The 239411-nt window shown below is 34.1% G+C and overlaps 14 protein-coding genes across 30 annotated transcripts; 8 read left to right on the forward strand and 6 right to left on the reverse strand.

The window, feature by feature from the left end:
* Positions 1-409: 409 nt before the first annotated feature.
* Positions 410-16403, forward strand: LOC128181008 (uncharacterized). Of its 6 annotated transcripts, XM_052849252.1 has the most exons (18): positions 5803-6046; positions 6286-6398; positions 7928-7984; positions 9592-9720; positions 10106-10159; positions 10675-10746; positions 11263-11376; positions 11531-11626; positions 11735-11863; positions 13315-13461; positions 13586-13648; positions 13776-13867; positions 13960-14065; positions 14232-14412; positions 14657-14724; positions 14810-14931; positions 15024-15162; positions 15252-16403. In XM_052849252.1, exons 1-18 carry the CDS (start codon positions 5971-5973, stop codon positions 16146-16148), a joined length of 2655 nt encoding a protein of 884 aa, XP_052705212.1. In that variant the 5' UTR covers positions 5803-5970; the 3' UTR covers positions 16149-16403. The 6 variants fall into 6 exon arrangements, with proteins under 6 accessions (XP_052705213.1, XP_052705214.1, XP_052705215.1 ...); XM_052849253.1 differs by lacking the exons at positions 5803-6046; positions 6286-6398 and adding an exon at positions 410-644; XM_052849254.1 differs by lacking the exons at positions 5803-6046; positions 6286-6398 and adding an exon at positions 2205-2401.
* Positions 16404-19150: 2747 nt separating this feature from the next.
* Positions 19151-49375, forward strand: LOC128181360 (low-density lipoprotein receptor-related protein 4-like). The gene is made up of 20 exons (XM_052849733.1): positions 19151-19337; positions 21409-21871; positions 22226-22478; positions 25524-25668; positions 26413-26526; positions 39038-39310; positions 39792-39945; positions 40607-40738; positions 41137-41254; positions 41625-41778; positions 41958-42080; positions 42173-42421; positions 43181-43352; positions 44956-45086; positions 46152-46308; positions 47075-47199; positions 47285-47407; positions 47513-47587; positions 47692-47794; positions 48337-49375. The coding sequence occupies exons 1-20, from the start codon at positions 19280-19282 to the stop codon at positions 48488-48490; spliced, it is 3276 nt and encodes a 1091-aa protein (XP_052705693.1). The 5' UTR covers positions 19151-19279; the 3' UTR covers positions 48491-49375.
* Positions 49376-69752: 20377 nt separating this feature from the next.
* Positions 69753-100331, forward strand: LOC128179266 (mu-type opioid receptor-like). The gene is made up of 2 exons (XM_052846647.1): positions 69753-69890; positions 98131-100331. Exon 2 carries the CDS (start codon positions 98190-98192, stop codon positions 99336-99338), a length of 1149 nt encoding a protein of 382 aa, XP_052702607.1. The 5' UTR covers positions 69753-69890; positions 98131-98189; the 3' UTR covers positions 99339-100331.
* Positions 100332-107844: 7513 nt separating this feature from the next.
* On the reverse strand, positions 107845-122309 carry LOC128180764 (propionyl-CoA carboxylase alpha chain, mitochondrial-like). Its single transcript, XM_052848917.1, has 23 exons — positions 122226-122309; positions 121391-121477; positions 121116-121232; positions 120372-120485; positions 120132-120185; positions 119455-119623; positions 119139-119217; positions 118748-118850; positions 118468-118562; positions 117949-118031; positions 117396-117533; positions 116784-116857; positions 116559-116633; positions 116115-116183; positions 115657-115732; positions 115123-115233; positions 114605-114707; positions 114098-114200; positions 111454-111552; positions 111061-111114; positions 110577-110717; positions 110065-110142; positions 107845-109449 (listed from the first exon to the last, which is right to left on the reverse strand). The coding sequence occupies exons 1-23, from the start codon at positions 122298-122300 to the stop codon at positions 109381-109383; spliced, it is 2166 nt and encodes a 721-aa protein (XP_052704877.1). The 5' UTR covers positions 122301-122309; the 3' UTR covers positions 107845-109380.
* A 2300-nt stretch (positions 122310-124609) lies between these two features.
* LOC128180009 (probable ubiquitin carboxyl-terminal hydrolase FAF-X) lies at positions 124610-153074 on the forward strand. Of its 4 annotated transcripts, none has more exons than XM_052847743.1 (57): positions 124610-124760; positions 125920-126267; positions 126590-126702; positions 127081-127193; positions 127328-127430; positions 127576-127688; positions 127819-127885; positions 128977-129161; positions 129361-129499; positions 129960-130112; positions 130203-130307; positions 130451-130549; positions 130683-130790; positions 131331-131447; positions 131591-131744; positions 131902-131989; positions 132335-132386; positions 132502-132573; positions 132665-132768; positions 134464-134581; positions 134807-135114; positions 135279-135516; positions 135816-135953; positions 136136-136256; positions 136663-136790; positions 138258-138412; positions 138734-138971; positions 139303-139428; positions 139596-139756; positions 140020-140128; positions 140305-140360; positions 140469-140559; positions 140674-140820; positions 141092-141302; positions 141470-141588; positions 141678-141779; positions 142104-142285; positions 142473-142646; positions 142760-142901; positions 143219-143396; positions 143536-143656; positions 143883-143958; positions 144073-144137; positions 144292-144404; positions 144702-144871; positions 144970-145061; positions 145293-145434; positions 147810-147903; positions 148203-148357; positions 148625-148795; positions 148977-149141; positions 149297-149356; positions 149448-149556; positions 149688-149823; positions 150218-150388; positions 150574-150643; positions 150840-153074. In XM_052847743.1, the coding sequence occupies exons 2-57, from the start codon at positions 125937-125939 to the stop codon at positions 151167-151169; spliced, it is 7698 nt and encodes a 2565-aa protein (XP_052703703.1). In that variant the 5' UTR covers positions 124610-124760; positions 125920-125936; the 3' UTR covers positions 151170-153074. The 4 variants fall into 4 exon arrangements, with proteins under 4 accessions (XP_052703703.1, XP_052703706.1, XP_052703705.1 ...); XM_052847746.1 differs by having other exon boundaries at positions 149715-149823; XM_052847745.1 differs by having other exon boundaries at positions 144304-144404.
* Positions 153075-155604: 2530 nt separating this feature from the next.
* On the reverse strand, positions 155605-165739 carry LOC128181387 (ABC transporter F family member 4-like). The gene is made up of 16 exons (XM_052849779.1): positions 165628-165739; positions 165196-165389; positions 164044-164434; positions 163824-163924; positions 163302-163467; positions 162835-163009; positions 162201-162652; positions 161578-161691; positions 161226-161436; positions 160650-160814; positions 160368-160513; positions 159955-160099; positions 159753-159834; positions 157247-157341; positions 157026-157113; positions 155605-155828 (listed from the first exon to the last, which is right to left on the reverse strand). The coding sequence occupies exons 2-16, from the start codon at positions 165377-165379 to the stop codon at positions 155605-155607; spliced, it is 2739 nt and encodes a 912-aa protein (XP_052705739.1). The 5' UTR covers positions 165380-165389; positions 165628-165739.
* A 173-nt stretch (positions 165740-165912) lies between these two features.
* On the forward strand, positions 165913-172430 carry LOC128181837 (pre-mRNA-splicing factor SLU7-like). 2 transcript variants are annotated; one of them, XM_052850380.1, is made up of 14 exons: positions 165913-166027; positions 166329-166527; positions 166675-166825; positions 166964-167044; positions 167388-167555; positions 168181-168237; positions 168483-168602; positions 168754-168851; positions 169047-169114; positions 169254-169450; positions 169637-169741; positions 170235-170426; positions 170935-171081; positions 171491-172430. In XM_052850380.1, the coding sequence occupies exons 2-14, from the start codon at positions 166361-166363 to the stop codon at positions 171662-171664; spliced, it is 1725 nt and encodes a 574-aa protein (XP_052706340.1). In that variant the 5' UTR covers positions 165913-166027; positions 166329-166360; the 3' UTR covers positions 171665-172430. The 2 variants fall into 2 exon arrangements, with proteins under 2 accessions (XP_052706340.1, XP_052706339.1); XM_052850379.1 differs by having other exon boundaries at positions 165921-166027; positions 166333-166527.
* Positions 172431-178118: 5688 nt separating this feature from the next.
* LOC128181676 (uncharacterized) lies at positions 178119-180379 on the forward strand. The gene has a single exon (XM_052850158.1). The coding sequence runs from the start codon at positions 179439-179441 to the stop codon at positions 180111-180113; it is 675 nt and encodes a 224-aa protein (XP_052706118.1). The 5' UTR covers positions 178119-179438; the 3' UTR covers positions 180114-180379.
* Positions 180380-184140: 3761 nt separating this feature from the next.
* Positions 184141-186290, forward strand: LOC128181945 (uncharacterized). Its single transcript, XM_052850526.1, has 3 exons — positions 184141-184534; positions 185536-185629; positions 185726-186290. Exons 1-3 carry the CDS (start codon positions 184193-184195, stop codon positions 186097-186099), a joined length of 810 nt encoding a protein of 269 aa, XP_052706486.1. The 5' UTR covers positions 184141-184192; the 3' UTR covers positions 186100-186290.
* On the reverse strand, positions 186231-190245 carry LOC128181944 (uncharacterized). The gene is made up of 6 exons (XM_052850525.1): positions 189550-190245; positions 189266-189368; positions 188753-188928; positions 188427-188579; positions 187910-188032; positions 186231-186922 (listed from the first exon to the last, which is right to left on the reverse strand). The coding sequence occupies exons 1-6, from the start codon at positions 190233-190235 to the stop codon at positions 186799-186801; spliced, it is 1365 nt and encodes a 454-aa protein (XP_052706485.1). The 5' UTR covers positions 190236-190245; the 3' UTR covers positions 186231-186798.
* Positions 190246-195086: 4841 nt separating this feature from the next.
* Positions 195087-210707, reverse strand: LOC128181334 (exocyst complex component 4-like). Of its 7 annotated transcripts, XM_052849693.1 has the most exons (32): positions 210583-210707; positions 210183-210223; positions 209956-210044; positions 209730-209792; positions 209436-209574; positions 209213-209301; positions 208856-208932; positions 208603-208729; positions 208356-208510; positions 208204-208274; positions 207621-207750; positions 206615-206635; positions 204556-204627; positions 204085-204222; positions 203727-203807; positions 203341-203428; positions 203105-203168; positions 202665-202765; positions 202225-202254; positions 201471-201488; positions 200146-200219; positions 199774-199912; positions 199366-199447; positions 199108-199125; positions 198227-198437; positions 197642-197725; positions 197235-197266; positions 196917-197031; positions 196656-196774; positions 196470-196565; positions 195890-196001; positions 195087-195526 (listed from the first exon to the last, which is right to left on the reverse strand). In XM_052849693.1, the coding sequence occupies exons 1-32, from the start codon at positions 210634-210636 to the stop codon at positions 195350-195352; spliced, it is 2907 nt and encodes a 968-aa protein (XP_052705653.1). In that variant the 5' UTR covers positions 210637-210707; the 3' UTR covers positions 195087-195349. The 7 variants fall into 7 exon arrangements, with proteins under 7 accessions (XP_052705653.1, XP_052705656.1, XP_052705657.1 ...); XM_052849696.1 differs by lacking the exon at positions 206615-206635; XM_052849697.1 differs by lacking the exon at positions 202225-202254.
* Positions 210708-212655: 1948 nt separating this feature from the next.
* Positions 212656-220058, reverse strand: LOC128181749 (monocarboxylate transporter 13-like). 2 transcript variants are annotated; one of them, XM_052850265.1, is made up of 5 exons: positions 219849-220058; positions 218340-218483; positions 214729-214875; positions 213421-214626; positions 212656-213320 (listed from the first exon to the last, which is right to left on the reverse strand). In XM_052850265.1, exons 1-5 carry the CDS (start codon positions 219919-219921, stop codon positions 213157-213159), a joined length of 1734 nt encoding a protein of 577 aa, XP_052706225.1. In that variant the 5' UTR covers positions 219922-220058; the 3' UTR covers positions 212656-213156. The 2 variants fall into 2 exon arrangements, with proteins under 2 accessions (XP_052706225.1, XP_052706226.1); XM_052850266.1 differs by lacking the exons at positions 218340-218483; positions 219849-220058 and adding an exon at positions 217680-217785.
* Positions 220059-224666: 4608 nt separating this feature from the next.
* LOC128182040 (monocarboxylate transporter 13-like) lies at positions 224667-228195 on the reverse strand. The gene is made up of 6 exons (XM_052850642.1): positions 228117-228195; positions 227034-227236; positions 226786-226929; positions 226444-226590; positions 225344-226342; positions 224667-224870 (listed from the first exon to the last, which is right to left on the reverse strand). The coding sequence occupies exons 2-6, from the start codon at positions 227200-227202 to the stop codon at positions 224767-224769; spliced, it is 1563 nt and encodes a 520-aa protein (XP_052706602.1). The 5' UTR covers positions 227203-227236; positions 228117-228195; the 3' UTR covers positions 224667-224766.
* A 2314-nt stretch (positions 228196-230509) lies between these two features.
* LOC128180961 (von Willebrand factor A domain-containing protein 8-like) lies at positions 230510-238495 on the forward strand. The gene is made up of 5 exons (XM_052849175.1): positions 230510-230661; positions 232200-232452; positions 232679-236940; positions 237028-237154; positions 237334-238495. Exons 1-5 carry the CDS (start codon positions 230611-230613, stop codon positions 238311-238313), a joined length of 5673 nt encoding a protein of 1890 aa, XP_052705135.1. The 5' UTR covers positions 230510-230610; the 3' UTR covers positions 238314-238495.
* Positions 238496-239411: the final 916 nt, after the last annotated feature.

Here is a 239411-nt window from a genome sequence, read left to right on the forward strand (position 1 = left end):
ATTGCGTGTTTTAAATGCGCTATGCCTGATGACGAATGTTGCCCATGTTTGTGTGCAAATATTTTCAGTAGGCGTCCCGGTTATCTAAAACATCTATAATAAAAAGTCGCCATAAATTCAAAACAGGATTTTCAAATTGCATCAATACCTCTTGTCCCGTTAAGTCCACTTTAAATATGGTTTGGGGTTGGGTCCTCTTTAGGTGACCGTAAATATTAAGTCTCCCTTTAATATCCAGATAACGGGCCCCATATAAAAATGATTTATGGGCGATTCCATGTCGGAGATAGTTTCACCGTCAGACAATCTCAGCAGTGTCAACACGCCATTAAACAATGCACGACAATTAATCTTTGACAAACTTTCACCTTAACTTTAACCTGCAGTGCAAAGGCAAAACCACACTGTCTGAATGAACGCACCGTCCCCAAAATAGCAGAGCGTTCGTAGTAAATCTATATTTCTCCCTCACAGTATGTGACCGTTGAGACAGGAAGTTTTGTATATGAAATTTCATAATTTAATGAGCACATGTGAAACCTAATTGTGTCAGATGTATTTTGGATCGAAGTAGGTCTCTCTTGGCGTACAAGAGTTAATCGCAGCTAACCCGGACTATTATGTGGCTTCGCTGGACGGTTCAGGTAAAAATAATCTACATCATTATCCAGGTGTAACTAAACATAACTAAGTATTTTCTTTTTATTGTCAGTTGTACAGTAAATCTGGGCAAACAATGGCACTTCTGTGGGCTCATGCCCCCTCTTTCTGTTCGTACATTCCTATCCACAGATGTCAATGAAGACAGCTTGATAGTGGCTCCCATTATTGAATATCATTGACTTCATGCGTTATTAATGATTATGCATTGCACGTGTTAATCCTGGATGCCTTATGAAGTAATAATTTTTTGGTGAAATTAATGTAATAATAATTGTTCAAAGTGGATCCCCACGATAGGAAGCCTTTAGAGGAAGTAGTTCACTGTTATAATTGGATTCATTTGTCCTCCATAGGAAGTATTGGACGCACTAAATACCAGGTAAGGGGCTGCACTGCAGTAGAGTTCTACAAGTTTTTATTATGGGTAGTTTGCCATTAATGCACACGTGTATATATTTTTATTGATATAGATATGAATTTCATTCACAGCACACGTGTAAATGACATGTTATCATTGGGGAGCTTGTATATAGCTTCAGATAGCGGAAGCCAATTTATTTCCTTCCTGTCATCACAGTCTTTTACATTGTACTCACTTCCTACATGCTGTCATCTTCACCGTGCACGTGTACACACGTGCAAAAGTCGGTGTTAACATCATGTTATGCCTAATTCACCTGTAACCAAATATAATATTATTCAATATATTAAACAAGCAGCTGGCATTTTTAAAAGCTACTAAATGTAGGTAGCTAAAATACTTATTGTTCAAAGACCCCGTTTTAAAGAAATTTAAATGAAAAACAGTTGTTCGATTTTTTTTATTTTGGGGTACTTATTTTTTTTTATTAATGCTTTCGAATCCCTTCTGTTAAACCTGTGAAGATACAGAAAGGAATTCATAAAAGAATTTTCGACCAAACCGGTTTCTCAATAAAAATATGTATCTTATCTCGCGTGATCTAGGAAAAATTTAAATCTTATACTTATGTAAATAATACCATACTAAGTAATCGGGATGGCGATCAGATTACCCTAACCTGACAGTAAATCAGGGCCCCAGACCCTGGGTAGAGGGCTTTGTTCATCATACGTAACAGAAATGTAATAGGTTTTAATCAAAATCCCCACAGCTCCTTTGGAATAAAAATCCGGTCGAGAATTTCGCACACAAAATATTCATCCGTGCAAATATTTATTTACGAAAAGTCATAATAAAGTCATTCATATCCTTGAAGTTTTAAAATGATTTTCATTCAGGTTTTCTCCATAGAATAAAGAAGCCTGATTTGCCTATATGACTGCTAAATCTCTATAGCCCTGCATTTCCCCCTGATAACTTTTTGCAGAGATTCTAAATAATGTGTTATACATGTATATCATTAAGTAATATTGCTGCATTTTACTGTGAATAATCCTTCAGAATGCCTACTTGATTTTTGGCAAAAATAAAAAAAAAAGAATAGACATAACCGGTATTCAAGGAGTTGGACCACAACCAGTTGTGGAATTTTGATATCTGTGTGTCTATCTGCCCCCGTGGAATGGGGACATCATGTTGACACAGACTCTTCAGTTTTAGATCGACTACACACCTGTAGCGTACGCATCACGTCACACCATGTCACAATAAGCTAGCAAGCCTTTGATGAAAAGAAAAGGGGAGAAAGGGCTGTGATTATATTGAATTCTTATAACCAGGAAATTATTTGTAGTCTCGGTCTGGTGTCTCGAGCAGGTAGGCATATTGCAAAACACATGTTTGACGGGTTTTTAGACAGGAAATAATTTAATTAATCTATTATTATTACTTGGTAAATGGGACAATGCCTACATTGGTAGAGGTACATTTCAAAAGCTTTGCATATTATTCTCTTTCGCATGGCTGACTAGCAGATATTTTCAGTTTCCTGAGAATTTTTTTTACTTGAATTTTCAAAAAAAGAGAAAAAAACCCACCCCCACCTCAGCTGTACCATTTAATCGTATGAATATTCTGCTGCATTTCATCTACGGGAGCAAAAGTCTGGTTAGAGGGTGGAGAGTGAGGGATATCAAATTTACTGGTGGTAGAAATCACAACCGGTTCAGATCCACAAAGGCGCGAGTTTTCTACTCCATTAATCGCTTTCTTGACTTTATTTGTGTAGAAAGGCTATTTAAACATTTAGCCGGATTTTCTTGCCGTTCAATCACTGCATTGAAGTTATTGCAGATTTAATTCTAAAATGTTCAATTGATTTGGAAGTGCGTAATTCACAGCAATACAGGTAAGTTCTTCCTAATGTGTTGTACATTAATTTGATCTTTATTATACCCTTTTTGGAATCATCGTGGAAGTATTACAACTTGGAAATTGTTATATGCACGAGGCAATCGAGAAATGGAACTTGAATAACCTATAAATTTATATGGTCAACTTTTCAGTTTAAAGATTAAATTGTTGTTTTTGACATTCCTATGATAATTGCAAGTATATCTATAATAATGATAAACAAAAGAGAACATTGTGTAGACAATATCAATTCTCGTGACGAAGATAAAGTTAACAGTTTTCCGATTGTCAGATCAAAGCATAATTATGGTGAAAATGACAGAAATCGCACATAAAAATACACATTGACATTCATAAATTCACGACACAACGAGATCGTCCTGGGTTGACTCGGTCTGGGGATTATGGTGGTATGACTGCAGTACCTGTACGATAATTATCAAATCACCGCTGATGGCTTGTTTTTGGTCTGAAGAAAAACAAATCATGGCCTAGAAGTTTGTGTGATGAAGCAAAGAGATTCATTGATAATGAGAAGACAATGTGTCTTAAGCTGGATCACGGCGTTTTAATTTTGTCATCCATGACATTCAAACAAACATGACTAAAAAAGGGAAAGGGGATGTTGTTTCAAGCAATATGAGCTGTATTTTTTTGTTTTTTTTAGAATTTTAATTGTAAATACTGCTATAGTATGATAAGTCTGCATATAACTTAAACTTGTATGATAAATAAGGTTTGAAAAAACCATTAATTTTTTTTCAGAGGAAAGATTTCTCTTCTTAGGAACATATAGCAAATAAATTTTTGTACAGGACGACAATAATTCAATTTTGCTCCAATTAAGGCTCCTTAACGGCCTTTTTCACGAAAATTTGGCGAAAAGAAATTTAAAAACCATCATGATAGTTTTGTCATTTTAGTAGAAAATAACATTTTCGTTAAAAAAAAATTCATCATGAAAATTGCAGCTCATATTGCTTTCAAAATTGCAATTCCCAATTTGATTTTTTTAACTAGAGAGAAAAAAATGAATTACCATTTGTGTCACTTTTAAGTTTCTGTTCGGTTTTTCAAGCGTATAATTATCTACTTAAGACATTAACAGTAATAACGTAAGTTTCAAAACAAAATTCCTCAACACAGCCTTATATGTTTATCAAACCATCCTTATAAGGTTGTTCTCCATGTAAGAGAGATAACTCTTGCTTTGGTAAGACATTCAGTGTTTGCGTCAAATGAACTCTTGACAAAAATGAAATTTATGATATGTATTTAGATATTGTAAATAACTATCATGGGGGGATAGGATGGTAATATCTCATGTGTTTGTGTGTGGTGGGGTTGGGGTGGTTTCCTCGTGACCTTAGTATAAGAGAAGCGTATTCAACCCATAACTATTCCAGTTACCGGGCATATTTCAATTAAAGACCCCTTGTTGTTCTCTCGTTCAGTGATAACGGTTCAACAAATTGCCAATAATGTAAAATCCTAACTCATTCCCAACCTTGTTCTTTTATTGATACTTACTTGGTCACGACCAACAAATAAATTAGCGAGAATATTGAATGCAAAATCAGCATTCAAATCAATCGATTTTTGTTTCTTACGTAATACAAACATGTGAATAGACTGGTCTGGTCTTTAAGGCACCACAGTTAACATGTACATGTGTATTTGAATGAGGGTGAGAGGAATGGGTGTCATAAATGGTTACCGATCTCAATAAGATTCAAAGATTAAAGGGGCACAGTCCTAAATGTCTTCCAAGTCCGGAAACTCGGATTAAAAGTACAAGCCTAAAGTGTTACCAACAGATCCAAAGGGCCCGAATGGTTTTTATCTTTTCCAACATCAATCTAATGTTTATATCGCAATATGCTCAATGAGCCATAGTTGTCCAGGCGAGGGACAGGGTTAACGTTTGTTCGTTTAGACGACTATTTGCAGCTGGTCAGCATTGTTAGATCTTTTTAATGACGAGATTTGATTTTATCAGGAAAATGAATAAATACTCGCACTTTATTCTCCATAGAAATTGCAAATGCTAGGTTATGGATCATGGGGACAAAACCATAGCATTTTAACTTTAGGGAGGAAGGAGGCGATTCCTTTACATAAAAAATGTTCGGTTCTGTATTTTGGTAGAGTGTTTAGAGTGCTGTGGTCAGCATGGCAAATATTCATGCATATCTGTAAGAGCTAGGTGATCTGACCCTGTTTACCACAAGAATTTTACGGTCGTGCACTGTTTCATAGTCATTTGTTGATGTATGCACCAACGCACGTGTAAATTGTCGCTTTGTCACCTTTTGAGCCATTGCGCATCGACATGTGCGCAACAGAGGATTTTTATTGTTCTGCACGTACTTTTGAAGATATGGTGTTGTAGTAGTACGTCTGTTTTTCAAAACTGGTCTAGCCTGTTGATTTTGACCAAAAATAAATGCATAAATATGCATGACGTGTCAAATTACTCCCACTGAAGATGAATGAAAATATTTTGAATTTCTAATCGCAAGGATGTGCAAGTTGTCGTTTAATGTACATGTATGACCTTCCCAGGTAAACATACAGAATAAAACAACTTTTAAGAGTAAGTTGTTGAATGTGGATTAAATGTTTTGTATTCGTTTTAAACCCAAACTAAAATGTCCATAGGGATTTTGAATTGAATGTTTGATCCGTGAAGCCTTCATACTTTTACACCTTAGAAAAATATTTCACGCATCAACTGCGAAGGCACCAATAATCCATGTTCTAAAACTGTCCCAACACGAGGGTTAGAGTCAAAGAATTTAATAATCTGTAAAATATAAAAAGCTGTGGAAAAAACACTTCACGTAAGACAGATTGTCAAATTTACCTAGGCAGCCGGAAACGTATTGAATATTTAATGTTGGCTAATCGTATATCAAAAAATTTGTTTCACTGCCTTAACGCTGCGAGGCGAGAGTTGGATTGAAGAGTAGGCGTTCAGACAGAACTAGGGCCGCGTTACCTCATTTCCGGGAACGTTATCGAGCACAATCATGGACGCTTTCAAAAACAAGGATTTCTATTTCGTCGGATTCGAATGCTGGCCGGATTATTCGCTTTACGTAGCCTGTGCGTGTATTTCGTGAGATCTATCTAATTTGTTTTTGGTCATATCAGATTTCGTTAATAAGTTCTTTGCTTGTTTTGTTTTTCCAAAAGAGCATTTAATATCGATTTATTTCTTTTTGAAAAGAGAATACACACTTACTTATCTTAATCGCATTATATCAATGGACTTCGAACTTGACTAAAATCTTGAAAAAATTGGATAGGGGTAGAACAATTTTTCGGAATCCTTTCGTTCGCAGGCTTCTTCATCATGTTGACTTTCGTCATCATCTGGTTTTACTGTCGGGACGCCTTTCGATTCGCCTTTAAACGGAGGGAGACACAAGAACATGTATCTCCCGTACCTCAAAAGGTTAGTTGACTTGCAATCGTTAAATCTTAAACCAAAAAATGACAAAGCCCTCCCTCAGCGCTAAATGGGTCGTTTAACTGCTCTATTTATTGAATGCATTGGCTAACTAAGGTTATTTCCAATTATGCTGACTGTGTTTTTATGTTTTTCACAATTATACATATTTGACAGATTAAACCGATAAGGGCAATCCATTGCATAACGGCTGCAAATGACATTTTTCCCAATTACTATAAATTTGACGTGGGTTGTATCGGTGGTTCCTTGACTGCATGTGTTTATATCGGTTGACTGTGAATGAAAACTGAGTCATATACCCCTGGCAAATCTTAGGGTCTGCTGCACGATTTGTTTGCACTTCCAGATTGTGCACGGTTCAGCAAGGAAGGTATTCATTTTATTTCTATGTTGCTTTAGCTTTGATATTTTATCTTCATTTTAAATATGCATAGTTCAAAACAACTGATCTATCATTTTCCTCGGATCAAATGGAAATTAGGACTGCAGGCGTTATAGTTTTACTTCATTGGATTTTAACGACTTCACGTTTGGCTGAGGACGCAGTTGACATTGATGTTTTAAAAGATCCTGTTTTGTTATGCAATACCTGTGTCGGGGTAGATTTCATGTGGTTCCTGGTGTGGAATATCAAAGTTGGAGCCCGACTAAACAGACGAACAAATTCTCGTCTACACGATAAAAAGCGCCATTTAAATTTGTTTACGTCTGTATACCATGTTTAACAGAAATCATATGGAAATAAACTGGTTAATTTGTAGCAATCAATTTGAATTTAGATTTGTTAAGGAAAATTTTATTGTCAGTGACTCTATAGCAAGGTGTCAATATGAATCTTTTATGACCTTTATTGGTGCCGACCCAGCAGGGGTCGTCGTTGATGGCAAGATATTGCCCAATTTGTCTGATAATGTGTCACAAAATTAGAATACATAGCGCCTGGAAACATCCGTGGTGGACAATGAAACTTTAAGGTACTTCTACATGTACAATATGTTTCGCGCCAACTGTAACCATTACTTTTTCGCAGGGTTGGCGGAAAGCTGGATAGAGGTTTCGTTAAATATGAACTTTAACCTCTATACTCCACATCGTGTATTGGTATATCATTGCCTGTCAGAATACCAGAGGGGGATATAATTAAGATTTTGATGAATCTTTACAATGCTTTGGAGGCCTGTATTGTTGGGTTTTACCTGGAGGGGTTAGAAAAATAAGATCAAACAGATTTGATCTTTACTGATAACGTGTTTTTGGGCCTTATCAAACTTTCCTTTCACTGAAATCGGCACACCTTTTCCCAATAACTCAACCTTTAAGTAGAGAATTAATTGCACATTACGCTTGGGGTTAATGATTGGTTAAAGTTCACATCTAGGTGTAAATGTAGCGACGTACGATCCAAATATACTGTATTTAGCGGAATGTTTGGAAATTTAACTCCAATGCCACCACCATCGGAATTGATATAAGAAGGGTGAAGACTATCTTTTTCTTATTTTTTTTTTCAGAAAAAGATGGCAAAAGAAGATGTACAGAAGTGTTTGGAGTGGCTGCTTAATACCCAGGTGAGTTTACTACCTGTATTCCTCCTTTCCCACAGTCGAACGTTCTCATCTAGGATAGTATGCAAAAATATCTGGCTAAAATCCCCCTAATCTTCTCCAAGCTCTGTAGAAAATGACAAGGTAGGGATGGATTCATGTGTAAAGTTTGTTTTTTATTTTACCCTCCACAGTTATGTTTGTTCAGTATATTTTCTCGGACAAAACCATTGTATTTACCAGTACATGTACTTTTCCTTCTCGGCATTTGAAATGTAAAAAAATAACAGGATTTCTCAGTGTAAAATCTCTTTTGATATTGCAAATTAAAGTTAGACATAAAGTTTTAAACAGATCAGAGCGTGTGAAATACATGTATACCTGCATACTATTCGTGGATTTAACCATGATGATCAAGATCCAGCCTGTCGGATGCCCAGTAGCGATCAGTCTTTCCGTCCGTCCGTCCGATTTTATTTGTTAAGTGCATTACTAGTATTTCGATTCTCTGTCTATCATTTTTGCTCAAACTTCAACCACATAGTGTCTTTTGGTTGGAAATTCGCTTTGACCTTGAGCCGATTGTTTGGATAAAGGTCAAGGTTTAAAAAACCTCTTCGTGTGAAATCCTTGATTTTAATCTATAATAATAAAATAAAGTTTATTTTCCTGTGGCCAAAACTGACCTAAACCTCACCTTAAAGTGCTTATGAGCAAAATGTCTGCAGTGACCTTGAACAAATGTCCTTCCTCCTGTTCTCTAAAATAAGCAAAAGAAAAAAAAATCTTACTTGATAAAAAGACAAAATTTTCCTTAATACATGTACATTTGCAATATAAAATTTAAACCCCTTAGAACACTTTACACCTGAAACACTATGCCGGATAATTATGCCAGTGCCAAGGTGGCATTTTTGCACCCGCTTAAGCTGTATATATCGAAAAATTCAAATATGCCTTATGATAGACCATTGCTTAAAGAGTTAACAACCACCTTTGTTATCAGTGTATCTCACCTGTCAGGTAAGATATTTACCTTTCAAAAATAAATTCCTATAGGAAAATAATTTTTTCCATAGGAAAATCAATATTCCTATAGGTAATTTGAAATTTCCTATCGGAATACAAGAATTTCCTATAGGAATTTCAATTCCGATAGGATTTGATAAAATCCGATAGGAAAGCTTAATATCCTATAGGAAAACTACATGTCTGAATCAAATTCCTACAGGAATTACCATTCTCCTATAGGAAATATAATTCCTACAGGACTTTTTAAAAATCCTATAGGATTGCCAATATTTCCTGTAGGAGAGTCAATTCTCCTATGGGAATTATCATTTTCCGATGGGATATTAATTTTTAAAGGTAAATATCTCACCTGTAAGGTGAAACACACTAAAAACAAAAGTGATTATATACTCTCTAGACAACGGTCTATCATTTGGTATACATGGATTTTTCCAAAACTGCATCTTGAGCGGGTGCAAAAATGCCACCTTGGCACTGGCATAATTATCCGGCACAGTGTTCTGAATTCCGTGTACTTACAGAGCGACCCTTTCAGATAGTCACCATTTCAACAATGTATAGTTTGCAATATCTCAGACAGTTCATTATGTGTATTTTAGAGTGAGTTGGAAACAGACCCTTTTGGGATATGTAAGGCAGCCATTTTGGAAGCCTCGATTCGTCAACAGAATAGAAGCACAGAGCTTCTCCGTTACCAAGACAACATAAAAAGGGTCATGACCCGACACGTAAGTGATGTTGAGGTTGAACTGTCACACTTCTAGCTAATAACTAAGGTAGTTTCTCTGTGAAATCGATTTTCTATAGCGTTGAAAGTAGTTTACCTTAAATTATTTACAAACAGAGAGAAAGAGTGACAAACTGAAATGAATTCTTTATTTTTCATTTGTTGGAAAAAAAACCCCAATTTGTTCAGAACGCGTACCTCCAAGATTAAAAAAACAAGTTCATGTTTAATTCAGAAAACCATTATGTGATAATACCATGTTATATACTGGTACAGTACAGTTTATTGTAGGAAAACAAAATTTTAAAAAGGCTTACTTAATATTTTTTGATTCACTATAATCTTTATCATTATCATCAAAAATGAATTTAAATTATCTTTTGCAGAAAGTATCTGATGATGATACCAAGGAAATATCTAACTCTTATGAATCCGCAATGGTATGTATCACCTCACATAGCAATCAACGAACACCTTTTAATGACGTCTTTATGTATACCACGACAAAGGAACAATTCATCAATCAAAATTTGTATCGATCACACACACAAATAATATTCTATTCAACCAAGTGGTTTGTACAAGATTCAAGTCTACTATGACCTAGACTTAGACAACTATGAAAGTTTCGCAAATATTTTTCAGTATACTAATAATTAAAACATTGCATGAAATGTAAAAAAACAAAACAAAAAAATCCCCTGAATTTATTGGTTTTATCAATTATTCGACTTGCACTGCAGAATTCCATTTTGAACAACAAACGGGGTTAAACAAAGACAGTGAATAATAATGTTATTAAAAAGGCAATATTTTCATTTCTTCTATTATTATGATAAGAAAATAAACCTGGAAATATTGTTAGATGTAAGAAATATCGACTGACAAGATTTTCTGGATAAAGACCACGATAAACAAGTTGTTGCAAAGAGGAATAACTTCGATTCAATTTCAGGCAATTTCCTCCAAACGGATGTCGTGTATGGAAGTTTTGAATGGGATAGCATCTTTAGAAGAACACGTTGAGGTAAATGGAAGATAGACGACAAAAGCGTAATTAAAAATAATTAAAGAAATGTAAATGCAGTTATTGCAAATATGTACATGTAGTCCATGTAACATTTGATACACTCAAATCTAATAGAGACATTGGACATCCAAATCAATATCGCATGAACAAATCTTTTATTAACACATAAAAAGTATCAACGTTACGTTACACACAATGCAGGCGTTTAAAGAATACGTATCTCTGAAAAAAAATGTTGAAAAATAATGTACTACATGTATATATATCGGGATTCAAAATCAATCATCAATAAGAGATCTTTTTTTATTTCAATTTTGATAAAAATTGTATGTAACTGAAATATTCATATCTTTAACCTCTGATAAATACGGTATGTAATAAACAATGTATAGGTTTCGATAGATCATTTTTCTTCGCAAAATTGAATAGTAAAATTTTTGGATACCATTAAAAAATGTTCCCCTCTCTGCTGTAGGCGTCAGCATGATTTATACGTCATGGTCTGTTTTGTAGAGTCTGTCTCACGATTTCGATGCCCGAGCCGTACACTTGGTCAATGTTGGAGAAAATAACAAACATACCGGATCTAAATCACAGAGCAACGAGAGCTTGGTCAAAACAGCCAAGGTTAGTCTCCAATCACTGACCAATACAACAGAGAAATGTACAAGTATCCATCATTATAATGCACTTTGACAAAGTTTCAGGTGAATGTACTTTTTTGTAAGTTTTTTTCATTGGATGTTCAATGAAACACATGTCGTGCATTTTTTTTTTTTAGAATTGCCATATAGCAGTCAGAAATAACTGGCGCTGGATCGACACCATGCTACAATGTTCACAGGTTCATCTCAGAAATGCCGCCATGTTTCATGAGGTGTGTTGTTGATGCGAACATTCTGTTAAAGGTTTCCGATGAAAATGACAATTTCTGAAGAAGAAAAAAATATTGCTGATTCATTTGTTGTTGTTTTTTCTGTTCTAGTTTTTCCACGAGGTGGATGAGGTGGAGTACTGGATGAACACAACCTTATCTCGTATCCACTTGACCTTTGACCGTTCTAAACTCAGCGGGGACCGCTCAGATGTCAAGGTTATTCAAGAGGAAATGAAAGTATGTGTACTACAGAGAGAGAGAGAGAGAGAGAGAGAGAGAGAGAGAGAGTATATGTGTGTGTGTCAGTCTTCACTGAAATACTTTTTAGCAGTTCATAAATTTTTATCTCCCGTACAGGTTATATAATCCCGCGTTTATGCGCCATCTTCTTTAAAATTGAATGTGTATTTAGTTCGTTTTTTTAATGAAAAAATGCTCACCATTCAAATAAAAGATTAAATAATGACAAAAATAATCGAATAATAATCTATTAAATACACGACTGAAATACAAATCTCAAAGATTAGCCCACAAACGGGATTAAAAGATTTTGCGTCGCGATTTGTGCATAAGAAATCGCGTGACCCTGACTAACTCGGGATGAGTGTTAAATATATTTGTTTGTGTAGTAGATTTGTAAGGAACATTAAAGGAATGTGTGTAATAGAGTGTACTAATAACTCTACAATCCTCTATAAGTATACTCTTGGACTTCTAATCTTCTAAGTAGTGGGGCTTCCGTCAGTATGAAGTACTGTCTTCGGTGACGGGGCCCTAATTAGTGAACCTTTGGTTCTGAGCCCAGTCACTGCTTAACACGACTTCTCCCTAACAGGAGAACTTGAGTACCTCTGTCGTAATCTGCCGGTCTGTAGTCTCACAAGAAGAGAAGCTGTCCACGTGTTAGTATATTTTGTTACGTTGTTTGGTGGAGTCAATCGTTTTGTGACAGTCGGAGCTAACTGTTAGTAGAATTATGACGGCGCTCGTTATAGGATTTCAAACTAACTAAAAAACATATTTTTGAATTTCAATATCGCGTGATAAGGTTTTATGATAAAACATTGGACAGTGCTTTTGGCGTGTTTTAGTAATTGTCGATTCCTTTTTACAGAATTAACTTGAAATAATATTGCTGGTACATGTCCTTGAGCAGAATACAGACTTTAACAGTCTTTAGATCTTAGAAATCTATATGAATTACATAAAGTTTTCTGATTGTATCTATTGAGGTTTGCCTCTTTCATCAGACTTTTTGCTGTACCTTTATAAGTTGGTAATAAATCAGAAGTAATATATAATTGTCATAAACCGCACTGTGCGGATCGAGAAAATTTTCCCTGGGGGTAGGTTTCGAGGGATAATTGTGTTTACCGGGTGGGGGTGTGGGGAGGGAAGGAGGCCCGAGGCCTATTGTCGATAAATTTACTATCTCAATTTAATAAGTTTGAAGCTTTGGCCCCCGACCACTCCCACTCCCCCTCCCCGCCCCAGGATTCGCGCATGTACTTCCCAAGATAAACTGGAACTGTCTGAATTATGGCCCGTACATGTTATATGTAACAAGATTTTGATACACAGAGTAAATAAAAACTATATAACCTCGATTTTTAAAAAAAAAAATCAAGATAATTGTATGCTTACTCTTTAATATGATGTTTTAGTATTACATTTTTGAACGTTTGCAGGACATGCTCTTGGCGTACTTACAATGGCAAAGCAAAGTTGACAGTTTGTTTGACAGAGCACGTGACATAGTTCCAATCCAAACGAGGCTGGAAAAAATCCAGGAACCACGCCCAGTTGTCTCCCTTACCGACTACAAAACCAACGAGGTGCCTTTGATATGTTTCAAAATTTATCTGAAGAAAACATCATTCCTTTGTTCGTCGCTTATGTTCTGTGCATAAATATTTTTTCTGAAATTAACGAAATTCAATGTATTTTTTTCCCCTACAGATAGAATTTAATGAAGGCGAGACATTGACTCTTCTCGACAATGGCAAGCAAGGAAAATGGCTGGTATGTCTCAATCCATTTAATTTTTTAAAATATGTTCAAGTATTAAATAAAAGTTTTTCTAAAGCAAGTTTAATGTAGTTAATACAGTACCTTATATACATGTGTTCATTGTGTTGTCACTTTTCAGGTTAAGAATTCCCGCGGTCAGTCCGCTTTGGTTCCGTCTGTTATAATCCTAATTAGAGGGCCATCTGGCGATGCCTTAGAAGCTGTTATAAGGTATTACTCATCAGATTACTGATTCTGAATAATAACCAATTTAAAAAAAAGGGACACAAACTTAATTTTTTGGTCTTATTATCTGTTTGCAGACTTCGCATTCAACTGCTAGCTATGTGGACCACAAGCATCAAAAGGCTGGGTTACCAGATGATTGCGTTCATGGGTCTGGTGTTCAGAGACTGGACGGACCAAGAGGTGTGTACACACAATGAGTGAAACATAGCAATCAAAATCTGTGACATTAATTCATCTCATAATGGTGATGTCTTCAGATTCTGTTAAATACCATTGTCGGAATATGCAATTGAAATCTATAAAAAAAAATTCATTAATTTTATTGATTTGTCTTTTTCCCGTTTAGATTCAGATGCTTCAATGCATGAATGACAAAGAAAGAAAGGAGCTACTGGGAGTGCTGAAGTACATTGAGGACACGCTCCTCAAGAACTGGAACGGTTACGGAGGATTTGAGGAGCTTCAGGAGAAGATTCTCCGACTGCGCATGATCCTGGAGGAGACGGATGGCAAGGCCACAGCTCAAGGTGACGGTTATAGCAAACGTCGTGGATTTGCTCTCATTATTGGAAGTTTAAGTTTAACTACGTTTATCCCAAACCAATTTGAAACGATATTATTCTACCCTCAGTATTCAAAGCTTTATTTCAACGAAAAACCAGACAACTACGTTATCATCAAAACAAACGCCGAATTATGAACGCTACACTTAGTGTAGTAAGCTCTTATTCAAAACAACATCAGACTACTATGTTAATCTCAATTTTGCAGATTCCGAGATGTTAACGCAAGTTGTTGTGCAGATTAAGTCCCTCAAAGATCTCCTTAATAATTACAAAGTAAGTTCTATCTCTTCAAAATGACAAATTATTGAAATTCGATATTGGTTGCTGATAAATGAATAAATTGATGTTTGGTATGCAGGATTTTTGGGCGTACTGGGAAACATACAAAGGAATTGTGGAGCTTCTGAAGGCGCCAAAGTTCTTGCTCGTCTGTGATAAATGGGATGAACTCAAATTTGTGACGTCGGCTCATTTCGTAAAGTAAGCTGGGTTTTTTTTACACATGACTGCTACATTGATTCTTATTCCTAGATGACTATATGGCACTGTACTGTTGTTAATAATAACTACAGGTTTTGGGATACGACATTGGACGTATCAAACGAGGATCTTACTCAGGCGACATCAGTGACACTATTTGAGACACCAAAAGAACCATTCCCGACTGAAAACAGAAAACCGGTGGATGAACTTCTGGTTTGCCAAGTTCAGGTAATGCTTACTTTTTACCACTCAAGTATACCTTGTATCTCAATGTATTTGTGTGTCTGAGCGATGCTAATATTTTCTGTTCATTTCAGCCGCTGCAACAAGAGGAGGGGGAGCTGGATGCCCTTGATGGCTACGAGGAAGAGGAGTCGTATCAAACCTACGAGGAAACAACGGTGACGTCAACAGATCAAGTGATGTCATCAGTTGAAGAAGAGCGATCCACGTTCGTGATCACATCCGTGACCGACCCACGTGATGATGACAAGGAATTGTCCCTGCAGGAAGCCATCATGTTGGGAATCATCGACCAGACGACAAACCAGTACATAAATCCGGACACGGGTGATGTGTGTTCCATTACTGCTGCCATGAACGATGGCAAGATCATGTTTGAATTTACATCACGAAAGAAAATCCGCGAAGAGAAAAAATCGTATGGTATCATCTCAATCAAAACTACTAAAGAAAATAGGCCCTACACGATAAGTCACGTGATTGACCCATCATCGGAACAGGAAATGACTTTGCCACAAGCTATAAGTAAGGGAATCATTAACAAGACGGATTCTACATATAGGACTGAAACCGGAGAGTTGATTAGCATTGATGACGCAATATCCAGTGGCCTCGTCAAGGTGGAATACCATAATGGCGGCGATCATCCGGAAGCGGAAAGCACAACAAGAACGTACGCAGTTCACGGAGTCTTGGACAAAAAGACTAATCAGAAAGTGTCGTTTGCTGATGCCCTCAGTAGTGGTATTTTGGACAAAGAGAGTGGAGAATATGTAGACAATGTAACCAAGGACCGATTACCGGTGCAAGACGCCATCATGAAAGGCTTTATAAAAGCAAGAATAGTGACGGATACTTCAAAGCTGGACATTGATCCGGAAAATAAAATGGTCGTTGAAAAGTTTGCTTCAGCAAAGAATAAACTGAGAGCTGCAAAAGCTCTTCGTGGCATGAATAATGGACAGAGCTAAATCTTTGTTATATCTATACATTATTTAGTTATTGGCGAGTATGTAATCAAAATATTGCTTTTATTGCATTATTAACCAAAGAAACCAATGTCACTTATAAATCAACTGGAGAATAACAGACCATTGGAATTCTTGAATGCTAAAAGCTTTCCATAAAGTTATTGATTTGCAGCAAATGAATGTGATTATTTATCTTCATGATTTATTTTTGTACGTTTATATTAATATACCTTTTAAAATAAACAATAACATGAATTATCATTTTATTTTTATTTTTGACCATTATTGTCCATACATGTATACAAGTATACCCATATGGTACGCTAAATTATCAATTGCATACATTTACCTTTTATACATGTACAGTGGGGTCTCAGTTATCCGGACTCTTTCGATCCCTATTGTAGTCGTCCGGAAAAGTGGGGCGTCCGGATTTGAAATGTGTCTATGGTTGTCATAAATGTATAATATATTTGGTTATAATGAGTGTTTATGCTGGGTTTATTGCCTTTCATTCTAAATAGCACAGCAACAAATTAAAATTACTATTGTTCTTTGAAATTTCCTTGTTTTTAATGCAAAAAAAACCCGCTCTATATATTGTTATTTGGTCAGGAAAATATGATATTAACCAAACTATAACAGATAAAATAAATCTAGCGAAATATATTGTGTCCAAGTGTGAAATACGCCTATTTACGTTATGTGTTTTTGACTCTATTTCTAGACATTTCAATTTTCCACAAATACCACTTCCGATCAGTTGATTTTCTTCCCATACTACCGGTTTTGACTTAATCTAACAAGACATTTGCGAGACACTTCATTTAAAATAACTTTTTTGAATATAAATAACACAAAATTATGTAAATCTTACCAGATTTATCAAGCACATTCTTCCTTTGAAATAGAGGGGCATTTTGGTTTGGGACATCTCAATATTGTGACGTACATACGATCAAAATACATGTAAACAATAAAATCAAGCATATTTTATAAATTTTGTCTTTCCCAAAACTGTTACTTAACAGCTAGCGCTATGGGTTACAGGGCTCGCTACGAATTTGTAAGTCTTGAGTTTGAATCCCGCTGAGGCTTTTGAAATTTTTACCTTTCCAAAGGAAAATTAAAAAGTATTTCTTGGTAAATTTTAAAAATTTGAAAACGGTGAAGGTATTTTGTTTATAATCTTTTATCCACATTAATATTAACCGGTGTCCCTTAACACCTGAAGCGGAGTATCATTATATAAATAGTGCCTGTTTGGGAGGGTAACAGTTGAAATTGACACCCCGAGAAAACCATTGTCAACCGACGCGAAGCGGAGGTTGACAATGGTTTTCGAGGGGTGTCAATTTCAACTGTTATCCTCCCAAACAGGCACTATTTATTTTGTTATACTGAATGTCTTTTTTTAAAATTTTAAGAAAATTTTACTGCTTTTATATAGGAATAACGTGAAGTCTACAGCAAACCGTACGCGCATAATTTTCGCGCATGTAACATTTTTTAATGTTACCCGTTGCCAAGTGCGTTGCTAACGCTGAGGGTAATAGTAAATATTATTAACTGCGTCTTAACCAATCAGATTTCAGTATTTAACATGAAAGTATAACAATATATAAATAGTGCCTGTTTGGGAGGGTAACAGTTGAAATTGACACCCCGAGAAAACCATTGTCAACCGATGCGAAGGGGAGGTTGACAATGGTTTTCGAGGGGTGTCAATTTCAACTGTTATCCTCCCTAACAGGCACTATTTATTTTGTTATACTGAATGTCTTTTTAAAAACTTTTAAGAAAATTTTACTGCTTTTATATAGGAATAACGTGAATTCTACAGCGAACCGTACGCGCATAATTTTCGCACATGTAACAATTTTTTAATGTTACCCGTTGCTAAGTGCGTTGCTAACGCTGAGGGTAATAGAAAATATTATGAACTGCGTCTTAACCAATCAGATTTCAGTGTTTAACATGAAAGTATAACAATAGATATTACCGTCCAGCTAAATGAAGATGAATTTATAGTTAAACTGATTTTTTTAGTAAAAAAAAAACCTAGACTGCCCTTATCCGAAACACGAAATTCTGAATATATAAATTGATACAAAATAACAAATAAAAAAATCTGTTGCCAGATAAAATAGTCCGTAAACTGAAGTTTCCGGATACCTTGTGCTTCACTGTACCTGAACTGATGTATGTATTTCAACTTACTTTGGAAATGTTTAGGGGCTTATTAAAAAAATAATTTATTAAAAAGAATTTTGAAATATTTTCATTACAGTATAAAACAATGGCACCCTTTCAGCTGATTCTTGAAATATTTCTACGAAAAAAATATAAAGTCTACGAATGCATTTTTGCGAAGGTTTTGTGCGTTTGCCGATCACAATTCTAAACGTAAATGATAAATTTTTTTTTTGATAATAATGACAATAACCAATTAGTGAATATGCATTTCTGTCATATTATTTGTAAAAGATTAATTGAAGCAACATAAGCCGCAATTTTTATGTTGGAAATTTCCATTGTAAAATTGAAATTTTCCGCTAAATTTAAAATAAAAGAATTATGGTTTATAAGATTCTGTAAGTCATATATTTGTTGGAATGCTATTTAGAGACTGATTAAAAAGCAAATTCATATCATAATAATCCTTGTAGAGAATTTTTTCCTGTTAAATTATTATTCTTATGATTTTCTTATATAGGTTAAAGTTACATGTAGATATCATAATTACCGGTTTTTGCAGCAAAATAATATTTTATTTAAAAAAAAATCCAGCTCGCATTGCATTAACAGACTTTATATCAGGTTATAGGCCAAGGTGCAAAGCCTACTACGAAGTCAAAACGAATTGAAGTCATAGACCAAAATGTCAAAATATATAATTTTGGAGATCGAGGCGATATAGTGGAAGACTAGCAGGATAAACAAAGTCATTTCGTCATCCTTCTTAAAAGTAAAGACAGCTTAGCGCGACTTATGAACCGGAAATAGACCACTACAGCGTTACAACGACTCGGCGGAGACTTCCTTCGGCAGAAGATTGGATTAAATCAGACCCAGTGCCCCTTATGTCTTTACGTTAATTGTGTGGAGAGACACGATAATAAAAGTGAAAAATGGAACTCTTATTGTACTGTTGCTGTTTTATACTGATTCTAAAGACAGGATACTCGGGTAAGTGAAAATCATGAAATTCTATTGCTTTTTAAAGATGGGATTTTGGTCCTGGTTATGTTATTCAATCTTGGTTCTGGAATGACAATTTAAATTCGCAAAATAAGAAGTTTTCGGGGGTTTTTTTTATTAAATGAATTTAAAGAATCCAACAAAGTAAATTATGAAATTTTATGCAATTGTGAATTAATATTGGGGCCCTGGATTTGTTTCCAAGAAATGCAATTAGTTTAAATCGTAAAAAATTAAGCATCAAACTTCTTTCGCCATTAAAAATGTTTTTCTTTTCTGCTCTTTGTTTCTGTGAACACACTCTTCAAGTCATAATGTACACTGTTTATGCTCTCATGGTATCAAGGACAAGCAGTAGTTTTATTTTGACGCATGGGCCCAATTACATGGCACTTGAAGGCAATTTATTCCGTTTCATTTTATGTTCCTTACGACTTCAATAATGTTTTTGAAAATTGTTCCCTCTCGCTCTTTCTTCTCTCAAGATTGTATATTCTATATGGTGTATAATAAATTATATTTGACACGTTCATACACATAATACATGTCATAAGCATAAACCCACTGCCTACTTCAAAAGAAGGATGCAATGACCTCAGAGAACGTTGGCCCTTTACGTAACGTATTTTGGTCCGCGTGCCAATAACTTATATTTTGGTCAGCATGTCCCAAACTTATATTTAGGCCCGCGTGCCTACCTAATATTTTTAGGCCCGCATGCCCCTCAGTAATATTTTTGTTCGCGTGCCCAAAACTTATATATTGGTCCGCGTGCCCTCTTGTCTGAATTAACGTTCACATTTCATGTCATTAAAAAATCTCGAATGTCAAATACTTACTCGTTCTTAGATCTAATATGAAAATTATACAATGCACATGTAAACCACATAGCGTTTTATAGAGTAAGAAGGTAAACCTTTTACATATAAAATGCCTTGAGAAAAATCTCACTAGGATTATGTAGAGTCTGGACACATGGGCTGAAAAGCAGAAATGACTTGTACATAATAAATTTGTAAATATATGAACAAGTACAAGTACTATCAACATAAAAGTTTCATTGCTCAATTTGAAATCAAAGAGAAAAGAAAGGGGAAGGAGCAGAAATACCGGTATATGTAACATTAAAGTATTTCTCCTTAACCTTTGGCCATTGTGTTACTGTACAGTATAAAGACCAAGGAAGCTTAAAATTGTTGTTTTCTTCGAAAGATAATTGTTGAGAGTTTCTGATCACCATAAGCCACAATGGAGGTTATGTTAGGTAATTCACTTCATATGTACATCACAGAACTATAAAAGGGTCAGTGTAATGTTAGAAGAGTAGAGATGAGTTAAGATGAGTCGTGGGTTTTGGGCGGGGTTCCATGGACGCTTTGTTCCTGAGAGGACACTGAAGTGTCACTTTGAGATTGACTTATAATAAGGAGGCCGAAATATTAACTGTCAGTAGAATTCTTTTGTTTAAACTACACATGATTAAGTTTGTTTCCCTGGAATACGTTTAATGTGAAGTAGTCTCCCAAACGTTGTTTAACGTATTACAAACGCGGTACTCGTGCATTGGTTGAGTCTTGGTATACTTCTAAAGATGTTATAGGAAATAACTGATATACCAACATATTGAGAGAAAATGACTCTTATGGATTTTTTCACTATTAAAGTCAATGTAAACTTCATTTTTAACGAAATAGACTTGCGGGTCATTGGTACATACATGTACTTGGGTTTCCGGTGGGGAGAGTGTATGATATCAATTTAATTGGGTTCTCATTAATTTTTATTTAATCATAAGAGCTTTTGGATATTATTTGAGATACAAGATCATCTTTTGTTTTTGTTTTGTTTTTTTCGTTTTCTATGAAGATACAATATAATTCACCGTTTATACTAGTAATCGTTCCCAAATAAACATTTAACCCATAATTTTTAACACAAAGAAAATATACAAAAATTCCTGTTGAAATACAGTATTGAACTGAATTGTGTGATAAACCATATACGTGCTTTGTGTGTTTACACTGCACAGACTAAATACTTGTCTAACATTCCGTTACAGTTCGACATGGAACCAACCTCGTGTGGTCGATGAATCCTTTAGTGAACGGAAAAGCAAGGATTGTTGGAATTGAAGGCGATCCCAACGAGTGGATACCAAGTGGAAACGTAACCGTGCGCCACATCAGCGCGCCGCACTCCGCGTGGCAGTTCCGTGGGCTGGCATTCCACTTCCGGCAGAAGACGTTGTACTGGAGCGAGAAGAGCAAGGAGCGGATCCAGGGACTGATGCTGGTCAACCGCTCCACCACCACCCAAACCTTGTACACGGGGACCTCTGGAAGTATTGACGGAATGGCGGTAGACTGGGTCTCCAATAATCTGTATTGGGCGGATCCTAAATACAACTTAATTATGATGATAGCATTGAAAGACAACAAGACAGACGAGGATCCATTTTACAGACAGATTGTCAAAACAGACCTGGAGAGTCCACATGGTTTGGCGGTTTATCCACAGAAAGGGTAGGTATCTTGTGGATGTGTTGGCAGACTGCTACATTTACTTAAAGATAAATGTACTTTATCGTTGATATGTTTGTAAGATGATCATTGAACGACAAAACACTGTAATTATGTTTCAGCTGAGCTATGGTACTTCTAACACGCTCCTATATATAGTTATTCAGTCATTTAACTCCTGAATGTCAGGTTCACTAAAAACTGCTTTGTTTGGTATCATCGCTTATTTACATTGTCCATACATGTTTATGAGTGGACAACGAGGTTTTTTTAACATTTCAAAGCCTCTCTTATCCTTTGACTTTGATGACGTTGGAAGATTTGATAAAAAAAAAAGTTTTTCCCCCAAAATTTCAGATATCTCTTTTGGAGTGACTGGGGTTTTTATCCGAAAATCGAAGTATCGGACCTACTGGGACTGAACAGGAGGACGGTGGTGTCGGACGACATGTTGTCTCCCCGGGGGATGGCGATAGATTACAAGGAGAATCTGTTGTACTGGGTGGACAGCCACAAAAACACGATAGAGAGCGTCCAGTTCAACGGAAACAGCAGACGAATCATCGTCTCTCACGCAGGCGCCAAATTCTTTGGAGTTGCAGTATTCGAGGTACAATTAGTCCAAACCAATTTTAAATTAATTTCTTGTTCTTGGGACAACTGAAATTGTAAGCGTTTGTACAATTTACCTGGTTCTTTTGTTGTTGTTTGTTTTTTGGTTAAAGAGGATTGGATGGTCTGGCGACCATTTTTTGACTACCGCTAAATTAACCTTCTTGGGAAGAAGAGCTCTGTAGATAATAGTTTGATTATTTTGTCTTTACAAAACAAAGTTTATGGCTAATGAAATCATCTTTTTTAAAGTTTAAAAGCAGATCTAATGGGTTTTTTTTAACCAGACAGTCTCCTAATTTTGATGGAACTTGTCTGAAAGTTTATATATCATTCTTTAGGTACAATGATATATCTTTAAATCAATAACAAAAACATACGTAGAAGTGAGCATTTTGATATATATAATTTTATTACTTTTTATTAGCATTATGTAATTTTCAGGCGGTGCCAAAAATAATTGGAGCTAGCGATTATACATTGTTATGTTTTTGCTGTGAATTCTCTAACCTATGAAGAGGCTTGTTTTTAGAAAATTATTATAGATTTGACCCCTTAACCAGTATTCTATCTTTTCACATACAAAATTTATTTGTCCTTGGATAAGTAAAGAAGTAGAGTTAAGTCTCGTGCCTTAATCGACTTTTATCCAAGTCGACTTGTACCATATATCAATCTGTACCAACAGCGTCATCGTTAACGTATCCCCAAATATTTGACTAGCCATTTGTTGGTAAGAACAATTTCAACTCTTAAAGAGGTCAGGAGAGTTCTATAGATTTCTTAGGTTAATAATACTAAACCTGATAAGTAGTTGGTTGTCTGGCTAAAAGATCCAAGGCTTCAATTTTTTTTCATGATTTTCATGTACTAGTTACAACTGTAGTATTAAACTTGAGAATGACGCATTGCATATGCTTGTATATGCTTTATGTACACGAATACTTTTTCTGTTTATAGCTACAGACAGAATCACTTAAATATGCAACTGTATGAAATTATCGAAACGTTTGGTTGATAAGTTCGATAATAGTAAACCGGAAGAGGAAGAGTAGTCATTATAAACGGATTTGAGATAATTTAAGGAGCATGACTACAATGATACAATGTGATGTAGTCGGTGACGTAGCATCCAATGAGGCAACTGCCTCTCAAAACTTTTTTTTATTTAAAAAATGCATTCATATGAATATTTTAAAATATTTCAAAAACATGATTACCACTATATTATTTTTGTATTTCATGATAGAAAATTTCTTTAAAAAGGTGTTATTTATAAATTTGTTGAGAACCATGCAGAGAAAATTTAAAATATAAAATATATTTTTGTAATTAAAAAATAGATAATGACTAGCGAGGTATGGTAGACCAATGGAACTATAACATAATAAATGTTTGCGTTATTTGCTTTTCCAAAGTCAGAATTAAGATCAGACTCGCAAATTAAATATGTATTAATCAAAAGAAGTTGTTTATAAAAAAAAAATACATCATTGATTATATTAATAGAAGATAATATTTATCGCTTTTAATTGTAGGGTATACGTATGAGTGAATTAGTCAACTTGTACACAAATGGGTACGAGTTGATCTCTGCTTTTTTTCTGGGTAAGAAATAAATACCAGTTGACCTAAATACGAATTTGACTGTTTTTTGATCCTAAAATTAAGGATAATGGCACAGAACAGAACAGTCGCAAATTCAACTTTGGAATACATAACTTCCATTGCTAAAATTAATGATACAGTGTATCCCTTTTGCAAATGCCCATTCGGTTTTTTCGTGAAATACAATTTTAATTTTTTTTTCAATTGAATCTATTCAAATGTATTATAATAAAAGTTTGCAAAAGCACAATTTCTAACTATATTCAGTTTTTTAAATTTTGGTGGTATCGAACCCACAACATAAAAACCCTAGTTCTATAAGGTTAGCTTGTGTCTGGTGCTCTAACCACTGATCCATTTCAGACACAACAAAGAAGGCTGTTTAAATACCAATAATGTGTGATTTAGGAACTTGTATTACTCTTTCAAAATGTTTTATTGTTGGGATACAAAATGATATTTTTAATGTATAATGGGTCATCTCTCCACTTTTTAGTTAATTGAAATCGGTTTGTTGTTCATTAGAACTTGTTTAGATTATGAGAAAGATATGGAACACAGACCCACTCTATAAAAAAAAGGCATTGAAGTTCTAAAACATGACACTATTTGGAGGTTTTGATACGTATACGCCTGTTTGAGTCAACATATTCCTAGTATTGAACACATTTAGAGTAATATGTAGGAAAGACGAATGGGGCCACATAAAAAAATATTTTTATCTCGTAATTAGTGGAGCATCGATGATTTGTTAGATATAATATATTGTTTTTATTATTTTTTTTAAAACCATTCATTGATATTTAAATTTTTCAGTATCTTATCCGGCCGTGTATAGGCATTTTACACGCCTTATTCATCCATCTTCTTTACCACTTGACTAATTCTCAATAAGGAATTATTCTCTGAATATTATGAGGCGATTAGCAAATTCATTAAAGCCCAACCGTCACAATCACCTCATGATATTCAAAGGAAGGTTCCTTATTACTTATATATATATATATATATATATATATATATATATATATATATATATATATATATATATATATATATATATATATATATATATATATATATAAAATTTTCTGCAATTTTAGGATGTAATGTTAACTTATTTACATCTTTACGTTATTTTAATTTCGTTTGATTATACAAACCCCGCTTGTGCCCACAATTGATATCGTCATTGATGAAACGTAACAAATTTTATACTGTTACTTATCAATATAATTAAATATTGAACAAAACAAATAATGCAAAGTTTTGCATACGAATATAATATATACAAACAGAAAGAGATACAAAAACACTTGAGAACTGTCACTGTTGTGATCAACATGGCCCAAGGATCACTGCAAAAACACACTGTAAGATACTAATGGTGCAAATATTTTAATTTACTATAAATTCCTTTGCATTTAATTTTCAGAAATACCTCTTCGCGACAGAGCAGATAGACGGACATCTGAGAATATACGATAAAAATACAGGAAAGGGCTACATCAACTACCAGCTGGGGTATATCCCATATGACGTCATAATGTATGACGAATCATCCCAACCGGGAAACTCTTGTAAGTTTAATCAATAGATGAATTCAATTGAAGTATAAGTTTATGCTGTCATTATGCAATCCGAGTACCTAAACACAAAAAAATCATATATCACCCCCCCTCCAAAAATGTAGTATGCAGCATTATACTAGCATACGAAAAGTCAACATTATATAAATAGTGCCTGTTTGGGAGGGTAACAGTTGAAACTGACACCCCGAGAAAACCATTGTAAACCGATGCCAAGCGGAGAAAACCATTTTCAACCGACCCAAAGCGGAAGTTGACAATGGTTTTCGAGGAGTGTCAATTTCAGCTCTTACCCTCCTAAACAGACACTATTTATTTTATTGCACTGAATGTCTTAATGTTTTAAAGAAAACTTAATTGCTTTTATATATGAATGATGTGAATTCTATGGCGAACCGTACGCGCATAGTTTACGCACATGTAACAATTCGTTTAGTTACCCGTTGCCAAGTGTGTTGCTAACGCTGAAGGTAATCAGATTTTAGTATTTGATATAAAAGTCTTATAATACAATGTATTACAGTTGTTGAAAAATCTAAACAATTTCATGCATAGGCATGAAATTGTACCTGCCAGCCACATAAAAAATAATCATATAAATGCAAATGTAGATCTATATATAATTATATATAATTATGTATTTTCACTTACAAGCACGTTGAATGACATCTACAGTGTATGTAATGTTACAATGACAAAAACCTTTTTTCCCTATCCAATGTTAATTATCTACAGCTGAATGTGACGAGCTTGACTGTGACCAGATCTGTGTCAACATGCCCCTGACTGGTCCCAGGTGTTATTGCGGGGACGGGTACGAGCTCCAAGAAGACCAGAAAACATGTGTTGGTAAGGGAGATCCAATTCCAAGGAATGGGAAAATTACGACAATTTTATGAACAAAATACGCCTGTATAATGTTCACAGGGTTATTTTCGCCCCGTGGACTTTACACCCCTCTACACTTGCAAGCAGTTTCGCCCCGTCTTGAATTCGCTCGGAAACACAGTCGTGTTTAAATAGAAATAATGTGAGACATTGGAATTCGCCCAGTCTTAAATTCGTCCGCTGACTACGAGGGCAAAAGGAGCGAAAATAAAACGGCCCGCAAATATTTTTCCGTATACATAATTGAAATTCTGAATTGAAAAATAAACGAATGTGTTACGCGGTATAGGTTTAAGCTAAAAATTTCATATTCAGAATTTTTTGTTTGATCTGTAGACAGCTGTGCATTTTACCAGCTGCAGGTCTGTAGCTTCCGGTCTGAAAAAAAAATTGGAATGACGATCTGGGAGCTACAGTTCGATCAAATAGCTACATGTAATTTCTTAGACAATACACGACTACGCTACGTAACAACATATATTTTTTTGTGTTTTCCTTTCAATCTTAATTACAATTTCAAATCTGTTTTCTTCTATTAGAATGAACCTCCAAATGCAAAAACGTTCATTTTTGTGTCATCTTTTTAACAAGTCAATTCATAGAGGTAGGTTATAGTTTTGACGTTAAAATCACTGCGCAAACTCAGGGTTAATGGATGTTGCATAATCATGATAACATAACTTCATAATTCTGAACGATATTAACCACCAGATCTTCATAAAATATTAAGAAATGATTTGACTAATTATAAACTATTATCAAGTATAGAGAAAATCAATATAATTTATCTTTGTAATTTAGGTATTTTCCAATATTTTTAAATACACTAGAACTCTTATTCTGATAAAGATCAATACAGTCTAAAAATGACGACGACCATCAAGCTCTCTTAACTTTCTCAAACGTAAATAAATTCAAGATATAAACTTGGTTGATAAATATTTAAATCTTCGGGCTCGACAAGATTTGGTCACGTGACTAACCAAGTTCATATCACAGTGAACTTTTTCCTATTACAATGCTGTTTATTTCTTGGTTGTATTGTGTTTTAATGGTGTGATATATATTTTGGGGCTCCAAATGGTTGTCCAAGAGAAAGCAGGGAAATCCAGTAAAAGTTATCCCTCTTTTTGTACATTTACTCCAAACTTAGTGTAATGCTTTGTCGAGGTTGGTAAAACTACTATTTGATCAGTCAGCTGGTGCGATTGAGGAAATTACCCTTATCTCATTCAACTGTTCAGTGCTTACTATCATATAATACGATTATATCATTATCATTTAAAAGATTTGGAGTGAATTTGTTTTAAAAGCGTTTTCCAGTTTGGTCATTACTGAAACCTTAAAAACATAAAGCAAGACTGGTGTAAATGGACTTATTAAGCTACACATAGCTCTCAAAAAGGCTATCTGCGGGAAATCGCTCAATATAATGTCCTGAAATTGCACATATTTACTGTGTAATTATTTTTTATGGGAACCCAATCCATTAGAAAATTGTGCTGTCGAAGTGAATATTGCCTTCAAATTTCCCATACGAATTGTTAAATTCTTTCCTTTTTTGAGGGGGGGGGAGGGGCTTTCCATAGACTATCCATAGAATATACGAAACCTATCACCTATCTTTGGGTCCATGGCAAATCAATTTTGGGCTGTTAATTATCTGAATCGTTAGAAAGGTGGGTTTTTTTTAACTACCAAGAAGATTAATGTAAAGCAGGTTATACAATGTAAATTTAATTGTTAAAAGTTTGCAACGAAAATTTCCCCCAATGTTAAGACTAAATTGCTAGTAAGGTTTTTTTTTTATTTACATGTTAAACAGCTAAAGAAATCACATAAAAGAGTTCCCAAATTAAGAATGAAAAAAAAAATCCTATTTTCTTCTAATTGATATTTCAATCTTCCTACCCATTTTTAAATGTATGTAATGTTACATGTACTTCATATAAGATTCAAAATTACGATATGATTTGATTAAAAGTTCTCTAGGACTGTAAAATCAGCTTTGAAAAAAGCTATTATTAAGAATAAATAAATTCAATAATGAGACTAAGATGTCAATATCTCATTTGTCAAATGTAATGTCCATCAGATGACTAATATTGATTTCTAGAAAGCTGCACCTTATATTGGTGCAAAAAATTGTTAACAAATGTCATGTTATTAGGTTCGCTTTTGCGACTAAAATTATCGTGCCAGAAATTTTGTCGAGAAAATTTTTTTTTACTAACGAATAGATAAGATTTAGCGATTATTTTTATAAGTATATATCAAATTGGTTATGTAAGTTTTAACACATCATTTAACATGTTTAATCTTACAATATTCAAAACACGTGATGACTTATATATTTATGCTCATGCGCAGTGAATAAGCTATGTGTTTCACAGGAAACTGAAGGTGGCATATTTCCCTTGCAAACATCAGGGGAAATACATAGCGAATGTAAATATTTTAATTGGTGATAAAATCCGTACCCTATTTCATTAAAAGCATATCAAGTTTTAATTAAGGTTGCATTTTAAATCGATATATAATAACCATAACACGAAAATCAGCATGTCTTCAATAGTGTTGATAAATGCTTTCTTTTCATTCATTTGAAATTTATTTTATAAAATCTTCACATGTATTGCAACATTATATGAATAACGAGTAAGTAAAATTTAATATTGCCTTGTAACAACCATTAATGATACAACGCCGCTTAATGCTATAAATAGCATTAAGCGTTGCAATTGCAACGCTTAATGCCATAAATTCTTGCATTAACAGTTGACATCTTCAACTGTTAATGATAAATCGCCGCTTAATGATATAATTGTATCATTAAGCGTCACAATTGCACAGCAGCCCTAACGCTTAATGAAACAAGCAAATATCGACATCCTCAACCGCTAATGATACAAACTTTATATCATTAAGCGTTGCAGTCGCACCCTTTAATGATACAAAATTGTAATAAAGAATGTAAAAACATCTTTATCTTTTCCTCAATTGGCTCAACAATTGTACATTAAGTACATTAAGTGGTAGATAGAATATATATATATATATATATATATATATATATATATATATATATATATATATATATATATATATATATATATATATATATATATACTGTATATATATAGAGAGAGAGGTGAGATGGAGAGAGAGAATCGATATATCAGACACAAATAGATAGATAAATGGATCGATGCAATGGTAGATGGATTGATGAACGGATAGATAAAATGATGAATGGACGGGTGTACAGATAGATAGATAGATAGATAGATAGATAGATAGATAGATAGATAGATAGATAGATAGATATTTAGATAGATAAAAAAACATCAATAAGTATAAAACAACAGAAAATAAACTGAATCAAACTCATTTTAATCAAGAGAAATTAAAAACAGACAAAATGTGAAATATATTCTGAAACAAAAACTTAAAAGATTAAATGTTGTTCAAGTTATTTGATAAACTGGCTTTTAAATAATGTTTAAACATCTTATCATTGCTTTGATATGGCCTAAAAAAATAGCACACGCAGGGCATTAATGAGCATCAGTGTTTATTAAGACTCATGAACTAGCATGATATTGATGAAAAGTTTTATTATATATGACCCCCAAGTTTGTTCTTTGAATATCTTGATTAAAATATTCGTTACAAAATTGGAAATGTCTACAGCTACTGTCTGGAAGCTGGGTACATGTAAACTTATTTCTTTTTTTCATATTTTGGTTTTTACTTTACTACCGGTAGTGTCAACATGCTCTGTTTCTGTATTTAATGTCTTGAACCTCAAACCATCGATTGTCAACCTCTCGAAGGTTAAGCCACGCATGGTGCCAAAATGGGGAAGCAATAACTCTTTTTAACTCTAAAACAAGTCCGCTTCCAGAACCTACAAGTCTTATTATTCGACGCACACTTACAGGTGAAGGGACAGAATGCAAAACATTTGGAGAAATGTACACCATTGGACATGGCGTGTCGTCAATGATGGTACGGAATAATGTGTTAACATTCCTAAGACGAAACCTATAACTAGGTTCCCTATCCAAAACAATGTGAAGTATTTTCCACCATATTTCTTTCGGCAATTCGATAGACGCGCCGTGGATATGGCTGTTATTGGTTTCCTTGTTTGATTTCTTGGAAGAAGTACTTGAACACGTTTCATTGTCTGAGACATGGCGCTGATTGTTTACACCAGGGAGCATGTTCTCGTTGCATTTGACAACAGTAGTGGGTGGCCTTTTACATGTTGAGGGTGTTTCTTTTTCCAGTCCGTCAACAGCATTGTCACAGCTTTCATCTGACTCTCTAGGATGGGGACTATTGTATTCATCCGAAACATTTGGTGGACTGTTGGGGTCAAGTAGAAAATCTTTACTGCATTCGTCAACAGTAGAGGGGATACAATTGCTGGTTAAATTTTTTTCTTCTTCTATATCACCAACATCATTGTCACAGCTCTCATCTGACTCTCTTGGAAAAGGACTTTTGTATTCATCCAAAACAGGCGGTGGACTGTTGGGGTCAAGTAGAAATTCTTTACTGCATTCGTCAACGGAAGAGGGGATACAATTACTGGTTAAAGGTGTTTCTTCTTCTATGTCACCAACATCATTGTCACAACTCTCATCTGACTCTCTTGGAAAAGGACTTTTGTATTCACCCAAAACAGGCGGTGGACTGTTGGGGTCAAGTAGAAATTCTTTACTGCATTCGTCAACGGAAGAGGGGATACAATTACTGGTTAAAGGTGTTTCTTCTTCTATGTGACCAACATCATTGTCACAGCTCTCATCTAACTCTATAGGAGAAGACCTATCCTCGTTAACAGAAATGTTACAGGCTGAAAACGTGTCATTTTCCTTCTGCTGAAAACTGTTTTCGCTCATCAACTCGTCTACACGACCATTCTGTAGTTCGTTTTCATTGTGTGTTTCAATATTTTCTATGATGTACTCTTTTGTTTGAGGATGTATGTCAATGCTGACATAGTGTTCACCCTGACCCTCTGGGAAATATCCAAGACAAAGCACGTTTAACCCTTCATCAAATTTTCCATCATTAGAAATAATTTTGCAATGCATTAAGCCATTTGCAGATATAATCAAAAATTGCAGATTTAGCTCTCGAGCTAATGCCTGCAAAGTAAGATTATCACCATACTCTCCGTTTTGTGACATTTTTTGAATATATTCTGCAAAATCTTGACAGACGAACGATCTATAGAACTCGCCATGCTTCTTTAAATGATCCACAGCACTTGTGCGGAGACTAGAAGCTGTTCTAAAAATGCCAATCATTGATAGTTGATGAACTACTGCCTCAAATTGGCAGTTACCATCTCCCTTAGGATCAAACAAAAGTGTGACTGAATCGTTTTCTATTAAATCTAGGCCTTCCAATCTGTCTGTATGAGAGAAAGGAATAAGATATTTCTTTCTGTGTTCATTGTTCATCGTATGCATTTTTCTGAACTTCTCTTTCTGTATTGTCTCACTTGCGATATTTTCAACCCCTACCCATTCTGTTCTAGAAGAACTCGACCTTGGATCTTGAAACTTAACAAGGTATTTATGAGATCTTAGCCTCCTTTCTACTATCCTTCCGGACAAAATATATCTGCGTCTTGGAATCCTTGATTTGCCTGTGGGGAAGCGAATCAGAACCTTTTCTCCAATCTCATACATTGATGGTAGTGACGCTTTCATTCTATATCGTTGCATTCTGTTTGCGCATCTTGCCGTCGAGTTTCTCACCCGTTGTTTCAATAATGAAATGTTTGGAGTAGCTTTGTGTTTTTTGTGCTGTCGGCCAAAGTATATTTCAAACGGCGTCTGATAATTGAGAACTTTCATTGCTGTTGTGTTCATAGAATGCACGACTGTTGGCAGATCTGTTACCCAATTTGAACCTTTTGTCGAGATTTTGAGAAATCCAAGTTTTCTTCTTAACGTTCTATGAGACCTTTCGCACTTTCCTTGTGATTCTGGGTGATAAGGGCGACTAGTAATTTTCTTAACTCCCTTTTTTAATAACAGTGAGTCAAAGGATCCTTTAAATTCAGTCCCATTGTCACAATGAAGAACTTTTGGAGTTCCATATTCTAAAAAGACATCATTCATTGTTTTGCATACGAGTTTGCTTGATTTGTTTTGCAAAGGTCGACGAATCAAAAACCGGGAAAATACATCAATGACAGATAGAATGTACTGGTATGTCTGCCCATGGCATTGGACTGGTTCTGATCTCATATTTATGAGATCGATTTGCCATCGGTCACCGATATTTTTTGAAATGATTGATTTAAGTGGGGGCTTGTTGGTGAACTTAGCATACTGTCGTGCATATATTTTGCTTTTCGCTAATTCACTTTGGATACGATGTTCACTTATTCCAGTGAACTCTTTTTGAATCCGATGGTTGAGCGCTCTAGCGCCACTGCCTTGAGCATCATTGAATTTGTTTTCAACAATATTTTGCAAATCATCTTTTAATAAGACTCTCTTGCCTCGGAAATGTAAAACGTCCCTCCTAACAGAAAAGTCAGATTTAGCACGATAGAACTGAAGGACAGCTCTTTTCTGTTCTAAGGATCGTTCTTTGACTGCCACATTAAATGATTTGTTTATAAGTGATAGAATGGTATTATATCTTTCTCTTGAAAACGGACGTATAGATCGAGTTTTCTTGTCCATGGCATACTCTGTAAGAGTTCTGTCAAATAAAAAAAAATCAAAGATTATTACACAACCACTAATGCTTGATAGTAATGTTATAGACAAAAACATTAAAGAACTAATATTATGACAAAGGCAATTCCTTGTTTTATCCTGCCAAACACATTTTAATGACCAATTTTTTTTTTATTTCTAGTAACAGTTATGTGTATTTTATGTCTAACAAAAGGACTTATTGTCTATATGCAATTTTTTTTTTAACATGAAGAAATAAATTACTTTGTGATTGACATATCAAATGAAATAACGTACATGAATGTGAGTGTTAGCTATATTTTTACTACAGTAACTTGATCAAAGGGTCAGATTACATGGAGTTGCCAGACGCGGATCATCAGATAAGAAGTAACCCGTAGCGTCGAGTTTGATTTAATGATTCGCGCCTTGCAACGAGACGTGATCTGATTCTTTGGAACATGATCCCCTATGATAATAAATTCATTAGATACCTTTCCGCAAGGTAAAATACAAAACAAAACAAACCATCATACTTATTGAAAACATTTTAATTCAAAGTATATATTGAAAACGGTCTAACAAGCAAAATTGATTTATTGGGTACCACGTCATTAGCTTCAGAGCGGTGGTATAATGTAATACATGTAACTTCGCTTCGCTTCTTGTTTGATCTGCTGATTCACCCCTTGCTATTCCACATGATCCGAACCATTAGATCAAGTTATGATCATATATACTGTAAACCAAATTTTATTCGTGTCTGCTTTATTTCGCGATTAACTTTAGATAAACTGGTTTGCGACGACTAATGTTCGCTACCAAGCCTTATCAAGAACCCGTTGTTATACATGTAACAACCATAAAACAACAACTGGTTTTTAGCGAGAAATATTCGCGACGACGAGGCTCTTATTACTTCGCGAAAATTTCTCGCACGCAAATAAATGTTGGTTAACAGCATATGCAAAACCGGAAATATAAATCTTTCGCTTTTTAAGCCGTTAGCGAATACGCTAGACGCTTTGTTCCAACTAACATTTGTGGTTACTAAGGCATGGAATGTATCATCTATGTTAGAAACCTTAAAGTAGCCCGAGTATCGCACTACGTCATAATATTGTTTCGACATTTGCATAGCGTTTTAGATTCCCGGTATTGATTTTGCTTTATATCGCTCTTGTAAACCAAGGCAATAATAAGCAATTAGAACGGTAATATATATATTCTATGAGAGATAGAAATGATTCATGTTGAGAAACTCGATTCTGTTAAAGTAAAATGAAAAACGAAGTTTCTGATTAACCAGGGTCTCAGTTATGCTTATATCTTAGAACTTTGTTATGATGCCCCCCCCCCCCCGAATTTTTTTTTCTTTTACTAAAACCGGTTTAAATTTAGAGACAGAAGCTATTTCGAATTTAATCCATCGTCAATTAATTAATGTTTAAATGAAATCTAACATTGTTGACAGATCTAAGCAGAAAACTGTATAAAAATGTGATTTTTACGGATTTTTTTTTCGTCAGGGTCTACTTGGTTTAGAGCTTACATGTATAGCGTGAAAAGTAATCTGTCAACATATGATTTATTCTAGCAAATCTTGTTTCTAAGATGTCAATCTATAGACAAAAATTTAAGTTTAAGTCCATAAAATAGTAAAAAAAATGACCAAACACGATGCATGCATCTCATTTTTTAATTTTTTTTTTTTTGATACATCAGGTCCATAAGGCATACTTAAATTTACTTACAACAATTTGCGCAAAATTATTGATGAGATATGGATTACATAAATGTTTATACTCTATTTTGTATGTCCAGTTCTAATTTTCCTAAAATTTGTAATTATTTAAAAACGGACGTCTGGCAAATTTCATTATTGTCAATAATTGTTGCAAGGGGAGAGGTGATAGAAAACAAACTAGCATGTAAACATACATATTGTCCTATGTATATGTATTGCTAGAATGTATGTCTATCATTTAAAACTAATCTTTTAATGATTGATCCCATTAAGTGCCAAGGATAGGACTACCTTAAATAAATGGATGGTAACGACCCGCATTAGTGGATAATTTATTGGAATACTTGTTGCAATGATCAATTATTCTAAAGCAAGTATAAAATACGAAACATATATATCAATGTTATTATCCAGCTTCCTATCTACCTGCGGTTTTGATAGAAAGTTCACATAGGAAATGAGACGCAATATTCTGAGACGTTCAATTTCCTATGAATGCACTTTGCTAATTCATGCGCCATGAGCACAAACGTCACCACGTGTTTTGAGTATATTTATTTCGGTAAGAATAACATTTAATGAAAAGTTCAACCTTATATAACCAATTGGATATGTACTTTTGAAAAATTATCAACATCGAATTATATCTACTCCTAAATTAAAAAGAGTTTTCTCTACAAAGTTTCTGGCACTATATTATAGCCGCGGAAGCGTACTTAATAACATGCTAATATGGCTATTTCATGTATGTTTCGTATCCCTGACTGAGAGCGTATATAATGGCTTTACAGCGACGATAAACATACATTTCATACAAAAAAAAAACAGTATGAATATAAATATAAGCATTGGATGCTTATTTTTGGATGTCGTCGGTCCTATGACACACCAATGCGGTGCAGACAAATTATCATACCGCGCTAGCGCGCGGTATTCAATTTGTCTGCACCGCATTGGTGTGTCATAGGACCGACGACATCCAAAAATAAGCATTCAATGCTTAAAAATACAATCGTAAGAGCATTTATTTCTTCATAAAATATCAATCTTGATTCCAGTGGGTTTTTTAAGCGAGTTCTGTGTGTTTGTGTGTGTGGAGAGAGAGAGAGAGAGAGAGAGAGAGAGAGAGAGAGAGAATCAAATTGATTCATCAATCAATATAATAAAAGCTCATTACTGTTAACACGTTTACGGTTCTCTACATAATCTAATGAAATTACTAATAGTGAAGAAAACAAGTTTTACGATGGAATATGCCTTGCGAATACCATCCCGCTTTCATGAATATATATGCGGTTTATCTGTTTCTATACATTTGTTTATTTATACTTGTCTTTAAAGAACAATAAATAAATAAATATATTGTTACCTGCAGGTTTTATACGATGTCCAAATCTTGTACTAGAAGGTATCTTTGAAAGTGTAAATGGCGTTCTCTGGCGTTTGGAAGTGTTGGTGTTGCGCACTGCATAGTCAATTTGTTCCGGTCATTATTCGATGTCAAAAAAAGGGGGTCATTGTTTAGAACACAGTTCTATATATAAGTAATACATTTTTAGTTGTAAAAAGAAAAATTAGTTCGATTTTGTTTTGCGATTTTGAACAGCGTAATACGATCGATTCATCATTGCGGTGTGTGTGCGTGTGTGCGTGCGGGAGGGAGGGGGGTGACACATGCTCAATGATTTGATTGTTTCAATATTTCTAAAATTAAAAAAGAAGATTTGATATGTTTTGCTTTGTATAGTATAAACATTGTACTAAACTAAAATTACCTAATTAAATTAAAGTTGCTTTTTTTATCGTTGTAACGTATAATGTCTAATATGCATGACAGAAATCCGAATTAAATATTACGGGGAGGGGGTCAATTTTGTTTTTAATCTTTTGACGGCATGTGTGAAGAACAATTCTTACGAAAATTTCAAAACATAATCTACACTGCTTACATTTACATATACGAGGATTGTCCAAACAAAATCGAGGACACATGTAATTTTATTCAAAATAACGGCACTATTATCAGGAAAGCATTATACTATTATGATAAAGAGTATATTAATGTATATGTATGAAAATCAGAGCAATGTACATTTTTGTATTGGAGTTATCATTTTATATACATTGCCTATACAGTCTGCATGTTGAGTTATAACGACGTCCTTAAAAAGTCGTAGTCCTGGGTTTACCCGAGAGTGATTTACCGCATTCACAGTCTGACCAGAAGGTACAATCGAACGCTCCATAAAAATTGCTTGTTTCACTTGTAGATAAATTAACTCGAAATATTCTATGTTTTTTCCTGTTTCCAGCATCATTTCTTTTTGTTTCTATTTGTGTTTTACTAAAAACAAATAGTGAAACGGACATTCCATACTTCAAAGAAAGTCACTATCCGTTTGAATCCTCACTGAAGCCGCGTTCCTACCCCCCCCCCCCCCCCCTCCCAAGCACACACATATCTTACTCATTGATTGAATTCAATTTGTATCCAGTTGTCATATTGTAAGTTTTGAAGTTTAACTCACCAATAGTAATTTCGAAATAAACAAACTGAAACAAAAATATAAGGTTATTTTAATAGTGAAGAAATTCATAATGATTCCATGTAGCAAAAGAGATAGACGCCCACCCTCCCTCCATCAAAACCACCTTAACGAACTCCGATCCTCAGCAATTTTCTATAACTCTAAATTGTCCAGATTTCTTTTTTATTCGTACCATAAATCTGCCATTTATATGTACAAATTTAATTAGACTTGCAGATTTAATATTAACCACATCTATTGAACGATCTGCTTGGCTTGGTGACTCCTCGGAAACCTAGTACATAATGGTAAAGGGGTCCGAGCAACCGATGCACCTGTAAAACCGGGTTTTTTTCTTATTTGTCTCAACTTGTATATTTGTTCCATTATATCCATTGTAGCAAAAATTTTAATAACTTCATAAAATGCATGGATATCATAAAAAAAATTCTTTTTATTTTATTTCGTTTTTAAAGTTTGAAGGATAAATCACATTTTTATAATGAAAAAAAAAATAGTTAGCCTGCGTTGATGTAGCCCCCCCCCCCCTCCCCTCTCACAAAAATAAATAGATAAATAAATAAGACTAAGAGATACCATTCAATACCCCTTCTTTATAACACATGATCTATAAATTAGTTCGTAAGATTAGAGATAATAGATAAGTCCATTAGTTATATTACAAGAAAAGCTTTCCATTCGGCTCCCTTTAAGCAGCGGGCCTCCCATGGGCAATCACGCAAAAATCACGCAGTTGTTTTAAAGAAGTTCATTATCAATGTTTTTTGTATTCGCTAATTTACCTGTGTATATAGGCAATCATGTGAAATTGTAAATATATTCTCGCTTTTTATATTTGACACAATATAGCATCTGATTTTTTTCAATGTACATCGTATGAATATGATCTAACAATTTGTAAAAATATTGTAAAAAAAAAAAAGCTGTTAAAAGATTAATTTCACGCTATGAATTGTGAGCAAAGTGAATTTCAGCTAAAACTGATGTTACAGGCATGTAGCACCGTTTTTAAAAGTGGGGGGGGGGGTGATAAAAAAATTAATAATTCACCTTGAAATATTAGATCTGCCTTGTTTAAGCAAATATTCATCCCATTGCTTTATGAACACAATAATATTTCAATCATTTTTACAATTTTGTATCATTAAAGGGTGCGACTGCAACGCTTAATGATATAAAGTTTGTATCATTAGTGGTTGAGGATGTCGATATTTGCTTGTTTCATTAAGCGTTAGGGCTGCTGTGCATTTGTGACGCTTAATGATACAATTATATCATTAAGCGGCGATTTATCATTAACAGTTGAAGATGTCAACTGTTAATGCAAGAATTTATGGCATTAAGCGTTGCAATTGCAACGCTTAATGCTATTTATATCATTAAGCGGCGTTGTATCATTAACGGTTGTTACATTGCCTTTATTTTCATTTGGATGTGGGTTTTTTTTCTGTTTCTTCCAGCGTCCAACTTATTTATTCAGCCAGCACATATCTACGCCATCCGTGACGCCATCTGTCAGTATCCCGCCAACTTTGGTCACATGTCCTTGAAAAACGTGACCTTGGACAAGCAATGCTTCATCAAGACCAGGAAGGGGTTCATGGCGCTAGCCTACGATGGCGACCAGAGGACGCTGTTTTACTCGGAAAACTCCACCAAGAGTATCAGCAAGGTCCAGTTGAGACGCGGGGAGTACACACAGACCATCGTGAAGGCTATAGGGATCGTCAAAGGTACCGAAGGGTCGGCAACATTACTGATGTCTTATATCTGTCAAACATCACTTGAGTTCTGCTTTTGATCAGTCGCGTTCAGATTTGATCGGTTGAGTTCTGTTTTGATTTATTGTAACGAAAAGTTGAATACTTATGGGCTATGTCTGATTGAAGGTTCTCGTTGTTTTCAAATATGTGATACATTCATAAATAGGTGTAAATGAAAATATGATTCAAAACAGTTTATAAAATTGAAATTTAAAAATTTTGGAAATGTTATCGTGGTGCAAATTTGAAGTTTGAAAAATTTATGATGTTTTAGATATTTTTAAAAATAATAACCGTGCAAAGAAAGCAAAAAATACCAAAATGCAAGATCTAGTGAAACACCAAGTTTTTTATTAATAAAAAAACCCCTCTACATTACATACAAAGTTAAACGTTTTGTGAAAATAAAAATCTAATCAATCTTTGGAAATCTTTTATTCTTAACATAAAGGATTAACGTTTGATTGGATGACGAAGAACCTGTTTTGGACGGACAGTCTGTACAAATGGATCATGGTCTCCCGGCCGGACGGACGATTTCAAAAGAAACTCATCACCGACAACCTCGTGGATCCGCTGGGCATAGCAGTCCACCCGGGACGAGGGTAAACAATTTTAAGCCTTCTTTGAATAAGTCTATGACCTCAGTGCACTAAACCAGATTCTTGTTCCAGCTATTGAGAGTAGATGAATCCGTATAATGCATAGTCATCATTATTTTGCTATATAATTGAACACCCTATTTTCAGTATGTTAGTATATAAATAGTGCCTGTTTGGGAGGGTAACAGTTGATATTGACACCCCGAGAAAACCATTGTCAACCGACGCGAAGCGGAGGTTGACAATGGTTTTTTCGGGGTGTCAATCTCAACTGTTATCCTACCAAACAGGCACTATTTATTTTGTTATACTGAATGTCTTACGTTTAAAGAAAACTTAACTGCTTTTACATAGGAATAACGTGAATTCTACGGCGAACCGTACGCGCATAATTTTCGCGCATGTAACAATTTGTAATGTTACCCGTTGCTAAGTGCGTTGCTAACGCTTAGGGTAATAGAACGGATTATGAACTGCGTCTAAACCAATCAGATTTCAGTATTTAACATGAAAGTATAACAAATACAAATGACAAATGTACATGCTGTTTGATTTATACATTTGTTATAAAGATCCATTTAATTAAGATATTTTGATAAACCGTCATTAAATATTCATTAAATACTTATCTAGTATAATTACCTGTCGTCTGCGTTGTTTGTAGAGAACTGTACTGGAGTGACCCCGGCAGAGGTGTGATAGAGGTGTCAGCATTAAATGGAGGCGGCAGACGACAGCTACCAATAACCGACCTGAATCACCCAAACCATCTCTACCTGGACTGCACCAACGACATGTAATTAATTGGCAATATACTAGTATTACATACGTTCTTAATTATATATAACTTTGCTAGGTGTCATCACAAACATTTCAAAAGAAACTTTCATGAAATTCCATACAATTCTAAATCGATCAATTAAATTTTAAGCAACAAACTCGAATCTAATGAAATTATTATAAATAATTGGTAAGCGCAACTTAGTACGTGTATTATATACATGTTTAAAACACATATGCACTCTTAGGATTACAATGCAGAAGGCAGCTGCAGTCCTGAAATACGAAATAAAACTAAGAACCGAAATAAAATGAAGGAAGAAAAGAAAAGAAAACTTTTCTTTCTCTTTAAAAAAAATCCCAAAACATAAAGGTGGGCATTTTATATACCATTTTCTTTATCATTATTCAAAGACTGTACTGGGCTGATTCCGGACTTAACCAAGTTGCTAGTTACGACCTTGACTTGGACATGACGTCGGTTGTTTATAAACAACAATCGGCCAACTTTTATGGCATCAGTATTTTTAAGGTAAGTTAATTGTTACAATTCGTTAACTATTAGCATGTATGAAATTTAATGTTAATACTACTCACATATTTTCTACCTACTAATGCCGAGGCCAGTATCAAAAATACATGTATCTTCAAATAGCGCCAATTATTTGATTTAACTAATTTTTAAATTTCTTTGAATAAATTTTTTTTTAAACAGTTTACATTTATGATAAGTGTTCCCTTGCTGGAGGATATCGCTGTTCCATTTTACAGTAAATTTAAATTTGTATTTTAGGTTATTCCTAAAAATGTTCGAAACACCCTTACAATGCCATTAGCTTTGGAAATATCTAAAGTCTCTAATAAATCAAAATAAGCAACACGCTATTTTAATTTTTTTACAGGATTACATTGTATGGACGGATCAGAATGATATGAATGGTATTCACATAGCAGACATACAAACCCAGAACAAAGTCAGAGGAATTCTACACCCGCAGACTGGGCATGCGCTAGACGTCATAGCCTATGACGTTCTAAACCAACCAATTCTAGATGGTGATTAATTATTAGATTAATATTCTATATTAAATAAATTCACAGACTTAAAAAATGGTTTTGAAATTAATGATAATTAAATAATTTACAAGTATTTCTTCATTATTCGTAAAATCAAACATAAAAATGAAAACAAGTTGAAAAATCCTACTTAAAATTAAAAACATACGGGTTCCTAGTTTCCTGTGAAGAAAACAACGGGTACTGTGACCAGCTCTGTCTTGGATTGTACAACGAGTCCTACGTCTGCGCATGCGGAACAGGGTTTCAACTTGACACAAACTTGCGTTCTTGTGTATCAGGTACATAACTACTCTTATATTTTACTTATTGATCTCAATTTACAAACAATAACAAATGCAGCATATTATCAACATCAATTGCACTTGTTTAGGTTTAGTTCGAGAAAATTTTGTGATAGCAGCCGACTCTTACCAAAAGCAACTCTATCAAGTGGATTTGTCCACTGGTGATGTCCACGTGATAGCACCGGATGTGACGCACAACCGACCGATCGCTGTGGCGTTTGACCCCGTCAAAAATCAGCTGTACTGGACGGACAATGACCGAGCGGAGGGAAAGGCGATACAGAGGATCAACATAGAGGGCAGACAGGCTGATATAGTCACAACTCTCTCTGAAGGTGCTGATTTATTGATTGATTGATACTAAGTGCTTGTGTGAAAGTACAGAGAGAGAGAGAGAGAGAGAGAGAGAGAGAGAGAGAAAGAGAAAGAAAGAGAGAGAGAGGGTAGAGAGAGAGACAGATAGACAGACAGACAGACAGACAGACGGGCAGAAATCGAATGACGCCCTGAACTCTGGTTTTTCTGATGATTCTATTTTCAGGTTTTAAATAATGTGTTTTATTTTGCTAATTTTAAAAGAAACCTATTTGTAGCAAGTTTCTTTGCAAAAACCCATTCATTAATTTCTTAGCAATTTAGAAAGAGTTCTAAAAAATACTTTTCTGTATATCAAAAAAGGTTCAATAAATTGACAACCTATAATCCTTAAACACTTTTTACTGATCAAAGAAATAATTTCATTTATTGTTAGAATAAGATTAAATTAAGTTTTACATATACATGTATAATTATATATATATATTTGAATTAATTTTGCTTTTTCTTAAAAATCAACTGATTTATCAATGAAATCAGTTTCCAATTCCAGTACTTTCAAAAAAGATAAAAAGGTTTAAAAGGTAATAAATATACAATTCTTGTACATTTCATTTAAGAAGAATGGATTATCCAATTAACACAAATAACCCTTAAAGCACAAACAAAAGCCAGTGTGAATGTCAATAATTATACATCTTAATAAGTTTAGGGTTAGAGAAAATATTCCGTTTTTGTGTATATTCCCCATCCTTTTATCTGTTCTCTTTGATATCCAGACTCCATCATTGACGGCCTGGCCGTAGACAGCGTGAATAGATTACTGTACTATACGGACACAGGATTGGATCGTATCATGGTGGTCGCCATTGACAACACCCTCATCTGTAAGACAGTGGTGAAGGACGCCTTGGATGAACCGCGGGCAATAGCCGTGCACCCACTGAAAGGGTAAACGAGAAAATAAAATGTAGCCTAACCTTATCGGGTGCGGATCCAGGATTTTTTTTAAGGGATGTGGGGGGGGGGGTGGGTGCTTAACACTGTGCCCTTCAAAAACATGCTGCTTTAAAACTTTTCATCAAGCAAAATAAAATATGTTCAAAGGTTTGCTATGTACATATAAATACTTTGCAAATTCCAGTGAGGGGGAGGGGGGGGGGGGGGTCCAGATCCCCCCCAACTACGTTCGGACTTGCTTTTGAATCATCAACACAAATGCTCTTTTGTTGTAAAATATAAGACTTGTAGAGTACGGTTACCAAAGCTTCGTTTTACAATTGTGTTTTTTTTTTTATTTTCATTTAGTTTCATTTCTAAATCGACCAATCCAAAAGTCCAGTGTTGCAATATTTATCTGTATACTTAAACGTGCAAATGCTGAAGAGCGTGTCAATATTTTTTGGTACGAGTTTTCTAGTGAACTAACACCAATCCTGGTACTGTCGTCACTTCCGTTTTATCAGTATACGTTAATCCTAATTACTTCCAATAAAAAAGACTTGATTAAACATCACTGACTGCATCAATTATTGGCTGGATGAGGTGTAATGTTCAAGTTATATTCGATATATTATATTCAATATAATTTTCTTAATATATATATATATATATATATATCTTTTTTTTCTATTTTATACGACATTTATTTAAATGTTCTGTTAATTTAACAACACGCAAAATAATAACAAAAGCACTTGTAGGGGAAAGTATATGTATTCTTGATATATTGCAAAGTGTTGGCAACCTTTAAGAAAAAAATTCTACATTATAGACCAGACATATAGGTACAATAATTACATGTACTTGTCAGGCACGTAGCATCGGGAAGGGGGGCGGGCAGGGGAGGCTGACCCCCCACTTTTTCTCGCAGCAAGTAATTTTTTTTAATTTACATATAAAAAATTGAATTATCATAGAGTTGGCCCCCTCCCCCACTTTTTTCGGAGTAGGTAAAAAATTAATATGAAAAATAAGGAAATTGAAGTTACAGATATACTACGCCAGCCCCCTCCCCCCCCCCCTTCCCCCAACATTAAAAAACGATGCTACGTGCCTGCTCGTACATATCTATTCTGATCTAAACCATCATATTAATCCTTTTATATGTTATTAAGTGGGTGACTTTTACAAAGCAGTTAAAGTATGGTTTTTATGTTTTATGTTTAAGTTCAAAATTGATCATGCTATGAAATTAGTGATATTAAGGTGTTTGAAAAGTTACATGTAAATATTTGAACCTCTTACCTTATTGAAGTTATCTATAAAAACACGAACCTCTTACCTTATTGAAGTTATCTATCAAAACACGAACCTCTTACCTTATTGTAGTTATCTCTTAAAAACACGAACCTCTTACCTTATTGAAGTTATCTATCAAAACACGAACCTCTTACCTTATTGAAGTTATCTATCAAAACACGAACCTCTTACCTTATTGAAGTTATCTATCAAAACACGAACCTCTTACCTTTTTGAAGTTATCTATCAAAACACGAACCTCTTACCTTATTGAAGTTATCTATCAAAACACGAACCTCTTACACTGTTTTAGACTCTTGTTTTGGTCGGACTGGGGCCGGAATCCTAAAATTGAAACGGCCAACATGGATGGAACGGGTCGCCGGCTACTTCTGAATATGACGGGGATTTCCTGGCCAAATGGAATGATAATTGATTACAAAGGTAAATTATCTCTAAAAAGCAGAGTTTTGTTCCCTTACGTTTTGTAGGCAATCGATTAATTAAGCGTCATCCATCGCTTTTATCCTGCAATCAGTTTGAATAAGACGGTTACATATGAGACAATGCCCTCGTGAGACAATTCTGTAAAAGAGATATATTTTCTAAATTGGATCCTCTCATATATAGAGCCTCAAATTGTCCATTAAAGAGAAGTTTTATGCCGTCTGAAAATGACATTCGGTGGCATTTAACAAGTATCAAGAAAAAACGCTCATAATAAAGTGAGATAATGCCGAAGCAGGGACCCTTTTCTTTAATGGAAAAAGAAGAAAAAAGTTTCCCCAATAATAAAAGCGTCCATATGACCGTCGAGATTTTATTTAAAATTTCCTATCCGCCCTCTGGTAAGATTACACATTTTAGACAAAAATGCGATGAAAGCTTTACTTTAGCATGATATTCGAGTGGGGTTTGAATTTGGTAAGGCTTAATAAGGACGTTATTTTTGGAGGTGTCATGCAGTTAATTAAACAAATTGACTTGTTTTCAAAATGTCATGCAATTTGTGTTTGCTCGCAGCAATCTCGTTTCTTGAAGTGTGTCATAACATCCAGTCGGCACGATGTCTCATCAGTAATATACACAAGCCTATAAAAAGGGCAATGTTCATTTTCTGAAAGATCAAGTCAAATAAACTCCATTTTATGTTTAGCCATTTCGTCAACAGTGATGCAAAACGACCCTCTTATCCCCACAAACTTGCAAAATGACAGCAAGATTAGACGCATAACACGTTGACTGAATAGTTTAGATACATATATAGGCCTACATACATGTATATTCCAAAGGCCCCATTACTCTAATCGTAAAAACCGCCCTTTCTTACGTTAAGAAGACAGCGCTGAATTCTTTTTATGTTCTAGATCAAACTATTTATTGCAATACCAAGTATACGACTTTCAGCAGTGAAATCATATAATTTCAACATGAAATTTTAACTTATAATTTTGATGAACGTTTGAATAATTTATTATTTATTTATTATTTATTTTTTTACGATTTTAGAGGACATTTTGTATTGGGTGGATGCTAAACAGAATACCGTAGAGGCCATGTCGTTGGACGGGAAGAGCAGACGACTGGTCGTAGAAGAGTCTGATGCTCATTATTTTGGAATCACTTTGAATGGAAACAATCTTTTGATAACTGATTGGAAAACTAAGTAAGTCTAACTAAGTACATGTAAAGTAAGCGTTGAGATCAGAAGGTTTTTCTACATGTACCAGATCTGAGACTCCCGTTTAGGCAATCGTCTGATTTCTTTGTCTGTCTATAAATCAATTTAGCCTTAAGCAATGTTATAAGGGGTAAACCAGACCGCTTTCCTTCAAGTTTCAATATTCATATAAAAATCTCAGTTCTGAACTTAAAAAGCATCTGTAATTTTCCTGATACCAGCTGTAACCAGACAGGACTGATTAATAAATCATTTTTTCTCAAAAGTCTTAAGGACTCTTCGAAAATTACTAAAAACATTCCTTTGGAAACGAAAGAAAAAAAGCAAACCATAAATCAGGAAGAACTCTATAGACTATGTTGTTTTTGTTTCTGACTTGAAGGGTATTTGTTTCCTAAACTGTGTCATGTTGTCTGTATTGCAGCATTTCGTATCTATCATATCGCCCTAGATGTTCACTTTCTCCTTCGTATTTTATGTTTTATTTATTTCTGCTGCGACGTTCATGATAAGAACTTATGCACTGAAATCTTAATCACAATCTCAGAGTGATTCCGACAGTTTGAAAATAATCTGTCCAATCTGTATAAATATATGTATTCCTTTAAGTGTTACATTATTATGCTTATTTAAAAATATCAAAATAATATAATACTTATTGGATCTAACTTCAAATTAAGTAAAACGAGACCATTGCATGTTCACATTACTTACAAAGTATGTTGTATAATCATTAAACAACCATTTACAGTTATCTAAAAAGTATTCCAAAGTTGACAAAAGATGGAGGGTCATCTCAGATTACACGCATCGGTCCAGACGCCTTTTCACGGTTGAATGGATTAGTTTCTTATAACTCGACATATGTTTTGAAAGGTATTCTGAAATGTTTAACCTAAAAAGAATAACGAATTCTTAATATTCATTTTTCTGTTTAATAATGATAACAATTTTTATGTAGGCGCTAGTGGATGCACCGGGGTATTTTCCTGTGATCACATATGTATACCCCTTCCTCAAAATCGATTTGTTTGCGCATGCGCCGATGGTTATGAAGAATCAGGATTCAAATGTATTAAAACAGGTAAAGTAAATTCAAAACAGTGACTATTGGTTGTTTAAAGCAAATTTCACCTTTGTTATACATTATAACTACAATTAGTGAGCATGTCGACACGTACTCTTGCAGATGTGAATGCTCCATCGATAGATTCTCCAGGAAAGGTCAAGCCAGGGTCACGGGCGTCCAGTCAATACATAACTTGTGAGTTTAACAAAGATCAGAACTGCCGTCCGGTAAACATTTTTATGTTGTTAAATGATACAGAGCTGAATTTTTAAAATGTTTACGTTTCTTTTGGATTGTAGACCCTACCTCTGGCCTCTCGAAGGGAGGAATCATCGCTATAGCTGTCGTCTCCGTGACAGCTTTCATCATCCTTATCATATCAGCCATGTTTTTATTTACACGGTATGTACATGTATAATAACTTCTTCTCAACTCCAACAAAACTTTAATTAAGAGCTACGTTTTACCAATGGCTAACCAGCTGATCATGACTTTAATGATACAATGCAACATGTATACAAATTGGTTTTCAAATCATATTACGAAACTCTACAGGGACGATGTAAATTCTGTTAAGATAAGAGACCTGTTTTTAACGGTGGTTTGCACGCAATAGCTTAATGGTGCAACAGCGATGACACATAACGATTTTGATCTCTCTTTCTTTACACATTTTTAGAATATTGTCAATTGTTGATTCATAATATCATGCATCTACCAAAATCAGTTGCTTGCTATTTGCGATTACATAATTTCATTGGTATCTACTTCAAACATTTTCAGAAACATTGTTTTTGGGCGATAAAAGTTTTTTTTTTTTTGGAAAAGGCGGTAGCGTAATCATATATCCAGGAGGAATACTGGTGTAATTGATTCTTAATGAGTGTAATATTTGTTTTATGTCTATGTACATGCCATATTTATCTTTGCGCTACTTCAAATAGATGGAGATCGGGTAGAATCCGCCATCAGCGGTTGGAGGACTCCCCTGACAATCAAGTGGACAGCTTTTACAGAATCACGTTTCCTGACAAGCAGCAAGAGTCTGTTAGTTTTGATTCAGGAATTGACCAGTATGATCAGACTCACAGGCAGTGAGTGTTAAGACTTCCATTACCATCCATTACTGGGGATATCGAAGCCATTTCTGCTTTTGTTGTAAGAGAGGAGAAACGATTTTAGTCAATCACTATGACGGCAATCTGTGATTGAGAGAAGCGAATTATATCCCGACACAGAAACAAATAATGACAGATATACAGCAGAAACTTGATTTGCACTTTCCCCGTGATTTCAAAGTAGCCAGAATATGGCTGTTATCTCGAAGCAAAGAACACTTCATATTTTCAAGTAACGTGTAATTTACGACTGTCACAGTTAACCATTTTTGCAACTACCCTTGTACATCATTTCACTTGTAGAGAACAACAAACAAGTACCAGAAAGGTGAACTTCAAAGTCTGTATATATGTGTATACTTTCACCACTTTCAGTTTCACATGAAATTGATGAATTTTCTTGAGAATATTCACGATTTATGGAAAAAGAATCCAAACTATACATTTGTTGATATCATATGTCGCCACTGTACTTCATTTTAATCAATTGTCTTTCATCTTGTAAATATCTTTCATTCATATTATCATTTGTTTTGTTTCCTAATGATGGCACATTTGTCACTATAAGAAATCGCAAATGTACCTGAGTAAAAAAATTGTGTGATACACATGTTTTCGCATGAATTTTATATAAGTTCAATTAAAATTCAATGTAATATTCTTATTATTTTGATATCGCAAAAAAAAATGTTAACCTTTTCATTAGAAAAATATTCGAATGTTCTTTGCTGATGTTAGCAAATAAATTGTACTCGCCCTCGCATTGCTTATAATAAAGATTTAAATGTCAAAGAAAGGAATGCTTTGAAAAGTCCGATAGTATATATTATAAAAACAATATGTAAAATAAATTGATATTAAAACAGTTATTGTTAACTTCTTTGCTTCCAAGTTGATCTTTATATGACTGTTGCTAGTAGATTCCACCTCCTTGGAGTAGGTACATGTATCCCTGGAACATAATATCTACTTAGATACCAAAGATATTTTGTCAGACTTTAAGTTTCGAGTTACTTAAATAAATCATATGCAGTTTTTAAACAATACATAATTAATTTTTATACGTAAAATTTTGGAAATTATTAAAACATTTTATTTATCCTTTTTTTTTTCTAATCTATATATTTTTATGAAAATGTGCAAACACGTTAAACAAACTCAATTTTGAAGAAAGGAAATGTACACTCTTTATTGTGACTATTGTACACGTTTTGTTTGGGCTTACACAAGGAGATAGTAAAACATGTTGTCTATATCTCCCAGATCTGGATACATTTAATCCTTGATACCACTAAGTAACACTGGATTTTCCTGGCTGGACTTTAGTTGTAGAATGTTAACACTTGATGCTTTACCCGAATTTTGCCTTTGGATTCGCCAAAAATAAAAATTGTAACGACACTTACTTCAACCTTTACAAATCAAGGGTTGACAGAATACTTACACCAACTTTCACTAATCAAGTGTGTTAACAGATACTTATACCAACCTTCACTAACAAGTGTTGACAGAATACTTACACCAACCTTCACTAATCAAGTGTTGACAGAATACTTAATTACAACAACTTTCACTGATCAAGTGTTGACAGAATACTTGCACCAACCTTCACTAATCAAGTGTTGACAGAATACTTACACCAACGTTCACTAATCAAGTGTTGTCAGAATATTTGCACCATCCATGTAGACAGAATACTTACACCAACCTTCACTAATCAAGTGTTGACAGAATAATTACACCAACGTTCGCTAATCAAGTGTTGACAGAATACTTACACCAACCTTCACTAATCAAGTGTTGACAGAATACTTAATTACAACAACTTTCACTGATCAAGTGTTGACAGAATACTTGCACCAACCTTCACTAATCAAGTGTTGACAGAATACTTACACCAACGTTCACTAATCAAGTGTTGTCAGAATATTTGCACCATCCATGTAGACAGAATACTTACACCAACCTTCACTAATCAAGTGTTGACAGAATAATTACACCAACGTTCACTAATCAAGTGTTGACAGAATACTTACACCAACCTTCACTAATCAATTGTTGACAGAATACTTACACCAACTTTCACTTATCAACAGTCGACAAAATAAAGTGCTCTTTACGATTATCAATGAGACAATACTGAAATAAACCAAGTTTTAGATATAGGGAAAGTCCAATCTTCTTTTGAACTCATCACATATGACCGGTAAAAGGAAATGATCGCTTGTTAGTTGGTGAAAATAAATATCATTGTGTAACAATAAATGCAAAGAGCAGTGCATATGTATCTTTACTGATGTTTTTCCAGTAAATATATATATATATATATATATATATATATATATATATATATATATATATATATATATATATATATATGTGTGTGTGTGTGTGTGTGTGTGTGTGTGTGTGTGTGTGTGTGTGTGTGCCGATTTTTTTTTCGCATTTATCAAAATTAGTAAAACGAGTATTCAAGGTAAGTACCACCAGAAGTCTATGTACGTGTATCTTGCTTTTTTTCTTATTACGCCGAACATATAATTATTGAAGCGAATTGTCCTGTTGCGGAACATCCTGTATTTTTTACAAGCTAGCTGTGGGGGGGGGGGGGGGGGGGTTGTTGGTTTTTTGTGTTGTTGTTGTTATGGAATGCATGTTCCTTCAAATAATCATATATTTATTATCAATATAGTAAATAAGATAAAATAAAATTGTATTTACAGGTACAACAAGTGCAATGTGAACCAAAAAGGTTCTAAACTACCTTGAATTCATTTTTAAATAAATTCTACATGTATCATTTCAAGTAAGGGTCCTCCCTGATTCCTAGGGATCAGGATTTGAACTCAATTGCACAATATGTCAGGAAGCTAATGTTAAAGTTTGGATATTACAGGCTATTTAGCTCTCGAGCAGAACATTTCAAAACCCACATTTGGTATTTCTTATCTCTTTATCATCTCCTAGTCGAAGAGGACCTCGCCTTTTATTTGAAGAAACTTGAAAGCCATTTACCCAAATATGCCTTGTGGCAAGTTTGATTAAAATTGGTAAAGTGGTTTTGGAGAAAAAGATGAAATATGAAAAGTTGACGACAACAACACCAGACCATGGACAAATTTTGATTAAAAAATAACTTTAGCATTTGGATCTGGTGAGCTAATTAAAGGTGTTGCGCGCCTTTCACGAGCTTAAGCAAATCTAATGCTGCTGAAAGATCTTACTTTGATAGGTTTTGAAATATATTTTGTGAACCCTTTAACAAGAGCAGGCCTAGGAAATTATGAAATAAATCTCGCTTTCCTAACAGGGAAGATGTGGGATTTCATACCGAATTTCTTTCGCTTCTACTGTAGGTATAACAAAATACTTTCTCAGAGTGGTTTTCCATGCCATGAATCTGGACGAACCAGAAGGGGGAATAATCCAGAATAACCACGGGGAGGGTCAGAGATTACAACAGACTGTGATTCGAACAGGCTATACTCTGGAATTTCAAATTTCAAAGTCTTCCTCCCCAGACAGGAATTAGAAACTACAAGAAATGTGAGAATAACGTCCAGTTTTCAACCAAAAGAAATTAAATATATTTCAATGGCAACACAAAAATTACTATGAAAATCTTAATTCAGTCTTTAAAAAGCATTTAGACCAAATAATTTCGGCATTTCCTCTAAATTTATGAAGAGCCGAAAAGAAAAGAAATATTAATGATTCTGCTATTCGACGTTTACAAAATGTATAATGACTCAGTACGGGTCATTGACTTGAAAAGGGATAAGTTTGGCCTAGTAAGTAAGTATGATATACGTGTACCTTGTTTAAACGGGTTGAATAGTCAAATTGTCCACCAAAAAATTGAGACTAATTTAACCAATAAGATAGAAGGTAGAAACCTATTCAGAAAACAGTCAAATAATGTTTGATCTTGCAGTCATTCATAAAACACAATAGAGCTTGGTGCTTGACCGGCTTTCATTTTAACTGATGTCAGTATGTTATTTGTATCTACAAGGGTATAGGTTTCCTAAGATTAAGATTCTAGTATTAATGTGTTGCGTTCGATATATTGCAGTTGAAATATAGTGCAGTGCACCATTAATTTCATATAATTCCCTTGTTTGATGATAAACGAGAAATTGTTCTTACAGGATCAGAAGATAAACAAGAGGTTCAATCATTTTGGAAGGATGTCATTGGTTTCAATGGGAAGACAGGATCATTGACATATTAGACACTTTTCAATGATATATTAAAATCGTTATTTCATTATAACTATATAAATTGAAACATATTCTTAAACTGAACAAGATGATATGTCATGTTTATGTTTGTTTGATTTCTTTTTTGCATTTTGTTTTAGCCAAATTTTACTTGAAACAAGCGTTTGGTACGATAACTTTTTTTTATCGGTAAATGACGATGGAGTATTATATATGTTAAACTGATCATCTGCTTGAAAAACAAAAGATGTTTCTCAAAAGAAGAGAATTTGATGAATGTGTGCGGGAAATGAAAGTACAAATACATTTACATACATGTACTTCCTGGAGATTTAAGTCATAATCATATCGTGAGAGAGAAGCAAGCATGATCAGAGAATTGCAATTTTCAGATCAGAAATTTTATCTTGCCTGCAAATCGACATATTGATTATTGCAACTAATTCAAAATTACAAACTTATGTTGATAACAAACCTAGAACAGAACATATTTATATATTTACATTAAGAATGGACAGTTATATAACATGAAAATTGGCCATTTATATTTTACGACAGTCAACCACAAAATACCCTGTTTTGTACAGTGTATATGCACAGTTAACATGACATCTTCCATTTTGTAAACGATATTTTTCAAAACTTTTTCCATTGATACACTCCATTAGTGGTAAAAGTTATATACATAAATACACATCTAATATTTCTATTGTAAAGACTTTGGTGAGTTGCTCATTACAACAGTATCATCTGCCAGTATTATGTTAGGTATACGCAAATTACCCAGAACAAGACCATAAGTACCTATTTTGACAAAGCTCAGATGATAACAATTCATTTATATAAACAGGAAACGCAAAAGCACTAAGAATTCTTCCTTACGGTGGCTGCCATAGGACATATGCTTGATGAGATTTTTTTTAAGTCGTGGCCAGGAAATAAAAGTTGTTCACACGAACTTAACATGTTGCAACAAAATGAGATTTGAATGGGTTTAAGAAGTACTACGAGTCCTACGTGTTATATACTACTTTGATATATTTTATCTTTTTAGATGGTCAGCATACAAGTTAACTGATTCTATGAACTTGCATATTATTTGTTTATAATGACTTGCATTTATTAATTTTTGACCCTCAGATAGGAAAAAAAAGTTTGTTGATAAATATATTAAAATAAAACTATATTTGAAATGACCCGTAAACCACATCACAAATCAATTAATTCTTGTTTACTTTTTACTCTAATTGACTTATCGTATTAATATACATCCCAACGAAATAAGAAAAAAGCGCTATATGCATGTAAAATGTAAGGTATAGGCAATACTGTAAAATGTAACCGAAATCACGAGCACAACTGTTTTTATGTTTATGTCGCTATTATCTCGTGTTAAATACTTTACAATTTGTTGATTTAGATTAAAGATTGTAATCTTATTTGAATATATAGAATTCGTGGGAGCGAAAATTATTTCGTGGCGGCGAATTTTATTATTTCGAGGCCACGACTTTTATTTCGTTGCAACGAATTTTATTTCGTGGCCATAACTTTTATTTTGTGGCCATGACTTTTATTTTGTGGCCATGAATTAAAAAAATTCTCAAGGATATGTCCAATGGCAGCCACCGTAATTTGGCTATTACCTAGTGTTAAATTCTTTACGGTTAGTTAATGTAGATTAAAGATTCTTTGTTCTTTCTTTTTTACAAAAATGTGTTGCCTCTATAGATACAATATTTGTGGGGCTTTTGTCGAGCTGAAGCAAATCGTTGCCGCTGAAGGATCGTATTTTGATAGATTTTAAAATAAATTTTGTGAGCCCACTAACAAAAGCAGGAAATGATAACTTTTGTAACCAGATAGCCATATTTATATGGAATATAATTTTATGATTGTATTCTGCTTTACGTTTATTAGTCATTAGCTTGTTGTGCACTCGATACGAGATATATGTATAGTGAACAATGTTAAATGTCATTGACCGAAAAGGACAACTGATGTAGTCTGAATTGAATTTCGTGGTGTCAGCGGAATGACCAGAAAGATTAAAACTCTTTAAGATGATTGGACTTTGGAAAGCGGTCAACGAATGCAAGACTCTTTATTGTAATTAACTTTAAACAATGGACTTCGTTTATAAGTCACTTATGAACTGTGACCCGAAGGGATGTATTAACAATTGCCTATTCTATATACTGATTTGATTAAGAAATTGTAGATTGATTTTATACCACTATACGATAAGTGTGCTTAATAAATATTATAAAACATGAACCGACTTATGATTTCAAAAGTCTAAAGAACAACAACTTAAGGAACACTTTTTTAAAGAATCTCGCTTTCCTAACAGGTAAGATGTTTGAATTCTTATACATGTATTTTCGCTTATAAATACCGTAGGTTTGACGAAATACTCTATCAGAGTGGCTTCCTTGCCGTGAATCTGAATCAGGAGCCACTAGGGGAGAATCCACAATAACCACAGGAAGGGTCAGAGTTTACAACAGACAGTTGAGAAAACTCCTCCAAAGATAGTGATAAGAGACGACGAGAAATTTCAGAATGACGTCCAACTTTCAATCAAGAGAATTGAAACAGATTTCCACAGCAAAACAAACAGTCATGATGGAGATCGTAAATAAGTCTTTAAAAAGCATTTAGACCAAATAAGTTTGGAAGTTCTCTTGATTACAGAAGTGCCAAATCTCATGAATATAAACAGCTCTGCTATTCCGACGGTTACAAAATGTATGATTCAGTACTGATCACTAACTTAAACAGGGAAAATGTTTGGCCTAGAAAGTAATATGACATATATGTACCTTATTTAAGCGGTTTGGATTGTCAAATTGTGCCCCAAAACCTGACACTAATTTTAACAATAAGATACGAAAGTAGAAGCCTATTCAGAAAACAATCAATGCATATTTGTATATAGATCTTGCAGTCATCAGACACAGCAGAACATGGTTCTTAACCAGCTTTCATTCTAACTGATGTTTGTATATTGTTTCATCTACAAGGGTATTGGTTTCCCAAGATAAAGATAATAATGTGTTGCGTTCGAGATATTGCATTTGAAATAAAGTGCAGTGCACTGGGAATTGCAAATGTTTCTCTTTTTGATAATAAACCAGAAATTGTTACAACAGGATCAGAGGGTAAACAAGAGGTTTAATCACGTTAGAAGGATTTCATTTGTTTGCAAAGAAAGGCCAGTTGCATTTACATATTGGACAAAAAATATCATATATAATGATCAAATTACTTTTGGGTGGCAGAGTGAAAGAAGAGGCCACCTGTTGTAAGTGGCCACTTTCAAACCTTCCCCGAGGTGACCTCTTAAAACACTTTGACTGTATTTCAATGAAATTTTAAAATCGTTATTTCATTAAAACTTATTCACACTATAGTTAAAACATTCTTAAACTGTATATGATTGTTTGATTTCTTTTCTCCTTTTTTAGCATTTTATTTGAGCCAAACACTGGTTGAAATGAGCGTTTGGTACGATAAGGATTTTTTTCACAGTAAGTGATGATGGAGTTTTATATGTGTTAAACTAATCATCTGCTTGGAAAACAAAAGATGTTTCTTAAAAGAAGACAATTTGATGAATGCGTGCGGGATATAAAAGTGCAAATACATAATTCCTAAGAGATTTTAGTCATGTTCAAACTGTAAAGGGTAACGAGCATTATATCAGTTAATTAATGAGTTTGCTATTTTCAGATCAGGAATTTTCTCTTGCCTACAACTCCACTTACTGATTATGGCAACCAATGCAATTAAGACTTATCTCGATATATTATTTATTTATTTACCTGTGAATGAGGGGATATTATGCAATATTATGCCATAGATGAAATCTATTTTAAAGATAGTATTCCCTATTCGCTAATCTTACTAAGCGGCACAGACAATTTTTTATACCGCGAAAACGCGCGGTATTCAATTTGCCTGCACCACTTGGTGTGTTATAGGACCGACGACTTCCAATGCTTAAATGCAAACTTTTTTAAAAAGTTGATTGTCAAAATAAATAAATCTGGCTTTAAAGGGGCATGGTTGGAATTTTGGTCATTTTAAATGGTTACAATACTTCAGTAAGGCATTTCTAATAGTTAACCAAAATTTGAACGTCAGTCATCGAAATTAAGCGAAATACGGAGCTCATTTTTTTTTATGTAAACAAGGCTCAGGTTATATTTTTGTTTACATTTTTAAAGATGAAAAGAAAATTCCAGGCTCAGAACTAAAATGAATGTGACAAACGCTAGGAATTGTTTATTTATGTTCAAAACGAATTAGCAGATAGAAAGATTTGCTTGAAAAGGAACTTTCACAGGTACATCGAACCAATGTAGACAAAAACCTGGCACGAGCTTTGATAACGTAGCAAAATATTGTGAGCTACGTATATTGCTTATAACTCTACAACTGACCCTCAAATTTTGATTGATTATTAGAAACGCATTAAATTTGACCAACGTTCTGACCATGCCTCCTCAATAGAAATAATATTATTAAACCTATATACTAGCTATGAGTATTGTGACCAATGTGTTCCGAGATTAAAAACGAGGGAAATCGGATCCTGCTGGTGAAATGTTTCAATGACTATTCACCATTGGCAGATAGCACGGAAACTGTATCACGATTCGATAAAGTAGCATGTTTCTTCGTCGTAATTTCACATAGAAAATATACAAAATCGATTGATTTAAAAAAAAAATAATATCAAATTTTCGCTTCAAACCTACTTCAATATTAAATTAAAGTATGTTTCTCTTTTTTAACAGAATAACAACACCACAAAGTGCCTAATAGGTATAATCACCAAACCCACAATAAGCGGAAACTGGTTTGCTCAATTTTTTTTCAGAATCTTTACATGTAAAGACCTGGGGTATAATATCAAATAAAATTGAAAAATATTGATTTACTAGTATTGCCCTTGTGAAATGCATAACGCAGTTTTCTTCCGCCTTTTTTAATTTTCAGGCACTAGTATTTATTCAATTTTTTTTTATAAACAGTGCAAATCGCTGATTTCTGGAAACATTAAATTAGTGTGATTTGTTTGGTTTAAGTGAATATCTGAAGTGTGAGTTATCACTAGAATAATACACTACTTTTGAAATATAATTTTAAAAAACGCACACTGTAAGTAATGAGAATGGCTAGCGCACCGTCTTTCCTCTTACACTGACTACATTTATACACTGTATTATGTTTTTACAATTTTTCTTATTTTTTTACTTATTATGTTTTATATATATTACATATATAGCTGTAGAATGCCGGGACGCCCCGGACGTGGACTGTCTGCTTTACTCGTCCACAAAGATCTGTGACAAGGACAGCATCTACTACCCCTGGGCCAAAGTCAGGTGCCCCTTCTACTGCGGCTTCTGTCAACGTGAGTGACGCAATTCACACTTTTTTAAACGAGATAAGACATGATAATAGAAAAGGACATTCTAAGTAATCTTTAATCCAAACTAGAGGGCTACGAACTTCCATCTATAATAATCTTAATCTCTTCTGTCAAAAAATGGAATAATCACTTTGGAATCATTTTTATGACGTTGTGGCCAATTTTCGCTGGTTTTCAATCATAAAAAATGTTTATATATTGCGATATATACACTATTCAGACATAAGTAGAAAAAAGCTTAAGTCCCTAATTTACTGATTTTCATTTAGTTAAAATCATGAACGATTTAAAAATTTGTCATATAATTCTCTATTTTTTTTTTTAATTTAGAACAAGAACTACATCAATTTTCGCTAATTTAGTACTATGCTTGAGTGTTGAAGATTTTTAAATCATTGAGGGTTTCATCGGGCCTGCGCCTACATTAACATGTGAAAGACTCGCAATTTGAGCGCTTGAAATGGAACAATTATGGACGATAAACTCACATGTACATGTACGTATCAAACGAAAAGACTGTTTGAGGTATGTCAAATCCATTAACCAAAATAACTTGGGAAAAAATGACCTTAAAATTTATTTACAAAATTTTACAGTCGAATTTTGATTGGTTAAAACATTGGCAACCCACTGTTTAATTTTTAAGTCACCAAACAAAACAAATCTTTTACTCTTGAATTTCATTTTTTTTCTTACGACATATTAATGCTAATCTTACATGTAAATCTCAAGTATGAATTCCTCTTTTTCGCAAGAATTCTAAAATTTGCTATATTAAATCCAATATATGTACATGTAAATTCATAAAAGTGGGAATCACATAAAACATTAAGCCTATCTTTTTCTTTGGAGTAATACTTCATCAAATCTGATTAGCCAGCTAAAGCCACTACTCACGTTGTATTAAGTGATCTTTTCCAACTTAAAAACATGACCGGGTTCCTGTCACGTTGCATTACGAAACAATGAAACCAGTTGGAATATTGTATAAGTACAATGGTATGTAATCTACAGGTCGAAAAAGTCCTCTACAATGATTTCTTAAGATATATATGTGTACAGTTATAGTTTCGATGCACCTATTTCACTTTGACAGTGGCATCCCAAAACATAATAAATTTGTATATAAACTACAGTGAAATTAATTCTTTGCGACATCTTAGGTCGGCGAGAACGCCGTTTTTATTCATTGACAAACCGAATGAGTTAAGAATCACGAAACACATCTTCCATGAATTTCATGATTTACCGCAACAACGAAATTTAAAAAAAATGATTTTCAGTAAATAATGATAAATAATGATGATGCAGTCTCAAATTTGCTCCCCTGCCTGTAGATTCAAACTTGTTAATACGATATTGCAAAGATGAAACTTTGTGTCTTTTAAAAGCTTTCAATCTTGGTAACTAATAAATCTAACACCCCAAACCTGACTCTAACACCCCCCCCCCCTTTCTCTTTCTACTGAGTAAATGTTTATACCAGGACTCGCACACTGGTCCACCTAAGTTAACCGCATATGATTTTGTTAATGAATACCATTATACCAGATCTTTAATCCGATGTATTTATGATTGAGATAGAACCATTTTAACAAGAGTTTGGACTTTGGGTTGCTGTGTCAATCGATAATGTGACGTAGACTTGTCTATTTCATTGCTATCCACTCAGTCATGGCTCTTTGAAATTAACAGGATTTGTCTGACTACGCAATCGGTGCATAATTTGCTTGAAACCAGCGTCATTTTAACTTGTTTTGACGCAAAAAATAGATAGTTACATCCTACTGAAAGTCCAAGGCCTCGTTAACATGGTTCAAAGATGACATTTTTTTAGAGCTTCTATATTCATTTATTTCCTAAAGATCTAAAGCCAATTTACATGTTTATAACATTCGGAGAGGTTGAAAGGGATGTTTAGTTCGTTCCCGCATCTTTATTATTGAGCCATTTGGTACGAAATCCTATATGGACTTTATTATTTCACTCCTTAGAGTTTAGTGTTAATGAAAAGTATTTTTTAAAACTTAGCATCATCTACGCACCCTGTGACCAAATTAAAAAGATTATATTGAATTACAAATCTGTGAAACAATATTTATCATACTGTGGAAGATAATTATGCCTCTGTGAGAGGTGTTTCATCTACAAAGCCTTGATAAAAAAGCTTGCAAATTGCATCTTTTTACATGACGTCAAAGATATAAAAAAAAAATCCTGATATTTCTACAAAATTTCATGGCAAAAAATTATAATTGATAATGTTTTTTCCAAGTGTTTTTTTACTAGATCAATATTAGTAGTGGGCTTGGGGTTTTTTCCCGGGTTTATTGGCTTTTCTGCTAAAAGAAACGTCATTTCTTCTCTCAAGAATGGATATGTCAAATTTTTCTAAATGTAGGTCCGTATTCAGTAATTTTTTGAAATAATGATATGTTTTTCCTCTTGAAATCATTAGTTTGACACATTATGTAGTTATATAATATTTTTAAAATAATGTCTTAACAACCTACCTTATTATATCAATACGTATAGTTCCACAGTATGTACATGAAAAAATGACAATAACAAACCGAGAACCATCTCAAAAATCCATGAAACGAAATACAAATTCAAAACAGAGCAACACGGACCTCCAAATAGATAGAGGTAGGATCAGATATTCCAATTCAGAACGCATTTCTAGCCAATTTACATTTTTTGCAGTTTTAAATATATTTTTCAAGTCAGACAAGTTTTAAACATATATTTTAAATCAAGTATTACGTGACAAACACATTACAGTGGTTATTCTTAATGAAAAACGGATAAAAAAGACACTTTCTATAAAAAGTATACCAAATACGAAATTTAAAATTATTACTAAATTCAAAATATTATTGTGATTTAACTGGTAATTGGCTTATTTTTTTTTAAATTAAAAAGTAGTTTGTATTTTTTGAAAATAGTAGACGTCGTAATTTTAAAGAGAAGGTCCTGTGATAAGATAACCGTGTTTTGTAAAAACTGAGCGAAAACGCATGAATACATAAACAAATACAATGTTTTGAAGCGTATAGCAGTTCTAAATTAAAACCCTCTAAACATGCAGAAAATTGCACTTTGATCTACTAATGTAATATTATTATTATTTCAAGGTTTATACAATCATTCTGTAGAAACCATGTAACGTTAAGCCACTCATGGACTCCCGAAAATGAAATTTATGAAAGTTTCTTGTACGATTATTTTACCTCATCATCAACATTTCACCAAGATATGATTAGATCTTAATCATAAGAAAAGAAACAAAAGGAACCCCGGGGACATTAATTATTTTTTTTTTAGAGAATGGCACGGTTTGCGCCTTATTGCCCTCAATGTGACATTTTTAATTTGTCTTGCATATTTCCAGGAGACACCGAAAGAGTCCATGCGATTTTTTGCAGCTGCATAAAATGTAAGAGGAATTCCAGAAACAATGTTTGTATTGAAAAAAACATCATTACTTTAGCCCTTAATTGATCTTTCGATAAAAAAAAAAATCAGAATCCGTCTTCGTTTTGCCATGTACAATAAACTACGTATTGCACTTCAAAATATAATTTATCTCCTGTATAGGAGCGGGAAAGTTGAAAGTACAGTATATTTTGTAAGAAAAACGTACCGGGGTTTTAACCAACTTGACTCAAAGATTTTGAAAGTACTGCGCATTTACAGATCACCGTTTATCAGATCTGTCAACAGTGCATATGTTAGAGGAGTTTGAGGAAAAAATATTATGGTTAACGGCCGGAACAGGGTAACACGGGTTAAATGATTTCAGCTTTGTATTAAAAATATGTATTGTACTAGGTGTTACATGTATGACTGCAATGATTGCTTCCGTTATAAACCATATGAAACTGTTTTCATTTGATAAGGTTTATATGAACTGAGTAAAACTACGTAAATTCTTGTATCATTGATCTTTACATTACATAGATAGAAGAGTTAGTTCAGATTTTACTTATAGTCTGTCTCAAGATATTTATTCAGCACATTTGGACGATAATAAAAATACATATGTCTGTGAAAGAAGTGCAATTGAAATATATGAAAGGGATAAAATCAAAGAAAATTTCATTCAGACATTATTATTTTTCACATAAAAAAAATTCAGAGGAATGAAAACAGATTTCTAACCGTGCTTTATATTGTGGAATATTGACATCTTTTCTCCGTTTGGAAGTCACTCAGAATACCCCGCACAATTTTTCAACGTTATCATCCGCGTCTATTACAAAATCTCCGTAGACATCACATTTTTTAACCTTGAAAGAAGATAAGCTGAATGGGGCGTTTCAACTCCGAAATCTTTGAAATTTTTCATACTTGATGAACATCATTTGAATCATAAGGTGAATCAAAAGGTATTTATGATTATCAAGTTATTAAGCAAAATATGAATCGAGGATATCTTGGGACAGAGGATAGACACTTTTTTATTATTTTTAAGGTATCGATGAATACCGCCATAGATCAGTGGTTAACGAATCGGGCTTGTGAACTGCAGATCATGAGTTCGAATCCACATGGGGTTTATGTTTACAATTACTGAAATAAATATTTGAAAGTTAATTTTTTTTTTATCCAAAATTGCATATCATTTTGCCTATTTGGTTAGTATACCCCTTAAACATCATGCTATCTATCATTATCAAGTAATTTTCTGCTGATTTAAAAAACTATTTTGAGGTGTATTGAGCCACTTTATGGTATATAATAAATTTCTGCCAGTTGTTACTGTACATCCATCGCGGAATTGCCTATAGTCGTTATAATCTATTACGAAGTCAATCAGATTGATTTTGATTTTCTTTTAAGATATTTATTGCAAGTAAATGTTGCATCACTGATGCTTCGTTAATGTCATTTCAAAAATGTTCCATAGTAAATTACATTAAGAGCTGAATTTGTTACAATTAATAGAATGCATGTTTCATAGGAGTTTTAGTCATTTTATATAAACCTACACATTAAATATGAGGATAATTACAAAAATATTATTACACTGTATGTGTGATGAACAAATCCATCAATGACAATGACAATTTCTTTATTCTCTGAACTGCATAAATTACTGTGTTGAGAAGAATCAGCTGAACAATAATACATATAATACATACATTGCATGCATTGGAGATTGACAATACAAAGTGAAAAAAAGGAAAAAAGTATGATTGGCAATTAACCTAGAGAGCTAACTCTCTTAATTATAACTTTAATGAATTTACAGAGATAAATCTAGAATTTTTTATTATTAATATTAGTATTAAAAAATTTGTAAACATTTGGTTGTGTGTAGAAGTATGAATGTATGTATAAAACTCTCTTATCTTTAATTGTTATATCTGTACAATGAAATAAATAATGAAATTCATCTCCTATCTCAATACAGTTACATATGGTACATATACGGTTTTCACGAGGTATATCATACCATCTACCTCGTTCTATAGGCAATTTAACATTACTTGTTCTAAAAGTATAAAAAAAAAATCTGATATTTGAGAGGCAGATCTAATAAGTATTTTTCCAAGGATAACGTGGTTTAAAAAATTCTATAGTTAATACCTTCTGATGAATTATACATTTCACTATTCCATGACTGCTTGAATTGGTCTAGAAGTATATAAAAAACAATTTTCTGAAGCCAATGGATATTTACATTTTGTTAGTACAAAATAAAAGATAGACCACAATCATTTAATATTTTGAACAATAAATTTAAACCAGGGTCAGTTGGCATCTGTAAAATTTTTGGAAGCACTTACAATCAAACCTTTGCTTTACAGCTTAGATAAAAATTGATTTTTTTTTAATCGAATGCATTCACTGAATGTGCAGTTGGGTCCTGTATTTGCATTTTCCCAATAAATACCAACAGATGCTCGTACTCTAAATATATGGGCAATAAAAGAAGTAAAGAATTTTTTAAATAATCAGTTTATTCATAACAAAGAATAAATTACACACTCGTAAACCAGATGATTCAATCTGCATATGTTAATAAAATAACAGTCATAAAATATAAACGTAAACTACTTATTCTTTTTTGTGAGTAGTCTTTTATATGTTATTGATCGAATAATAATGATTAAATCAACCAAAGTTATATTTGGTCAATGTCGTAATAAGTTGGCAAAGTACAATTATCCGGTGTCGATATAAATAAACACAGGCAAGTGCTCTTTATCACACCCCTGTATCAACACCCTTTATGTTCTAACTCGTTTAACTCCAACACTCATAAAATATTACCAAGAATATGTTTTAGCGAAAGCAACTACGTATCTAGCTCCATTGTCAGCAATAATAAAATCAAAGTACTGAAGAACTGACGGGAGTTGATTTTGTCGATGTTTATTTACTTTAAAATCAATGATATGTTATTTTGCATGACAAGTACATGTAGTTTCTAATTTGAATAACGCACATTTTTATAATATGAATTTTTGGACTTTTTTCGACAAGAATGTCGAGAAACCGCCCTATCAATCATGTTAAATAATATTTAAAGATAAAATTAATTCAATCAAAATATGTACAGTAAAACACGGTTATAACGAACACGCTTATAATGAATTGACACTTACAGCAAGGTGAATTTCATTCCCCAAGTCTCTATTTCATGTTGTAAACTTGACGGATATAACGAATTACGCTTATAACGAAGTTAAATTGGCCGTCCCTGGGACTTCGTTATAAGCGTGTTTTACTGTATCAGTAATAGAAATATTTCTCGAAAATTGTATGGATCCAAGCAATATTGAACTCTAGTCTCGTTCAACCAAACGCTCGGCTGACACCGTAAATCTCCGACAAGCAAGAGAGACTCTCTGCTTGTCGGAGATTTAAGAAGACAGACGAGCGTCGAGTTGAACGAGACTATATTGAACTCTGGCGTAGGAATACATACGACTACAAAAATATCTAAATTGTTCGTACTATTTAAAATCTGACTATTTTCAAGGTATTTATAAATAAGTTTCCTTGAAAAACAATGCTTTACATCGACTTTATCAATTATTTTCAAGAACTAATTCTTGTCAGCAGCGATGATTTGTGCTGAGGTCCAAACACTGTTTCACTTTCGGTTTGTCTGAGTAACTGCATAGGAGAGTTGATTAAAATCAACTTCCAATTAAAGTACTCCAAGTACAGATATCCTGGCTCTTTGGATGTGTACTGAAAAAGTCTTAATGATGTGGCATTATTACACACTAAATAGACACATTGACTACGTACCCTCAGTTTGATAACAGAACGATCTAGGCTACTAGTGTAAAAATGTATTCCGCCGCTCAGCTTTACATTGCAAAATCGAAGTATTTAGAATATTACAGAGAAGAAGAGTATCATGTTACATGTTACATGTATGTTTAAATACATCAGATGTAAACTTTTAATGACCAAATGGCATGCCATACGTTCTACGTTCCCTTTTAAGTTGGAACAACATTTTTGTGCGGAGAACGATTTCAACGGTAGTTCAGTCAACATCCGCCACCGTGCAACGTTATGTGAAAAGTGACAAAAGTAAATATCAAATACAATACCATTACACTAGTATTTAAAACCATTCTTGTTTTTATAATGTTTCCTTAAATTAAAGTCCTTAATACTTTCTTTTTTCTCTCGCAGCAGTGTTTCTGTGATTTTGTGGCTAGTCAGCGGCTGTCTCACCTAAGTAGACAATATAATATTAATGCAGTTTTAAAGACGAAAAACCCTGTTAAAACACAGATTGTTTGCAATCCATGCACTACTTTTGCGTTATTTTGATAACAAAACAGGAAGGACAATTTTTTTCAAGGTCAAATAATACTTGAATAATGAAAGCGTTCAATTGTGTAAGGTTTTCGACACTCGCTGATAAATCGAACCTCTTTCATAACAACGCCTTATCTTTAGAGTCCAGAACTATGTTACTAAAGTAATCGACTTTGATATATCAGATCGTACAATGCATTGGTTGATCATTTTACTCTTATTCAACCACGAAGCTCAATCGCAACTTCTCGGGCCTTTCCGGCAAGCTCGGAAAAACACCTCGAATGTATTAAAATCACCGGATGTTAGAATTTTATACAAAATGGAGTCGCTTCCCATTAAAATAAGATATTGTGTGTCGCTTCTGTGTTATATTTTAGTGTAATGAAGTATAGCTTACATCTCAACAGATCGTAAAATGTGTTGTATTTATATCAAGTTTTATAAAAGGGGGGTTGTCATGGACGCCTAGGTAATACATTCGAGGTGTTTTTCCGAGTTTGCCGGAAAGGCCCGAGAAGTTGCGATTGCCACGAAGCTCTTTATAAAAAGTGTAATCTGGTCTAATCCAGATTATATATGTACATGTATGAGCGTAAATTCTGTATCAGATTCAATTTTTTCATTATAATTCTATTCTCTATCATTGACTGACACTGAGAATAAAAATTTAAACTAATGGTTTAAAAAAACATTTCATTAAAAAAAAAATAACCGTAACGTCAAGTGTCTTGATACCCTATTTTAACTAAGTGCATTATTTTGTTATCTAGCAAATGAAATACTTAGTAGTGCGTTATAAACAGAAATTGCCATAACCGCTTTAGCAGCATTTTACCAAGTACATGTAATAAATCCCATTTGTTTCAACACATTAAAAGATTAGTTTAATTATGAATAAAAAAACCCACAATAATTAAGTTTACAACTTCGCACAAACAACTACTTAGGTTGTGCAAAGTTAGGCGCAATCAAAAAGTCTCTTACGGTATCTCGCTCCTAACGTTTTGATTTCATTGCGCAGATTATCATTATATTTTGACAATGGTCATTATTGATTTTATTTAATCATCACAGAAAGGTTATCATTTCATAATTAAACAACATTCATAAAGGAAATCCATTTGAATTCAAGAAGTTTTGGGGGAACTATTTTTTCACGTGGAATGTTTTGATAGCATTTCGTTTGTAACACATTCTATAGGTTCTGTGTGACATGTACAAAATTAAATTTTAAGCGAGTGATAGACGTTTAGCATTAACTAATGCAAATATATAGAAAATGTCTGAATTTTTCAAGCCTTTTGCGAGAATTTTACCTTTGATGCCAATATATCTAAAATTTGACATCACTGACCCCCATGTTTTATTATGTCAAAATGATACTGAATACTTATCTAAGCAAACTGGATTTACTTTATAAAATTCTTAATATTAAAGTTTTTTAATTTCAAATCAAATTGTAACTATCAAAAAGATATCTATTTTCAATGCAATAAAGTCACAAAAAATTTATGAAGCTTTGTACGAAATGTTTTCCTAATCTCGCTATTCAGTGTGACCATTGTGCATAATTAAAACCAAGATTTAAAGAAGAAAATAAATAAAATAAAGAAGAAATAAATTTGCTTGATAAAAAATACCAAAAATAAATCTTATTTATATGTACATGTATGCTGAAATTGCATTTTAGGTGCAAAATGGTCCAATTGGCCATAACTCAGAGGGATGAACACTGACTCCCCATTATTTTTGTATTTTTTAAGTATGTTTTGTCAACAGATTTCAATGATATACTTCTTAAGAAATTCTGGGCACAAGAACATTGATGAGTGGGATACCTTAAGGGTGGCATTGCATTGTACATCAGAATACATTAAGAGAAAACTTGGTCAGACCTACTTTTTATCATTCTAAGGACTTACAGTCGTCGGCATTTATTTCAATACAAATTGAGGTGATGAATTTAGGTCATCAAAAAAAGTGCTCAAGAATGAACAAAATATATAAAGTCAAATCAGTTTTTTTTATCGTCTGTTTTTTGAAATAAAAAACCCCAACCTATTTTCATGTATTTTGAAATACTGTAGAAAGGTTGCCATGATAAAACATGACATCTAACATGGCTAGACCATTGTCTAAATGTGCAAAGATGTAAGTGTTTCTACTTTCGATAGAATGCAAGCATTTTGTAAACACATGCAAACATATACTGAATATACCTGGTATAACAATGCGACAATTTCTTTCATAAAACCATATAATTTGTTCAAAGAAATCCTCGATTTACATTTTGCGTAACTAATCAATAATCATAAAATTAATACCTTAGAGTTCAATAGATGTTCATTCAAAAGTATGAAAAATGAAAGAAAGATTTCTCCTATGAAACTATCTTATCAGGTTTCAATACACGGCTAAAATAAAGGAGTCTTGTCCAAGAAATTCCGAGCGACTTCCGAATGGAGTAAAGATGTCAACATTTTTCCATTATAAATCTCCCTAAGAGATATATTTTCGTCTCCTTGATTTTTTCCGAGTGAAAAATGAATCCCTATGACGATATCTTGGATAATTTAACTTCCATCGACTTTAATTGCACTTCTTTCAATGATATGTGTATTTTTATTAAAAATCGTCCAAATGTGCTGCATAAATCTCTTGGGCCAGACGATAGATGGTTTATTGTTATTCAGCGCCGTATAAGTTTACAAAATAGATCCCTATACGTCTGACGCTTTAGCGAAATATCGATATCATGGAACATCTGAACCTAAATCAAACTTTAAACAATCTCATCTTATTTGCATGCAAATAACTATGCTCTTTCGTTATCTCTCGTTGATTGAAAACAATCAACGAACCAAAAATTAATGAGCTAACGATGTCATAGAAATCAAAAGTAATATTAGAAAACCGATCTTTGAAACATCTCTCTGGCTTGCTTGTTTGAATATCGTTTTGGATGGTGCACAACCATTGAGGCGCTCAACAGAATTGGGGTTTTGTCGACTAAAAGGTCTGGAAAGGTGACTAAACGACAGAAGTATGACAATCGGCCACTTTTCGGCAAAATTTTGGTCATTTTTCAGTTAATTGAATATCACAGGTTTATCCTGCGTTAAAGCAAGGGTTTCTCGAATTTTGTTTTGTGCTCTCGTTGCTTTCAATCTAGCTTTTGGCAACATAGTCTATGGACCAACATTTTAAAAAGCTATTGGATGGATAGCGTTTGAGATTTTTTTTTTAAATGTAGAAGGGTGAAAAAACATCTGATTTACAAATAGGTCTACAAGTATCAGATTAGTGTAAAATAGACGTAAGACATGATGAATTTAAGTCATTTTTAGACAATAAATAGAGAAATCACTTATCGGTACTTGTTGTAGTCTAGAGTACAAGATGACTGGTTTTAATGTTAAAATTTTATATTTTTTGTGGCGATGACGCATTTTCATAATAACTTACCTGTTATTTTTTGTGTATTTGTGTATTATATATTTTAAACATGTGCCTTATATTAAAATGATCTAAATTTAGAAGGTAGTTTTTTTTTTAAATTTCAGTTTGTAAGTATAATATTAAGCATCACTCGTTGATAAAGCATAGATTAATAATCCGGGTTATATTCACATCTGTGAAATAAATCAGGTATCAACCCATATCCACTCACGACCCAATAGTCAACACGAGCAATATCAGCCCACTGACCTTCGGCCTTCAGCCTTACATTGCAGACTCCGCCAGGATTTGTTACAGATACTACTATATACAGACTCATCGGAAAGGGAGCATCTCCTAATCAACTCAGCTCGGGAACGGGATACGGACTTCGCCGAATGGATCAATAAGTTCTCGAGATCACTGTCATACACTTATTCAGAGCCAAAGCGGCGTCTCGGACTTAGCAGCCAATGGAGGTAGGAACATTTAGAATTTATTGCCGCTTTTGTGTTAGGTTGAGACACCTTTATTCATGATGGTTTTGTACGGAAAACATGTACTTTTGTTTCACCTGATATTTCCACATTGACAGAAAAATTTAATTGCATTTTATTTTTTCCAAGAGTTTTACTTATTTTTGAAAGCATACATTTAATATGTGTTGAACCCGTACATCAGTCAAAATACTGATATGGTGTAAAAAAAAAAAGAAACAAGAATACATGAACGTGTACATTTCAACGGCTACCTTGCCTATGTTTCTTATCCATTTGTTTTTATTCAACGCAACAACAAAGCATTTGAAATCAAAAACTTATTAATTACCAACAACAATACTTCTTTGTAAGTGTTAATGAACATCATTGTATGATAGTGCAAAATCAAAATAGTTGCATATCGATTAAATCTTTGTTCCCTGCTTTTGTAAGAGTTTACCTAAAGACTATTAATTACCATTTCTTTTGAAGAGGGTTGGGTTAATTTCAAAGATGCTAGTGTTATCCTGCTTAATCATTGTGTATATTGTACCGTACGGTAAGTAACATTCGAACTGTATAAATAATGGATTTGGGAAGGGGTGGGAGCGAGAAAAAAAAATAATCTAAGACCTAAACAGTGGATAAACAGATAGCTGACCTTTTGTTATTTCATACCCACAATATCATGTCCAAAAACTTGCATCATTTAACCATACCACGATACAGATGATCTAAAATGAGAACGAGCTGGTAATTATCATTAATAGTTAAACAGATTTGATGTTCTTAAGATAAAAGCAGTTCGTAATCAAGGTGGTATGGAACACCTGTCGATATTAATGTGGATAAAGGTACACTATAATAATAGAAATAACTTTCACCGGTTTAGAATTTGCAAATTTTACAAAACTTGACCAAAAAGTAGGTTTTCAAAAAATTTTGGTAAAATTAAGCCAAGCTAGATTCAACAACATGTCTTTAAGTTACATATTCGTATCGTTAACGCTCTTAACCATTGCGCCTCTCTCTTAGATAACACCTATGGGAACACTTAAAAGTTTTATTATTTATTTCTTGAGGAAGTACCCCAAAATATGGCGGTGCCCCATACCACCTTAAAGTTTATAAATGCGAAAAAAAACTATGTTAATTCAAGACCATGTCTATGAATAGTGTTTTTATCTTGGCAAAACACTGAAGAATACGAAGACCTAAGTGACGGATTGAGACATGCAGACGAAGCTTTATTTTAGATGATTTGAAGATTGCACTCTGAATTGATTGATTGATGAACTGATCGATCCGACAGTCAAGGCTTGTGTGTGAAAATGGAAGGTTTCAACCATAGTACCGAAGTCTTGAATCGTATATTATATAAACACGATTCACCCTATAGAAACAACTTGATTGCAAGGAGAGATACACACGTATTTAGATCTCACTGAAAAGTACATTATAATGAAGCTAAGTATCTTAAATGTATACTAATTACCTGAAGCTGTGCATATATAACCTGGTTTCCTACGTTAATATGTAGTTGATTGATTAGTAATTACCGTCAAGACTTGGCTGACGATGATTAAATTCTACATTTACTAAAATGATAAATCTACCAATCCTGGACGAACCTAAGCATTGATTTGTTTTAATTGCATACGAGTCTGTCATTGCACATATGGTACATGTATGCCACTAATACTAGTATATTGTTTGCTTTATAACACACGGTCACCTGCAATATTATCTCTGTCTGCCTCTGATTAATAACAGAGTTGAATGGTCTTTATTTTTTCAATATTTGATTAATTAGTCTATGTTACACTAATTCAAGCTTCGAATTCCTCTAAGTTTGAATATTGTGCAAGATCAATAACAAAGAATAGAACTTAATGTGTGAAAAATAATCTTATCGTAATTACAAGAACTAACAAATACAAATAACATGACGTAACAAAATATAGTTCAACGATGTTTAGTGAAAAAAAAATATATTAACACTATTTTTGACAAAGCAACACATTTTCTGTAATGATAAAGCTACGAAGTAAAAGAATTCATTCGGACTTTGAAAACAAAAACGACAGAAGCTCGGCAGAATTTTACTACTTTCGTTAGAGCCAAAGAGCAGTTCGAAATAAGAAAAAAGCGTTTGAATTAAAGACTTAAGCTTACTGGGGAATTTTCAAAGAAATTCGTACTTCAGACAGAAGAACTAGATTCAAAAGCACAATGTTTTTTTTTTCGAAAATTTTAGAAAAACTCTTATTTTTTTACGGAACGAAACGGAATTTTATGTGGTAGACATAATCGATTTTGATATATACGAAGTCGGTGATATCGTAATTGCGATTGTAGGAAATACAAAAAAGAACTGAGCGTTTTTGTTTCTTTCACAAATTGTGCATCTAGAATTTTTGGGAGTTGATTTTAATCACCTCTCCTATGCAGTTACTCAGACACACCGAAAGTGAAACAGTGTTTGGACCTCAGCACACATAATTGCTGCTGACAAGACTTAGTTCTTGAAAATAATTGATAAATTCGATGTAATGTATGCTAAAGCATTGTTTTTCAAGGAAACTTATTTATAAATACCTTGAAAATAGTCAGATTTCAAATGGTACGAACAATTTAAATATTTTTTGTTGTCGTATGTATTCCTAAGCCAGAGTTCAATATACATGTAGAACACTATGCCGGATAATTATGCCAGTGCCAAGGTGGCATTTTTGCACCCGCTTAAGCTGTATATATCGAAAAATTCAAATATGCCTTATGATAGACCATTGCTTAAAGAGTTAACAACCACCTTTGTTATCAGTGTATCTCACCTGTCAGGTAAGATATTTACCTTTCAAAAATAAATTCCTATAGGAAAATAATTTTTTCCATAGGAAAATCAATATTCCTATAGGTAATTTGAAATTTCCTATCGGAATACAAGAATTTCCTATAGGAATTTCAATTCCGATAGGATTTGATAAAACCGATAGGAAAGCTTAATATCCTATAGGAAAACTACATGTCTGAATCAAATTCCTACAGGAATTACCATTCTCCTATAGGAAATATAATTCCTACAGGACTTTTTAAAAATCCTATAGGATTGCCAATATTTCCTGTAGGAGAGTCAATTCTCCTATGGGAATTATCATTTTCCGATGGGATATTAATTTTTAAAGGTAAATATCTCACCTGTAAGGTGAAACACACTAAAAACAAAAGTGATTATATACTCTCTAGACAACGGTCTATCATTTGGTATACATGGATTTTAATATATATTATTTAACATGATTATGGGGGTTTCTCGACATTCTAGTCGAAAAAGTCCAAAAATTCATAATATAAAAATGTGCGTAATTCAAATTAGAAACTACATGTACTTGTCATGCAAAATAACATATCATTGATTTTAAAATAAAGAAACATCGACAAAATCAACTCCCATCAGTTCTTCAGTACTTTGACTAGTTACGCTTCGTTACGAAGTCGACCCATAAACTTAAAAACTTAGTCACATCTGGTCATTCGTGCTTCTACAGGTGGTCTACGGACGGATTTTAATGAAAATCTTGCGAGATATGCAGGTGCATCTTACAATTTCGGAAAGATGTACGCTTTCCGTAAGCACCTAAGGTGATTGTTTGCCATGCAAAACAATCACCACGTTTCCTTGCGAGATCTGAAAACGTACGCTGCACTTGCGGTTGGCTTAAGAACCACGTAAGATAACCGTACGATTTGAATTTCACGAATAACGTAAGGATATCTCACTTGACTCTTGCGTTACACGTTCGTCGACTGCATGCCCATCAACATATAAATTGAACGCAGAGTAAAAGGACGTCATACAAATTTACGTCATGCGTACAGCAACTGCTCGTGGTGCGCACAAATCGCCCATAAACAAGATTTTTTTTTTAATTAAAAAACGATTATGAAGAAAAAATTACCATTCGAATAAGAGAATAGACAACTTTACCAATCATCAAAATCAAATCAAAGATTATAGTAATCCCCTTATAAAAACGAAAATCAAACAAACAAAAACCCTCTTTAAACAAAAAGGACAAGAAGGAACTGGATATTGAAGTAGATTGTAGAAAAAAGGCATAACATTCCCAAAAACTTTGACTTGCAGGCGTGCTTATATAGAATCATATACTATTGCATTTTAGGAGTAAAGGAGAAGAAAATTGATATTTACGCACAGAACGATATTTTTTACTAAAACTAACTACACAAAAAACTCCAACACGTCCTACTGGGGGAAGCTGTAAACAGAGTACTTTTTGAGAATATTGATTATCATCTCATATGACCATTAAAATTTTATAAAATTGTTTTCATAATTGTATCAAAATCAGAATACTGATTTTTATAATGAATGAAGTATAAATGATGTCACTCTTTTAATATGATAACATTTGTAAAAGCAAAGTATTTCGATGTTGCTTTTTACTTTCAATTGAAAGTTTCGTCAAAGCTTTTTCGAAGATTTTATAAAGTTCAACAAATAGCTAACAAAACTGTAAAATTACTTAAGAATGTTAGAGAAAAATAATCAGTTTATAATTAATGATCAGTTTGCGCAGAACTTCTTTTAGATTTCAGAGATGTTTTTTATATGTTTAAGGTAATTAGATACAAAAGATAAATTATGTTTTCAAAACATTCTTCATTTGTGTTGTCTAGTTTAGCTAGTCTAATCACCAGAACAACAATTACAGAATAATAGTCTTCTTTAAAATTCCCCACCGGTTCTTTTGACATTTCAATATTTATTTGCTAACAGAAGATAATTTTATATTTCAGCACATGTCCAAAGAAAAAAAATGTTCTTTATTTAATGTGAAAGCAATAACTGTCCGTGCAGCTGTCGTGGGGCACAGAAAGACGTCGGTACATGTACAAATGACTTGCAGGTGACCTACGACGCGAATGTTATAATTACTGCCGTTCGCAAGGCAAACATATTCTGGTGCACGATAATTGTAAGGCGGAACTACGGTTCCTACGAGCATCGCACTTTTCGAGTGGGAATTAACCCGTCTTTTAACAAAATTGTACGTGACACCTTCGACTGGCACGTCAAACGTCTGTTTGTCTTAGGTTGCACTCTCAATAATTTCAATACGATATTTAATGCTACGATCAGCCGCCACGACTGGTAGAACCCGTAGCACACGCACGATCACGAAACACGCACGGCCAGTTGTGACTGAGGCTGTATCTTGCGTGAATCCTTATCCACGATCATTCATAATAATTGCTGTTAATGACTGAAAAATACTGTATTACGAAAAGAATGTTTATATATTAACGGGGCTTATCATACTCAAATCTTTGTGTTTTCATTATGATACTAGGTGTGTTTTAACATTAGTCATTTAGTTTGGGTAAGTTGAATTGACCCAGATTATCCATGCACTACTAAGAGCTCTTGACCAAGTCTTGTGATTAGGTTTGCCTTCAAAATGTAAAGTTACAAATACAAATACATATGTACTTGTCTCCATTGCTCGTATTATTTTTATCATATCTAGATTTTCTGTTAATCATTGCCTTTCACCTTCTTTAAAAGCCAACTAATGGGCTTTTACCCTTTTTCTACGTTCCTTGACATACTTAGTTTGGTGGTTTTGGCTAGTTTTTTTGGCGGACTTAAAAGACTAATAGCTAGATCAAATGGTAAATCTAGTTGTTTACTATCATAAGACCACAAAAGTCAACCATTTGTTTCCAGTTGCATTTAAAGTTGATAATACCGAGATTTTAAGCTATATATGCCGTTATTAACACTGTTTTTTGTTATGTTGGAAACCCGACTCAAACTTTGTCGGTAAATTGATCTTCATGAGTAAGAACCTTTCTGATATTTATGCAATTTAGTTCAAGCCCATTTAAATGTATTGATTATAATTTTCAATTAACTTATATAGTGACTGACCTGCAAAATTCTTTATTCTTAAACCATACATGTTATTTACACCAATCCTACTTTAAGGATAAGTATCAAGAAATTCTATCATCTAGTTACTTTTAGGAGCCTTCTCAAAATATAAGTAAATTTACAATATTAGGAATATGATTGGTGTAACACGGGAATCGTGATTTAGGAGCGGATAATGTAGGTCAATGGGTATATTCAAAGACTTAATGTGTGTACTTGAAATAAATTCAGTATACCAAAAGTCTTGCACGGAAGAAAACAATTACTAACATGCTACCACTAGCAATATAGGGGGTTCTTTGGAAATACTCAAACACTTCGACAAAATAAAGGTAGGATAGACGACACATGTTATTTTCGGTGTACATGTATTTTAGAAACAAAAATAAGATTCCTACGACAAGCAGTTCTAAAGAGGATCTTGTACAATTGTTTATACATATGTAAGCCTACATCAAACTTTGTTCTAAAGAGGATCTTGTACAATTGTTTATACATATGTAAGCCTACATCAAACTTTGGACCCTCTGGGGCCCAAGAATTGTCCAGAGACCCAGGTATAAAAAATTTTGTAACTTGGCAATAGTGAATTAACTATGTGTTCTATTTTTAAAAAAAAATCATCCCACCCTCCTTCTTTCATTAATGAATGTTTTTCAAACATCAAATAATTAAAGTGGGGTAAAAATCTGAGGAGACTTAGATTAGGATTAGACTTCAAAATGAAGCTTAAAATGCAAACATGAGACTGTCTAGATCTAACGTCAATCTAAGGGCTATGGTACTCAGGTTACCGTCAAGGCCTGCGGGCCTCTTGTTGTTAAGGAGGCAGAGTGGTCAACAAAGCCATAATATCTTCCTTAACCTTTAAGACGTGATGTCATTAGCTATAGATTATTATTTAGTAACGAATAAATCCATATCTTTTACCTTTTTAAAAATTTTGAGCAGTTTTCTATATTCTTATAAAGAGCTCTCCTTTAAAGGAGATCAATACAGTCTAAAAATGGCCACGGCCATCGAGTCCTCTTAAATGGATTAAATACATCCCAAGGATATTCTTCACTCTCTTTAATTACTTTTTAAGTATAAAAGTGAGCTGTTGATGACAATAATGCTCTCCGTTGGGGATTGTCTTGTATTTTTCGTAACACATAAACGTCTAATCGAAAAAAGACATTAACAATTAACGCTAAGTCGTGCTGATTTTCAACTCCATTGGAGATTGGCCATGGTACGTGTTGGAATCGACCAAAAACCTTGAGACTAGCGTCCATCAGATATAACACATCAATGGGGCAATAATAATTGATGGAGGCAAAGTCCATTTGTATGTAATAACTGTCCAAAAAAATCTTATTACTTAGTCGCGTTTCAATGGTCAAAGCGCAGACATTTAAAAAAGAATAAATGAAAATCTCATTTGTGGAATATATTAAGAGAATGAATCATGATCCGCTTAAGAAACTTTTTAAAATACTATAATCTATCGTCGGTTGATAAAAAAAAAACGTTTAATACATCTTTGCAGTTGATTGAAAAAAACTACATTTAAAAAAAATCCTTCTAGATTTAGAATATATTGGAGAACACACACTGATAAAGAACATATACCGTGTATATTTCAGGCTATGAACTGGTGCTAAGAATGGCAAAGTTTATAAGTGGCATAAACTATTGTTATGACATTAAACACGTGTATATCATTTACAAAGCTACATGTGTTAGCAGCTAATGATTTTAATCTTGTTGGAAAAACTAGCATTACTTAAAAAAATAAAATAACAAAAACATACAAATAATCGATATCAATTTTTTTGCCGGTCCAATGATAAACACGAGTAATATCTACACATCTATCACGATTATGTATGACTACTGGTTCACCCTGTCATTCTGTGACAGCTGTCGTCATTTATCACGCATTTGAGACCAGCGTCATTGTTCTAGCCTAAAAGACTGTACGGACAACAAATAGCCCATAACATCTGCATTAAAAGTTTAGATATGATTTGTTTAGCTATAAACTATTATCTAACGCTCTTCAGTAAACATAGTTGAAAGCGGGAGAACATGCCGCCCAAGAAGATGCAGAGATAAAGCAACATTTATTATTATACTTCAATATGATTATTCTATTACATCTGATTGGTCTAGAAAGTCACGTGACATGACGATTTCATAGGTATGAGCATACGATGTAGAAAAATATCATGAAACAGAAAATGTTTAATCATTATGATTCTCTTTATATCACAAAACCAAGTCAATCAATTTTTAAAAATCAACTTATTTGTATAATCATTTGTTGTTCGGTATAATGAAACGTTTATTGCATTAATGTTCAGGGAATATGAAGATTTATTTCCCCAGAAAAACAAATTTCCCTCGGGTGAAGCCTCGGGAAATATGATTTTTCTTAGAGAAATAAATCTTCATATTTCCCTCATCATCATGCAATAAATGTATATATTTTCAATTGTGGTCTGGAACAGAGATGCTTATACAGGGTATACAAAATACATAAATTGTTGCAAAATTACATGAGACATGTTAAGCAAAAGTCTCATGGTCGCAAAACACACGCATATACAGCAGCGATCATCGTATGACCTTTAAAAATCGTTCATCACTCTTGCAAGTACACAAAACGTTGTAAAACGTTCGTAGTGATGTTCGTGCGTTGCACTGGATCGCGTTCGGTCGCGTCTGAATAGTGTGCATGTCCACTATTTTGAGGAGACTTGATGTGAGCACTAAAACGCTTGCAACGAATGCGAGAGCTCGTGCAACGTAAAGGAGATTTTTTTGGGGGGGGGTCGATGGGGGGGGGGGGGGCAGGAGGAATTTATTGTTAGCATTAATTAATTCTCTACAGAATTATACATTATGTATTATACATACATTCATTCACTTCTCTTTGCAAGGTCTCATATTTTGATTCTTTAAAACGTGTATATTATGGAGTTGTTACAGAAAGAATTTGGAGAAAATACGATGACTAGTGGAATACTGAAAAAAAAATATATTAATTTGTATTTTTTAACCGGTCGAATTGCGTAACACTTTATTGGTACGGTAGAGAGATGTGCAATGCAGCTGAAAATTGTCAAAATAGGACGGCAAAGTTAAAAGTCTTGTTGACAATTCTTGTGACATGTTTGAAGAAGACCGATCTATTTTATTTCTGCAATTAGCTGTATAGATTGGATTAAATAGTATGTGTACCAAGCTAACGGTTTTTTATCAGTGGTTGAGTAAATTGCTTAGAAGGGTTGCACTGACAAGACTACACGAACGACACTTAAGCTGGATGCGTTTGACGTTGTTCAATTGATCTATCTCGGATGAATTCCATGAAACACACTGTTCACAATATAATAATTCTATTTAAAACATATCCATTTTATAATTATGTGACATTTGCTACATATCGGATAGAACCTAATGGGAAATATCACTCAGTACTTTTAATTGAACGCAGTAAAGAGTTTTTATTTTGCACTAGTTTGGCATTTGGACCTAAAATGAAAAATCTGATATCTTTTATTCAAATTCAATCATAGCGCATACTATAATAGATTAAAACGATGGTTTTTAATAAAGTGTTTTGTTGTGTTTGCAAGACTAATTTATTCACGAAAATTAAAAAAAGAATAACAAGATAAAGTAGCAAAGAAATTACTGGTGTAGTTACGGAAACAAGACCAATATCGATTAAAATAATGGGACATCTGTGTTTTGATTCTTTTGATCTTATATTGTAAAAAGTAACTAAAATACAAGATAACGCGTTACATAAGTACACGGATATTTGTAAGATAATTCATTGATATGCATAATCTCCTTTCTGTTCAATAATACAGGTATGTCATTTACATTGTGAAACCGTCAGTCGACGTCCAACTTCTAAACATTAAGGTCAAGATCTAGTAAATGATTCCAGACTGTCTTTTAGGTGCTAGAACCATTATGACGTCATAATTGATTTGGTGAATTTTTTCCCTTATTTTACGGCTTTTAAAGAATTATGTGTAAAATAAAACAATATTTTGACATTCTATATTTAATCAAGGGAAAAGTAATCCCGGTACCTATATTCTATTTGACATCATTTTAAAGAGGATGTCAAGACCTTGTATAATGCCGTTTTTGCTGAGACTGTAGGCATTCTAGATATATTTCATTAGTCAAAAATGGACAAAACTCCGAGATTTGTTACTTTTATCCTTCATATTTCATAGAAAACGATTGTTTAAATCATGATTTTTCATTGTGTTTACCAAAAATTTAAGCCCCGGTACACCCTATGAAACAAAGATATTGTTATGAAGCATCATTAAAAGAATTTATATCCTGAATTTCAAAAACATGTAGGCACCTTCCATTTACTAGATCTTGACCTTAATATCTCTGACGTCAGTATCTAGAAACTCAGCTGGCTGTTTTTGATATTTTAACGTTTTTTTGACGTTTTATTATGTTTGCAAAGACGAACTTGTGTTTCAAAGTTCAAACTGCCATTTGTTTTTATTTGCTGCAACAGGAACTTTAATGTCCTGATCTTTTGGTATATTTTACAATATATCAAGCAGATCTACTGGGACATTAAGACCTTGCTTTTCTGTGTTTATATATATATATATATATATATATATATATATATATATATATATATATATATATATATATATATATCAGGCTTGGGGCGAATTACATTGTAAAGTAATGCATTACATTACCATTACTTTATGAATTTGGGCATTAAATTACCATTACCATTACTTGATTTTCTTGAAGTAATGCATTACATTACCATTACATGAGTAAAGTAATGCATTACCATAACCATTACTTTTTTTTAAAGTAAAGCTAATAAAGAGTTTTTGCAAATGTTTCAAATATACAACACTCTTTAATATATCTACAGCTTCATGCTCAGTATCAGGTTCAAATTCAATGAATAAACAAGAGTCATTCTTTATTTGCTCAATATATAATCATATTGTGGCAATATGAACAACATATTACATAAGTAAAATGATATTTATAGACATTTAGCATGATACAATATCAGATATGAAATAGACACAGGATAACATGCGTAACAAAAAACAATTTATGAAATAATGTTGCGGTTTTTAAAAGCTAAATATAGATATATCCCCAGATTACACAAATCTTTATAATTTTGGACACTTAATTTTATTAATTTTATAAACAGATGATTTTTCCCAGTTATATTTCTTAATATATTTTAATCGTATTTCTTTTTACGGAGGACACTTTAAGACAAAAGATTGCTGTTGCACTTTATGATCGAAGTTTCAAAGGGTTCATCTTTTAAATGCATCCATCTTCCGGGCTATACTAAATAAATGTTTTGCAGGAGCAGTCAAAGCTTGGACTGGAAAATACTGTTTGACGTTCTTTATCTTAGGATATATTAAGTGCAATAATAGATTAAATACATAAATCTTGTATTTTCTATCAGTCCAAACTAATGTACAGTGTAATTAATATACAAGAGAGAGAGAGAGAGACAGAGAGAGAGAGAAAGAGAGAGAAAATAAGTAAGATTATTTTCAAATGGGTTATAATATTGGAAGTGATATTGATTTTCATCATGGATGGACAGTGCATTCATTTTTTGCTTTTAAAGGTGCATGTCTGTCTCCTATTATATTGTGACATAGCGAAGGGAAGGGGATTGGGGTGTTTAGCACTTCTTATAACAATAGATTGTTTTGATAATTAGATTATCCAGGCATAAAGTGTTGTTGACACATTTCTTATTGAAGTGCAAACTAATTGGAGAAAATTGTTTAAATGATTAAAAACTCTTAATAACAACACTGTCTCTTAAAAATGTTTTGAAATTGTGCTGTTATCTTTAGTAATATAAACAATTCAAAAATGAATTTTAAAAAAACCTTTTTTAATAAAACATGTACAATTAAAACATTTTTTTCTCAATTAGAATAATTTCTTTCTTCTTTAAAAATAAATTTACCGGGTAATCAAAATCAATTTCAACTATTCATTTATTCATCACATTTTTTAAAGTGAACATGCATAAATATGCATAGTAATGCAAAGTAATGCCATGTAATGCCAGCATTACACTAGATTTGGGAAAGTAATGCATTACATTAATTTTGAGGCATTACACATTACTAGCATTACTTTGAAAACATGTAATGCATTGCAATGCATTACCATTACATTTAGCATTACCCCAAGCCTGATATATATATATATATATATATATATATATATATATATATATATATATATATATATATATATATATATATATATATATATATATTACAGAAAAGAGTAAGATATGAAAATTTGTAGAAAATGACAAAACGTGCATGGCTTGGAGTAGCTGCAATACAATAATGTACCCTCTCCCGATTTGTTTTGGAGGGGGGGGGGGCTACAACTCCATAGGATATCCGTAATGGTGCAAGTGCGGGGGGGGGGGGTGATTCACTCTCGCAAAGATTTCCGCTCAAGTCGTATATGAATGACAATGATATTTGCATTTTTATCTGTACTCAAATATTACAGTTGTGTATGCCATAAATTAATCCTAAAATATCAATTATAGTCCATATATCGGTTATTAAATTTTTTCGTGTATGTCAACAACGCAGGTTGAATTTGTCCACCATCTTGACTGACCTTAATTGGATTTATCTTGGGACAGTCAATGATAATTCAGGAGCGGATCTTGAACTGAATATAGGAATTCCCTTATTTTTAACAAAATTAACGCGGTAAATATGAATTTTCCATTACATACAATTTCCTTGAATGATGTTTCAGTGATAGAACGAGGTAAGATTACTTATTTACACTGATATTCACGTTATCAAACCAATCAAATCTTAAGCGTAAATCCAAAAAAAAATCACGCCAGAACTGTCATGGCTGCTGATAAAGACGACTGGTAAACATGTAGCTGCAGGTCTGTAACTCCCGGTCTGAAAAAATTTGAATGGACGACCTCCGAATTTTTTCAGACCGGGAGCTACAGTCCTGCAGCTAGTAAGCATGCTGATGTGTTTTATCTTGTTTTGATTTATATACGGTAAGTTTGATCAACCTGAATTAAAAAAATCATTTTAACCTGAAAGAAGGCAAATATAAAAACGATCTTTTCAGACCGAAGTCAGCTACATGAAAAAAATAATTTTGCACCATTACGGAGATCCTATGGAATTGTAGCCCTCTCCAGTGAACATCAGATATAAAAATCGGAGAGGACTACATTGTTGCAGCTAGGCTTGGAGAGGATGTAAAATGTAGTACAGCTGAAGTGAGAGACCTTATTTTCTAATGTAGATAATTGTTGATTGCTTCCCTAATATAGTGCATATATAACAACATATCGTGATCTGAAGTGATTTGCAACAGTGTTATTCATACAAACGTGTGTGTCTCCATGCCATCAAAGGATGCAAATGGATTCCCATTAGATAAATGAAAAGAAAATAAATAATGTAACGTGTTTTGAATTGTCTTATTTTTAGAAAGAAAATCTCAATGGAAATAACACCATTTAATATTCCGTTCTTTTCTCTGTCATTTATTGATTCTAAAATTTAGGAAACTGGTTGGTCAACAAAGTGTCCATCAACTCAACTTTAAAAAAAAATTTAAAATAAACATGATTTTCCTAACAGAGAGAGAATCGTCAGTTATCATATTAATCTTTAAGATTTTAATTTTACCACACTTTTATATATATATATATATATATATATATATATATATATATATATATATATATATATATATATATATATATATATAAATATATATCGGTAACCAGCCTGTTTTCAAAAGATGACACTATTGGTACTATTGGTACTTTATTTTGATTTGATGCTAAAAGGGAGCCATGATAGTGTCGAATTACAAACTGAGATTACATGATTACGTAATATAGCTGTCTCGTATCAGACAAAGAGTTATTTCTGTGAAACTCATTAAAACTACAGAATTGGCAAAAACTACAGAACTTGATGACCTATGCTTTTTCGTGATTTAATTTTTTTCTTTTATTTTGGTAAAGAAAAAAAGGTAAATAGCAAATACTGTCTTTTAAGTCTTCCAAACCTTGAGGAAAAAAGAATTTTAAAATAAAAGGAGCCATATAAACATTAATAGTAACCGTAGTTCTTAAAATTAGCAAAGGTTTATCTGATGGCATTAATTTGTCCAGAAACCAACCGAAAATGGACATCATAAGTCTGATTAAGGCGGTTCCGGTTTTTGATAAATACACAGAAAAAATAATCTCTAATGTGCACATACTGTCTGTTTTGCTGGAAGTGGACCTGATATGCATAGAGATAACATTCAGATCCCGTGTCTGACAAGGTTACAAATAAGGAGACAATTCTTTGAAGCGCACTCTTAAACTTTATATTCTCACTGTGTTGTACTTTCTCGAACAGTGAGTGTTCTGTGGTGAGCACAAAGGTCTTATAACGCAATATAAGACCCAGCCCACGATGTCGAATCCGTTAGTCGTGTTATTCATCTGCGGAAACGGTTATCCTTGCCACGAAATAAAAGCTATTCTTGTGTCAGAATACTATAGTAATCGGATTTGGATCGGATAAACCCTGGGTTTTGGGGCGTAAGAAAGGTTTTTGAAAATCCCGATCAGATACATGTAATTGTCGAAGACTGGATCTGAATATAGAACACCACTCGATGTGTACGCCTGAACTTGAGTGATATCAGTTCGAAATGAACGAAAATTAAGATGGCTTAGGTCTATCTACCTAATGTAATAAAAAATAGATCTTTGCTCTATTTCATCTTGGTAGCCACACAAAAATCTCTACGTAGCGACGTAGTTGGAGCGGATCAAAGATCTAGTTTTAATAAGATTTTAATCAACCTTAAAATTAATCGATAAACAATGTATTAATTCAACTCGCCGACAAATTTACATTTAATCTACTTGGACTATACAAGCCAAAAAACACAAAGTTAAAAACCAATTTCACGAATTTGCTTAACTTTTTTCCTCTCTCTTTATAAATCGCGAGTTTTAATGAATCATAATGGCCCAAATAGTTTAATGTCTGTTATAGAATTTACTAAAACGGCGAACCCTATAAACTAAGGAGGCAGTCTAAAAATGGCTACGACCGTCGTAAGGGATAACATAACAGTCGTCGAAATTTCGTCATTATTGAGTTATTTAGTCAGAATAATATCTTCTTTAAAATAAAATAACAATATAACATGAAACATGAAGACAACAGCATTCATCTTCCAATCGCAGACTTCACAGAGTGTCTAAATTGATCAATTAAGTATGGTAATTTTTGTGCCAAAGAAACGAATCTTCTGCCAAAGAACTCTTTGATAAGTTAATATTACTGTTTAAGAGAAGATATTGATTCAACACAATCGCCGGAGAGCTACTGAATATTTATTAAATTAAGATTTACGGAAAGGCGTAGTAAAATTGGATAGGAGGTCTGTGGCAACGCGCTTTGAAAAAAATTAAAGTGCGTTAAATTTGGGACAAATCAACGCACTTTGAATTTATTTTCAAAGTATGACTGTACATCAACAATTTAATCATCAAAACACTTAACGCACTTTGAAAAAAAAGTATAAATCATAAAATATGGACTTCGTTCTTAACTGATTTAGTATTTAGTCAGATTAAGTCTTTATCTAAACAATAAAATGCTTGCTTTGATGATGCATGCAGGATATATGAAGGTATTGACACTGCATAAAAAAATACATAACCCGCGTTGATAGAGCTCTATGTAATTTTCTTCTGCAATGATCGCTACCCCCGCATGAATCATCAAAAAAAGCATTTTATTGTTTACATTTACGCCTTCCTTTTAAGAAATTGATTATTTGATTGTAAAAAGTAAGTAATTCAATAAATTACTGTTAATGTAATCAGTGTGTTAGCTAAAAGAAACAGCCAAATCGTCTCCCATGGGAATCTGAGTCTGACATCATCATGATTATTTCGTGTAGTCCGTGATTTTTCTTAGGTCGCTGTAAGTTTCAGTCAATCGATAACCGGGCGTGTAGATTTCTGTCTGGATGTTTCATTAAAGCCATGAATTAACTAGAAGTTTCCGTAATAAATAGAGGTAATCATACTTGGTATATGTAAATATATTTATTGTAAACACTGTTTAATACGGTCTAACGGTCTAACTTCACTGGGAATCAAGATACAGCCCAATTTCCAATATATCAATATCCAAATCGATTACTTGATGAATTCACCAGCAGCTTTCCTTCCTAAACATCTAGCAATTCCAGAAAGTTATATAAACAGAGTTTAGTCAAATAAACTGATCGTTTTCCTATCTCTGAAAGGAGTAAATAAGATAATAAAAAATAATTGGAAAGACAGCTGACGGCTAGTTGGCGCAGTTTATTTGATATCGGTATTTTGATAAATAAACAAATATCAACAAACCCTCGAACAATTGCCCTTTATATGTAAATTGTTTACTAAATGGTTTTTAATTGCGATGTTGCTACTCAGGATCTCATTGGTTTTCTTATCAATAAAGCATATTTAGAGTTACTAAGGTTAAAACAGTTATCTATAATATTTGATGGTCTTAACAATTTTGACTGGACCCTGCACAATATTTTTTCAAAGTTCGTTAATATCGACCATGTCAACGCACATTGGTTTTTTTTTCAAAGTGTGTTGACATCCATGGTTCCAAGTTAAACACACTTTGAAAAAAAATTCCAACGTGCGTTGCAACAGGGTCCATCCCAACACACATACTTTTGGAAACCAACTTACAAACACATATAGGAAATAAGCTTCTTTTTCAATCACCAACTTTCTTAAAGGTACATAGATACGTTTCGAAATCAAATTTTAATTTTTATGGTTTACATGTGCATTGATTGTCCAAAATTTGAAACAAGTTGTAAGATAGATATAGAGAAAAGAATTCATTGTTAGGTAAACAAAGCTCGAGTCTAATATTTGTTTACAAATAATGTGAAGTTAGTAATTGCAATTATTTTGACAAAAATAACGTGTTGCAAACAAGATAAATTGATTCAATATGTCCATTAATAATATGCCAATAAAAGGAGACAACACATGAATGAACCCTATACCAATACGAAACATACATGTACATGTATTTATACTCTAACAAGACTTCAACTTTGTTTGCAAAACAATGAATTTCAACAATGTTTGTATGCTTGAATTTCAAATTTTGCATTGAAAGCATTGACAATACCCATATTAACCATTCTAAAATTAGAAATGGAAAACATCTTGATCTAAATTCGTGTCTAGGTCCCTTTGCTTTAAGCCCATCAAGATGCTGTACCGAATGTTTTTCTTATAGCCACATATTTAAAAATGTTTAAAACTAACTGGTCCTTTTTTTAAATAATGTAAAAAAATGAAAGAAAGGTTCCAACCAACCCCCTCCCCCCAAATTAATTTGAATTGTAAGGACTGGTAAAGTTCAGTGTGTGTGTGTGGGGGGGGGGGGGTATTTTATATGTTGTGGCACGTTTATTCTCGACCTTCCTTTCAAAAAAGATACTATGTGCCTGACTGGATATCAAGAAAGTTTTCCTTTTATTATTTTTGTTATAGACTTTGTACGTGTATTTAAAACGGAATGCATATACATGTAGTTGAGCTAATTAAATACTATGCGTAGCTTGCCATTAAAACAACTTGTATTCAAGATAAACATTCAGTGATCTAATAAGAATTACAAAATGGTATTAAAACCTGCATGTTGACACTTTCAACAACGTTAACTTAGTTTTTAACGTGTTTATTTTCAAGGGTTTTGAGTAATGACATTTTACTGCGCATTTTTATTTCATTTGTGGTGGAAATGCATCGTGAATCGTAAATGGGGAGACAAAATTACTTCCCGCATTAAGCGGCAAATCTCCGTCTAATGATTTTTTTTTCAGGCAAATGAGACAGAGATAATTCAGGAACAATTTGCAAAATGGTAAAAATATTTCGCAGAGATTTTCGCTATAATCACGTTGATTTAAAAAAAAAAAGGAAAAAAAAGAGGTTAATTGACTTGTGCTTAGATGGGGTTTTTAATGAGCGGTTATAAAAAGAAGCAGAACATTTACAAGCTTTCATATTTAAGAAAAACATTATACAGAGTTACAACCTTAAAATTTGCATAAGATAGATCATATAAACGCTCAAAGAAGAGTTAAGACTAAAAGTTCTTAAAAAGCAGGATATATTCCCATTGAGAGGGACTGTTATACTCTTATCTCCAAAAATTATGTCAAAATTTAAATTTAGATTTTAATGGAAGGGAAACGGATAACATTTTAAACATTAATATTTTTACACTTGAAATTTTTAGAAGAAAAGATAATTTTTTTAACATAGGCGTCGGAACCGGGGGGGCTAGGGGGGGCTTAGCCCCCCCACTTTTTTTGCAAAGTTATACCTAACCATTAGAAACATAGCATGATAGAGGGTTCAGCCCCCCCCCCCCCCCCCCCACTTTTTATCGCAGGAAAGATTATTGTTCCTAAATTTACCTTGAAAGATTGAGAGGTTAGATTCAGAAGCATACTAGCCCCCCCCCCCCCCCCCCCCGGATTAGGAATTTCATGATTTTGGAGAAGAAAAATATGGGTAAGTAACTTTTTTTTTTGGAAGTGTATTTAACCCCCCCCCCCCCCCCCCCCCCACGGATTAGGATTTCCATGATTTTGGGAATTACTTTTTTCTCAATATTTCTGAGGATTAGTCTAGCCCCCCCCCCACTTTCAATTTGCTTCCGACGCCTATGTTTAATTAATATTGATGGAAGTTGATATGAAGACTTCTCGAGTTTATTCACACAATGAAGTCTAGGGATCAAAGGGGGGGGGCATACTTTTGATGGGTGAGCGTTAATTCTACCAAACCACTATTTTGATTATTACTTGTAAACTTTTATATAACACATAATTTTAAAATATAAACCATAACTAGTGGGTCAGAAAGGACCTTAATATGGATTTAAAATTTAACACAGAAATGATCGAAATCGTCTTTTTAATATCAAAATATTTATATATTAACGTCAATATGCCACATTTTAAAAATTTCCTCAATATACATAAAGTTAACTGCAATAATGTAGCCCTCTCCCGATTTTTTTTTTGGGGGGGAGAGGGCTACAACTCCATAGGATCTCCGTAATGGTGCAAGTGCGGGAGTGATTCACTCCCGCAACGATTTCGTCTCAAATCGTTTCTAAATGATAATAACATTTGCATTTCTTACCTGAACACAAACGTTGTAGATGTCTATGGCATAAATTAATCCAAAAATATCAAGTATAGTCCATATATCGGTTATTTTTCGTGTATGTCAACAACGAAAGTTGAATTTGTCCGCCATGTTAATTGACCTTGACCGGTTTTATTTTGGGACAACCAATGAGAATTCAGGAACGTTTAGCTCAGGTGACTAATGTGACCCATGGGCCTCTAGTTTTTTTTGGCTACATTATTGCAGCTATACCTTCTCCGATTAGAAGGCACAACTGAAGATAAAAAAAACCCCAAAAAAACTAGAGGCCCGTGGGTCACATTATTCACCTGAGCTAAACGTTCAAACTTCAATCAATATAACGAGCTAGCTCCACTTTATGTTAGCTGCAATAATGTAGCCCTCTCCGATTTTTTATATCTGATGTTTACTGGAGAGGGCTACAATTCCACAGGATCTCCGTAATGGCAAAATTAATTTTTTAATGCGGCTGACTTCGGTCTGAAAAGATCGATTTTATTTTATATTGACTTCCTTTAGATAAAATGATTTTTTAATTCAGGTTGAACAAATTAACCATATATAAATCAAAACCAGATAAAACTTATCAGCATGTACAAGTCGTCTTTTTCAGTAGCCATGACAGTTCTCGCGTGATTTTATGGGATGTACGCTTGGAGTTTTTAGGGCTTGATAACGTGAATGTCAGTGTAAATAATCGATCTTACCCCGTTATATCACTAAAACATCATTTAAGGAAATGGTATATAATGAAAAATTCATATTTACCGCGTTAATTATGTTTAAAATAGGGGAATTCCTATATTCAGTTCAAGATCCGCTCCTGAATTCTTATTGGTTGTCCCAAAATAAAACCGGTCAAGGTCAATTAACATGGCGGACAAATTCAACTTTGTTGTTGACATACACGAAAAATAACCGATATATGGACTATACTTGATATTTTTGGATTAATTTATGCCATAGACATCTACAACGTTTGTGTTCAGGTAAGAAATGCAAATGTTATTATCATTTATAAACGATTTGAGACGAAATCGTTGCGGGAGTGAATCACTCCCGCACTTGCACCATTACGGAGATCCTATGGAGTTGTAGCCCTCTCCCAAAAAAAAAAATCGGGAGAGGGCTACATTATTGCAGCTAAGAAGGTAGTGAGTCCTTTTCATAAAAAATCGATTTCTAGATATGTACATTAAATACTAATAAGCTGCAAACATACTTCTGATGAATACGTGTGTTTAAAAGCTTGTAAAGGTAAGAATGAAGTGCGAAATCCCACATATCTTTTTATTGTAGAACAGAAAACAGACCTTTGGTTAATTATGAAGGAAAGGTACATGTATGAATTTCCAGCGCCAAAAAAAACAACAATGTTACTGTTAACGAGGTCTCTCACAACAATGCTAAAAGGGACATTTTTATTGCAACGCGCCTATTGATGCATCAGTACTGTAACGTGTTTTGTCCTGGGTTCTCAGGGATAAAATATGAAATCAATTTTCCTCTAACTCTACCTGAGCTAATAATGATTGGTATAATAATTTTTCTCTAATTGGGTAATGTTTACATCACTCAATAATTAATGGGGATAATGTGTGAGGTGGGCTTTCTGTACTGTGTGTCTTTACCCGGTTCCTATTGAGAGAGATACTTGGTGTCTCAATCTTCTTCAGATTTACTACACCAAGCACCTCACCTCAATTCCCTGGGTTTTTTGCCACTAGTCTCTACTTGACCCTACCTCTTAACTCTGCTCTCTTTCTTCTTACTATTTTCTTTCTTTCTATCTTGTTTCCTTGACCTTAATGCAATCTTTATTAATTAACTACTGCTTGCTTAGGTTAAAACATTTTTGAAAATTTCGCTTGTTACATCAATTTCTACACTAATTTTTAACATAATGGATATTCAAGGTTAGAAAATAAGGTCCTAATATGGATCGTATACCTAAATAGACGTAATGATTCTTAATCTTCATGTAAACGACATGTAGATTTTAAATCTCTCATTGTGACAGAAATTCAATAATGCATTTTGTCTTATGGTTCAGTTGGATTTTCTTAGGTCTCTTGAATTATTTTTTTTTCCAATAAGGCGTCAAAGCAGATTGCAAAATATTTATAACAGTGACGAACCTACTTAACATCAGGTTAAAATTTGCACATTTTTCCCGTTTTTCACAATTTTTTACACGACCTGTTTAATGCATGTAGGAAGGTATGAAAATGTTCTTAGGTTTATAGCAACAGCCTGTTACTTTCATCCCTTCCTACCCAATAGATGTAATGTAAATTAGAGCATGCAGTCCGTCCTAGAATGAGGAGACTTCCTTCCACACCTACCAAAAGACAAACACGGTCGTCAATAGCTAGGCATTGAAAAAATAGAAGCTACATCATAAATAAGTAATACATATTTTCATAAACTTGTTTTGGAGTGGGTTGGGGTTTTTTTTTGGGGGGGGGGGGGGGTTGTTGATTGTTTTCTTTTCCCCTTTTTATTGGAAGATTTGTCTAAGGAAGAGACAAGAAGGAAGAAAACAAATGTTAAAAGTATACAATGTATATGATTTTTGCTTGCAAGAAAAAAGGGTTATTATACATTTATTGCATGATTGTGAGGGAAAATATGAAGATTTATCCCCCCATGGAAAATCATATTTCCCGAGGGCAACGAGAGGGGGAATAAATCTTCATATTTCCTAAACGTTCGTGCAATAATTTTTGTATCATACCGAACGACAGGTGATAGTTTAGAATGCATCGGGTTCTGGTCGTTTTTCAAGTCTAGTACAGCAATACCATAGGTTTCTTTCTATGTCAGCTTTCTGATATAAAAAGGATTTAAAAAGAATTTTTTAATAAAATTAATTATTTAATCACATCGTATGCTCATCCTCATGGTTTTTAATAAGCATGTAATGATAATTTGAAGGGGTAGGATATGATGAAAAATATGACGATGATAGGGAAATATGAAGCTTTATTGCCCTGGCACGTGATTGTCTAGTCTAAGAACCAATCAGATGTCGCGTTATATAGAATAATCATATTGAGGTTTAATAATATCTTCTTTAATTCTTTTTGTCAAGCTGTCATTCTTTTTTCCAAACACGTGAAAAAGCGACGTCTTGCAATAATGAATTGGGGTTTTTCTATACAATTGTATGATATTCATATGTACAGTACAGCTCACGAGTATCCCGACACCCACCGTGTAAAAAACACGGTGGAAAACGGTCTGTGTCACACCGTGCACACGGTGTGACACCGTGTATGTGTATTGGAAAATTCAAGAAAAAGCACCGTGTCGCACCGTGGCCGCCTGTGTAACTCCGTGGCCACTGTGTTACTCCGTGGATATCGTTACCTGAGACGTTGATAGATATAGCGTATGTTTAGAAATAAAGAAATTATGGCTAAACAAGGGTTGAAACATATACATCCTTTTCATATTTAAAAAAAAAAGAATGTCGACTTAAGTTGCACGGACCCAGAAAGTTGTCGAGGCTGTCAACGTGAAGTTAATTTTTTGTGATCTGAAAACTCGACGTAAATGGGTACCTTTTAATTCAATTGTTCTTAAATAAATTGAAATAAATTCACCAAAAATATTTAATAATCATTTAATATATAATCAAAATTCAAATCAATTTAATTCATCTTGGTTTTTTTTCTTAACACACGTGATGTTGTAACTGACGATCCTATTAAAATGTCGGGAGCTTAAACGTCTTATTTCTGTTATCTTTAAACACTTTCTGATTTATTAATTAATTTACTGCCTTACCTTAAACCAATTAAAAATGAGAAATGAAAACATTTCAGACCATGTTTTTCTAAAAACATGTGCTGTTGATGTTCTATAGAAAAATAACAAACCCATATTACCGGTGACTCGAATAATTTGGACTTCAGATATTTATGTAGCAATAAATAAATAGATTATAGATAAATGCATGTACAAACTCTTGTTAAATTATATTCAAGCATTGTACATGTATTAAAAATATTCCCGCATTTCATAAAATAATTTTCAACTTTATATCACTCGTGCGATGTACGGAAGCTGATCAGCATTCCGAAGCATTGTCTTTCATCTTGGGTTCTATACACAACAGGTGTTATTGTCTGTCTTGTTAGGTGTCATTGGAATTTACAACTGTGTGTATATTTGGACGTCTGAACAGGTGTACTCGAGATGCCGTTATTCACACCTTTCCGCGAACACCTGTTTGGTAACCCATCACAACCCGTCGTGTGTATGGTCTGAATATATCTTACTTCTACTTTGTTAGTTCAATGATTTTTCCTAATCTCTAACAAACAAAAAAATTGTCTGTAGATATGTACACAAACAACTACACGTAAGACTATCGGCGCGTGGATCCGGGGAACAATTCAGCAACTCTATAAATGCGGGAATTTCACAAAGTATTAACTTGCGATAAGAAATTATTTACCGGGTACACATACATGTATGTACAAAAAAAACCTGATTGATTAAAAAGATGAATGAGATAATACCGGTAACTTTTTGCAAGCATTTAGAATAAACACAACTTTACTGATGTGAAATAGCGTCGACATTTTAACGAAAAATCTTATTACATCGTGAACTTTACAAACTTTTAGTCATTGTGTTGAAATCGTTATTAAAACCATGGATCTAAAATAAATGAATTAAATTCATACAAATAGAACTCTTATAATTCTAAAATGATTGCACAAAAGTACTCATACACACAGAGAGAGAGAGAGAGAGAGAGAGAGAGAGAGAGATTTTACAACTTGATATTCCAACCCTCATGCATGCAGTATAAGAATGAAGAAACTTAACATTTCAAACACTGAATACTTCATTGTTAAACATTTTTCTATTTTGCGGACTAAAAAAAACCAATAGAACGACATTTTTTCCATATCATGGAAGGAGCACGTGGTCTATCTCGCGGGCTGATTTGATTGACAGGGATAGCACGTGGACCCTGACTGCATATATTCTATCGCAATTTTAGGGAAAAGGGTTCAATATAATGGAAACTATAAATCTAACTTATTACACTGAATTACAAGTAAAATGTACTTATATTAAACTCATACTGGTACTCTCTCTCTCTCTCTCTCTCTCTCTCTCTCTCTCTCTCTCTCTCTCTCTCTCTCTTATATGACGATCATTAAACAATCAAACAGTATAATTATTGCAATACTGAGTAGTTTCTTGGAACACAAATAATTTCTAAACTCAAGTTGCTATAATGATGAAATAAAAAATTATCAAGCACCGATCCACCGAATTCTTAGCGCTATGAATATGTACCGTGCGGTACTACATGGACAAGTACATCACACATATGTATAAAAGAAAGAAAATTTGAAAATATATTAGATATAAAGCTGTATAATTATATTATTTAGAGAAAGTACATTTGTTTTCAACAACCCGTTAGATTTGTTATCGTTGAATAGAGTATAAGTGAGAAAAGATCACAGTTATGGTTTTATGCACTATTGAAACTGCCAAACTACAGTTACTGTAACTACAATTACTACTACGTTTAAAAACGGACTGAAACAAAAACTTATGGAACCGTTTATTTGAATGTTAAAACGGAAAAGAAAGTGTTAGTGTTTTAATTGATCAAACCTTTATGTGGGCGATATCGATTTTTAATATTAACAAAAATCAACCGTGTCAATCGCATACGTCTGAAAATTGCGTGCATAAAGATTTTATTTATTTCTATTTCTTTGTCTTTTTCTTTGATTCTCTTACGTACATCAATAAATATTTTATTCTTTATAAGTTTTATTCCTAAATCCTCCTTTTTTCACAGGTAAATACCGCGTATTACACCGTGTTATTGTCCGTGTTGCATCGCGTTGCACCGTGTCGCACCGTGTTTTTTTCTTGTTCCGTGGCCGTAACAGAGAACAATAGATCAAAGGTACCGACACCTCTACGCTCAGCGTGGACTTTCAAACACGGTGGTCGGTGTTTTTGTCGGGATACTCGTGAGCTGTACTGTATATTGCATAGTTACTGTATAAATTCATTCTATTCAACCAGGTTTATTATCGTGTACGAGTAAACCCAAAATTTTCCATTATAGTAGCTACACCTCGAAGACCGTCATATTAACCTTTCTTCGTGTCTGTTGTACAGATTTCTAGTTTTAGTTGAGATATTTTATTTCTGATCGTTTACAAACATGCACTAAATCATCTGACGAACCAAGTACAAGACGATGACAGAGTGCTCCCAGTAATGCTAGATTGACAGAATCTTTAGTACGTCATGTACCTAAAGGTCTCCGCATCTATATATTCTAGTGCTATCATTAGAATTCCAGAGCAATAATTCCTTTGTCTTAGGCGGTTTGATGAAAGCTTTGTTACATGGATCGCCAGGAGAATACAAAAAGGAGAGCTTCTCGTGTTTCTATGTCACTAAAATGACATTTTACAAATAGGACTTTGATGCTGGTCTGTCACACTTGATACTAACAGAAAGATACATTATTTAATCAAATTCCTTATATCTGTGACTAAAATAATCTCTGAGGAAGAGGGTTGTCGAGGGTAAGGTAATAATTAATTTACCAATTAATGTTTTCAGTAATCGATGCATCTATCATTCAAACGTCAATGGAGGTGATAGGTTAAGTTAGTATACCCAGTCAGTGGTTACGACAGAATTTATGAAATTGAAAATAAATGGATACCCTGTACTCTTAGGTCCTGTAATATATTTACACCTTGCGTGAATTCCATGCCGAATGTTCGCTGACCAGTTGTTGGAGTCGTTGAGTCTCGCTCCTGCTCTATAAGACAAAGTTCTCTAGGGACATCATACAGGGAACGAGTGTAGTTGTCAGTTTACGTTTTTTTTTATGTGGGTAATTGGATTTCTGTTTTCTGAATCTAAATTTTTTAAAAAAAGGTTATTTTTCATCGCAAATCCAAAATTGCATTTGCGTTGTAAAGAGATAACACAGCGTACCTGATTAAAAAGCCGACTTGAAAAAAAATTTGTACGGGGTTCGGTAGTTTTGTACTAATCATAAATGTATAAACTTTAAGAAAATTACAAAGGACTATACCTATGGTTTGAGCCTAAAATGGCCCCTTAAATGAACATTGTCATTTTACGATAATTCTTTGTTATATTTGTACAAATATACATTTGAATTTTTTTCATAATTTTCATTTTGATATTAATGCCCACAATTTAAAAATATGACATCATAAAATTTACCTTTTCCCGCCATTTTTGCATTTTTAGCATAAAACGGCTTGTTTTGAAGCAGTTTTTCTTTAAGGAAACATTTAGTGACTGCTTGAACAAACAAAATATTTTCCCCAAAGATGTATCTCTCCAGTACTTATTTGGATATCGAAGATGTGTTTAAGTGACTACAACCAATGAAAAGAGGCAACAGAGACAGTTTGGTAAAGGGGGAAGTAAACTGTCACAGAACTTTAAATTTCAATACATTTGCATCATATGGTAACAGTATATTACGAAACATATTCCCTAATTAGACAAATATCTGGCATAAATTGCTTGAGAAATACTGCAACTAGTCACCAAAAACCTATAGTCCCATTTTACCCTATTGTTGGTCGTTATTGCCCAATATAACATTTTTGTTTTCAGGTTTTGTTTTTTTTACTTTTTTGGTAGGGGAAATTTGGATATAAATGTGACACTTTTCGATGAAATTTCCATTATTATCTAACGTATTCACTACCATTAATTAGATCTAGTCTTTGGATAAAACAAATACATTGATAACATAGTGATAAACCCAAAAGCTACGTTACTCAATTTGTATGCACACACCGCTGCAGTTATGAGAGTGTATACTTCACAAAATCATGATTCAATGCTATAATGTTCGTGAGTCTCGCGCGCTTCAATTTTGCAGCGCTAAAATCATTGATTGTGCATCTTTACCCATAATATAGGGTTATTAGCTACAACTTATCCATACGATAAGTGAAACATATAATAATTGGCGTGTCTATTAAAAAAACGTTATTAATATTTTATCTAAAATATTCTTTACAGGATCCCTCGTAAGCAAAATTTTCACAATTTGTCAAAAAATATCGACAGACAACAAAAAGGAATAGAAACAGGATTATGTACCATAACGGAGCTTAATCTTTTGATTAATTAATGCAAAATCAATGCAAGTAAATTACGAAGCAGATTATTCCTTCAACTTTTGGCAATGAAATTATAATGTTACTCATCCTTTCCTTTGTTCTATAATATTTTCGATTTCAACGTCGGTTCAGATATGCATTGCTTTCTTTAATAAATAGACGCTTGGGCGATTTTGAATATCTATTTATCATTCATCATGTCGCCATTTAATTACGCGACTGGCATATTATGAAAATGCGGACCATTAGATCATGATCTCTGTTATCAGTAAATTACATCGGAGAAAGAGGCTTAAGTTAATGTTCTAATGGGTGTATTCTCGTCATCTTGAAATTCAGAGAGGTGATAGAAAAATAATGTGTTTTCGCCATGTTCTTGATTGAAGTCAAAGCTTTTCATTAAAGTATGATAATATGACATTGTTATGTGTAGAATCTACCTCGTGCTGCGATGGATTTGTATGATTATTTCTTAATTTCTTTAGAAGAAACAAAAATGAATATCGTATAACTGAAATAATTGTTTTATATTTGAATACTGAGTATCAAATTTACTACGGTTAGATATTTCAGACTTTTTTGATAATTGAAACTGAAATATATAGCCTATTTGAGTCTAATCCTATTAAAAAGTCGTGATCGATTTTTTTAGGGAAGGGAGGTTTACGTAGTCTATGACTCGCTTTGCCATAGTTACATACTTTATGCTTTTCAACTTGCAGTGTTTACGGAATAAAAGGATGTAGAAAATAAAATATTTGAATATTATTTCAGAACAAGCAAACCTAAGCCGACCTGGATAGAACTTTCGATTCTGCTTCCTTAAAAGAACGATGGAAAATGCCGCCAATGAAGAAAAATATGGACAACAGCAAATTGCAGATTTCATACTCAACAAAACCCGTCAACATTTCAGCTATGATCAGCCATCGAATTCTTCGTCCGATTTCTATTTCTTCACGGTGTCTATGTATTTGTATGTGCAGCCAATTTTATGCGTGTTTGGATTTTTAGGAAATTTTATATCGGTGTTTGTGTTCTGTTCCAAACCCTTGCGGAATGCCTCCTCTAACGTTTACCTGACAGCATTATCTTGTACCAGTTTTGTGTTTTGTCTCTCGAATTTCCTTGTCTGGTTGGAAACAGTGCAAGTTCAGATAATACACCAAGAGGTTATATGCCAAAGCATTGTTTACATCACGTACGTGTGCAGTTTTTTAACTGTCTGGTATGTCGTCTGCATCACTTTTGAAAACTTCATTGTAACTGTTAATCTACGTCTAGCTGTTATCGTCTGCACGGTCCATAAGGCACGCATTATAGTGACGTCACTTGCAGTAACGGCAATTGTATTGTATACTTTTGCATTGTGGACAACGAAGGTTAAACGGAGAGGTGGGGAAATCTACTGCGACATCGAAAAAGAGTATCAGAAAACTCTTCACGCATTCACTTATGTGGACATCTTTTTAACAATGGCAGTTCCGTTCATAGTAATGTTTTTCTTTCTTGGTGCCGTATACGTTAAACATATTATCGTACGGGTGTCCTGTAGCAGAAACTGCGCATTTCCAAATGCAAAGCGACCTGCAAAAAGAAGAGGGGGTAGAACCGATTCTCTGACCAAAATCACCAGGGTACTACTAGCCATTGGATCTTCTTATTTTATCCTATCTGTTCCGTCTTGTGTGAATAAAATTCGAACAATTATTTTGTATTTGAGAGACCAACAGGAGGCAGCAACAAGGGACTACTGGGCCGTATTGCAGTTCTGCCAAATGATTTACTACCTGTCCTTTTGCTTGAACTTTTTATTTTATTTGAAGTGGAGTGTGAATTATAGAAAGGCGCTTAAAGACTTGTTCCAGTTTCTCATTTACAATCGCGATTCTGACAGTAAAACTATTGAAGTGCCATTATTAAACATTTTCTCCCGTAAACCAGCCTCCCAAGAGTATGAGCAGGTAGCAACTGACGTATAAAACTAATCAGGTGTTTACCTATGTATTAAACAAGTCGAGTCGGTACTTCTGTATTCAACAAGTTAAGTTGTGCTCAATGCATAGGAACAATTGTATGGTTGCCAACATATTACGGATCAGGTTTTTCTTTTACTGTTTACATGTACACCAATCAGGTTGTAAAGCCTTGTGTATACCACCAAATATAAGTGGTTACTTAATAAAAAAAAGTTTGGGTATAAAGGTAGCGAACATTGCAGAAAAAATACCAATCTTCGTTAGCGGTTTTCTGCCAATTATTCTGCATTGTTCTCTATATTCATAACCCGTATGAAACACAAAAAGAATATTTCATCGTTAAGTTTTATATCTATCTCTGATTTTTTCGTCTATAACCTATGGCAAGAGACCCAGGGGGCAACATCGCTCACTAGGATAACATTTGTCATAACTCTAATCAGCTAGCAGCAGGGTCTGAAACCAAGGACAGACTATCCAGTCTAATACAAAGAATGGAATAACAATTTACAGTGTTAATCTATTTATTTCAGCTGATTACAATCCATTAACAATTTGTTAACAATGTTTTATCAGCTTATTCATACTAGTTTAATTTAATTATCTTCCTTGTGCACCTTACAGAAAGAAATATTCAACCTGAGAAAATACAACTTGCAGCATATTTAATGTTTCTTTTTATTGCCTGAATATAGAGAATAACGACTGGTTCGTTGTCATTTATTACATGACAGGATGCTTTGTGCCAATTTTAGTGTTTCTGGAGAAGAATACTATAGTATTTTAAACTGGACCCCTTTTTCACTTTTCGAATTACCTCCCCTTTAAAGGGAACCTGGGCTGCGTTTTACAGAAGAACTTACGACTTACGACCAAATTATTGAATCCTGATTAATTACTAACTAATTACTGTTCTATTCTAATGGCTGTAAAATAAGATTATGGAAATCAAATGTTGTAAATAAACGGTTTTATATGAATTTTGTTTCTTAAAGACCATTCTATGAATATGAAAATATTTACGACTTTGTAAAATGCAGTCTTGGTCTTTGAGTTAAACAAACTTGAAATGTCCTTTATTTTAATAAAATTGATAGTGCTTCTTCAAAGAATGCCTTATGCTAAGTATGGTTGAAATTGGTCTAGTGGTTTTGGAGAAGAAGATGAAATTGTGAAAAGTTTACAACGACGACGATGACAGAAATCGGACTAATTTTGATCCGGAAAGCTCACTTGAGCATTTGGCACGTTAATGAGATGAAACAGCCAATTCTCTCATTCCTGCGAAGGTTTCCATGCGTAGTTACAATAGCAACATGTATACAGAAGTGTAAGGACCGTCGCGAAACAAAGAGCATGCCGCAAAAACAACTTGCGATAAACATTACACTGTACATACATGTAGCTACAAGCTACACATTCAAATTCAAAATTAAAGAAAATTGAAAGTTTAAATTTCACATTTTATGAACAAGTTCATGTTAAAAGTCGGGTATTTCAAAAGCATTGACCCTGGAGGTGCAGAGGTGAAAGCTTGGTAATATTTATGCGCTCATTGTCGCTTATATGTAATTATGTTAACATTGTAAAAGCCGTAAAGTCCGAGAAAGCAGGTGCCCTGAACAACGAAAAATCCATTCAAAAGAGTTCGGATAATCAAGAGAAATAACGACATTTGTTTGGTTAACTGCGTAGGCAGATCTATATATGGACATGCAATGCAAACCAGAAATAATGCTGAACACTTTCTTTGATAAAAACCTCGAATTCAGCTTGAATAAGATGTGATAATGTGTAGACGATTTTTTGTTGTTGTTTCAATTGGTCGATGCCAATTATAGATTTTATTACCCTCATCTTGACAAGGAGCTCTTTTTTAAGATATAGGAAATTTAAATTTACACCCAAAATATTCAGTTCTTATTTACTAAATGATATACAGTATAACGCGGTTACAGCAAATTGATTTTCATTCCCCGTGACTAAATTACATGTTGTAAACTTGACTGATATAACGAATTACGCTTATAACGAAGCAAAAATGTAGTTTATTTCTTAAATCAAAAGAGAATCTTGGGGTGGATGTGATGGCATGTCTCGTCATGTTGACTAAGCAGAAGACTGCCTTAAATCTTTGATCCAAGTAAAGGAGATGTTTTTTCCCAATCTTCAATCTTCGGGATCATTCTTGTAAAATCTCGCTGAAGAAAATTAGTAGGACTTCCGTTTGACAAATGCAATAATTTCACGATCTCTCGAAATGGAAAGAAATCTTTATAGAAATTTTCTGAAAAAGTCATGGATGTCTTGTGGGATAATTTTTTAACAATTTTATTTTAATGTATCTTATTCTCATTTAAAAAAAATACATTTAAGTGCTTTATACATCTTATTCTTCAAAATGGTCATATATTTCACTTTTCTTCGCTTATTGTCTCCCCTGGGACCGTAATTAAAAACGTTGACGCCAGTTAGTCGATTTTCATGGGTAGAGAAAATTCTTTAATCTATTATATTAAGTACAAGTTACTGATGGGAAAAATCTAAAAAGATATTTCGTAAACTTTATAAAATACAGCATTAAAGCCCATTTTCAAAATAGGTAAAAAATTACCTGTAATATTGATCTTTTTTAAACTATTCAACTAATATTACTACTACTCATTTCTGACATAAATACCATTTAGGGCAATACTCAACTTAAGATATCGGAACCAAAACTGAATATCGGAATATTAAACGAATTTATTAACAGCAGTGGGTAAAATTAATTTTTGTTAGCAACCAATCTGTTTATTTAGACCTTGCAAAAGCTTGCATCTGCATTATTTGATTACCAATACACAGACTGGTATCATATATTGTATAATATTATATTAACATCTACCGAGTATGGTTTCCTCTATTCCTTACGAAAACTTATAGTTAATTCATAGCTTTATAGAAACTACAAAACTGAAATCTTCACACGCCCCGTTTATCGATTGGTCGAAGTCTACAGCGGCTGAAACTGACTGGACTGAAATCTACACGCACCGTTTATCGATTGATCGAACCCTACAGCGACCTAAGAAAGATCACCGACTGCACGAAATAATCATGCTGATGTCAGACTCAAATTCCTATAGGAGATGATTTGGCTGTTTCTTTTACCTAACGTACTTTAGAGAATTTTACATACTTTATATATTCAATTTATTAATTAGTTAAAAGAAAGGTGTAAATATACACAATAAAATGCTTTCTTTGATGACACATGCGGGTTATGAAGGTATACTCTGTCGCGAGATTTTGCCTCCACCACTTTTTGCTGATATTTCGATAATCATAAATAACTTTGTGCTCAAAGTATGTTCATCCACTTATATGAAAAATGTCCAGATTATCTGTTTTGAAACGCCCCCTCTACCGCTTCAGGTTTCAATACACATCTCAAAATAAAAAGTCTACGGGGGTTTTGCATTGCATCAGCCATTAATAAGCCAGGATGATAACGTTGAAAATTGCACGAGGTATCCCGAGTACTTCCGAATGGAGAAAAGAAGTAAATATTTCCCATTATATATCTCCGAAAGAAATTTGTTTTGTTCCTGTGAACTTTTATGAGTGAAAAATGATAACGTTACTGTTCAATGAAGATATCTTGGATATATTCCCTTTCATCGATTTCAACTGTATTTCTTTCACAGGTATGTGTATTTTTATTAAAAATCATCAAAAAGTGATGGAAGCAACAACTTGGGACAGACTATAGCTATCATTGCAGAAAATTTTACAGAACCCGCTAACGCGGGCTATTTTCTGCAATGTCGCCACCTTCATTTCCCGCATGAATACCAAAAAAGGATTTTTTGTCAACCAAATTTTTCCATTTTTTTTTTTTGCCCAACTTTGAGCTTTGTTGCTACAAGTAATTTACCCAATACAAGTAACTGAATCAAAAATCTTCCAATGAGTCCAAGTTCATTTGCAATGAAATAGAACAACAGATTGCGTTAAAGGTCGTAAGAAAAGGATTTTATTGTTTAAATGAGGTTCAACATAAGTTTATACAAATGAACACGAAAAGACAAGGATCACAAGTACAGTATCAGTAATAAAGTTTTTTAAAAAGTTGAATAGTACAATACAGTAGATTATATAGGTTTGTTTTAGAAAGAGCAAACTTTTAAAATTTTCTGAATTAATCTTGACAATGTTTTTAGTTTTTTCTCCATCATAAGTATTGATCAGCTCGTTAAATTTTATAATATTTAGGATTTCATAGTATCTCTTGGACAAAAACAGAGAGAGATGGGTAAAATTACGTACAAGTAACTTCCATATGACACCTGAGGTCCACGATGGAAATAACAAACAACTAAGAAAAATTAATTTAAAAGTATACACATGTATACACATACAACATCAAACACATAAATACAATTATTAAAAATTAGGTTTTGTTATATCGTTTAGCTGACGGAACGTCACAGTTTTATGTGATCTTCATATCTAGATTATCTGCTAACATACTTGTTTGCATTGATGAAACATGTGATGCGTTTTTAATATTATCTACGAGTATATTGCTTGTCTGCTCTTTCAGGTTGGAAAAAAAGATAAATCGGATACGTCATTTAGGACTTCATTAGGTAAACGATAATATTTTCGTTTTTGTTCCCTCTAATGTTTGAAAACAATTAAGTAAGGGTTTTGCGGGTGAAAAATACTTTAAAATAACGTTTTTCGTTTTTCTTTGATAGTTGCTGCTTTTGAAAACCAGTCACGGAATCTAGATATCTAGTTACCTATGTTAATTGGTTTTAAATGTTGTCAAACCCCCCTCTCTACTGTGTATTCATTTGAATTATTAATCACGCGCGTGCACAGGGTTGTTTTATAAAACCTTAACAAATGCTACCGGTATATTAAAGATATGGCCCTGATAAAATTACCTTTTTCAAGATCATGATATACATGTACCACGAAGTATAACGAATTTTTTAAAAATAATTCTAAATTAATCTAATTCATTATACAACTTTCGCGAGATATCAGAAAAGTTTTTGATATGGTTCCACATGCATTGTGACTAACAGAAATTTATTCCAATCTCATTTGTGAAAAAAAATTACCCCCCCCCCCCCCCACTTCTCTTTATGTCTGACGGAACTCCGATTTAAGTGATTTTATCACATTTTATTGTTTAATGTTTAAAACAAAAGGATTAGACATAAGTTCTGAAAACTTAGAACGCCCTTTCCTACGTAAGTAGTTATAACGCAAAGTGATGCTCAATATTAAACGCGAAACTATCAAAGTTCAATAGATACCTGTACACAATGTAGTGGTTGAAGTTATTGCAGTAGATATACAGACAAGTAATTTGTTTTATAAAGTTTTATAATGACAATAGATATATTCTTTACTCAAATCCAACCGGATTTCAGTATATATATCAGCAATGGCATTACATTCAAAATGACAAGCTAATTATAAAATCGATATTACAAGACATTCTTCACTTCTCTGACCTGAAAATCTTGTTGTCTACAAAGTCGAAATCTGAAGACTTGGTAAATGCATGTAACAAACCTTTCTTTGTTGAAGGATATAAATTTTTTCGACTTCGAAGCGAGTTTTTTATGCCCTAGAGGAAAAAACATTGTGGGCTCTAATTTCCTCTGCATTGATCGTAGTTCACAGATAAATTAAGGGTGTTGTTTACTCAGGGTTTGAGTTCTCAAATTCGAATTGTTATAAAGTTCAATGTCATGATTAAAATTTGCTCTAAACACAAAAAGTATCAGTGAAATGAATTATTATTGACATAACATTCGATATTTCTACTATATTATGGAATTATACCAAAACAAAAATAGACTTTTAGCCAAACAGAGGAAATTCGGACTAAATTTTGCAGATTTTGTTTTCCGCTAAAATATTTTTTTAAGTACTCTAATATTAAAAGTTAAGATTTTATATTTTAGTCTATATAATTTTACATATTTTCTGTTAGTTTTACCTCATTATTCATTAAAATAATCGTATGGCCCGAATTTAAAAAATATTGAAATATGCTTAAAAACGATAAAAGACACCATATCTCAAAATTTTGATCATTGACCTCATATAAATTATATGCCAACAGAATAAGATCAATATAAGTAGTTTAATACTATAAATGTTTTTGTATTATCATCATTCAATTTTTTGTAAAATTGGATCAAAAATGGGTAGGAATTTGAAAAGTGATAGAGGAAATTCGGACTGGAATATTTATAAAAATTTTGAACGAAAACTTAATGCTTTGTATGTATTTAATGTCACTGCCATTCATAAATTGTATTTCATTTTCAAAAGTGTTGAGCAATTTGTATTATTTTCACTATTAAGAAAATCTCAATCATAGTGTAAAATTTTAAGTGATTTTCCTTTAATTTTCCAAAAATATACAATGGCCATTAACTCAAAAAGTAGGTCATTGACCTACTTTTTTGAAAATGAAAATTAACACTACAATTAAAGGTCTATAACACACAATAGTTGGTTTTTCATTATCATCAGTGGAATTTTTTTTCGTTCTGAGTAAACGTCATCCTTAAGTGCAAAAAAATTCAGTAAGAAAACAAAGAAAAGCATGTCTTAAATCTGGACAACGATGATTTACGGGGAAATACAATGTGATGATTATACATTTTCCGTGATTAAAAACGTCCATTTTCTAAAATTTTGAAATAAAACAAATACTGCAATTTCCTTTGACAACAATTAAGACACCCAGAAAAACAGCTGCCAAGTGTAAAGACAGTGCTTTACAGCATAAGAAACAAAATCAATCAGAGAAATACATGCAGGATAGAGACCTCCTTTTTATGGCTGAAATACCTTGTTAGGATGATGCGTTCAGCGCCTACCATGGGATGAAATCTAGAATCGTTTAAACAGAGCAATTTCTATCACAAAGGCCTTACTTGATGATTTATAGAAAAATAAATCAAACATTCTCAGGAGAGCATACACCATAACCATTGTTATCTTATTTTAGTCCATTTTATTTGTCAACTGATTTCTGAAATATGAGATCCACTCTCGCACATCAACAGGCATGTAAATATGCATGTTGTTAATTCACCGACTATAGATTTGATTTAAGAGACATAAAGAGGAGAAAAGTTTTAGATTTCTTCTAGAACTTAATCATTCAGACCAAATGATTCTTATGGAATGTGATTTGCCATTAAAAGCTTTTCTAAAACAAATGGCCAATGTTGCCCTTTTACAGAATTAAATCCATATATCCTAGTATAGTGCAAATCTTCAACCAAAGAAGAGAGCTGCGATTAAAGAAAGTATACAATTTAGGCATTATAATAATATTACATCTACCGGGTATGATTCCCTTTATTTCTTACGGACACTAGCTCTGTAGAGACTGACAGGACTGAAATCTACCAGCCCCGTTTATCGATTGGTTGAAACCATCAGAGACCTGAGAAATTCACGGACTGCACGAAATAATCATGATGATGCCGTCAGACTCATATTCGCAAAAGTGACGATTTGGCTGTGTCTTTAAACGAACGTACTGATGTACCAGCTCTTATTGGTCATTGTGCGAACGCAACAGTCTGAAAAACACCACCTTCAAGCGTTGCATATGCGCAAAGAAAGCGCAATAGAGACCCGATTGACATTCAAAAAAAAAACTCAGAGAGGTCTCTATGCAAGCAAAATCAATTTATCACTGCGGTTATGTGCGTCAACGGTGTTGGAGCAACTGCGCAGCCACTTCCACCTGACCCATTATTTCGTTTCTACTGCGTGTTTATCAGAACACAAAGCCATTTAGTCTCAAAGTACGCTTAATTGAATGGCATTCTAGGCGACACAGCCGCGACAAATGAAGATGTTGCTGCAATGTTGCGGTGCTATAGGAGATTCTACTGCGCGCAACTCGGTGTACTACATTATTCATGGACGCAGCAGGCACGCCTGGAGGATGCAGCCCCGTTTGGAACTTGGGACTGGGGTTTTATCAGGGTTATGAGGTTGCCACACCGCCCTCTATTTCTTTTCCCAGGTGGAGTCCCATCTTAAGGCCCTTAAGGTATTTCTGAAGTTTCCTTTCTCAGGACATGGCCAGTCAACTTCAATATTTTTTCTTTTATGTGGGCAGATATGGCAGCTGTTTGAGTTCTTTTGAACAGCTCCTCGTTTAAAGTTATAGTTAATAAAAAGTAATTCATTTCGTTCATTTAGACAGTGTTACAAAGTGGTTGAAGCTCAGAAAATGTGCCTATTTTTTTTTTTATTTATGCCTTATATACAGTTTTTGTGTAGGGAAATCCTTCAAAGTTCCCAAGTCAGTGTATTTTTTTTGTTAGATAAATTGTACCTCGACCTTCAAATTTATTACATTTTCATTATTGAAATTCTAATATATTCCTTTCCAAAGTCATACACATAAATAATCTTGAATATCTGTCATAAAATTTCAAAACCTGCAGTTACAAAACATATAAAGTACAATCAAATAATTCTCATTTATTTAGAATAAAACAGGTATAAATATGGGATTCAAAAAACCACAACAAAAAACAAATGCACCTTTGCTGTTAATCTTTCAGTTCTGCAGATAATACATGTAAGCTAAGAAGCTTTTGACACTCTAATAAATGCATACATCTCTCCTAATAAACAAGATTACATCCAGTTATTTGTACATCTATAGTTTTTTAAGAAATGGGTTCTGTTACTCATATATCATAAAATCATAATTGTACATGCCAAATTTATAGATACATGATCAGACTGCTATTTTTCTCAAACAAAACCTGTAAACTTCACATTCTGTTCTAAATCTAAGGGACTGAAATGTTATTAGATACATGTACTATATGAACGATGAAATGCCACTGTAAATATGTTACTATTGTTCTTTAATATATCCTTTACATCTTTACACTCTCATATCATATACCTTTTAAATCTGAATCTTTACTTTCTTTTATGTCACATGCAAATGCCTTAATTTTCTATCACATCTAAATGCCATTAGTTGATCAAGGTGCTAAGTTAGAGTTCTAACAAGGTGTATGGATCATTTTTCTATTCATTACAAGTTTGATCTTTCAATGTGAACTTAAATCCTAGTTTACAATTCTATCTTTAACAAGGATTATAAGTACATTTACTTGTAATCTGGTATGTACATGTAGATATTAAAATTGAACCTGCTGCTTATATATGCCAATTCTTAAAAATAAACATGAAATATATTTTCTGATATTAAATATCCTCTAGCCTTGAATGAAAATATTGGATCCAAAAAAAAAACTAATTCATGTAAAAACAAAAACATAATCTGTACGTATTAAAAACATGTACTATCACATTCACAAATACCATAATATACTTTACTACATGTATTTCACAGGAACAAAGAAGGTCATGTTTATTCACAATGGGGTACAGGTAAAATTGAGTCATAATCTGAGGTAACTTTGCCACAATCAGGAGTGAAGACAGTAAAAAGTCTTGCATATATACCATAATACAGCATGCCACAACCAGCATACAGTCAGTTAATCTAATACTGTCAAAGTCCTTTTGCTAAAATTCTTCCAAACAATGAAATATTGCAGTTTTTTTGCAATTTGCATAATTATGTGGGCTTTATTTGGCACCTAATAATTATGTAAGATTGTGTGTGTAAAGCAATATATATGTATTGATCAATTATCAAATTTTACAAAATGCAGCCAAAAATGCATACTTTCAAGGGTAAGGCAAATAGTCCGTTCTAAATGGTAATACTTATACATGTATGTACATGCATTTATAAAGATATGCAGATTCCCTATCCACACCCCTTAATAAAGAAGCTGTAAAGTGAATATATAGATATGCAGAAGATTAGGATAAAATTGGCAGCTGGTGTACATGTAAATATTGTTCTTAAAGCACTATTCTTCCCCAGGACTATCAGCACAATGTCTTTTTCATAAGCATGCTGCAATGATTAAGTCAAAATCACACCCGTGTTTCGTTTTTCAACTGTTCACTCAAACTCTACAATCACATCCCCCTCATCTACTGTCTGGCCTTGTTGAAAGTTGACTTTCTTTACCTGCAAAATTCAAAGTGTCTGTTAACTCTTGACAGAGGGTGAGACCAGGGTTATATACTGTAAAATAGTACTAGTACATATATGTTTAAAGTTGTAGACACACATGGAATTAAGAATGTCTTTTTTCTTTTTATTATCAAAAAGATTCTTTATAAAATTGATTCTATCACTCAGTCTGGTATGTATATACTCAACACTGTTAAGCTTGTAATTGGAAATCAGATTTTGCTAGGTTTGGACAATATTTCCCGTTATATCAGTATGTAAAAATTGCTGTGCATTGGTTACCCTATTTCAGTGTATGTATAGGTATACATTCATGTGTAGTGGTTACTAACTGATTATTTCTGTATGTGTAGTGGTTACTTACCTTAGCGACCTTCAGTGTATGTACATTTGTATGTGTAGTGGTTACTTACTTTAGTGACCTTCAGTGTATGTACATCTGTATGTGTAGTGGGTACTTACTTTAGCGACCTTCAGTGTATGTACATCTGTTTGTGTAGTGGGTACTTACTTTAGTGACCTTCAGTGTATGTACATCTGTATGTGTAGTGGGTACTTACTTTAGCGACCTTCAGTGTATGTACATCTGTTTGTGTAGTGGGTACTTACTTTAGCGACCCGTGCGGAGGTCATGCTGTTCTGCATCTTCATTGCTTCCAGGATACAGACCTCTTGTCCCTCGGCCACCTAAAAATAAATACAAAAAAGGAACATGATGCAATTCTTATACACTTTAAACAACCTCAAATGTGGCCACACTAAGTAATAATCATTGAAATCCCAACAATCCAATTTAAATTGAACATGTTGAAAATTACAGTTATACACCTTTAAGGTCATCAAAATGAAGTCTTTTTAAAAACACAGTTACATGATATGTTCTTCTAAGATAAAACAACAGACAAAAAAAAACAATATGATCCTAAATATTCTATCTTGAGGCACAAAAATTACAGCAATAGACAAAAGGGTCAACACACCTAGTATTATAGGAAACCTAACAAAATAACTTCATAATATCAATCATAACACTCCTATGTACCCTCTCCCTCTTCTTTCCCATTTAAATGTTACCCAGGTTCAAATATCACACAAGAGTGTTTTGACCAGATTCCACTTACCATGTCCCCTGGTTTGACAGCCACCGACTTGAGGACTCCAGGCATAGGGGCGAGGATCAGGGAGGACATGTCCACTTCCTGTTTGACAGGCATAAGTTTGGACATCTCACTGGCAAACTGTTCCAGCACCCTCACCTCATACTGAAGATACACACATACAAATATCAGCAATGTTCAATTCATGATACTGATCTCTCATGTATCAAACTGTATATATGTATATTGTATATAACTGGATGAATCAGAATGATGCTAATTACCAACAGAGAAGAAGGAGAATAATACAAATAAATACGTATACATGGGAATGGAAAGGCTGAAAACTACCAAATTTTAATTTTACTTATACAATAGCAAAAACACTGATATCCATGAGAAAATCACACTACATGTGGCTCCAGTTCAAATTTGATATGCAATTCTTCGTAAGGTGCAAAAAAATATATTTAAGGACATAAAAACCAAAACAGCACACAGTACATACCACTGTTCCAAAGAATCTCAGTTTGTACAGGCCTGCTCCAATTCTTTTTGACAACTGTAATGTTGACAAAATACATTGTACATATCAACTAGCATCATACATCCAATCAATCTTAATTGATCTAAATTTACAATCTGTGTAATACAGTCAACTTAATCAAAGTCTGAATTCTGAGTTTTTTAAAAAGCTCAAATAAAAATTTGTACTTTTTCTACTAATAAAATTCAGGAATGAAAACATTTTTGCTTTAGTAGACGGCGTAACATGTTTTCCTAATTAGCTCTTTTATTAAACAAGAGGCCCATGGGCCACGTCACTTGCCTGGGGAACAATCGGTTTGATAAAACCAGCATAGGTGAGCTAAAAACTCCAAAATCCTGTGCCAAGACATACCTGGAAGAGTTTGTTTTGACCGTTAATTTTCATATTGATGAGTGGGGAGGAGGTGTCCAGGTCAAAAGGAATATTCATTTTCTGGTCTTGAGATTCCACCTGAATCACAATTAGAATAACATGTTGTCTATATTCATCAAGTATTTGAAATACAGTTTTAAATAATTTTCAGGAATAGAATTCTTACATTCAAATAGTTTTATAATTTTTGTACACATTCGACAACTTATTGATAAATAATTCAAAAACTTTCTTTAAAAGCAGCAATAATCATTGGCTTGCAATAAATTTTTATTCATACATATTTCTTGACAAAATGAATACATAAAATCAAACAGCCATCACAAGTTTTTTAAAGTCATATCTAAATAAAGAAAATTAAATCCTTACAAAATCATTTAAGATTCCAAATCTTTGGAATATTACTCCAACCAAAATGCTTTTATCATAAATAAATCAAAGGCCTGAAGGGCCACAATGGCGTCGAGTTAAAGTTAATTTGAAGAGTAAAAACCTAAATAATTTTTTAAACAAGTGAAAAGCTGTCAATGAGACAGCTAACTGGGTTTTCTTTTTATATGTGAACTGTATCCATAATCCATGTCAACCCATATCCAGTGAAATAAAGTACCTCATATGCAATATTTTGCTAAAAAAAGACTAAGTTCAAAAGCTGGTATTTTTTTCATAAATAATCAGAAATAAAAATCCTAAAAATATTCACACCTCTGATACATGTACAATTAATCTGCAAAAGAACAACTTTTTATCTATAAAACTGTAGGAATAGTTATCCGTACAATGAGGTAACCCTATATGCAATATTTTGCTAAAAATTGACTAACTTCAAAAGCTGGTATTTTTTTCACAAATTATCAGTAATCAAAATCCTAGCAATATGCACACCTCTGATATATGTATAATTGATCTGCAAAAGAGCAACTTCTTATCTTGAAAACTGTAAGAGGAGTTATCCGTACAATGAGGGTACGCTATATCATATGCAATATTTTGCCAAAAAATGACTTAATTTTTTTTTCATAAATTATCAGTAACCAAAATACAAGCAATTTTTTTTCATAAATTATCAGTAACCAAACTCCTAGCAATAAGCACACCTCTGATATATGTATAACTGATCTGCAAAAGAAAAATTTCCTATCTTGAGAACTGTAGGAGGAGTTATCCGTACAATGAGGGTACCCTATATGCAATATTTTGCCAAAAATGACTAAGTTCAAAAGCTGGTATTTTTTTCATAAATTATCGAAAATCAAAATCCTAACAATATGCATACCTCTGATATATGTGTAATTGATCTGCAAAAGAACAACTTCCTGTTTTGAAAACTGTAGGAGGACTTATCCGTACAATGAGGGTACCCTATATGCAATATTTTGCCAAAAAATGACAAAGTTCAAAAGCTGGTATTTTTTTCATAAATTATCGAAAATCAAAATCCTAGCAATATGCATACCTCAGATATATGTATAACTGATCTGCAAAAGAACAACTTCCTATTTTGAAAACTGTAGGAGGACTTATCCGTACAATGAGGGTACCCTATATGCAATATTTTGCCAAAAAGTGACCAAGTTCAAAAGCTGGTATTATTTTCATAAATTATCGAAAATCAAAATCCTAGCAATATGCATACCTCTGATATATGTGTAATTGATCTGCAAAAGAACAACTTCCTATTTTGAAAACTGTAGGAGGACTTATCCATACAATGATGTTACCCTATATGCAATATTTTGCCAAAAAATGACCAAGTTCAAAAGCTGGTATTTTGTTTTCCATAAATTATCAAAAAAAAATTTTTTCAAAAAAAATAGAAAATGTTATTTATCACATAACTAATAAAATTACAATTCATTACAAATTTGCTCACCTAATTCTTAAAAAGTTTTGAATTTCAATTGAAAATTTAAGTTTATAGTAATATCTTAGGAGTTAAAAATTTTTTAGATTTTTTTTCTCTATTTATATGGAAATAAATATTTAAATTATTATTGTGTTTATTTCTATATATTGTATACTGCTGATAACCACTCTGTCTCTTATTATCAATTTCATCTAAAATTCACAAGGATCCAAATGACACGGGCCGAAAAGATCGGGGGTAGATAAAAGAAAGCACCCATTCACGTTGTTTACAAAGTGAAAGTAGTTCACTAGTTGGTTTATGTAGATGTACTTATCGCTCGATTAGGAAGTTTTGTTTCTACAAGATCAAACATTTGTGCATTGTCAATTTTCGATATGGATACAAAATCATCTATTTTGCAGGCTAGTACATTTCATAACCAAATTGAGTATGTAAGCCCAGCTATCGCATGTGTCTCGATGCTAGTGTATTCATCCGCTGAAACCGAGACGTATTGTTTTCAATAAAATGTGAACATTTTTAAAGACGGCAACCATTTCGAATCTGCAAACTTGTTTTGTTGACGTACAGTTCTGCTCAAAATTGAAGTATGTCATCTATTTTTCTTGAAACACATACGAAAACTTTGCACTCATTTGAGTTGTTTGGCTCCTAAAAATGTAACTTCCGGACGTACGATCCCTAGATGGCTTTCGAGCTTCGCTCGACGCCATAAAAATATGTTGCTGGTCTTTACAATATTTTTATACTCACAACAACTTCATCTCCAGCTAAGCTGACTTGAAGGGGGTAGTTTTCTTCATTCAGAGAAACATTCAGAGACCAGCTCTTAGGTTGATTGAGTGAGAGAGGTATTCTATCAGACAGTAGAAAGTGTCATAGGTTAACAATTATGAAATACAAAAAAAAAGTAACTGCAGCACTTATAATTTTATAGCAAATTAAAGGGCTTGATGGTTAGACAACTTTGTGACTATTCTAACCTCCTAGAAAAAAGAGCTTTGTATAATGTTCAATTCTTTAAGATAGATAATTGCATTTTATTTAATCTAAAATTACTTTATGGCTACAATTAAAATACATGAATTTTAGGTGGACTTGTTGACCTAACAGCATCTTTTCATGGTTAATATGTTAACTGTTACTGGCATGAATTACAAAGCTAATTAATATTTCATGAAATCGTACATCATGAACACATATCTTTCCTTTTTAACTGACTGACAGTTACATTTCAAAAATGTGGCATATTTACAGTACCTTGATTGATTTTTAAAACTCCTTGAGACAAGTTTATCTTTGATATACATCACTGCTGCCATGGCAACCAGGTCAACACTCTCTGAAGCAGACAACATCCGACCTACAAAGAAAGACCCATTATATGTTGTATACATTTTGTTTGAGTTGATATAACCCCCCACCCTACCCCAAATCAGCTTCATGATCCTGTATGTACCTTGTAAATATTCATGTAGGAATGTTTATTTTTTCAAGGAATAGTATCATAATTACCTAACCATGTACATTACCTTAATATCTTACATGTAAATTAATACGGTATGTATCATACACAGTTAAAACATGCTTTAAACAAAGTGCCAAGAATGGACAATTTTGATTTGCTATAAACATAATTTTTTATAATTAGTATGTTTTAATATGTTTTAGACCTATGGGAATGACACTGGCTTTACTTGCTGTAACCATGTTTTATTGTTGAGATATTTAATCTTTTTTTTTTTCGTTACAAGTTATAAGCATGTACATGATCTAACCTTTGAACCCATCAGGGTAGACAGTAGGGAGATAATTGGTACTGATGTTCCCTGCCACAAACCTCTCCTCCGTCACAATGTCCCTCAGTAACGGAATGTTGTGAGTGACGCCTGGTCAAAATCAAACAGGGAATGAACAATCAAATGTTAACACATTAGGAAGTGGTACTTCAATAATACCAAAATGTACAATTAAGGAGGCTGGATGGTCAACAAATTAGCCAGCAGATCAGCCTTAAACTTTTAAATATGATATTTTTGGCCATAAACTATGATTTAGAAAAAATCCACGTATTTTGCCTTTGAAATATGTACACGTTCCTATATCTTTAATTAGAGCTCTTCGTCTAAGGGAGGTAAATATAGCCTAAAAATGGCCACAACCACCTAGGCCTCTTACATGTAAATTCCAACATTCTACAAATTTAAAATATTAATTCTCTTAAATATATATGAAAACATGGATGGACCAATATTTATGTATGCAAAACATGATTCTAATTACCAGTACATTTAACCATATATAGTTAGTACCTTTAATGACATAGGAGTCCAGGGCTTTGACCATGACATCCAGCGCTTCTTGTCTGTTACTGCCATATGTAACCAACTGTAAAAGTATTCACACCATGTTAATGGAATTCTCTGGGTACTTCTATTAATTTATAAAATATCTAAGCTTATAATACATGCACTGCTTTGTTTTGAGGTGATACATGTACAGTTCAAATCTGATATTTTAAACATGGGCAAATGCCATGGATATGTCTATTAAGTAAGTTTGAAGTCCCACTATTTCCTGTTCGTATTTTAAACTCAGTATCTCAAATCCTCTGATATCTTGAATTTTTTTTGATCCAATCATGCCTGAGATAAAGAGGTTTGACTATACAAGCCCGTGTCTCAGTGTATGAGTTTGTATGGTAATCTACACAGTTCAACTTGAGAAAAAATTCAAACTGGTTGGTTTTTTCCCCTTTTTTCTAGCTTACCTTGCATATCATTGGGTCATAGTACACACTGATCTCGCTGCCTTCTTGAATTCCACTGTCACATCGTACCTGCAAACATCAAAGAGACCTTGTTCAGTAACCTTAATAAGCATTTTGTACCTTTACCTTTGATTTCAAACTATTAAACCAAATAAAAATAAATCAATGAAGATTAGAGTGTCACAAATAAAATTTTTATAGATATTTACAAGTGTATATTGTGTGAACTTAATTTAATCTTAACTTTATGAGACTCACCTGGTCAACTTTCTGATCAGCATATCGCAAAAGATTATCATCCAAATCAATTTATAATTGTGTTCTCATAAAAATTACATTGGGCAAAATAAATTTGTTCAATCAATGCATTCACTTTTGAGCACAACTACTGGTGCTTAATCATACAAAATCATGATATTCAAGGTAAAATAAAGACAAACTTACTTGGTCAATGTGAGATGGCTCAATATATTTCTCGAGTCTTCCAATAGAAGGCATTCCAAAACTCTTGTAAGGATCCTTATCAAAAAGAAAACAAATTCAAATTCATCAAGACACACTTACTGAATTACTGTACCTGTGTTTTTTCAAACCTCAAGGCTAAAGCCAAGTCTTTTGCTACTGTAAATGGTAAGTTTCTGAAGCATTTGGCAAAAAAGTCAAGCCTACCTCTGCATACACTCTGCATTCAAAGGACCATCCATCAATTGGAATGTCGGATTGAGAATAAAGCAGTTTATGACCTGTAATCAGAATGACATTATTTTATTACCATGAAAATGACATACTAAAAATGACATACTACTGGTAATACTGTATACAGGGTTATTTTCACCCTGTGTAATTTTTGCCCTTCTACTTTTGCAAACAATATTGCCCAGTCTTGAATTTGCCCAGATGCTGTTGTGTTTTAAGAGAAATAATATGAGACATAGCAATTCGCCAAGTCTTAAATTTGCTTGCTGACAACAAGGGTGAAAGGAACAAAAATAAAACATGGGCGAATATTACCCTGTATACAGCAATCTTTTCAGTAATTATTTTCAGAAACCTTTCCTTGATGAATTACAATGTACATCTGTTAGTGAAACTATAAATGTACATGTAAATCATTTACACATTACATAGCTAAGCGAATCATTTAATTGACTAATTTAGCTTTCCTTTAACTGAGCAGATCATCTGATGGACTATTTAACCTTTAGCTGAGCAGATCATCTGATGGACTAATTTAGCCTACCTTTAGCTGAGCAGATCAAGTGATGGACTAATTTAACTTACCTTTAGCTGAGCGGATCATCTGATGGACTATGTCAATGCCAGTGATACACTCGGTGATGGGGTGTTCCACTTGTAAACGTGTGTTCATCTCCAGGAAATAAAAATTCTTCTGAGAATCCACCAGGAATTCCACAGTACCTGTAATTACCCATGTACCATTTCAATCCACCATCATATACTTGTAATCAAGTTTCTTTTTTAATTTTTACCACTTGATAAAATCAGCTTGCTATTTCCGAAAAACAAAATAAAACAACAACAAAATATGTAAAAGATTTGTTGTTACATACTGTGGTTTCATTAATATTCAAGGGTATCAATTTTCGTGGATAAAGTGAAAATCACAGTTTCAAGGATACGTAACGAATATTGATGAAACCACAGTACCTGTTTTTAGTACATTCATTCTAATTAAAATTCAGAAGAAAAGAACTTAAAATGCATGCAGCAGCAACACTTCAGTTAGAAAAGTTTTGATTCTTAGCTCCCAGAGTTTTGACATTAAGGTCCCCTCTGGGTGGGTTAAGGGTGGAGGGGATTCTGCCTGACCTACCTGCTGAGGAGTACTGGACTTGTTTAGCGAGGGCTGTGGCCTGCTCCCCCATCCTCCTCCTCATGTCAGGGTCCACAAAGGTGCTACAACACAGAAACCAAAACTATAGCTACATGTATATAGTCTTCATCTGTGCTTATATCCTATATCTGGGTTTTTTTTGCTTGTCACAATATTTGCGAAAATGGGGAAAATCTGTAACATTTTTAATTTGCATCAGTCATTTTCTGCGATTTAAAAACTTTCTTATAGAAAATGATACAGGATATAACTTCTGTGTATTCAATTATTTGCGATTTAAAGAGATCACCAAAAAAGGGAAAATTAGATCATCCCGAAAAATTACCAGATATACATGTACGCTATTTCAAGTGCAGGAAAATCATTTTACTTCCGCATCCTTTCAATAAAGTATTAACACTGCTGCTTTATAAAGCACAAGCAATAATATATTCATTTAATAACTCTGCTTTGGCTATCATAAAGAAAATCCCTCATAGAAATATTTAGAATACTCACCTTGGGGCCTCTTCAATCACTTTCTGGTTTCTCCTCTGAATTGAGCATTCTCTTTCATTCAACCACAGAGCATTTCCATGTTTATCACACAGTACCTAAGGACAATTTTTATAGATATTTTTTACCAACTGTAGCAACCATGAGTATTTCTTAAATCAGTTTAACCAAAAAGGAGAAAAGACTAGACAAAAAAATTAAAAATTCCTTAACCACTGTGTGAATAAAAGCAATGTAATCTATAGTGTTATTACATTGACTATTTGTTTAAACAATCACTTACCTGCATTTCAATGTGTCTGGGATTGTCAATGTACTTCTCGATCAACATTCTGTCATCTCCAAAGCTGGACGCTGCCTCCTGTTTGGACAAGCGGTAAGAATCCCTGCAACCATTAAAATTCACAAAATTCAAACAGCTCACAACTATAGTTTCATAAACACCTTTTTTTGCAGCGAAATGTTTCCAATATAAGATTGAAAAAAGAAAGAATAGTTTGAAATTATTAATTCATATGTCAATTTGTTCAATTTCAAACTAATTCCCGCTGAATGGGATTGGGTACAATACCCAACTGGTCAGAAAAAAAATGTTTACCAATCTCTTGTCACTGGTTGATTATTGTGTGTTTTGTGTTTCTCTTAGTTATTAAATCATTAAGTTAAGTTCTGACCTAGCCTCCTTGTCATTCCACGCAATCCTCATTCCTTTCCCACCACCACCTGCAGAAGCCTTGATCATGACAGGGTATCCTAAAAACAGACATACGCACTGAACTATCAAAATACATTCACTGAAGTATGTACAATATTAATTATCATAAACTTTTTTTTTAAATTCTATCTCCTATCTCATTTTCACATATTAAAGTGTTTTTCAAACATTTTAGAAATTTGAATTGAGATAATGTTGCAGATAAGTTGCTAAGTTCCTGCATGTACATGTGTGATGCAATTTTTGGTCAATGTAGGAATTACAGCTGAACCAACCAATCTCGTTGGCCAGCTTGACACAGTGATCTGCATCTTCTACGACTCCATCATGTCCGGGGATCATGTTGACCTTGGCCTTACTGGCGATTCGTTTACTCTCAATCTTGTCCCCCATGGCCTTGATGGAGTTGCTACTGGGCCCTATAAACTCCACCCCTATGTCTGCCTATAAAAAACAAAATACTGTGTACAGGGAATTTTTGCCCCCGTTTTATTTTCACCCCTTTCGCCCTCGTTGTCAGCGTGCAAATTAAAGACAGGGCTAATTCTAAAGTCTTAAATTATTTCTCTTTAAACAAACCTATGACTGGGCAAATTCAAGATGGGGCAAAACCGTTTGCAAGTGGAGAAGGGCGAAAATATCACAGGCGAAAATAACCCTGTATACAGTAATCAGTGTGGTATATATTACGCACCCCTTTCTAATAGAAATAATCTAGAAAACAAAATATGCATCATAATTGGCAAAATACAGTTATCATGAAGGTAATTTTTGTACACTTAAACGTACATAACTTGTGTTATCCCACCTAACGAAATTGGCGTGAACGATTTTAATAAAAAACAACATACTGTACATGAATTTCAAATTGATTTTCTTTTTCACTTTGTTTCCAATTTTCGTTTTTAATAAGTTATACATAAGTAATAATTTTGATTATACATGTACCTACCAATTTAGCAGCAAAAACTGTATTTTCTGACAAGAAACCATAACCGGGATGCACCTAAATAAACAAAGTAAGATAATTCAATCATAATATTTACCCATAACCAATTGAAAATTGGTTGTCTGGGGACTTAATATCCTTGTTATCCTGGAAGAAAAATATCTGCTTTCAGAGTAATAAACAGTTTTATTTTTATAGCAATCAGTATAATGTATATTCAATTTATTCACATATTGCACTCACTGCCTGGGCCCCAGTATCCTTGACAGCCTTGAGAATAGCGTCCATGTTTAGATAGCTCTGGCTAGTTGGAGCAGGACCGACACATATCGCTTCATCTGCCAGGCGAGTATGAAGCTGGGGGAAAAAAATTCCTCTTTACTATTGTTATTAATATTAAAGACTAATGTTCAATGCAAATAAGGAATTAAAGAGCCCTTAATAGTTTTATTTAGCGATGCATTCCAGGATGAGCATAGTTTCCCATCTTTGTATAATGTCTTAAGGTACTTCACTACACCGAGACTTATACTTTTTAAGACACTACGTCACAAGATGGCGATTTAAATGTTTTGTTAAACTGTTTGTATCAATCGATTCAGATGTATATCGTCATAGCTCAGTGGTTAAAGTATCAGGCATGTGAACCGCAGGTCATGAGTTCGAATCCACCTGGGGCTTTTGTTTATGTTTACTGAATGAAATTTTTGAAAATATCATTTTTTAACAAAAATTGTACATTTTTTCGCCTATTTGACATATATACTTCTTATCCATCATGCTTTCTATCATAATCAAGTAATTTTCTGCTGATTTGAGAAACTTTTTCAAGGTGTAGTGAGGCACCTTAATTTTGATTGTCATTCCATGAAAAGATTCTTTTAAAAGCGATGTAATTAAGTAAAAGTTACATGTAATGAATCTGAAACAATGACTCTTATTCATTTGAAATAGGAATTAAATTTGTGGGTAGGTATGTTCACTTACTGACAATGAATCAGCCTCACTGTGGACTGCCACCGTTTTAATACCGAGACGCTTACAACTGTGGATAACCCGGCATGCTATCTCTCCACGATTGGCAATAAGGATCTTTTCAAACACCTTAAGATGTACATAATTTGAAAATTATGGTACAAAATTAAGATTTAAAACTCTTATGTGTTCTCATCATCACAAAGTTATAGCTAGATAATGTATTCAATCTAGGCTACAGGTTGTATAATTTTTTCAATTAGTTTTATAAACATTTAAAGTCTTACTTCTTCTCCCTCATTGTATTTGTCATTCCAATACAGATTTTTCAGCTTTGGAGCAGTTGTATAAATACATCTTTTATATTCTGCAGGCTATAATGGAAAGAAAAAGATTAAAAATATTTATCATGCTTACACATGTACACCATGTACATACGTACTTCTGAACAGTGAAACATATTGAGAGACAATTTTATTTGCATAAAATTATTGCAATATTCACTACTTCTTTCACTGTGAAAGTTGGTTGTCTAAAAATTTAACAAGATAGGCAAAGACCATAGTTTAATGGGTTGACTCCGTACTTTTCATGTCATTTGCAATGCAAAATCTGTGTAGACTTTCTAATATTTGGTTGTGTATTGAAACCTGTAGCAGCAGAGGGAGCATCTCAAAACTGAAAAACTGAACTTTTTTCATCTAGTGGATAAACTTAGTTTGAGCAGAAAGGTATTAAGATAATCGGAATATTAAACAAAAAGTGTGGAAGCAGAAACTTAGGAAGAATTTAGTTTTTGGTCTAGCTGTAGAAAAAATTCGGACCTGATCAGTGATCTTGCGAATACAGCGTAAACTATCGCATTAATAGGAGAGCTTTTCAACTCATATGTCAGGAGTTGGGTGAATTATAAATTGAATCAAATGCAATGTAAAGGTAGCATCAAAGACGTTCATAATTACATGCGTTGGTAAGCTTTTCCTAAAAGTTGAAGGACAACCTTTAGTCTATATACAATTTTTAGGAACATCGTATCATTACCCTGCAATCATAATGCACCCTCATAAGATTTTAAATAAGTATAATCATACTTTGTAGATAATACAAAAATGTTATATTTACCTGACATGCCGATCTTACTCCCTGTGCACTGCAAAATCGTAGAGGTCCCCGGAGTCTTAACACCGTCGCTGCCATCTTAATACCCAACAGTAATAAAAACTAAATTTCGGACAAAAACGAACAGCTATTATTTTCAAGCAGTCGATGAATTTTTGCTCTATCAATAATTTTAGAATTAACACATAAATAACTAATGCATAAAAGTAAAGTTTTTATCATTGTTTTATTTTTCCTTCTGAGAAAAAAGAGATAACATGCCGTATTAATTGTTTCCTTAACATTATAAACTTCTGTGACGTTACATATAAAAGTGTGTAGCATTTTTTTTTTATTTAAACTTTTTTTTTAAAAAATTATTATTTGAAGAATACAAGGGCAGTGATGAAAGTTGGATAGATTGAGATTAGTATTAAGATAAGGTAGAACATTATTAGTCATGATAACAGGCATGCTTGTGTGAACTTTTTTTGTTTGCAGTTACGTTTTCTCACCCTTGAATTTATTCCAATAATCAACTCTCTATCTTTTAGATAGCTTTGATTTCATGCTGATTTTTGTAACAATCGACTTTTAATGGTTTAGGGTTCATATAAAACGTAAATTCTCTTTTCAAAATTATTGTATCAATAACAATTAAAATATTCACAGCTGAAGTTCCTAAATCATTAACACAAAAAAACAACAACAACAAAACTAAACCCCAAACAAGTTATATAAAAGGTAAATAGAGATTCTTAAAAGGCAGCAAAAAATTAATTAATATAATTTTGATATTGATATTACGTGTACATTTTTTAGGAAAGGGGGTAGGTTGTATATGTATTTTAAAAGTGAAGAAGGTATATATGTGTATATATAAGGCCTACAAAACAATACAACTACACAAAGTTATTATTACAAACACAAAATTATGAAGAACAAAATAAATTCTGTGTTTTAACGAACTAACCGGATGAAAAATTGCAATTGCCTACAAATTAAAACTGTGTATTATTTATTTATTTATTTATTTATTTTTGCAAATTGCATGCAAAATGATGTAACCATCAAAGATTAACTTTTGTTAAAAAAAAAAAAAAGAAAGGTCAGCTTTGTTTTAAAAGAACAATTAATTTTTCCTCATTTGATTCTTTGGGCATGCGGTATTGGATTCGAGTGAAACTACTTCTATAAAATCTAGCTTGTTCATACTTCCCTTTTTTATTTCTTTTTTAGGTCAGTGTACTTTGTCAAATATTTGATCGAATTTTCTTAGAGTAATTAATCATTTTTCACAAGTGATAGATTTAATTTGTGTGTGCGATTTAGATGGATGAACATAATTTGAAAAAGGATATAACTGAGGTACTGCTACACTATCTTTTATTTCTTCTCAAAAAGATTTTTCCGTAAGACTTTATAGAAAAAGTCAAGAAAAAGAGTGCCCACTCCCTGGGATATATGGTGTTCACACATCCCTCCCTGGATATTTTTTACATCTAAAAATTGCTTAACTAGTAAACTTTGTTTAAAATAGTCCTTTTTGTACGGATGTGGCATATTTTCTCCTTTTCGACCGCTTTTCGTCACATTTTCAAATTAAAAAAGTTCATGGGTGTGACTATTTCATCGCAGAGATAGTATTTTAGAGAAAACAATGCGGTGTGCAGAGATTTAGTTCATGTTCTGAATGTTTTCACCAATTAATTGTTTTGAATTTAATGAGAAACAAACATTTTTGTTCCATGTTAAGACTCTCGCTATATAAAGCTTTACAAAAATGTTTGAAAGTAAAAGTAGCCCTAAGATCTCAAATTCCTCTGTTTAAGAAATGAATAAAAAATGCATACATCGATATATTACAAGTGTACGGTGAAGTTGTTATTCCAGCTTCTTTAGCCAAGGGTTTCTGATCCTCACGAACCGGTTCATAAGGAGAGTGCAAATCAGAAATCCTTGGCTAGAGAAAATGTTATTACTCTTACTATTGAACTTATTTATGTTTATGTTTTGTCTCTGGTATTGCCCATCATTATGTACATTTTTATTGTACTTTTTGGCAAATAGAAGTTAATAACTATAACATTAATGCACTTATTAAAAAAAGACTTCTTGGGGGTAAATACTTGCAAAACTAATGGGCAATGACCTGTCATAATTCTAGTACATTTTGTTTCTAGTGAAGTTAGTATTAACCAAGGGAAACAAATCAAAGTTATTTTAAAATCCGTTTTATGCGATTATAAAAATTTTGTCTATTCATAATTATTAAAAATAAAAATTATTTTAAACAATGCATTTTTACCTAGTTTGTCAAGTCTTAATATTCTTTGTATTCAAATTATTGAATCCATCAATTTTTGAACTAAGTCTATCGTATGCTTTAAATCTCGTTTACACGAGATTATGTCATTAGACATTTTCCGTAGTCGCAGACAGTGGAACTCGATGCATTAGGCATCGAATCCATAGATCTTTAATTTCTAAAGATCTTGCAAATGATTTGAAGAACCCCAAAGCATATGAAAGTTAGCGTGTCACATTGAATTTTAAAAGGTAAATGACCTTTGTTAAAAATAGCGATTTGCTACGCGAAAGTCGACTCGATAGTCGGCCATGTTATTGTGAGATCCGGGATTTCCAGACCAAAATAAACGCAATTGTCAAATTTAGAAAAGCAAAGTAATGGTATTTTATTTCAGTTTGAACGATAAAGCATACTGTTTTTATCATATATGATGTCATGACACCCGGGGAAGGTGTAAAATAGAAAAGGCTCACATATTCTGTTCAAGGAGAAAGTAAGAATGATTGAAGCATGTGATGATATTTTGCTATGTAGGAATCAAACAAAATAGTTGTGTCAAACTTATTCAAAGATATAGTATGTTATATACTTGTATATAATTGTTGTTGAAACTTGATCTTATTTCCAGCAGCAACATTTGGTTTTGAGATTCTGCCTTGCTTAATATTTGGACGGAAGGCTTCACCAAATCTTCGAACAGTTCTTCACAATTTATGTTTAATTTCTGCATTAACTTTGGTCCCCTGTTGCATTGAGATCCGGATACCTAATTGCGTTACTCCCTGGCTTCAGTTTTGCAGCCTTGCATGATTTGTATCAAAATTTCACTTCTCATAATTTAATACATATAGTGATGAACTCACAATTTATTTCACTGGTCTGTTTGTTTTGTTTTTGTGTCTTTATTTCAATCATCAGTGGGAAGCATGATGCTTATTTGCAGAAATATGCTATGATTTAAAGCTTTTCATATGGGCATCCTTATTTTACCTTTGAAAAGCATTTCAATTTGAGCAAAATTGTTAGATGGATTATGACAGACTGTTTAGCGATTACTTGGTGAATGTGTCAGTCCAGATAAAAAGCCAATCCAAATCTCAGCTGAGATTTATTTCTTATGTACTGCTGATCATAGACCAAATATTTTTTTTCACAAGTACATCAGGGATCCAGATTATAGTTGAATTGAGTTGTCCTCAGTTTGGCTTCTTCAGCTAAATTTCCACATCTGTTATAGCTAACATTCATTTAAACACAATATAAGAAAATATATGATAGTAACGTTAATTAATACATATACCATATGAAAGAAAAGCTATGTCAAAAATTTAGTTAAAGAATCTCAAAATTAACCAAAAATGTTGCATTTTATGTGTTTGAGATAAAATTTAGTTTTCAATATTGCAGATTTTGGTCACACGACCATGACCATTGTAATGAAAGGGGGACAGTCAGGGGGAGATGCCCCTCAAGATGCTCCACCTCACCAAGGAACAACTCAGGTTCCCCCGTCAACTCCCCAGAACAATACCGGACCCCCAGCTAGTGGATCTGTAGTGATGACTGATGAAGTGGCTCCAGCAGATGTGTCCATTGATCTAGTGGAACTGAAAGATGACCAGGAGCCTGACTTCCCCATGGTGGAGTTGGGGAGACTGGATGAAATGATTAACCGGCCTAGATGGGTGGTTCCTGTTCTGCCTAATGGAGAACTAGAAGTTCTTTTGGAAGCTGCCATCAAGCTCTGTAAAGAAGGTAGGAGTATATGAAAGATTCATTGTCCTTCCATAAAAAATAAGAATAAATGATGCATTATGCAATGCTGCAGATTTCCATATATATATAAAAAATCATTATCCTGTCATTAAGAATAGATGATTGTTCAATGTTGCACATCTTGTAAAAAAAAAAATCTTGTCATCCTGTCCTATAGAATAGATTAGATGCTAATGCAATGCAGCTTTTTTCCAAGGTTGGATATTTTGTTTTAAAACATGATGTGCAGTAATTGTTAGAGATACCAATTATTTCATTGAACTGAGTCAAAATTTTAACTTTGCCTTATTGTTTTAAACAGGACTCGATACAAAAAGTGAACCTTGTCAGAGGTTCTTCAGGGAGGGACTGACTGTATCATTTACTAAAATAATGACAGATGAAGCAGTTAGTGGTTGGAAGTACGAAATCCATGTAAGTTTTAGTTTATGACATAGATTCAGTCACATTTCAAGGTTTTCTCATGATGCCAAATAGGGCAATATTTTTTCTATAAAAGTATACATGCAATCAAATTTTAAATATCTGTTGTTTGATTCTGGTGATTTGTAAACAACTGTACACCAACCTTTATTTGCATTCAATAACAATTTTTTCATAAGAGTCTTATTTCTAACCATGAATCAGTCCTTGATGAGGATAATCTTTATATACTTTGTCATGAAAATTATTCATTAATCAAAACCAACCCATTTATTTCTTGATGATAGTGAGAAATAGTAATTCAGAATAGAAGCTAGTTCGCAGTTTCTGAATTGATTTAAAATGCATGTCTATTTGATATTTTTTTAGCGATGCATTTTGAAAAATGCAGAAAAGTTGATTGAGTTAGTGGTAGCCAAACTGTCCCAGGACTGGTTCCCACTGTTGGAGTTGTTAGCCATGGTTCTGAATCCACATTGCAAGTAAGTAATTGTAATCAGGGTACTGACAGTTGGATTGTCTCTACTTTATGTACTTGCATGTAAAAAAAAATTTAAGTCAGTAGATTAATAATATAATAGAGATATTTGTTAACTTTATAATTTGACACTTTTAGGTTTCATATCTATAATGGAAGTCGTACCTCAGAAAGTATACAGGCTGGTACTGAGAACTCAGAGGAATTGTTTGCTCGTCCTCCTGATCCGAGAAATCCGAAAGTAAGAATTTCCCCTGAATGCAATGTTTTTGTTGTTCTTTGTTTATGGATCTATATGATTAATATCTTGCTCTTATTTTTCTAAAGTTGAACACATAACAGGTGGGGATTTTATTTAAAATGTTTGTTTTATTTATATTTTACAGGGATGGCTGGTAGACTTGGTGAATCATTTTGGGAAGTTAGGTGGATTTCAGATTCTGCAGGAAAGATTCAAAAGTGGTCAACTCTCTGTGCCAGTAGTAGCAGCCCTGATCAAGTAAGCTATGACACTGAAAACTGACCAGAAAAGTTTGATGGTGAAAAAGTATTTTAAAATTGTTGATGATTTAAAAATTGAAAGTGATGGTATTCAGACTGATTAATGATGTTATACATGTATATTTCAGACCTTTTGGTCAGTGTGCTGAAGTCCTCACACCCCAGACAGTTGAACAGTACTTCTTGCCTATTGTTGTGAGTATAACAGTTGAATTAATCATTTGACACACACTCTTTATCTTAATTTTTTGTTTCTGACATAGAAAATTAGAGACACTGTGTCTAGTTTCAGGATATATTCTGGAATTTATATATCCAAAGATCCATATATCTTTATGGAATATAAAATACTAACGAGATATTCTGCTTCATTAAAAAGCTTACAATAACCTTAGAATAAAACTAATACCTTGCACAACATTTATTGAACAGATGTCATTTGAATCATGGTGGTTTTCCAAATTTTGAAATTATAATGGGATTAATTTCAGGCAGGTTTTTAAAAGGGGGAAAGGGAGGGGGAGACTCTTTTGAAAATCTTGAAAAGCCCCCCCCCCCCCCCCCCCAAAAAAAAAAAAACCCGAAAAACAAACAAAAACAAGAAAACAAAAAATCCAAAATTTACCAATCTTCAAAATCTTAATTAAGGGGGGGGATGCATTGTACCTAAATCTTAAATTTCAAGGTTGATTTTTGTAATTTCACATTTTTATATGCTTTAAAAAAGTAAAGGGCTAACTCTGTCATAATTCAATTTTCAATATGTAAATTTTAGAAAAAAGATAGCTGCAATAAAAAAAAAGGGGGGGGGGGGTAGGTCCCACTCCCCCACCCCCTAGATTTATTCTTTTTGCATTCTGGAAATGACATCATACATGTATATTTGTTAGATAAAGAGTATTTATTTTAATTGAATGCAGATACTTTTCTGGCAATGTAAATTGAAATATTGAACACTTATAGAGATAGAGTATGTAGCTAATACATGTATATTTTCGTACATTTTATATTTATATTGTATTGGCTTGAGTTGTAAGTGATAAAGGGGAATAAAACTTCTTATGCATTTAAAAGTTTTGAAGGGAAGTTTCTATTTCAAGCACTTAGTTTTTGGTATTATCAGAACAAGGCTTATTTCCTCATTGGAAATTTTCAAGTACTCATATTAAGTGTATGATATGCATAGGAAGTTACAAAAAATACTTCATTGTTACATTTATATACATGTATGTATGCCAATTTGTTCTGAAATTTTCTGGTGATGTTTCCTCTTATTTTTATTTTAGGATATTGTTCCCAAATTTCTAAATGAGTTAACAGATGAGGAATTAAAAAAGGAATCCAAAAATGAAGCAAAGAATGATGCTTTGTCATCCATTATCAAAGGACTGAAGCAGCTGGTGAACAAGCTACCAAATCAGGAAGATACAATAAAAACTTTAGAGGGTTTTAGGCTCAAAATGATCCTTAGGTGTGTTAAATCATGAAATATATGTACACATTTATATTGAAAAAGAGGACATTATGAATGCGAGAAAATTTAACTTTCATTTTATGTATTAGATTTCTCTTTCTCTTTCTATCTCTCTTTCTCTCTCTCTCATTGAATTCTATATAGTGATTTTTGAGATCTATATTTTTTTATTGATTTATCGTATTTGTCATTGTAGGTTGTTGCAAATATCTTCTTTCAATGGAAAAATGAATGCATTGAACGAAGTGAACAAAGTCATATCCAACGTCTCATTCCAGTCCAGTCGACACTCTCAAATGGAAGAAGATGAGTGGCTCACAGCAGACAAAATGGCCGTAAGTTGGCTTTGTCTATGTGCTATGATAATAATTCAAGTGTGTAAAGAAAGAATCTTTAGCATGTCATTACTTGTATGTACAATAAAACATGGTAACTGAGTACAGTTAAACTTCGGTATCTTGAACACTGATATCTCAAATACCATGGATATGTCGAAGTGATTTTTAGTCCTTAACACTTAAAATTTAAGTATTTTACCCTTCATATCTCAATACTTTGATATCTCGAAGTTTTTAATCAGTCCCATCTAGTTTGAGATAACGAGGTTTGACTGTATGCTAATAAGGAATTGATACAATCAGCAAAGAAATTTTTAATTCTCTGTAGTTTAAAAAAAAAATCTGGAACTTAATGGATATATTGAATCTCATTTATGAATAATAAATTTTTTTCTTTGCACTTTGCTTTAAGCACTATTACTGTGGAATAGATTAAAGAATTAGATGCATGTTACAGGAATGGATCCAAAAGAACGGTGTGCTAACAATTGTTTTACGAGACAGCCTCCACCAGCCCCAGTACGTGGAGAAGCTGGAAAAGATACTGCGATTTATGATCAAGGAAAAAGCCCTGACCTCTGACGACCTGGACAAGCTGTGGGAGGCCCAGGTATTCCCTCAGTGCATACAGTTCTGTTTGTATTCTAGAAATAGTTTTCTCATTATGTTAGATATATTTATTGTTTGCAATTCTTTGTAGTCGGGGAAACATGATGCCATTGTGAAGAATGTGCATGACCTGTTGGCAAAACTAGCCTGGGATTTCTCACCGGAACAGCTGGACCATTTATTTGAGTGTTTCCAGGTGGGGTCATGTTTTTCAATTAAAAATTAGAGATTTGTTTTTATTTCTCTGTACTCACGCAACAGAAAACATAGAGGCGATCAGGAAAGCAAACTATGACAGAGTAGAACCGTGTTATTACTTTCATTTTATTACTTTGACAGGTAAGCTGGACTCATGCATCAAAGAAGCAAAGAGAAAAATTGTTGGAGCTCATTCGACGATTGGCTGAAGACGACAAAGAAGGTGTAATGGCACACAAGGTAATGACAGACAGTTCAGGTGAACTTGTCGCTAAAAATTGAAGAAACCTAATATCTTTCTTGTACATACTCTCTACAATTTGTATATTTAGACAACGTGAGTTTAACTGATTTACACCCAATTATGTTACAGGTCCTAGGATTACTGTGGAACCTAGCACACAGTGAGGATGTTCCTACAGAGATCATGGATCAGGCATTGACAGCCCACATCAAGATCCTAGACTACAGCTGCTCACAGGTAATCAGTTCATTTCTGAAATTCATCTTAGTAAAATAACAAATCTTTAGCTGTACTCAAACACAATGGCATATTCAGGTGTTCTATTGCAGGTTACAAATATTTATAACATTTAAATCAATTCTCAATACTTAGGGTGCTTTCCATTTAACCGGCTTTGCCGGTGTTGCTTTAGTTGCCAGCGACCAACATTAAAACTGCAAATAGCCAGAATTTCTCGACCAAATTTTGAGATAAGTATCAGTTTTAAGCTGCAATTTTCCTCATTGGAGCATTGTGACGTCACCGTTTCCTGATGGTGTCGGTGGCAAGGCAACGTTATTGGAAAGCGCCTGTAGATCTAATTCATAAATATTGAACTACATTTGCTTGAAAATATGTTTTGATGATTAGAATTTTGAATGGTCTTTCAAAGAAATAGCAAAGAAGAAAATTTTGATTAATACCCTAACGATTTATACCAATAGATGTACTTGATAAGAAATTTAAAATCTTGAAATTTGATTGAATATAAATTTAAAATTTGATTGAATTATATAGGATAGAGATGCCCAAAAGATGACTTGGATTACCAAATTTGTTGAGGAATTAAAAAATGACAAATGGGTGTTGCCAGCTTTGAAGCAGATTCGGGAAATCTGTCAGCTTTTTCCTGAGGTAATTGGATGTTTTTGAGAAACAATTTTGCATGAAATTAGATTTTGATGTAAAAAAAAAAAACCCCAAAAACAGCTGTGTATGTAAAGTCTTGATTTTAAGAACTCTTTTACTTTAACATCGATGTGGTTTTCTTTCATCAGTCTCCACAAAATTTTCCCCATGCTCCACAGAGGGCCTCTCATGTTTACTATCGTAACACGGTGATAGCACAGCTCCAGAGTAACCACTCCATAGTGATGTTAGTGGCCACCAATCTGTCCAACTACATGAAGAAAGCTCGCGAACTAGCACGAGGTATGTAGGATTTCCGACTAGGTGTAAATCGGAGTAGGGATGGGGGTGTTCCAAATAGCATTTACCATATCAGTTTCTCAATTATTAAACAAGATTGGTGAGTTTTGTAGAAGAATTATAAAGATAGTAATTTTTGTGTTTATTATTGTGATTTTAGAGCATCCAGATTTAGATTCTAGTAATATTCTACCCGATGGAAGATTTAATCATATACAACAAATACAAGAACGTCTTAGGTTTTTAAGGTATGTACAGATGAAAGTGTGGTTCATGTGTTCAAAAACTTGAATAATGATAACTATGATAATTTTGTTTTGAAAATTTTGAATGTAAAGTTCAGTTTTCCTAGAACTTCTAATGATATATACATTCAAACCTCATTATCTCAACTAGATGGGACTGGTTAAAAACTTTGAGATATCCCAGTATTCGATATCAAGGGTAAAATACTAAAAGTTTACATGTTTGGGACTTAAAAATCACTTCAACATATCCATTGTATTCGAGATATCGGTGTTCGAGATACCGAAGTTCAACCATATATGAACTTTATCAAACATGTTTGTAATGTCTGATGTTGTTTGTTACAGGTTTTTACTAAAAGATGGTCAGCTGTGGTTGTGTGAATCTCAAGCCAGACAGGTAAAATGATACTCAGTTATGTAAAGTCTCGCATATAGAACACTTTGGATTTCACTCATAGCAACAACAAAAGTAAACGTAATTGGCTATTCAGGGGGATTTTTATTTCTTGTAGATTTGGCAGTGTTTAGCAGAGAGTGCAATTTATTCTTCAGATAGAGAGTCTTGTTTTAAATGGTTTGCTAAGGTGAGTATCTTAATCATATATCACATGGAATACATGTATGTAAAATGTCAGATTATTTCATAGTTAATGGTTCTATTCTTGCCTGTTTCAGCTCATGGGAGAGGAGCCAGATTTGGATCCAGAAATAACAAAAGATTTCTTTGAACAAAATATTCTACAACTTGATCCAAGTCTGCTTACTGAGAATGGAATGAAGTAAGTACAGTAGTTCGCCATAAGTATGTTCCCAAAATGGTCGACGTTAACGTAGATCTCGTCATCGCCTGAAGTTTTTTGACTAACTACTTCTAACAACAAAGAAAAAATGACTAGGCAAACATATATATTACTTTGTATTATATCCTAGGATATGAAATATTCTTGCAATTTTCCTCATTTAATATTTAATATTGTAAAGGCTCACAATCAATATAAAGTGAGACTACTCGAAATGTCAACTGCAACTTTTTCTAGGTCACAGAAAATTCGGATTTCGTTTTTTGACCTTTGTAACCATATTATTAGCATTTTTCACATAATTTCAATCATATTAATGTCTGAACAGTATGTAAGCCAAAGTATGTTTTGATGCTGTCATTCTGCTCTGTTTAATTGGGACTAGAAGTCTGGTTATCTTTTTCTAACAAACTATTGGCGATTTGTGAAGTGACGAACAATTACTGATGAGAAGCAGTTTACTTACAGTTTTATTCATCACATTATACTTTGGTCTTGCTGTAAATCAAGCTGTTTGATTTTTGAAAGCATTTTTTTGGTTGGTTCTGGGGACTTTGAAATGAGATTCAGTCATCTCGTGGTTACCAAATCTTACAACTTTCAGATCGAGTTTTGATTTTACCATTATTCCGGTCTTCCATATTTTTAAACTTTACATAACAGTTTCGGCTGTTTATTCCGTTGATCCTTCCAGTTTTATTTATTTTTAAATCCCAAATCTGACATCTGTATTACGACTTGTTTCTGTCTTCCCATACGTTTTTTGTCGTTCGTCGCCATGTTGTTGTGCAGACGATAAATGTTTACCAAAGGGGAATGACTCCAAAAATAAACTCGGCAAAAGAAGAAAAAAAGTCGGAGAATCATAGGGCACATTTTTTAAATCTGGCCATCAAAGAAAAATATGCTTTATTTCCTTTTAAAATGTACCTTACAGAAAAAAAAAGATGTTACGGCGGCCATTTTGGGAACATACTTATGGCCAACTACTGTAGAAGCTTTGGAGGCTGTTCAGGCTGATTTTTTATTGCCATTTAAATATATCAAGTAAACGTTCACAGTAATTCTTACAGGCCAATTCTTTTAGAAAGTTCAAAACTTTCCCTAAAAACGCATGAAGAATATGTATTCTTTCATTCCACTGTTGGTTGGGTCAATACACATGTACATGGCATTTAAAGGACAGAATCACTCATTACATTGTAAAAATATTTATGAATTCCTTTCTTTCAATTTTGCTTTGTAAACACATTTTGTAATTAATTTCTTTCATAGATAGATTGCCTTAGTGATTGAGATAATTGCTGCATTGCTTATTGATGCACATCAAGGAAATAAAATCATAATTTTACAGAATCCATTATACATGTATATACTGTGCAATCTGATTTTGCAGCTTGAATTATATAAGCTGTCTTTTCATAAGTGAAAAATGTCTTCTATAAAAAAAAAGGAAAAATATTAAATTGCATTCATTTTTCCTTCTTCAAAAAACTTAACCCTCCTTTTACTTGGAAACTGTGAATGATAGATACATTATACTTGGTGACCTCTAGGGTAAAATTAAAGTTAATATTTTCTCAAATTCATCCTTCAGCTTAAGTTGGTCATTTTCATTAGATTGTATTTCTTCCTATGTGGCATAGTTTTGAAGAAAGGCATTTTGTATTTCAGTTGCTTTGAGAGATTCTTTAAACATGTTAATCAAAAAGAGAACAAAATCATTGCTAAGAGGCGAGGAGGCCACCTAATGGATGACCTTGAACTCATTGGAATGGATTACTTGTGGAGGGTAAGGTCATTTAAAAACAATGACAATATTTTAGCAGTGATTTACCTGAGGAGTAGACATGTGTATTTTTTGTACAATTTACAAAGAAATAAGTTTGACTGATAAGATAAATGATAATGTATTTTTGTAAGTTACTGTACTATTTTACTCAACAAATGCATAGTACATGTAATTATTAGTTGCAGAGATCATCTGTTATGATATCTTTATTTTTCAATGTTACAGGTTGTGTTATTAAGCCCAGATGAAGTAGCAAATAAAGCAATTATTTTACTGAAAGACATTTACACAAACCTTGGACCACGCTTACAACAAAATCAGGTGGAGATTCATGACGATTTCATCCAGTCGTGTGTGGACCGGCTGAGGGCACTGTATGACACAGTGTGTGTGCTGGAGAAGGACAAGGACAGCACAAATCGTGTGATGCAGGAGACGACCAGGATGGTGCGCGTGCTGACCGTGCTCAGAGAGTATGTGGCCGAGTGTGATGAGGCCTACACGGAGGAGCGATCTATTCTCCCACTCAGCAGGTACTGTCATATTATTTTTTTTTAAGGTGGGGGGTGATATGGAACCATTAAAGGAGGGGGACCATTGATTGAAGGGGTCTCTGATTCTAGTAAAAAAAATAAGTGATGACTCAAATGTTTTGGCAAGCATGTGTAATTATTGATTTTTTTCTTTTCATTTGTAGAGCATGTAGAGGGAAATTAGTAACCTTAATAGTTAGATTTCCTAGTCAAGGCCGACAGATGGATGATATAGACATCTGGTCTCATACTAATGATACAATAGGACAAGTGCGAAGACAAGTTCTGTGTAAGATTAAAGCTAGTAGTAATATAAAAGTGGACTTGTATGCTAATGGAGAACTACTTGATCCTGTGGAGGACAAAAGACTCATATCTCAAATACCATTACGGGAAAAATCGGTAAGTTAGAATACCCATTTCACATCTGTAAATCTTGTGTTTAGGTATTCTTTCTAAAAATTATGAAAGAAAAAAGATTTATTTAGATTAAATAGTATCTGTATATTTAAATATTATAAAGTGTAAATTCTTACATTTGACATATATGAAATTCCTATTAAGTATTTCAGAAGTGTGGTCTTTTAATGGTGTATAATTCAAAAAATTTACATGTGCATACACGTTATTATGAAATCTTTATTACTAACACCCTAGGAATATACATGCAATTGAATAATGTTTTTCTGCTTATGTTTCAGTTAATAACGGCCAAGTTGATACAGGTGGGGAGTAATATGCCTTCTAGTCCAGACAGCAGTTCAGATAGCTCAGCAGGATCACCTCACCACACATTTGATGGTCCTAACATAGAGGCTGAAAGCTGTTTACCTGGGGTGGTAAGGCGATACATCATTCCTTGCAGAACAAAACAAAATGACATCATTTTATGATTCATGATTTTTAACAATTGATGAAAAGTTTATAATAAATGTTTGTGGATGGTCCTTCTTCAAAGCAATGTCATTGTTTTTGTTTGTTATGTTTCATAATGAACCAACCAATACTTGTGACGTTTCAGATAATATCCAACAACAACCGGTACACTCAGTTCTTGTTCCAACTGTCAGACTTGGGCTGTCAGCTACAGGTGGCTCGACTCAGGGACACGGCCAGGGCGGTCCTCAAACTCATGCCAGCAGGTAGGCCACACCCTCTCATCACTAACAAGGAAATTCATTTAATCTTTCATTTTGGGGGGATTATGACCCTTTTTGAACTCCAAAGTTTGGCCATATTTATATATACTACTGAAACAGTTTTCAGTGCAACTCCTCTCTAACTGTTGAACAAAATTTCATGAATCTTTGTAGCAACTAAGACATAAATGTACATAATTGCAAGAAAATTTAAGTTTATATGATTTCTGGGAGTTGTTCCCCTTTCATTTAGTAATTTTTTGCATTTTATGCATACTTTGCGATTCATTATGCATTGCATTTTTAAGTAAAGTGGAAGCATGGGGTATTTAAGCTTGCTCACTCTTTCTTTAAACAGAAGTACTGTGAAATGTGATAACATGGACTGATGAATATTTTATTTTTGTAGATGTCCATACGATAGATCAATTAAAGACAATATGTGCTGAGCATAGCAGAGGAGACACTACATACTCTAATGACTTAGAGGCAATGTTTTTTACCCCTTCTGCAACACAAGCTCTGTATAATATAGAGGTAAGTGTATGCAATTTATTATACCCCCGCAAACGAAGTTTAGGGGGGTATATTGGTTTCACCCTGTCCATCTGTCTGTCCGTCCGTCTGTCCGTCTGTCTGTAGACACAACTTTGTCCCCCCTATAGAATTTTTTATTTCTGCATGGAACAGTTTGAAAATTTGTACATATGTTGAACACCATCTGAAGATGTGCACCTGCAATTTTTTTTTTAAGATCAGACAAGATTTAATGATTTTATGACAGTTTTCATTTTCCTTATTCTATGTATTGTACACTAATGTTGAAAAGTAAGGGAGGTAATCCTTACAGATTTTATTAATTAATTAATAGAAAACACTCTAAAATATATTTATATAAATACATCCAGATGGAGTTTTTTTGTCTTTATGTCTTAATTAATAAAAAAAAATTATTTTTTATAAGTATTCTATCAACTGACAATGCAAAGTTTTTGTTTGTCAATGATAAATTCTTAGGAGCTAATGAGAACATCAAAGACAAGTGTGGCTGAATTCATTTGTCCCAAGGGAGCCATTATCTGAGCCATGGTTCAGATGGAGCATGTGTTTAGGGGAAATTGATAATCTGTAAAATTGGTGATGGTTTTGGGGCTATTTTAAAACTGTTTCATGTAAACCAAAAGGTCTATCATTATAAGGAAATAAATAATATAATTATTAATAAAGAAGTTAAACTATTTTTAGAGGTTGTTTAAATTTATTTGTCAAGTAATTTGATGAAGTGACACTATTGGGCATTAATTTAAATGAAATTCAAAATTACTGATATGATTGTAGTGTTTTGGCAATTTTAAAATTGTTTGTAATATTAAATTTTCTTTTTTACATATTTTTACATAGTATGGTAATTATGGTAATGTTTTGGGAGTTTATTAAATTTAACAAGCTCATCAAAGAAAATCATAGTCCTATGGGATCAATTTTCTGATATGGAGTTCAATTGTGCCATAGGAGAAAGTGAGGAAAATTTGAAACAACTAATTGCATCTGTCAAGACTCTTATTAGAAAGATATTGAAAGTTTTATCAACAGAAGAGCATTGCTTGGCTACTGGTATTTCTATTCACTGCAAAGGGAGGGGTTATTGTCATTTTGTTGGTTTTTCTTTAAATCAATTAAATTTGAAATATATATCATCAAATACATACATTTGTAAATGTATTACTGTTATAGATATGTATTTACAGTGAAATTCTGACAATTTTGATTTTAATTTTTCTTTAATTGTTAACTATTTTTTTTTTTTTACAATTCTAGAATTTTTTTTTTGCATGTGTTCCAAACCTTAATTATTATTCAATTCAATTATTTGTCCCATTTGAAATTAGCCTAGCGGGGGTATTAGTCCCATTAGGACAGTTCTAGTTTCCTGATTGGCATTTGTACATTCTACAGATTTTGATGAACAGAAATATGCAAATGTGAAATAATTTTTTTTCTTAGGTTGCATATAGTCTACTCATGCCTGCAGTAGAAACAACGTCAGATGAAGCGTTTGAATTCCAGTTTAACTTTGTTAAGAGTGGAGGTGTTCCAATAGCCATGAACATGTTGACCAAGAACAACTTTCTCCCCTCAGCGGATTTACCAACTAGAAGGTGAGCCTGCAATGATTGAGGATTCCATAAGAAAGCATGATCCATATGTTTAGAATGAGTTATGCTTGAACATGTACCAGATGAGCAATCAAGTGCTAAGGATAAAAAGCAGTTTTGCATTGTAGAAAAAACTTATTAAAAATTTTTGAAAATTGATATTCATTGAAATTTATGGTGTCTTTTCAAAATTTTCAACACAACACAATCTAAACAAAAGAAAATTAAGTTTACAATCTTTGAAAATGGAGTTGATATTTTTTGACAAAATAATTTTGAGTTTACAGTCTTTGAAAATGATATTGATTTTGTTCTGACTGATAGGGCTGCCTACATTACTGTGATGAAGATCTGTAAGCTGATGTTGACCACAGTCAGTCATGCCAAGTTCCAAGTGGTGGTGGAAGCTTGCAGTGCGGATCCTCAGTCTCCAAATATCACTCAGGCGGAACACAGTCACGCCTTGATCCTACAGCAGGCCCTGCAGTTCATCCCCAACCCTGGGGCAGAGGTCATGACACGAACCGTGGGACTGAGGCTCGGACAACAGTTACTGGACCAGGTATTGTAACGAGAACCATTCTTATTTAAAACATACCAACATTAATATGGCATTGTCTCTCAATGTATAATGGTCTTATGAGTTATTTCAAGTCACATAGAGTTTGCCTCTTAACTCTCAATTTAATCATGAATATATTCATTTTATGGTAGGTTTATTTGTCATTTTTACAATTTATTTTATAATACATTGTAGTAACAAATAATTTCTTTTTATTACATGTATATGATTTTACGTGGGGGGAAAAATTCTATATTGCTTACTAAAACTTTCTTGAATTCTTCATGCTATGTATTTAAAAGTAAATGCTGCATGTTTGTGATCATTGCAGGCGGCCAAGTTTGTGCCCGACATGTCTGTGATAAAGGCCATACAGAGAATAGCCTGGGCATCAAGCAGCAGCTCTCTCCATCTAGTGCATGCCACCAATGAGGAAATCCACAAAGCTCTCGAGAAGGTAAATTACCTATTGATGGAACATACTCGTAGTTAACAAGAGCATTAAGACAATTCAAAATTGGTATAACTCATGCATGAACAGGTATCATGTCATACTTACTGAAGATGAAGTATTAATCAATGAAGATGAAGTATTGATCAAATGCTTTTCAATTTTGTTTGCAGAGGCAGGACCATGTGGAGATGGAGGATCTAACGGTGGCCAGGGAATCCCTGGAGGTCCTGACTGTTTGTCTGATGCTGTGTCCCCCCGCCCTAGACGCCCTCAACAAAGACAAGTCCTGGCAGACATTCATCAAAGACCTGCTACTGCACTGTAAAAACAGGTCAGTTACTGGACTACATGTACATGCTTAGTGTACATTGTATATGACAACCAATTTGCCATTTATTGATTTTATTATAAATTGAATATTTACAGGTTTTACATACTACACATTTTTAGAACACTTTGAGTGTTTCAGAATTAATGAAAGGAAAGTAATGAAAAAATGTACCAAAGTTTGATTATGGTTGGGTCTGCCTTTGACTTCTATCATTACAGTGATTGACATCAGTGATTAAAATGACTGTGTTTACATTGATACAGGCCAGTAAGAGTAGCAGCGTCGGAACAGTTCTATCTGATGGCCACTCGGTGTTGTGGGGGAACCCGCCCTATGGTCTTCTTTATTACTCTGCTCTTCTGTGAACTCAGTGTAAGATATTTACACACTTATTTGTAAAGTTGAAAGCTAATACATGATTAAAGAGAATTTCACAGTAGATCATACAGTATTTACATACAATGCAGCATTCTTGAAATATACAGGTCTGTCAGAAAGATTTTTTCTCTGTTAACTGTTGAATGACTGAATTCTATCAAATGTTTCAGGAAGCTGTGAAGGAGAATGCAAAGCAAGCCCATGAATACTTTAATTTACTATGGAAGTAAGTACAATCACTTTATTCCCAGGGTGCTCTTAGATATACTGTGTACAGTATTCAAAAGATCAATTATAGATTCAAAATTTATTAAACTTGCATTTTATTCTGCAGATTACTGAATTATGCGTCAGCAGCTGAAGTGAAGCTACCAAATGCAGAGAAGCAATTGAATAATGAAATACAGTGGATAAAGAAAACCAAGGTACTGGGGACAACACTAGAGATTCATATTTTATTCCTTCCATCTTCAATCCTTCAATCCTTCCTCACTCTGACATGATAAAATATATATGTAATCCAAAACATTGTATTTAAGGATTTGGTGATCAACTCTGGGGAAGCCATTGTTGAGGATGCTCTGTTAGAGGGACATTTAGGAATCACCCGTGAACTGTTAGCATTCCAGTCACCTGAAAAGAAGTACAACATTGGTTCAGAGAAAGGAGGGTCAAACCTCATTAGGGTATGAAAAAAATTAAGTTCACTTGGCTTCTATATCAGTATCTGGTTCAAATTCCATATATTTAAATCAAGAATGCAGTCTTTGAGATGCAGCAAATTTCTATGGAATTCTAAACTTATTTAATAAATCATTGTGTGATGTATTTAGAAATGCAGTTACAAATGTGCAACTATCAGTGTAACTATGTGCAGTTAATGTGTGAAAGTTCATTGAAATTGAATGAATCATTTGAATGAAAGTATAATGGTCATGAACATTTTTACATTTACAGGAACTGGTTGAAGATTTTCTTTTCCCTGCCTCGAAAATTGTCCTACAGAGCAGAAAGACTGGTGGAGATTTCCCATTGGTTACTGCAGTGCCAGTATGTGCCACGCCCCCAACTGTGATAGCAGCCTTTGATCTTCTGGTGGCCCTCTGTACAAATTGTGTGCCAAACTTAAAATGTCTAGCACACATGCTTTTAGAAATGTTTTATCATGGTAAGTAGATACATGTATTAGATCTTGTTATATGAATATTTATCTGTAACAGTAAATCTAGCTTTCCAAAAAATTGGTTGAAATTGCAGAGACCTCATTGAATGAAACTTTTTGGACAAAATGTGTTTGGGTTGTAATTAAACATTTACCCTGAATTATGTATACAGGTGAGCCACCATTGACAGAATGGGAATATCTGCCCCCTGTAGGTCCGAGACCTCTGAAAGGTTTTGTGGGCCTAAAGAATGCAGGGGCTACTTGTTATATGAACTCAGTTCTACAACAGGTAAGTATGAAACTCTGCTAAGGACAAGAACCTGCCTTAAAATAATGATTTCATTGCAAGAGGTTTATTATAATTCCTTTATTTTATAGCTTTTCATGATTGAGGAAATTCGTAGTGGAATTTTGTCAGTAGAGGGCGTGGCTGAGGATGTGATTGATGAGGAGTATGGAGAGGAAAAAACCGAGAACGAGGTAATCATCTAAGCACTGTACATAATGGCAGGGTAGAATATATTTCTGTTAGATAGTATACTTCTAAAAATCATGATGGAAACTGTTAACTGCTGCATTTACACATGTAGTACACTTGCAATGGATTCTACATACATTTTAGTAAAGCAGTTATGACAATAGATGGTATGAGCAAACCTTAATTTTGCATTTAGTTTAAAGAGAGAAATATCTTTTTACATATGATCTTATCTATAGCAGATAAATTATCATTCAAAGTTATTTATGAGATAAGCATAAAAATATACAAATAACGTGTAAATATATGTTCCCTGTCTGTTTCAGGCCAATGCTGACATGGGTGAGGAGGAGAGGAAGGATGAGGAGAAACCAGTGGTCATCAACCGAGATGAGGAGCGGAAGGAATACAATTTGGGGGTCCTCAAGAGGATCCAGCTCATCTTCGGCCATTTAGCTGCCAGTAAACTACAGTACTATGTGCCAAAGGGGTTCTGGAAACATTTCAAGTAAGGATTTGTTTGATCTAACCTTGAGATGATGATTATTGTTGTATGAGAAAAAATAGGAGTTTTGTTTATTCTTTTGAATTATGCTTGAACATTGTACTTAATCTAAAAACTTTATTCAAGAGCTAAGTATGCATGTATTTGTGCTCTACAAGTCTGGTTTGACAATATTTTGTCATCTCTACAGGTTATGGGGTGAGCCTGTTAATCTACGGGAGCAGCATGATGCATTAGAGTTCTTCAACAGCTTGGTAGATAGTTTAGATGAAGCCTTGAAAGCCCTGGGACAACCACCTGTTTTGTCGAAAGTCATGGGTGGGTCTTTTGCTGATCAGAAAATCTGTAAAGATTGTCCTCACAGGTCAGTAATACTCCCAGGAATGATTTGAAAAATGTGGATTACCTGAAATTTGATCGATATATCCTTGCTGGTGTAAGTTAAGTGCTTGATGGTGACTTTCTGATCATTGACAGATACCAAAGAGAGGAGCCGTTCACCACACTCAATGTAGACATCCGCAATCACCAGAACCTCCTGGAGTCTCTGGAGCAGTACGTGAAGGGAGACTTGTTGGAGGCTGCCAATGCTTACCATTGTGAAAAGTGCAACAAAAAGGTACCTGTACACTGTATATCTGTAGAGTTTAATTTCTGTAGAAGGCTTTTTAGGGAAAAAATGGCGAATGTTCCCATATCTTCAATACACAAGATCTCACATACATATTGTTACATGTATTGTACATTACATTTTTGCATGGGTGTTTCATTGACTTGAGACTGTACAAATCTGTTTTTTGCTATATTGATACAGTTAGTATCACAAAGCATAACATGCATATTAAATTAAGAGAATTGTTATATTGATGCAGTGTAATTTAAAGCAAAACTTCTTAAAGAAAACATGAAATAAACAAAGACCGATTGTTGTTCCAGGTGGACACAGTGAAACGATTAGTCATCAAGAAACTACCCAAAGTTTTAGCAATTCAGCTCAAGAGATTTGATTATGACTGGGAAAGAGAAAGTGCAATAAAGTTCAATGACTATTTTGAATTTCCAAGAGAATTTGACATGGAACCTTACACTGTACAAGGACTTGCAAAAATTGAAGGTACGTAATGGTTAGAAAACATAATCCAAAATTTGACCTACACTACAGCTAAAAATTATAAATTTGGAAAATGTACAGGAAGATGTAAGTAATAAACAAGTGGTTTATATATATAACTGTGTTTATATATGTAATGTAGGCGAGATCATTGATGATGACATAGAGAACAAAGAACAGAGCACCAAGTACAAGCTGTTTGGGGTGGTGGTACACAGTGGCCAGGCCAGTGGGGGGCACTACTACTCCTATATCCTCCACAGGTAGGGCTAAAATGGGTCAAATACAGGTCTACATATTATAGCATACAACTTTTGATGAATAATACATGGACTGCATACTTTTGTGGAGTATGTCATGGCTAGACTGCATACTTATGTAGAACATGGCATACATGTAGGTACTGTCTTGAAATTTTAATTTTACCTGGACCCCTTTTTAGCTAGCTATTTAGGGATAATAACTTTACTGGTTTATTTTACTCTGTAGGGGTGAGGATAATCAGCCCAAATGGTACAAGTTTGATGATGGTGATGTATCCGAGTGTAAGATGGAGGACGATGAGGTAAGACCAGTACACTTTCCAACAGCAGCCTTCAGTGATTGAAATTGCAAATGATTGAAATTAAAAATATGTGGGTTCAATTTTCTGCATCATGATCTTTTTCTGTTTCAAAAGGAAATGAAGAATCAGTGTTTTGGAGGTGAATACTTGGGCGAGGTGTTTGATCACATGCTTAAAAGGTAATCAGTGATTGTTGTCTCTCTAGTTAGTGCTGAATCAATGCATAGACAAGAAAATATAAAGTCATTAAAGATCAATGGCGTTTTGCATTAGTACATGTATTGTGAATGCTGCTGTACATATATTGGTGATAGTTATTATACATTTGGATAGAATGGCCTACAGGAGACAGAAAAGATGGTGGAATGCATATATTCTGTTCTATGAACGACAGGATGAAAAAGATGAGAAAGATATCTACAAAACCCTTCAGGACTTAACAATAGGTTGGTTTTAAAATTGATAGTAGATTAGATTTTCATAGTCAATAAAGAAATCAGAACTATGTATAAAAAACAACACTGTTTGGATACAATGGATTTGAGGTCTCACAAGTACAGTAATGCATTTCTTTAACATGTGGTATAGTGTTGATGATGTTCTGTTTTTGTTTAACTAAATTAACAGTTTTTACATGCTCTCTGAACTCATTTTGTTAACAAAATTCACATGGTTTAAAATATTGTACATAAAAACTTTTGCAGTATTGAGTGTTTGTAAGTGATTGCCTTTTGTTGTTTCAGTGAATAAGCCATCCCAAATTAAGATGCCAAATTGTATAGAAAAATGTGTACGAAAGCAAAATATTATGTTCATGCATGAGAGGAGTCAATTCTGCCCAGAGTACTTTCAGTTTATGAAAAAATTACTCAACTGTAACCCAGTGTTTACTCACGGACCCCAAGAGAAAGTTGTAAGTCTTGAATTTTTAAGTTCACATTGGTGGATTATTGACAGAAATACAATTATATAACAGAAATTCGTTTAAAATTTTTTTTTTATGTATTTCAGACACAAGACATGGAGAACCTTGCAATGATCAGCACAGAACTAGCCTCCAAGTTTCTGTTTAGTGTAGGATTCCACACCAAGAAGGCACTGAGGTAAGTGGAATAAAACCCACTGAACATGTTGATAGTAATACAAATTTACCCCTTTGTGATATATGATCTACTAGTCCATTCTCTACTGGATATTTTAGGAATGTTGCATAAGTTTGGAAATAATATGCAGTAGAATTATGTAAGCCATAGTAGTGAGATCAAGTCTGAGATGTATAGAATTGAGAAACCCTCTCCTAGCAAACTTAAAAGTATCAACCTCCTTCCTTGTAGGGGTGCAGCCAATGACTGGTACGAGGCGCTGAACTGTCACTTAAGGTCAAGCAAGAAAGTCAGGAACTGGTTTGCTCACAATGTGTTCTTCTCGCACACAAACAGATTTGCCGAGTATTTACTGGAGTGTCCATCTTCTGAGGTATATGAGTCAAATTATTAGATGATTTGTACTCAGTAATTATTTTAAGAAAAAGAATAGGTCCAGTAATAGTTAAATTTTACTTTCCTCATTTAAATTTTTGAAACTTGGATGGAAGAACTTTATAATAATAATAATAATAGTTTATTTCCAATTTTGGGCCCAGAGGGCATACAAGATTACAGAAATTAGATAGAAATGCCTAAAAGAGAGATTTTACATATAAAAATAGTCCATACACATACATGAACTCTATATATGTATGAGTCAAATTTGGCCTCCATAATTCGCCATTTTTTAAAGTGTTTCAGGGAAATTAAATTGTTTTGTTATTTTTAAGAAGAGGTGGAAAAAGATACAAAGTCATGTGTATCTTTCACCTATCTATTTGATTTATTTGCAAATACTGGCAGTATATGAAGTTGAAAGTGGTGCTAATTTTATTATGCAATCGAAATCAGAGTGACACTTTGTGCAAGGAAACTTTTTTGGTCACTTATTAAGGTCTTCCGTTTCCAACGGAAGACCTTATAGTGATTGTAATGTTTCTTTTTATTATTATTATTTTTTTCCCCTTTTTGTCTTGTGAATTTCTCAGAGATGTCTTAATGGATTTTTATAAAATTTTCAGGAATGACCGAAAATAAAAAGATCTAGAGGATTTTATTTAAACATTTTCTAAATTCACTTCCGTTTGTCCGTTTCCTGTACCGCGACAAAAAGCTTGTCACCTCGAGATCTAAAAAACGGTAAAGACTTGAACATTCAAACTTTGTGGGATTATAGACATATAGCCGTAGATGTGTTTAAACACTTTTGTTTTGTTCGTCATAACTTCCGGTTGTCACGGGAAGCACTCCAAAAATAATTATTTTTACGCATTAAATTTTTTGTCCATAGAATAAATATATAATAATAAATCTATACATAGGAAATCTCTGCGATGTAATATTAAAAAAAAAATTCTACTTCCGGTGAGATATCTCAATTATCTCAGGTAGCTTTTTTAAAACACATTTTGTACCCGCGAGATCTCACGAACTATAAACGATCAAGACACGAAACTTTCATGGATGATAGACATTTGATTGAAGATGTGTTTAACCGGTTTCATTTTGTCAGCCGTCACTTCCGGTCCACACAGGAAGAGTTTTAAAAAATCGAGCTCTTTATCAGTTTAACTGTTTTTCTTTGACATTTTGAGTAAGTTAAATGAACACTAATGAACAAAAGGTAAGTATACAACAAATATTTAATATAATTTACATTGAACACTTCCGTTTGTCCGTTTATTGTCCCGAGATAGAATAACTTATATTCGATGAAATCTCAAAAACGTTTACCATTTGAACAACAAAACTTTGTGGGATGATAGACCTATGTATGTACATGTGTAAAAACTTTTTTTGTTTAATCCGGCATAACTTCCGGTCGTCACAGGAAGTGCGCCCAAATTTGATTTTATAAAAATGTTTTCTTATGTAGCATGGAAGTATCAATTTAGCAATAGAAATACAAAATGTCATCTATTCATGGTAAAAAAAATGCAAAAAAATAATATACTTCCGGTTAGACATCTCAAATATCTCTGGTAATTTCTTTTTTAAATTGTCCCAAGACAAAAACCTTTTCTCAAAGAAACATTATAATAAACAAAAAACTGAACATCTGAACTTTGAGGAAAGACAAAAAAAATGCATGAAGTTATGTTTACTATGCTCTGTATGTATAATACGGCTTAACTTCCGGTCGTCACAGAAAGAACTCAAAAATTGACGTTTTGTTTAACTTGGAAATAATTTCTTGGGAATTTCTTTTTAGTATATATTATATTTCTTTTCTTTTCACAAAAGAAATGGATTTTTATGTGCAGATTTTTGCATGAGGAACGGAAGACCTTTTTGTTGCTATAGCAACAAGTGTCTAGTTAAGAAATTATTTTGTTTGTTCAAGCATGTGCTCAATGTTTTCTAAAAGAAGAACTGCTTAAAAACAAGTTGTTTATGTTAAAAATGCGAAAATGGCAGGTAAAGGTTAACTTTATGATTCATATTTCTAAATTGTGGGCACTTGAATCAAAATAAAATTTATGCAAAAACTTCACATGTATATCTTGTTCAAAGAAAACGGAAGATAAGTAAAATGATGTTCGTTTAAGGGGGCCATTTAGGGCTCAGATCATAAGTACATGTATTCCTTTCTTATCAAATAATAGAAGAAGCGGCCATACTTTATTTTGTGCATGTTTGAGAACATGTTTTCTTGGGCTCTGTTTTTTTTTTGCATATTCATTTAAATAGTCATTTACTTATGATGCCAATGATTAAAGATAAAAAGATGCTACTTTGTAATATAATGAGATGTTTGATTTCCAGGTGCGGAATGCCTTTTCTAAGATCATAGTGTGTCTGGCTCACTTTGCACTGAAGGATGGTCCGTGTCCCCCACCACTGGTCCAGGGTCTGTATGGTACGTATTACATGACATATGTACAGTTAAATAACAACCCATTAGTTAATGTGTCAGAGGAGATGGTATCAAGGTACTATAAATTCCTAATTCAAAGCAAGGGTTTGATATCTACATAAGATTGTTGGAAGCAACCTTTGGGTGCAAATTTTACATTTTTTCTTTTCTTTTTTTCTGACAGTTGTGGGCTAAATGAAATGACATTGCAACAAAAGTTTTTATATCCTTGCGGTTTGATACAGCAGAATTAAGTACTTGCATAAAATAAGAAATCTTCAGTACACATATCCCTCTTGCAGGTCCGGGACAGCAGGCGGACCCGAGTGCCACCCTGAGTGACCACCTCCTGCTGGCAGTTCTACAGTTACTGAGGAAGGAAGTGTCAGACCACGGGCGCCACCTACAGCAGTACTTCCACCTCTTCCTGATGTACTCCAACCTAGGCGAACAAGAGGTCAGTGTGTTTTCCTTTGCCCCAGTTGTGCAAATATCAGGCCATTGGGCCTTAAAACTTAGAAAAGCTCCCTTTTGATCTACATGTACGAGTACATTTACATGCAAGTCTCACTTATACCAAAGGAATATATAGGTAGTGGAAAAGTGAGACTGATCAAAAGCAAGTTCATCTAAGTTTTATAGCCCTAGGGTCTTGACAGAGTAGTGTAAGACTATGTCATGTTGCATTTTAACATTGATTTGATTTTGGGTTTTTTCTCCACAGAAAATGCAGTTATTAAAACTGAATGTTCCCTCCCTGTTCATGCTGGTGGCCCTGGATGAGGGACCGGGGCCTCCAATCAAGTATCAGTACGCTGAGCTGAACCGTCTCTACTCTGTTGTCTCTGTTCTGGTGCGATGCTGTGATGTTTCCTCCCGATGTCTTTCATCTAATGTAAGTCTATTTTCTGTATCCCAACTAAGGCTGACTATTTTAAACATGAAGAAGTCTTATTTTCATTCTGTGATACTTGGAAGTATGCAATTTCTCTCAATCACCTACTTATAATATTGAAAGGAAGATTGTACTCCTTAGAGGTGAACAATAAGCATAAAAGTGTTTCATGTGTCTGTAGCAAGGGGACCCTCCCAAACCTAACCCCTATGGTGATACCTCCATCAGTCAGCCCCTGATGCCCCTCCAAGCACAGGTGGGAGACCTGTTGTATGGCAAGACAGGGTACGTCAAGAAACTGATAGAGGACTGTAACAACTCGGAGGACACCTGTAAACTACTAAGGGTACGTCATTTCTTCAAGAAAGGATTCTTTAATATTATGTTTATTTGCTCCCAATTGTTGATTGCACTAAGACATCTTGATTCATATATTTAAGTTTTGGAAGTTTAAGAGCGTTTAGGTGCATGTATCTTATTTTGACTTGTTTTGTGTTACAGTTCTGTAGTTGGGAGAATCCCCATTTCTCCTCCACAGTCCTCAGTGAGCTGTTGTGGCAGGTCAGTAAATCTGGTGTAATTCTGAAAAAAGTCTTTTGTGAAGTATATAAAAGTCGACATCGCATGTGACTGATTATGAACTTTGTTTCAGGTGGCTTATTCATACACGTACGAGTTACGGCCGTACTTAGACCTGTTACTACAAATGCTGCTGTTGGAGGACTCATGGCAGAATCACAGAATTCATAATGCTCTTAAAGGTATGTTGACAACTGAGGGAGTAGTAAAGTGTCAGATTCCAACTCTGACTACTTACATTGAGCCATGAACATTGAATTGGATTTGTACATGTACATGTATGTGCATTGTTAATTGATTTTACTAAACACAGTAAATCCTGACTGTGTGTTAATTTTAGGGATACCGGATGACAGGGATGGCTTGTTTGACACCATACAGAGATCTAAGAACCACTACCAGAAGAGAGCCTACCAGTGCATCAAAATGATGGTCTCCTTATTCACACTGTGAGTTCAAAAACTGTACAGTTGTTGTAATTCATGCCATTGTAAACAACTAAAGTGATAAAATAATCTGAAATTCTTCATTTTGAAAGAAAAATGGGTACATGTATATATACATGCAGAGGTAATATACAGTCAACTCAACTTACTTTAAAAAGAACATGTATCATTTCTTATGAACATTTATATTGTAGAAATAATTCTAATGTATTGTAATAACCTTGGATTCTTATACATGTAGCAACATGAAAATATCAACATTACAGCATTTTGATTTGAGCTAAAAAAAAAAAAAGATGTACCTGTTTATGTACAAGAAAATATTGTAGATAATTGATAAACTTTATTTTAAAAGAGGGATGCAAATGTACCTAACTTTATTTATTTTACCCTATAGTTGTGCCCCTGCTGCAGAGATGTTGCAGAGCAATGGTGACGTCAAAAGGAAGTGGTCTTGGGCGGTAGAGTGGTTAAACGATGAGCTGGAGCGACGTCCATACCCAGGCAATGCCCAGTACACCTACAACAACTGGTCCCCACCAGCCCAGTCTAACGAGACTTCTAACGGGTAGGCTCAAGATTCTGTTTTCAAATTAAGACCAATCACAAGAAAAAATTTTTTTTTATATATTTAACAGCTCTCCTTTAAAGTTTTTTTTTTTTTTTTTACAATATTAGAAGTATTATGATATAATATCTAAATGATTATGTATTTGAAGCTTTTTAAGATATTGATTCTGAACTTGTTGACAGGTATTTCCTGGAGAGGTCTCACAGTGCCAGGGTGACTTTGTCTAAAGCCTATGAACTTTGTCCGGAGGAAGTAAGATATGATCTGACAAACTGAATTTTGTTCAAAAGGAAATTTGAAATTTTAATTTTTACTTGTATTTCCCGGTAATTTATTTTACACTACATGATATGAAAAATAATCCTAAAAATCTTTGAATTACCTTGAAAGATCTGGTTCAGGATGGGTAGGGTGTAGCATGTATGACATTAGAATTGTTTTGTTGCAGGAGCCAGATGATGCCGAGCTCTCAGATGAACAGGAAACCCCCCATCCTGATGAAAACCCGCCTGGCTATCAAGCCCGCCAATCCCCACAACAGGGGACTTCCACCAAACCAGAGGGGGGAACCACCAGTCAGCAGCCCAAACAGGAGGGCTCCACCAACCAGCAGTTCCAGAACAACCACGTGAACTCTACCCACAATGCACAGCAAGTTCAGGCCCCCATAGTACCACATGATCAGATTGTCAATCAGCTAAACAACCAAAACAACTCTCAGACTGGGGAAAATCCGGACACCGGCGAGGAGGAAAAGAAAAAGACAAATAAAGAGTGAAGGACCACCCTCTCACATCCCCACCCACCCAACACTCCAGACTGAAGAGGGGTGGGTGTGAGTAGTTGTCATAACAAATTTTGCACTGGACATGTACCAAATTTTCTATATGTGTGATTCTGATCATTCTGTATGTTTTACAATTTATTTTATGATGAAATTCCAAAATTGAATGACTGTATAGTTTAAAAAATCTTATTTGAACTCTTTGTTTGATTAACAATGTTATTTACTCTGGCATCACTGCCAACTAAGAGGCTAACCATTTTAGATTTTTTTTTTTTTTTGCATGTAGTTTCCAACAACAAAGCTGCATTTATCACAATTCAGATGTAGAATTGCATTTACATTTTTTCTGTACATTCATATTCTGTCAATTTCTGAGCCAAACCATACTGAAACAATAACTGAAATCCTTGGTCAACACTCGGCTTACGAATATCGTGGAGATGTTTAGAAATCCAATATGCTTTTGTACTTGGCTGCATTCTGATGGAATGAATTTGTCGAAGTGCATTCATGTACATCATTCAGCATGGTATAAAGCAAGAAAAGAAAACATATACCCGGTATGTAAATTGTGTTTAACAGATGTTGACGTAGATATAAATTTGAATTAATGACTTATGGACAAAAAGAGATCTGTTTATGATTTAAATATTAAGCACAGCTAACAAAAAATAAGGTTTTATATAAAGAGATTTGAAAAGTCTGAAATATGTGAAGAGAATAGAACAACCCTATTCTAAGAAAAGTTGTCATCCTCTGTAATTAGTTATGAAATGTCACAAACATTTTGATGCATGTTTTTAACTCTCTAATGTTAAAGAATTCAGTTGTAGAGATCTGAATAGGTATATACAAAGGGACTTCCGATGGAAGCGTTGCGTGTGTGCAGCGAAATTTGCCGATTTTTTATTGGCCAGAGGTTATAATATTTATTGATTGCTCTGGTGAGTGATGTTGAATGTCATGGAAACTTGATACTGTACATAGGAAAAAAAGGATAATTAACAACAAATTGTTGCAATTGTGATATTTTGTACATAAACTGAGATGTAGGCTTTCATCAGTGCTCGTGTCCTGTGGTATGGCTGTATAGAGAGAGCTCATTGTGTTGACATTTTATTGCTTTCTGCCTTCTGTCCATTTGTTTTAAGTGATGCACTCTTTACACAATGCCATTCTTGTCACATGAGTGTACTGTGGTCATACATGTGTATCTAGAGACATGTATTTTGAGTGAATTGTACTTGTATGTTGATAGTTATTTTTGAATGAGTATTGGATTTAGTGGATATATCATTTAAGAAGTATTTATACATTACGTATAGTGCTAACATCATATACTGACCCATTGGTCAGAGGAGAAGACACTTTTCACATTAATTGTTATGAATCAATTGTTTTGTTTTTTTTCCTTTGTCATTCCTGTAAATAAGTCTGTACATAAACCACTTGTTTATTATATCAGCTCTGTGTGAACAGTGTATGCTATACATGCCCCTTGACATGTTCTTCGTTGAGTCTTCTGTCAGATTATCACTGGATACATGAAACAATCACAGTCTCTCTGAAGTCTGTAATCTTTATAAAAGTCTTAAACTGGGGGCCTTTATAATTTTGTATTTTTTTTACTTGTTTATGCAGGCCCATTCTAACGTTAATGTTTAACCATAGCGTGCCATAGTGAAGTGGTACTAGTTTGTATACATGTGACATGTGTTCACTCTGGACGAAAGTCGCAGTTTTATCACTATTTCAAAGAAGAACATGTTGATAATTATTTAGATATTTAATTTGTAGCTGTTGCTTAAATTATTTTTAATGTGGATACAATACATGTGTTGATGTCTTGGATGTTTGTTTAAACAAATTCATCATAAAACTGTTCATATAAGACTGCATTGGCGTGATTACTTTTCTCTTTGACAGAAAGTATGTCAGCGTGTTTTGCTAAGGCCTGAAACGTTTAACATTCCTCATTCTCGGTCTATTTTTCACGCAGGAAATCCCATGATGTTAAGTGTGTATGAGAACCAAGGAGTGATTTTTACCTGGACTTTTCCTCGTCTTGTAATACACCCTTACATAGGAATAAGTAAGCCAAAACTTGTCCACTCCAAAAGAGTAAGAGTTCCTTTTCATGACAGTCTTAGTTGTAGTTTTTAAATGAGGAAGACTTGATGTAGTACAAAGTTTACTTGACAGTTGGGAATGTTTGCCTGTAGGAAGGATTTAAGGCGCAATGTTGGTCTCAGTTATTAAGTTTTAGTTGATAGTGCCTTCATTCTTGTGATTTGAATATGGTCCATGTTTAACTCTTTCTTCAAAAGGCATGTTCAACAGTGTGCATTCGCTAGCCCTTGTTTCATATACGGTATATACATGAATAATAAATTCGACTTGACACAGCAGAGTTGACCAAATTTAAGCACACAAGCAATATGTTACATTGACGAGCGTTTAAATAACTTTATTAATTAAGCACATTTCCTTTTCATGCGCTTGAAAAATAAATATTAAAAACACTAACCGCTCGGGGATTCGAACCTAATAAAAGAAAAGTCGGTTTTGGTCAGTATTCGATCAACCTGCGTTACCACTCGACTTATCTAGACAGGATGCAGTACGGGGAAATTTTGGACGTGTTTTTGTTTAGTTTGGGTTTGGGGGGTTTTTTTTGGGGGGGGGGGGGCTTTTTTCTCAAAAAGTTCGATTTTTAGAATTATGCCTGTTTGAAGTAAACATCCGAAATGGAATTTTTAAGAAAAAAATAAGATCAGTTAATTTTGTTCCAAGGAACAACAACAATGCAGATTTCCCTTCAAAAGGCATGAAATCTACCACATTTCTGTGTTAACATTTTAATAAATTCATTTTTGGGAGTTGATTTTAATCAACTCTCCTATGCAGTTACTCAGGCAAACCGAAACTGAAACAGTGTTTGGACCCAACCACAAATCATCACCGCTGACAAGAGATAGTTCTTGAAAATAATCGATAAATTCAATGTAATGTACGCTGAAGCATTCTTTTAAAGGAAACTTATTTATAAATACCTAAGAAATAGTCAGATTTTAAATAGTACGAACGATTTAGAAGTTTTTTGCAGTCGTATGTATTCCTACGCCAGAGTTCAATATATAGTCTCGTTCAACCATTGGCTGTCTCCGTACATCTCCGACAAGCAGAGAGTCAGTCTATATATTAATAGAGGTCGCATCATCAAGCTATCACGTGACCTATTATCTCTTATTTGTCGGAGATTAACGAAGACAGCCGAGCATCTGGTTGAACGAGACTAGAGTTCATTATTGGTTGGATCCTTACACTTTTTGAAATATTTCGAATACCGATACATAGTTTGATGAAATCAATTCTATATTTTAATATAACACAACATGATTCGTAAGAGGTTTTCTCGAAATTCTTGTCGGAAAAGTCCGAGAATCCATATTATAAAAATGTGCGTATACTAATTCAAATAGAGATTATAAACTACTTGCCAAGCAAAATAACATATCGTTGATTTTAAGATACATAAAAATTGATAAAATCAACTCCCGTCAGTACTTCAGTACTTTGATTTATTATGCAATACATCACATAAACGGATGGGATAGCAGGCATTGTCTAAATAAATCCTCTCCGACATACAAGGTCAAGGTCATATATACAAGATTTAGTGCCATACAATACTGACAATAATATTACAATAGATATTATATTGATAAATATATGTATATTTGAAATATATGACCAGAAAATGGATATTGTGCCTAAAATAATAACACCGTTTTTTTGACACTTTTGATATGATATATGTTTTTATTCTAAAATTGAGACGAATGAAGGAAAGCGAAGTTTTCTCCAGTTTATTTTCACCGGTTTTCAATTGATGCAAAAACTTTTGCTATCCAATAATTTGAATTTCTCCAGATTCATCTCTGAAAAAAAGACATTGGTTGTGTTTATAAGTAAAATTTAACCATTTATTTACGGTGCTTACAGAAATGCATTTAAGGTGGCTCACTACCTATTCAAATAGTTTCTTAAATTAGCAGAGAATTACGTTACCATGAAAGATAGCATGATGCATAAGAAGTGTATGAATCATAGGGAGGAAAATATGCAATTTTGAATTTTAAAATATAAACAAAAGTCCCGTGCGGATTCGAACTAGTGATCTGCAGTTCACAACTCTATAGTTTAACCACTGAGCTTTTTTCATAAAAAGTATAAGCCTTGATGTAGTGAGGTTCCTTTTAAAAAGGTGTAAATCAAATAAAATATAGCGTCAAGCTGTAACTCTATGCAAGACATCCACGATCAATGAACCCAAATTTTCCCAATTAAAGATCTACAGATCTGCGGCTAGCTATAATCATATGTAATTACTAGATCACATTTAAATGAGTCGGGATCATGTGACTTACTCGTTCTGACAGATGTAGTACTCCACCCACTCACAATCGGCGTCCGCCCACTTGCCGTCACCCGACCAGTTGGCGATCAGACAGTCCTCCCCCGCGTTGGCGTTGTTTGGGTCACCGGGAATCCAGTTAGTGTAAGAGAACGGGTTCCCCGAGGACAGCCACTGGAAGGTCCCCTCTTTCTGCAGGTCGGATCCACCCAGCCAGTATACTCTCTTAGGACCTGGAAAAAGACGTGCTTTATTTTAAATGTATCCATTCGATGTCATTTGGAAAAAAAAATTCTTGACTCCTCTTCCCTGTCTATCTCCTTATCCACATCACCCGGTTCCATTTTAGAATTCCATCAAACTATCAACTATTTGACAAAAAGCACATTTGAATGGTTTAAGCGCATCATGTGATATTGTATTCTAAATATGGAACACAGTGAAAAAATCAAAAAGGAGATTATACGTAGTGTATTGTTTAATATTTACATTTTCCAGTATCTTTTGCGATAACACTACGTATCGATTTTGTACTATAAAACCCATAACTTCAAATGACGCCAAATTGAGGCGCCAGTGGGGTTTGCTTATTTGTATTTAAATATTTAATCGTACAAAGGCTTACAATTATATAAATATTAAGTAATAAGGAATCCCTTCAGGCTTTATTGGATTTGATCACGCCCCGACCAAAATTATCACCTCATACTAGTAATACTCAAAGAATGATTCTTTACTCCTTACTCGCCATACTCGGAATGATTTCGTCAACACTGATATCAATAAATTAAAAATAGCAGAAAGCATTATCGTGGGGACTGAATCAATTCTTGATTACTATGAGGTAATAAGTTTTGGTTGGGGCGTGATCAAATCCATTAAAGCCCCAAGGTCTTTTTGATAGATTTGATCACGCCACGACCGAAATTATCATCTCATAATACTCAAAGAATGATTCCTTATTACTTATATTTATATTATTTCCAATTTCCACACTTTAAAATAACATTTTAAAACCACTTATTTTTCATGTAGCACATGCTATGTATTAATACGCTGTGCAGCCAATACCGTTTTTAGGTTATACTACAAGACACGCCCATTTTGTGTCGCTCATCTTTAATTTTAAGAAATTATTGGGCTTCAAAATTGATTCGTAATGTTATCACAGACAAAGAAATTAATAATTAATTTCCAATTTCCACACTTTAAAATAACATTTTGAAACCACTTATTTTTCATGTAGCACATGCTATGTATTAATACGCTGTGCAGCCAATACCGTTTTTAGGTTATACTACAAGACACGCCCATTTTGTGTCGCTCATCTTTAATTTTAAGAAATTATTGGGCTTCAAAATTGATTCGTAATGTTATCACAGACAAAGAAATTAATAATGTAAATATAAATGATTCAATATACAACATACTTGTAGCTCTTGTTTTACTGACGATGAAATTATCGATGTCGTGCGTTGTCGGTTCAGCCAGCCATGAGTTGAAGGCGCGACATATTTCCTAAAAGTATGATGAATTCATAAAACACAGTACCGGGTATTGACATACCTTTAAAATCCTCATCTCATTAAAGTTATTATCGATTAGTTATTTATCGATGAACTATGTGTATATAGAGTAAAGGGACTCGAACCGCGGCCTCGGCCCAGTGGACTTTGTTGTGACTGAACAGGAAACAGTAGTTCCCGTGTTTGACCCAGCCATCCCTACACGCTAGTGATACCGCCACTGAAAAAAAAATAGCAACAAAATGGACAAAATTGTTGGAAAGCAGGGACTCCCACTGGTTATTCCAATATGTTTTGGATACATGTACGTTTAAAATATGAATGCATATAATCTAAATAGTAGCTCCGTCGTTTTATTTTGATAAAAGGGCGTTTCTTTATCAGCATTACCAAGTGTTCATTCATTATTATGGTCATCAAATGTTCGTGGATTTAGGGCTTCCGATGATCATACAACCTTGATTTATTTCCTTTATTTTATTAGAAAAGTATTTGATCTGTCGCTGTTATTTTGGGTTTATACATTTTCTCGTGGATTTATTTAAATTCAGTGCTATAAGGATACGTAAATTCGTGGCTACTGATCTTTAGTGAAATTTTAATTTCGTTGATCAAATCTGTTTGAACAGCAAAATCCACGGAAAGTGGGATTCATAGAATAATAATTAATATATTTTGGGAATGAAAACCATGTATACTTACACAAAGTTGTCAAAACAACCAGAACTTGTAAAATTGTAGCCATTATTTCTCTTATCTCAGACAATTCTCTTTGATACTAGTATTATGATATATTATGCGTAGATTATCAGAAGTGTGACCTACATGTATTTCACTACTGGATGTGCGATGTTCCATTTTTCTTCTTATTTTAAATTAACAAAATTGCAAGAGTATATAATATCAATAAATATATATTTCAACTTGACACTTTCCTCGTTACCACAACGGTGTAAAGCATAAAACACCGATTCAAGGCAATAACCTCAACTTTAAACATTTCTGTAAGACCTCGCTTAACATATTATTCTCGGTACAAAATACAACTAAGATGTGGATTCAGACATTATTCATGATACTAATAATTTTTTCTCTTGTGTTGAGACGTGTTTTTTAGTCTCCCAATGACAGCGACGACGGGACACTGGAAGAAGGTAGTTTCGATTCACTCCAGAAAAAAACCCTGCGAAAAAGCACTTTCGCACCGACGCTGTAAAGTTTCTGTCGAAACTGTACTCTTGAGAACTGTGATATAAATAGTATAAATTAGTTATGTTCGGTTAATGAGTGTAACGAATTAGAACATGACAGTTATAAACCAGAGACTAGCCCAAACAGGTCTATCCGAACTTTAATAAATGATGAAATGAAACACGTACACATCGTATGCACAAGTGCAAGAAATCAGTCAGCGTCTACCTCTTGCCGTGAAAGATACGTTAAAATAGCACACACGCAGCACAAACACTGTCGAGCATTTTGTTGATCAAATGACATTTCGAATAAAAATAATTATATAAAAGAAATAGTGAAAAGTTCTCTTTCAAATATGTTTTTCTGGTTGTATTGAGACTTATGAAGGAAAAAATTTTATAGTAGCCGGATATAAAATAACCGTTACCGTATTACCGGTATTTTTTTTTTCCAATTTAAATCATGGGCTTTCAACAAACGCTGAATGGCATTGGATACACCGGAAGTTAAAAAACAAAATTCTGTCAACAACTTTTTATTTTCCTGATTTTATGATAAATATAATGATAGAAAGAATTTAGTTACAACTAAATTATATGGAAAAATAAGGCAATCAATTACATGTACATGCCCGTGTATTTTAACAGAAGTACAAGTTAAAATTGTACTAAAATAAAAACTATTCGGATTCTAAATAGATTTAGGAATGCATTGAGAGTGTAACTCTGATGGTCACATTGTCACTTTAATAAAAGGAGAAATATATCTAAAAATAATTCCTAAAAATATGAAAGTAAAATTACCAACCACAGATGCAACAATACAAATAAACAAAAATATTCATAACAAAATATTACATAGCACAAACTTAAAGTTTCTCTGTTGAGTCATGTATAATTATTTATGTAGAACAGCTACTCATACCACATATACAACAGGACGGAATTTCACTTGCGACATATAAGAAGCCAAATACTTCAGAAAAGAATTTATGCCACTAAAAACATTTCTAGTTAAAAAAAATACATTTGGATTCAACATATATGTGAAAAAAATTATAAAATAATAGGCAGAAAAAACTGAGATGACATATTACATGTATCCACAACCAACCAATGGACTGGCAAGTTCTAATGATTTTTCTGTGAATACATGACTGAGCAAATTTTATGAAAATGGTTCCAGCTCCATCTTTATCTACTCTACAGGGATTAGTTCTGGGGTGAGACTTATTTTCCCTCAACTATTTCTGACAATTTGAACTCTTGTTGCGTCATAAGTATATCTATTAGACAAGCAAGTCAAGTCTTATCCACTACTTTTGAGTCATTAGCACGACACCAAACCACCAAACCGCTGCTGACATGAATGTCTTCTGTGAAAAAAGTGACTTTATCATGGCTGACGGATTCTATCTCCCAAATGGAATTGTCTTACTGGCCGGGCTCCATGCAGGGCGGAATTCAATGCTTTCTGTAGAGCCATATCTTCTGCTTTTCTCTTTCTTTTTGTGTACTTCCTGCAAATAAAATATATAAGTTTCATGTTTCAGAAGACCAGATTGAACAACTATGACAAATATGTGTACCTATTTGCATCTTAATTATAAGTACTCCAACAAGTTCCTTCATTTTCTCACCTTTCTATGCAGCCAATCGTGGTACAGTTTTTCTGCCTCTTTCTCTTGCTGCTTTTTCAGATCCTCTTGTTCCTTGAGAGTGGCCATTTTTTTCTTTCTTTCTTCCTTTTCTTTTTCCTTTAAGACTTGTTCTTTTTTGTTATTCCTATTTGTAAATGTGAACATTTATATTAAAACATATTTTCATCAATAACATTTCTTAATTTAGTGTATTGTTTAATGTAGAGAAAAATAATTAATGCATTCTTCATGGGTTAATGTAAACTGTAGTTTTAGAATGGTTGTACTATTGTGAACATTTAGAGACTATTGTGAACATTTAGAGACTATTGTGAACATTTAGAGACTTTAAAAATTCCCAGACGTCTATTTCGTAACAAAGTTCAGAGATCTGTATAATGAAACAAACTTACCATCCTCTTAAAGCAGTCTGATTTTCCCTTTCTTTAGCTCTCTTAACTTCGTCCTCTGCATCCTTTTTCTCTCTCTCCTCTTCTCTCTTCTTTTTCAATTTCTCCTTTATTTCAATATCTTTCTCCTCCTTCCATATTTTGAACGTCTAAAAAAATACACAAAAATAAATTATTGTGATTTAAATAAACCCCAAAATAATGCATCATTCCAATACACATTTTCTGTATTTGATAGGCTAGTAAGCTGACAAAATAAAATATCTGATAAGTGGAGATATCTACCTTTTCAGCTTCTCTGATCTTTTGTTGTTTATCTTTCTCCTCTTTCTCCTTCTTTTCCCTTTCTTTCCTCTTCTCTTCCTTAATCTTTTTCACAAAAGTCTCCTCTTTGGATTCTTTCCATGTCCTGAATGTACTTTCATTTTCTAACAGTTTTTCTTTTTTGGCCTAAAAGTCCAAAACACAAACATTTATGTTTTTTTTAAATAAAATAAATCAACAATATCACAGAGTGTTACTATAGTTGACACTGAAATCTGAAATAAAGTATGTGATATAAAATAATAATTGGTGTATGGAGGTCCAATCCTTTACTCTATATTAATTTCAAACTTGAAATTCTAGACACTAAGGCTAAGATTTTTGACAAATTAACATATGATACAGCTTTTAAAATCTATAACTGTAATCGTATTACATGTATTTTTAAAAATTACCAACTCATGTTTTTCTGTCAATGTTGTTTAAAGTTGGTTGCAATGTACAATTAAGATAGATACTCAAAAGTTTGACCTCAGAGAAGGCAACAGAAGATCTAGATAAAATACTCTCTGTACTCTTATCTAAAATATCTCTTACTTCCTCTTTCTTCTTCTCTTCTTCCTGTTTCTTCAATTCCTGCTCTTTTTTCTCCTTCCTTGCTGATTTCAGTTTCTCCTTCCTCCATTCTTCGTACACAGCCTGACGGATGGACATGGTGTCGTTGAAGGACATTTCTGACAGGGTGCCTTGACTAGTCGGGGTCCCAGGAATAGTGTATCTGGGCTTTGGGCGGTGTTCTTTCTCACCCCTGTTTATCAATCAATCAATTCAATTCATTAACAGTAAAAACTAAAAAAATCCTGCTCAAAGGAAAAAATTTGCTTAACCTATACATGTATATATATACACATGTACCACCTATAACTCTAATGTTGATGTTAAATTTTACTTTTTGAGAGATTTCTCTGACTTGATGGTTCCTGTGTCTGGCTTGTTTTGTTCCCGAGCGACTTTGTTTATGATGTCATCTGACTTCTTACTCTCTGTTGGGCCTCTACCTGGTCTATAAAAACATTTTTTTATTGAGTTGAAACATTATCATATCTTATAATACTTTTCCATATTTACATCACAAAGAAAATAAGGGCTGAAATAACATTCATTTGCATCTGAACTACAAAAGACAGAAAACTTGTCCTACTTTGTTACATATATCAGTTTAAGGTGGTATGGGATACCTGTGGATATTGATGTGGCTAAAAGTACATTATAATCAAAATACTTTCATTTTTTAAGAATTTAAAAATTTTACAATATTTGACGAAATAATGTTTTAAAATATTTGGAAAGGAGATAAAATCATAAAAGACCAAGCAGTATTCAAACTACCGGTAATGACTTTCAAATTCGTAGGTTACACTCAAACCCAATGCACCACACTGTTAGCTAGGTGACAATTTCGGGGGTAAACAATTATATAACATTATATTCACTTTTAATGTTAATTTTGATTGGAAGTACGTCACAATATGAAGGTATATACCACCTTAAATTATTATACATCTTTCTTACTTTGCCTCTTTCACAGGCTCGGCAAACGATCTTCCTAGAGGGTCTTTATCGAACTCTTCGCACAATGAACTGTCGTCGGGGATAACCTTGTCCTCGTCTCTTTGTTTCCTTGAGTCAGTTTTCGTGTCCCCATTGCTGCCGTCCCGATTATTTTGCCTCTGCTTGGCCCGGTTTATTTTGTCCCCTAGGATATCATCCCTGATGCTTTCCTCCCTCTCCTGGGACTCCTGTGGATCCTGGACGAGCAACTTCCTCTTGGGTTCCTCTTTCTTCTTTCTTGTAGTATCTTCTGAAAGAAAATCAAGGAGAGATGCCTCTCTTTTGACAGGTTCATGTTTTGTTTCTTTCTCCCCTCTTTTTCTTGAGGATGGCTTATCTGTTGGTGTTTTCCTTCCATCCAAATTGGTAGGTGTCTTCCTGCCATCTAAGTTTGTTGGAGTTTTTCTTCCAGTCTAAAATTTGTAAACAAAAGGTTGTAATTTTCATCTTTTGACCAAATGGGTTCTTCATCTTTCTTAACATAAAATGTAACAATAAATTTAGTCAATATAACATCATCATTAATTCAATATGAAAAATGTAATTCAATTGGTATAAATCCCATCTTTGTACCCAAATGTTTACAGCTGTTTACCTGTGTAGGAGTTTTTCTTCCACCTGGGCCCGCCCTGTGAAACCTATGAGCGGAGGGAGAATCCGTCTCTAAGTCTACATCCACTTGGTCTGTTTTACCAAATATGTCTGTTTTGTGTCTAGGTCTAGGCTTGGGTACATCATCAAGTCTAGGTGAATCGTCTATAGATAGACTCCTGGAAAAACAGTATACATTCAGAAGTTGAATACATATATAACCATAGAAAATGTGGTCTTTATTGAAATACTTTTCATGGATTTCGTTGTTAAGTTGATCCACAAAATTAAATGTTCATTGAAGTTCAATTTCAACTAACATTTTGTATTGATAGGATCATTGGCCATGAAATTACATATCCTTGAAACTGTGGTTTTCAGAAAATCCACGAAAATTGATACCCACGAAAATTAATGAAACCACAGTATGTAAGTTTATCAAAACAAATGCTAGAAATAGAAAAAGCATACTTTGGAGATTTTCTGTCAGACTTGGAAAATCGATCCTTGGGACTAGCAAGACCTCCCTTTGGACTGCGGTCTTTTGGACTAGGAAATCTATCCTTTCTGGGCGTTTTCCCATTCTCGTCAATGCTTTGTAGAAATGAATCTTGTGGAGTTCTTCTGCCTTGAACACCTGCCAAAAATTATGTCACAATGTACCGGTAAACTATAAATCATGTTGACTCATACATTATTATTGGAAATCAATTCATCAAATAGAGCTGATTAATAGACTTTGGTCAAAGTATAGTAAAATAGACAAGAAAGTTATGACTTTTTGTGGAGAGAGAGAGAGAGAGAGAGAGAGAGAGAGAGAGAGAGAGAGAGAGAGTTAATAAAGCAATATTCAGATATTACTATTATTACTGTTATATGTTTCACCATATTATAATATAGTAATTGCACAAGCAATATTAATGGTATAGGGATTAAACTACTGTTGATTAATAACACTATGACAGAAAAACTTTTAAGAAAATCTGGACTGACCAGGTCCAGGAGATGGGGCTCTGTTGTCCAGCTGCTCAGTGGAAGGGCTCTTACGAAAGTTGGGTGGTTGCCATGGTTTGTTATCTGTTGGACTCTGACGTCTACAATAAAAAGAATTTAAATGTCATCAAACATGCAAATTCAATTTGCACAGAAAGTTGTTTGTTTTTTTTTAAATCACAACATTTTGATTTTTGTTATATATACAATAAATACTAACCTTGGATCATTTGTAGGTGTTTTTCTGCCAAAAATGATATCTTCCTGAGACATGGATTGGTTGGGATACTTAGGACTGGGTGTCCTTTTCCCACCTAATGCATCACTGAGACTTTTGCTGTCTTTTGGAGAGAGTTTTGGAGATGTCAGAGAGGGCATCCCAGGAGAGGTTCTTCCTCCTTTACCACCCATGCTCAGGGGAGGGATACTCTCTTTTTGACCCTGTTGCCCTCTTTGCTTCATAAATCTGTTTCCGCCTTGCACAGGCCTAATGGTATCACCTAGGCTCATATCACTAGTGTCTTGAAAGGTAGGGGTTCTCCTTTTTGCTGAGCTTGGACGGTTAGAGTGCTTCTGGTTTGATAAGTTTCTTCTGTGTTGGGCTAGAATTTCTGTAGAATGGAAAGTTTTGGATGTAATGGCATACTTCTACTATCAAAGTTATATAAAATTATACTACATGTACTGTTGTGATATGCATACCAGATATTTTTTACAGATATATAATCAAAATTCAGATTTACTTGTTCAAAGTCATAATTATGGAATCCACTGTTATCTAGGATACATCAGCATTTATTTTAATAATGGGATTCTATGGTTAAATAACCTGTGAAAATTATTGATGCCAATGATGTCTCTCAAAGGAACTATGAGTATAATCATTACTGGACTGTCTGGTTTTTCAACTACATATAACTAGCATAATACACATATAGAGTACCGATCAGACTCAACCTAACATCAGATTAAACCCTAACTAAACTCTGGTTTTACTCTGGGTTTACTTTTTGAAAATTTTGATTTACTCTGGATTTACTTTGGGTTTTCTCTGGTTTTTCTTGGAAATTGCTTTTGAGGTCAACTGTACGCACTAGAGTGTGAAGAGGACCTGTCTTTTATCTTAGCATCCTTTTGCCTGTAATTCATGCCCCTTATATATTCTGAATACACAGTTAGCGTCTGTTTTCAGGGGTATACTTCTGACTTGTTTAATTACTCTCTGTGTCCACTCTGAGTTTACTTTGGGTTTACTCTGGGTCCACTCTAGTACACCCAGGGTTTAGTTGGGGTTTACTTTCTGTTAGGTTGGGTCTGATCGGTTAACTGTACATTACAGCAGGGATGTTATTACAGCTAAAACTAAATTTACCTTCATCACTATCTCCATCATCATCGTCTACAAGACTATCACTCTCCTCACTGGTCAGTCCATAAGTCAGTCCATCTTTTCTGCGCTGCTGAAGTTTCATTTGTAATTCGGACTGAAATATTGTATCTGACTTTTTCTGCATGGATTTCTTCTTCTTAAGGAAAGGCGAATCTACTTCATCCATAGCCCAAGGTCTGTGATAAGATTTAAGAGTAAATAACTTACTTCAGGGTGGAAATCGGTACGATTACTAATTGGCAATTAGTAATTGGCTAAATTAGAATGATGTTCAAATTAAAACCATTGTTGACATTCTGGAGAACCTGTTCCAACATGCAAACTAAGCAGAAGAAAACCCTGTAGATTATAAACAAACATATCAAATGCACTTCAACTACATCAACCCGTGTTACTTATATTATTTACACTTACTTTTATGAGGATATTTGGGTCATCAATTTGATAAAGCTGTTATTATCTTGCGAAAGATGATTTCAGAAAGAACTGTAACCATAAACAGAATGTATCAAATTTAAGATTACAGTTTTAACAAATCGAAAATACAAAATTTTATTAAAAGGCAATATATTGAAAAGCAAATCAATGTTGAAATATAGAAATTCTAGTCTTTGTTATATATAGGTTTATCATTCGATTGCATTCCAAATCATTGATGTAAATGAAAAAATATTCGTTTTCTATTATTTATGTACCAAATATAAAGATATAAGCGGCCTTGAAAAATGAAAATAGAGTTTCTCTGTTTGATGAAAAAATAGTACGAATAGTCATACACGATATCATATTTGGCGATTTCGTTGTGATATTGTTGGTAAGTGAATGGGAACAAACAAAAAGTTTATTTAAGGAGAATGTAATGAGACTGAATTAAAAATGGTTTCGAACAGAGCCATATAATATAACTGTTTATCAACCCTACGTACGTTGTACGTCGATCAGCTGTACAGATACTGAGGTACTGTGAAACATGTTTCAGGACATGTATACTACATGTATAACTTTTATTTCTAAAACAGCTAGCTGTGAAATGCATGGTGTGAATAAGTTTTTGTTATAATTATCTCTCATGCCTTCATTTCCAGACTATTATGTATTTATTATTCTCTCTTTAGACAGATAGAGGAGCATAGGCGTATCTACCACCATGTCATTTTCACTCAACCTTCCTCCGTCTGTGGTTGCTAAAAAGACCAAGACGGAGGAGCAGGATGAGCCAAAAAAGAAGTCACGAGAGGACTGGCGGAAACAGAAGGAGCTCGAGGAGATGAGGAAAGCTGGAACAGCGCCAGCTATGACTGATGAAGAGGGAAAGTGAGTTAAAGAACAACTTTTTGTTAATGACTTTGAAAAATTACTTAGTACCCAACTATTAGGGAAATATGCATTGCTCAATATAATTTTCTTCATCATTTAGCTTATTGTGCAGATTATTTATATATTCTAATTTATTTTTCACAGAGAAATAAATCCCCATATTCCCCAGTACATCATGCAAGCTCCTTGGTACTACCAGGCGACACAAGCAACACTAAAACATCAGAGAATTCAAGAAGATAAGATAAAAACATATGAGGACAGAAATACATGGTACAAAAAGGGTCTTAAGGAGGTAGGAATGACAACATATTGTATTTTACTCACCTATGTATACAGGTTAAGTTAACCCTCGTAAGCATTTTGAAATTGAGGTTTATTTGAATCTAGTTTGAAGCAAATTTTAAAACATGTTAAACATGACAAATTTTAGGGCCCTGTTGCTACCAAATTCAGGAAAGGAGCTTGTGAAAATTGTGGTGCCATGACACATAAGAAAAAAGACTGCTTAGAGGTGAGAGTGATATCATCCTTTCTGATTATTTCTATCATAGGTTTTTTAATGCAATTATTTGCTTTTCTACTACTACTGGTGTTTGAATTATTCTAAGATTAAAAAACTGACATTTATCATCCTTATTTTCAAGGGGGTAATTTTAAAAAGTTTTATGTTACTATTGGACCCTATGAGAACTTTTATTGAAAATAAATCATAGTTTCACATTTTTTAAAAATACATGTAATTTTCTTTTATATATCAGTTTTCTGTATGTATTCAGCTTCACACAGAAGCTTTGCCATCTTCTACCACAGGAGGAATCACACTAATTTACTTAAACAAAAAATGTTATTTTTAGAGGCCAAGAAAAATAGGTGCAAGATTCACAGGAGATGATATAGCACCAGACGAGCACATAACCCCTAATCTTAGTTTTGATTACGAAGGCAAGAGGGATCATGCAGCAGGTGTAGATGTAGAAGATCATCAGATGAAAGTGAGGGAGGAATACAGTCGATTAGAAGAGGTGGGTGTGTGTTCTCAAGATTTAAGAACCAGAATCACTCAGTTGACCTACTGCTATCCATGTTTGTCCACTGTTAATTAGTTTTGAAACACTTTCTCAACTTCTTTGAAACTGCAGGGTCAATTTTATTCGACAAATTTGACCTCAACCCTTGAGCAACCCGAGAAGATTAAATTGTAGAATTTCTGACATCAGTATAAAAGCATTGTGGTGTAGCACAATTTCAAAGTTCAAACAGTTACCCTGATACATGTGTACAAATATTTGGACCTGTGAGGGATAAATCATGCCAAGTTTAACATAGGAGCATAAAGAGAAAATCTAAAGTCTTATTACTTATTATTCTTCAATTATATAATATTACCGTGCAAGCATTCTGATGTAATTTTGATAGTGTTAGTCATTTGTTTTTTGTTTTTTTCAATATGTGTATACCTTTCCAAAGTTAAGAGTTTTATGTAAGAAAATTAATAAAAGGAAATCAGATGAGCTATGTGGCCCATGAGACTCTTGTTTGATTTTTTATCAAAGAAATATTTTGATTTTTGATACTGTTTGGAAATTACATATAATTGTACCCCAATATACATTATATATATTATACTTGACATCTTATATTTTGTAGGCTAAGAGGATGTTAAAGGAAGCAAACTTTTTGGAAGGCAAAGAATCAGCTGAAAAGGTAAAGTAATAACATATTCAGACATTGGTATAGAGTACCCGTCAAATGAAAGACATAAAAAAGAAATTCTGTTGAAAAAAAATGGAGAGAACTATTTTAAAATACAGTGTACTGCATTTCAATAAACCAAAAACGATTGATTTTACTGATAAACTAAATATAAGGATTTAATTAATTTTAATTTTTTGGTACCAGTAGTGAGTACTATGCATTTTATTCACGAATTGTTTCTTTTTCTTCTACAGTCACAAGACAGTGAGGATGAAGACAAATATGCTGATGATGTGGACATGCCCGGTCAGAAGTTTGAAACGAAACAGCGAATCACAGTCAGGAATCTCCGTATCAGAGAAGACACGGCTAAAGTAAGACTCCTATTCAAGCACTCGCAATCCTCGATCAGGATTTTTAACTAGTGGTAGATCGTCACTGTATTGCATATATTTTAGATTTCGTTCAGTCTTTGCTTATTTTTCAGCAACTGTAGGTGGAATTATTTTTGACTTTTGCTTTCAGTACTTGTATAACCTTGATCCAAACTCGGCTTTCTACGATCCCAAAACCCGCTCTATGAGGGAAAATCCATACAAAAACACAGGAAACATAGAAATGGAGTAAGTTAATTTGGAAAAAAACGGCTCACTGAATAATAGAATCAAAGGGGGCATTATCTTTCTCAGTATTGTTCATTAAACTGGTGCTAAAGTTTATATTGTTATAAATAACATAAATACTATACTTGTATTTCCTAATTCAAATAATGTTATTTATAAAATATATCTTACCTTAAACTTTCATGCATTTTATAGGCAAAAATATGCTGGAGACAATTTTGTCAGATTCTCAGGAGATGCACATCAGTTTGCCTCAAAGCAAGGTAACTAGCCAAAATCAAATTGTTTTAATCCTAAATTTATACTTAATTATGATTTGAAAAATGTGTACATTTAGTCATACAATAAAATCAGTGTACGGTAATTGTAAGTACTTAATAATTCATATTGTTTCCATTGCAGTGTTTGCATGGGAAGCTTACGAGCATGGAACTGATGTCCACCTACAAGCAGATCCAACTAAATTGGAATTGCTTGCACAGGAAGTTCAGAAAAGGAAAGAAGATTTTAAGTCTACAGCCAAAGATAGCATTCTCAGCAAATATGGGGGGGAGGAGCATTTGCAAGCCCCGCCCAAACAACTCCTTTTGGCTCAAACAGTAGGAATTAGTTTTTTGAACCTTAGTTATTAACTGTTTTCTAAACCCAAACTAATCTTGCACTTACTTACTGGCCCTAAGGTAAGAAAGCATATGCAAGTCTCAATGGGGATTTCTGATTATGCTCGTTTTGTCAGTATGTAAAGTACTTGTTAATATGCAGTAAGACATCACTTTGTTTTCTAGGAAGACTATGTGGAATATTCTCGACATGGTTCAGTTATCAAGGGCAATGAAAAACCAGTGATTAGATCAAAGTATGAAGAAGATGTTTACCTAAACAACCACACAGTAAGTGTACAATTAATGACACCCTTCACAGTACCTGTTCTAAAACAGTTGGAAATCTGAACATTTTGCATGTTTTTTGCAACCCTTGATGGTAACAATCAAACAAGAAACATCTCTTTATATTTTCACTTATTTTGAATTCATATGGAAAATAAATACTGTAGATTGAATGCGAGGATTTAATAACCTCTTAAAATCATGAAAAGTACATCTCACAGATTTTAAGTCTTGCTTTGATTTTTCGAAGAGATGTAAACTAATTGAAACTATGAAAAAAATTTGGCATTCACAATTTTATATTCTCAACTTTTTATGCAAAACTGTTGAATCAAGTAATTAACTAAGTACTCGTGTAAAATAACTAAGGAATCTACAATAACAGAAGTACTTAGTAAGGCTGCATGAGACTTTGTTAGCCTCTGTTCAGAATGTAGCTCTAATAGGTATATTTTATTAATACATGTATAAAAAATATATTAAACATTGCTTTCAGTCTGTGTGGGGATCTTATTGGAAGGATGGCCGATGGGGCTTCAAATGTTGTCATAACTTTGTGAAAGAGTCTTATTGTACCGGGGCTGCAGGAATTGATGCCTCCCATGTAGACATCATCCCAGCCATCGGAAACGGGGAGGAGGCGGGTGAAGAGGAGGAGGAGGAGGAGGAACCCAAATCCTTGCTACAGGTCAGCACAGTTCTATCAGTCACTTTATAGCTGTTTTTATCCTGATGATTTATTTTTTTCCATTTTCACAGTTGCATGTCTGCAGTAATAAAACATGCAGAAATTAAACAAACTTCTAAAGTAGCAAAAAAATCTGTACAAATTCCCTGTACTTGATTTGTCACAAATATGCAACACCTGAAAAACTTATTAATGATTCTTTTTACAATATAACACTTTAAACATTACAGATATATACAGGTTTTGTGAAAAATAGGTACATGAAAATGTTTAATTATTACTCAATACCTGCTTTAAAATTTTCCAAATGCTTCCCATTTCTTTAGATGTTTAAAATGTTTATTAGGGGGCTTTGTTTAGGCATTAAAATAAAAAAAAAATTTCAGAATGTCTTGGAATGTTTTTTTAAACGGGGTTGAAGTACCAGTATTTGGTACATATATATATTAGTATACATCACAAGTCTGTGTGATCAACTCTAACAGCAGTCTATCTTGATATATTGTAGCAACACCAGGAAAAAATGTTAAGTGAAAAGAAAAAAAAGAAGAAGAAAAAGAAGAATAAGAGGAAGCACAAGAAGAAGAGCAAAAGTAGCAGTAGCGAGTCAGAATCAGAGGACGAAGAGAAAGTCCGGGAGAAGAAACTGAAAGAGGTTTGTAAAAATCAATGTGATTGGCTGAAAACTGATCTATAATAAATTATGTGTGTTGCATCTATCTACATTTTAAGACATGTATGATGTTAAAATGCTAGAATTTTTACAAAATCTACATATTACAAAACATTTTTTCAGTTTTATAATGCAAAACCTTTATCCTGTTAGAACCCATGTATTTTAGAAATATTTTATCCTTCGCTATGGAGCAGTGTTTTTATTTTTTTTTTTTCAATACTGTAAACAATGTTGAACATAGTAAAATATTTCATATTTTTTCTTATCTTCTTCATTTTATTTATCAATACAATACAGTTACATGTACTTATAAATAAATCTGAAGTAGGGTTTAGAAAAATTACTTTTTGATATATTTGGTTTAAATATTGGAGTTGATATGTTACAGGCCTTAAAGAAAGAGGAAGAACACCAGAAGAAAGCTGATCACTTGCTGTCACTGGATGAGAGAAAGAGACCTTACAACAGCATGTACGATAATGTGGCCCCTACAGACGAGGAGATGGAAGCCTGGAGGATGAAACACAGGAGGACCGAGGACCCCATGTCACACTTCACGTAGCCAAGAGGACCTCATTAAAACCTGTCAAAGGGACCTCATAATGTACACCTTAACACAAAAGATTGTGACTAGAATCAAAGTAAAACAACATCAGATAACTAAGGGGACCCTAATGAAACCTAAATAAAACATATACGTCTACAATGGCACACATGGTGTGGTTAAAAGAGGACCTCATTAAAACATGCCAAAGGGACCTTAAATTTACACATAACACAAGTGTGTTGCTAGAATTCATGTGAAACCACTTAACTAAGGGAACCTTATCGTAACCTCAAGAAAACATACACACTGTCACACTTTATGTAGTTAAAAGGACCTCAAGAACATGTCAAAGGGACCTTTAATTAACAGCATAACACAAGATATTGTTGATCAGTGTGAAATATCACATAACAAAGGGGACCCTAATGAAATCTAAATAAACATGTACATTGTAGTTGTAAGGTCCTCAGTAAAACATACTTTTAAACAGATCTTCATTCAGTTCATTTGGAAAAAGGACCCTTCTGTAAATCATTTTATAACATGCCATGGCATTTCTTTGTGTTTTGTGAGATAGCTGGAATAATTTGTCATAAAAATGAATTGAACATGAAACACAGGAATTATATTTGTTGTTATTGAATGATAGAAGTGGCAAATGTTTATCTTTTTGTATGACAACGACAATATCATGCAAATAATTACACCCTACTTTACAGGTAGTAGTGTGTCAACTTGTTTTCTTCATCATTTACAAGAAAATAAATATGTATAGAATGTCTCTTGATCTTTCTGCATTTCTTTTTAGGAGGTATTTTTTTGAAGAAAAAAACACCATACTTTTCATTTCTAATACTGTACACAGTAAAATTTGGATGTATGTAAATCTATTTAAGTTCTTACATTATCTTATATTTACAATTACCGAGTATGATTCCCTCTATTTCTTACGCATGTTACGGAAATTACAGAAACAACCAGACTGAAATATACGCGCCCTGTTTAAAATATTGATTGGTCGAAATCTAAAGTGACTGAAACTGACAGGACTGAAATCTACATGCCCTGTTTATTGATTGGTCGAAATCTAGAAACTGACAGGACTGAAATCTACACGCCCTATTTATTGATTGGTCGAAATCTAGAGCGACTGAAACTGACAGGACTGAAATCTGTACGCCCTGTTTTCTGCAATGTCGCCACCTTCATATCCCGCATGAATCACCCCCAAAAAAGCATTTTATTTTTTAAATGATAACAGCGAGGTCCCTGGAAAAACTTATTTCAATTAATTCCTCTTAAGGTCAAAATGAACTCGGACAAAACAAATGTATAGAAATACATTATTGATTTTGAGGCAAACTATCGAATATTATATATTAAATAGCAAATTGTTTTATAATCTTCAAATTCAAAATACATTGTATTGTTAAAAAATTTTGTTCGTATTTATATTCACATTATTCCCCCAATTAGAATCTGAAAATTTAAAGTTTAATGTGGGTTTTTTTTTTAATTAAATATGTGTATGTACTGAACGCATCGCTTATTATTGAAGAAATATGAGCTGCATTTTTTATGTCGGAAATTTGTTTTACTTATTTGCCCTAGCCAAGGGTTTTCCGTCCACTTCGAAAACCCTTGGCTAGCGAAGATGGTTTTAATGACAAAGAAAGATTATGGTTTATAAACCGAGTTTTTCATATTTTTGTGGAAAAGATTTTAAAGAGCTCGAGACCCTGACTGTGGCAAAATTACAATTTTGTCGTCTTGTACAAAAACTGATTCGTACTAAATATTCCTTTAATAGAAGAGAAATCTTTCTTCTGATAAATTTTGATGATTTTTGAAATTTATTAAAACGGTTTAAGTAAAATGCAGATTTATCATAATAGCAGTTTATGTAGCAAAATACAGCTCATTAGTTATACCGATATATTGAAACGGTTGAAAGAGTTATCTTCCCTTGTTTGTATTTTTATTATCAGTAATTATTGTAAATAGTGTTATTAAAATGTCAAATGATTAAAAGATTGATTCAAGTATTATATAAAAACAAAACAACAAAAACAGTTATTGTAGTTTCTTATTAGTCAGATAGACTTATAAATCGAGAGAATATGTTTGGATGTCCTTAAACACTTGTGTTAGACATAACGCAATTGGTTTAAGAGCCAGATGGTGTCGCTAGTTGTGTTCGTTGATGTTGTATAGTCTGCATAGAAGACTCATACGTAAAGTAATCCCTGAGTGCGAATTACTGTGTTGTAGAGTTTCACAGCCGTGAATTCTGTAAGTAGGAAATATTGGTTAATTAAAGTGGATTAAGTCAGGTTCTCCGAATGACAAATTGAGAGGCCAAGTGGCATAGCCAGATTGATTGACCAACTTGCATTACCAAGTGGCTGAGCGACAAGTTGCCTTGCCAGGTGGCAAGGGCGGTTGACAAACATAGAAATAGCCACAAGGCAGTGGCTTATATATATCTGTATATATTGAGAAACACCACAAGGCAGTGGTTAACCTATATCTGTATATTTTGAATTAAAGCTTTTCATCATAGAGACACTTGGCAAGTGTCATTTTACTCTTTGTTTGCATTCCCTATAAAACTCGGGTGAACCGGGTACGGACCGAGACGCCTGGTCGAGGCCGCGACACGTTACAAATTTGGTGGCAGCTGCGGGATTTTGTAGGGAATTATGACGGACAAAGAAAAGGAGTCAGGTGACATTGAGACCAGTTTGCGTGAAACACTTGACAAAATGGAAGAAAAGTTGAAGAGGTACCGCATTGATCAATCTACGCCAATTGGTAGCCAATATGACAAAGTGTCATCAAGGGACAGTGGTCTTGCCACTGGTCGATTAGATGATACATATGACTATGAAAGGGGACCAAGAGACATCACCCTGACAGATAGTAGGAGACATGGGTATTCTGACAGAGGGACAGATTTTATGTATGATCGTATCTACCAAGGCAAAGGAACCAACTCTCCCCACCAATATCAAGGTGCAAGACCGAAAGTTCGCTTTGAAACAGACCAGTTTGACAAGGAGAAGGACTATTTGCCAAGAGACAATTTGCCTTATAGATCCAATGTACACCGGCCTTCCCTTAAATCTGATGTCAACAGAACATTGAATGAAACATATAGAGACGAAAGGGACAGCAAATTGACAGTTAAGCCAGCTACATATGATGGCTCTAGTTCCTGGCTAGATTACAAGTGTCACTTTGAAGCATGTGCCAGTGTCAATGGTTGGAACGAAGAAAAGAAAGGCTTGTTTTTGGCATTATCCCTACGAGGTCAAGCTCAAGCAGTATTAGGTGACTTGCCAAAGGACAGGGGACAGCACTATGAGACACTTGTCAGGTCTTTACAAGAAAGGTTTTCACCTCCTAACCAAACCGATCTATACAGAGTGCAACTTAAAGAAAGAAGACAAAGACCATTAGAGACTCTTTCGGAATTAGGCCAGGCCATCAGGCGGTTGACTAACTTGGCATACCCAACTGCACCTGGCGAAGTTCGTGAAACATTGGCTAAGGATCAATTTATTGATGCCTTAATTGATTCAGACATTCGTATTCGAATCAAGCAATCCCGTCCTGCCAATCTGAATGAAGCCATTAGCCTTGCTGTAGAACTGGAGGCATATAACAAAGTTGAAAAACGAGATAGAGAACTCAGAGGACACTTGAGGACAGCTATTGCAGATGAACAACCCCAGCTAAATGGTATCAATGTTGATAACAAGCTGGAAACCTGGATGAAGTCATTAGAAGAAGGAATGAAGTGCATTACAGAAGAACTGAAAGAATTAAGAAGCTCTAGGCAAAAGAATAATGATGACAGATGGTTTCGAAGTGACCGTGCAAATAACAACAATCAAGAGCGCAGGTGCTATGAATGCAAGCAGACAGGACATTTTAGACGTAATTGCCCTGAGCTACGCAGAAGACGGAAACAACATGACAGTCTTGATAAAGGCCAGAAAGATGATGCACAAGGTGATAAGAATGCAGCGAGAAGACCAAATGTGTCAGTTGGCCTTGGTTCATCAGTTGAGGAATGTGGACTGTATGTAGAAGTTCAGGTACAGGGAGAAAAGGCAAAGTTTCTTGTTGACACTGGTGCTACTGTAACACTGGTATCAGAAACTCTATACAAAAAGTTACCAGTGGCAATAAGACCTAACTTGCGAGAAGTATCTCAAACAATATGGGCAGCTAATAGTACCCCACTTTCCGTGCATGGAAAAGCAGACTTCAACATTTGTGTTGACCAGGTGACATGCTACAATGATGCTATAATTGCAAATCTCAAGATTGACGGTATTTTAGGCCTTGATTTTATGAAGAAAAACAAGTGTTCAGTTGATGTCAACAATGAGACACTCATCATCAAGGGGCATGAGAAGCAAATGGCGATAGAAGGGTTCCTTGGCTGTTTTAGGATAACAGCTGCCAAAACAGTTAGCATTCCGCCAAGAAGTGAGGTCATAATACCCGGCAAAGTTTGTGTGCCAATAGGTTCACATATTCCATCTTGTGAAAGTATAGTGGAACCAGTTGACCACATTTTTGGAAAGCAAGTTGCTTTGACTGCAAGGTCAGTTGTTTCTCCTGGAGAAACTGTTCCCGTAAGACTCATGAATACGGAACAAGAATCAAAAATCATTTATTCAGGAACCACAGTAGGACAGCTTTCTGAAGTGAATACAGCACAGAATATGTTGTCAGATGAAGATCCCCAGAGTGCAACCATGCTGCGGAAGGATCTGGCAGAAATGTTGCAGAAGACAGTAGACACTCTATCTCCCGAACAACATAAAGAGGCAAAAGCATTTTTATTACAGTACACCTCTTTGTTTGCAGAAAACAATTTTGACTTGGGCAGAACAGGTGTTGTCAAGCATCACATCAATACTGGTGATAGTCGTCCTATCAAACAGCATCCAAGGAGGGTACCGGCCCACTTGACAGAGGAAGCAGATAAAACATTAGATGACATGCTGGAGAGAGACGTCATCAAACCATCCAATAGCCCATGGTCCTCACCTATTGTCATGGTTAAGAAGAAAGATGGCTCATATAGGTTCTGTGTGGACTATAGACGCCTCAACAGCTGCACCGTTCAAGATGCATATCCTCTCCCGAGGATCGATGAATCCTTAGACCAGTTGTCTGGGTCAACTTGGTTTTCTACACTTGACCTTTGTTCGGGCTACTGGCAAGTAGAAATGGAGAGTGCAGACAAACCCAAAACGGCATTTGCAACGAGGCGAGGTCTCTTTGAGTTTAATGTAATGCCTTTTGGCTTGAGTTGTGCTCCAGCTACATTCGAACGCCTCATCGAAAGCGTTTTAGCGGGTTTACAATGGGACATTTGTTTAGTCTACTTAGACGATATCATTGTCACTGGTAAGACTTTCGAAAATATGTTGGAAAACCTGGGTAAGGTTTTTGAAAGGCTACAGAAAGCCAATTTGAAATTGAAGGCCAAAAAGTGTTGCCTGTTCGCCAAAGAAGTTACTTATCTTGGCCATGTCATTTCTGAAAAAGGTGTCGCCACAGATCCAAGCAAAATAGCTGCAGTGAAAGAGTGGCCCGTGACATCAAACGTCACTGAGATAAGGTCATTCTTGGATTTGTGTGGCTATTATCGCAGGTTTATCAAATACTTCTCTGCTGTTGCCAAATGTCTTCACTCCCTGACTGAGAAAGGAAAATCATTTGCATGGACAAAGGAATGTCAAGAAGCATTTGAAAAGTTAAAAAGCCACTTGATTAACTCCCCTATATTGGCTCACCCAGATTTCAAAGTCCCATTTATACTTGATACTGATGCAAGTGACCAAGCAATAGGAGCGGTGTTGTCACAGAACATAGATGGGAAAGAATGTGTCATAGCCTATGCAAGTAGAACGCTGACAAAATGCGAGCGTAGATACTGTGTCACACGAAAGGAACTCTTGGCAGTAGTTCATTTTATAAAACATTACAAGCACTACTTGTATGGAAAAGAGTTTTTGGTTCGTAGTGACCATGGTTCACTAAGATGGTTGTTTAACTTCAAAAACCCCGAAGGTCAGCTTGCCAGATGGCTAGAGACATTAAGTGCCTTTGATTTCAAAATACAACATAGGCCGGGGCTTCAGCACAAAAATGCAGATGCATTAAGTAGGTTACCATGTAGACAATGTGGATATGATCCATCAAATCACTCGCAAAAGCAAAGTGTTTCAGGCAAACCACAAGATAAGTCACCAAAGAGTCATGTCAATGTTGTTAAGTTAGCTTCTGAAAGCAAAAATTTATGTCTCAACATCAGGGAAGTACAAAATAAAGACCATGAATTGAAGCAAGTAAAGAGCTGGTTGGAAAGTACAAGCAAACCTGCATACGAGGATATAAGTGGTCTTGGATATGTTTTGAGATCTCTTTGGTCTCAGAAGGATAGCCTTGTGGTAGAAAATGGTATCTTATACCGGAGGTATGATGCTGGCAATGGAAAAGCGTCTTGTCTACAAGCAATAATACCCCGAAGCGAACGCAGAATTGTTTTGCAATATTGCCATGATATGAAGACTGCTGCACATTTGGGTGTTACCAAGACACTAGCCCGAGTTCGACAGAAATACTATTGGCCAGGTTTAAAAGCTGACACTAGAACCTACATAGCTGGCTGTGAAAAGTGCTCTAAGAGAAAGAGTCCACAAATGAGGAAGCGAGCACCAATGAAACTTGTAAAAAGTGGGATTACCATGGACAGAATTGCGACTGACATCTTGGGTGAACTTCCGTTGACTGAAAACGGCAATAAATATATTCTAGTCATTTCCGACTATTTTACTAAATGGACGGAGAGTTTTGCCATGCCAAACATGGAAGCTGCAACCGTTGCTAGAATTATAGTTGAGGAAGTTGTTGTACGATATGGAACACCCTCAATCATCCATTCTGACCAGGGTCGCCAGTACGAGAGCGAACTGTTCTCCGAGATGTGTCATGTCTTACATATAAAGAAGACACGTACCACCCCTTACCACCCACAAAGTGATGGGATGGTGGAACGTTTTAATAAGACACTTGTGACGATGCTTAGTGCCTACGTAAATGATCACCATTCTGACTGGGATAGGTTTTTACCTTATGTCATGATGGCATACAGATCATCAGTACATGAGACCACAGGGTTCACACCAAACCTCATGATGCTTGGTAGAGAGGTGACTACACCGCTGGACATTATGTACGAGATGCCAACGGAAGTTAAATATATTCCAAGCAACAAGTGGGCATGGCAACTCAAAGAGACAATGGAGGAGGCTCACAAGTATGTCAGAGAGAATATAAACACAGCTATGGTGAGACAGAAAAGGTACCACGACCAGAAACTATCATGGCAAAAGTTCAAGCCAGACGATCAAGTTTATGTTTACTTTCCTATCAGAAAGGTCGGAAGATCCCCGAAGTTCACTAGTTACTGGCAAGGTCCATTTAAAGTACTCAGAAAACTGACAGACTTAACCTACAAGGTTGATTGTGGACAACGTGGCAAACCACAGGTTGTGCATGTTGACAGGTTACGACTAAAGCGTGATCAAGTATTAAGAGAAGAGGTTGTTGAAGAGGCTAGTTCTCACGTAGAAACTAACCAATCTGCTACAAGCAACGTCAAGGCGGATGTTATAAGCGATGAAGGGTCTGAAACAGATGAGGTTGACAATGATGTTAATTTGGGTGCAACGGGTGGTTCTAGAATTAGAAGACGGCCTAAATGGCTGCAAGATTATGTCCAGTGGTAAATTGTCTTTACAACAAGTTTTTTTTCTGTTGTAGAGAAATGGCGAAGACGAAGACTACCAGTGCAGAACAGCTGAAGAAATGTCCATTCTGTTCCTTTAAAAGTAGAAGTCACTCGGAATGGAAAGACCACAAGGCCGATTGTTATGAAACCAGACACTTTTGTAGACGATGTGATTATTCGACGGACAAGAAAGTCAACTACATCCGGCATCTAAAGAGAAACCATCCAGACGAAGTTGAGAAAGGTCAAGGCAGCCAACAGTCTGATAATGCAGAGGGTATTAAATCCAGTGAAGATAGTTTATCTAGAGATCTCCACGAGGACGAGTCTTCAGATGAAGAGGAGTGGCTCTCACAGGAACCCGACATAACCATTGACGAAGAACCGGGTACCAGTGGACCTTCACCCTGTGAGAAAGCCGTCGACCCTACTGTTAGAAAGAGGACTCAACCCATGCCCGTGTATACACCTGACCGTTGTAAGACACCGAGGCTGGATGACAAGACAAATGACCCCACGTGCAAAGTTGCAGATAAGGCTGTTCAGACAGACCCAGTTGTATATACCAAGTCGATCAAGACAACAACCATTGTCCGGGAGCACGGACGCAAGACAATCACTGTAAAGAGGGAAAAGATGCTGTAGATCATCGGCGTATTGACTTGTTAATTTTTATTTACTTATTGTTTGTTCTGACAGTAGAATCATGCGGGACGCATATTCTTAAGGGGAGGGAAGTGAAACGGTTGAAAGAGTTATCTTCCCTTGTTTGTATTTTTATTATCAGTAATTATTGTAAATAGTGTTATTAAAATGTCAAATGATTAAAAGAGTGATTCAAGTATTTTTATTATATAAAAACAAAACAACAAAAACAGGTATTGTAGTTTCTTATTAGTCAGATAGACTTATAAATCGAGAGAATATGTTTGGATGTCCTTAAACACTTGTGTTAGACATAACGCAATTGGTTTAAGAGCCAGATGGTGTCGCTAGTTGTGTTCGTTGATGTTGTATAGTCTGCATAGAAGACTCATACGTAAAGTAATCCCTGAGTGCGAATTACTGTGTTGTAGAGTTTCACAGCCGTGAATTCTGTAAGTAGGAAATATTGGTTAATTAAAGTGGATTAAGTCAGGTTCTCCGAATGACAAATTGAGAGGCCAAGTGGCATAGCCAGATTGATTGACCAACTTGCATTACCAAGTGGCTGAGCGACAAGTTGCCTTGCCAGGTGGCAAGGGCGGTTGACAAACATAGAAATAGCCACAAGGCAGTGGCTTATATATATCTGTATATATTGAGAAACACCACAAGGCAGTGGTTAACCTATATCTGTATATTTTGAATTAAAGCTTTTCATCATAGAGACACTTGGCAAGTGTCATTTTACTCTTTGTTTGCATTCCCTATAAAACTCGGGTGAACCGGGTACGGACCGAGACGCCTGGTCGAGGCCGCGACACGTTACAATATAAAGTTCTGCAAAATGAACTTTTCCTTATCTTTTCGTTATTGTTTTATTTAAAATTAACTGATTGAAAGAGAGGGGCTAAAACTTCCGTAGAAAACAAATAACGAACATTTAATTAAGGTGGTATGGGACACATATCGATATTAATGTTGATAAAAGTACATTGTTATCAAAATACTTGAAATCACCGTTTTAAAATTTTTCAAATTTTGACCCAACAATATATTTTAAAATTTTTTGGAAAGGTAAAAATTAATAAAACTCCAGAGGGATTCGAACTAATGACTTACAAATTCGCAGTAATGCTCTGACCCATTGCCCTACGCTGTTGGTGTTAGGTTGCAATTTCGGGAATGAAAAACTTTGCTTGAATCAAAATGCTGGATTTTATTGTTTATTTCGCTCGGCAGTACGTCACAATATGGAGGTGCCCCATACCACCTTAAGGTCCGATGCGACCTATCTTCCATAGTTCTTTTAAAAAAATTCTTGTGAAGATTTCCACTACGTAATTCCATAATTATATTGCATGTTATATGCTATCTTTCTGTTTGGATATACACATGTAGTTTCAATGGAAAATATTTAATATGACTTTATTTATTAGCATTAAATTGCATGCAATTATACTGAAAATTCAAAATATTCAAACTTCAAAAATAGCCTGGTAATGTATGTGTAATCTCTCTTTTACGAATTTTTAATAATTGTTATCTTGTATGCCATCTGGGCCCAAATTGGAATTAAAATTATACCTTGAATTTTTGGGCATTAACCGGTTTAAATGCAAATAAAAAAAATTTCAGGGAAAATTATTTAAAATTGAGGTACTTCTGTGTCCTTTATAATGATGTCCAATTCGATAATTTGTGATTCGATCGTGAAAAAATGTTCATTAAAGAAATATATGAAAAACGTTGGTTTTTTTTTGCAAATCTCTTTACTTACATTTTATGCTTAAACATTTTTCTTTTAGTGTTAAGGTGGTATGGGATACCTGTCGATATCAGTGTGGATTTAAGTACATTATGATCAAAATACTTTCATCGTTTTAAAATTTTCTCAAACTTTACAATATTTGACTCAAAAATATGTTTTAAAATATTTTGGAAAGATTGAAACTATAAAGGCCCTAGCGCGATTCGAACTCATGACTTGTTCAATGCCATTGCAAAATTGACATTTACGAATCGTTTGTATTTCCTGAACTTATTGTGCAAACTCTAATTATCTTGTTCACGGGACCTTTTATTAGGAAAAAGCAATAATGTAACCAACGCATTTATACTAAAATTGTATAAAATGAACGTGTCTTAAAAAATTAAAATCAACTTAACAAAGAGACAACGTGGTTCAAAAAAGGGTTACTTTACCTTTTGTTCATGACAGTTGAACTATAAGAAAATACCGGTATATAAGAAATTTAAATAATCGGCAAACTGTTTTAAATAAAGACGGTATAAATTCTTCTACATAACAACACCCTGGTTGTTTTAGACATTGAATTGAATGCCGCGTGATTCATTGTGGTTGCTTAACAAAGTATATAATAATGAAAAAAAGACATTGAATGTTAAGGTATTTGATGAATATAGCCAAAAATTTGCTTTTTGAAAGGGTGCGTCTTAATTACTTACTAGAATAAATATACAAATATTGTTAGTTCATCAAAACATATGGGTTTAATATTTTTCCTTTCCTTTTTTGGGGGTGGGGGTGGGACCGCTAGCTGATTTTGGATGCCATATTTACATTACATTTTTATATCCTATTTCCGTTGCCATTATCAATCAAAGTACTGAAGAACTGACGGGAGTTGATTTTATCGATTGTTATTTATTTTAGAATCAACGATATATTATTTTGCATGGCAAGTAGTTTCCTATATGTATTTGAATTATGCACATTTTTTAAAATATGAATTATTCTCCGACAAGAATTTGGCGAAAACCCCATATGAATCATGTTGTGTAATATTTAAAGAATTAATTCTATCAAACTACGTATCAGTAATCGATATTTCAAAGAAATAGTACGGATCCAAGCAATATTGAGCTCTAGTCTCGTTCAACCAGACGCTCGGCTATCTCCGTTAATCTACGCTGCTTGTCGGAGATTTACGGATATATTGAACTCTGGCGTAGGAATACATACAATGTACGACTACACAAAATATCTAAATTGTTCGTACCATTTAAAATTTGACTATTTACAAGGCATCTATAAATGAGTTTCCTTGAAAAACAATGTTCTAGAATACATTACATCGAATTTATCGATTATTTTCAAGAACTTAATGTTATCAGCGGTGTAAGTTTGTGCTTAGGTCCAAACACTGTTTCACTTTCGGTTTGCCCGAGTAACTGCATAGGAGAGTTGATTTAAAATCACTCCCAAAAATTAATCAAAGTACTGAAGTACTGAAAGCCGGGCTCTTTTGGTGTGTCTTTATGCATATTGTGTAGTAAAGACTGAAAATCTCTCTCTCTCTCTCTCTCTCTCTCTCTCTCTCTCTCTCTCTCTCTCTCTCTTCATGCTTTTAATGTCGGCAAAGCATCAGAGAGCGACCAAATTTTGTAAGCGGCTATAAACAAAAAATATGTCTGTCTAGTAGAAGTTAAAAAGTTTAACAGTTACTGCCTTGAATTTTGCAACAAGCATTATATATTCAATCCCTGTTTCTTAATCGCGCAGCAAAGTAGTTCATGGAAATTCATGCGCATTGTATGTGTCCAAAATGCATAGTAATGTTTTAAAAACACGTTATTAATAAGAAAACTAAAAAAGATAGACAATTCATTCCAAATTTAAAAAAAAGAAACAAAATGCCAACACTTTTGACAAAACGTGGCTCTTTGTGTAACTATTTGGTATAGCGGGAGCTTTACCTTGACGCTGTTTGGTTTTTTGTTTATTAATTTGTGCTATTTATAGTAACATTGGCGATTTGCCTGCCTATAGCCAGGACTCTGCTTTCAGCAAAGCCCGGCTAAAAAGCTACTTTGGCACTTTTAAAATTATAAATCTTTGGCCGAAAATATTACAATATATCACCTACAATAACAATTAATGATAAGACTGTTAATATCAACTTTATCTTTTATCTATCAATTTTATCTATTGACGTCGCGATGACGCACTCATTTAATACATATACTAATTAACTCTAATTATTATAAGGGCCAGCTCACAAATATCCTTCCTTGTCGTTTCGTAGAATCAAAATCGAAAATAGACAAGCGGGAAAAAAATGGGTGTACAAGCTTTGTGGAAGAAAATGGATAAAACAAATGAACTTGACCATATGGAATACGATAATGTTGACATGGAATTGATTTCAGAGTCCAAGAAAATATCTGCTGAAAAAAGCTACAAGAATTGTCATTGTTTTATCAGTGCTCTTCTCTGTGGTTCTGTTTTGCTTATATGCATACAAATTGGTATTATTTACTTCCATGTATTGGATGTGCTTGAATCGAAAGGACCAAGCGAACATTTGAAGAAACCAACAATGTTAAGTAAAGAGAATGGTGAAACAAGTCTCAATCCTATGAACTCGTCTTTGGAGTCTTTAAAAATGCTTGTTTCCTTGGTAAGAAATTTGAAAATATAAATGTACTTTCGTTTTGATTTTCGTTTTGATTTCCTAGTATTATCTAAAATATAAAATATACGAGGAAATATGTACTTTCGGTTTGTGTAATCACTCGTGTGTATCCGACGATGCATTTAACCGAAAGTACCGTGAAATAACATGGATAAGAATTGTGCATTTAAATCGCATACCATTTGTTATCAAATACGACTGACACGATGATTGAATAGGAATCGCATGTTTTCGAATATTATCGATTATATTATTTAAAGGAATGACTTTTTTGTTAGGAATAACAACTTTTCTAAATGGGCAGTGGCGTCGGAGGCAAATTGAAAACCTAATTCCCAAAATCATGAAAATCCTCATCGGGGGGGGGGGGGGGGGGGGGGTATAGTATAGTATAGTATAGTATAGTATACTATAACTCCAACTTCTCAATATTTCAATATGTTTTCAAGGTAAATTTCAGATCAATTATGTGAAAAAGTTGGGGGGGGGGGGGGGCCCCTCCCCGGTTCCGAAGACTATGATGGGTATATACCAAGCTTTCGAATATGAATGAAATGTTTTTCGAATGTTTTCGAAAGAGAAGAACATTTAAAAAAATGAATACCATTAAATCATTTCCTCTAATTTTGGATTGGGATGCGTTAGTGCAGAACAGTTATCAGTGGCTGATTTGTATGTTGTTTCGGTACTGCGAGATTAAAATGTTATTGCCTAATTTTTTTAAAGTTGCATTTTTCGCATAAAGATGAGATTACATGAAAATTAACACCCCCCCCCCCCCCCAACCCTATAGATATTATACATTGTTATACCTTACTTCAGTTGTATTCATAAAATTTTAATTTCATTGCATGCGCTAAAGCGCACTTATAAATTTTTTTAATTATACCCGTACACACGATTTATGCTTGAAAAATATAGAATGATACTTTAATATGATAATATCTCCCTCATACTTTTAAGTTTGTTTTTCTTTCCCATTTTAGATGGCCAGCGAGCGCTTGTCTCAGAAACTTTTAAATGATAAGACAAAAATGCCAACGGTCATTCAGCGCTTTCTGTCGGCAAAATACAAGACAGGTATGTTTAAATCTATTGCCTCATATCTTCTTTCATTGGAGTGAAGGTAAAATAAATTAATTGCAGTATTGCTTACAAAATCAATTTTCATTGCAGACCATTCCCGTGTTTTATTAACCAAAGCCGAACCATATGACATAGCATTCGGGAATTTTACGGCGAATCAAGTCTCTATTCAGATCCCGAAGAAAGGGTTCTACGAGGTGTCCACAATTGCAACAATGAAAATCACACCCAACATAACAACAGCGACGCACGCGGTATTCCGGGAGTCGGGAAACACCACTGTCATCATCATGAAGCGATCGTACTCGGTACACGCAGACGTTATGGCTTTCCAACAAAGTGTGTTGAAAGACTCCTTTTTGTTGAACCATGGTGATAAACTGAGTGTGTTTGTGTCTCGGGTGTACGGTGTGTACGAAAAGACAACACCAATATCAATACGCTTAGTCGGATACGGAAGCTGAGCACAGCTCCAATCGGAACTTCTCGGACCTTTCCATAAGCGGAATTTTTTTTTCAACCTTTTTCCGAATGGTCCAAGATTTTCCGATTGTATTATTCGATTCCATTACGTTATTATTCAAATAGAGGTTGATTTTTAAAAACGTTTTTAATTAGAATTTTACATTGTATCCCAATAAAATTGTACATTGTGGGTTTTGTACTGCGTTGTAATGCTTTAACTCAAAACATGCAACATGCATGATGTTACAGTATACACAAATCATAGTAAAGAGGAAAAATGCTAATTGGCATACGGGTTTGTCCTTTTGTCAAATGAAGCAAGCTTGTAATTAAGTTGTACTCCAAGTAATTTAGATTTGCACAACATATTTGTTTTATATTAAAACTGGGTAAATTTCATCGCAAAAAACAAAAACTCGCGTGGAATATTGCGGAGTTAAAGACCTTGCTGATAGCTGTTGGACTAAAGAATTCGGCTAATACAACAAAGATACAATATTATCTAGGTACAAATTGACAATGAAATAAAATTTTAAAAAATGTGTAATGGTCCATAAAAAGAATAAATATTGGTATATGACTAATACCTCTTCCAAGTATTAGTCATATACTAATATTTATTATTTTTACATAGAACAATCCTACTACTGGTACACAATAAAAATAAGCAACAATATAGTGTATACAAAATAGTCACATTACATTGGATACGTCAAAAAATCTTTATGACGTAATTTCAGGAGCCAAGATTTCGTAAACTCGACACAATCTTTCGTCTTCTCCGGAACCAAATCTTTTCTTTTCTGTATGGCTGTTTCCAACCTGCAGAACGATAAAACTGGTCTAATTATATACAGTGTATAAAGAATTAAGTATGAATTTCTATACAATGATTCTACAATCCTTTTACTAATGGCTCTCATACAACCGACTTTTGAATTTTCTTTAAATCCATTTTCGCACGAGACAGTGAAAATTAATGATAAACTTCTCAAAGGAAAAAATATGAATACATGGGACATGCATACGTTGTTCTAAATAATTGCAAATTCGCTAAATTTGTCGATCCTATCATCTATAATCCTTTAGCGAAGATAATAAAATAATGAGTTTCTTTTAATACGTTATATACTGAATGTATTTCATAAATTCTCGTAAAAATTCCAATTTGGTCGTCTATATGTTCAGGTAAAATAAGACTGAGATTATTTCATTGATATAATAAACGGATAAACGTCCATGCGGCGTTGGTTGTCGAAATTTAATAATAAGTAATACAGTCATTAAATCACGGAGATAGTACATATTAAACTTTGGTTCCATATTACCAAATTTTGGAATGGGTTCAAATCAGTCATTCATTTCTGTAGAGGAGTTTGAAATTAACAGACAATAGACAAATTAAACTTCTCAGTAAACGTTCACTATAATAATCATCTTGGGTAAGGAAGAATCAATTGACATAAAAAATGTCTTTATTTCTTCCATTTCTTTCTTATCATAAGTGAAAAAATTACGATTTTGTGAGGTAAGGGCAACACCTTTATTTACATATAAATTCTAATAGGAGTTTTATTTTTCCGCTTTATACAAGTAATTATTCTGGGGCTTTTTTTTGGAAACTGTGGTGACTAATATCAACAGCCAAAATAACTCGCTATATACAGTATTTATACAGTTTCTATTTTGTACTATAAAAAAAACAGGTTGAAAAAAAACCCCACATAATATTCATTACCAAATTATTATTAACTTCTCTATACATTGGTTTTTCATTGTTTCATATTGTACAATGTCACTCCCACTTACTCCTGTATGATCTGCCATGCCTGTTGTGATGGGAAATCCCCTTGCCTGATCGCCATTAAAACCTGCCTGTCTGGACTTCCATTTTCCCTGTAGACCTGTAAATCCTCCCCTAAAGCTACGTTTCTGAATTGAATATAAGAAAAACAATTTATACAAATTCAATTGTTTTCAACAAGGTCATATTCCATAATTAACATCATGCCACCAATGTTTTAACCTTCGAAAGGAATAAACACCTTAAAATGAAATAATGCTCACACCATTCCATCCTTGCAAGTCAAATTGTTTCCAATACACTGTGTTCCTTATAACCCCTTTTCCCAGGTCAAGGGTTTCTAATCTGCTCTAATCTCACAAGAGAAGCGGAGCGGATCAGAAACCCTAGACTTGGGAAGATGCATTAACCCTTGATCGATTAGCATTGAAAATTGCTGGTTTATGACGAATGTAGTGTATTGGAAACCTTGGCTAGATGACACCTTTTAAGTCCTATAATATGAGGAAGTTAGGAACTTACCTTGCATTCTGTAGGAGTCTTACAATCACATAGACCAGCTTACACATCTTCTTAGTCAGCTTTGTCATCCCTGGGTGTTCAGCACACAGTTTCTGTAGTTGTTTGGTGCCTTTGCTTCCTTGGGCATCTCTGAGGTACTTGCTGAGGCAATCTCTTCAAAAATTGAACAACATAATGTTTATTTATATATCAGTATGAATGGTAGCATCACTATACATGTATATGTATATGTCGTAGTGTACTGATTCATGTTGAGGATATACATATATATGTACTTCATAACGTATATGTACATGCAAATATTCAGATTTAAGAATGAGTCATACTTGTTCAGAAAATGTTTCCTGCCTGCCCTTAGTTCCTGCCACTCTGTGGATGTTCTGACCATTATCTCTGTGGGAAGGAACAACGTCTCCACACATCTCGGGTCTCCACTGAGCAGCAGCTCAGCAAAGCGGTGTATCTCGTGGATAGTGTAGTCACACTTTTGGTGCTCACTGTTCTAAAGTAACCATAAAAATGAACTCTTTAATTTGGTATGTTTTTTTTTTTTATATATGGCAATTGGCAAAAGGTTTGCACCATATGCAGCACAAAAGTGTTGGACCACTAGGATTTGATGCTAGAAGTTTTTTTTACAGGAAGATACTTTATCTCAACTACCTAAATAATCATAATTCATTATAACATGTATGATGTCAGAGAGAATGTCAAACCAAGTTATAAAAAAATTCTAATGTCAAGTGCCTTTGTGTTGGAAGTACTGCAATGCCAGTAAGCAAAAAATTTTAAATCCCAAAATCAATCATTACATGTTTTTAACTTTCCTCACCACTTACTTTGATGGTCTGTTTAGGTGGATTAAATCCCAAAACATCCTTTGTCTTGGCCTGATACACAATGAACATGTCAGTGTCACTCTCTGGTGTACACAAGTTGTACCTTTTAAAATAACAAGTTACGCATGTTGCAATATATATGAAATAATTGATACTATATTTTACAGTGTGGTTCAATATTCAATCAAAATACATATCATCATTTCTTTTCCATGAAGATTGCAAATTAAAAGAACTCATTTATTTGTATACATGTATATACCAGGACCAAGCAGAGAAAGTACCTTTGACTGCCAAATGGGCATGCTAGAATTATCTTTCCAAGGTCTTCTTCTACCTTATTTACAATTGTTTTCCAAGTATCATCACTAGAGACAGTTTCTTGTGAATCATAAAATGGTGGTGGTATGCGTTCCAACTCCTCCTTTAATTTCAGTTCTCTTTTTTCTTTGAGTTCTGCATAAAATTTATCCATTAGAGAACAGAGGTTTTGGCCAATTGTCTGAGGAATTTCTTGCCAATTCCTACTTTTATTCAGGGGTCCACTGTCTATCAACATATCTTCAGTGTATTTTGATGACAAACATTGCTCTCCAAAGTCTTGGGCAAAGACTGTTATCCATTTCACCTTGAAATAATGCCAGTGGTCAACTAAACATGTAGATTTTTCAGTCTCATCAACCCCCTTCTTTGCAAGGGACTCTCCAACTTCATCAACGCACCCATTCTCCTGTCCATTATCGTCTTTGTCGGGTGGGGTTAACATCTCAGCATATCCATGCCATCCATGGCAATTGTTCACGCTGAAGATGAGAACTACCTTACCGTTTTCTAGGGCCCTGGTTAACACCTCACGTGGGTTGGGAGGATTGACACGATCTTTACAAGCCCACTTCTCCGATCTAATGCAGGTTTTCAGTGATGGAAAGTTTGCACACTTTACAACAAAATACTGTACAACATCTGCCATTTCTATCAGGCTATATTATTTGATGTTGCATCACCACTTGAAATAGGTTAACAAAATTTAAAGTTTTAAATGTGAATAAGATGAGTAGTAAGCAGGATATTAATTCTAATATGTCGAATGAGCATGAATAGTGTCATAATAACTCATTTGTTAAAAAATCAGGAACGTTTATCGCAATCAAATATCAATGTTTGGGTCAATGTTTACATTGAAAGTCTACACCGGAAATAGTTATCATCGTTATAAAAGTAAAACACGAAAATGAAATTATAACCCGGATAAATAACGAGGTGTCCAAAACAAGAGGCCCATGGGCCACATTGCTCACATGAGGAACAATAGGTATGATAAAATCTGCTCAATGGAGTCATAATACAAACTCTACTCTACTCTACTCAAAATATGCTCTATATATTCATATGTTAAACTTCAACCCCCAATTGTGGCCCCACCCTACCCCTGGGGGTCATGATTTTCACAATTTTGAATCTACATTACCTGAGGATGCTTTCACACAAGTTTCAGCTTTCCTGGCTTATTAGTTTTTAAGAAGAAGATTTTTAAAGATTAACTCTATATATTCCTATGTTAAACTTCGACCCCCCCCCCATTGTGGCTCTACGCTACCCCCAGGGGTCATGATTTTCACAACTTTGAATCTACACTACCTGAGGATGCTTACACACAAGTTTCAGCTTTTCTGGTCTAATGGTTCATGAGAAGAAGATTTTTTAAAATTTCTCGAAAGTTTTCATAAATTCCTTATTATCTCCCTTTGCAAAAGGGCGTGATCCTTAATTTTCTCAACTTTGAATCCCCTTATGCTAAGGATGCTTTGTGCCAAGTTTGGTTGAAATTGGCCCAGTGGTTCTTGAGAAGATGTTGAAAAAGTGAAAAGTTTACAGACAGATGGACAGATGGACAGACTGACAGACGGACAGACAGACGGACAACAAACAAAATGTGATCAGAATAGCTCACTTGAGCTTTCAGCTCAGGTGAGCGAAAAAATATTAACGAATGATTCTCAGATCAAATCAATCAGATTTAATGGCAGTATTTTTCTCTCAGCTCTCAAAAATAGTTTTGGTTGCCCGGGGGGATGTTGGTTCAAAGGCATGCGCGGATCCAGAAAATTTTTCCAGGGGGGGTCCGAAGGATAATTGTGTTTGCCAGGGGGGGTCCGAGGCATATTTTCGCGATAATTTTACTATGTAAATTTAATAAATTTTCATTTTCCAGGGGGGGTCGGGACCCCCCCCCCCCCGACCCCCCCTCTAGATCCGCGCATGAAAGGCCTTTTTTGTTAACTGTAATATCAAAGTTGAAATTTTCAAGGGGGAGAACCCCCTTTAAATAACTGTAGGTACTTTATTCAGTTGTCATTTCTTGAAAGGACTATTGCAGTCTTTTATTTCTATTGTTTAACACTTTTAAAATTATGGTGGGTATATTTGGATTAAGTTTTTATATTTTTTTTTCAAAAATATTTCTTCATGAATCTGAAGTCTTCATACACTGCATCTCTTTTATAACTGTAACTTTTAGAACTTTAATATGTTGCTAATGAGTTGACATACAGGGACAGCCGTGTTTTTAATACTGACAGAATAATAGACATTTCTTTCTTCTTTTAAATACATGTACTTGGAGCATACATTTTAGATTGGTTTTAAAATTGCACTTTAAAACTTAAACAAGAGGCCCATGGGCCACATCGCTCACCTGAGGAACAATAGGTATGATAAAATCAGCTTAATGGAGTCATAATACAAACAATCTGGACAATGTACAATAATACATGTAGATCCTGTATAAATAAAATCCATTTTTCCCCCTGGATATTCTTATGTTTATAATCACTAGTCCCTTTTCTAACAGGATGATTTTATAGTCATATCACATGTTGAGTATTGCAGTCCTCAAAAAGATCCCTTACAATTGTTTATATATGGGATATTAAGCTACATCAAACTCTGAACGTTCTTGTGAGGCCAAAGAATTGTCCTGGAGCCAAAGTCTTAACAATTATAAAGAATCATCTGGCTGATTAGTTTCTGAGAAGAAGATTTTAAAATATTTACTCTATATATTCCTATGTAAAACTTTAACACCCCCACCCCCAATGTGGGCTCACCCTACCCCCAGGGATCATGTTTTCACAACTTTGAATCTACACTACCTGAGGATACTTCCACACAAGTTTCAGCTTTCCTGGCTGATTAGTTTCTGAGAAGAAGATTTTTAAATATTTACGCTATATATTCCTATGTAAAACTTCGACCCCCCACTGTGCCCCACCCTACCCCCAGGGATCATGATTTTCACAACTTTGAATCTACACTGCCTGAGGATGCTTCCACACGAGTTTCAGCTTTCCTGGCTGATTAGTTTCTGAGAAGATGATTTTGAAAGATTTACTCTAATATTATATTCCTATGTAAAACTTCGACCCCCCCCCCCAATTGTGGCCCCACCCTACCCCTGGGGGTCATGATTTTCACAACTTTGAATCTACACTACCTGAGAATGCTTCCACACAAGTTTCAGCTTTCCTGGCTGATTAGTTTCTGAGAAGAAGAATTTTAAAGATTTACTCTATATATTCCTATGTAAATCTTCGACCCCCATTGTGGCCCCACCCTACCCCCGGGGGTCATGATTTTCACAACTTTGAATCTACACTACCTGAGAATGCTTCCACGCAAGTTTCAGCTTTCCTGGCTGATTAGTTTCTGAGAAGAAGATTTTTAAAGATTTACTCTATAGATTCCTATGTAAAACTTCGACCCCCCATTGTGGCCCCACCCTACCCCTGGGGATCATGATTTTCACAACTTTGAATCTACACTACCTGAGAATGCTTCCACACAAGTTTCAGCTTTCCTGGCTGATTAGTTTCTGAGAAGAAGATTTTTAAAGATTTACTCTATATATTCCTATGTAAAACTTCAACCACCCCATTGTGGCCTTACCCTACCCCCGGGGGTCATGATTTTCACAACTTTGAATCTACACTACCTGAGTATACTTCCACACAAGTTTCAGCTTTCCTGGCTGATTAGTTTCTGAGAAGAAGATTTTAAAAAATTTACTCTATATATTCCTATGTAAAACTTCGACTCCCATTGTGGCCCCACCCTACCCCCGGGGGTCATGATTTTCACAACTTTGAATTTACACTACCTGAGAATGCTTCTTCACAAGTTTCAGCTTTCCTGGCTGATTAGTTTCTGAGAAGAAGATTTTTAAAAATTTACTCTATATATCCCTATGTAAAACTTCGACTCCCCATTGTGGCCCCACCCTACATCCAGGGGTCATGAATTTCACAACTTTGAATCTACACTACCTGAGAATGCTTTCACATAAGTTTCAGCTTTCCTGGCTGATTAGTTTCTGAGAAGAAGATTTTTAAAAATTTACTCTATATATTCCTATGTAAAACTTCAACCACCCCATTGTGGCCTTACCCTACCCCCGGGGGTCATGATTTTCACAACTTTGAATCTGCACTACCTGAGTATACTTCCACACAAGTTTCAGCTTTCCTGGCTGATTAGTTTCTGAGAAGAAGATTTTTAAAAATTTACTCTATATATTCCTATGTAAAACTTCGACTCCCATTGTGGCCCCACCCTACCCCCGAGGGTCATGATTTTCACAACTTTAAATCTACAATACCTGAGAATGCTTCTTCACAAGTTTCAGCTTTCCTGGCTGATTAGTTTCTGAGAAGAAGATTTTTAAAAATTTACTCTATATATCCCTATGTAAAACTTCGACTCCCCATTGTGGCCCCACCCTACATCCAGGGGTCATGAATTTCACAACTTTGAATCTACACTACCTGAGAATGCTTTCACATAAGTTTCAGCTTTCCTGGCTGATTAGTTTCTGAGAAGAAGATTTTTGAAGATTTACTCTATATTCCTATGTAAAAATTCGACCCCCCCCCCCAATGTGGCCCCACCCTACTCCCGGGGGTCATGATTTTCACAACTTTGAATCTAAGCTACCTGCGGATGCTTCCACACAAGTTTCAGCTTTCCTGGCTGATTAGTTTCTGAGAAGAAGATTTTTAAAAATTTACTCTATATATTCCTATGTAAAACTTCGACCCCCCATTGTGGCCCCACCCTACCCCCAGGGATCATGAATTTTACAACTTTGAATCTGCACTACCTGAGGATACTTCCACACAAGTTTCAGCTTTCCTGGCTGATTAGTTTCTGAGAAGAAGATTTTTAAAGATTTACTCTATATATTCCTATGTAAATCTTAAACCCCCCATTGTGGCCCCACTCTACCCCCAGGGATCATGAATTTCACAACTTTGAATCTACACTACCTGAGGATGCTTCCACACAAGTTTCAGCTTTCCTGGCTTATTAGTTGTTGAGAAGAAGATTTTTAAAAATTTACTCTATATATTCCTATGTAAAATTTTGACCCCCCATTGTGGCCCCACCCTACCCCCGGGGGTCATGAATTTCACAACTTTGAATCTACACTACCTGAGGATGCTTCCACACAAGTTTCAGCTTTCCTGGCTTTCTGGTTCTTGAGAAGAAGATTTTTGAAAATTTCTCGAAATTTTTCATTAATTTCTAATTATCTCCCCTTGAAAACGAGTGTGACCCTTAATTTTCACAACTTTGAATCCCCTTTGCCTAAGGATGATTTGTGCCAAGTTTGGTTGAAATTGGCCCAGTAGTTCTTGAGAAGATCAGAATAGCTCACTTGAGCTTTCAGCTCAGGTGAGCTAAAACGCTCACTGTGAAATACAAAATACTTGAAAAGTATGAAATATCCTTCAATATGTAAGATTTAAATAAAACTGAAAACAACTGAATTTGAAGAAGTCAATTTTAATCTTATATAAGTTAAAATCATATTATCTGTTATACAGCTAACAAAACAAAATGAGTTATTGCACATTTAAAGCACTATCACAATGAAGAATGTTTGTGGAGTTTCCACAACTTTCCACAATGCCTATCTCTCCACAATGCTCTCTCTCTCTCTCTCTCTCTCTCTCTCTCTCTCTCTCTCTCTCTCTCTCTCTCTCTCTCTCTCTCTCTCTCTCTCATCCATCATTTTTACAGAGTCTGTCAGGGTGTGTGTTCTCCATTGGGAGTTTTGAAGATCACCTCCTTGAGTTTCTGCATGCGTTGCTCGAGCTGACTGGGAGACAGGGCGGGGTGACTCCGGTGATGCAGCTTAACTAACTCGGTGTATTCCTGGAATGTGTATTGACATCCTTTCTCTGCAATCATTGTTATCACATCCTGTAACATGAAAAAACAATTGACATTATTTTCAATTTCAATGTCTAATGATACAAATCAGAAGGGAGTCAGTGACTGTGAAATTTTATTAATTTTGTAACCAAACCCTCTTTAGTCATGTGGCATTTCAAAAATCAAGTATAATATGTGTAATGTATGACTTTAACTATTTCACTTTACACTCATTTTGAATCTATTTGTAACTTTTGATCATTGACATTTTGAGCATAAAAGCTTTTTGTTTTATTTATTGCTGTAAGCCTTTGCAGTGAAATTTTTCACATTGTATGAAATATCAAAACTATAATACATGTATATTTCTAGCATTTAGAAACTATGCATGATGTTGTTCCTTTTGCTTACATCTGGGTTGATGTACAAGAGCTCGTAGTACTGCCTGGCGTGATCTAGGTCTGACTCCCTGGACATTGTTATATTGGTCAGGTTCTGCTGTATGGCAAAGAGATTCCTACACCTGTACAGGTAACACACAATTACACAAATGTAGTGTATTCATACAACAAACAATACAAAATGTGTACTACTTAGTCGTACTGTATGATCTACCAAAACAGATTGTTTTTAGGACAATAAAATCAAATGCTGACCCTCTTATTCCTTTCAATACAAAAGAGTAAGAAGCTACACTTTTTGGGGCCACAGGCGTACACTGATAATGATTTCGATCAACATACAAACAATAGTCTCTATCTTTTTCAAGAACATACAAGTACACATTGTTTATATCTACAACCAAAGAGCACATTTTACACAATTATTTGAGCATTGAATGCAAATCGGCAAGTTTTTATGAAAACTTGTATTGATTGGCAGATCTAAACATGTAATGAGCTGTTCAAAGATAGGGATAAATCATTCATGGGCCTAGCTTGTAAAACAGACAATCTAAATAAAACAGTATTATGTAAATGAAAGAACTCACATCTTTTTGATGCCATTTTCATTGATTTTCTTCATATACTGAATGCTGTTCATCAATATGGATGCCACTAAAAATCCAAGACTTTCAAATATGTATCTGAAATAAAAGTTAAAAACAAATTGTTCAAGATATTTTGAAAATATATTTATCTTTGATATACATTGATTATTTATTGAATTGTCTTACTTAAATTTTTTAGGTTGTAGACTCTGTTGCAACACCTCTTCCATACTGGTTAAATCTTTGTTCAGTTTCAGCACATTGGAATCTGGATCAAGGTCATCTATTGGGCCTGCATAGTTTGACTGAAACAACACAATACTGGCATATAGTTTAATTAGAATAACACAGAAAGACATGAAATAAAGTATAACACTACTGGAATGCAGTAACTTAATTTTGCAGGAAAAGTACAGGTAACACATTATACCACTGGCTTTCACTAACCTGCTTGGCGACTGGCAGCAGGAAGTAAAAACAGTGAACTCTGACCTCCAGATGAAGAAGCAGAAGACATATTTCTGCTAAGTCCTGGAAATCCTTTACTAGATTCTTCAAGGAGCTACAATTACACAAGGAAATAATTAATCTTGAGTAAACATGTACAATGTACAATTAATTTAACCAATCTTAAAATGATAAATGCTTAACTTCCCTAAAATAGGATATTCTGACATATAAACATGCAATACATTTAAAAGTACATCTAAATATACAAGAGTATCAATATGTAAACATGTCAAATAAAACATTGAGTAAACATACCCTAATGTCTTTTCAGATACAGGTGGATATTCCTGTAAAAATTCATACAAATACTAAAAAAGATCATGCAAAAAGCTATAACATTAAACTATACATATTAACACTGAAGTACGGACAATTTTCATTTCCATACTGATGAATTATTTACAGAATAGTAAGATCTCTGATGACCTAAATACATGTTTAGTAGTCCAAACTCTATCCTACATAAATTAAATAAATATCAACAAAAATATTATCCAGAAACTTTATTAACAAAGAGAAGAATGGAGGAGGTATTCTGAGGTAAACACCTCAAGAGTACAGCTCCTTTATTACAATTAATGGACAGCAAATGTACTCAAAGTTTAGGCAAGATACTTTGCAAATGTTCAGATTCTAAGCAAAAACCAGTAAGATTCACTTACAGATGCTGCTGTTTCAGCTGCAGTGGCAGTAGATCTCGCTGACAAACCATTGGAGAAGTCCTTCATCCTATTGAAGAACCATTCCTGTACACCAAATAAAAACAAAACTTGATTTAAACTCACTGCACATCACTCACCTACAGACAGTTTTTACGTAAAGTCTAAGCAAAATTGGACTAAACAGAAAAAAAATAATCGTTTGGACAAAGATTTTTCAAAGAGATCTGTTATGACCTTGACCTTTGACCCAGAAACTTGATTTCAAGATTCAAGATATTCTTAACCTATGGACAGTCTTTTGGCAAAGTCTGTACAAAATTGTGCAATAGGGAAAGAAACTGGAATTCAAAGATATCTGCTATAACCATCATCTTTGACAAGAAACTTAGCTCATGGCCACTGCACACTCTACCTGCAACTGACAAGCTCTCTGTGTGAAGTATGAATGAGACTGCATGTACCAAGAACAGAGATTATGTGCTTCATTCAAGTGCCTCGTAGAGTTTGGCCCTAAAAGTTATTACATAGAAGAAATGTTGATCACCTAGCATCCATAAGACCACTGCAATAAACTGAAGAACTCACCAAGCTTTCATGAACATTGGCGATGGTCCTCATTTGCGTGACGTCCGTGATGATTTCCTGTTGGATCAGGCCGTCGGATGAAGTGAGATTACTGATCAGTATCTGGGCCTCCTTGGAGTTGAGGGCCTTGATTTCCTCCTCGGAACACACGTCCTCACTGGCCAGTTCCTGACCCCGGGACGACTGGAGGGACCGCCAGCTGGGCAGGGATCTGGTATAAACACCAAAGCAACATAATTACAGGTACATGTACGGTATAAGATATATATGTATCATCTATTATCTTAGTAAGACAACAAAAAAACCATACATACACATATATGTATGTGATTTACATGTACATGTATATCTTCAAAAGATACTGTATAAGTGTTAATTACTTTATGATGTACACATGTACATTTATAAATTGATATCAAAAGTATACAGTAAACAGCAAATATGCTTATAAAATATCCACACTTATAGTGAAGTTAGTTTCATTCCCCTCTATTCCCATAATCTTACAATTGTATTATAGACTGAGCTGACATAACATATTACAGTTATAATAGTTGCTTATCTGTTTGATCCCTTTAACTGTGTTTTACTGTCTAGTAATATTATATTATCTGGTAGTTTGGTTTTTTCTCCACTTATCGCAAAATGTGTAGAGGATTTATCATAAAAAGGAACAGGATGTGTCATGTGTATATAAAACTTGTAATGCAATCAAATAACAATTCTCAAATACATGTATATATATGTGCAAAAAGTCTGCTGCTGTGCAGATACTGGATGTAAGAGCATGGTAGAATAGGGATGTGAAGGTAGGGACTTTTTTGTATCGTAAGTTTCAAAAGCCTTGACTGTTGATATGTGCATAAAACAAAACATTCTACCTGACTTCATAACTGAAACTTAATTCAAACGAAAAATGACAAAATTAGCAATCTTAAATGCAACTCAAATGAAATATGATAGGAAATCTTGTTCACTTGCATAATCTGAAAGTTTATATGTAGAAAAAGAAATAAGAACTGAAAATGACTGAGTCAAACGTGTTTCAAAGGCCATTCAGAGAAAGAAAAATTTTTTGATGATACATGTAGCTGTGCCTATACTGTTCTTTATTAAAAAAATTAACCCAATATGTCTACCTGAGAAAGCGACTGATGTCTTCATCTTTGGCCCACATGGCACTTATCACTCTTCTCTCATCAGAATCATACTGAACAATTTCTACAAATCAAAAGGATCAACATGAGCAATATACATGTATCTGCAATATACTTGATTAGCATATATGAGGTATACAAGTTCAACATGTGAGTTTAAAAAAATTCAAGAAGCACAACTATTCTCTACATTAACAGTTATTATCTCCCCTAAATGGAATTTTTTTTAAAAATATTGATTCAAATTGAATATAAAAATCCTTTTTTTTGACATCTCCCTCTATGTTACTTTGAATAAAACCATTCCAAATGAATATACAGGTGCCCTTTTTGACAATTTTTACTTAGGCGAGTATATAACAGGTGCCCAGTGAGCTTGCTTATACTGACCCCTGTAAGCCGAGTGGCAGGTGTCCCTGTACTCCTTCAGTGTGTTACAGATCATGTTGAGGAACTGGTCCGCGTAGTCAGGTAAATCCTGCATCAGCTCCCTCAGTTCTTGTAAATTCTTGTCAACGGTAACTGTACTCTGTTAAAAAAATAAAATAAATATAAAGCTTATATATTGATAACACCCTTCAGTAAATATCAATACTAGTACATGTAGTAATTTTATTTCAGGCTTCTTATGTGAAAAATAAAGGTATATCAAAAGCATATCATCTTTAAAAATATGAAAACCACATGTAGTTTACATGGTTTCTGGCTATTATTATGGAATACAATACAAATCTACGAGTGTATACAATAACATGTCCGTACCGTTAGTAAAGGTCTGTTTACGCCGAGTTCCTTTTGGGTTTTATGATCCACAACATGCCGCAAAGCATCAAAGCCTACAAAAATGCAGATATAAATATCAAATAAGGCATAAGATAACTTTAAAAGGTATGAAATCAACAGGTTGAATCACAATTACAGGTGTACATACACATGTACATGTACTTTGGTTGAAAAATAGAAATGACATTAGACTTATGAATAGAACTTGACAGACAAGTCATGTTAACATGTAAGTAAGTAATAAAACACAACTAAAACAGGGTTAACAAGTTCACATTCATATAAAAAAAAACAACACTTACACACAATCAGAATGTACACTTAAACTTAAACTTGAAAAAAAAAAATCAAACAAATCTGTATAAAGACTTTTGTTATATTGCATCAATACATTGTGTATTTTGGAATGAAGGAGGGAAGGTTGTATCTATCCCCATGAATTTTTTAACTGCATACATACTTCTAAAACTTGATCAATCAGCTTGATTTGTTGAAATACAAATATCATACGTGGTGCAGGTCAAGACTGGATGTTAATTGTTGTGAACAAATTAATCATCAAATGGTTCAAATAGACATGCACCCTATTTTTCTTTAGTTCTGAAGAATTCAATGAAGTACCAGTATATGAAATTGTACTTAACTTTGTAAAGATCATATAATATACATGTACAAAATAAAAGACAGGCATATAGACAATGAAATAGTTTTTTGTTTAAAAATCAAAATAAATACGATATGTACATTACTGCCAAAAATTTAGTCATACTTCAAGCTCTGTGGTCTCTGTATATTTAACTGCGAGATTTTTAAAATGTTAAAATGTGTAAATAATCTTAAAATATATAGTGCCTTGTTACATGTAAGACCTACTTATATCAAGCCAGTGATTCATGTGTAAGACCGTATGATTGGAACGTAAGTTATATTCATAATATATGTACATTTATTATGTACCAGTAGATATTGTCATTCTAAATACATGTAGTACATGTATATGTATACATTAAATAAAAATAAAATATGACATGCAAGTTATTTACATGTACTTGAATCCATACTGCACCGAGTACATGAATCTACTTCATACATGATAAATACCTTGAATTGAGTATACATATATCTTACCCATAGTTTTAGTATAATTTTACATGTACAAAGGTTGCAAAGCATATTCCATAAAAACTGTTAAACTAATACAGAATCTGTAAGAGTGAATTAATACTAAAAGAAATAAAAAAAAATCTAGAGTGCAGGTCTGCAGATACAGGGTCACATGACAATCACATGACATGCCCACTTACTCTCATCCTCCTCATCGACTGGAGAGGATAAAAACAAGAAAGAGAACTCTGATCAGAGATACTGTGTTACATACAATGCGAGAATGGGAAAATTAAAGGGAAGATAAATTGTCTTGCTGAAAAAAGTTTAATTGAAATCATGCATTATTTTTGCAGATTATTTTTGTTGAGCAAAAGCAGTTATAAAAAAATGTATGTTTCACTTAATTGACAAGGGTAAAACCAGACTTTTTAACATTGAATCCCAGTCTTGGGCATTCTCTGGTTACAAATTGAGAATTCAATAAAATTGAGATCGAACAATGACTGAAAAAAGTTTTTTAAAGAATTTAATAAAAATAATTAATTCATTCCATTTTTCATGCCATAATTTAGAAAATAATATGAAAGCTAAGGAAAGACACTTAAAATTTTATTTTATAGCAGAATCAAAAGAAAAAATGGAGAAAATTTATTTGCATAGCATACAATGTACATTGTATAACTGCAGTCTTACTAATAGATAAAAAGTTTAAATAGGATGTTATATTATAAATTCAAAAATAAAAGTTGTCACTAGCATTGAAAGTTAATTGCATATCTGTCACCCATTGTAATGAAAATAAAATCTGGCAGTTATCGGTAATCATTTCATTAATTAAAACAAAACTTGAAAAGTGTAAACAAAAAAAAAGAATTAAATTAACTCTGTGATCAAACTCAAGATGTGTGACAGACATGTGACTTTGTGTTAGTGACTAAAAACTATACATACTCTGAGGGTTTTTGTAGTAGCGGATTAAATCTTAAAAAGTGGAAATAATGTGAATGAATGGATATTTTACATAAAATAATGAACAAAATTTTTTTCCTCTACAATATTTTTATATTCCACCGAACAACAGAGTTACCATAAATAAATAGTGCCAACTTTTAATGGTGCACTAAATATTACATTCATAATGTATAAAACTGTACATTAATTTGATTGGCTATTCATCATGATGAAGTTCTGTGTTCAACTATGTGCCTACACACAACAAAATTACAGGTAAATCTATTGAAAAGCTGCCTTCGTACATTTACCAATTATAATCATATTTTCAGAAAATTGTGTTCAACAATTAAATAAATATACTGGTACAAAATTTATTCTGTCAATTACGACTTTGTGCAGTGTTTATGAACTATATCTTACTGTGTTACATATTCTACCTTTTGTGGCCGAGGTTATGCTTGTAGACACAGTGTAATGGACATGCCCCAGGAATATGTTCTGTACAAAGTCTGTCACAAAGGCCTGCAGACTGGAGGTCCTGAAAAAATGTCAAACACTAATCTGTTGACTGTTAAATCTAGCTCCATGAATTAAAAATCATAAATCAAGTAGAAACAAATATTTACAGCATTTGTATGGTCAAGGTATAGATCAAAATAATTAACTTATTTAAGGATGTGGTGACAATTAGCATTTTTAGTGAATTTGAAAAAATAAAATGAGTTGGATCCATATACTTTGGCTGTAAAGCAATGTCTGTATAAATCAGCAAGAATGCTTAACAATTTAATGCATTTTGTGAAAAATATGGTGCAAATTTTACATTCCAGTATTAGCATGTACATCAAATGTTTTTCATTATATAAAAATAATTTACCCGTCCTGACAAGCAATGGCATCTTCTATCTCTCTTATGAATGACTCCAGGGGCCTGAAGATTGCTGGAAATTTTGAACAAAAAAAGGGTTCATTTAAATGCAATACAAATACTCTTTAAGAAAAATTGATAACTTCACCTCTCAAGTTTTCTCCCTTGAAAAAATAATTCCCTAAGAATTCAGTAGAATAAGCCTGTAAAATAATAACTTGATCAAGAAATGTGATTGAGCTTACCTGTGATATTGTATACACTGGGTTTACAGACCATCTGATTTTTCTCCAGACCCATCTCAGCTAACAGGGAGCTACTGAACAAGTCTCCCTACAATATATACTCATGTATGTCATTCTTTCCTAAATAAAGGGTCAAACATGGAATGCAAAATTGCTAAAGAAAAAAGAGATATCATATTTAAAAGTAAATTCATTGCTTCAGATGAATTACGAAAATTGTGAAAAATTTGCAAGGATAGGCAGGTACCAAACATAAAGGGGTCAGAAAAACTCAGGTGAGCTTGAGCCTATAGGCAAAATGTTGATGACCTTAATATAGGAAAAATAGTACTTCGTGGACGTACGACTTTTCAGCTTACGCTGATTGAGGCATTCAAGTGACTTACTGTATCAAAGGCCCTACTGTCATCCACATAGCTGTTTGTACTGATGGCATGGATCGAAGCATCAAATCGGAACAAAGCCATCTACAAAATACAGTGGACCTCTATTCTTAGACATGCTAACCGATATATATGTACAAAATTATAAACTGTAGGACAAAAGTATATACAAAAAAAGTCTGCTCCTGTGAATGTTATCAAGTCATTCGCATTCTTAAGTACATGTTATACATCTATTCATTTCTTATATAATTCATAAAAGAGGTAAAGAACTCAAATTTTAGTGAGCATGATTTTGAAAAAGACTGGATTCGCAGAACTAATGAGCATGGTTCTGCCAAATACTGATATGTTGCTTTACTTTTTTAGGTTTTGCTGGTCGCTTTTTTGCAAAGAAGGAGTTGATGTCTGTGCTGGGCTCATCAAAGCTGGTGGGGGCCCTCTGTCTGGAGGCCGACGTATTCTCCACATCTAGATACTCACGTAACAGTAACTCCACCTAAAACACACAGCAGCCAACATAAGCCATTAAGTGGCTTTCTATTAACACACAAGAAGACATGCACACACACAAATATGTATGTACTCTGTGATTGGATAATTATCCCTATATATACTTATAAGTAAATTTTTCAAAAATCAAAGTCATTCAAAAGATTTCAAAATAAGTAGCTTTGAAATGGTTAAACAGTGTATTGTAATTAGTAGATATATCTCCATCTATACAAGTATACACATTAGTGTTTTGTCAAAATTTTTTAAACAAGTAAATAATGTTTGCAATAAAAATTAATTGCAAAGGTAAGAGTACATTTATGCTATAAAGACTTACTACGGCTTGTATTTTGGACCACACATCTGTCATATCATACAAACATTCCTGACGAACTGGCACACCAGAAACCTAGAAGTATATCACATATATAAGAGAATGTCCATCAATCTGTCCAAAAGGAAAACTAGTTTCATGATATTGTCTTTTAATCATTCCACACACAGCATGATTATACAAGGAGAATGTTTAAATGATGTATACATGTTGCTTGATTGATACATGTTTATTATGTATATTGTCAACTGTACACATTCTCTGTCCATCCGTCTCTCTCTCTGTCTCTCTCTCTCTCCTTCTCTCTCTCTCTCTCTCTCTCTCAACTTTACTCATCACAGTAATTTAACCAAAACCACATTTAGCCTAAGCAAGACCCACTTTATCACATACAAAAGAACCAAAATTAAATCCTAGCAAACATGATGGTACAGGCAACTGCAATAAATTGATACACTAGGCATGCTTCCCATCACTCTAATGTAAGGAGGCAAAATTAATTCAGTCGGTAAACTGATTTTCAAAACTTAAGCATGTTAACATTAAATATGAGGAAATGCATATATGAGTTGAAATATGCAAATTTATCTAGAACATATACAATTCCTACCCCTCCAAACAAAAACATAATCTTTTGTTTTAATTGCTTCATCAAGAGGTTGAAATATGAATATTGGTAATCATTCAGAGTAAGGTTGTCCATCCCTAAGCAAGGTTTGATACAATCTAATTAAAATTATGTTAGATCCACTTGCTTCCTCGTAGCGAGTAAGCGAGCAGATCTAACATCTAATTTTAATTAGATTGGGTTTGATAACTCTTGAATCTTGTAACTATTACTATAAATGCATGTACATGTAGATCATTTAAAATAAAAATAAAATCACTGTAGTAGTCTTTATAGTCTAAGAGTGTTTTATTTCAAAAAGGTAATCGCAATGGGTATAGGACATTGATCACTGTTCCTTCGTAATAAAAGGTTATGGGTTTGATTATCTGGTCCACTTTGTTAAGATTTTGAAATTGTTACATTGTTGTTCATATTCTTCACATAATAACTTGATAAGTTGAGCAGTAATTAATGCTTAAACTTTTTAAATCACATGGAAAGATTCTTTTGATTTCAATCTATTCATTTAGTGGACTGAGGGTTGGACAACCTATAAAAAAGTATATATTGTTATCATAATAAAAATAACACTTAGTAGGAAGTAGAGCCACTTAATATGTTGCTATTAAGGTACTTCAGTCAAAGTTCTTGCCATGCTGTATAGTAATAAATAGTCATTCAAAGAAATTGTGTGATAATTCATCCACTGTATTGAAATCAAGCAATCATAAATAGAGAAATCAAACTAATCTAACATCTAATTTTAATTAGATTGGGTTTGATAACTCTTGAATCTTGTAACTATTACTATAAATGCATGTACATGTAGATCATTTAAAATAAAAATAAAATCACTGTAGTAGTCTTTATAGTCTAAGAGTGTTTTATTTCAAAAAGGTAATCGCAATGGGTATAGGACATTGATCACTGTTCCTTCGTAATAAAAGGTTATGGGTTTGATTATCTGGTCCACTTTGTTAAGATTTTGAAATTGTTACATTGTTGTTCATATTCTTCACATAATAACTTGATAAGTTGAGCAGTAATTAATGCTTAAACTTTTTAAATCACATGGAAAGATTCTTTTGATTTCAATCTATTCATTTAGTGGACTGAGGGTTGGACAACCTATAAAAAAGTATATATTGTTATCATAATAAAAATAACACTTAGTAGGAAGTAGAGCCACTTAATATGTTGCTATTAAGGTACTTCAGTCAAAGTTCTTGCCATGCTGTATAGTAATAAATAGTCATTCAAAGAAATTGTGTGATAATTCATCCACTGTATTGAAATCAAGCAATCATAAATAGAGAAATCAAACTGTTGAATTTCCAAAGCAAAAAATATAATTAAAGAAAATGACATTCAAGTGAAAAGTATCTTCGAGGTAAAAAAGAAATAATGGGGAGAATTCAGGGCATTCAAAAAACATTTTTGTACACAAGTTACCTCCTTTTGGCCTCCTGCCGTCTTGTGTAAAATAGAAACACAGTTTTTTGTAAAAAGTATTGTAGTTGATTAACAAACTGAATTTAAGGGAAGATGCAAACAGAACTGTGAACTTGTGATGAACTGCCAAGCAACACGGACAAAAAGTCACATGGCACTAGAAACTAAACTAACTGAAGAAAAGGGCTTCTTACAGTAAAAACACCAGACACCTGAAAATTCCAGTCAAAGCAAAATATACAGTACAGGTACTAGTTTATCCAAAACATTCAGATTCAAGATACAACAGACATTTTATTTTTTAAGGTACCTCACTACATCAAGACTTATAATTTTAAAGACTACCTCACAAGATGGTGGTTTACATGTAAATATTTCGTATACATTGTAATTGTTTGAATCAATTGATTTAGTTGTATATCATCATAGCTCAGTGGTTGAAGTATTGAGCTTGTGAACAGCAGATCATGACTCATAAGTGAATCCGTCTGGAGATTTTGTTCATTTTTATCAAATTAAATTTTTGAAAATTAAATTCTTTATCCAAAATTGCATATCAGTTTGCCTATGAAACTTATATCCTTCTTATGCATCATGCTACTGGATCTATCATAATTAAGTATTTTTCTGTTGATTTAAGAAACTATTTCAAAGTATTGTGATCCAAAAATTTGATAGTAATTTTCTTTCTATTTACATGTACATTTACATGTATATGCTGACATATTTTTTCATACAACAAAAATTTAAAATAAAGAGCAAATTCTTATCAATAGAATAGAATATGCATGAAGTACATAGTACAGTAATCTTTGAACAACCATGGAAATCAACACTTTAAAAATTAAAATCTTCAGAATCAAGAACATAAATATATACCACAACTACGGCGAAATCAATGTTTAAATAATCTCTACTATGAATATAAAATATACTCTGATTTAAAGGTAAATCTAAGAGATTAAATCATATAACACAAAAACTGTTATTAAGCATTTAGACTTACAATGATCCTGTCTAGATTTCTTAGAACCATCTTGTGCATGTGGGCGACGAAGCGGAACTGATGGAAGATATTTTCTAACAGGTCCAGCAGACACTGGGATTGGTTGGAGGCATCCACTTGATTGGAGGTACTGTAAAAACACCAGGCTCATTATTATTAGTAAACCAAGTACTGTATGTGACATAATCACATTTCTTTTTTGCAAACGGCCAATTCAACAGGTCAGTTAGCTGGTAAAAGGATTTTGCAGAAAATAACTTTGAACCCCAGGTTATTAGTTATGGAGGGTAATAGTATTGTGATTTTGCGGTTGCAACCAACAAAATGTTGCTGAGTTAGCAAGTACATGTATACCAGTAAAATTTAATCCACAATGATCATACTGCATTTTTGTGTTGCTGTGTGATAAAAATTGGAAAGCAGAGGTTGTCTGCAAAACTCACTGAAAATTATCGCAGCATACATGACTAACACATATTGGTAGATATATAGTTTACAATGATTTCTTTGTAACTGTAATATATAGTCAATTCTGATGTCTGAAAGAGTTAATGGAATGACAATGTCACATTTACATGTGTACCTTTCCAATAGAAGCTGTGAGGTTCTGGCTACAATAGCTGAGAGCTCTGGTTGAATTCTGACTTTTAATCCCTAAAAAGTAAATTTTCAAATCTGCATGATCAAGAAAGGTGAGGAGAAAACTGAGCGATAATTTTATAAATCAAATCCTACCTCAGCTGCCTCTGGAATTTTTCTCAGCATGTAAAGGGACTCCACTAAAATGGCAATGAAGTGGGTAGGATCATCCTCAGGGTCTGAGTTCAAATCTTCTTTGACTTCCTTGCCAAACTCAATCTTCTCTGGAGGTGGCACACCATTCCTTTCTTCTACAAAATACCCCGATAATACTCACAATTATATAAGCATTAAACAAATTTTCTTATTTCCATTTTTCAATTCCACAATACAAATAACTCACTTCTTTTTAAGGTATCTTGTTTTGCTACACTGCCCCCTTTTTTCCCTGGGAGGGAGGAGAAGTTGGGTGTCTGAGACTTTATGTAAATCTGTCTATTGAGTTCCTCAATCAATACCTCATGTAATTGCTACAAAATGAGACATTTTACAAGTTTAATAAAAAAATTTGATAAATAAAACACCAGAATAAAACAAACAGAACAAAGTTTGTCTACAGGTATATAGCACAAATAAACATGTACATTGTAACATACCTCTTTTCTTGTGATAAGTTCTGCTTTCAAATCTCTTAAAGCTTCCACACCAACCAGTTGATTCTCTAATTTTGCAACTGCAGAAGAGTAAAACAAACATCCTATGAGTTTTTCCATGTAATTCTGTGTACTGTTATTTCATTTTTTGTATTACATTATTAGATATTACATGCATTGGTGATTCAGAAATGCTTCAGAGATTTATCAATCTTGAATTAACAAGCAAAAATGAATACATCAGCTTTCAAAGCAATTAACTCTATCAATACTCTCAGTACAAGCATATGAATGGAAATAAAAAATAAAAAAAAAACAAAAATCTTCCTAAAGTAGAGTGTGACTACAGCAATCACTTACCAGCGTTGACCACTAATTCAGTTCCATGGAGATAGTGCTTCTTCAGAAGAAGGTTATCTAGTTTTGTTGGAACCTCTTTGATTTGTTCTCTGGATAAAAAAGATAACATTCGTGCAAAGGTACAGAGGAAAAAAATTTTTTACTTTAAATTTAATATTCATATTACCTTGCTAGTTAAAAGTCTTACAAAACTAGTAGTTGTGTTTTAGGATAGTTTTCTTACATCTGATCTAACATGGCAACCATCGTTTTCTGTTCCACTCCTTCTATCCAGAGTCGACGGAGTTCATCCCTCTTACAGTGTAACAGAGTCTTACAGCTGCTGAGGTCATCCTTGATCTTCTTTATCTTCTCTCTAGCCTCTGTAAAAAACATGTACCAACTTATTAACAGCTGTCTACAGCTTCATTTCTAAGTAAATCAAACGACAAAGAACACTGAACTAAACCTACTATCGGTATATTTACATTTATCTGTACTCAGGTAGAATCAAATGAAAAGTAACACATAGTCTTACCGTTGACTGATTTACTGATGGTGCTGAAGTCTTGTGTAATCTGGGTGAGGTCCTGATAGTTTTCTTTAAAAAAAAAAATATAACAAGCTGTGATTACTGCAAGTTTGACATCAATAGAGGAGTGTCCCGATAAAACCTCAAATCTAAATACATGTAATCAAAAATCAAATCAAGCAGCTTTAATAGCTTGATATAAGATTTTTTTCAGCAATTAAGCAACACGCACCTGAAACAAGTTCTCCAAGTTTTTTGTCACTTTCTGTAAAAGTCTTCTCTATCCTTGCCTTTTCCTTTTCTCTTTGTTGGAAGTCAGCACTAAAAATCACAAAACATTAAAAAAAAAATCATGCTACAAATACTTTAAAGATAACTTTCAATTGTAATAAAGGATAAGAAATGAAATAATAATGATTCTTCTAAATGTACTGTATGATTGCCACAATTCAGTCTTACCTTGTTGATAAAGTTCTGACAATTGCCATCAAAAACTCAGACTACAAAGAATGACAACAAGTTACATTAATGTATAAATTTAATTAATTAACTGTGTAAAGAAAATGATAACCTTAATGTGGCAGTGCAAATGACAACTATTTATAATTAGGTTTGGCATAATTTCTTCATTTCACTTAAATGGTATAAGTTTCCCATGATTTTCAGAACTTAATGTGTCAACTCTTTAAATCTGTTATCTTCATAAAAGATACAATGATTCAGGTTAAGCGAGGGAACTGTGCTGTGAGGAAGCACAAAAAGAAACGTTTAGAGGAAATTCGCGCTGTATACATTTGCAAATAAGAACCGTTTCATGCAGAATTCAATGTAACAATCACGTTTATAAAATATGATTTACAGTTTCTCTTCCTTTTGCTGCTGGGTTTGCGACCTTTTCCCCATTTTTCTCCATTTTCTGATTTTTTTTACAGAAATCTGGAAACTGGGAGGAAACCGGATGTTTTGAAGGATAATGTAACAACGCGCCCGATATGAATGTTTCTTCGTATGACACGATTAAAAAATACAGAGGCTGGGTTTAAAGGCAATACTTTCAGACTTTTCAGCTTTTGTTAAATCATTTGAAATTACGAATGTATATTGGTGTGGCCCAATGAATTAAATTTTAGAAAATCACAATAATTTTCCTCTAAAGTTGTTTATTTTTCTCGCCTATATGAGTTATATACTTATTATGCATCATGCTTCGTTGTAAAATGCAAAATTTATTTAATCAACCAATTTGTAAACGAAAAGTGTTAGCCGAGAAACAAACGAATGATACATTCTATAACCAAAAGCAGGTGCCTTCAATCATAGGTAAATATTTGACGTACGTTCATGGTTTAATAAACTTATAAAAGGTTATAGGTAGAACATTATAGAATTTCCCCTGTGGAGACTGGGAGGGGTACAAGAACCAGTTAGCCGTGGGTCTTTTTAAATTGAAGTAACATATATGGATGGTTTTTTCACTTAGGGAGGATGGCGCCTGAAATACAAGCAATGTCAACCATCCGGAAACCTTTTATATATAAAGATAAGAACTTGAATTTTATTTGTTACCCATGTCACATGCCATTTTTTAAGCATGGGGTCCCAAACAGAAATGATAATTTTCCAGAAATTATTGCTAAAATTTTGTATGGAAATAGATAACTAAAGTATTTTAAGAAATCAAACAAATATTTAGTTTGAACTTTTATTTAATTATAATTTTAATTCAGTACGAAGTTGAACGCACATAGTGAACATGTGAGTAATATTCAAGCCAAAGTTAAAAAAAAAAATGTTGTCTTATTGGTGGCTTCAAATGCCAATACATAATATTTACATCCACTAAGGATGATTCCCTCTATTTCTTACGGAAAATGATTGTAATTCATAGCTCTGTAGAAACTGACAGGATTGAAATCTATACGCGCCGTTTATTGATTGGTCGAAACCTTCACCAACCTAAGAAAAACCACGGACTGCACAAAATAGTCATGATGAAGTAATGCAGACTCAAATTCCCACAGAAGCCGATTTGGCTATTCAATATGATAAATCATTCGGCATTGCAAAATATAAATATACGAATAGAATTAGTATATTATGCAGAATTTTCTGATAAGATGTGATTCCTAATGGCTACCCTAAAACAGGAACGAACCTCTATAAGACAAAGTTTGGAATTTATTCATAATTAATCTACTTTTACCTTCCGATTTCTGTCTTGAGACGGAACCATGATAGCCAAAGCACAATTTAAAATGAAACTTCATGTAAATAGTTATATAACGTTCGATTGTGCATAATTTATTTGTGTAAAATAAAAACGTTTACAATAAAAAGAAAATGAAAACAAAAAATATGCAAATATACAGAGATCTTTAAAACAACTGAGATCTTGTTCAATTTAAGAAAAAAATTGATAGAAAGTACATGTACATACGTAATTTTCAAATGTGTGATTGGAGTATAAAGGAAAATATATGTGTAAACGAGCCTTCATATTAAAATGAAAAGTTGTTATTGTTCTACAATGGTATTATAAAAGTCCGTCGAATATTCTATCACATGTAGATTGTATGTATGTTTTCCAGAGTATATTCACATAAATTTTACGGTCCATCATAATCAATTTATATAAACATTAAAATTGACGAATACACAAGCTATTTTTAAAAAGTATATGTAATGGAAAAATATATAGATTCCACACTTATCGTGAACATAAAGTTACATGTAGCCTAAATTACTAACACAACAACATTAAAATTGAACTTTATGACTACAGGCACGGAAATAAGATATGTTTGCAATTTACAAAGAACACTAGACAGTGATATTGAAACAGATTAATCATTATAATTACTCAACTCATATAAGGATCGACTGATACAAAAACAAGGTTACTCTAAACAAATAGTACAACATTTTTATAACAAACACAAATGTTGATGTACGTTGCATAATTTAAAATTGAACACGTTGTTTTTTTACAAAACGTAACTATGATGCATAGAAACATTGGAGGGGCATGGTTGTCCTTCGAGCTGAAATGTTTTAAGTTGTATTTTTCCATCTTTAATACCGGTATATATTTACAATGCTTCTATCACGCTTGGAACATAAGGATTTGGTTAATGATAAAAAATGTTTAAATTAGGCATTGTAAAAATGAATAAATGAAACAAAATCATGAAATCAAATCATGACTACTAATGAAAAAAATGGGGAAAAAAATAAAATACGAAATAAAATCGTGACTATTTACTAGGAAAGGAAACATGTATAATAATTAAGTTGTAAAACAAAACTCTATACAAACATTTTTCTAAAAAAAAAATATTTCTAGACAGCATTACTATGAATTATTTGAACAAAAAAGTTTCCTTGTTGTAAACCCCGAAAGCTACTTCCTTTTAATCCAACATTTTAAAACAATTTAAGACTTTTCTTTTTCTTCCTCTACATCTATTTCTATTACGGCCTCGGACACATCTTTGACCTTATAATGACTGACAAATAAAACGAGAGAGGCACACATCGTCAAAGTCCCAACGAAGTGGTAAGTCAGAAAGTAGTCTCCAGAAACGTCCCGAAGATAACCTGAAAAAAATAGAGCAAACATTGAAACTTGATACCATATTCTTGTATTGTCTGGCGTGAAGATACATCTAGAAAGGTGAATGACTGAAAGGGTGCGCACCTGTTAAAGGTAAGATGGCACTCCATATGATTCCCTGAGACAACTGTAACACGCATAATCCACTACGTAGGTTCTCAATGCCCAGAACGTCAGCCACCACGGAAGCATACAGCCCGTGTATAGGTCCACCAAACACTCCATTCGCGACGGCAAATATAGCAAGGTACCAAAAGGACTGGAAAAATCGGACGAGATTTTGAGCTAAACCCGCAAGCAACAAGCCCCAGGCAATTACAACCTGGCGGTGAATCCATTTCCCTGAGAAAAATCCGCTCCCACAGCGCCCGATTATCTCCCCTACCATATAGATGGACACTAAGAGAGCGGCGTCGTCACTGGGTATCCCACAATCCTTTGCAACATCCGGGAGGTACACTACGGTGATAACCACCGGAACTCCCATTGTAAATCCTATTGCGAAAAACAAGTACGAAGTATTTTTAAAGATAGAAATATTGAAGAAATTGCGCATATTAGCGGTCTTTTCACGAATCTCTGCTGTGGGGTTTTGAATCTCGTGGTCTGCAAATCCGTTCGACAACGAGTTACTCGGATGTGTTCCATTTAGAAACAGACTATTAGATTTTCTGCCGTTGACCAAACTATGTGTCGATCCTCTACCATACTGTACAACCATTATCATATCCGCACTACCATAGATCTTTTCCTTCAAACCCAACCTATGATCAAAAATATTGCTATTAGAATAAAAGTGTGTCCCGTTTGAGATTCTTGGCATGTCGTAGCTATGCACACTTAGTGCGTCTTTTGGTTTCGCGGATGCAAATAACAAAGCGCGGTCCGAAGATAGACAAACGTCATCCATATCATGGGCTTCCTTCGGAACGATGGCGACTGATGCGCCATTCAGGAGCTCATTTTCGGGCTTCTCAATTATAAGTACAGTCTGTGCTGAATCGATATTGGGTATCTCGTCTTGCCTTCTCCGTCCAGCCCATTTTTCGTACAGTTGCGGGGGACGGAGTAACATTCCTGCTGGAACAATGTGAAAAGCTAAGCCGGCTAAAATCAGCAATGCTCCTTTTAAAAGAAAGTTGTCTATACAGTAAGTAATAGCCGGCGCCAACACGAGAGCCCCAAAACTAGCGGAACCCGTGTGTATGCCATTGGCGATCCCTCTACGTACGTCAAAGTACTGACCCGTGATTATCAAAGACGGACCAAGCACGGCGGCAAGACCAATTCCTGCAACAACAAAAAAACCAATAACATACATGTAGTAATAAGTACGTTGTGGTTCGATTGGATATGAAATTGATAATTAAAAATCTATTGACAAGGAATTACCCATAAGAACACTGTGAGTGAAAATCAAATGAAGAACGCTCTGGGCAAAACTACTGAGGATGAGGGATATAGTAACAAAGAACCCGCCAAAGATGACACATTGTCGGCTGCTGAAGTACTTCATCCCAGCAGTCAAAAACAACAAGCCTGTAAATAGAAAAAATGTCATTGAATGATACCGGTATTCGCGTACTCGTACATGGCAAGATGTGTTAAAATATCGGAACAGAAGAAAAAAATGTTATTGCAATGATACTCGCGTACTCGTATATGGCACTGTGTTAAAATATCGGAACAGAAGAAAGAATGTTATTGTAATAGTACTCGCGTGCTTGTCTATAGCACTGTGCTAAAATATCGGTACAGTAGAAAGAATATTATTGTAATAGTACTCGCATGCTTGTCTATAGCACTGTGCTAAAATATCGGAACAATAGAAAAAAAAATTGTAATAGTACTCGCCAACTCCTACATGTATATGGTACTGTGCTAAAATATCGGAACTCCGGAAGACAAAAAGCTATATATAAAATTTTGGGTCTGAAATAGTCTTGGTTCTATACAGTCAACAAGTTGAAAAGCCGACAAGTAACAATACAAAAGTATTTATCTAAATACTTTGCCGAAAAGTATATGTCATTATCTAGAACAAAATTTACGGAATGATTAAAGAAAAATCAGAATTCAAAGGAAACTTCAGTTCAATTGAATCTACGTTCTAGATTTGTACCGACTTCTTTTTACAGACTCTGAAAAGGAAACAAAACTTCAGAACTAAATATCGATACAAGAAAAATATGCCAATGTTCAAAGTCATTTCATGGCGTCCTAAAACATAGCCCACTAATCTGTTACTCGTACGAACTCAATGTGGTCCTAATTTTTAAACCGTGCGGATTTGACAAAGTGTATATTCGTTGGTCAAAAATGGCTTTGCTTTGTATAGCAATTCGAAATTAAGAGGTTTTTTTAAGTTCTAGAGATTTTCGATGTACAACAAAACATACTATATTACTAATTATTTGTTTCTCGATGAGTTATATGCTATGTAACCTTCCCCTTTTAAATAGTGGCGGATCATCAGGTGCAGCGCGACTTTAAATGTAGTTGGGTTTTTTTTTTTTAGATCGATGTACACAGTGAAATATTCTTTGAAAACCTAGGTCTATTTATGTCCCACTCCCTATGAAAATGAAATTTAAAAAAAAATCAGCAACTCTGTTATGACAATACTTGATAAAAAAGAAAACATATAAAAATACAGTATCAAAATATCGTTTTGCATGTTGCAAACCCAACCCCAATTACAGAAAAAATGTTTAATGTTGCACTCTGATACAGCTGTTGAAACTGCATTAGACATGCAATGTCAAAAACTGAAAAATATGCAAAATATTATTTTGTTATGAGTTTCTTTTCTGATGTTTGTCCTGATGCAATCGATGACATTGCTGGGTAAATATTCCGCAGGCAATTACAACACATTCCTGACTTGTTTTACTGTTTGCTCATTAAATGGTTAATGTAGTGTGCATGAAATAAAATAAAAACTTTCATCATTATTCTAAATCAAAACCAGCTGTTTCAGCCTGTGCATCAGTTGTATAGTTTAATTACAGTTCCTATTTTCGTCAACTATTACGAAGTAAAAATAAAACTATTTTTGTTAACCACCAGACGGGGTAAATCAAATTTAACATACCGGTATATTTGTAAGAATATAAAAGGATGTTTAAAATTCAGCCTTATCAATAATAAAGGTATTGACTTTTTAATAATAACAATGTAGTGTCATTTACACCTAGAAGTACATGAGAGCACAGTCAGATCTTTTGTTAGTCTACATTCTTCTGGATCTGCATTTTTCTGGTCGTGATTAGCTAGGGTGGTTTATCAAACCCCTTATTATGACTGTTCATGCTCGTGTACATGTTTTCTGGGTCAAAAGGACACTTTGAGGCCTTGCTGTCTTTTAAAGATCACTTTCCTTTTGGGTGATGAGGACTAAGGTGAAGGCCATTCCCTGAGTACGTTTGTCTTTGAGGTTTACTCCATTCAAGTTATGTAAATTCGACAAAGAATCTGACATCGTTAAGGGACAAGGTCATTAGATTTTTACAAATGCGTATTAAAGAAGGTTTTCATTATATATTTCATGTAAATGAATGGTCTGATCATATATGAATTGATTCTGAAAGAAAAGCCCATGATTATCAATAATTATCTAATATATGTATTACATACACGTATGATGTAGTACAACATACTGTGTAGCATTACTACATCATATTCAATGTACTAGTTATGAATTGGTCAGGCATGTATATAGCATCGTTTCTTTTTGTTAAATAGTGGAAGGACCTGACCTTCTCCGAATTTTTTTTTAAAGGGGAGGGTCCGGAAAATCCTTCACCCCTACAAACACCACATTTCTTATTCATGTACTGTTATTATAATTGTCTGTGTTATATTTTCCTCAGACTTGAGTATCAATTTTGATACTGAATGAGCCTGTACCCTAACTAAATAAACTTCCTTCTTAAAATCCATTTGCCAAGAAAAGTGGAACCTTTAAATACATTTTAGAATGAATTTGATTGATCTCAGTTTTTAAAGGTAGTTTTGCCTAAAAACTAATATATTCTGGCCAAAATGCAATCCATCAAATTAAAAATGTATCTTTATTAAAAAAATCGAAACGCTCTAAAAGTAAGCCTGCAAAATGGAATTTTAAAAGTCTCTTCAAGATGTAAGTCTGGTTTAAATCAATTTGTCCCTTGAGTTTTATGGTTAACTAACTTTTTCTTCTATTCCTATTAAAGACCCTCAACACCCTGTGGAAAGGTTTCACATAAGAGTCCGATTTTTATATTCATCAAAGATATGGGATTCAAGCATACATTCCATTTCAAAATGACACAATTAATTGAATGTATTTGGGGAAAACCTACTTGTAAAAATGTTTTGTTGTTTATAAAAACAAAAGTTCCTGCTGTAATCAAAATCAGGACCTGCAGGTTCGTAGACTGAAGCAATACCCATTGCGCTAGAGAGATAGACAACACATGCTGAAGACATAATCAGTTTCACAATGGGTAGCTTAGTGGACAATGCACCCGAGTTCGATCACCGTGATCGACAGTGGCTGTATGCGATAGGGTATAGCGGTCGCCCGCTTGGACACGTGGGTTCTCTCCGGGTACTCCGGCATCTTCCCACACTAATGACCCCCCTCGCGCTAACATCCGTGCCAACGAAAAACATTTAAAATATAAGTTGTACAACTTGCTAGCTTATTAATCGTTGTAAAATAGATAAAGTTTTCAATGGGTTCACAAATCGCCATGTTGTGACGTACTGTCCTAAAAAGTATAAGTCACGGGGTGTCGAGGAGCCTTAATCTGTTAATAGACTAACCATTAAATATTCTCGATGAGACGTTAAAATAGAAGTGAGGAGCCTAATCTGTTAATAGACTAACCATTAAATATTCTCGATGAGACGTTAAAATAGAAGTACCCAGTAGTAGCTCTGTACGTAATCTCTATGGTGATAAGGATGCTTTTTTCGTAACCAGATAACCAGAAAATGAATTAAAGCCTTAAACTTACTAGCGAGACTCATCACCGCTATCTGGATACTGACCACCAAAGACATACTGGCGGAGGAGGAATTAAAGGACTTTCGGAATTCTACAAACAAAATCCCGAACCCGCGATGTATTCCTCCATAGATCAGCATGGCGCCGAGGGATGCTGGAATATACAGAATAGCAAACATAAAAATAGTATAAATTAATTTAGTAACACAAAAACATAGAATAATTTTACTGTAGAATCATTATTTATTCTTGGTGGCTAAATCTTCAAGGGTTTTGTGGTTACTCATCCCCAGTAATTTAATTACATCCTATTATAGTTATAAATTAATATCTTTATCTATTAATTAAATTGGATTTACGAAATAACGTCCTCGATCGCGAATCTTTTAAAAATATTGACAATCCGCGAAAATTGAGCCCACGAAATTAAACGATTACGATGTTATTATAACAACAAAATTTCTTGGCACAAAATTTCCAAACGTGCAAACGAATAAAAAATGTGCTTAAAACCTACTTTCTAACTTATTAAAGAATCGACCTCTCATTTATGATTTAATTGTTATGTTTCCTAATCTGTAAAGGGACACACTGTGTAACTTAAACACGTAATAATTGCGACCGAATTCTTAAGCATAATCATGAAAACAGATCAAGGTAAAAAAAATACGTAAGAAAAATTCGAGTAAATAATGGAAGGAATTTTGCGCACTGTAAAACATCAAAGCATCGGCTGAGGTAGTGGATATAATACGCTGAATGGAAAGTTTAAAAACCTTGTTTGACGTCGCACGTTTTACATGAATAAAATAAGAAATGATGTAGGGTTCGGGGAATGACCTAAGACACGGATGGAACCCCTACTTTCAACTCCCCACCCACAATTATTCGTTTATTAAATTAGTTACAATTTTTAAAAAAAAATTGTGATAATAAAGGGATTGGTGCAAACTTCACATAATGACCTGTATGTATATAGCCTACATGAAGTGGGATGTAATGTTTAGATGAAATGTACATGTTTAGGATGTTTATGTTCCGTGTATGCCGGTATAATACACACTTAACAAACCGTTCTAACCAGACCATTTACAAACACAGACATCAGTCCATGCACATCCTGAACGAACGCATCATGTGGAACATACATACACACAATTGTATAGTTTTTATTGTTGAAATAGTTTTATGAATATATTGAATAGAAAGGAAAGAGGGAAACGATACGGTTGGTGGCCTTAATAAAGATTCTTTACCAAATTTCAACATGCTTTAATCAACAACAAATAATCAAGGATATACTATAAGTAAGAATTGACATAATCAATATTTTCCAGATTATTCCCCACGGAAAGAATTCAAGCATGGCACCATGAACAAGGTATCAGTCGCTACAGCTGCATAGGTTAATTGAGAAAATTAATCGATCAAAAATCAGCTGGAATATTCGATGTCCCTGGTCATGGGATGTTTTAATACAAAGGAAGTTAAAATCAATACACAAAAAGAAAACCCTTACCTGACAGAATGACCCATGCCCAGCCCTGGTCAACCGGGTGGGCAGGTGCGTGGATTGCATCCTCCAACCCCATTCCTTTGGATGAGTTGTTTCTAGAACGAACAAGTCACATAATGGAGGCAATTCTTATCAAATCTAGGCGCTGCGTGGCACATCTTTACTATACACTGAACACAGAACTAGATTCAGTCGATCTCGTTGTCAAGCCGTCAACAAGATACAGGCAGGCTCACCGGTACTGCCGCTATCCCGGGGTCAAACACAAAGAGTAGATTCTTACGTCGTCAGCTGTTTCATATTTTTTTAAACAGTAAGGAAGTATTAGCATTTCTAGAGGACTTTAAAAGCTATAGAATTTAAAACGCTGCACGGGTAATGCTTTCTTAAATGGCCAATCTACATTGAATAACTAAACAGAGGATATTTTGTGTCTGTGTGGAATTACAGAGAGAGTGGGAGAAAGAGAGAGAGAGAGAGAGAAAGATAGAGCGAGCGAGAGAGCGAGAGCAAGAGAGCAAATGGTTAAGGACATTAATTAAAATTGTCATTAATTCAGCCCTCCCCCTTCCTTCTTTGGTACTATGCTGATACAATATGCGGGTACACGATCTGATAATTCTCCATGCTTTGAAATATACCATGGAAACCCATGCAACCCCCAAGATGACCTGAATTACATGGAGTATCTATAAAATGACACTCCTCGGTCAAACTTAAACAAAGGTAACATACACATATATTTTTTTGTGCAAAATGAAGCTTTTAAAAAAAATCAAAGCTGTTACCTGATGCAAGGCTAGGCGATTTACTGACGTTATGTCAGATAACAAAATATATATACCATTTATTTTTTTACGGCAAATTTGAAAACTTCACCTATAACCTATTTCAAATTCATATAAGTTTTTGTCATTGTTTATTTTACAACTCAATCAACAATTACCCAATAAAACCCCCCAAATCCGGATACAACAATTATAACCGCTTTATGATGATCGGGGTTTTTTTCCTGAGCGTGTGCTGCATACATGCAAATGAAATGTAGTACGATAAAGGCGTGGGGTCAGACATGACAAACATCAATACCATAGCCAAACAGGGTCCATAAACCTTTATGTACTTGTGTCACACTAGTAAGTACTAGTATCACATTTATATAGGTCAAAACTAGTATCTGTCTATCTGCTCCAATTTGTCATACTTAGACTATGATTCATACATGTAGTTATATAGGATTCATTATAAATTTTTCAGCAGAATCCGACTCAGATTCATTAGGTTTTGTAAAAATGTGTTTTTTTCTCTTTATAGCATGTACATGTAGATTCGGTGTCCCATCCCTTAGTTCAAAGTATCTTTCTAACAATTTATGCATAAGCATCTACACAGTTAACAGGCAATGTGCCCATAAAAGTTCTCTATATTAACCCAATTCTCCCCGCCAACCCGTTTTAACCAGATGAACTAAATTCAATATACATGTAATTGTTTCCGAGTAAAACACAGGTACAATTAACTGATGCTACCTTCGTATATAATGAAAACACGCCATCCATAGGATAATCATACTATGATAAAAAAAATAATCACTTATATCTTATTTTATAACATTAAATATAATTTTTCAAAATAAAGGATTTCCGGATTTTTTAAAGGAATTTTCGTTGATTATTAATTAGCGAAGCTTGAGAAAAAATAAAAACAAATTGGTAATCTTCAAGTACCAATGATGTTTAAAATATAGATAACAAAAGACAGTTCTCTTCCGATTTCTCGGTATTAAAGCCCAAAAATTCGAGTCTATAATTTTAATATAGTAGTATAGATAAAGGATTTTCCAATTAAACAGTTAGATATATTACTGTGACTGTCAATGTTTGCTTATTGTATGTCTTTGCACTCTTAATTTTAAAACCTTTATAATTATGAAGATCTTATTTAGATTCAGATAATGAATAAAAAATGCACGTCCTTCCGATTTAGTCTGTTCCGAGGTCTGTCCATGTACATACATGTAACAGTTCTGGTGCGGATCCAATGATTTACAAGAACATGGCATTCCCATAGAAAGGCCAATCCAAGTTTTTTCTATGTTTTACGTCCGCGGACGGATTAGTTTTGAAGCATGTACCACAACAAATAATGTATCATATGAACTCTTCATATCTGAAAATATAGCACAAACATTTTGAATTTGGTTTGTTTTATCATTAAAACCTGGGGTTGGGATATTTATGTATTAATTTTCGCCACAGTCCAAAGAAAATGTTGAAATAATGATAATAGATTTTATTTATGTACTTAAAAATAAAGTGTGGTTTTTCTGCTGATTTGTGATTATTACTATCTTTATAGAAAAATAGGTTTGCTACTTTTGAATGGACGCTAAACCTAGAAAAAACTCGGAACTGCCTAAGAAGGAATATGCGTGAATTGTTTATATTAATTTAAACAATATTTTATTATGCATCACACAGACAGATGGGATAGCAGGCATTGCCTATTAAATTGTAGTAACTAGTAATGAAAATAATAATTAAAAAAAGAGAGAAAAAAAATACAAAAAAAAGAGAAGTTTATTCACAGGTTTAGGTTCTGTGGTATAAGACAATAAGTTGAACTAGAAGGATTATTCGAATCTCTTTGTAGATTTGATAAATTAGGGTACATACATGTATTTAAATATTGCAATATTTTGTTCATAAGTAAGACTAATGACACCATTAAGAATGAGTTGATCTTAGAAAAAAGGGTATTGGCAGGCGTAAGAAATCTCTATTTTGGGTTAGCAAATATCTTTAAACATACTATTTTGGACAGTAAAAAAAAGTGACATGTTTAAAAATTGTTTCCACACATGTCACAACTTGAGTTGTCATTCAAAAAATGATTGCATAAATCAGCATTTAATTAAGTTACTAGCTGAGTACGAAGTTGACACTCACAGTGTATTACATGTATATTTTCCTTTCATGTTCATGTAGTTTAAGTATTTCTTGGCTTTTGAACAATACATGATTTTTATGGCATGTGTAAATGATGAGAGAGTTGGAGGGAGATCATTCCAGAGTCTAATTGTTGAGGGTAAAAAACTTCTCATGTAAGAGGTTGTTTTTACTGGGGGACATTAAATGTAAGGCTGTCCTGATTCTGCAGAGGATGACAATTTTGAGATAGTAAACATTGTTCGAGCAGATCAACTACTAGTAAATACTGAAGAATAAACTATCTTATAAAATAACACAAGCTTATTTATTTTATGTCGAACTTCGAGGGTATCCCATCCAATTTCATCATAAAGCAAGAATTTTGAAGAATTTGGACCTTAATCCTGCAATGATTCTATAGCTACTGCAACTTGAATATCTTTAAATAGTATAGGATCTTTATCAGAACAATTACCCCATACAATGTCGGAGTATTCAAGAACTTGGCGAACAAAGGCAAAGTAAGTGTTTATCAAAGCATCCTTTTCAAGGATGTGTTTCAACATTCTTAAGATATATTAACGATCGTAAGCTTTAGAATGAATATGGGTTCTCCGACTACCATCCTGCTGGAATTTTATACCTAGATGAGAAAGTGTTTCAACCTTTTCAATAGCAGGCCCATCAGTGCCAAAGATAACTTTTGGATGACAAACACTCTTTCTACCAAAATCTAAATTCACTGTATTATTTGGGGTAAATTGTATTTTCTATGATAAAAAATAACAATACCAGAAAATGGGGCTCAGATATTTTATAGCAAATATATTGGTTTGTTATATTCAGTAGTATATTCTCCCTATATAACTATATAGACGAATAGTCAATAACTGTAATATTATCTCGTCCGAAAAATATTGACCGGTCAATATTTTTTTAATATTGACCGGCTAGGAATATTTGTATATTATTGTTGTGATCAAATGTATAAACGCAGCACTTCTTTATTATTATACCACTCTTTTGTACATATATGTGGGGAATTTCTTCTCAATTTCTTTTTAAAAACTGAATTGCAAAGCTTCTGAAATATATATAAACCTTTAAACACGATTGATTCATAAACCGGATTAGGGTGGTTCAACGCATCTATCACACTTGATAATCAATCAAAATAAGTAACAAAGTAGGTAAATCCCGTGAAATACTAGTAAAGATATAAGAACAATTTACAGCTTTTGTGCGCATCATTATCTCTAGTAACTGTATAAGTTAATTTATTGCATTTTTAAATAAATTACGTGATCAGATACTAAACAGAGAGAATTCCCCAAGCAAAAAAACTTTATTTTTTAAAAATATTTTAAAATTCATATCTGACTTGCCATTCTCGTAACCCACTATCAAAAAATAAAAACACGTGCAGGGTCCCGGATGTCTTTTTTCTTTTAAAGGATCAAAAGGAGAAAGAAAGACGCGCATATTAGATAAAGCGCTTCATATAAATCGGTACAATATATGAGCTATGATCTAAACTAAAATTTCAATTGCAAACCGGGCTAAAATTAAATAAAGGCATTCAGTTAATTTGCGGTTAATTACCACGAATCAATAATAAAATTGCTATGCTTTCTGTGAAGCAAATGGAAGCAGCATTAATAAATTAAATAACTTCGATAGCGCAAGCCAATCTACTACTAGAATATTCTAATAAAGTTTTATCCGTTTTACAAAGGCGGTTACATGTAATAGTATTCAACATAAACAGGTCACTCATTATTGTTTTATTTATTCTAATTTTAAACAAAAGCAAGTTTCATTTTAAACTCGAACCAAACTTATTGGTCCTTCTTTGATTAAATTAAGGTAACTCAAGTAACTTGCATTTTATTTTTATTCATAATTTTATTCCACGTACAAAATAAATTACAAAACTGACCATTTAATTAAAAAATATATATATACCCGGTATTTCCATTCATAAATAATCTTCATGACAAACATTCAGAAAATAATACAGCCGAGGAGATTATATGAGCTGCCCCAAACAGATAAAAGCACGTTACATAGGTTCCGGACTTGTCCTTTAGGTCACCTGTAATTAAAAAAATGCAGTGAATTCAGATTTTTTGTTGGATTTGAATCATTCCAATAACAATTGAAATTGCTGAATATTCATTTAAATGATTTTAAACCCTTATTTAAAAAAGATCATCTAAAAATCATTCTTTGAATTGGCGTGTTTATATCTTCGTAAATGGTAATATTCAGCTTGTGTTCTATGAAATGCACGAGAATATATCACACATCCATCAGATATTTATGACAAACAACGCAAGAAGAAAATGGGACTGAAACAGTCCGACAATGAACTTTGTTTGAAAGTTGGTTTAATTACAGCATATTTTTTTTTAATATCAAGAAATGAATTTTTATCAGAAAACATAAAATGCATTTGAAAGGCCTTTCAATGATCATGTGAATTAAAGCGGCAACAGCCCACAAGCACGTAAAATGCATGTGAAAGGCCTTTCAATGATTCTGTGAATTACTGACTTGAACACTCACCGATAAATGGCGCAGCGCAGCCGCTAATGATACCATAGCCAACGTACAAAACACTGAGAGCGCACCGGAAATCGTCAAGTCCCAGAATGTCCAGCAGTGCGGGGAAATACAGGGCCGATATAAAGTTTGAAAAGAACCCATAGACCATGCTAAAGAACACGAGACTCAAATAATTTTTGTAAAAGGGAGATAAACACTGAACAACACCACTAACGACCATACTGATGGCAATCAAATAAATACGCTTGATCCGTTTTTTGTCGGAGATCCAACCGATGGTAATTCGTCCTAATAAGTCAGCAAAGCTGCTGATGGTTATAAGCCAGGCGGCATCTGTTCTGTCTGTTCCTTGTTCCATTGCAAATGCAGGTAAATAGCCTTGTGGGAGAGAAGTGCCTATAAAGCCAATGGTGTATGCAAACAGAAGTCGTAAATACGACGTGTTTTTGAATATCTTGATGTTAAATATCCTTTTCCTACCAATTGTGGAATTCACTACAGCTGACCCCTGACGTTCAAAATTCAGACTACGCCCTTTGGAGTCATTTGGCTGAAACACAGAAACGACTTCATTACTCGTTCTCCGTTTTGGGCAATCCACTTGCTGAAAATGCCCATTCTTAAGAACAATGTTGGGATCAGATGAATAGAGTCGATCAAATTGATCGCTGTCCCTGGTCAGAGAATCTACTAACGGCCCTTGTTCCTCTGTGGATGAACAATCGGACTCATAGCTAGCTTTGTTTCTCTTTCCTGTGTAAAATGGAGTAGGACGGAGCAACAGCCCACAAGCAATGATATGACTGGCAACGGCCGCTATTATTAAGAGAGCACCTTCAACCGAATACAGGTTTAACAGTACCCGTAAAAATGGAGCCATCACCAGAGCACCTAGACTTCCACTTGACATTAGTAGTCCACTCGCAAACCCTTTTTTCTCATCAAAGTATGTCCCCACAGTGACTATAATGGGAGAAAATGAAAGCGCCATCCCTGCACCTACAAAGGAACAAAAATAAGTCACTGGAACTTAATCATATTTACAAATGTTCATCAGAAAGTGGTGTAGAATATATCGGAATATACTTGTACATTCATACCAATTAAACAACTATAGCTGAAGAATAAGAATTCCACCGATTCTGCAAAGCTGCTTGTAAGAAATCCACAGAAGTAGAAGATACCGCCAATGATAACCCATGTACGAGATGGAAACAATCGCAGACCAAAGAGACAGACAAACACCGCTACAAAACCAAGATAATGAAGTCAAATTGCATCAGACATTCACAAAGATGAAACAAATTTAGTGCGCTTAATACGTGATAATTTTTATCATTTCAATGATGGCATTTATATCAATAAGGGTAATTTCACTTTGCCAATACAGTTTTTGTCTTTGATTTAGAAGTTTTGTATATGTGAAATCATGTTTTACTTACATCCAAAACTATACATGAATATAAGTAATCCTTGAACGACAGATGTCATTGTGGCGTTGCTATGAAACACTGTGATAAGTTCGACGTACAAAACCCCAAAAGACTTGAAGGTTCCAGTGATGAGAAAAACGGCAACACAACAAGCTTGAAAAAAGTTAGTTAGATACACATGAATTATATACGACTGACAAGGGATGAAAGATGCACACAATACAGAAGAGTTTGTATCTACATAATATTGTATTTACCCACTAAAACAACCCAAGCGTAACCCTTGTCTATCGGATGCCCTCGTCTCTTTTCAGCCTTCGAGTTGTGCGAGGAATCTGGATCACTAGACCTCTTGAAGTGTTTCATGATAGCCCGACTTTTCTCTTTAAGATCTTCATCACTCTTTTCTGCATTTTTTGTTGCCATTTTCAAAATTTGCCATACGCATGGTACCTCTTTACTACAATACAGACAATATTGTTGTTTTTTTTTACTAATTAACAATTTTTAATTGTCAATGAACATGGACAATCAACAGTGTGGTTTTTCATTCTTGAAAATATACATCAAATTTTTAGGTTAAACTTGATTTTAATACCGACAAAGATTACTACAACTGCATGTCTTATAATTCATATCCTTTTTTTTTAGAAATAAATAGTTGATGTTATACATGTAAACATGTAGTGTGCATGCGCGGAATGTGAATTTTTTCATGGGGGGGGGGGGGGGGTCCGAGGGTTATCGGTATTTATGTTTACAGGGGGGTGCCTCAGGCACAATTTTTGTAATTTTACTATGTAAAAGTCTAAGAAAGTCTTAAGGAATATCAATTTTCCAGGCCCCAACCCCTTTTTAGATCCGCGCATGGTTTGACAGGAAAATCGTAAGTTGAGCAATCCAAATCTATGGATAGGATTTTAGATTTTATCTACAGAGTAGAGACCTTTTAACACAAATAGATAAGGTACGGAATGGGTAAGGCGTGCTGATTGAGAATTAATTTTAATAAGAATTAAGGTCTATAGAGATTAGAAAGTATTAAAAAAAAACATAATCGATAAAGATGGCGTTGATGAAAAGATATTATATTAAGACACTACCAAAAAGCGCTTGCATTTAGAAATAAAAAAAAAAACCCAAAAAAACCCGAAATTTTAAACGTCATTGAAGATAATTTCTTTAACAATACATGCACATCATCTACATAAAAGCATTATCGATTGAGATTTCTCCGATTTGAAGTGTAGAGGTTTAGTCACAAGCCAAAAAAATTATGAAATATATTTTTAGAAAAATTTCAATTATGAAACTAATGTAAATGTAAGCATTTTTCTCACCTTCCTTTTGGCACTATCCGAACACTTTTTGTATATCGTGCTCCGTATGAAATTCACAACTGGCACACATTCATGATCTGTAAATTAACTTGATCACTGTGTAACAGATAAAGCTATGTTATATAATAAAACTAAAAACTCTCGCAGTAGATCGATATCAACGAATTTGGTCATAGATATCTTTCTTTTTTTTTTATTTTTGGCTATTAGCTGTTCGTCTGAGGCAATGACTGTTACAAGGATCGATGCAATGCATGCTTTTTTTTACCATACAATTCAGTGAATTTTTAGAAGTAAACAATCTTTGTGTGTATATTAATTTGGCAGATTTTATTCACCATTTATATGAAACTCAAGATGTAAAGCTCTGTCACATATCTGATGAAAGATGTTGATTTAAGGTGGTATCGGACACTTCCATGTTGTGACGTATTGTTTATTGAAATAAATATCGAAAAAATAAAGTGTAATTATATGAGTAGTTTCTTAATCAATATTCTTAACGCGTAACGAAGTGGGTTAGAGGGTTATTTTGAATCTGTAGGTAATTAGTTCAAATCCCGGTGGGGGTTTTGCAAGCTTTACCTCTCCAAATAAAAAAAGTACTTTTATTCATATAAATATCAATAGATGTTTAACACCACCTTAATCATTCATGCGCGATATGAAAAGATTGTTACATTATTCAATCTATATAAATACAACATGACCATTTATCTGAATTTGCTTGATTTATCTGCCTTTACATTTATTCTATAGATTTATCGCCTGCATGGCCGGTGTTCCGTAACTTGACATTTTTGGAATATATTCCACCAGATTCGCCTTTAATATTATATTAAAAAAAAAGAAGATTAAAACTCTGAACTACTAAGTCTAAAAAGAGATTATTTTCTCAAACATACCTCAATCCGACCCGAATTTGTGATGTAGGACGATGCAAGAATGAATGAATTAATTAATCATATATTACACGTACTGTTGCATCTTTAATTTTACGAATTCTTGTCGGAGGCTTAAGTGTTTGCATTCTCCTGGAATATAGCAAGAATTAATAATATTGTATAAAGAATCATTAAATTGTATTAATTTTTAAGTTTTTTTAATCTCAATCTAAGTACAATATTTAGATATCCACATGTTCCTACAAGATAATTTTGCGTATTTAAGAATTGTTTTTATAACCGATGACAAAGAGCAAATTTTTGATGAAGCACTTACATTGTAATCAATTTTATACAATAGCCGCAATTGGTATTCCCCGATTACAGTGAAATAAAAAATCCCCGATATTTTTCAAAGAAAATTCATACAAAATTAACGATACTTTTTGTTAGCTAGAAGAGTTCATACAGTTTTCATATATCAAGAAACACACATATATTTTTGCAAACTGTTTCATAAGGATATTTGAAGTATTATTACAAAATTTGATTGTAAGAGTTAAATTTTGATACATGTAAGTGTAGTTTTATTTGTGTAATAAATTGTATCACCTGTTGTAGAATTTCTCGAACTGTCGACTTTATCAAACATAATTTCAATTCGAATTTTTGCCTGAAAGATTGCATTTACAATTTAGCAACAAATATATACCCATCAATTAATTTAAATATTAGTATTTATAAGTAGAATATTTCCGAACAGAAAATAAAATTGATGATCACCAGTTTGTTCCGCAGACTGAGATAATCTTAGTCAGCATTTCGAAAAATTAATGATATCAAGCAAATTTTGTTCACAAACTAATGTAGAATGAATAAGATAGTGAAATAGTAAAGAAAACCGAATAATTAAACCGAAACTTCCATGTAATTTTTGATGAATTTCCCAGCGATAAATAGTACTAGTATTTTTATGATTCTGTGATCAGAAGGCGCTGCACACCCTTACTGACGCGCGTACTGACCACTGCACCGCCCTTACTGACGCCCGCGCGTACTGACCACTGCACCACCCTTACTGACCCCGTACTGACCACAGACAATTGTTGCTACGATAAAACTTAATACAAAGTACATAATAATAAGTGTGATTATGTTATACTACTTGGTACACTTTTATTACAGAAACCAGACCTAAAATATTCAGCGACGGAATACAGGGCCAAGTTAACATTGAAAACTTGATTGATACCATGCACATGTATTTGAGACCCAGTATGACCCCCCCCCCTCTCTCTCTCTCTCTCTCTCTCTCTCTCTCTCTCTCTCTCTCTCTCTCTCTCCAGGGACGAGTGTAAGGAGAAGGGGTGATTATAATCAGACTGTTTGAGACCATGCAAAGAAAACTATTCGCTTCTGGTAAGTGAAAACAACTATTATAATATCTTGCTCGGGTTAAAATAATCAGAATAGAAGATCGGGATCGGGAATCGATAGAGAAACAAACATGTCTGCGCCCTGTGTGAGAAAGGTAGACTTTGAACTTGAAAGTATCTTTGCCGTCCCAGTTTCTGACTTAACGATGTGATAAATCAGGACAGACTAAATCTATGTCCTGGATCAGACGGATGAGCGGAAATCGCTCAAATTCTCGATTGCAGGTAAGGGCATTAGTTTTTATATTGTAATAATAATTCTTAGAATGAATGTAAAGGCAATTCGAACGATGTTATATAATGCAACACATGTACACATTTCAATTAAATCTTGCAAATATTTCACTTTACGTATAGATGTAATGTATGTGTTGTTTGATTTTATGATTCATCTTAAAATAAAAGAGTTATATTGTTCGTTGATATCTTTATATATTGTATGTCAGATCTGATAATGATCAAGTTAAAAAATGTTAGTTATAAACTTCATTTACATTCATTTAACAGCTAAATGTAGTCAATGTATCCATTGTGCAAGTATGTGTATGTTAGACTTTAACTGAAAGTTAATCACAGCATATATTTAGTTAAAAGTGTCCCCGGAAGATTGACAAATTCTGAATAAGATTATTCTAAGATAGTGCATTTAACAGAAATGACTATATTTATAATATGTAAACGGTGTGACCGTTGGACCGAGCGCAGATTTAATACAGTAAAGTTTGATATTTGTACAACAATTTATTTGAAATGCACACATTGGATCCGCCTACTTTTAGAATCATTAGCAAAAGTTAAACTAAACGTCGCGTGCTCAGTCTACATTATGACGTCATGTCTCGTACGTAAAACGTACAAGTTTTGTCTTCGGAAACAGCCGAAGAGAGTTCCGTGATTCCGACAAAATTTTATTTCTTTTTTCATTTAATTCATCACGACTACAGGTATTAAAAATTGAATACTTTATTCAGTGTCTATATAAAAGATCAGTTCCTTGATGTTTATGTTTTTATATTCCATCTGATAATTTGATAAGATATACGTAGAACTAGTCGTATTTCTTGATTGAAGCACTATTTAAACTTATCTGTTTTTTACTTTAATTTTTTAAAATTTAAATTACCTCTATTGAAACATTGGAAAGTTTTTAATCGAGTTTAGGAGCAATAAACATCGATAAGTGTCATTCAATCAATGATCAAACTAACTTTTTAAAAACAAAATGGCGGCCAATATGGCGGCGCCCAGGGCTGGAAGAAATTTTTTTAGCCCTTAGTACCCCTGATTCAACTCTCATTTTTCACTGATTTTCTTATATATACGTGTTACCATAAATCCTCGCTTCGCGAGGCGGGCTTCGCCCGCCTCTCGCTGCGCTCGGTACTATATCCTGTACCATGTTATCCTTTCTGTCACTTTGATATTTTTTTTCATGTTAGGCAATGAATACCATTTGTACCCTGACTGTCCCTGAGATATCAAAAAATACTGAAAAGTTAAACAAAATATTAACCTTTGTACATGCATGTAGTAACTATTTACTTAATGTTTGTGAAAATTAATTGAAAATGAAAAGATCAGATATTCAACTAAACGCAGTTGGCATATACTCATAGTAATACATGTACATACATATATTCTCAAGATTATGCTCACAGACTGAACTGTTTGTATAAGGTATATATTACATTAAAATTTTATTGTAATATTAGGTAATATGATGTATCTATCTTAAGTCTAATTTTCTTCTACATGTTCTACAGGTGCTTAAAAACATCTTGAAGAATGGTCCAGAGAGGAACGATTACTTCCTCACCATTCGCCGGTGTTCTAATCAGGCCAAAAATGGTACTGAACAGGTGTCAATAGGCGACATTACAGTAACAGTGAGACCACCGAGAAATGTGGAGGTGGTGCCAGTGAAGTACTTACAAGACACACCACCACAGTCTGTCCTGCATCATTTAAAATGGATCATGCAAAAAGATGGCCTCAAACAGGACGTGTTCCTAATTGGTAGGTAAAACTTCATCAATTTAAAACTCATGAAATTAAGTAAAAAAATTATACAATTGAATTATTATTAATGATTAAAACTCCAAAAGTACATTATAAAATGATTGAAGCTTCTCTGATCAAAACATTTTAAAAATTACACTATATAGACTAGAACATGAATTTCAAATGAATAGCTAGTGTGTTTCTAGTTTAAACTAACAAAATGAAACTTGTTCACTTGCAGGAGGGCCAGGTCCATTAAGAAGACAGGTGGCCATGATGTATTTAGAGCTGACAAAGAGAGAAGTGGAGTATGTCTCTCTGTCCAGAGACACAACAGAAACCGATATCAAACAGCGACGAGAAATTGTGTCTGGCACTGCGTATTACCATGATCAGCCGGCTGTTAAGGCTGCCATCGAAGGGAGAGTGCTGGTATTAGAAGGCATTGAAAAGGCAGAGAGAAATGTTTTGCCTATATTGAATAATCTTTTAGAAAATCGAGAGATGCAATTAGATGATGGTAGATTTTTAATGTCAGCAGAAAGATATGATAAATTATTGGATGATCATTCAAAAGAGGAATTAGATGCATTAAAGTTGGTTAGAGTAAATGAAAATTTTAGAGTTATTGCCCTTGGTCATCCTGTCCCTCGATATCGTGGAAACGCACTTGATCCACCTTTGAGATCTCGGTTTCAGTCTCGAGATATAAATGCCTTGCCATTTAAGGAGCAGCTTGAATATCTTCAAGAAGAGTTTTCAGGAATCCCAGTTGCAAAAATCTCACAAATTTTGTCATTTGGGACAGCAGTTAATTCACAGGAGTCATCCACTTTGGGTTTACCTGATTTTCCCATCTCTAACATATCAGGTGCAGTAAAAATGTTGCAAACAAATCCAAATTTGGAGGTAACTGATGTCATAGACAAGCTGTATCCTTATTCTGTCATTCTTAACAAAGAAGGTGTGTCTTCAGTCCAAAATCTTTTGAAGACTTTCAAGTTGCAGCACAAAGATAAATATATAATTAAAGGTCAGATTGTATCAGTTAAAGACAGAGATCAAGGACTTGTCTCTGTTGAAACAGACAAATCAAAGACATTTGATGTACTGAAAGGATGTCTAGACACTAACATGGAAAATGAATCATTTATACCCACTCCATATCACAACTCGGTTCTGGTTGAACTTATGCAAACGCACGCGGCTCGCGATTTTTGTGTCATTGGCGCCCGAGGTTGTGGCAAAAGTATTCTAGTTGAAAAGTTTGCTCAGCTGTTAGGATATGAATTGGAACCCATCATGCTTTACCAAGACATGACCTCGAGGGACCTTCTTCAGAAGCGCATTACCGAGCCTAATGGCGACACAACCTGGATGATGTCACCTCTTGTTGAGGCAGCTCTGAACGGACGTCTTGCAGTCCTCGACGGTCTTCATCGTATCAACCAAGGCTCATTTGCGGTCCTTCATCGTCTTATTCACGACAGAGAGCTCCAGCTGTTTGATGGTACGCGGCTATTGAGACACGACCGGTATGAACAGATAAAAACCAACAGCGAAATGACCGATGAAGATATGAAAGAGCGTAAAGTTTTCCCCATCCATCCTGCTTTTCGAATCATTGCATTGTCAGAACCGCCTGTCCCCGGAAGTGCCTCCCAACAATGGATGACATCTGAAATGTCGACGATGTTCCTTTTTCACCATCTGAGACCATTGTCGTTAAAGGAAGAAGTAGACGTTGTAACAAAAGTCGTTCAGAAATGTCCCAATATTGACAAACTGTTGAAGTTTGTACATGAGCTCCGCAAGTCCACTGATCCCGCTATGACGTCAATTGCTGCGTCTCTCTCCACTCGACAGTTAATTCGAATTGCCAAACGTTTAGCAAGTTTCCCCTCAAAAGATCTACACGGAATAATCCAGAAGGCTTGCATGTCAAGTTTCCTACCTAAACTACCACGGGATAGTTTGGAGCAGACTATGGAAGCAGCCGACATAAAAGTAACGCCTAAAGCTGATGTAGATACAAACAACAACCCAAACCATCTCATCACGTGTTCAGTGAAGGATGGAATGCTAACAATAGGAAATACCCAGGTACCGGTTTTCAATCCAGGAAATAAGACAAAAGTACCAGACGTACTTTTTTACGAAAATCCCCAGCATCTAGCTGTCATGGAAGATATGTTGAAAGATTTCCTATTAGGGGAACACCTGCTGTTAGTTGGAAATCAGGGTGTTGGAAAGAATAAAATTGTCGACCGTTTTCTTCATTTAATGAATAAACCCCGCGAATACATCCAATTACATAGAGATACCACAGTTCAAACCCTGACATTGCAGCCGACAGTTAAAGATGGAGTCATTGTTTACGAAGACTCGCCATTGGTGAGGGCAGTGAAAATGGGCCATGTCTTAGTTGTTGATGAAGCAGATAAAGCACCCACACACGTGACTTGTATCCTGAAGACTCTGATTGAGTCCGGCGAGATGCATTTAGCAGATGGAAGACGTATTGTGTCCCATAAATCTGGGCACGTCTCTCTAGATAACACAATCGTCGGTCACCCAGACTTCAGGATGATTGTATTGGCAAACAGACCTGGTTTTCCCTTCCTCGGAAATGACTTTTTTGGAGCAATGGGGGACATCTTCAGTTGCCACGCAATTTTGAATCCCGACATGGAATCGGAAATGTCAATGTTACAGCAATATGGTCCAAATGTGCCTAGGAACGTCCTGGAGAAATTAGTAAATGCCTTTGGAGAACTCCGCAGCATGGCAGATCAAGGTTTGATCTCCTATCCCTATTCAACCAGAGAGGTCGTTAATATTGTCAAACATATGGAGAAATATCCCAATGATGGTCTTCGAAAAGTAGTGAAAAATGTATTTGACTTCGACGCGTACAGTAAGGAGCTGCAAGAGACCATTATTAAAACAATGCATAAGCACGGAATACCTTATGGTGTATCCCAAGCGGAAGTCAATCTTGCGAAGGAATTTCCTCTTCCTCCACTCAGTAAAACTGGCAGTTGGTCTATTCAGAGACCTGAGCAAAAAAGGAAAACAGCTATGATGAGTTTACCTGTTGAAACTAGCGAAATAGTCATCAAAGGACCATTGGAAGTATTTCCTCAGTCTGTAGCCATGGAGAAAAACACCGCCCGAGCCTCACTTTTTACTGAGCAGGAATCTTATTGGAACATTCCCATGCACGAAACCAATATTATCAGTGATGTGGCCGTCACAAAGGCATCGAACCAGGCTGCTGGCAAGTTTGACATTATTCACATTGTAACGGCTAATCCTATTGGTTTGTTTTCGGTCAATCCAAAACTATCAACTTGTAGCGTCCTTGACCTTTATGATATGTTTCCATCAACATCTGGCTCATATCGCCCGCGTGTTCGAATCGCTCCTTTAGCCGAACCTCTTGATTCAAATGTGTTCCTTCATGAGGAAGTAACCAACTCGGTCTTGGTTGTCAACTTTAAAACAGGTGACGTATGCCGGCTTTCATCTCGAGCACTGCCGGAAATACCCACAGAAAAGAGACGATTTCCAGCCTCTGCTTCACAAACTGTGAACCCTTACAGAATGTGCCCAAGCACTCTTCCCGACGCCAAGGGGACAATTCTCTTCTACAAGGAAGGCGGTGACAACATTGTGGCAGTCACAGGAAAATATGCTCATTCTGTTGATGTTCCCCTTGTAATCAAGCAGGCACACCAAGCAGGCGCGGACCAGTGGCTCCTCAGTAACGACAATGATGAAAAGTTTTTAGTGCAAATGGCGGATGACAATTCTTTTCTACTGTATCCTATAAGTGAGAGTGGCGACAGATCATTGGTACGTGGTCTATCGTCGGTCCCACTGAGTGACGAACAGCTCAAACTTTCTCTGAGGAATGAAAACGCGGGACCAAACAGAACGTCAGTCCTGCGTGATTCTTACGTGTCTGTCTTAAAAGGATTCCCTGACTCCTCAGATGTTGAAGTATACAGTTCTCCAAGAGAGCCATTACCAGAAAATAAGTCACAGGCTCAAGAAATTGTCAACGCACCTACCTTCGGATTGTTTGGATCGTCCACACCCAAACCAGATGTTAATCCAACAAAACGATCTCAAATAGTCTGTCTGCCGGATTCTGGTCAGATAGTAGAGGGACTGCCTAAATGGAAGGTTCCTGAATCTGCTTTGACAAGCGCAGAGAGAGCTCGAGATGTCAGTGGATACCTAGAGGTCATTGACCCGGTAAACCATATGCTACGTTATATCCCGGTCCCTCCTGCTACTAGACAATCGCCATATTTGTCCTGGATGTCCTCCATAGCGGACTCGCACCTCTTCGTGGCTCCAATGAGTGAGGATGGATTGGTGACTGTCGACGTTGGGGGTTGTATTCGTACGTGGGAGACAGCGTTGGTCAATTTACAGCGGTCACTGGGAGAATGGAAAAACATGATGGGACTGGATGATGGTAGACCACTTCAGGTAAAGTACATTTGTTCAGTTTTTGACTAAAATACCGAGGTATAATAACCTTGGAATGAATGTTTAATGTTACCTTTATTTATTCAGATTACGAAAGAAAGAGAAAGTGGTCGAAAAGCAGAAGGTCCGAAGCACGGGAAAATTGACCCTAAGAATGCTCCGCATCATGGTGGAAACACCTGGGCAGGTGGTACAGGTGGTAGCAACACTGCAGGTATGCAAATATTATGACACGTTTAATTTTCTTATGGTAAACATTGTTGAGCAGAAAGAATGCAGATATTAGTACTTGTATTGAGTAGTTCAGTATGTAGTCGGTTGACATTGTCAATGTCTTTTACATTTTGCGTTAGGTTGCTGTGCTCTTTTTAAAATCTTGAATCTGAATTGTAGGACTCGGTGGGATTGGAGGACCGTATCGACTTGATGCTGGACACAAGGTTTACCAAGTTCCTCAACACGAGAAGGATGCAGTGCCGGAGCACGTCAGAGAGGCCGCGAGGGATATGGCGCGAAAAGCATTCAAAGAGAGGCTCAGGGAAATCAACATGAGCGAATATGACGCGGATGTGTACGAAGATTTTTCAAAAGCTGTCAGAAACCAGGTTTCATCCTTGCGAGTAATCTTGGACAGCCTTCAAGCAAAGGGTAAAGAGAGACAGTGGTTGAAAAATCAAGCATACGGGGACTTGGATGATTCAAAACTGATTGAAGGAATAACGGGTGAGAAATCTATTTATAAAAGACGAGGAGAGAAAGACCCCGAACTTGGCACACCTCAGGAAAAACCGAAAAGAATCCGCTTGTTGGTTGATGTGTCCGGAAGTATGTATCGATTTAACGGGTATGACGGGAGGATGAACCGCGAAATGGAGGCTACACTTATGATGATGGAGGCATTAGAAAAGTACGAGGAAAAATTCAAGTACGATATATACGGGCATTCAGGGGAGGATCACAAGGTGGTGTTGGTTGACAAAGATAAAGTCCCCACGAATAATAAAGAGCGCCTTATCGTTATCAAGACCATGCACGCGCATTCCCAGTTCTGCCTTAGCGGTGACACGACTTTAATGGCGACCCAGCATGCTTCAGACGAACTCGCCAAAGAAGAAGCAGACGAACATTTCCTGATTATTCTTAGTGACGCTAACTTTGATCGATATGGAATTTCTCCAAGAAAATTCGGGGAAATTCTTAAGAAAAACGAGAAAGTGAACGCGTATGTGGTTTTCATCGGTTCCTTGGAGGACCAAGCCAGCCAGCTGATCAAGCAACTTCCTACGGGCCACGCCTTCATTTGTTTGGACACTAAAAATTTACCGCAGATCTTGCAACAAATATTTACATCTACCATGCTATCTGGTAGATGATGAAGGTTAATTTTATATGCATGGAAGTACAATTTTCCTAATTTTACCGTTAATATAACTGTATACCTGGACTATTGTGTACTAGTATACATATCATATTATAGTATTACTAAGTTATGCTTATTCACACGTTTGTATTTTATAAAATGAACTGTTCACAATCAATAAACAATAAACATTTAGGGGGTTTTGTAATTTGATGTTTTGTTTTTGAAAGCAATATACAATGTTTTATTAGTAAACATTGCGTTGTAAAATGCTAGGCAAAAATAAAGAGAGTAACGAATAGGTTTAACTTTATTACAATCTTACGAAAAAGAACTATTTTAAGAAGAGATATGGGTATATGCAGTCACCATAGCCGATCTGTATTCTGCATTTTGAAATTACATATAAGCTGTAGAAATATATGTAGATCAGAGGATCATTTTAAATGTGTTAACTGGTTTTATAGAGATCTAGAGACCTAAAATCGTCGGAAACCCAAGGCCAGCCATGCTAACTGTCTTTCCATAAATTTATTTAAAAATTAAATTTAAAACAAATTTAGTTTTTAAATAAATTTGTGGAAAGACATAACCAACAAAGCAACTCGAGCGCTTAGACGTTGCGAAATATTTTGTATAAAACCACCCAATTTATCATTATAATGGTGAAAAATATAAAACTTTTTAACATTGTTACTCCATATCTTGGTGTGTCTTCCCATTACTTATATTTAAGAAAAAAACTTTACTAATCTGTCTTGGACTCCAAAATACAAATAAGCGTTCTGTGGTACATTATATATCCCAGATAATTGTAAAAACCTCATCTAATCTAATATGGACATCAAATTACGTACTGCTATTAATTTCCTGAAAACAATTGAACATTGTACTACAGATATATATTTTTTATACACGGCCATAAACTTTTAATGATTGAACCCTGGATTCGGGTCTATAGGGGGACACACCCCCTCCCCAACTCGATGGAAAATTTAAAGCTTGTAAATTTACGCAGTAAAATTGACGAAAATAGCCCCCCCCCCCCCCCCCGGCAAACATAGATATCCCTCGGACCCCCCCCCTTTTTTTAAGGAAAATTTATTCTTGA

The sequence above is a fragment of the Crassostrea angulata genome, chromosome 4, assembly GCF_025612915.1.
Source record: "Crassostrea angulata isolate pt1a10 chromosome 4, ASM2561291v2, whole genome shotgun sequence".
Lineage (NCBI taxonomy): Eukaryota > Metazoa > Mollusca > Bivalvia > Ostreida > Ostreidae > Magallana > Magallana angulata.

What these genes read in the sequence shown, in the direction of transcription:
- LOC128181008 (XM_052849252.1), top strand. Translation starts at nt 5,971, where the DNA reads ATGGACGCTTTCAAAAACAAGGATTTCTATTTCGTCGGATTCGAATGC. An exon ending in TATCTCCCGTACCTCAAAAG is followed by an intron (nt 6,399 to 7,927) that starts GTTAGTTGACTT and finishes TTTTTTTTTCAG; the next exon opens with AAAAAGATGGCAAAAGAAGA. An exon ending in GCAAGCAAGGAAAATGGCTG is followed by an intron (nt 13,649 to 13,775) that starts GTATGTCTCAAT and finishes GTCACTTTTCAG; the next exon opens with GTTAAGAATTCCCGCGGTCA.
- LOC128181360 (XM_052849733.1), top strand. Translation starts at nt 19,280, where the DNA reads ATGGAACTCTTATTGTACTGTTGCTGTTTTATACTGATTCTAAAGACA. An exon ending in CTGGACTGCACCAACGACAT is followed by an intron (nt 40,739 to 41,136) that starts GTAATTAATTGG and finishes CATTATTCAAAG; the next exon opens with ACTGTACTGGGCTGATTCCG. An exon ending in ATTCAAATGTATTAAAACAG is followed by an intron (nt 47,408 to 47,512) that starts GTAAAGTAAATT and finishes GTACTCTTGCAG; the next exon opens with ATGTGAATGCTCCATCGATA.
- LOC128179266 (XM_052846647.1), top strand. Translation starts at nt 98,190, where the DNA reads ATGGAAAATGCCGCCAATGAAGAAAAATATGGACAACAGCAAATTGCA.
- LOC128180764 (XM_052848917.1), bottom strand. Translation starts at nt 122,300, where the DNA reads ATGGCAGCGACGGTGTTAAGACTCCGGGGACCTCTACGATTTTGCAGT. An exon ending in TAGCTGGAGATGAAGTTGTT is followed by an intron (nt 111,553 to 114,097) that starts GTGAGTATAAAA and finishes ATTGTGATTCAG; the next exon opens with GTGGAATCTCAAGACCAGAA. An exon ending in GTCAAAACAAACTCTTCCAG is followed by an intron (nt 111,115 to 111,453) that starts GTATGTCTTGGC and finishes TCAACATTACAG; the next exon opens with TTGTCAAAAAGAATTGGAGC.
- LOC128180009 (XM_052847743.1), top strand. Translation starts at nt 125,937, where the DNA reads ATGACCATTGTAATGAAAGGGGGACAGTCAGGGGGAGATGCCCCTCAA. An exon ending in GTAGTAGCAGCCCTGATCAA is followed by an intron (nt 127,689 to 127,818) that starts GTAAGCTATGAC and finishes TGTATATTTCAG; the next exon opens with ACCTTTTGGTCAGTGTGCTG. An exon ending in TACTTTAATTTACTATGGAA is followed by an intron (nt 140,361 to 140,468) that starts GTAAGTACAATC and finishes TTTATTCTGCAG; the next exon opens with ATTACTGAATTATGCGTCAG.
- LOC128181387 (XM_052849779.1), bottom strand. Translation starts at nt 165,379, where the DNA reads ATGGATGAAGTAGATTCGCCTTTCCTTAAGAAGAAGAAATCCATGCAG. An exon ending in TCAGAGAAATCTCTCAAAAA is followed by an intron (nt 161,437 to 161,577) that starts GTAAAATTTAAC and finishes ATTGATAAACAG; the next exon opens with GGGTGAGAAAGAACACCGCC. An exon ending in CAGACTGCTTTAAGAGGATG is followed by an intron (nt 160,100 to 160,367) that starts GTAAGTTTGTTT and finishes ATTTACAAATAG; the next exon opens with GAATAACAAAAAAGAACAAG.
- LOC128181837 (XM_052850380.1), top strand. Translation starts at nt 166,361, where the DNA reads ATGTCATTTTCACTCAACCTTCCTCCGTCTGTGGTTGCTAAAAAGACC. An exon ending in ACAAAAAGGGTCTTAAGGAG is followed by an intron (nt 166,826 to 166,963) that starts GTAGGAATGACA and finishes GACAAATTTTAG; the next exon opens with GGCCCTGTTGCTACCAAATT. An exon ending in AACTCCTTTTGGCTCAAACA is followed by an intron (nt 169,451 to 169,636) that starts GTAGGAATTAGT and finishes TTTGTTTTCTAG; the next exon opens with GAAGACTATGTGGAATATTC.
- LOC128181676 (XM_052850158.1), top strand. Translation starts at nt 179,439, where the DNA reads ATGGCTGCAAGATTATGTCCAGTGGTAAATTGTCTTTACAACAAGTTT.
- LOC128181945 (XM_052850526.1), top strand. Translation starts at nt 184,193, where the DNA reads ATGGGTGTACAAGCTTTGTGGAAGAAAATGGATAAAACAAATGAACTT. An exon ending in TAAAAATGCTTGTTTCCTTG is followed by an intron (nt 184,535 to 185,535) that starts GTAAGAAATTTG and finishes TTCCCATTTTAG; the next exon opens with ATGGCCAGCGAGCGCTTGTC. An exon ending in GTCGGCAAAATACAAGACAG is followed by an intron (nt 185,630 to 185,725) that starts GTATGTTTAAAT and finishes TTTTCATTGCAG; the next exon opens with ACCATTCCCGTGTTTTATTA.
- LOC128181944 (XM_052850525.1), bottom strand. Translation starts at nt 190,235, where the DNA reads ATGGCAGATGTTGTACAGTATTTTGTTGTAAAGTGTGCAAACTTTCCA. An exon ending in CACCTAAACAGACCATCAAA is followed by an intron (nt 188,929 to 189,265) that starts GTAAGTGGTGAG and finishes TGGTTACTTTAG; the next exon opens with AACAGTGAGCACCAAAAGTG. An exon ending in AGGAAACATTTTCTGAACAA is followed by an intron (nt 188,580 to 188,752) that starts GTATGACTCATT and finishes CAATTTTTGAAG; the next exon opens with AGATTGCCTCAGCAAGTACC.
- LOC128181334 (XM_052849693.1), bottom strand. Translation starts at nt 210,636, where the DNA reads ATGGAGAAAAATGGGGAAAAGGTCGCAAACCCAGCAGCAAAAGGAAGA. An exon ending in ACAAGATACCTTAAAAAGAA is followed by an intron (nt 208,511 to 208,602) that starts GTGAGTTATTTG and finishes GGTATTTTGTAG; the next exon opens with AAGAAAGGAATGGTGTGCCA. An exon ending in CTGCCACTCGGCTTACAGGG is followed by an intron (nt 199,448 to 199,773) that starts GTCAGTATAAGC and finishes TTTGATTTGTAG; the next exon opens with AAATTGTTCAGTATGATTCT.
- LOC128181749 (XM_052850265.1), bottom strand. Translation starts at nt 219,921, where the DNA reads ATGGGGTTGGAGGATGCAATCCACGCACCTGCCCACCCGGTTGACCAG. An exon ending in GGCATGGGTCATTCTGTCAG is followed by an intron (nt 218,484 to 219,848) that starts GTAAGGGTTTTC and finishes TGTATATTCCAG; the next exon opens with CATCCCTCGGCGCCATGCTG. An exon ending in CACTCACAGTGTTCTTATGG is followed by an intron (nt 214,627 to 214,728) that starts GTAATTCCTTGT and finishes TTGTTGTTGCAG; the next exon opens with GAATTGGTCTTGCCGCCGTG.
- LOC128182040 (XM_052850642.1), bottom strand. Translation starts at nt 227,202, where the DNA reads ATGGCAACAAAAAATGCAGAAAAGAGTGATGAAGATCTTAAAGAGAAA. An exon ending in ATTCATGTATAGTTTTGGAT is followed by an intron (nt 226,591 to 226,785) that starts GTAAGTAAAACA and finishes TTGGTTTTGTAG; the next exon opens with CGGTGTTTGTCTGTCTCTTT. An exon ending in CAGCTATAGTTGTTTAATTG is followed by an intron (nt 226,343 to 226,443) that starts GTATGAATGTAC and finishes GTTCCTTTGTAG; the next exon opens with GTGCAGGGATGGCGCTTTCA.
- LOC128180961 (XM_052849175.1), top strand. Translation starts at nt 230,611, where the DNA reads ATGTCCTGGATCAGACGGATGAGCGGAAATCGCTCAAATTCTCGATTG. An exon ending in GCTCAAATTCTCGATTGCAG is followed by an intron (nt 230,662 to 232,199) that starts GTAAGGGCATTA and finishes CATGTTCTACAG; the next exon opens with GTGCTTAAAAACATCTTGAA. An exon ending in ACAGGACGTGTTCCTAATTG is followed by an intron (nt 232,453 to 232,678) that starts GTAGGTAAAACT and finishes GTTCACTTGCAG; the next exon opens with GAGGGCCAGGTCCATTAAGA.